General features: G+C 41.4%; 1 protein-coding gene across 2 annotated transcripts; it reads left to right on the top strand.

The window, feature by feature from the left end:
• The first annotated feature begins 2,437 nt into the window (after window positions 1-2,437).
• On the top strand, window positions 2,438-166,806 carry TCERG1L (transcription elongation regulator 1 like). 2 transcript variants are annotated; one of them, XM_081912745.1, is made up of 13 exons: window positions 2,438-3,112; window positions 5,955-6,101; window positions 12,317-12,497; window positions 33,806-33,970; window positions 109,408-109,533; window positions 124,788-124,888; window positions 128,983-129,071; window positions 139,285-139,439; window positions 149,420-149,486; window positions 153,581-153,710; window positions 155,954-156,043; window positions 162,490-162,608; window positions 165,753-166,806. In XM_081912745.1, exons 1-13 carry the CDS (start codon window positions 2,807-2,809, stop codon window positions 165,907-165,909), a joined length of 1,833 nt encoding a protein of 610 aa, XP_081768871.1. In that variant the 5' UTR covers window positions 2,438-2,806; the 3' UTR covers window positions 165,910-166,806. The 2 variants fall into 2 exon arrangements, with proteins under 2 accessions (XP_081768871.1, XP_081768870.1); XM_081912744.1 differs by having other exon boundaries at window positions 2,441-3,112; window positions 149,417-149,486.
• The last annotated feature ends 76,987 nt before the right edge of the window (window positions 166,807-243,793 follow it).

The raw sequence follows: 243,793 nt of genomic DNA, 5'->3' as shown, positions 1-243,793 counted from the left end.
CAGAATCTCCTTTCCAGTAACTTGAAGCCATTGTTTTATGTTCTAGCCTCTGGTGCAGGAGAAAATAAGCTTGCTCCCTCTTCCATGTGACGGATGTTTCCTCTGTCTTCTCTTTTCCAGGCTAAACATACCTAACTCCCTCAACCATTCCTCATAAAGCTTTTTTCCAGACCCATGATCATCTTGGTTGCCCTCCTCTGCACACGTCAACATCTTTCTTAAATTGAGGTGCCTAGAACTGGACACAGTACTGCAAGTGGCTGACTGACCGAACCCAAAGGGTCTCATCAATGGTTCCTCTTCATCCTGGAGAAGAGTGACTAGTGGGGTGCCACAGGGTTCTGTCTTGGGCCCGGTCTTATTCAACATCTTTATCAACAACTTGGATGATGGACTCAAGGGCATACTGATCAAATTTGCAGATGACACCAAACTGGGAGGGGTAGCTAACACCCCAGAGGACAGGATCACACTTCAAAACGACCTTGACAGATTAGAGAATTGGGCCAAAACAAACAAGATGAATTTTAACAGGGAGAAATGTAAAGTATTGCACTTGGGCAAAAAAAATGAGAGGCACAAATACAAGATGGGTGACACCTGGCTTGAGAGCAGTACATGTGAAAAGCATCTAGGAGTCTTGGCTGACCCCAACTTGACATGAGCCAACAGTGTGACGCGGCAGCTAAAAAAGCCAATGCAATTCTGGGCTGCATCAATAGGAGTATAGCATCTAGATCAAGGGAAGTAATAGTGCCACTGTATTCTGCTCTGGTCAGACCTCACCTGGAGTACTGTGTCCAGTTCTGGGCACCACAGTTCAAGAAGGACACTGACAAACTGGAACGTGTCCAGAGGAGGGCAACCAAAATGGTCAAAGGCCTGGAAACGATGCCTTATGAGGAACGGCTAAGAGAGCTGGGCATGTTTAGCCTGGAGAAGAGGAGGTTAAGGGGTGATATGATAGCCATGTTCAAATATATAAAAGGATGTCACATAGAGGAGGGAGAAAGGTTGTTTTCTGCTGCTCCAGAGAAGCGGACACGGAGCAATGGATCCAAACTACAAGAAAGAAGATTCCACCTAAACATTAGGAAGAACTTCCTGACAGTAAGAGCTGTTTGACAGTGGAATTGCTGCCAAGGAGTGTGGTGGAGTCTCCTTCTTTGGAGGTCTTTAAGCAGAGGCTTGACAACCATATGCCAGGAGTGCTCTGATGGTGTTTCCTTCTTGGCAGGGGGTTGGACTCGATGGCCCTTGTGGTCTCTTCCAACTCTTCTATGATTCTATTATTCTATTCTATGATTCTAAGTGTGGTCTGACCAAAGCTGCATGGGGTGCTATTTCCCATCTGATCTTTTTCATTTGGGAGAATATGCAACTGAATGCAATGTAACAGCATGTGTGATACCATATGTGAAGCACCAGTAGGGCCACAGCTCAGTGGTAGAGCACATGCTTTGCATACCAAAGGTTCAGTCCCAGGTAAGGCTAGAAAGCTCACCTATCTGCTACCCTGTAATGCCACTGTCTGTCTAGTGTAGACCAGACATGGTGAACGTGCATTCCTCTAAGTGTCGCTCCCATAATTCCTGGCCATGCTGATTGGTGATGATCAGACTTGGAGTCCAACCCCTCCTGGTGTGTACGCGCACATAGATTCTGCATTCTAGGTGCAGACAATATTGGGCTGGATGTAATTAGCACTGAAATCCAAAGTCAGTGTTGGATTTTAAGGAGCAGCAACAAAGGGTTTCATACTTCTAGGGCAACACCTGAAGAGGAATCTGTTCATTTTCAGCACAAGGAAATGTATGGCATATGCAACTACAACCTCCTCCAAACTCCACATTCCGACCCTCTCTTTTCTTCCCATTTGAACTTCCCTCCCTTTCTCACATCTCCTCCTTCTCACCCTCCACAGCTACTCTCTGCCATTCTCACCTCTCCCCCCTTCCCTTTTCATCATTCCTCCTCTCCCGCCCCTGCAAGACCCCCTTTGAAAAGCGCAACACTTCTTAAAAGCGAGAAATGCCAAAGTCTGAATCTCCTGGGAAGCCCTTCCTTAACTCCCGGAATTGTGTGAGGGCTAGAGGTAGCAGAAAGGAGAAATGCACTCTGCATGTGCTCAGAGGCCCCTCAAAATCCTGGTCAGTTCTTCCTCGAGCTCAGATCCCTTCTGGCCCTCTCTTTCTCTTACTCTCTTGGCTCTTCTTTCTCTGGCTTCATCCCTTTCTCTCTCCCGCCTCCCATTTTCGCGTTGCTTCCATCTTCCCCCGAGTCGTCCTCCATCCTTTGCTCTTGGATTCCCCCCTCCCTTCGCCGCTCCCCACCCCCGCGTCTCTTTGATCTTATCTCCCCGCGCCCATCGCACTCCTCTTTTCTCTGCGGCGCGCCCCGTCCAGTTTGCTAGAGGAGAGAAGTTGGAGGGCACCCGCGCCGTCCAGTCAATTGCAGCAAGGGCTGCGTGCGGCTCTGCCTCCTCCTCTTCCTTGTCCCGGGCTCCCTGCAACCTCAGCAGCAGCAGCAGCGAGAACAGCCGCGGGGGGCGTGGTCAGGCGGGAGGGGCTGCGAAGGGGCGGAGCTCCCGGCAGCGCCACAGAACGAAGTGGAGCCCCAACCGGCTCAGGACTGAGGCGCCGCTGCTGCGACCGCTGCCGCTGCTCTCAGCCTCCACCCAGAGCCGGGGCACTGATGGGCATCCCTCGCCCCCCTGCCCCAGGCGCCGCGGATCTGAACCCCAAGCCGGGATCCCGCTGCCGCTGCCGCTCGCCTTCGCCGGTGGAATCGTACTGTAAGATGTAGAATGCTCCCGGTGCCGAGAGCCAAGCGGCAGCAGCCTCTCCTGTGGCCCGGGAATGCGGAGCCCCCAGCGCCTCCCTGGATTTGGATGGTCCCGAGCGCGGCGGGGCTCTTTCGGGTCGGGGGCGCCGCTGGGGTGGTGCCCCCTCCTCTGCTGCTCTCTTCGCCTCCGCCGCCGCCTCCTCCTCCGCCGCCTGCGCCGCTGATCCAGGGGGTTTCGGGCTGGCAACTTCCCTGCGATCCTTTCCTGCCTTTGATGGCACCGGAGCATCATTCCGCGGTTCATCAGCTTCCCTTTCTGAACGGGCAGGTAAGGAAGGAACCTTTGCCTCTTTGCCTGTCTCCCTTCACCACCATCTGCCTCCCTCCCCCCGCCTTCTTTATTCGTGCTTCTTTTTCTGGTTGCTTTGACGGAGGGTCCTGTTGGAAGCGCACTTCGCTTTTCCTCACTCCCATCGCGCCGGTTCTTTTCCGTGGTGGGTTCAAAAGCGCCCAGGAGAATGCGAAAGGGGACATTGGGAAACTCGTTATGAGCCTTGGGAAACGCGTAAGCTGGCAGTGAAAGAGGTGGGAAGCAACTTCTGTCGCTGTCCGACGCGCTGTGGTGCTGAAGTTCGCCCGTAAATTTCCTCGCTGTTGCAGACGTGTGTCTGCGCCTTGCTGTTGAACCGCACTGTGTCTCCACCAGACTTTAAAGACAAGACGAGAGGGAAAGAGAGGGAGAGAGACCACATTAACTATTAATACGAAGCTATTGCTAATGCTGAGCTCGTTCCTTTTCACTCTCAAACCACACGGACTGCACATTTCTGAGCTTCATACGTTTATAAAAAAAAAAAAAAACACCCAAAATAGTGTGCCTTCCTTACAAGACTGCAGTCCTCTGACATTTAGGGCTCATTCTTTGCTCGTTTTTTTGTTGTTTTTTTTTGTTTGTTTTTTTTAGTAATGTCGCTCTCACAATTGCACTGGAAGGACACTGCCATAAGGTCTATGCCCTGCTACTCCCTTAATACTAATTCCTGTTGATACCCTAATAAACCCATAAATAACAGGGCTGTGTATTTTACAGCTGTCATTCAGAATGTAGAATTGTTTACCATGGAAAACTCGATAAAAAGAATGGAGTTACATGAGCCTATTGCAGATGCATCCTAGTCACAAACTGCATCCTAGTCACATCCCAGTCTTCAAACTGATTTGAAGGCTGGATTTGAGCATTTCTTTTCCATTACAAATCATCTTCCATACAGTCTGGATCATTGTATAAAGCTCATCTAAATAAAAACTACAGAAAGGTTATTCTAATATTGCAAGCAATGTTTCCTAACCATCTTAAACCAAAGTTATCACACGCTTTTAAAAATACCAGCATATTGGACCAGCTGGTGTATTCATTCAATGCACTACGCTGTTTTTACAATATTTGTGCCTGTTTCAGAAGGCTTTCGCAAGGTGTAGAACAGGACTGATTTAAGAGAGGATGTGTTGCAACCCCCCCTTGCTATGCCAAGATGCTACCACTAGAGGTATTAAATGTCTAAGAACTTGTGTTTCCCTTCATGTTTAGAAATCTGCAAAATATTTATTTTAATAAAAGAAGAAAGTGGGTGGCTGCACATGAATCTGCTCATTAGGACTAACTCTCTCACCATCACTTTGAGTTTACTGTGACAGCATCAGCTGGACATATAAAGAAAATGCTAACATAAGCAATTGCATTCGGTGTCTTCTGCTCTGATGTTCTTTGATGTTATATGGCAGGCATTAGCTGTTCTTGATCACATATTAATTCAAGCAATAAATCTCATCATCACTGCTGGTTATACACACACACACACACACACACACACACACGTGTGTGTGTGTGTGTGTGTGTGGATTGTAAGGCACATTTGAAAGTAGTGGTGGATGATCAGCTTAGAGATTAGCCTTAAGTATTTTTTAATGCATGCATTAGATTTCTTTGACTATGTTAATTATGGAATTAGTTATGTGTGGTGTTTAATGCCTCTGACATAAATTTGATGCTGTTTCACTTAGATGTTTGAACTCCAAATTCTTTGGATAAATTCCAGTTTCCTAATAAAATGTCTAAGCTAGAAATCTGTACTGGCACTTGATGGTTCTATGTAGGAACAGAGCATAGTGGTGAGTGAAAGACACACTCCAGGACCGAATGAAAATTTATGAACTTGGAGAACCATGGAATTGGATTGAAAGCAATAACATTCCTCTAATTTGGATATACCAAAGGCCCTGTAGTTGCCTTTGATTTGCTATTGCCTGTGTAAAAGCTGAATGATCACTAATTTTAGTGAGATTTTCATTTAGCATAACAGTTAAATTATGCTGTTTGTCATTCACCTGACTAAGGTTTTAAAACATTTGCTTGATGTCCAACAGTCTTGTCATATGAGCCGTTGCTTATAAAAACTGAAGTTTAGGATGTGAAACAACCACTGCTGTACCTGGGCAGGGACATGACTTGTAGCATCATTCTAGCACTGAGAACTGCCTCAAGACACCACACCAGTGCCGTGCTGTGGTTTGTCATGGCTATATTCACAACAGCCAATGCCATCAGATGTACTGCAGCATCAAGCAAAGGTGTTGTGCAGCACAGAATGGGGTGGAAATAGACTATGGAAGAGAGGTCTGCTTGAGGAGTGAATTGGGATGACTCATCTATGAGTAGGATTCCTGCTAGATTGCATCTAAAACAGAATTCAGGGTGAAATGTAGTACTCCATTGAGATAGGTTTCCTGAAATCATAAGCAGACATACTCATATCTACATAGCTTTAATCAGATTCTAGCTGGTCTCCACTAATTCTTTTCCCTTACCATATTTAATATTAGATGTGTACTAGGATCACAGTCACTCTTCACCATGGTATTGTAGTTCTGAGTTGCTGCATAAGCCCTTAGTAGTAGTAATTTATAGCTGAACTCAGTAAATTTTGAATTGTTTCCCTACCCCAGTGAATTTTTTCATGTTTTGGAAGAAGCAAAAGGATACATAAGAATCATATAATGTGTGCTCAAAAATACATATGAAATAGAAATGAAAACATGAATAATTAACAAACAAAAGCTGCATGGACTAATATGTTAGAGTGTATTCTTACCTTTAAAAAACTTTATTTTAGTGGATGTTTGGAGCCCATTCTCCAGTGATTGGATTTTCACCTTCTTCAAGTGTGGAGTTTGTCCCTCTTTTTCCTCAAGTATACACAACTGCTGCTCCACACCATTCTGGGAAAAGTTGGGTAGAAAAAAGGCTTCCAAATTGCAAGGTATGTTAAAATTTGTCTTCTTCTTCACTTAACAGGCATTGAGATTTTGGAGGTAGAATTACATTACTGTACCAATATAAGGGGTACAATTCCTTCATTTAAAATATTGATCTCAGTATTAAACTTCCAAATTGGCTTACAAATTTTGCAATTAAATATATGAATAACAGTGAATTAATAATGCTGTTTCGAACCATCCTGAATCTCAACCCAAAACTATATTTTCCTCCCTGAACCACAAACCTGACCAGAACCTGAGTCATTATTTAAAAGTTTCTGATGAACCTCAACTGGAAGACTCCTGAAATAAAATGAATTTGGCAATTGCCATTGTTGGTCATACTTAGAGATAGAGCCATTGAAAACAGTGGACAAGTAGTAAGTCTGTTGATTTCAGTTGATGTACTCTGAGTTTGACTTAGTTTGTGATGACCCAACAGAGCCAGGTTACCTGTTCATAATAAGGCCTTATGTGGAAATGGTTCAGTTTGGTTGTGTATCTTTAATGTTTCATTTATTGTTTATGGGAACTTTAGCTATGCTGTAGTTATGTATCTTTTTTCATGCTGCAAGCCACCTTGAGCACTGTTTGAACTTTGGAAAGGTGGTATACAAATAAAACGTATGCATATGTATGCATGCATGTAAATGAAGGCACTTGATGTGGTTCACTCACTGGCTCACCAGCAGCAGAATGAGCACATAAACCCTCCCTGATGTTAGTTTTATTTTATACATTTTGGAGTGCATCCTGGCTTCTGCACCCCACCCACTTCAAGAGAGCTGGGTCTAGAGACCATCAGCAGGGGTTGGACTGGAGGTATTCTTCAAGCTTCAGACAGAAACCACTGATGAAAAGCATCCTGTTGCAGGGAAAAAAAGAGGATAGGGTCCCATTGTGTTCATTGCCTCCCCCATGTTCCAGTGTTGAGCCAGGTAAAGGTAAAGGGACCCCTGACCATTAGTTTCAGTCGTGACCGACTCTGGGGTTGCGGCACTCATCTCACTTTATTGGCCAAGGGAGCCGGTGTACAGCTTCCAGGTCATGTGGCCAGCATGACTAAGCCGCTTCTGGCGAACCAGAGCAGCGCACGGAAACGCCGTTTACCTTCCCGCCGGAGCGGTACCTATTTATCTACTTGCACTTTGATGTGCTTTCGAACTGCTAGGTTGGCAGGAGCTGGGACCGAGCAACGGGAGCTCACCCGGTCGCGGGGATTCGAACCGCTGACCTTCTGATCGGAAAATCCTAGGCTCTGTAGTTTAAACCACAGTGCCACCCAGTGTTGAGCCAGACTGGGGACTAAAGATTCTAAGCTGCTGCTGATTTGATTTGAAACCTAGTCTTTCTAACCTAGATACAAAAAGAATTTATTTGCAGTGGCTGTGACTGGAGTGTCCCCGGGTGCAGAAGTCTGCTAGCCTGGTGACTTTAGAATCAGAGGGAAGTGAGCAGCTTCTTCCTGGTCCAGGAAACCTGAAGAAGCTCTCAGTCCATACATTGAGGAGCCCTTAATGCAGTAATGGGGAGCACAATGTGGGTGGGTGGAGAGGGACTCACTGGAAATGATATTCCACTCCGAGGTGTGCTTGTTTTGCAGGGGCCTAACAATATTCTGAGCATCCTTTATGCCAGGTAGTTAATCTACATAAGTCAGGATCATTACCCTATGTAGAAAAAGAAGATTTTAAGTACTGCTAGGTGAATGGGACCAAGGCCAAATGATAGCAGACTCCAAAAGATTAGAAGATGTAAGAAAGTGGACAGGCAGTGTATGTTTGATCAAAATGTTGGTAGGGGAATCCCAGCCTCATGATGTGTGCTGATGTTAGACAGACTGTGTGAGAGAGGTATTTGTGATTTTATTTTATTTATTAAATTTTATTTATTAAATTTCAAAAATACTTTGATACCTTTTATCAAAGTATTACAGGGTGGTTTACAATATTAAAACTCAAAAATATATAACAAAGCAACAAACAAAAACAATACCCCCTCCCACATACACAGTTTAGATAGTCATAGATTATTTGATTAGCCAAAGGCCTGGCAGAAGATTAATGTTTTTGCCTGGTGCCTAAAGATACATAACAAAGACGGCAGGTTAGCGTCTCTGGGGAGAGCATTCTACAAGCTGAGAACCACTACAGAAAAGGCCAGCTCTCAAGTTGCCACCCTCTGGACATCTTGTGGAGGAGGCATACAAAGAAGGGCCTCCAATGATGATTGCAGTGTCCAGGTCGGTTCATAAGAAGAAAACGTAAGGTTCAGCCTCACATTCCATTTTCATCATTGTAAGGAACAATTTATGTGCATTACCCAGATAACTAAATTATGGGGCAATTAATGAATATAATAAAAACTGCAAGGATATAAGAAGATTTTTCAAGTTTGATTCCACACACAAAAAGGTCAGTAGTAGTAGTAGTAGTAGTAATAATAATAATAATAATAATAATAATAATAATAATAATAATAATAATAATAATAATTTATTTATACCCTGCCCATCTGGCTGAGCTTCCCCAGCCACTCTGGGTGGCTTCCAACAAAATATTAAAATACAGTAATGCATCAAATATTAAAAACTTCCCTAAACAGGGCTTCCTTCAGATGTCTTCTAAAAGTCTGGTAGTTGTTCTTGTCTTTGACATCTGGTGGGAGGGCGTTCCACAGGACGGGTGCCACTACCGAGAAGGCCCTCTGCCTGGTTCCCTGTAACTTGGCTTCTTGCAGTGAGGGAACCACCAGAAGGCCTTCGGTGCTGGACCTCAGTGTCTGGGCAGAATGATGGGGGTGGAGACGCTCCTTCAGGTATACTGGACTGAGGCCGTTTAGGGCTTTAAAGGTCAGCACCAACACTTTGAATTGTGCTCAGAAACGTACTGGGAGCCAATGTAGATCTTTCAAGACCAGTGTTATGTGATCTTGGCGGCCACTCCCAGTCACCAGTCTAGCTGTTGCATTCTGAATTAGTTGTAGTTTCAGGGTCACCTTCAAAGGTAGCCCTACATAGAGTGCATTGCAGTAATCCAAGCAAGAGATAACTAAAGCATGCACCACTCTGGCGAGACAGTCTGCGGGCAGATAGGGTCTCAGCCTGCGTACCAGAAGGAGCTGGTAAACAGCTGCCCTGGACACATAATGGACCTGTGCCTCCATGGACAGCTGTGAGTCCAAAATGACTCCCAGGCTGTGCACCTGGTCTTTCAGGGACACAGTTACCCCATTCAGGACCAGGGAGTCCCCCATACCTGCCCATCTCCTGTCCCCTAAAAACAGTACTTCTGTCTTGTCAGGATTCAACCTCAATCTGTTAGCCGCCATCCATCCTCCAACTGCCTCCAGGCACTCACACAGGACCTTCACCGCCTTCACTTGTTCTGATTTGAAAGAGAGGTAGAGATGGGTATCATCTGCATATTGATGAATACCCAACCCAAACCCCCTGATGATCTCTCCCAGAGGCTGCACGTAGATGTTGAAAAGCATGGGGGAGAGGACAGAACCCTGAGGCACCCCACAAGTGTCTGAACACCCCACAGGGGTCTGAACACTCACCCCCCACCACTTTCTGAACACAGCCCAGGAGGAAGGAGCGGAACCACCTTATGACAGTGCCCCCAGCTCCCAGCCTCTCTAGAAGGATGTTATGGTCGATGGTATCAAATGCTGCTGAGAGATTCAGCAGAACTAGGAAACAGCTCTCACCTTTGTCCTTAGCCCACTGGAGATCATCGACCAGTGCGACCAAGGCAGTTTCAGTCCCATGATGAGGCCTGAATCCCGACTGGAAGGGATGCAGTATGTCAACTTGAAGGTCTCATAAAACTTCCCTGGTTACTGATACTTGGTTGCAACTGTCTTAGATTAATGGGCTTGCTCCACCTCACTGTGCAAATCGCCATTACTGTGAGCTTCATATTTGTGAACTGAACCAGTTCCTGAGCTTTTATTGGAACCTGAACTTTAACAATCTGGAACAGTGTCAGTTTCAGCAGAAATGGAATTGGAGCCAACTAACCAACCAACCAAACAAACAAACGGAATTGTTTGACATAGATTTTTTCAACAAAACCCAATAGCATTAATGGCATTTCAGATATTGATAAAAGATCCCAGTCTCGTTAAGCTGTTTGAATCAATCCATGTGTATTTGCTAAGTGGTCACACCAGATATCATGGAATGCCTCTGGGGAATTATTTTGAAAAATCCCCGTTTCAAAGCTTATGGAAAGCTCTCATTTGAGGAGAAGGCTTCTTGCCTATCAGTTTAATGATATTACCTTTCCATGGTGTAGGGATGCTTTCAAGGAAGCAATCCACTGTGTACATTCTACTCATAGCAAAGTTTTAGGAAATTAGTGCCATGAGTCTGCCTGCACACTTGGCTTAACTCTTAGGCTTACCAAGATATATTAAGAAAATTAATAATGATTTTATTTGTTGTGTGTCTGTACCAAGATTCAGATATATGCACAACCCTTCTTTTTAGGAAAGAATGTTATGGATGAAGTGATATACATGCATCATTTGATATCATATGATTTATGCATCATGGCCAGGGTCAAAAGGACTTGGGCATGCCAAGTGGGTTTGTTGTTGTTGTTTTTAAAAATGATTTTCTTTTTTGAATGACAGACTTCCATGTTATATAAGAAACACAAAGCAATTTTTTGTGTGGCCACAAATTTTAACATTTGATAAACAGAATCCCAGAGTCTCATCAAAGACATGTAATTTGGATAGTTTTTTAGGGCTCTGGCATTTATATATGAATCAATAGTCTCAAAAGTGGAAATGCATTCACAGTGGGTATAGTATTTCTCCTAATGAAATCAATAAGAAACTTCCAATTTTAATGGAGCAGGTTTGAAGTTTATGTAGCTTGAATACTATCTTGCATTAAAAAAGGTAAGTACTATGCCTGCCACAATTAATCAGCTGAATTGTTTAAAACACCATTGCTCCACTAAAAGGTATCCCTGATTAACTGGGAAGCAGATATATAGATATATAGAGATAGAGATGAGCTCATACCAATAACTAACTTAGTTGGTCTCTAAGGTGCTTCTGGTTTGTTTCGACTACGGCAGACCAACACAACTACCTACCTGTAACAAGATAGAGATAGAGATAGAGATGGTTCGAGCCAGAGGAGGTTATATATGCTTTAGCCCATTGAAACCAATGGAACTTGAGTGACAGTTGTTAAGTGGGATGGATGTGAAGTGGTGGATTATCTGCAGTTTCCAAAGTTCTACCAGCTTGCAGCAGTCAAGGTAGAAGGCAGTGGGATGGACTTACCTTATATGTGTTCATATATGTATCTTTTTTTAAAAAAATTAAAAATCCCCCTATTGGTTGCAGTAAAACAAAATTATTTACCTCGGTTCTTGAGTGCATGGGGAGCCAAATCTTGAGGCTCTCCAGAGAATGAATGGTCTTTGGGTACAGGCTTCAATCTGTCCCAGCTTCTCACTGAATTAAAAGGTTTGTTCCAAGGCCTATTGCCAACTGCCATGGATAGAAGCACCTCCAGTGGTAAATCTATGGCTATGGAGATTTTTGTGTGTGTAGCCTCCCCACCTCTCCATGAGTGGAGAGGAACCTCTGCCATATCCAGCCCTCTCTAGTCAGTGGATTGGGGCATTGGGATTGCTTTCTCTCTCTCTCTCTCTCTCTCTCTCTCTCTCTCTCTCTCTCTCTCTCTCTCTGGGCTAAATTGTGACGAAGTTATTTTGCATCAAATCCATTATTTTTTATTATAAGTACTCATAAAAGATGTAGATGAAACAGGAGTTTTCCTTTTACTTGAAGGAAGCAATGCAGTCTGATGATGTTAACTGGTTGCCTTTCATTCTCTCACTCAAGTCTTATTCATTGATCAGTGGATTTATCAGTGAATAGTGAATGGCACAACTGCACCCACTGCAAACAATATCTCAGCTTTATTTTCCATTCCTCTGCCGGTACAATTATTTTCTATTCCAAATTTTTAAGCTATATATTTGTTCTGGCAGTGCTGTTTACAAAGGTTTGACATCCGATCGCTTGGGTAGATACAGAGAATTCAAATAATTAGAAGCTTTTCAGAAAGCCAAGGTTAATCTGATAATGGAGAGTTCCAATGAATGTTAAAGGAGCCATAGCAGTCAATTGAATTATATCATGAGCAATGTTTTTCTCTTTTTCTTTCTCCTCTTCTGGGCAGATTTATTTAAACAATGCCTTTGCTTTGGATTCATCATGGATACATCCTGAGGAGCTACGAATCTACCAGGGACATGATAAACCTCTTGTTATGACAAATCAAGTAGCTGTGGCTTTATCTAGGCCAGCTACTGCCCCTAGGCCTCTTCCTGCAGTGGTGTTAACACCCCAGCCTATTCCAGGTTAGTTAAAAATAAATAACTATGTTCTTGAGCTCTATGTTTTCCTTCCTGTTGATCTGTGCAATTTGCAGCAATGTTTTACTTTGAATTCATAGCTGTTTCTTTTGAGGAGGCTGTATTCATTTTGGTTGAAGCAGGATGCAGATATATGCAGACTCACTTGAATGCCATCCTAGAGATTATTCAGCAATTGAGATAAATCAGGGAGGACATGAAGGGTGACTACATAGTGGCTATCGTGTTATGCAGTTTAGCCCAGTCATTTGCTATGCTGATAAACGCCCTGGAAACCAAACCAGAAGCTGATTTGACATCAAGTTATCTCTTTTCCAAACTCATTGAAGAGCATCATAGGAGAAATGAATGTCTTGATGGTGAATGTAGCACAGACCCTTGTCAAGGTCAATCTCTTAAGGCTACCGGAAAGCAAAAAGACCAAAGAAAATGCTTTCACTGTGGGAAAATGGGACATCTAAGGAAATACTGCCACAAGTGGAAGTTTGAGCAGCACAAGCAAGCTCAAAAGAGACTCAGTCCCTAAGCAAAGGATGCAAGTGATGCTTCTACAGAAATCTGGGACACAAGCCTCAAAGCTATCCACAACAGAATGCCTCATCACTGGTATGTTGTTTCTGGCACAAGCAGTCACATGTCAAATGCCAAGTCCTTCATTGCATCACTCAATCCAAATGACCAGATTTACTTTGCTGATGGGAACAGCATCACTGCTGAAGGGAAGGACCAAGGCTTTCTCAAGTGTGTCCAGCCAAGGGACAAGTTGAAGCTCATTCCCATACTCAACAAGTTGTATGTTCTTGTTCTCTGTGGAAGTTTCTCCATGGCCTACCTTCTTGAGAGTGAAGCAGAATTATTTGAAAAACTGAAGGATTATGTAACATTCACCAGCAAAAAAATTCCAGAGAAAAGTGCAAGTGCTTCACACGGACAAAAGTGGTGAATTTACTGGTCCTAATATCAAGCAGTTTCTCAAGGAGAATGACATACAGCATCAAACCACTGCTCTGTATATGCCCTCTCAAAATGGCATCACTGAGAGAAAGCATCACTCGCTAAATGGAAATGTCAATGAGCATGCTGATTGATGCTGCTGTCTCAAGGAAGTTCTGGGGTGAAGCCTGAATGCAGCCAACGACCTACAGAAGAGAAAGCAATAGACACTACACCCTTTAAAAAATGATATTGAAAGAAACCCTGAGTATGCTGTCTCAGAGTTTTGGGGCTGTAAGGTTTATGCCTTACTTCTGCCTGAAAAATGCACCAGACTGCAAAATGTGCCAAACTGTAGCAGGCTTGTTGATAGGTTACAGCAAATCCTGCAAAAGCTACAAAATTCTGGATCCTAGTACAAAGCTGCTGTCTTCCACACAGTGTACTTTGATGGGACACCATAACCTGATGTATTGAAAGAGCCAAGTGATTATTCCAATCTAATTCACCCAAGGCGCAAGGTCTGCTAACAGAACTTTCCCTGCACACTACCACTTTATCAGAGGTGAGGCAGCAGTGGAAGTCTCTCGTATACATAGGTTCTGGACACCTCCACACATGTTTGCCTCAGCATGCTGAGATGGGAAATGGCATCCAATAGTCTGCTCGGGGGGGGGGGGCACATGTGTTGAGTTAATCTAACCTTCATGTGGCTGTTTTACCACATGCCCAACCCAGCAAGAGCCCGTCGGAATAGCTTAGTTTGCTGTCAAACAACAAAAATTAGCTTTTTAAGAAGCTGAGCCAACTTTCTGTAGAATATTAATTTCAAATGTGTATTTTTAGCACTCAAATTATCCCATGTAGATGGTTATTAACATGGATGGTTAATTGATCCATCAGTTCATTAAAACCAACTTACATACCACAATATGCATGAAATCAATTCCATAAATTTGCATATCTCAGGTACGGTACACTGCTAAGCAAGCTGAAATTGGTTGATTTGTTTGCTGTTTTTCAGTATATGCCTAGAAAGGGCCAGAAGATATATCTTTCAAAGGATAAATCTGGACTTGTATTTTATGGATTCCCCCAAAAGCATACTAATTGGCAGCAATTCTGATTTTATTTTTTTTAAGCCTCTGAATAATGATAATTAGAGAATGCAATGCATAGCGAACCACTTGAATTTTTAAAGATTGTACTGGTCCTTCCTCCATTTGCTTAGATAAAAAAATGTATTTCAAACAATAACCAGATGGTAATTGCCCTGTCTTATTTTTACAGCTTTTCTTCTTAATGGAAAACAGTATTGCTTTAATGCAATTTTCTTCTTTCTTGTATTTTCCCAGAATAGTTCTACACAATGAGAAGAGATAATTTTCTCATATAGCACAGAGTTTCTTTGTTGGCGGAAAAATTTGATTCCTTGCCAGCTAGCAAGACTTATTTATTCCAATTAGCTTAGATTTTTATTTTGCATTGATACATGTTGGACAAGTTAGATAATTCTTGAACTTCAATGGCTTTTCAGATGTTTTACACAAAGCTGTCTTATCTTCTTGCTGCTCTTCACTATTGATCCGCTATTGTGCCTTCCACTGAAAATTATACAAAACCATAAAATACTCTGCGGCTGGACAAAATAACAGGGCTGTGTATTTATCTACATCTGGATGAGAAAGAGAGTTGTGGTCTACATCCCAGCAAGGATCCATTATTAGCAGTCATTCCAGCTAATGGCCAGATATTACAAGAACACCAGACTGAAATCTATTGTTGCATTTTGATCTTTCTGTTCATTGGAAGAATAAGAGCAATTGACTTACTGTGAGTTTTTCACATTATACTCTTTTTTAAAAGGGGGTATAATGTGGAAAACGTAGCTCCTTAGGATAGGCCATTATTTTGGTACTAGCTAGTTTGTTGGTGAACTCTATTCATGTAACTGGCAGTCCACTTATTTGGGGGCTATATTGTAACCTTTCAGAAAGATGGAAGATGCCTTGGAGGACAAGCTCCTTTTGTTGATGAAGCTGACATAAGTAGTTCACATGAACTACTGGAATACTAGTTGCTGGAAACCACAGGAGGGGAAAATGCTCATGTACTTGAATCTAGCTGGCAAGTTTCCCATAGGCATCTGGCTGGGCACAGTGAAGAACAGGATGCTGGACCAGATAGGCAGGCTCTTCTTATGTTCCCATGGAAGGCAAATGGGGAGACGGAAGGCAAGTGAAATATCTGATTGGGAGTAGAGGGTGGGGGTAGTTAAAGCAAAATTTCCAATAGGAAACTACAGTAATCCCTTCCTTCAGGATTCTGCTAACTTTTAATGCTTTGGTGCAGCAGCAGATTTCACTCTTTTCAGCTGATTTACCTTCTGTGTAGCAGCTTTAGTTCAGGGAGCTTCTGTTTCATTAAATGATCATGCTAGTATGCTATGTTGGAGTTAATTTTATTTCCAGTGGCAGCCATATTAGTTTGTTGCAGCAATAAAATAAAATATAAAGAAATGAATGTCATAATAATGGACTACAGTCCGCTTCATCTGATGCAAGTGGTTTTGAGAGACCTGTGTTAAAGCCAATTTAAAGTTTGCAGGAAAGGGTCCCAGAAGCTTTCCTGATCATGCGTTGGAGATTACACAAACTGGACACTGTGCTACTGTTGTTTTATGCTATCAAACTCCTGTTGCTCTGTTACTTTTGCAAGTCTACCAGCTAAACTTATTCCATTAAAGATCAATCCTGTGGGAAAGGTGGAGTTCTGTAAAAGACAACTGTGGGAACAGATGGGTGAGGCGTAGAGGGCCATGAAGACTGTGCTCCTATATCTCAGAGGGTATTTGTTAGTGGTCCCTTTTGGTGAATGATAACTTGATGATAGTAATGCCGTACAGAAGATTTCCACCAACCTGGTGCCCTCTAGATGTTGATGGACTACGAGTCCCATCACAACTGTGCACTGGTTCTCCTGGCTGGGCCTGATGGGAAATGTAGTCCAAAACACATGAAGCACACTAGGTTGTGGGATGTTGTTATGCAGTGACCAAAATGAGGTAGATTACTACACTCTGGTTTGCATAGCTTGCTTGGAATACCGAAGCATAAAACAATCCAGTACACAACGAACTGTTGATACTAAAATTCTTTTCAATTGTTCTTCTGTGGAAATTGTGCTGGGAAGATTGCATTGATGAGATACTTATTTGTCGAATAATGTGTGTGAAGGAATGTAATTTCTTTTAGAACAGTTTTAATGTGATTGTCATGACTGAACATATATAGGGATTTATGGTGAGAAACAGAATATTCACATAAGGAATTCCACTGTCCATAATTATTAGCATTCCCTCTCTCCCAAGTGGAGTGACAGCTGAATAAATAAAAACAGATTGCTCATTCATTATGAAATATTGAAGGCTGGCAAAGCTCAGATGTCTGATTTGGCAATTGCAAATACCTGGAAGCTGGGTTTTTTTCTGTAGGAAAGAGCAATGGGTCAATATACTATGGCAGATAAAATCAGATTTCAGAAACCTACATAATCTTTTTGTTGACCCAAAGATAGAAAAAAATGACACATTATTTTATCACCTAGGAATTATAAGTTATTTCCTTGTTCTTCCCCAAGTCTGGTCAATATTTGTTGTTTAAACAGAGGACAGACTGCAAGGCAAAAATAATTTTGTCTGCTTCAGTTTGTGAAGGGTCAAAGGACTCAAGTCATTTAATGATAAGTTAGCAATGTTCTTATTTTATCTGATGTGCCACCTAAAAAGCAGGTGTACATAATCAACCATTCATTAGATACTGCTTCATTTGTCAAGGTCAGCTTGACCTTCAGCCAAGTTACACATAGCCTTTTGATTACTGTGAAGTAGCTTTGATTTCCAAGGAAAGCTACTTCATTGAACTTAATATTTCAAGATGTGCAACATTAGTTAGCATATTTCTTTTCTTCCCTAAAAGCCATACACATTTATTATGCTTTCTGCAGTTCTCGGGAGTAAGTAGTAACATGGCAGAAAGTCAAGGGAAATTGGAAAGCTCAAGGGAAGCTGGAATAATTTTAAAGGAATGGATTGAAGTTATAGGCTTGTTCAGTAGCCTGATTGCAACCTCTGCATAGTTTCTGTGGGATTTGGGGTCCATGCACTGTATTATTATGATCTACTGACTGGTGCAGAGCCAGTGTTTTTTAATGGCCAGAGAGCAGGTGCAGCAGGTCATTCTATCAACTGTTTCCCTATTTGTGCGCTGAGAATAATGATATCTATAGCACCTATAGGTTTTTGACAGCCTGGACTCCATTGTCAGCCACAGTTTGAGCAGCTAGAAGGAGCCAGCTTCCTCCCCCATTCCCTGCAGAAGTAGCACATGTTTTGCTTGCAAAGTGTCCTAGGTTTAGTCCCTGGCTTTTCCAGTTAAGACTAGGAATGACTTATTTTTGAAACCCTGGGGAGTCATTGTAGGCAGTACTGAGCAAGATGGAGCAGTAGCCAGACTTGGTATTCAGTGGATTCTTGTGCCTGGGAGATCTTTTGATCAAAAGGCAAGGTATTCATTGAAACACAGGCATGCACACCCACATATATGACAAACATGCATATATGTGTTGGCATATATAAATGCTGCAAACAGTAAATACATATTTAAATATCGTTTGGACTGCCACAGTGTTTTCACACTTTGTAACAGCTATGGAAATCTTTGGCCTGAAGATCTAATTGAGCTTCCTATATCTCCCCATTTGGCTTGTGAAACTGTTTTGGCCCATCCACATCCACCTGCCCCACATCTTATGTTATATATGATGCCAGGTGTGGGGCAGGTAAAGATGTGACTCCCTATCAAAACAGAGAATGGTATTCAACTACGTTTTCCTCATAGCAGACCCTTTGAAATCAATGAACATGACCGAGTTAGGCCTATTAAGTCCCATATGTCTACTCTGAGCAACACTTAGCTGACTACCGCCCAACATTCTCAGGTCCTGTGCCTCTGCAGGCATTGGTGCTTGCAAAGACAACAATCAGCTGATTTTTGGCACTTCAAAAACCGTGCAGGCAAAGGTAAACTAACCACCTGATATCTTTGTGGCGTAAGATGACTGCAAGGTGGGCAGCCTCACCCACCTGTCAATATTGGCTGAAAGTGGAAGGAGATAGGAATCCAGGCCATTAGCTGGATCTAGTCCCTCAACCCTGTTGTCACATGAGCCATGGAGAATGGGGGTACAAGACTAATCTCCAAATATGTTTGGAATGGTCAAATGAAATCTGTGCCTTGCAAAGTTTGGTAGACACTATCTAGATGCTTTAGATTTTCATAGTTTATGTCATTGTGCAAAAGGAACTGAACCATAATGTTATAAGTGCCAGTAGCTTTAGTGTTTCACTGTGCACCGACAGAACTTCATGGTCTCTGTCTAGGACCATGAAACTGTGTGTTCAGGCCTCTGTCAGCTTCAGGGATATGCAACATCAGCCCATATGATTTGTAGGCTGCATGGACCACCTGCACTGGCAAGGCCTATTTGTGCAAATTTCTGCCAACCCTGTCCTTTCAGCTCCACTCCCCCCAGCTGAAGCTCTTGACCTCAGGAATGGCATCCTCTAATTAAGCATCTTGATGCAGTCATGTGTACCAGGCAGTCACAGCAACATTTGCTGTCTTGCAGTGATTTAAGCAGCTGTTGAAGGCAAGTGAGTACTCTGGTATCTGGAGTTGAGTCCAAGAACAAGCAGGAATTGGAACTGAGAAGTGGTCCAGAGGTCAAAGCCCACGGTAAAGGCAGGAATACAAACCAAAGACCAAGCCTGAAGTTGGGATTAAATATTTAGCCAAAGAACACAGAGGAATGCTCAGGGGCCAGAAAGACCCGCTGCTCAGATATTTTATAGTCCTTAAGAATGTTTTAATTCTCAGAGTGTGTGCAGACTACAGTTGCTCATTGGTGAGAGAAATAAACTCTTCATAAGCTCAGAGGCACTCACTATTGCGTGGACAGGCGGAGTCCCCAGATCCTGCGCGGTCCCCCCGTCATGTGGAATAACGACTCAAGACAACGTGCTATGGGATTAAATTGGCCACAACTTTATTAAATTTCAAATGTGGGTAGACCTTGGCTCAGGCATTGGGCGTTCTCCCTCCCCAGTCCCCAGCCAGGGACCTAGGGAGCATCAGGGTTATCCAGTGTGTGTGGGGGGGATGGGCCGGCTCTGGAGAACATATGTTCAAGCAGAGATAGCCGCCCCCGTAACGCCGCCGCCGCAGGGGAGAGCAATGACGACCTTCCGGCGTACGGTCAAAGCCTCCCTTCAGAAACTCCTTTAACGGGGAACCCTGGTATCGCCGCCGCAAAGAGGAAGATGGACAAAAGGATTCCGCCCAAGGCCTGATACCGCCAAAGTTGTGACGTTTTGCTACGGGAAAGGCAAAACCTGCCAATGCAGGGAAATTCCTTTCCGGCCCTTTAACAGCGACCTTAACGTAGCAACAGCCGCCTACCTGTGAAGAAAATTAACCTGCAAAACCTGTGAGGAAAATTAACCTGCAACATAAGTCATTGACTGAGGGTGGGTAGGGTGGGAGAAGCTCTGGAGCCGAGTGAGAATTCCCAGGTAAGATCCTCCCTCCTTTGTGTGGGTAGGTAATCCCTCCCCTACCTGGCCTGGTCTCCTTGGCAACTCTTCCCCCAGGTGGGATTGGACAACTGACTGAGGTAGGCAGAGACCTCCAGGTATCCCACCTGAGGGAAGGCAAAGCCAAGCCTATGCTGTTGGAGCCGCTCCAGGTCTAGGGGCTGCACGCGTCCACGCAAAGGGCACCCCCCGTTTTAAGCGGGGAGCGGTCATTATTACTTCATTAATATTTGTGCCTATGAATTCTGTGCCATGGATTTACTGAGCTGTTTATGAATATGAATCAGTGTATGTGATTGGTAACCCAGTACATGTGAGCACCAAGGTGTCCACACAAGATTTCCTTGGTGCCTATGGGCACCAGGTTGACAATTCTCTGTTTTTATCTTATTTCTTGATGTGGCAGATCAGTTGCTAGAGATGGAAGGCTCTGTGCCCTTGCAATCAAACTGGGTTTGAAGGATGTGGAAGGAAGGTGGGAGTACTCTCTCCCATCCTGTGTACTTGCTTGTGGCATGCTGGCAATGTGAAGTTGGCTGTGAATGCTTGCTTCACCCCATGAAATGACTGAGAGAGATGCACTTGGACAGACAGAGAGATAGAGATCTGTATATCTAGCAGGCATAGGCAAACTCAGCCCTCCAGGTGTTTTGGGAGTACAACTCCCATCATCCCTAGCTAACAGGATCAGTGGTCAGGGATGATGGGCGTTGTAGTCCCAAAAGATCTGCAGGGCCGAGTTTGCCTATGCCTGATATATAGTGTGCATGTTTGTGTGTGTGGTGTTACTTTTATCTATAGCTGACCAAATTATACAGATCTTTCTAGTTGTTGTTTTCTTAAGTTCTTTATCTGTATTATGAATATTTTACATTGTTTTATATAAGCTGCTTAGAGGGGTTTTTCTGAATAAGCAGTATATACATCTTGCTAAATAAACAAAAATCAATCAGATTGAGGTATGAATGCTGGCCAACATGAGAGAAGAAGCAAGCAGCAGGAGTTTGTGCTAGTGAGATGGGAGCAGCTGTCACTTGCTGCAATCAATGTGAGTCCCTTTGTAAAGGAGGTGACATTACTTTGAGGAGTTGGCTTATTTAAGGGACAAAAAAATAACCTGATTTATACTACATGCCACTTCTGCTGCAAGAAAACAACAGCAGCAGCAAAAGGCTATTGTTTGGTCCAGAGCAGCCCTTTTAATTCACCAGGCATATTCCAAAAGGCTCAGCAACAAAGGTTCCCAAAGCCTTGAAGCCAATGTGTGCCTGACAACTGGCCTTAACAAATTCAGAGTCAATCACAGTTATGATTAGATGGTGGACTTAGGAGGGAGCCTTGCCTAACCCACAACTGCATGCAATGTTGAAGCCTGAGTGCTCTTCATTTGAGAGTGGGGATGTGCTAGCTGTTGTTGTTTAGTCGTTAAGTCGTATCCAGCTCTTCGTGACCCCATGGACCAGAGCACGCCAGGCACTCCTGTCTTCCACTGCCTCCTGCAGTTTGGTCAGTCTCACCCCACATTTAATTACATCCCTATTGTCCCCCAAACATTAGAGGGCAAAGTATGTAGTACTCATAAAGACTCTCTGTGAGATAGAGATCACATTTAGACCATACATTGCACATGGCTCCCTGCCTCCCTGAGAATCCTGGGGATTGTAGTTTATTAAGGGTTCCTGGAATTGTAGCTACAGTTCCCAGGATTTAAAGTCACAGCACTTTGGCATGGTTGGAATACAGCGTGTGGTAAATTACTATATATCTGGTAACACTATGATTTCCAACATAATACAAACAGGTAATAAAAATCAATATGGTTAAAAACTGAAGGAATGTTTATATTTTGTGAGTCCCTTTAGTATTATAAAAGACTTTACAAGCTTGCATTTATGGATTTGTGAATTTTTAATTGATTATTACTTTGCATGTCTCGGGATTACAATATTGTGTTCAAAGTGACACACTGCTGATTGCCATTTTATAAGTTTCTAATTTAGTGCATCCTAATGTAGCTTTGCCAGGAAACAAGTGAGCAAAGATGCAAAGACCTACATCCTATTTGGGTGGTATCACTCATAAGATTATAATCGTTTGTAGCCAGAGAGAATAACCATGCTTGCTGGCTCCGAAGCCAGGGAGCAATATTGCTCTTTTTAAACACAGGTGACAAGCGAGTCACTGTTTGCAACCTTAGCATGAAGGATGCTTTTAAATTCATGGTTCTATTAATATATTTTTCTTAATGCAAAGGTCTAGCTTTCAGTAAACACCATTGTTATGTTACATTCTCATACTGAACCTTAAAATAATTAAACCATTTTATCAGAATGTGCACCTAGTACAGGCCAAGGAAATCACGTGTTTAAAATCCCCTTGACCTTTATGTACAATACTGAAAGCACAGTGAATAATCATGATCACTTCTGAATGATGTGCCTGTTCCTGTCTGCCCATTTCTAAGGCTAAGCAAACAACTTGATCTAAGCATCTTCCTCCAGATACATTTCACTTCTTTCTCTAAGTCTTTCCTATTCCCCATTGTCTGCCTGGATTTTGCATTCAATCCAAGTATCTGCTAGTAAAAGTTCAATGCTCACATTCTAAGCATGATGTATTCTAGCTTCTTATGGATTGAGAGCATAGTGACGGCTGCAAAGCACAAAACCTATCTCCCCCCCCCCCCGCCCGACACAAATATATAGGGATCCTGCGCCATTGTTGACATTGCACTTTGGTTCCTTTATTCTCTACATTAGAAACTACAAATCATTTGAACTGGCATGCTCGCTCTTAAAGCAGAACATACTGAGACCCACTGAAACAAACATGCATGCCTATTTTGCTTCATGGAAGCAACTGACATTATTGCATATTTCATTCATTCCCATTTACCTCAGTGAGACCACTCTAAACAGAGACAGCATACATACATGGAAGTAGTCCCCAATTAGGTGTTGCTTCTGAAGAAACCTTCCTGGCTGGGAATGGCCAGTACACACAAACACACATACACGTTGACAATTCTTTTCATATGTTGAAGAAGTGAGCGAGCAAGCACCTTCCGTTTCAGCTAATGAAGAGGATAGCCAGCCCAGGAAATATATGTTGGTTGACTCAAGCTGTTTGTGAAACCAGCTATGAGACTCTACTTGTCAAAACATACTCATTCTGAAGCAGCTACATGAATTAGGAATGTGCTGAATCCCCCAGAGAAATGTCACCACCAACTGTTTTTGCATCTTTTAACATCCTTGTACGTTTTGCCTGCATAAAGTAAAGGTACCCCTGCCCGTACGGGTCAGTCGTGTCCGACTCTAGGGATTTGCGCCCATCTCACTTAAGAGGCCGGGGGCCAGCGCTGTCCGGAGACACTTCCGGGTCACATGGCCAGCGTGACGAAGCTGCAGCTGGCGAGCCAGCACCAGCGCAGCACATGGAAACGCCGTTTACCTTCCCACTATAAAGCGGTACCTATTTATCTACTTGCACTTAAGGGTGCTTTTGAACTGCTAGGTGGGCAGGAGCTGGGACCGAAAGACGGGAGCTCACCCCGCCACGGGGATTCGAACAGCCAAGCATGCGATCGGCAAGTCCTAGGCACTGAGGTTTTACCCACAGTGCCACCCGCGTCCATTTTTGCCTGCATAGGACCCTCCAAATCGGCTTTTGAAATCTATGGAGGTGAATGCAAATACTTTGAGATCAGAACATGTAGCATTTATGTACTTGTGAAGAAATAAACATGCTCTTCATCACTTCTGGTATCTACAAGAAAAGGTGACATCTCTATCACTAGTATTGCACTGAAAGCATTTCCCAGCAAGCAGGACCACAGCAACGTGTGCCATTGTAAAGAAAATCTATCTGTTTTCATCAGAAAAAAGTATCTGCTCTGGAAAGATCAATGGACACTGCACATTCCTTTATAGTACTGCTAAACTAAAGGCAGGAGCAACTGTATTGTGGTAGCTCAGAAACAATCATTAGGTGACCAAAGTGTAAGTGTGTGTGTGTGTGTGTGTGTTGGTGTGTGTTCATGAAAAATATCTTAGTGCTATTTTGCTCTGCTTAAGAATTACTAAAGTTGCCAAAATGTCAGAGAGTTGGATAACAACAACTTAAATGATAGTACTTTTAAAACTTTGTAGCTTATGGTTAGCCAAGCTTCAGATGTTGTAGACTACAACCCCCCATCATCCCTGGCAAATACCCATGCTGGCTGGATCTGATGGGAGTTGTAGTCCACAACAACTAGAGAGCACCACGTTAGCAATCCCAGTGGTACTTTCTAAGCCACAGACATTCATCTTTTGGCATTTAAGACTGCAAACATTTTAAAGTTGAGAGATTTCTGAGAATTCATGAACCAGGGGTGGAGTGGTTCTCAGTATTGTCCTGCACAATCAGAATTAGGGATGAGATTTTCCTCATCTGAATTTCTCCCCAGATTTTGGTGTTCTGAATTACTGGGTATTGTTTCAGAAGTGAAACTAATGCATCAATAATTATTCTCTCTTCCAAAAACACAAACAAACAGATTATTTCTTAATTTTGTATTAATAAGGAGCATTCCACACAAACACTTTGCCACATTTTTCAGTTCAATCCACATTTTCATGTTCTCCACACCTCACATTACCTATTGAGCAGAACCTCCGTGGCTCAGACTGAGGAAATTCAGGTCTGTGGGTGGCTGCTGAGTCGTCTCAGAAATACAGGTTGGAATATCTGTCCAGGCATAAAACACTGGAATTGACTGGAAATGGCATGTTCTTGCCTCCCTGAGTGTTGCCTCCCTGCTTAGTTGGCTGTGAAAAGACAAAAACATGGGAATAGTGATGCATAATGGATAGTGACTGCAGAGGACATTATCTGTGATTGAGTGCTTGCTGAAGAGGTGATTGAGACTGGATGGCTCCAGCCTAGGATAAATGCATATCTCAAGCAAGGCTCCACACACTCTGTCATCTCTCCAGTAGTCTCCCATGTCCGAGGAGTAAGCTGTTGGGAAGAATAATGTCCTTACTCATTCATCCATTCAGGGTCAGAGTTGCATTGGAACTCTGTCTCTGGTTACAGGTTGTTCCTTCTACCACAGATCTTTAACCTGCAAGGAAGGGGGAGCTTACCATGAGTTTGGGGCCACCACTATCAGTCAAGGCAGTGGAGTGTTTAGGGCTTCACAAAGGTGAAAGTGCTCCCCATTGCTTCCCCCAATTAGTTGTGAGGAACTCATCTGGATTAGGGATTGGTGGCAAATGGTTCCTCCACAATTCAAACTGCTTCTGAAAGGCACCCCTACAATCTATTATATAAGGCATGGGCATGGGTTTTTGTTAGGTGGGCCAGGCTTTTGTGGGGGAGGGCAGAGCCTCAGATTTGAATCAATTTGTATTGATTTTGATTGAATGGAGGGGCAGCTGCCCACCCTGCTCTCCTTGGCTACACCCATGTATAAGGTTGGATTGATAACCAATTGAAGCTCTGTTCTGACATTGTACCCTTCAAGGAAGTGACCAAGTGCATTCACATGTTGAATGAGAAGGTCTGAAGAAGGCTTGTAAGCGTGTGATGTTGTTGATGATTACAACCTCACCTTTCCCCCAGAACAGGATTCAAGTATTTAATTTACAAAAATTAAAATAGCATGGACATAATAGAAAAAGCTTAAAAGAGAATAAGAATTAAACTTTCAATAGAATTAAAACTATATAAATACAAATTTATTCAAATACAGCTAATAAAAACAGCACAGTACTATTAAAGCCCTTTCCTTAAAAAACAGTCAGTTCCCAAAGGCCTTCTGCTAGCAGGACAAGAAGGTGGGAGCCAATCTTCCTTCTCTAGGAGGAGGCCCTCTCCCGTGTCCCCACCAAGCATGCCTGTGGGGTTGGCGGAACTGAAAGAAGGGCCTCCCTCGAAGGCTTCAGAGCCCAGGCAGCTTCAAATGGGAGACCAGATAGCCTGGGCCTAAGCTGTATATGGCTTTATATGTTTAGGTGACACACCTACAAATCCACCGTCAGGACCTTCCTGCTCAGAGGGGCAGGGCAAGTGTAGAGGGGTTGGGGGGTCCTACACACAACCTAGCACCCCCTCCATGGAAACAATTTAAGAATGCCTGAACAGGGCTATACAGTTTCTGCTTAATGCAGAAATGTTCAAGTGCTCTGCATGTTGCCTACCCCGAGCTCTGTTTTGTAGGTTTCCCTCAAGCAGTCTCCCAAATGCATTACAGTACCAACAAGGTTGCCCATGTGATCATTCACGACATGCATATCAGAACATATCCTTGACACAGTGGGAATTTGCCAGCGTTGCTCCAGAAAAGTACTTGGTAGAGTTCTCTCAAGGTTAATGGAAGTTCTTTTAAAAGAGAGTGCAGAGGTGGGGGTGCGTGGTTGTGGCTTCTAACGAAATCTCTCTCTCTCTCTGTTATTACTCACTGAAGTTTCTTAGGCTCTTCAGTTTCCCAAATATTTTGTTTTTCACATTTCTGAGAGCCTTCTAGCATGTTGGCAGCCAACAACTAGTTGAATTGACAGGGAAACAGCAACAGCAATCAATATCCATATGGCAGAAGCCGGCAGTAGCGGCAGCAACAATTAAGAAACATGCGGCCAGACTTGTTGTAGCAAAACAAGAAAATGTATAATCCTAACAACCATTAACTTCAGATACAGATCTAGCCAGGATTGGCAGCTCTCACTCTATTTTTGCAATCCATCAAATTTTCTGAGCAAGTGGCATGTTTTCTGAGGAATATGAGACAGAAGAACATAATCAACACATAGCCATCAGTAATCAGGGGAGCTGCCGAGTCATTTGGGGAGGAAACAGGAACAAAGGTAAAGGTAAAGGTACCCCTGCCCGTACGGGCCAGTCTTGCCAGACTCTGGGGTTGTGCGCCCATCTCACTCAAGAGGCCAGGGGCCAGCGCTGTCCGAAGACACTTCCGGGTCACGTGGCCAGCGTGACATCGCTGCTCTGGCGAGCCAGAGCTGCACACGGAAACGCCGTTTACCTTCCCGCTAGAAAGCGGTCCCTATTTATCTACTTGCACCCGAGGGTGCTTTCGAACTGCTAGGTTGGCAGGCGCTGGGACCGAGCAGCGGGAGCGCACCCCGCCACGGGGATTCGAACCGCCGACCTTTCGATCGGCAAGCCCTAGGCGCTGAGGCTTTAACCCACAGCGCCACCCGCGTCCCTAAACAGGAACAAACTCTCTGCTAAATGTCTACCTTTCTGCTTCTCTTTGGTTAGACAAGCTTCCTCCTTTCCCCCCTGAGGCCTTTGATTCACAAACTCCATTTATTCTGTCTTTGATTTCAAGTGCCGGCCATATTTCACTGAAACATAGGAAGCTGCCTTGTACTGACTCAGAACATCAGGCCACCAAGCTCAGTATTATAGCACAAAGCAGCAGCTGAGATTTTCAGACAGGAATCTTTCCAAGCCATACCTGTAGATGTCACATCAGGAATGCAATTTGGGATCTTTTGCAATTGGATCGTGCACTCTCCTGCTGAACAATGTCCTTTCTTCTATGCTATTGTAATTGTGTAGTGTGTGAGTGTATGAGTGTGCACATGCCCAAAGCAGCAACATCACTATTACAGAAACCAGGATAATCCACTGAAACTTGAGAATCTTTGGTTTTCAGGCCTGACAGGAAAGATGGAAAGGAAAACAAGAATTGGATTATGAAAATTTGGCTTGAATTGGACAATGAAGATGATGGGGAGATCTGAGGATCTATGGATTACAAATTTGACCAAGATGGAAGTTGGAGCATTTAGAACATCCAGACTTAAAAGGATTAAGAAACAAGATTTGAGTTCTACTTTTAAATATAGTGGTCTGGATGGAAGAAAATGAACATTTTTGAGACAGAACTTCTCTGAGACCTGGCGCTTGATATAAAGGACTACCAAAAAAACCGGCAAAGAGGAACTGAGAGAGAATTAAGGGCCTCGGATGTGAGGTCTCCAGGCTGACAGCAGATAGACTGATGGATACAGGGAATCGAAACCGGGAAAGGGGGGCTGGAGTTTGGGAATCCAAAGGGTGTACAATTATATTTTGAATTTTTCTTTCTTCTTTATTTTGTTTTATTATGAGTATAAAAAAGGGGGGAATTCGTGGAAGGGAACTGGGGTCGACCTTAGAAACAGATTCTAATGTTTAAAGATTGTGGACTATCAGGGGAAAGTGGCTATATAAATTGAATTAAATTGAATAATGGGCTAAATACAATAAGGTTAAAATTTGGGATAAGAACTTGTTGAAATAAACAAATGGAAATGGAATACAAGAAGGGGAGGGGTGGGGAAGTCTTGGAAAGATGTTATTGAAAGTAAGGTTTAAATGTAAATGTTTTCTTTTTTCTTTTTCTTTTGGATTTTTTGAAAATTTCAATAAATATGTTATTAAAAAAAATAAAAAAGAGAATCTTTGGTTTTCCTAATAACAGAAGAACCTAACATCTAAATTAGTTACTTAACTTTCTGTCACAAGTGCTTCTTCCTAGACCACTCCTGATAAGCTTGGTAGGGTTTTAAGACAACAGGGTTATAGCCAGAGATGGTGACTTACATGATATAGTTTTATGTCCATTGTCCAAGTTGGGAAGTTCTAAGAACAACAACTATAAAAATAATAATCTTTATTGCTGTCCAATGATCCTTAACATGGATTCAGAATAAAATACAGATTCATACAGACAGCACCCCCAGGGAAGGAAGACCAAAGCGTTATTTGTTTAATCATGGGTATGTTGATATTTGATTTGTATGACTACTGAAAGGAACTTTGCCACGGCCACTGTGATATCATTGGATTTGTTGTCCAGAAGATATTTGATATAGTAGGCTTCAGATTGACCCAGCCGATTTGCCAATAGGGGTTTAATCAATAGTTCCCTAGCTTGATCGTATTGTCCACAATGCAATAAAATATGCCTCATGCAGTTGACACACAGCACACACAGATCCCTTTTTGATAAGGGATACCTCTCAGTCTGCCGTTTAACACTTCTGATGGGGATACATTTAGTCTGGCTTTGGTGAAAAGACGCCAATATGTTGGTACAGACAAATTTCTAAAATATGCAGGTGTCTGAAACTCGAACCCATAGTGAATTCCTACTGCTAATGGGCCACAGATAAAATGAGATTGAGATTGGAGATCACTATGTGATAGTGCCTTTGCCAGAGCCTTTGCCTCAGAGATTCCAGGACGTTATCATAGCCCAGATGGTACAGGAGAGAAGGTGGCATACCAATCGAAGTGGCTTTTCTAACCATAATTTTCATCCATGAGCTGGTAAACTCTTCATTGTTTAGGTATGCAAGTAACCGCTTCCCTTGGCCAAAGACTGAGATCTTGAGCCAGTATCTCAGGGCAGCCCACCATGCTTTAGTTGATAGAGGACATTCACCTGTTTCTAAAAATAGTACAGTGGTACCTCTGGTTACATACTTAATTCATTCCAGAGGTCCGTTCTTAACCTGAAACTGTTCTTAACCTGAAGCACCACTTTAGCTAATGCTGTGCCGCCGCAACAGATAAACCTGTCAACTGTCAACAGGTTTACCATACCCATTGAGCTAATCACCCATCTCCTACTACCCTTCTGAGAAATACCCCACCCTACCCTCCCACTATATATTAGGGTCTGGTGACTTCTGTTTCAGTGTATCTGAAGATGTGTGCATGCACACAAAAGCTTGTACCCAGAACAAACTTAGTTGGTCTATAAGGTGCTACTGGACAATTTTTTATTTAATTATTATTTTTATTTCTCCAGTATGCTGTGACACACACACATGTGACACTTAGACTCATAGACTCATAGAACTGGAGAGTTGGAAGGAACCATGAGGATAACCTAGTCCAGGGGTCTGCAACCCGCGGCTCCGGAGCCACATGTGGCTCTTTTACACCTTTGCCGCGGCTCCGGGGCGGATACTAGTGAGGGGAGGAGGTGCAATGGGCGCCCCGACACTCCCCACTGTGGCGGGCGCTGTACTGGCTGTGACGTCGCATGGGGCGGTGCGTGCATTAGTCACGCACCGTCCTGATGTCACCTTTCCGCTCGCTGTCAGATCGCGGCTCTGGAGATATATTTGTTTTAAATGACTAAATGGTTTTGCGGCTCCCAGTTTTTTTTCCCTTTGGAAACGGGTCCAAGTGGCTCTTTTTGTCTTAAAGGTTGCAGACCCCTGACCTAGTCCAACCCCCTGCAATGCAGGAATTTTGCCCATTGTGGGGCTCGAGTCCACAACCCTAAGATTAAGAGTCTCACCAACTGAGCTATCCCTAAGATCAGCAAGAAATGAATAGCTTTACTGCAATTATATGAAAACAAAAAGTAAGCATGCCTCATCCTGCTTGTTACAGTGGGAAATGCTGAACTTGAAGTTGCCACCTTACACCTGGAAGGTAAACATTAAAAAATTTAGCTGACAGGATGCATGCTAAGAGTTGCTCACTTATATTAGGTTTGGGCCATTCCCGGTTGCTGCTCTGTGGAGAAACCAGCTGCCTTTGGCACAGTGCACTTCAGTGGATTTCAGATGCTGTTTGTTGTTGAATGCAGTCAAGCAGGACATCATCTCCCTCCCATCCAAAGGTGTCCCAGTTGGTTGTGGAGAACATAGCAAACAACTTGTGAACTAATTTGCTGTGGACGTAAAATCTGTCTTCCAGTGTGACACTGAACCGTTCAGCATCTATCAACAATCTGGTGGGATGTAAGCCTCTGCTAAGGGACTCTATAATGTACAGGTTACAGTGGAACCTCAGTTTTCGAGCACCTCAGAAGCCGAACAATTCAGAACCCGAACGCCAGAAACCCGGAAGTAATTGGTCTTGTTTTCGAATGTTTTTCAGAAGTTGAACAGCTTCCAAGGTGTTGTTGCTTTTTTCTCCCCTCCCCCCATTGACTTTGCAGCCAGCCCTTTGATATTTGGTTTTTGACCATTTCGGAAGCTGAACAGATTGCATTTGAAAACCGAGGTTCCACTGTATTTCCATCTCTGCAACATCTGGTATGATGACAAACACTTCTCTAGTTAAAAAACCCCAAAACCAACCAATTCTAAAATCCCAAATCTGCATCCAGCAGGGGAATCAGCCATGGTTAGCCAGGTATCCTGAGTTTGATTAAAACATTTTTATTTATAAAGTGAGATATGCAGAAAGCCAGCTGTCCACCTTAGTCCCAAGAGAAAGATGGACAAAGTTCTGAATGCTGCTTAAAACTAGATTTGAAATGCACTTGAGGAATGGTATCAAGTCAGGTGGCTGTTTTATTTCTCTTGCATCTTTTCTGGACGTATACGCTCTTTTTTCTTTCTACATTTTATTTGGGGTTCTAAAAGAAAAAGTAGATCAAATGCATCCTGTGACATCTAGGCCAGTTCATTATTAAACTTTTCACCTCCTTGAGCAGATAGACTATATATTCCCAGCAATCATGTAGGTAATGGCATCAAAAGAAAATTTGTCATATAATATATGTTGCTAGGAAATGCCTAAAGTCATGACTCAGATCAAACAGGGCTTTTTCAGAATTACTACTCGCCTTCTATTGCTGTGAGGATTTCCGCCTGAACTGAAAACATTTGCTAAATGATGTAATAAGCTAATGATTGCTTAATTTTTGAATGCAGAGCTCAGTGCAGAGAGGGTAACAGCTGTTGTTTGTCAAATTAACTTTCCTTAAGTTTTTTTACTATCCATTTTCCTGTTGATTTAGCATACTTAGCGGTGATTAAGCACCAAAGGTCTCCTCCTAAACCTGTTTTGTGGAGGTAAAAGCTATGCAGGAAAAGGTTAATTCTTCTTCATTGCCACAGTATTTCCCACTCCTTAATGGAATCAACTAGCACATCTCTTCTGCTCTTAAAAGTTAGAAACCCTCTGATAACGTATTCTTCTGCTTCATTTGAGGAGCAAATATAAGGGCCATTACACATGCTAAGGCTATGTACACACCATAAACTTAAAGCACACACCCTCTAAATCCTAGGAACTGCAGTTTGCTAAGGGTGCTGGGAATTGTAGATCTATGATGGGTGCAGTCCCCAAGATTCTTGGATGGGCGAAGTATAGTGTATTTGCAGCTACACAGAACCAGGCAGTAAAGACCAGACCATAAGGACAAGTGGGGCACTGCCTTCCTAACTGCAATCTGCCCTCAGCCAGCCTCCACCTGCCACCAGCTTCCTCCTTAGCCTTAGTTAGTACAACTCAACAAGGAAGAGGATGGGGACAAGTCTTTAATTAGCAGGTTCTGCCTGTGATTAGCTTTGGCTCTACTTACTATTACTGCCCTGCCAGTCCCAATGCACACTGGCCACTACTGGGAGTAAGCAATTGTTAGAATGTGGTCTGGGGGTCTGATCCCCATGTTTTGTGCAGCAGGCCTCATAAGGGCTGCCTCTTACCCCATTTTAAAATTGGTTCCCCCCTTTACTAATAGGGTGCCTTCATGCTAATTTCTCAGAGGCAAATATATGCATGCATTAGCATATGCATTTTTATGCAAATTTGTACCATGAGCTTGTGTCCAAGCTCTTTCAGTGCCTAGCAGCAGCTCCTGCACAGAGGCTAGCTTTGCCTTGCTACTGATCATACACTGAAGAGGATCTGCACCCCGTTATAGCTTCTTGGCAAGTGTACCACCGGAATCTAACGTGTGTTTGGAAATGCATTTTATCACTTTAAGGTAAAGGTAAAGGGACCCCTGACCATGACCAACTCTGGGGTTGCGGCGCTCATCTTGCTTTACTGGCCGAGGGACCCAGCGTACAGCTTCCGGGTCATGTGGCCAGCATGACTAAGCCGCTTCTGGCGAACCAGAGCAGCGCACAGAAATGCCGTTTCCTTCCCGCTGGAGCAGTACCTATTTATCTACTTGCACTTTGACGTGCTTTCGAACTGCTAGGTGGGCAGGAGCAGGGACCGAGCAACGGGAGCTCACCCCGTCGCGGGGATTCGAACCATCAACCTTCTGATCAGCAAGCCCTAGGCCCTGTGGTTTAACCCACAGTGCCACCCACGTCCCACCGTTTATATTTTCAGATGTACACCTAAATATGTAACATCTGAAAAAATTCACTGTTGTCAGCTGTTCAGTTGTTCTACTGGATGGTGAATTATTCTGACTTGTTTTTAGGGGTTTTTTTTGTTAATTTTAATTGTAAACTTCCTCAAAGTCTTCTGATAAGCAATATGTTAATAGATTTTTTTTAATAACAGATCATTTATTATAATAGATTTATTTATATTATGTAGAAAGCAAGGTGCAAAGATGTTGCATGCAGTTCCCACCTTTTCTTCCAAGGAGCTCAACTTGTTTCATAGATGAGCAATGATTTCAATCTGAGTCTTCTATATTCAAACCAAACTCTATATCCACTCTTCAGCATCTGGTTACTGAACCACATATCTGATACATTGTGATGAAGATGTGGAAAACATGGTATTTAGGTTGTAAAGGTGTTCCATGGACTACAAAAGAGGGAATATCTTAACCATGTCAAAGAGATGGAGAAAGGAACAGCTTTGGTAGAATCTTTCCTTTGACTCCTCTGGGACTTTTGCAGGATTAGGTTGCTGAGTGCATGATTTTATGTGAATGTCAAAAAAATTCAGTGTTCAATGAATATAATGCAAATCATACTTGGTTTTCTCATAGGTGGGTGCCTTAAACAAGCTGGCAGTAACCAGACCATTGCATTTGCAGCAGCCATGGTATCAGTAGATGCAGATGCCCCTCAGGGACCATCAACAAGTATTCAGCCATGTCGTGTGCTGACTTTGTCACCAATCAAAATACCAGTTTTGACATCACCTTTCCCAGGTATGAACCATTTCCCTTATTTATCATTGTTAAACATTTTTTAAAAAATCTGTGGTTTGCAAATTAGTAGACCAAGACATACTACTACATTGTAAAGTTCCTGGTTTAGGTTTCCAAAGTAATTGTGGTGGAAGATGGATACTGTAAAGAACATTGGAGCATTTCAACTTTGAAGTAGATCCTGACAGAATTTTTTCTTAGAAGCCAAAATTGTTAATGTGCAATGAATTAAGCTTTGACTTTCAATTTCTCCTATTCCCGATAATGGCCCCACATTTTGAACTCGCTTTGGGGGCATCCGTTTTGACATATCCATTTGTGCTCATTGGTTGCTTGAACTGTATGATCCTTCAGTGATTTCAAGAAAGTTGGTGGTGTTTTGACGACGTGTGACATAACATTGCTATTGGGGTGAGTATGGGGACAGTGCATATGAATGAGACAATGCACATGATGAGTTTAACTCAAAAGTTGTGTCTTTTGTATGGAGTGAGGGGCCAGAGCAATCTGCTCTGCATGTAGACAGTCCCAGGTTCAGCCTCTGACATCTCCAGGTAGGGGTGGGACAGAACACCTGCTTGAAACCCCAGGAGCAGCTGCCACACTGTGTTGACAATACTAGACTAGATGGATCAGGGTGTGACTTAACAAGAGGCAGCCTCTGCATGAAAGCTATAAGACATCAGCCTTGCAATCTGAATGACAGACACATTCCTTCTCTCCCTCTCCCTCTCCTGCATTTATTACTTGAAATAAGCTCTCAGAATGACTTACAACAGTCAATACAAAATATCCTTATTTGGCCTATCACCCTCATTCCATGTTAACTAGTAAACATCTTCTGAGGACTTCCCAAGGGCAAATGAGCCGTTCTTTAATCAGTACAGGAAAAACAGCAGCCTCAAATCTTATCACGATTTCTGCCTCCATCCTTTTATGCAAGAGGCTCCTTCCATATCAATGGAGAAGCATTCCAGTGAGAAGCAGTTGTCATACTGGATGCATTTTTAATGTACAGCTATTATAGCATGTACTCCATGTGAACTACCTAAGGCTTGATAGAAGATTATCACAGCAGAAGAGCTCTTCCATTTAGATAACTGGCTTAGCTTTGCAATGATAAACATGTCAGGTTTCGACAGCAGTTGTTTTCCTCGGGAAAATAAGGCAGATAGGATATCAAATGGCATGTTAGGAGTGCCTAAGCAATAAAACCATTATCAATCATGCACAAGAAATTGCATTATTCATAGATATCCTCTCCTGCAGAATGCACAATAGGACTTAAAAAAAAAATGAAAACAGATACAGCTTGGATTGTGCAAACACTTCTGACATCAAGCACCTTGTTTCTTCCTGTCTTCTGGTTCACACTGCATCATTGGTGATCTTCTGTAAGAGATGGAAAACTACAGGTGTGGGTTGAAGCCAGCTCTCTTGTCTACCTGGAGCATGGTGCCCCATTGAAAACTTACTTGAAGGCCAGATCCTGTAATACTAAGAGCTAATGGTCTAGGCCTGGGGTCCCCAAACTGTGATCTGAGCTTTGTTCAGGTGGTCTAGGATGTGTGTGTCAAAATACGATTAAAAATCACATAGCATCTAGCCTAGTGCATTAGACCTACTACAACATGCAAAATAAAATAATTAAGTAGTCTGCCAAGACTCGCATCAATTTTCACATGGTCCATGGGGAAAATAATTGGGGAACCACTATTGGAGGCCGTTGGACCCTTGGCAGGAGTTTGAAATGACTGTACATGTGGACTCTCTGCCAGTGACCAATTATTTAGTTGATAATGCTCAGTTAGGAGATCTGATCACTACAGTCCATATGGCTTTGATTAATGACCCAGATTGGCACCCTATCTTACTACGTCTCTTGGAACTGTAAAAAGTCCACAGTGCAGCCCTGAAAAGGATATACCTGTCCCCATCCCCCCCCCCCGAGTTTGCTTCCCAGCTATTTGGTGCTACAGGAAGGAACATGAATTATGGGAAGCTTCCTTGTGGGTATGCCTTCTGTTGCTAATTAGGTTACAACAGTTTCATAGAGCAGGAGGGAAATGCTAATTACTTAAGCTTGTAAATAAATCTTCCATAGCAAAGCAAACATGGGATACAACGATAGCTGTCTAATTAAACAATAAACTAAAACTCATGTTTCCAGGATGCACGATGGCAGTAAATAATTGTAAACTGAGGGTGAGTACATATGACTATTTACCAAGATATGTTACTTGGTGAGGTGGTCACCTCCGTTGTAACCGCCTTCCTGGCAGTGAAGAGAATTTCAATATTATTATTATTATTTATTAAATTTGTATACCACCCTATACCCACAAGTCTCAGGGTGGGTCACAGGATAAAATCACAATATAAAAACACAAAATGCATATGTCTCCTGTACATGATCAGAGATTGGGAGGGTGGAGGGAGCAACACCAGTGTCGGAAAGGCAACTCAACCTCACTGCATTCACATTCACATTCACCACAGCCATCTAGTCATGGACAACTTAATGGTTGTATTATTGCAATGCGTTTTTTTGTGGGGTTGCCCATGTTGATCTGGAGGCTGCAGCTGGTACAGAACATGGCAGCTAGGTTGCTTGTGGGGGCAAACTACCACCAGCATATAACACCTGCCAATTTGCTACCCGGCCCAAGTTCAAGGTGTTGGTGTTAAGATATAAGTTCCGATATTGAGGCTGTTTTATTCCTTATGTACCCATTATATTGCTATGGTCTGTGGGAGAGTCTCTTCTGTGAGTTCCAAAGATCTCAGAAGTCCATTCTGCATTAACTCAAAGCAGGGCTTTTAGTGTGACTGCCCCTGTTCTGTGGAACAGCATTGTTTTTGAAAGATGACAGGCATCTTTGAAAGATGATCTGCACTTTCTGTAAACAGCTGAAGACATATTTGTTTCAACAAACTTTCCTAAGGGGGGCAAATAGGTCTTCACTATGAGTGTCCATTTGCTAGGGTTTTAGTTTTGCTTTAAATGCTATTTGTTGTTTTTGTGTTTTTAACTGTTTTTAATTATTTTATGTGTAAATCGCCTCAAGACAGTAGTTTAGAAGGCAATGAATAAATTAATTCTAATAACACTAACAATGACAATAATAATAAATCACCAGAACCTTTGGAGTATGTGCAAATAGGTTGAAATTTGAGGGAATCCTGAGTTTAAATGGATTAAGCAAGAGCGATACCTGGTAATAATTAATATGTATGCATAATTTTGGCCCTGAAACAAATGTCTAATTGTGACTTAATGCTACTTCAGAGGAAACTCTTTTTATAGTAAAATATGTGGAGTACTCATTTTCTCCTGAAAAACACCTTAGTCATGATATTTTCCCATTGAACTGCATGGTTGACAAGATATTGAAGTTAAATTAAAGTTCCTTCCCCGAAAGGTAAAAAAAATGGTCAATTGGTCAAAAAGTAGTACTCTGCTGTCAAGAACAAAATTACATTTCTGTTTCTCTACAGAACTTAATGATTGGGAAAACATCAAGGAAGCAAATAATCTAATATAGAGCTAATCCCATGTGTAAAGTATATTTTACAGCCAGTCTGCCTTTCAGTTAAAAAGATCAGTATGTCGACATTTATAAAGCATGACTTATTGCCCTCAACTCCTACCAAAATAAATCTTTGGAAGAAGAGTGCCATCTGCGAACCCCAGAGATTATTGTATTTTCATTATCCAGTTTGCAGAATAATATGATAATGAGCTCTCTTTTCATATTTGCCATCCATAAACTTTAGAGAGGGCAATCTAATCATAATAGAAACAAACAAAATGGAATAATATAAGAACCTTTCATTTAACACTACCACAGTCCTGTCTTTGCATAGCAGGTTAGATTCTGAGGAAATAGTGTTACATGAGTATTTTAAACAGTTAGGGGTTTGCTCTCCTATAGCGCCTTGAAAGAAAACAATATTTGTTACATATATATTTGCTTGTTAGTTAATGGTACGACTCCATTGCACATCAAGGTGGTGGTGATGATGATAGCATTCCAATTGCAGTTGTTGGCAGCTAGACATGTATTAATCGTTTTTGGATGTGGATGTGAAATCTCATTTGTATCGCAAAGCATATCCAGTCAGTTTAATTGGGCTTGGGTGAGCATTGCAACATCAATGTCATGGAAACAGATGCACATCTGTGTCAACAACTGGCACCAGGGGCTTCCTGCCTGCCTCTCTCTTGCTCAGATGGAGCATGTCATAATAGTTGATAATAATGTTATGCGGAGACCTCTGGCAAAGGCTTTTGGGTCGAGGGGAGGAGGGAGTGTTACAAGGTAGTGAGTCCCCCAACCCTCTAGAGCTAACGGTGTGTGTGTGTGTGTGTGTGTGTGTGTGTGCAGGGGACACCATTCTGTTGGAAGCTGCCCAGATTGGCTGGACCAACCCAGTCAGATGGACGGGGTATAAGTAATACATTATTTGTTTGTGTTTGTTACGTTCTGCTAGTGCAAGTCTCTTGCTCTAATAGAATGGGAACATTAGATACCACTACCCCTAATAATGTTGTTAGTAACCATTTTTGATTATTACTTGATGATGATGATACACCATCTCCACCCATCAAGAGGAATGTCTGTGTTGAGGTCTTCAGGCAACCTGAAAGAGGAAGTTTGCAGTGCTGTTCAGACTGGGAGAGGGAAGAAGAGATAAAGGATGCTTTGATCTCCCTCCAGCTTTTCTCTACCATACCATATCGTGTTAGAGAAGCACCAGCCCCATATCAGAACATTTTATAGCTGTATAAGCACAGAACTCGCAGTTCTTGAGAGTGAGAAAGGTATTCTTTCCCCAAAGTTTTCCCATTGTTATTAACTTCATGGAATTCAACCCCCTCCTGGCAAATGTAAACCTCTCATCCAGCTTCATAAGCTATCAAAGGCAAGAGTTTCATCTCTTTTTCCACATCTCCATTTTCTATTGGGGGGCTTGTTTTCAGCAGACACCCTAATGTCCTGTGTCTCAGCTGCTCTCATCCATTGTCAAACATAAGGGTTTTGTGGATGGGCAGATGGTCTATTTCTGTCACTGGCTGTTAGCCATGACGACTGTATTCTACCTCCAGCTGTTGGATGTCTCTGAATCACAGGCTGGGAATCACATACAGGGAGGGTGCTGTTGCACTCAGGTCCTGCTTGCAGATTTCCTACAGGGATCTAGTTGGCTACTGTGAGAACAGAATGCTGGATTAGATGGGCCTTTGGCCTGATCCAGGAAGGTCATTAATATATCAACTCATGCAGTTGGCCTGGTTTCTTTGGGAGCTGGGCCAATACTTTTGTTCTAATTTCTTTTGGACACTGACAGAGAACGGGAAGAGCAAATGAAAAGAAATTGCTTCCCAAAATTGGGAAGGAACAGAAGAAAATGCTCAGATACACTTAAATAACAAGAGCTAGATTTTAGAAATCAGCCAAAGAAGTAAGTTTTCTCCCATAAACTCTCCCTTATAGAACCAATATAATTACTGATGTAGTATAACAGGAGAGTTTTTCACCTCCAACAAGTTTCCCTCTCGAAATACATTAAAAGTTAGTCTTCGCCTTTCATGATAGCCAAAGGTTGCTCCTCCATGGAATCACTGGGCTTACATGTGCTTAACCGGACTTATGCATGCTTAACATGGAATCACTGGGCTTAGGCATGCTTTGGATTGTGGCCAATATCAATACAAATAGTATTTGTCATAATGTAATGTGTGAATTCATTTAGGGGCAGCCCAGAATCAATCACACATGCAAAAACTTCATCCAGTATTAGCTGCTTAAGGTTTGTTCTTTCTCCTGTTCCTCCCAGTAGTGAGATGCAGAACAGGCTCCCTATGAACTATGGTTTGCAAATTAGAAGGCCAGTTTTGGGGACATACATTCCGTCCTCCGTAACATCTCAAGAGAGCAGCCTGAATTGTTTTGGAAGTGGAAAGCTACAATTAATTTGGAAGGGGAAAGAGGGAAAAGGGAAATCGGTCGAAGGGAAAGTTTGCATGCATTTCCAGGGCTTTGTGTAGTATCTGTGATTTGCAAATTGCTTTGTCCATGAAACCCTTGGGAAGAATCTGTTGATGCTCCCATGGTGATTAACGGAGATAATAAATAAAGCAAGCAGGAGGCCCGGGGTGGCGCTGCATGTGAATCGATACAGAGGCAGCTTATTGTAAGGTCTTTTTCTTTCGTTCTTTGTTTTTTGTCTAGCAAGGAAGCTTGAATTCTCCATCACTTTGACAGCAGTGTAGCTCTATAGATTTCAAATTTTAGTTAGTGCTGAACTCAAAGGAATTGATGTGTGTATGTGTATGCATTTGGTGAACATTACATAAGTGTGCTTTTATTGTTATATTTAATGAATATTTTATACCATTTTATGTAGACCTCTTAAACAAAATATAAATATAAGGCTCTCTCCCAATTCCACAATTTTTCTCGCTAAGGTATACAATTCTTGAAAATGTACAATGTCATCCAAGTATGACTGGAACCACCAAGAAGTGGTTCCACCCACACCTAACTCAGACAGCTGCTGTAGAAGGATACCATGGCTGATGGTACTGAAAGCTACTGAGAGGTCAGGGAGAATTAACATTTTCCCTGACTCTCTCCCCACATAGGTCATCATACAGGGTGACCAAAGCAGTTTCCTTGCCAAAACTGGGCCTAAACCCCAATTGAAATAGATCTAGAAATCAGGAATTTTGCACAAGAAGGGGTGAATGGCAACTGGCCAGTAATTACTTAAATTTTCTGAATCCAGGGAGGGTTTCTTGAGAAATGGTTTTAGCACGGCCTCTTTCAAGCAGCAGGGACCACCCCTTCTCACGAGGAGGAAATAATAGGGTTGCCATATCTTAAAGAGCAAAACAGAGGACAGCCCAAGTCACTGTCAGACCAAGCTAGGGAAAGAGGCATGCAGGCATGCAGGGCTGCTGCCACCTCACCTTTTTACCCAGCTCAGCTGGCAGCAGCCATGGCATGGAGAACAGCCCAAATGAGAGCCAGAGCCGGAGCCACCCGAGTCCCCCAAAACTGGACATTTCCTTTAAAATGTAAAAATCCAGCCAGATGGGCATGCTGCCCCCCCAAAAGTGGATACATTTGGGTTTTCCCAGATGCATGGCAACCCTAGGCATTAGGCCCAGCCCTAGGCATTAGGCCCAGCCAGCTGTCCCCTTCCTGCTACTTTTTATCAACCAAGAAGGCCAAGGATCCAGAGCACACATGGTTTCCCTGGTAGATCCAAAAACCTTGTTGACATCCGCAAGCCTTACTAACTGAAATTCATTCAGCATAATAGGACTAGACAGTTTTTCTGGACACCTCTTGAGTTTCATCTTCTGTAACAATGGAGTCAAGGTCCCAGCAGATGTAAATAATGTTATCCTCAAAATGCTTTGCAAACAAGTCATACTGAGCTACCGTTGGCTCTATCACCTCCAGGCTAGACTATAAATGTCCATTCCTCCTTCCTTTTTATTTTAGTTAATTATATCCGTATTTCTAGGTCACTTTTCTGCCCAAGGGCCTCTACAATGCTCTTGGAATCAAAACAAGCCACACCCAAAGAAGGATACAAAACAATACCGCATTCGTGCTGAACAGCACAAGTCTTGCAGCTTCCCTGCTCTTGCCATTATGCTGTAAGTCTGTAGTCAGGGGCTGCTCTTTTTAATAACTATATGGTGTGTAGCTCAGTGCTCTGCATGCAAAATGACCTGGGTTCAATTTATGGTGTCTCTTAAATCTTGGAAAGCTGCTGCCTGATGAAAGTATAGACCAGGGATAGTCAATGTGACTACAGCTTACCATTGGCCATTCTGGTTGGGGGCAGATGAACACTGCAATTGTCTAAGAACATCTGGAATACATCACTTTGGTTTCCCTTGGTGTAGATAATACTGAGCCAGTGTTTCAGGTACTTTATAAATAATAATTGTTATGTAGCACATATTAATATTATTAGTGTTTAATTCAACATGATAGCGGTAGGCAGCAATACCACCATAGCGAGCAGAAGTGGAACTGGGGCAGTGAGCTCAGGCTGCAGCTGATATGAGCTCCAGAGAATGCTTCAGAAACAGGTTTAGTGGTTAGATCCAAGTCTCAAAGCAGTTGGGTCTTGGCCAGTACAGATCTTTTCAAATTACTGCCTATACACCTGCGCCGTACTTTACATTTCAAATAAGAGCAAACCCATGTTATAGGTTTATGTGATGCCATGCTTTATAAAACGATTATTACCCTTATTTATCTTGCATTGTGGATTTAGCAGGTGATGATTTTGCATATCAGATGGTATTTACAATGCCATGATTGTTCCCATTTTAATTTAGAAGGATTTATGTTGCATGTCTTGTTTGTCACAATTGTCTCTGTCTCTTTTTAGCTGCTCTGGAATTTTTACTTATTCATTTGTTTACCTATTCATAAACCAGGCAAAGGAGTGAAATGTGCCATGGAAGCAGGGTTTTCTCATAGAGATCTGACTATAGAATTACTATAATAAGAAAGAGGCAACTCTTCAGTGCATCTGCCTATTATAAAATATGCTCTCTTCTAGAAAGCAAAAAAAAGAAGGGGATTTATTTGCTTATTACTGACCTACATAGAACTTTCAGAGTTTTTTAAACATAAATTTCAGCTGCATTCCTAGCCCTGCTTACCTGAGAGTAAGCCACATTAAATTCAGCACAATGTATGGTAGTTAGGATGGTGCTGTGAAACTGAGATGAGTTTAAGGGTCTAAAATACACAAGCTTTAGAATTTGATTCGCATTTTGGGAACAAAGGACACCTGGAATAGAAATCCATTGTTATACATTTTATATGTGCTTCATCAGGCTAGCCAAAGGATAACTCTACCTGTTACAAAGAAGAATTGTGGTATTTATTGTCATATACCCTCCTACAATTCACCAATTTCTGGAATGAGAAAGGTAAAATACGGCATGGTTGTTATGGACTCTTGTATTGTAAATTAGCAGCCAGTACAAATATTAAAAAGGCACCATCTGCCATATAAACCATTTGCCACCTGTTCTCTTGCTTTCAGACTTATTTAATGGTTTAAATTTTATGTCGTAGCTTGCCACCGAACAGCTGGGAAGTGACTAAGTATTTTTCCTATCAGTAACTTAACGGCCAAACAACACTACATGTTCAAAAATGCTTCTTAATGCCAGGGATGTTGCCACATGGACTTTCATGCACTTGTCAGCTTGCCTCATTAGCAAATTCTGCTGACAGCAAAACAGGATTTTAATAGCAACCATTATCCAAGTATTATCGGTGGCTGTGTTCTGGGAGAAATGTTCCTCCTCTGCAATAAACAAAGCCAAAGCCCCTTTCAAATTGGTCATAATACTTATGACCATCTCGATAAGTGACAGATACAAAATGGTGTCACTGGTTTTATTGCCAGTATATAAGGTAGCTGGAAATTCTCCTCCTTCACTTTGCTTGCGGAATGAATCTTTGTCCATGTTTAATCCACCTGTTGCTGACCACTAGGAGAACTGCTATTCAAGCATGGAGAATAGGCTAGTCATTTGAGAGCCAGCATGGTGTAATAGTTTGAGTACCAGACTTGGACCCGGGAAACCGAGGTTCAAATTCCCACTTAGCCATCCCCACCAGGGAAGATGGGGTGAGTGAAGATCTACATTGGGAACAAGGGGGGAATAATGATTTGTTTTCATTACAAGCAGGGAATCGGATGAACTTTACCCTATGGTTGAAGTGGGACTCAAAGGCCATTGTGATGGGGAATGGGGCCCACTCTGACTCACACCAGGCAGGGGCAGGGGCCCTAGAGGGCAGCGTACACCATTTTTTCCCGAGGGGTGGGAGGAGAATAGCACTGCCTCCTATTCGCTGAGAGGCTGCTGTGAATCCTGCTGCCTGAGGTGGTCTCCTCACCTTGTCTCATGGGTGGGCCGTGCTTGGCCCTTGATCTGAAAATAGATTCACCACCTTAGCCCCTGGAGTAAATTTCATTGAATTTAAGAGGACATGTTTTTGAATAGACGTGCATATGGTTCAACTCATAAGTCTTCCCCTCAAATATTTCTAATAATTCAATAATGACAAATGTTGATCATTTGTGGCTAATTTGCTAATAGATGAAGAGGAAAAATCCAGCAGTTCATTTATTCGTGGCAGGTTATTTGCCCAGCATTAGTGCAATGTAATGGAGCAAGCAAATGAATGTTTATAGTTATTGAGTGATAATTTCCGTCTCAACATAAAATTGGAATAAGTGTCTTTCAAATTAATATCTGTTATAATATGTACAATTGGCGTTCCTTTAGACTGCTTGTACACTTCTGTCACAAAACTAGCTTTTGTCTGTGAATGAAAAAGAACACATTCAAAACCTCCAGCACACAACCGGTTTAGGAATGCAGCCTTTATCCTTTTGAAGTTGAAAAGGATTTCGGCTTCAGCCTTCCCTTTGGTGAAAAGAACTGGAAGAGCTTGCTTGAAGTCTTTTTTCATCTATATTATACAAAGTGACTTCAATCCAAGTTCTTTGGCTTAACTGGACAGTGGATCAAGCTCTTTGAGGGCTTAGAACGCTGCCATACACCAAATCCAGCCAGAAGTCTAACTAGCTCATCATTGGTAGGCTAGCTTTTCATGGAAAGTTCCCTAGTAGTCCTAACAACTTTCACAAGCAGCACGGTAAGGCAACTGAGTAAAAGAATGTGACTTCCTCACTTTGACCAATGGATCCCCATCAATCATCAAGTGCTATGGCACCTCAGTGGAATAGCTCTTAGAACAGAGTGGATAGCAGAAACAGTGCTACACAGAGCAGACTTCAGGGGACCATATTTCATTGATATGACTATCCTCAAAGCAAAATACCTATATTTATTTTATGTATTTATTATAAATGTTTATAGCCCACCCTACATCATATAATCCCAGGGCAGGGTATAGAAAGAGGTAATTTGACAATTTTAAAGCATAGTCTAAAAATATCTATTAAAACTGCACTTGAAAAATCCCTTGAATTACAGCTTTAAAAAGAAGAAAAAGAAGCTGCTACAGAAGGTGGAGAGCTACTCCTTTCATATCCCCCCCCCCCCTTCTCCAAAGGTCTGAGCAACCTATAGAAGAAGGAAAACTCTGGTCCTAAACCTCCAATGCTTTTCAGAGTATCTTTGGGAGAAGGAAAAGCTAAGGAGTAAACCCCACACAAATCCAGAGTGGAGTCCCTGAGATGGTTGGGTGGCACCTAGTGTGCTGGCAACTCCTGCAGCCAAGCTGGTGCCAAACGCATTACTCTGCTTTCCTTTGGACCACATCAGTGGGGCAAAGAGGAGGGTCTTGTCATCTGGGCAGCCTAGGACCTCCATACACACTGCCCAGGCTTGCACCCAGGGAGGTCACTTTGGTGCCGCTAATGCAGCAGTTTGACTTCACCCCTAGAGGTGCACTCCATTGTCTCTCAAGACAGATGCCAACCAACCAATAAGATTTATTGAATTCAATGGAGTTTAGTTCTGAGTAGGCACAAATAGGCATGCTCCTGTTAATAATGGGCTGGGCCATTTGTCCTCCTAGCTCAGTGTTCTCCATAGTATCAGGCAAAGGTCTTTGTCAGTTCTGAAAAACTTTCATTAGAGTTGTTGGGACTGAATCTAGAACTTTATATGTACAGAGCATAAAATATACTCTATGAGATGGGCAGAGCCAGGAATGCCTACTTGGTTCCACAACTATGGGTGCCTGGGTGCCCAACCCATGGGTGCCCGACCCCTTCATGGGGAATTTTCTGTGTGCTTGGGCACCCAGGGCGTTGGCACCTATGGGCAGAGCAATCCTAAGTTGCCAGCTCCTTGTGTCAGGGCAGAACATAGGTCAGTGTTGTTGTTTTTTGAGGAACCCATATCAGGTCTCTGTCTGAAAGCAGGAGTAGCAGAGGATTCAGTGGTTTGTGGCCAATTCAACTCCATTTTGGGCAACCTCCCTCCATCAGTGATGCTTCTTTCAGCTGTCAGAGGCTGTCAGAGAAGGATGTATGCTTCACTCTAAGCCCATGCCTGCCATCATGTGGGGAGTGGAGTAGAACCACACCTTTTGTTTTACTTGTAACATGAAGTAAGGCTAAGTGGGGCTTAAGATCTCTTAAGCCTTGAGAGCCAGTGTGGTGTAGTGGTTAAGAGTAGTAGTCTCGTAATCTGGAGAACCGGGTTCACGTCTCCGCTCCTCAACATGCAGCTCCTGGGTGACCTTGGGCTAGTCACACTTCTTTGAAGTCTCTCAGCCTCATTTACCTCACAGAGTGTTTGTTGTGGGAGAGGAAGGGAAAGGAGAATGTTAGCCGCTTTGAGACTTCTTCGGGTAGTGATAAAGCGGGATATCAAATCCAAACTTCTTCTTCTTCTTCTTCTTCTTCTTCTTCTTCTTCTTCTTCTTCTTCTTCTTCTTCTTCTTCTTCATGGTAGGCCAATCTGATGGAGTTTACCTTGTGATTCAAGGACCTGCCACCCACTTGAGAATAAGACACCTGGTTAATGGGCTAAAAAAGGATAATGGGCTAAAAAAGGCCACAACTTTATTGATTACAGCATGTGAGAGGTATTGGCTTAGGCATTGGATAATGCGCTGTGGCCGCATTTGGGCGGCAAAACCCCACCCCAAGCCTCAACCTGACTGGTTGGCTGCCCAGGGGTGTGACGCAGCAGCTGGGATAGCTGGGTAGGGGGCAAAATGCCCCTGACAATGTGGGAAATGGCACCCACTCACAACCCCTCCCCTCTGTAAGGAGTAGAGGCTTTGTATCATTGAAAGGTCATTTCAGATGTTATTCTTTTCAAGAAAAAAATGGGGAGGTTGCCACACAACCGCTGTTTTATACAATCTCCAGGTACAAAGTCTGGTTGTATTTCCCCCTCTGAAAATGAGCTTCACATGTCTCAGGAGCTACAGAATGTATTGTTTATTTCCAGAGTCTTAGCATAGTTTACTCTTTGCAGATTGATGACCTTAGGCTGCGGCTATAGCAATCTTAGGAGACTGGGACATGATCAGAGATGCACTCTTTGACTCACTCCATCTCTTTCCAGTGGTGCTTATTGTTGATAAAGTGTTGGTTTCTGCACATGAAATATAATGGCCCAAAACACCCATGTCAGCAAATAGTAGATGTTAAGCCCATTTTCTACAATAAAAAAAGGAAGAAATGTTCTGTGAAATGGCTGATAGGTAATATACGGGGATGCTTTTTGTCCACAGGTCATTGAGACAGTTGAAATCACAAAGGCTAACACAAATGAAATGACAATGGGGAAAATATTTTCTGGGGAAAGATAGACAAAGAGCACAAAAATTGAAGTCTGTTCAAGGTCAAATAGTCCAGGCATCAGGTAAGGCCCTTCTGGTTGTGTGCTACAGTTAATGGAGGTTTGATTGGCAAGCCATTTATGTGGAAACACCACAACCTGCTTCTGAACTTAGGCAGACACTGACAGTATTCTGGTGATGGATTGATTGATTGTGTGCATTTAGATCTCTAAGGAGCTCAAGGTGGTATACATAGTTCTCTCCCTTCCCATTTTATCCTTACAACAACCTTGTGAGGTGGGTTAGGCTGAGAGTGTGTGACTGGCCCAAGGTCACCCAGTGAGCTTCTTGGTGAAGGAGTGGGGAAGGGGACCCTGGTCTACCTCTGTATCACACTGGCTCCCTTACTGATCAGTTCACTAAGCAGCAGTATCTAAAAGAGAAGTAACCAAGTTGGTGGTGGTGGAGAAAAGTCTGTTTTTGAAACAAAACAATTAAACCTGCACATACAGGATTTTCATTTTTCCTTTCACATAGAGTGAGAGGCGGGTTGTTTTTAGCACTTTGAGATTTTATTATATTATTCTTAAGAAATTGATTTCTGCGGGGTGGCGGATGATTAAATTCCTTGTGAAATATTCATTTTTGGATAAAAAGACATGCTGACGTTTTCATTTTTATGGGTTTTGAGTTTTTATAGGTTCTGCTTGTGAAACCTAAGCCTGTGGTGTTAAATGTGGTGTACATGTCTACTTGGAAGGAAGTCTCATTGTTTTCAGTTTAGCTTATGCCCAGGTAAATGTGTACAGGATTGTAGCCTTCATGCTTTTCAGCATAATTTAAATACCCCCATTTACTCTGTCTGTTTCCTATATTGCTTTTTGGAAGGGTTAGAGAAGCAGAAATAATATATGATTACTGAGTGTGGTCTCCACCAACATTATCACATTTGCCAGGAATTAAGAGCTCCCACTTTGAATTACTGTCTCCTGGATCTATTTCCAGGCGGCAATTTTCACAATTATTCCCCATTAATTTAGAATTACTGTGTTTTCCCCTAACAAACGCCACTGCATTTAATTATTTCAACTGCTTTTCCCTATACATTACTAATTCAATGACCCATTGCCCTCGTTGCTGAGTGAAGACAACATACAATAATTGGAATTAACTTGGACACATTTTATTAAGAATCTGCATGGGGTATTCAACTTAACTTGTTAATGCCTGAACTCCCAACACACTGCTGTAACATGAAGCTGGCCTATACTTAGTCAGACCACTGGCCTGTCTACCTCAGTACTGCCTGCACTGATCTTGCGGTAGCAGCACAGGGTTTTAGGCAAAGGACATTCCCAGACCTACCAGGTGATGCTGAGAATTGAACTTGGGACCTTCTGCATACAAATAAGATTATTGTCACTAAGCTACAGACTTGCTATGAGCTGCTGCAATAAAGGCTGCCTGTCTACAAGCACTATGACAGGGATGAGGGTGGGGCAGGATAGCAGCACGGTGGCAGTGCCTGAAGTCCCAGAGAGCCACTGTTGGTCAGTGCAGATAATACTGAGTGGGACAATTTATAGGACTGTGTGCATGTACAAGGTAACTCCCTATGTTTCTATCATGGTGGACCTCCAGACATTTTTGGTCTGAAGATCCTCATGTGTCCCATCTTTGTTCTATGGGTAACTCCACTCTGACTTGGAGCTGCATAGTGAATGTTACCTCCTAGTCACACCACTGCAGGGGGTTCTCAAGACACCCCACTTATGTGCTGAGGACACCCTGCCACCTGTGAAGAAAATATCCCAGGGTTCTTAAAGTCATCCATTTCTTCTTCCCCAGTTTGCACTGGTTTTCCCAGTGGTAACAATGATTCGTACGATAAACAAAATATACAAATGCTCTTTCTGGTGCATTGGAATATCAAAGGAGGACTTCTACTAGTTTCAAGTGTGAGTGTCCAAATCCAATCCAAACTGTGCACCTATGACCTATTTGTGGACAGACAATTGGGGAGACCCACTTCATCACATTTCTCTAGGGGGAGGAGAAATTCCCCAGTAGTTTATCAGGAGTGGAGCTCACCACTAGCAGTGACAGTAAATGCTGCATATAAAATGTTGCGTACAATGTATTAATATTAGTGGAGCTACTGGAGAAGATTGCATGATAAAAATAGATACCAGAGATGAGAACAAGATTTAAGTTCCCCTTCTTCCAGCTAACAAAAAGAATGAGCTTATGCTAGCAACTTATTGGCACTGTAGGAAAGTTAATTAACTGTTTTATATGGTAGTTACTGAATTGAAAACTATTTGAATTATCTCATTCAGGCTAAGTACCATTTACAGGCAAGGGACGCAGGTGGCGCTGTGGGTTAAACCACAGAGCCTAGGACTTGCCGATCAGAAGGTCGGCGGATTCGAATCCCTGCAACGGGGTGAGCTCCCGTTGCTCGGTCCCAGCTCCTGCCAACCTAGCAGTTCGAAAGCACATCAAAATGCAAGTAGATAAATAGGTACCGCTCCGGTGGGAAGGTAAATGGTGTTTCAATGCGCTGCTCTGGTTCACCAGAAGTGGCTTAGTCCTGCTGGCCACATGACCCGGAAGCTGTACGCCGGCTCCCTCAGCCAATAAAGTGAGATGAGCGCCGCAACCCTAGAGTCGGTCACGACTGGACCTAATGGTCAGGGGTCGCTTTACCTTTACCTTTACCATTTACATTAGAAATGTCTAGGAATCTAGAACCTGTTTGTTCTTTAGTGGACTGAGGAAAGCTACATAAGAAGCATTGCCTTACACTTTGGGTGCAACGAAAACCAGTTAGCACAAAATTGTGAAATAGAAATGGTAGTTCAGAAACAACTGTTCCTCAACAGTTCCTCAATATTAGCTTAAAACATACTACTGATAATTTGTAGAATTAGCGACACCAGGTATCTGAAGTCCAGCACATATTTGAAAAAAATATGTATGTGGACTAAAATGCTAAGGTATTTTAATCTACCCAGGCTTTCGCCTGCAAACATGTGGGCAGCCCGTGCATGGTTTTAAGTGCTACAATGATGTGCTGGAGATGGTCTGTCCCCACCGAAAGCCTCACCAAAACGTTTTGCACCAGCTGGAGCTTCTGGACAAAGTCCAAAGACAGCCCCAACTAGAATGTATTCCAAATAATCAAGTCTTGAATAAAAGTATATTGAAATACAATGGTTTCCAGATGCTATAGTTTCAGTGGTATGCAAACTACTGTTGAATATATCATGCCAAAGAATATTTATCCCCTTCAGGCATTGCACATCCATGATACTCCAGCTGCCACACACCCACACATTCCAGATTTTTTCCAGGACCTTTTTCTGATGTTCTAAAAGCTGCCATTTTCTCATGCCCCCTTCTTCCTTTGCTCTGCCTCTGGTTGGTCCCCCAGCTGAGCCTAGGGCAGCAGTTAGACTTCCTGCCCTGTCAATTCCAAGTCCAGAGAAACAAATAAGCGGAGAAGTAAAATTAAGCTCCCAGACATTATTATTTTCCCATCTCACATAATTTTTAAATTCGTGTATCCACGGTTTTGAAAGGTTGGCTGAAGCTTTTCAGATTTGTGGATTCCTATTTCGGATATAGAACAACACGTCCATCATTATATGCAAATTATATTAATGAGTTGCAAATGTGATATGCAAACCAGAGTGGATCTCCATGGCATGATGTGTGTTCCTGCTGTGTTCGTGATGTACTAAGTGAGAAATTCAAAATTCATTCTTTTTCATTAAGCACCATGCTTCCTCCTGTTATTAAATCCCCAGTGCAAAAAAGTTCAAATAGGTTAAACATTGACTTGGAAAAACAGGTGAAATGATATCTGGGTTGTTGTTTTTGTTTTCCCCCCTCATAAAAATATATGGTGTAATGTTCTTTAATGCATTAGAAGCAGCAGTGCTTAAAAGCAATTTCCATAGAGCTTTGACACTTCTTCCCTGGAAATATGTATGAATCACTGAGAGAGAAACACATCTCTCTGGCCATCGTTCTGCCTTTTTAGATCGATCAGACACAACTCATTTCCTTTTTACCGAGGGGTAAAAGATAGTAATGCCCTGATGATGCAACGCATAAAAGAGAATTAAAAGTATATCACCTGGAAAACATTATCTTCCAAGGCATTCCTTCTGGAAATATAAAAATATTCACAGCAGGCCATTCCACTTCAGCATTTGTGAAATGCAAGAAGACAGGTCAGACCAGAATATGTGTTGAATGCTTTGGTGTAGATGTGCTGTGGGGCATCTGTAGCTTGCCAGAATGTGTTTTATCAAGCCTAGGAAAAACAGGTTCATAGCACATGGTGTAGGACATGTGCATGTATCCATGGTAATTACAGACATTCAAGCATGCTTCATTTGCAGAAAGGTTCTTCACTGCATTAACAGACAATATTCAGCTTGCTTTCTACCCATAAACTTATTCCTACACTCAGATTATAATACGTCAGCACATACACCCCACACAAGTGACTATACCGAGCAGAAGGAGTTTAAAATAATAACTGCATAAGTAGGTTGCGTGTTGTTTTTCAATTGTAGGAACAAAAAGCAGGCCGGCATCTTTCTCTCTAAAATAATGCAGTATTTCTGAAAAGCTGTAAGTGCAAAGTGCATGGCACCAGATTTATATCCTTTTGCAGACTGGCAAAATAAACCAGAGTTAGTGATGTGCTGGTTAAACACACAGGTCACGAACCAGTGTTCCATGCACATAGCTTCACAGTAAGCAAGTTCAGGATTCTTAGCGTTCATCTGGATGGCTCCAGGTGAGTTTTGCTATTTATGTCTCATGTGCATAAAAGTATGCTTGGCCTTTTCTGTATCTGGAGGCTTGTTTCCTGCGTCCTGCAACAGTTTATTTGGGGGTTGTGGGAGTAATTCCAGTGCAAAATCTTCATGCACACATGAATACACATGGAGGAATACAGGATAAAATGTCACCTTGGCACAAAATGTCATTCTTTAAAAATGTGTTCAGTATTGGAGGAGGGAGCAGGAATTGGCTCATGGATTGTATTGGCGAAATCCACACTGGCATTGCATTCTGCCATAATGGTTTTGCACAGAATCTTTCACAGATTCTCTGATTCTGCTTCCTGTATCGTAAACATTGTTAACTTGAAAAATGTCCATTACTATAAGGGAAAGTAGGCATGTTTGTAGACATTGTAGACATGGCCTGTATTTTGCAGGGACTTCTGGAAGGATGGGTGACATCCAACTAAGTCATACTCAGGGTAGACCAAATAAAAACAATTTACATTGGTCCACAGATTTAAATGGATCTACTCTTATGACCAATGTTGCATATCACCCAGTGATGAATCATGTTGTTGGATCACAACTCGCATCAGCCCTGCCACTTTCAAAGGAAGGGGATAGTGCTTGGATGAACTGGAATTGATCAACTGAGGAGGTTTTGGATTAGCTTGTAATCAGAGGTGGTTCAATAAACAAGCCCAGAGGTGCTTGCAGAGACAAACACCTCTGCTTGACTTCTGTGGGCAGAATTAGGGCAGACACCATAACCTGCCTTAAGTGGGAAACCATCCCTGACTTGCTTATCTTCGAGGCCAGGATCAGGAAGCGGTTGGCTCCAGTGTGGCACTTGCATGCTTTTGCTTCCATAAGGGACCATAGAGCTGAACTTCACTGCCCACCATCTCTGGCCTGTCCATTTCCACCAGGGATGATGGAAGCTGTATGATGGCACTGGAGCAGCATCTGTTTTCAAAGAAGGATGGGGAAAGGGAAAGGTGGAATTCTGGACCCACTGCTCGAGCCCATTGCAACTGTGTCCTGGCCTCCAATTCAAGCTTCTCCTATTGAAGCGACAGATAGACTGGTGAGTGTGTGGGTAACAGGAATCAGGCACCAGTGAGCAGTCTTTGACCACTGAAATTCCCCTCCACCTTCATTTTTGAGGCAAGCAGCTTTCTGCCTGCCTATTCTTCTTGTTCAGGACTCAGGCGTCTTGAACTGGGGGACTTGGAGCTGCAACCCTCCCTCCCATTTCGAAATTCATCATTGTCGCTACTCAGAACTCTGGTAACTGGCTTTTATATCTACGGACAATTATGTGTGGTTTTTGTAAACACTGAGAGCTCATGTCAAGGAGATATGCCAGTATAGTATGGCACAGGCTCTGCAGGGCTTGTGAATATTTATTACACATACTGAGCTTGATTCAAGTGCCTTTTCATGTTGGAATGAATCTGCTCCAGTGACCTGAGGGTCTGGAAGGGCTCTGAACCCCATTCCCCAGAGTATAAGTCATCAAGTCTCTCTAACTAGAAAGATTCATTTTTGCCTTTATAAGACGACATCATATCTCAAAAGTTAAATCAGAAATGATAACTACATGCCAGCTTCTTCTGCCTGCTGAAATTCATTTTTAGCAGTGTTAAAATGTAGAGTAAAGCTAGGCACCTTTTTGGATAGTGCATTCCCTAAATTCTCCGGCTTTCTTTCGCTGGTTGCTGAAATCATTTTTATTGTGGCAGGTCTTTGTCTACTGAGTACTTGGTCGTTTATGTAAAGGTTAGGTTTTATCTGATGTTATTTATATTTTGATAAAATTTTATGCCAACTTTTAACATTTGCTTTTATTCATATGTTTTGGTGAATATTTCAGTGTTCTCTGTAAACCACTAAGTGGTTTTCTTTCCAGTAGTAAGTGGTATATACACTTTATTAAATAACATAACTCTTAAATTGTTGTAAACTGTCTTGAGTTAGCAGAGGCAGTAGAAAGGTGGGACTTAAAAACTCTGTATCATACAAATAAAGGCCTACAGTTTCAGTTCTTTGGGAAATACTTTGCCTTTTTATTTTGATGGTTGTTGGAGAATGTGTTTTATAGGTGTAACCAAACTGTTGCCCTTCAGATGTTGTTGGACTACAACTCCCATGATCCCCAGCTAGAATGGCCACTGTTTATTGGCATTCTAGGGCAGCAAGATCTGGAAGGCACCATGTTTACTAGCGTTGTGAGCTATTAATTAATACAGAATACATTTAACCTGTTTTATTAATATTAATTGACCTTTATGCAAACTGTGCCACCTTGCTACTATGTCCTGACTCTATACTGGAGATGGATGAATACGTAGGTGAAGTGCAATTATGTGCATATTTACTTGGAATGAAATGCCACTGTGCTCAATGGGGCTTGCTACCTGGAAGATGTGTATAGGATTGTGGCCTCAGTTTGAATAAAAATATTTTAAAATTCATTTTAATTCAACAGCAGCCTGATCCTGCCAGCTGCTCTGATGGAAGGTAAGGCTGCAATCATTCACAGAGTTGGCTTTCATAAATCCCACTTGAAGAAAATGGGAGTTAGGCAATCTAAGTGTGCACGATTGTAACCAATGTTTTTTCCCCCTTTTTCAGAAGTACGCACCACTAATTTCAGTGGAACCTAAAGTGGGTTTAAGATGCTAGGTTTATTTAGGGTTTGGGGTATGGAGGAGTCAGTGACTGTGTTTGTGTTGTGTTAAAATGGCCTTGGAACCTAATCTATTCCAGAAGACCGTTCTTAAACCAAAACCATTCTTAAACCGAGGCACGCTTTCCCTAATGAGGCCTCCCGCTACCAGTGCCCTTCCACCACTTGGATTCCATTCTTAGACTGAGGTAAAGTTCTCAAACCGGGACACTATTCCCAGTTTTGCATAGTTTCTTAAATTGGACTGTTCTTAAACTGAGGTACCACTGTACTGTGGATTGGGTACTGGGTCATGATGGGGATATGATGCAGTATCCAGCAAAAGGTATCTAACCACCACAGAGTTAGTTATGTCAGTGAAAATTTGAGCACTAAAGATACAGTGAAATGCATTTTCAATGAGACTGAAAGTGATGCACAACCTATTAGGATAATTTCACCCTAGCTGCAAGGTGTGATTATGCTGTCGTCATCATCATCATCATTGGATTGCATTTGGTTGGTTCCTTCTGCAAACAGAAGGAGTCTTTACACTAACAGAAGAGCTTTTTACCTAGCAGCAGCTTCCACTAATGGAAGAGGAGTGGAGGTGATTTCCCCTGGAGCCCCCAACACCAATTTCCACACTGTTCTGGAAGGTCATCCAACCCTCTGGAGCAAATTTTCATCAGATGCCAAAAGCATTCTTTTCATTTCAGTAAATGTCCATGGAACACTGTAAGGAGGTGAGAATGTTTGCCACACCAACCCCTGCCCTAGCCAATTAATGAGTGCTCTAAAAAGGGAGACGGAAGACTCACACTGTGCATCACGCTGACTTTGTTCTGTCCATGGCCTCCTTTAAGCTGGCGGATCACTTGAAAACTGTGGCTCATAAAGAACTGTATCCAACATGAGCCCTCCTCGTCTCTTGTCAATTTTCAAGTGTTTGCCAGTTTAGATAAGATACATTATGCTCCTGACTGATTAGGATCATGAGACCTGTCCAGGAAGCAGCCTAGTTCTGGTTGTTTGAGCCCTCCATGTCTGCTATCTGCAATCTCCATGCAGAGTAGATGCATGAAAAGGGCTTCTTTGTGCACGTGGCTGTATGTATGAAGGTTCTTTCACACATTCTGAAATCCTGTACATGTGTAAGGCCCCTTTCACATGTTCACTGAAGTTTGGGCTCAACAGGCATGATCTTGGTCCACCTCCACTCATTCATCATATGCATGGAGAGAAACAGGGACCCAAATTTAAGTTATCTACATTTTCCCTCAGTGACTTCATCACACTGACTATGGAGCCTCTGACTGGCTGGCATCACTCCAACAGAGAGAAGTCAGAGAGAGGAAAAGCCCCTGAAACAACAATATGTCAGCAAAACATTTCTGAACAGTGCTGAAACCAGGGATTGTCTAAGGACTATTTCTGCACCCATGAAAACAATCCTATTTGCTTTCTTAAATGTTTGCATTCAGCACAGCTCTACTGTTTTCATAATTATATCATTTTCTAATTTACATGGATATTGTACCCATGCATTGGGGCAACTTATTATCTATTTCTTCACCTTAAGTTTTAATACATAGGTGGTTTGGCTCCTCATAGAGCACAGTGAGTGACTAGATATATAAAGGGTGAGACAATATTTCAGATATCCCAGTCTCAAGCTGTATAGGGCTTTGTATACCAGTCCCAGCACCTTGACGTTATCTTGTTAGCCAGTGCAGTTCTTTCAGCAGTGGTGTAACTTGGCACCAGTGAACAGTCAGGCCTCAGGCAATACACACAGGAGGGAATACAACAGGGTCTCACATGCTTACCCTGCCACCACATGGCCCCTCTCCAATACTGTCCATGAGGAGTGGCATATTTGCATCAGGGCAGCCTTCCAAGTTTGTGCAGACTATCTCAATGAGATGGAAAGCCTGTGTGCTCAGGGTTTCAGTTAGCAAGGACTGACAGTCAGCTTTTAGAAGTCCTTTGCTCTGCAGACATGACTGTAACCTGTTGACAGGGCTGGGTCAGGATGATGGCAAAGGATGACGACAGAGGCTGGCTGAGCGAGCGCAGCCTGGCTCTCCTCTTTCACACAATTATCTTTGCTTCTTTTGGAAATGCCTGACTAGTGTTATAGTGTCCTTTCATTTATTATATTCAGCAGTTGCGCTATGTTGACAGTGTGCAAAAAGATTATTTTGCAAGAGAACTGTTGTTGATTTTTCCTCCCAGTGAATTTGCATACTGTTTGCTTTCCAGAGGATCGTATTTTCCTGCTTGCTTAGCCTGAGCAGGCGGCAATCCATTTTTTATTTTTGCAAAGGATAAAGATAACAGTCCCATTGAATTGTTCAGTAGTGAAAAGCAATAATATTGTGTGCTTTAGTTCAGTAAACATTTATTACTGCCGATTGCTCGTAGCCGGCGTATTGTGTGAATTAATTTAAATGGCCCTTATGAGCTTGCAGATGTATACAATATTTTAGCATTGGAAATGGACATAATTCCTAAAGCTCCTTAGTTAAAATGAATTGGAGACAGTGCAGCTGAAAAGACAAAAGAACCAAATCCTCATTTCTTATCATTAAAGCTAATGAACTTTCACTGATGTATCTTTGCAGAAAAATGTCTGTCGTCTCTTATATTTAAGAAAACACACACACGAGAAACATTAGTTGGATGGCTCCAATACTGCCAGAAAGCAAAGTTCCATGTTAAACTTGGACACACCACTTTCTCTGCCCCATTCATTCATAGGTAGCAAAAGCTATAACAGCCTTTGTATTGTAGTGGCTAGAGTAATGGACTAGAACCTGGCAGACCAGGGTACAAATCCCTCCTCAGACATGATGCTTGCTGGGTGACCTTTGGCCCATCACTTTCTCTTAGCCTAACTTACCTCACAAGGTTGTGGTGAGGACAGTATGGAGACTGGGAGAGCCATGTGCATGACATTCAGCTTCAGGGAAAGGTGGGGTGTGAGTGTGAGTGTGATTAAATAAAATAAAATAAATGAAGGGGCATCTTAGCTGATTTTGATGGGAAGGGAGAACTGGGGGAAGGGAGGGGGATTCATCTTCCCCCACCAGCATCCCTCTGAGGGACCCCCATCTCCTGTGGACTTTGCAGAGAAAAAATGGTGGCCAGGAACCTGCAGCTGGTGGGATAAGCTCTGGATAAGAGCAGTAATCTCCCTGAATTTCACTTTTGCACTTTGAGATTTTCTTCATGTAATTGGTCTCAAATATGCCTCACAAGTGCCGCAAAATGCACAGTTCAAAACTACCCATCTCATTACAAAATGAATTTGCCATTTTTGAATTTGAGAATGTTAGGGATGTCTGATTACAGTGGTACCTCGGGTTACATACACTTCAGGTTACGTACGCTTAAGGTTACAGACTCCGCTAACCCAGAAATAGTGCTTCAGGTTAAGAACTTTGCTTCAGGATAAGAACAGAAATCGGCCTCCGGTGGCACAGCAGCAGCAGGAGGCCCCATTAGCTAAAGTGGTGCTTCAAGTTAAGAACAGTTTCAGGTTAAGAACGGACCTCCGGAATGAATTCAGTACTTAACCTGAGGTACCACTGTATCTCAATTTAAACTTCATATACCCAAGAGTTCATACTTTTTCCAGAAGGTGTACAATTCTGACTCTTGCTGTACCAAAGCCTCACTATTTAAGCTTTAGTTCAGTGTCAACTAAATCAATTCACTGTTCTTGTATTGCCCAGCTCAGGCTTTCACTTGTCATTGAGAAGCACAGTTGAAAGATCCTGAGCAGCCGTCTTGAGCCTCCATCTTGCCCCTCACCCATGTTTTAATGGGTGCAAAAAAACAAACAAACAAAAAAACCCTGTGGGAAGGTTGACACTTCTCAAAAGTGAAAATGCATTGCTTTGCTCAGCCACTTCTAGAGCTCATTGCAAAATGCTGGAAAGCCCCGAGGAAATACTTTTGGAAGGAAGTCACATGTAACACCACTTGCCTCAATTTAAAGAGTTATGAGAAACTGGGTTAGGCCAGGGATTGTTTAGTAATCTGATGGATGGCAGCTTTCTGAAACAGGCTGAGCTCATCCCCTTTAAAAAAGGAAGCAGTTTATTAACAACTTTATATTAATTTAATGTTATTGTGTAGGCTTGTAGTGACAGAATCCCCTCAATAATATATTTTAAGATGCTTAATGTAGGCCGTTGTGAAACAGATGTATAGCAATAATGAGAGCAGGGCAGGGAACAGCTGAGGCTTCATTTTTATATACATTTAAATGCTCCATAGATTTCCAGCAAAAATAGTTGGAGTTCTCTAACAGCCGACATGACAAAAAATGTGGCAGGGGACACAGAGCAAACCTGAGACTTATCTCTCAAAGAAAGAAGAGCTAATTGTCTCCATGCCTTGTGGTGGGAAAGCAAACGAAATGCATAGCTTTGCATTTTATGCTGTAATGGGATTAATGGGATTTCTGATGTTTGCAGCAGAACAAGTGATCTGTTCTCAGAGGGAGCATCAGGCTATTCCATAAATCACAGAACCAGAAATAGAAAGATGTGATTCTCAACTTTCTTGCCCATTTACCATTCTCTAGTGCAGCCTTCCCTAAATTGGAGACCTTCAGATGTTGCTGGACTACATTTCCCATAATCCCTGGCCATTGACAATACAGCATGGTGCTTATGGGAGTTGTAGTCCAATGTACCTGAAGAACATAAGTTTGGAGGAAGTTGCTCCAGTAAAATTTAGAGCAGGGAAATATCTGCTTTAGATCCATATGTGTTAAGATTTTTTTGTTTGGTTGACTTTGGATGCTTAGTTTACAAATCATTAAGGGGTGTGTGGTTTTTCAGTACGTTGTGTTTTGTTTTTTTTTTTCCTAAAATGGATGAGCTGCAATTCAAACCGGGTTACAAATGAAATAATTACAAAATGAAACTAAACTATTTTAAAATCTAGACAAGTATTTGTGAGAAATAGACGTGTAACTCATTTCTTGTGTCAATGAAAAGTTAATGAGCAGAACTATTTGCCAAGTGCCTGCAACAGTTATCCTCTACGGATAAGCAAAAAGAGAAAATAAATAAATAGCTGTCTTCCTATGAATGCCCCATGCATCACGTTGCTTTCCCCTGTACTAATGTGCAGTCTGGCAATTAGAATAGAGCACTTAATCAAGCAATTATAGCACTTTGTATTTGAAACACGTATAATTTGGCTGATTTCTATAAAACTGTAATTTTTTTAAAAAAATTACATCATTTATGTAAGTTTCAGGAGTTGTTCTAATTTGAGTGAATCCAAAGGGCTGCACTGTGAGCTAGTCTGTACTAAAAGTCTATTCAGGGCCTCCATGAAAACAATGGCCTGTGTGGCTCTTTTTATCATGCCCCTAAAGAGTCAACGTACATCATACTACCTTGATTTAGAGTGAAAGAGATGTGCACATTGAGCACGCTATTTAAAGCACACCAATAATCACACAGACACTGGCAGCAGGTTGGGGTGGAATTGAATTTCTCAGCATCAGTTTCCAGCCAATGAGAGCTTCCTCAAAGTTGGTCACATTGGCCAAATGGACACCTCTTGTGGAGGTACCATATGGTCTGAGTTCAGTTCTGAAGATTCAGAGTTTGTACAAAGACCTGATACTTTGATACCTTTGGTTGCTTTTAGCTCATTAAAAAGTAAGGTAAAGGGACCCCTGACCATGAAGTCCAATCGTGACCGACTCTGGGGTTGTGGCGCTCATCTTGCTTTATTGGCCGAGGGTACAGCTTCCAGGTCATGTGGCCAGCATGACTAAGCCACTTCTGGCGAATCAGAGCAGCACACGGAAATGCCGTTTACCTTCCCGCTAGAGAAGGTATTTATCTACTTGTACTTTGACGTGCTTTTGAACTGCTAGGTTGGCAGGAGCAGGGACCGAGCAATGGGAGCTCACCCCATCGTGGGGATTCGAACCGCCGACCTTCTGATCGGCAAGTCCTAGGCTCTGTGGTTTATCCCACAGCGTCACCCGTGTCCCTTTTTTAGCTCATTAGTGCCATGTCAAAAAAAATTATTTTCCATTTCTTTCAACCGTACTCCAGAAAACAGAGAAGAGAAATTGTGGTTGAAAATGATCAAAGGAAAAAGACAATTTTGCTGAAATTCGAATTGGTGCAGTACTTGGGAGATGTTTCTGAGTGTCCTCTCATTCATTCAAAAGCTGGCTACACTCAACAACCCTCCCTGTTCCCCAAGCTTCAGTCAAAGACCTGGGGAAGACATTCATTTATTATTTTATTTATTTGTTGGCTTTACACCCCACATTTTTCATGGTGGCATACATGGTTCTCCCCCTCCTCATTTAATGCCCACAATAACCCCTCTGGGGTAGGCTAAGAGGCAGTGGCTGTTTTAGGTCACCTAGTGAAGTTCATAGTTAAGCAAGGATTTGAACCCTGGGCTCCAACGTCCCAGTCCAACCATTACACCACGCTGGCTCTGTGGTAACTCCACCCATGGAGCTTTTTCAGCTCAGGAAGTGCAGGCAGCTTGGGAGACACACTCAACCTCCCACCAGGGCCACCTTACAGCAATGAAGTAAGACCAAACTAACTGAAATTTGAAAGACACTATGCAACCAACTATTTAAATAACTCATTCTGTCAATGCAAGGACTTTTGGATGCACAACAGAACTTCTCCTTTCCTCTCCTTCTGAGCCCCTGCAGACCCCCTAAATCTGTTCTGGGATTTTCCCCAAACCCCCCAGAGCAGATTGGGGGAGGGTGCAGGGTGCACAAAGGGAGGTGAGGAGCTAAAGGAACAAGTGCATTGGATACTGCCCATTCTGGAGAAATTATCAAATGCAGGAGGAATGAGGCACAAATCTTTCCCCAGAGAAATAAAACTTTCAAGAAAGTGGAAGGTCTATTTCTGCACAGTACTATTCTGTAGTATGTTCGTTTCAGTGATTGATTTTCGCTTATATTTATTTAACTCTTCTCAACAACAGCTCTAACTAGCAATAAACCAAAAGAAAGGTTGAAGCTCTGTTTCTAGATCGGTAGGTAGTATTGACCCTTTCTTTATTCTGACTCCCTGTTCTTGGCACAAAATCGGCTGTTATGAACATTTGCAGGGCAACCTTATAACAAATCAGTTCCATAACTTAGCTCTGTTGCTTGAAGAACAGTGCATGGAATTAAAAGGCTAGTTTGAGTGTGTTTTTAATTCCACTCTCTGGTTCTGTTATGCTTCTCTTTCCCCCGCCTTTTAAAAACCATTGTAATTACATATAGCCTTGGAGGCTTCTGTGGGCTGAAAGGAGATTCATAAATACGTGTAATAAATGAATAAATAACCACATGCATGGTATGGTTGGCTAATAAAGGACACAGTCCATTATTAGGGGCTAGTATATTTTGAGGCTGCTCAGAGGCCTGAACATGGCACCTGAAAATGTTATCTGTCTGTGTAGGCCTCTAATAAGACTCACATCTCTGCCTTTCCCAGCCCCAGTATCATATTTCAACCAAAGATCCAAGAATCCTCAGCAGGAGCAACCAGTATGGTGGGATGATATTGTGCTCTCCTTCCAACAGTTCATTGCTTCAAGGGCAGGGAAGGATGGCGGTGAGGTTGGAACTTCATGGGGGCACCAGTAGGAGCCCAAGATTGACTCTGATAGTGTATCTGCACAACCTCTATGTCAATGCTGTCCTGACCCCACATTTTCCAAGTAAGCTTTAGCTGACTGCTCTGCCACATTGGCTGTTCTTGGTAATTGGACATTTGTTATTCAATTCATGGCCAACCTATGAAGTACCTGGTATTATTCCTTGGGGACTAATATATCCTGTGGCCTTTGTTATCTGTGTAGCTTTATGTGTTTGGGTCTGAACAATAAAGCGCAAATAACATTTCTGTAGCTCTGATGCAGGTTAGAGGCAACCTTTCTGAAATTCATACAGAGGCTATTGGACTTTAATACCCTTTGAATCAATAACATGTCAGGATTAAATTAGTCTGTGCTGCCTAAGATGGATGTGGGAACAATGTCGCATTGCTGCACATGCAATTTACTGTGGACAGGCTGCATGACTGCGTGCCTAATCTTCAAAGGTCCTCTGCTAACTTGAGCACCAGCGAAACAAATAGAGTTTGAACCAGCTGAATGCTTAAAGGATTAGAACCAAGAACCTAGTTGCAATTCATCATTAATGACCTTCTTATGGAGTCGGAATGTGTGAGACAAAAACAAGTTGAACTTCTGGGTTCTTTAATCTTTTAACAATTCACAACACATATCAGAGGTCAACACAAATCTCTGGTGCCAATCCTTTGTTTTGAAGTTCATTATTAAAACAGTTCATTTTCTATCTGGAATATTAAAAAAAAAAAAATAGCAAAGAGCCCTTGAAGTGGAAAGTTGTAACAAGAACATTGCTCAAACAAATGGAACAAAAGAGCCTATCCAACGGTGTCTTTCTCCTGGTGAAAGGCGCTTGAAGGCAGTGGAGGATTCTTCCAGCAAAATGGGGAGGGAACCAAGTTTGCCTATTTCCCATCCCTCTTGAGTCCCTCTGTGTTCCCCAAATCTACACCAGAGAGTCTGAGAAGCAATAGAATATGGTGTGTTGGCTGGAGGGGGCAGGGAGAGCATCTAAAAAAAAATTCTCACTCTCCCTGTTCTGCTGATAGAAACTTCCACTGGACCAGAATATTCTCTCTGTGAAGGAATACCGCTAGATACAATCCAAATGATAAAAGTGAGAGTTTCAACTTAAACAAACAAATAAAACTTACATTTTTAGTTTTTGGATGAGATGAAATATCCTTGAGGAGGGCACAGTTCTTTGGGAAATTGTATTGTATCATGGTTTGATAGAAATTAATTGACTAAATCAGGGTAGTGGAGTTCCCATTTGCCTTTCAGCCTCTTCAGACATCCTTTCTTATTGCACATCCATGAGTATTTGTGCCCATGATGCTACTAGAGGATTTGTGCACAATTCTACTTTCAGCATTATTTGCACCCACAAAATTTTGAGGACATTCACACTTTCATTTCCATTCAGTGCATATCCTGTTGCTTCCTGCTGAAATTTCAATACTTTGAAAAATCAATAAATCCCAAAACCTTTTATACCGCAAATGTTCTGGCTTATTTCTGTACCACTTTTCTTTTTTATAGCACTTCTGGACAGCAATAATGTGACAGCATTGGTGAAACATTGCAGAAAACATTATTATTATATTATATATTATTATATTATATCTAGAACATGTTGCGGAATACACTCACAATAGAACACCCATCTGGAAGAAATAAGAAATGAGCATTGGTGCCAGGGTCATCCCTAGCTAAGGAGTTTCTTCAGCATCCTCCCCACTTTTAGTTCTTAGGAATGACACAAGTATACTTTTCACATGATATGTATGTCTAATAAAGAACAATGCTGAGAGCTTTGGGGAAAATGTAATTTTAACATTCTGGAAGGTTCTACAAAATTCTACAAAGTTACAGGACACTCTAAATTAATGAAAACTGAATCCACATTTGGAACACTTGAAATATTACACTTAAAGCATTCTGTTTTTACCTTTATGGTAAAATAAGAGTACTAATCTCATGACTTTTAAAGTATCTCATGATGCCTGATTTTGCTTATGATATTGCAATCACTTCATTGCTTATTGTGTGTTGAATGGGTATTAGAAGTGATATGAGCTATATGTACTGCTGGTTTCAGGCATGGAAAAGATGAGCCTGTGTCAGGTGCCCCCTAGTGTGGCACATTGGACCCTAAATTTATCAGTGTTTGAAAATGGGAATTGGATATGCTCATGCCTCATCAGCCCATAGTCACTTGTTGTTGTTGTTGTTGTTGTTGTTGTTGCAAAGCTGCATTTTGCTTTGGTAAGATGGCCCTGCTAGTCATAGAATCTGAGTCATCAGGACTCAACCCCACTTTTCAAGATTGTGTTGCCTCAAGCACTTTGATTCAGGGTGGAATAAAACCTAATTGGATAAATGGTTTGCTGAGTATAGTAACAGATATTTAGGCAGAATGCCTCAGATGGAGAAGGGCAATAACTCATTGGTAGAGGATTTCCTTTGACTGTCAAAGATCCCAGGTTCAACCCCTGGCATCTCCTTGTAGGTTTGAAAGCCTCCACCAGTCAGTTTTGACAGTACTGAGCTACATGGAACAATGGCCTGACTTGGTATAAGGCAAATTCCATTGCAGGCACTGTGAATTCTGTTTGTTTGTATGTGTATTCCAGTTGCCACAAATCCATTAAAGCTTTAAGTGTTGTGTGACCTCCATACATATTGGAGGCAGTTCCCACACTACAGAGAATGGGAGGCCATAGACTCCAAAGATTGTGGCACATGATAATAAAAGGTGGAGGGGAGGAACTATTGCTATATAGGACTTCATAACAAATTGTAACCTGACACAGTTCTAATGGCTATGTTTAGTTTCAAGGATTTCATCCAAGTGAAAATTGAGCAATTGGAAGGAAAGTGGGAGAAACTCAAGCCTGACAAAACTTGCGGGAGGGATATTACTTGAAGGCAGCACCAGGCCCTTTATTACGGAACAACAATACTTCAAAAGAAAGAAAGCATAACAATCTTCTGGAAGGAAACTCTTAAAAGCATCTTTGAAATAATGTCTTTCAGCTTTACAAAATATAACATCTAAGCTGTTTTTCCAAAAGCATCGAGACTTTATAACTGTCAGCAAATATTTTTGACTGTCTTTAAAGTGGAAGCAAATCTTCAAGACACTTATTGACCAAACACTTTGCTTTGTAAATACTCTGCTATGGTTCATCCTCCCCAAAATAGACAAGAATACCAAATCAACTTATCACTTCCTGCAGTATTTAGTTAATGCCTCGGACCCAACATACTTAAGAAAATGTCTCAATCAGGCCAGACCTCCCTATCAACTATGTCAGGCAAAAAGGACATGTCAAGAGGCAATATAGTGCCTTTTGTTCCATTTTCTCCCTGGGTTGGCTTTTGGATACATTTTTTTAGGTGTTTCTGTAGAGCAGGAATAGCTAACCCATTCTGGATGGAAGGCCCCATTAGCTCATGGTCACCTCTCAGGGCACACTCAGCATGTGTGACCAAAGTGCCAGTGTCTGTGTGGCGAGAACTGCACTTCTCAAGGCTGAGTTGTAAAAGGCTTTTCCATCAGCCATCCTAGACTATTTTAAGTCATTGTTTTAAGTCACCCATTGTTCATTAAAAAAGAAAATATGGGTAAGGTCTTGGGGCCTGCAGAAAACACCTATTGGCATCACAGCGAGGGGCCTATGGAAACATTAATTTAAAACAAAATAAAAATATACAGTCAGCCCCATCCCTGGTGGGTAGAATGGGGAACTTTGAGTCTGTGGCGAAAAGCCGGCATTATTACTTTGCAGGTTGGCAGAGGAATAATGCCACCAAATCAAAACCATCCCCCAGCCCTGTGCAAAGGATTGCTCTGTAAATACTGATAAAGGGTAGCTCTCATTTACACCAGTGTCTCAGTTCCCATCGGTGACGTGCCTTTGGGCATGAATTTACTCTTCCCCTCAGCTCTTTTTCAAAGAGGGGAATTTAAGTTTTGTTTTTTTTAAAAAAAAAAAATACAAAAGATGGGGTTATCTTTTTGTGTCTGCACTAAATAATACCATCGTTTTGAAGCCATGCGCCACACCAGTTCCTTGTTCTGAACTTAATGCCCTCTCATTATTTTTTATCTGCAGTATTTAATGAGACAGGTAATAAGAGTAGTCCCTATAACATGAAAAATTCAGTGGGACAGTTAAACATTTAAAGGCTTACTATTTTATTTCAGCCTGCTTGTCCACACCTTTTCTTTTCTCCTAGAGTGTCTGCCAAAATCTGCAGCAAAGGTTTGTTAGATAATGAAGAAACACAGATAACAGGGTTTTTTATTATCCAATATGTATTCATATGCAGCTGATTAGATAGGCATTGACATTTTATTTTTAGTGTGTACATTTACAGATAATTGTTGCCAGGACAATTGTTGTTTGCTCCTTCTGTGTGTCTTCAGTGAGCAATTTTGCTGCCTTGTTTGTTTGCACCTCCACTCTAGCAGAAAAGAACATTTAAGTGAAAATTTAAAACAATGTTTCAGAAATCCAGGTTCTGCTACACATAGACGCACAGAATGAGTGTCATATTTTAGAATGAGGGGGCACCTGAAGAAAAGCCCCCATGGGATATTTAACAGCATGGATAGGTATTTAAGTAGGATCTAAGGCCTATGCATAATGATCAAGAACCAACTCTGAATGTGGATCTTCATATTAACAAAACAAGGTGAAGAAGATCTATAGGGCATGCACTGAATGCAGAAGGCCTCAGGTGCTGTCCTTGGTACCTAGCTGTGTCAAAGAGATATTTGGTGTCATGAATGGGTGAGGACTCTGCCCGAGTCCTAGACGAGACCAGAGTTGTAATTTGAAACAAACAAGACTTTACTCAATGGACCAGTACTCTCTCACTCAGATTGAGGCAGTTTCCATTGTATTTTCCTAATCATCTTTTCTGTAGAAATAAAGGACTGGCTTCTGTACAAATGAAATGGATTATATAGTTTGATTAGATTGATCCTTTCTGGGGTCAGTCTTAGCAGTGCCAGGAGTGCTTTCCCCCCTCCTAATGTTTTTGTTAAATGGCTTAACACATTGTAGCAGTGACTGTCCCCATCCAACCCCCTTCTGAGCATTCATTTTATTAGGATACTCAGGATAAACTGCTGATGGTTTGTGTCCATTGCTCACGCCAGTATAAAATAAGTGTAAATTGAATTTAAACTTGGGACATTTTTACAGCGTAATGGTAATTTTCAATCAAATTAAATGTGTGAGACTAACATTTTTCTAGTGTAAAAAGAATGGGCAGTTATCATGACATGCAGTTCATCTTAACACAAAGACATATGGTCAGAGACAGGGACAAAACAAACAAATCACAAAGCAATCTATGCAAGAATTTTATTCTAGTTGAGAACTTCGTTTCAGCAGACCCCTTGGTTTTGCCTAAAAGGATAAAGGAAAAACTTGGGATGCATAAATGAGGGTGCATTGTATTGGTGCCACAGATGCTTTTATCCCAGTCCTGCCAAGAATACTGTCATGTTCTAGCTAGCCTATCATGAATCCCACAGAGAAAGTAGCAAGGCTGGTCAAAGGTTGCCAGACCATGAATAGCTGAGTGAATAATTTACTCCAGCAAATGTTGGGAGCAGACGGAAATCTTTTAACCCTCTAGGCCTCTCCTCTTTGTTCCCTGGGACTGTTCCCAGGTGATGCCCCTTTTCCACCAGCTCCATGCACTCCTCAGGTACTTTTGCTTTCCTGGAATGTTATTTATTTTTGCATTTGTAAACTGCCTCTCATCCCATAGGGTACAATAAAATCACAGCCCAATTAATTGAAAATCACATTACATACACATAGTCAGAAGAAATGATGTAGCATCAGCATCAGAAATAATCGCCCATGCTCACTGACCTCTCCCCAATGTCTTGCATGGACAGGCATGTCTTCTGTTTTTGAACTGTGACAATGCTTCTTGCACAAAGGTAGGATTTACGCTATTGCTCCATCCACTTTTTGCCACATCCCTTGGGCTTCTGCCGCATCCCAACCCCTGCAGTATAGAGTCAAGAAGAAAGAAACAAACAATTAAAATTGCTTATTTTGTCACATATTTAAGAATGTTCCTTATTATCCTTCTTTTCCCTTACTCTTCAAAATAATTGCCATTTATTGTTGTTTTTCCAGCAATAAATTACCCAAGATCTCTAGCTTCTTCTTCTTGTTTTTAGTGAATAAGGAGCAAAGGCAGTCAGCAACACGATTAATGTATTGGTTTGAAGCCCATGCAAGCCCTACAAATGTAAAGCCTTGAGCTACACTTTTGGCATCTGACGCAATTCACTTCACACATGCTTTTAACACTGAAGTTAATTATCCAGCAATGGGAGGCAAAGCCTTTGTAATATTGGATAAAAGCTCTACTAATCTTTCAACTATTGTACTTTGCTGTAAGCTTCCATTTTTTGCATTTCATTGAAGAGTTGTTTTTTAACATATACTTTAAGATGTAAAGCAAAATCTTAATGGGGGGCTCATGCTACCATGGTGAGGCAACACACTGGTAATGACTATGTTGTCTCACATTGGCTGTGCTCTGTACTACACAAAGTTGAATAATTTAAACACACACACACACACTGCAGGCTTACCGCTTGCCAATGGTTTGAAATTGCAATTGGCTTTTGATTCAGCCTTACCTGACAATGAGATAACTGTCCACAAAGTAAAAATCAGGAACTCACTATTCTCTCTGTGTGTTTTCTATCTAGCTTCCAATTGATTCCCTTCCCTTTCTTTTTTCATGTGCTTTTTTATCGAAGTTACCAACTGTGATACAGATTAGTTTTTAAGCCAGTGTTTCTTAGGCAGCAAAGTGTGGCAGGGAAATATAAGAAAGCTCCAAGGGTTTTTTAATAAATATATCGAACGTGTATAATGGGTGTGCCAGAGTTTTCCTTTATACATTATTAGACAAAATATAGGCTTAAAATGCACGAATCATTATGCTACTCCTCTCATAATTAAAGTCCTGTCTCCTCAGATGCTGATTAGTATTAATTGGACCAGTTGCAGAATGTTTTATTACTCAGAATAATATCCAAACCACTATCCAACTTATCCATCCCATCCCATCGTTTCTAATTCAAAGTAACAGTTCATGTTTACTTTACATTCTAGGTCTTTGGGGAAAGCGAAACAACAACAACCAAAAACGAATCTACAGTACTATATATTTTGGACAGTTGTCTATCCCAGGTATCCCCAACCTTCGGCCCTCCAGGTGTTTTGGACTATAATTCCCATCATCCCTGACCACTGGTCCTGTTACCTAGGGATCATGGGAATTGTAGGCTAAAACATCTGGAGGGCTGCAGGTTGGGGATGCCTGGTCTATCCCCTATGCATTTGGACACTGAAGTTTGCAAGGTGGTTTCTTAGATCAAAGAGCAGTTTTTGTCTATGCTTGGATATGATTTGACACCACCATCAAGAATTAAGATGGTAGACCAAACCAAAATGGCACTGATTTTAACCAAATTGTGTATGTTTGGAGACAATTGGATGCAATTTTGAATCAAGATGGCACACTGGAAATTTCAAAACTGCACTAATCTAACCACTGATTTCAAAACAGAACTACTTTTTTTAAAAGAATTCCTGATTAGTGCCCTTATGAGGCTGCTAGTTTAATATACTTTAAAACATGATTTCATAACTGAAAGATCAGAGTAGCAGTCTGCAGGAAGTAGACATAGTTTCTTACCCTTAGGGCATTCAGTTGACAAATATCAGTATCTTTCAGTTAATGTTGAATACAGCAGGCATACTCTTTGGGCCTTGTGAATTAAAGTAAGAGCAAAATAAGGGCAAGTATTGTAGCTAAGAATGAACAATTTAACAGAATGTGTAGGATTTTATATGATTTTAATGTTGACGATGCTGTTGGGCATTCAACAGTTGCCAGAGAAATTCATTATATAACAGATTGATCTTGGTGATTCAGATTGGTTCTGGTGTGAGTTTGGAAGATGTATGCAATATGGTATTTAAATTTATAGATTTTAATTAATCTTAATGATAAGGAAAGTGAGAAGGAATGTTTTGCATAAAACATACTCCCAATTACAGAAGAGGTGATGCTTGCTTATTAATTTGTTTAAAATATTTGTATAAGGCCCTTCACTGAAATGCATTTACAGGATGATTTACAATGAAATATAAAAAGAGCACATAATTAAAATAATCCACAACAAAAATAGCATGTACAACAATTTTTAAAAGCAGGTAAAAGCCAAAAGAACAGCACCTAAAATGCCTCAGCGTCCAGTCCTGTGGTCTCTGGGAGGGCATTTCAGAGTCTATCAGATTTTGTGGATCTCCTATGTGGGTGGAGAAGGAGGTCCACCTCTGGAGAGGATGAGCTACCCTGAGACACCTCGCTCCAACTCCTGAGGAAATATCTGCTACTGTTGTCCCACTCCTTTTCTCTGTCATTAACTGACAGGATACCAAGGAAGGGAAATAGAACCCCAGCGAGTATCTTGGTACACATGGGGGCAAGATAAAGATGGGGAAGGGGAGGGTGGGGACTTAGGGGGTACTCAAGGGACATCAGAGGACATCGATGGTGAAGCTGTCAGTGCATGTAAGCCAGGGGAAGTGGACACCACCAGAACCAGACATGCCCCAGTCTCTGTGGCAGACTCTGAAGCATTAGGAACAACAGAAAGTGCACTTTAAGAGGGGGGTGGAATATGCTGATCCTAGGACCAATGGGAGGAATTCTTTAAAAGGAAGGTGGAAATGGCACATGCAACCCATATTGTCTCTGTTGCTGCTGTGAGCCCAGCAGGACTTTGGGTTTGCAGTACATGCCCATCACAACAACTACTTGCTCCTGTATGATTGTTCTACCTATAAATAAAGTTTATTTTGCCTGGTGCCAAAAAGATAGCAATGTGGGTGATGGATGAGATGAGTATCCTTAGGAAGGGTTATTATGTAACTGGGCCACCAAAGCTGGAACAGCTCTTTCCCTGCTTGATCTGATTCATTCCTGATGCAGGAGACGCTTCCAGAATAGAACAAGCAGGTGGAAAGGTAAGAAGGCATGTAGGTAATTAGGGTCTCAAGCCACTTAGGGTTTAGTAAATAAGAGCCAGCTCCCTTCAACAACCCAATTTTCATTTTCTAAAGAGACATTGTCGCACTGTCAAAATGATTTGTTGAGATGCTCCAAGGCACAAATAATGATCTCATGTTCAGAGATCACCTCCGCTAGGCATCTCCTTCAGAAGAGGCTGTTTGCTAAACGGCAATCAAAAGCATAGCTTCCAGAGCCAATGGCATACTAGAAAGAAAGCGCTCCTCAAGTGTTTCCAAACTTATCAGCACAAGTATCAAATTTTGACTACCCTATAAAAGAAAAAAATGAAATCAATATTGGCAGGATAGAAAATTGTTCACAAAGAAGTTTCCAGTGGCCTAGAATTATGGTTACAGTGGGATTCCTACCACTAGGCAGAGTGGGACAGTCACTTTCAGATGATGGATGCTGTTGGATGGGAAGTCAGCAGCAAGGTGTTGGGGGACACAGCTGAATGTGCCCTACAGGTTATCCTGCACCTGTAAGGTACCCTGTGGACAATGCTCTAGTAAGAGTTAACTGTCAGTCTAGTTGACTTTTGTACATGGACTGGGTGTAGGGACACTATGCTTTTGTCCAGGTTAAAAAATGTATCAGCACACTGGTTTTGCTCTGTCACAGGATAGATCTGTTCCTAGTGCACATCTCTGTAGTGTGTGTGTGATCTCTACTTCTGGCAAATTGCATTGAGGATTATAGAGGGTAGATGGATGGTTTTGTCTTTTGGGCAAGGTGTTGGAATAACAAGTATTTGGCCCCTCTAGAACCATAGCATTCTTATTGACACATAAACCCCCATTTCACCACAATGATCTCCCTGAGGACCCCTATTCAATCACCATTTGTTTGAATTTACTTCACATATTACCTGAGCCAGAGGGAGACTAGAAACTATTTTTCCTAAGGGAATCTTATTTTGAAGCATTATCAGGTCACACAGTAAAGCAAAAGCAGATGACATGCCCTTTCTGATTTTGGAAGAAAATAAAGATTTATGGATGAACTTGCTTTCAAAATAACAGCCTGCAGGAAAATGGTGTATTATTTTTTTTTAAAAAAAAAATACAGTACTGCTAGTTTATTTTTAAAATGAAATTAATATAAGGTGCCCAGTCAATTAGAATCAATGTGAGTTTTGCCCTTGACTTCAGTAGGATATGGGCTGCACCCAGATGGAATAATTTCCTATACACATAAATGGCTAATTCACCCTGAATATATTGTTCATGAATTTAAGTTCCATCGATCCCTTTTTTCCTTCCTTTGGTTGTTTGTTTAATAAGACTATGGGTCTGTGCTTCAGTCGCAGAGCAGAAAATCTGTCCCCCCCCCTCCTTGTAATACTGATCTTTATGGCTATAATTCCAATTTTTATGGTTCTGCAAGAAAGCCTGAAAAGCTTAGCTGTGCCCAGATTCACAATTGCCCTTGGAACAGAACTAACTGTCAGGCTTTGGAAGCTCCTTTGTTGTCTTTAAGGGGACAAATGCAGAAGCATTTTGTCCCACTAAGCAGAATGAGAGTCAACATGATTTGGCCTCTTTTTCTATTGCAATTAGCATTTCATAATTACATTCCCTCCCTGCATAATTTCATTGATACTGAATTAAAATGCTCATCCTACAACAATTGTATATGTGTTCTTATGCTTAAAATCAGCATGCCGACAATAAGCGACCTTCCATCTTCCCCCAAATCACAGTTTGGCATTACGCAATGCCACAGTTAAAAGATCGAGAAGGCAAAACTCTCCTGGACTAAAGAGGTAACATTACAGCTGCACACCCTGTCCCAACCCTCATACGTAGGGGCAGGCAGACATTCTGACCCAGGCATCATTTGAATTGTTCACCAGAACTTCCAGACCCATTCTGAAATCGGTGTTTGATTACAGGAGTCCTAGCCATTGGTGGCTAGTGTTCATTGGGACTCTCAGGGCAGAAGGCTAGGTGAAGCCAGAGCCAGCTAATTCTAGTTTCTTCCACATTCTTCTCCCTGCTGAGTTCTGCATGGGCAGCACTGAGACTGAGGAGGAAGCTGACAGCCAGAGACTGGTTCTAAGTATAAAGACAGGCAGGTGGGGACTAGTTGAGGGAAACCTGAGGTTGGTGGGGCAATGCCTTTGAACTGCCTGCAGTGCCTGCGAAAGACTTATAGTCACAGTAGTTATCACTGCACATTGCTCAGAGAAGCCTCCTGGTCTGCTTCTCCTGTGCAGGGAACCATAGGTTCATTGCTTAAAATTTGTATAATACACATCACATAATCTAGCAGCAACTCATCAAGCCATTATCCTTACCCCATTCCCCCCCCCTTATTTTATAATTTAGTTTTCTTTGTTCCCACCTTTCTAAACTGCTGAGGACAATTAACTGGAGATAGAGAACAGAAGAAGAAAGCAGAGCCATGGTTCTTCCTTCCCATTGTGATAACGTCACCCCCTCCTATCGGCCAGGAAGAAAGCCTTCAAAGTTCTGAATCGGCAGGCCCATACTGGTTTTCATGTAAGATTAGTGTCTGGTTTATCTCTCAGTAATAAATTCTCCCAGTAGCCTTAGGCAAGTTACTGTTTTCTCAGACTCATAGCCTCATCTCCAGTACTGGAATTTAAATGCTCACCTACCCTGGAGCGACAGAGGGTTTGTAAGGATTACTACAGGCTTCTTCACACATGCGTATACATCCCTTGTTGACGGTAGCATCAACTGATGACCTATATGTGTGATTAAGCCATCACAGATCAGTCACCACAGAGTCAGACAGAGGTTTCTTTCCATGCCAATCAAATGCATTTCTCCCCCACAGGAGCCACTTCACACATTTGGATAACTGCTGCACATTCATGTGTGAATCGGTGTGATGGGGGGATTGTTTCTCAGCCCCACATGGTGACAAGCGTGACCAATTATCAACATGCATTGGAATTCTTGTTGCCTCCCCACTTCAACCTTGGACCACTTTTTTCATCCTTCATCCTTGGATCCTTCAACATGGATGCATACCGGCCTTATCTGTAGCCACAGATTCGGCCTCCATGATACTAATAGCATCACACATACAAAAGTGTATGCAAAATGTAGGGATCCAGGTAACTTACAGGGACATGCTGAAAAGTAACATGTCTTTCTGTTTTTGTGGCATGTTACTTTTCATAAGACTATTTGAAGTATTGAGATGCATGTGTCTTGCTATGGTGCCAAAGCAGTTCACTGTGTTAAGAATCCTAATATGTTTCTAATGAATGATTAGGAGGACAATTTTAAACATATGCTTTGCATAATTTAATAATGAGCAATCTTCAGCTCATATGAACATCAGTCAGCTCTTTCACATCTGGTAGCAAGTAAATAACTATTTAGAGCTCAGCATTTATTTATTTTCTTCCCACACTGCCATTGATTTGTGACTAGTGTTTTTCAACCTTGGTTCCCCAGATCTTGTTGGACCTCGACTCCCATCATCCATAACCAACTTAACCAATGGTCAGAGATGATGAGAGTTGTAGTCCAACAATGTCAAGGGACCTGAAGTTGAAGAACACTGGTCTTGGGGGAGTAATTGGACTGCAATCCTCTATCCCAAAGGAAAGAGGGATTGGTGATGAAGGAACTCCATAATTGTAGCAGCAGATATCTAGTCAGGCCTCTTTTCTGATAGATATTGATTGCATTTCCCTCAGCTTCTTGTGAATGCAGACAGGGTAGACTCTACATGGAAATGTTTTCTTCTGCATGCTTCATCCATTGCTGGATTAGGACCATTGCATGGAAGCCACCGAGAACATGATTTGAATAAAAACTACAAGCTACAAGTGAAGCCTGAAAAATGGATTCCATCATTAAACATTCATTGCACTGGTGATTTTCCATAAACTTACATGACAAGCTGTTGTGGAATAAGCTTTACTGTGATGCAAAATGCATGGACTTCCCTGCACTGTTTGTCAGCACATCCATCGCACATATATGAGTATATAGTGCTTTATCTAATATGTCTTCTAAGATTCTGCAAGCCAGAAAATGTTCACTTTTTGAAGTAACAGAGGCTGAAGCTACAACCCTATACTTACCAGGAAATAAGCTTTATTGAACTTAATGGGGCTTGCTTCTTTATAGATATGCATATGATTGCACTGTAAATGTTACTGTTATTGACTGAATTATTTCACATGAATATATTGATTCAACTAAAAGTTCTAGTGGCAAATTTTTATTTCAAAATTGGCTAGCAAATTATCCAGATCAATCAGCTTAATTATTATTGCAACTTGTGTGTTTTTTTAATATTTTGTGCTAATCCACCCACAGAATGCTTATTGACAGGTGGCTATACAGTTCTAATAAATGGGTAAGCAAATAAGGACCAGTAAAAAAAATCATTACTGCCGACCCATTTATAAGAATGTGTAGGGAGAATCCAAAGATGTAGCTTTGATCAAAGTGGTAGCTTCTGTCTGCTACAGAATGATCAACAGAGCAATGCTACTCAGAAATCATTCTCATTCTGTTCATTGGAGCTTTCTCCCAAGTTAATGATCTTAAGACTGTGACCAAGGGCTGTTTCAGCAAGAACCTCTTAACAACCCTACCACATATTACAGATTGAGAAGAGTTCCAGTTTCCTGTTCTGGGTGGTCTCTATTTCATTTATGAATCACTTCCCAGGGTGCATCTCAAAACAACAATTCACAATATAATGGCGTATATAAAAGTTACATATATGAAGACAAATATAAAAACAATTTTAAAAGCAACAGCTATAAATATAAAGAGTTTAAAATAACATAAACTCAATTCAGATCCAGGACAGATACCAACTGGTATAAAGATGTTAGAAGGTTGGTTGAAAGAGGAGCATTAGAATTGGAGATTTGGAAAGTACCCCGAGAGTCATCTCATCCAAACTCTAGCAGTGCAGGAAGAAGAGCCTGCTGGAGTAGGCCAATGGCCCATCTAGTCCAGCACTTTGTTCTCACAGAGGTCAGCCAGATCCGTATTGGAAACCTACAAACAGGAACGAAACACTCCCCTCCTGCAGTTTTCAAGCTGTGGAGCCAACTGGTTTTCAAGCTGTGGAGCCAAAATATAGCCATCATGGCTAGACGTGTTCTATTGCCCTTTCCTGCATGAATCTGAATCATGTTTAGCAGGTGTCTAAACAATGGGACGAAGTTCCAAAGGCCCAATTCTGACAAGGAACAGATTTTATGATGCGATGGTATGCAAGATGCCCTCTCCTGCAAAAATTCAATGATTGATTGTACGGGATGGGATGATCCTTTAGGTATTCTGATCCTAAGCTGTATAGAGCTTTGTACACCAGTACCAATTAGGTGTTAGAAAATACATCTTAAAAATCGTATTTCCATGGTGGTCTTCTCCTTCATTTTATTTTATTTTATTTTATTTATACTCCACCCATCTGGCTGGGTTTCCTCAGCCACTCTGAGTGGCTCCCAACAGAATATTAAAAATGCGATAAAAACATCAAGCATTAAAACTTATAAAAGTCAGATAGTTGTCTGTTTCCTTGACATCTGATGGGAGGGTGTTCCACAGGGTGGGTGCCACTACCAAGAAGGCCCTCTGCCTGGTTGTTTTTAAATTTTATTTTATTATATTATATTCTAACCAGAAATACAACAAATAAAACAATTGTAAACTGCATCAGAAAAGCAATGTAGACCTCATATTTCAACATTAGATGAATCAGAGGTACAAAGTGAATGTACCACAAAGAAAACATGAACCATGGATTCACAGAGGTGTAAATCGGGGGAGTAAAGGAGATAAGATGCTTAAGGAGCCCTCAAAGGTGACATAGTAAATAAGTAACTAATAAATATCTCTGTATAAAATCATGTTTGGCAGGCACGAGATCCCCAAAGGTTAGATAAGTCCACCAAATAGCAGTGAAATCTTCTAAATCTGCATCTCTATGCAAAATCTTGAAATGATGAGTTAATTTCTGTAATATAGTTATATATAGCACTTTAAAAAACCATTTGTCTACATGGTAGCAGCATCTTTCTATCCCCGGGCAATTACCAAATGAGCTGCAGCTAATAAATAAATGACAAGGAGTTTCAGGGCAATATCAGCGTTATTTTCCTTGAAGAGGGGTGAGGCGCAGAGTGCTCCTATTTCTGTAAGTACCTCCATTCAAAGGGAATTAATGACTGGGCAGGACCACCCAAGACGCCAGTGTGTTCCTATTGCTCCAGAATGCCGCCAACATAGTGTATTTCCACTTTCCTTTGCTCTCCATTATCTCATGATACACCATTCTCTGTGGCTGTTCATTGAATATGGTCAGGTCAAACTATACAGTGGTACCTCAGGTTACAGACACCTCGGGTTACAGACTCCACTAACCCGGATGTAGTACCTCAGGTTAAGAACTTTACCTCAGGATTAGAACAGAAATCGTGTGCTGGTGGCGTGGCAGCAGCGGGAGGCCCCATTAGCTAAAGTGGTACCTCAGGTTAAGAATGGTTTCAGGTTAAGAATGGACCTCCAGAACGAATTAAGTTGACAACCAGAGGTACCACTGTACTTGCTTTCCTCGTGTAGCGTTGACTTCAGTCAGATGACTTGGGGCTTACACTTCTCTTCATTCACCGATAAGAAGTGTAAGTGAAAGTGCTAATTTAATGGACAAGGCTTGAGTAAATCCTGAAATTATCTTTATTGGATTAACTATTGTATAAACTATTTATGGGCAGCAACTAAAGGGTGGACTGTCCGCTGAGCCACTTGTTGCTTCCTAATGTAAGAGGTAGTTGTTCCTTCTGTACAAACACACACAAAATAATAATGATTGTAATAGTGGTGGAGGTGATGATGAGGATGTCTCACTAATAAATCTTGAGATGATTTGTCCGGAAGCCACTGGGTTGGCTTGCTTTGGCAGTCAGGCCAACAGATTAAATTTAATTAAAAGTTGTGTTGTTCTTGTTGCTTTTGCTGCTGCTGCTGTTTTTTTAAAAAAATAGACTTCAGAACTTTTGTTGGATGGAATCAGAAGCTGTTCATCCAAAATATTCAGACACACTGTTCAAACATCTGGATGAGTCATTTTAAAACTTGTTTTTGAACTCCTGGAGCTCCGAGCACAGCTTTATTCCTGCAAGGCAGAAATCTTTATGAGCTGAATTCATATTCATGGTGGAAATGTAGGATCTGAAGGGATGGTAAGGACTCCTCCCCTCTCAACATCTAGTGCATATGGTGAGCATGAAAAATATATATTTAGCTGTGGGTTTCCACATTCTTTTTTATTTAGTTTCCAGGGTATGCCCTGGAGAAACAGGCTCTGAATCTGCACACTCAATTCCTCGGAGGCTAAATGTACTATAAAGGCATTCAGTATGGCTGAGAAAAGGCAACAAGTGATTTGCAACCCACCCAGCCACAGAAAGTTGCATGGTCCTGGAGGACAAAAAATACATCTGTCACCAGATGGCATGATAGCAGGATATTTATTTCCAATGTAGCTAAAACATTCCAATTACCATTCGCATAATTAGATATGGGTATTCTGAAAGGAGAGGAAACTTCCAGATTTTCTCAGAGTTGAGCAACAGAATTTGACTAATATTTAGCCATTGATTAGTAACTTTCAAGTATGAATAAAAAGGCAGATATTTGGGCAGTAGTGGGGCATGGGGTGGAAGGGCAGGGCTCACCTGGCCAGGGGAAGGAGAGGTAGTGATAACGTCAGTGTGGGGCAGATGCACCAGGGGAATATTAATTTGACTCTACTAGTGTGTTTGCACTGTGCCAACCTTGCTGCTACCCTGTCTCTGCTCCTCTAAGCAGCAGCAACATGACTGACAGGATGTCAGGTGAGTGTCACTGCTGCGACACACTACCTGCTACTGATATTCTGGACTGAACCTGGGTCTTTCTGTGTACAAAACATATGTTCTGCTACTGAGCTATGGCCCCTTTCCAGGGTTAAGAGCATAAGAACGTAAGATCTTCCTGGATGAGGCCAGTGGCCCATCTAGTCCAGGCTTTTGTTCTCACAGTGGCCACCTGGATGCCTGGGGGAAACTCTCAAGAAGGGTCTAGTGCAAGAGCATTCTCCCCTCCTGTGGTAGCTAGTTATCAGAACCATTGCTGCCTCCAGTTGTCTATACAATGGCTGGAAGATATGGTGGTTATTTTCTGCTTGCTACTACTTTCTGCTGAGAATTTCTCAGAGGTTTGTCCCCAGAGGGCCTCGACAGAAAGCGCGAGAGAGGAGGGGAGTGGAGAGTGAAGAGGACAGTGGAGGGAAGGAGAAAAGAGACAATCTGTAAAAGAAACAAGGTGAACGAGCAAACAAACATTTGTTTGCATCTGGGTGACATCTGCTGTGTCCTCCTTACAAAGCAAAAGAAAAAAGGGGGGGAGAACCGATACAAAACTGCTGTTTTAGCTTTATATTAGAGGGGAGAAAATGATGATTTGTAGAATCCTTGTGAGATTTGTTCTCTCATTGAACTTTTGTATTTACAGTGCATAGCTGTTTGCTTTGTACTCAGCTATGGTCGATTAAAATACCTTTTGCGCGTGTGAAAGATACACACACCTACACACCAAGAGACTAGTTCTGTAGTGATTGGCAGTCAATCAAAGATGAGTCATCAAAAGTGCTAAAAATACTCAATGATCAGACTGATTCATATGCTACTATTCTTCTGAATGGTGCAGAAAAATGATTGGGGCATAAGAAGCTTCTTTCAGACTTCTTTTTTTATGTGCAGATATATTTAAATTTGCAACCTTGAATTCAGAGCAGTTCCTTCTTGGCTGTTGTTATCTACTATGGTAGTAATCATACTTGGAGGTCACCCATTGAAACCAACAGACTTAAGTTATGCAGGTTCATTGAGTTCAGTAGGTCTGCCCTGAGTATGACTAAAATTGCTGATTACATTATGTTTTGAAATTATATGTCTCCAAAGAGTGATTTGCTCACTGTGCTTTTTGGATCTCTTTTTTTTGTTTTGTTTTGCTTGCTTCTTTGTTTTGATTTTGTTCCCCACTGTTGCTAAAATGCAGCTTTCTCTGAGCTGTTAGCAGCAAAACTAATGAAAAGCACATGTAAGCCTGTGCAATCTTCTTTTAATGAATTTCCTTTACAGCAGTCTTTTGTAACCTAACTTTATGATCCTCTCGAGCGGAGACTGCTAATAATAAAAAATTGCACTAAATTGTAGTACTTTATAAGACACAAAACATATCTTCCAAGAATTGGATTGATGGATCAGATTTAATTTTTTACAAGAAAAATCTTTTTAATACGATCCAAAGCTGAAGTTGAGTTCTGATGGGGTGACAAGCAACTGCAGTTTTAAGCTTTTTGTTGCAGCTGAATGGTAAAGAATTCATTTCTTCTTGGGGAAGTGCGGGAACAGCACCCTGAAATATAATTGAAGCAATGTGAGAGGGGTTGGCTTTAGCTTTGCACATCATTCATCTAGCTCTCTCCTCCCCTAACCCACAACAGGATTTTATTAGACTGGTACTCTATATTAATTCCTAACCTTGTTGATGAAACTCATGGTGAGAAAACACCATAGCTTCATGATAGACCATCTGCTTCTCATGCCGAAGGCCCCAGATTCAACCCCCCAGTATCTACAAGGCTGGGTATGACCTCTCTCTAAAATCATGGAGAACTGCTGCTAATCAGTGTTGACCATACTAGAGGGACCAGTGGTCCGACTTGGTATAGTAAGCCAGCTTCCCAAGTTTCTATGTAAAGGATAATCTTCTAATATAAAATATCAATGTACTATTTCCCCGCAACAGTGGTCTTCAGCCAGTCCAGGTCTGTGACCCACCTTTGAGTCCCAAGCTGCAACATGGGACCCACTTTCACTTCTGATATATACTTAAAAGTGCTAATAATGCATGTTATTCATCCAAAAAAATTTGTCAGTTCACAGAACAATATGCATAGCGTTACTTCAGCATGAAAAATGAAAGCTAGTCCTGCAATGTGGCTAGAGAAAGGAATGAGCATCTAGTTGGACAGAAATATGTATTGTATTTAAAAAATGGCTTATGCCTTTTTCCTGCATTCATGGAAATTGATGAAGTGAGCATCTCAGAAGAAGTCCAAGTCCAGGTACCTTTGGTCTGGTCAGCCTAAGCTGCAATCGGACCTGTTCCTCACAACATTGCCAGGTTCTCTAGGGAATGCTTTGACCCCGAACTAGTTTAAAGCCACACACATTTCATCTGAGGCTTTCCAAAATCTGGAAATTACAATCCTGTGGAAAGACTCATTGGATGTATTATTACATAGATCGGGGGGGGGGGTGAACTGGGGGGGGCGTTCCTGAACTTATCCAACTTTTGCCTGATGCAGTGCAGCATCAGTCAAGGTTGGAGGGACAGGGAGGGGGCATGGTATGGGGGTGCACTGGCAATGGCAGGGTGTGTGTTAGGATATAGTTCCATTCCACCTTTAGAACAGGCATGTGAAGTTGTTGTATGTCACATGTCTGTTTACTTCCAGCACAGTCTATTGGGAACTTCCGTTGTATATAGTTTTTGCCTGTGCTGTTTGGTTGGACACGAAGGGAAGCAGACATGTTCTTCTTTTGTCCTGATGCTGAATAAACACTTGTAAATATGCTTACATATGCATCTGTCCTCTACTTCCATTGCAAAGAGTTCTTATCTCTGCTGGCTTGCGTGCTCAGTCTCTAAAGGTCTCTGAGGCTTGAGTCTCAGTTTTTGATGTTGTTCCGAGAACCAGAGTAAGCCCGGCTGCCGGCCGGAGGGCTGGAGCCAGCTGGGGACCTGCCAAATGCCCTCGTCTACCTGGACGCATCCCAACAGTGTGGTGGAGGCGGGGCTTGCCTCAAGTGGCAAAACATCCCAGGCCAGCCCTGATTGGTCACCCTGATTGATGACCTTGATCAGAAGAGAGACAGAGGTAACAGTCTGTCTGGTTCTCCTTGATCTGTCAGTGCCCTTTGCCATCATTGCCCGTGGTGTTCTTGAGTGGCGACTCTAGGAGCTGGAGGCACAGTGTTACAGTGATTCTACTCTTACCTTCACAGTTGTTACAGGAAAGTATTACTAGTGTTTATTGGCTTTTCAGCAGTCAAGGTACACAAGGGTCCATTCTGTCTCCTATGCTATTTAACATCTACAGTGGTACCTTGGTTCTCAAACTTAATCTGTTCCAGAAGTGTATTCCAAAACCAAGGCACACTTTCCCATAGAAAGTAATGCAAAATGGATGAATCTGTTCCAGACTTTTAAAAACAACAAAACAGCAATTTAACATGAATTTTACTATCTAATGAGACCACTGATACATAAAATGAAAGCAATAAACAATGTACTACAGTCAATCAATCAATCAATCAATCAGTAGCTGAACTGGGTTCCTCAGTCACAAAAACAAAACAAAAAAGAGCCGCAAAAACAAACACAAAATAAATAGCAAAACCAGACAGACCTCAGCGTAACACTCAAAACGGAGCATGTTTTGCTTCAGAAAAAGTTCGCAAACCGGAACACTTACTTCTGGGTTTGCAGTGTTTGGGTTCTAAGTTGTTTGAGCACCAAGGCATTTGAAAACCAAGGTACCACTGTATATGAAACTGTTGGAACATCCAGGGATTTGGAGCACCGTGACATGGCATGCTCTGGTCTATGGGGTCATGAAGAGTCGGACACAACTAAAGAACGACATCAGCATACTGGAGACATGCCTCTCTCTCTCTCTCTCTCTCTCTCTCTCTCTCTCTCTCTCTCTCTCTGTCTCTCTCTCTCTGTCTCCATTCCATCAAAATACATAGAGGCTGTGAAGGGATTGGACAGATGTCTGGAAGCAGCTGGCTGGCAGCTGTAGTCCACAGCATCTGGAGAGTGGCAGGTTGGAAAAGGCTAGTATACTCAGTAGGGTTACGAAAGTGTACTTTATTTTGATGGGTAATGAAAGGATGTTGAGAGTAACAGAGAGGGGTTTGGGAGTCTCTGCATTCATTTCAAGCTGTGCTGTGCTGCGCTGCACTGTGTTGATCAATATTGTTACCCAGGATTTTAAAGAACTCTGGAGCTTCATGTCCTCCTAATTTTCCCTGCCCATTCTGAACAAGTGGCTTTGTATAAATTTTCCCTACCATCACTGCAACTTTTTTGAAGATTTTCTATGAAAAATGAATAGGATATTAATATGTGCCAGGCCAATAAACACGGCAAAATATTGCAGAGCTACATGCCATACATCATTGTTATTTTTTATGTAATTGCTTTCATAATAGACATAAAATGTAATTAGAAAAAATAATTGCCAAGATTTAATTCAGCTTAGGAGTTGTTCGAATGAGTTGGGGTGTTTATATATATTCTTTTATTGGGTTTATAGAAATTCTATCCCACTCCCCACCCCCACCCCAAAAGGAAAAAAATAGCAAAGGAGATATCCTGATTTAACAACTAGGAAAGATTGTATAACCTACTTTTTGAAATATTTTTCATATTACTGATCTCAGATACTGCAGTAAGAAGAATGCCCCTAAAACATATTCCAGTATTAGGCTTGGCCAAAGCTTCCACATTCTAGTACATAACTGCCCTACAGAATCAGGTCAGATGCAAATTTCCAACCTATACAAATCTTATCATAAGAACATAGAGATACAAACGTAATATGAAGGTAGAATGCACTTCTAACCCCCAGAGGAACTTCACTGGAAGAAGGGACATGCCTGCTTTAGGGGGCCTATTACACCTTTGGAAAATTGCATTGGTAGATCTACCATAGGTGGTGTTTCTGCCAGTGTCAATTGGTGTTAGGATGACAAGTGTGGCATTTCAGAGTCAGGTCAAAGTAGTCTTGAACTTGTTGAATCCAAAGCTGCTTCATCTTCTTGAGGAGCACTTACCACCCTTTCCAACCTCCAGGAAAGATAGAGGTGGTTAGGGAGCTCTGTCTGCCAGGTTCTGTTTTCAAGGAGTATATCACTCCTTGGAGATTGGGGTGTATGCAAAAATGATATTACCTTAACATTTTGTCTACTTCTTTTCCAACTTCTGGACACAAATTCCTAAGGATAATACTAGTGGTGGCCTTCAATTATTTAAAATACGGACTTGGCAAGATTGTAAAGCAGGCCAATATTCTGAGATAGAAAGCCCCACCCCACTCCAATAGTTCTTCTGTAGCTCAGATTTTAAATCAAGCCAAAGAACTTTTCCCTTTTCCACCTACTCACTGTCTGTGAAACAGCAAGAATTTGGGTCTTCCTGTCTCCTCTTTCCTTCCCTCCATTGCAGATAGAGCACCGTTACATCTCCTTCGCATGTGCCAAGAATTCTGTGGGATGTCATTTTCCATGTGTACAAATAGAAATCTACATTTCCCAACATTCTTGAAGTTGCCACAACAACTTGGATACATGCAGTTGGCAATATACAGATATAGAAGTTCAATCAAAATGTAAAGGGAAAGGCAAGAATGGCATTTGCGGCACTATATGTGATCTCACACAATTCATCATTGTGGTTCCACATTCAATTCTATCAAGCAAGTAGCTCATGGGTGGCAGACAAGTGACTTGGAAGTAGTTTTATCACTTTGCTGCAATAATGACCTTGGTTAATAAACTGGAAATGAATTCTAGCCTGCCATTTAAATACTCTAATAAAATAATGTAAAGGTACTTTGGAATTTCATGCCAACACATTTCCCGTCCAATGATGGGTGAACACACTCATCCTCATTTTGATTTGGAACTGGGTTCAGCACACCAAAGAATGCCAAAATAAAATAAAAATAACTTAGGGTTCAAATTGTGCTCAGAACTGTCACATTACTAATGAAAAAATCAGGAGCACACAGATTCTGACTCCTCTCCAATTGGATTAAAAAGCCCTCTTACCTGGCTCATGTAATGGGGGCATTGATAGTGTCTGTCACATTTCTCTTTATCCTCCTTTCACCTTTTCCTTCCTATCTCACCACCTCTTCTGGTGCTTGGCATCCTACCAAGGCAGGATCCTGGGTACCTAGACCATCGGATTCTTTTCTGAAGGCATACCATTCAACAGGGATGCCAACTTGAATAAAATATTGTGGGGGCCCAGGTAAGCCCACCCTGCATAATCAATCACTATTTGTATGGGAATGGCCATCAACTTTGTGGGGGCCTGGCCCCCTAAAATATTATATTGGGGGGGCAAAGCCCCCACAGCCCCTAGGGGTTGGATCCTATGCGGTTCAATTACTAAGCGCCAGAGAGGAAGAGAGAAAACTCTGTCCTTAAATCAAGTAAGGGGAGGCAGTTCTTTTCCAGTTCAGTTAATATAATCCAAACCAAAGAAAAATTAATCTGGTACAGAATACTGACATGCTTTCTGGGCATGCCAAATTTATATTCCTATACTGACTTTTGTTGTTGCATCGGTGTCATAAATTGTGAACCAAACTTTGTATTTCTGAGAAGTTCCCTGCAGACGTAGGAGGAGTTAGTGCCTTCATTTTAACACATGCTACAGCAATGAGTAGATACCTTGTAAAAAAATGAAATGAACAATTGATTAGATTAATGCATGGACATTTTGTTGTTGTTTTTTATATATAAATTTTTATTAAGGTTTTTCAATATAGATGCATATTTAATAAAACAACATTGATTACTTAACATCTTTTCATTACTACTTTGGACTCCCTCACGTCTCCCGCTCCCACTTGCATCATTGTAAAATTATTTCCAAGCAAATTATCATTTTGTTCACAGTCTTAAATTCAATCATTAAAATACAGTCTCTTCCTTTCTCTTAAAAGAGATATATACTTTCCTTATTTCCTTTGTATTTAAACACAAATCTAGTTTAGTGGTAGACAGTTATTTCTACTCTGACATCCTTGTTAACATTCAGCCAAATTACAGTACTTTTGTAAGTAAGTCTTGAATTTCTTCCAGTCTTCTTCAACCCTCTCCTCTCCCAGGTCTCGGATTCTGCCAGTTGCATATAGTCCATCAGCTGCATCTGCCATTCTTCCAGAGTGGGTAAATCTTGAGTTTTCCAGTTCTTGGCGATCAGTATCCTTGCTGCCGTTGTTGCATACATAAAAAATGTTCTGTCCTTCTTTAACACATTCTGGCCGACAATGCCCAAGAGGAAGGCCTCTGGTTTCTTGGTAAAGGTATACTTGAACACCTTTTTCAGCTCATTGTATATCATCTCCCAGAAGGCCTTCACTCTAGGGCAAGTCCACCAGAGGTGAAAGAATGTTCCTTCATTTTCCTTACATTTCCAACATTTATTATCAGACGAATGGTATATTTTGGCCAATTTGACTGGGGTCATGTACCATCTATATATCATTTTCATTACATTTTCCTTCAGAGCATTACATGCAGTGAAGTTCAGCCCAGTGGTCCACAACCTTTCCCAGTCTTCAAACATAATATTATGCCCTATGTCCTGTGCCCACTTTATCATAGCCGATTTAACCATTTCGTCTTGTGTGTTCCATTTCAGCAGCAAATTATACATTTTTGAAAGTACTTTAGTCTTAGGTTCTAACAGTTCTGTTTCCAACTTCGATTTCTCCACCTGGAATCCTAACTTTTTATCATTCTTAAACACTTCTTTGATCTGAGCATAGTGTAATAACCAGTCTCGCACTTTATCTTTCATTTTCTCTAAACTCTGCAATTTCCAATTGTCTCCATCTCTTTCTAATATTTCCCAATACTTTGGCCAATTGGCCTCCATGTTGGGTCTTTTTCGGGCCTTGGCCTCCAAGGGTGACAGCCAACTCGGAGTTTTATTCTCCAGCAAGTCTTTGTATTTTGTCCAGACATTAAATACTGCTTTCCTGACAATATGGTTCTTAAAGGCCTTATTAATCTTAACCTTATCATACCATAGGTATGCATGCCATCCAAATGCATTGTTAAAACCTTCCAAATCCAATACATCCGTGTCTTCCAGAAGTAGCCAGTCTTTTAGCCAGCAGAAAGCTGCGGCTTCATAATACAATTTTAAGTCTGGCAGGGCAAAGCCCCCTCTTTCTTTCGCGTCCGTTAGTATCTTAAACTTAATTCTGGGCTTTTTGCCCTGCCAGACAAATTTAGAAATGTCTTTCTGCCACTTCTGGAAGCACTCCGTTTTGTCTACAATTTGTAATGTTTGAAACAGAAACAACATTTTTGGCAATACATTCATCTTAATGGCAGCTATTCGGCCTAACAATGAAAGTTTTAATTTTGACCAACTATCCAAGTCTCTCTTAATTTCCGACCAACATTTTTCATAATTATCCTTGAATAAACTCAGATTTTTTGCTGTTATGTTTACCCCTAGGTATTTCACTTTCTTCACCACAGTTAATTCTGTCTCTCTCTGAAACCGTTCCGACTCAGTATCTGTCAAGTTTTTTCCCAACACCTTAGTTTTTTGTTTATTTAATTTAAATCCCGCCACCCGACCAAAATCTTGAATCAGTTGTAATACTCTTTTCGTACTAGATTCTGGCTCCTGCAATGTCAAAACTAGGTCATCTGCAAACGCTTTAAGTTTATATTGTTTCGCTCCGACCTGGATCCCTTCCACCAGGCGGTCCCCTCTAATCATATTCAGGAGCACTTCCAGGACCGATATAAATAGCAACGGGGAAATCGGGCAGCCTTGTCGTGTTCCTTTTTCAATTTTAAATTCTTCTGTAACCACATTGTTAACTATCAGTTTAGCCTTTTGTTCTGAGTATATTGCATCAATCCCATTCTCGAACCCCCGACCCACTCCCATTTCTTTTAGATTCCCTTTCATAAACTTCCAGGATATATTGTCAAAGGCCTTCTCCGCATCTATAAAAATTAAAACTGCTTTAGTATTTATGTCTGTTTGTAAAAGTTCCAATATATCAATAATGTTCCTTGTGTTAGCAGACATATGTCTACCGGGGAGAAAGCCTGCCTGGTCTTTGTGAATTACTTCGTTTAAAACCCTCTTAAATCTACTTGCCAAAACGTCTGCAAATATTTTGTAATCCACATTTAAAAGGGAGATGGGACGGTAGTTCTTAAGTTGTGTCTTTTCAGTTTCCGATTTTGGTATCAATGTGATAAAAGCTTCCTTCCACGATTCCGGCGCCTTCTTCCCCTCCATAATTTCATTGCTGACCTCCATCAATGGTTGTATCAAATAGTCTTTCAGTGTCTTATAATACTTGGAGGTCAGCCCGTCTGGCCCTGGCGATTTGCCCTGTTTCATGTTCTGGATAGCCTGCTCAATCTCTTGTCGTGTTATTTTGCCATTCAGGATTGTTCTGTTTTCTTCTGACAGCTTTACTAGGCCATTTTTCTCCAAAAATTGTTTAATCTCAGTTTCATCTTGTGGCCCTTGAGTATATAATTTTTTGAAATATCTCTGGAAACACTTTCTAATCTCTCCGGGGTTCTGAATACTTCTTCCTTCAATCTCTAAATTTGTCACTGTATTTAATTTTTGTCTCCTCTTCAACTGCCAGGCTAGCAGTTTTCCACATTTATTAGCCGATTCAAAAGTTTTTTGTTTCATTAATTTAATCTTCCATTCTATTTCCTGGTTTATCAGTTTAGAATATTGTGCTTGATGGAGTTTAATTTCTCTCAGAATCGGCTGAGACTTTGGATTGGATCTTAGCTTCTTCTCTAACTCTTTAATTTTTTCCAGAATTTTGTCCTTCCTTTCATTTTGTTTCCTTTTCTTTACGGTATTCTGTTGTATCAAGAACCCCCTCATCACCGCCTTGCTTGCGTCCCAGATAGTTCTTTTTTCCACCGTAGTGTTCATGTTAATCTCAAAATAGTCCTTTAGAGCTTTTGGGGCCTTCTTGGCAATCTCCTGATCTCTAAACAGGCCATCGTTCATCTTCCATCTGAAGGAACCGGTTGGGGTCAATGTCATGTCCATTCTCAGTGCGTTATGGTCGGAGCATGTCTTTTAATGCATGGACATTTTGAACTGTTGGTTTCAATGGCATACTGTGCTGATCCTACATACAAAGTTCATTATTTATGACAAGTTTAGTATGCATGTATGGTGATCTCAACAAAAGTTAATTAGCCAGGAAGCACTAGAAAAATTTCAGATGACTTCTGTACTTCTTGTTTATTTAAGGCTAAACTATAAGAACATGCGCTGTGGGTTAAACCACAGAGCCTAGGGCTTGCTGATCAGAAGGTTGGCAGTTCAAATCCCTGCGATGGAGTGACCTCCAGTTCCTGCCAACCTAGCAGTTTGAAAGCACGCAGTGCAAGTAGATAAATAGGTACCGCTCCGCCAGGAAGGTAAACGGCGTTTCTGTGTGCTGCTCTGGTTCGCCAGAAGCCACATGACTGGAAGCTGTACACCGGCTCCCTCAGTCAGTAAAGCGAGATGAGCACCGCAACCCCAGAGTCGGTCACGACTGGACCTAATGGTCAGGGGTCCCTTTACCTTTTATAATAACAGTTGTAGCTGTACTGTGTGTTCAACGCCTGAATATGAGAAGCTCCAGTGGGAGTTTGTTTCCCCCCCTTGATGCATGAACACGTAGCACAGCAGATCACCACGAAGCCTGGGAAATAATGTGTGCTATCACATACTCCCACCCAGCATTCTGAAGTTAACTTTTTGACACTACATTTTCTCACAGGTCTGTTGCTGCGCTTGTCCAGAAAACTACGCTTACTTGGCAGTGGTTATTCTGGCAAAAAGTGCCAGGGAAATGCAGCCTCTGACAGCCCATACTTTACTGATGTTCTTTAAAGTCACACACCTGTTTGTAGACTTTTTACATTTCCATTCTATGCACTAGTTTCTTTTACCTATCTCAAAGATATATAAAGGCAAATCAAATCCAAGGTTGCAATCCAAAACACACAAACTGCTAGGGAATAATAAACCTTGCTGAACTCAGTGTGATTTGCTTCCAAGTAAACCTGTTTAGGCTTACACGGTTTATAATATATGGAACAAGACAGTTAAGGGCATGAATCCCAAGTCCCCTCCGCCGCCGCCAATGATGGTTTATCAGTGTTTCCCAACCTTGGGCCTCCAGATGTTTTTGGCCTACAACTCCCATCATCCCTAGCTAGCAAGACCAGTGGTCAGGGATGATGGGAATTGTAGTTCAAAAACAGCTGGAGGCACAAGGTTGGGAAACACTGGTTTAGGTGTTCAATCTATATTTGCTTTTTGTGAAGGAATAATGTCAATTCCACTGGCAATTACCTGGTATCTCTGGACAAGTCTTTTATTTTTTAAAAAAATCCTTGCTTCATTGCTTTTGGGGGGGAAGTAGTGCAAACACACACACAGAGTGGAGTTTTTCAAAGTTCAGAAACATGAGAATTCTGTAAGTCAGCTTTGGAATAAATGCATCATTAGAGTTGTGGGCATCAAGTTCTTTTTCCTCCTGCCTTGTGTACACAGAGACTTAGTTCTGCCGTAATTATGAGATTTGCTCGCTTGCTCTGTTTCAGTAGAGACAACTACAAAGAAGCCATTTATGGTTTTTCATGCAATCTAGACAGTGTGTTCCTATTAAATATGAATGAAAGTAATTTTTGAATTTGTTATGCCTTGCCATTTATTTCTTTCAAACTTAGGAACTAATTAAAATAGGCATTTTTTTAATAATAAAAGCAAACAAACTTTGTGGCCTGCTTCAACTCCATTGTAGTTGTTGTATTAGAGAACACACAGTGAAAGTAGTCCATAGATGGTACCTTCCTCCATAGCCTTTCAGCAGAAAATGATTCCGGTGTGCTGGAGAGACTGTGGAGAAACTGGGTCATATATACGTGTACTGGAGATGTAGGGCAATACAGGTGTTCTGTATTTAAAACTGTGGGAGGCAGCAAACAATAAATAGTGATCAAAAACTAGCTTTATTATCAATCTTTGAAGAACATGCTAGGGAGTCCATGATTTACACTGCAAGGTTTATATGATCACAGCGGTGAGGATAAATGTGGAAAACCCCCGAAATAGTCTGAGCAAGCAAATGATTGAGGCATGAATTGATCAAATATGGCAAATTGGTCTCATGTAAAATATTACAGCTCAACTATAAAAGCACTAAGGGGCTAAAAAAAGGATAAGTTTCATGAACAATGGTACTGTTTTCTCACTTTGCAAACAAGCGAAACTTGGTTATCTCTACCAGATACTCATGGGAGTCTATGGAGAGAATTTGAGGGACAGCACTGGGGGGAGGGGCTCAGGGATCTCACCCCTGCACTTGCCCCCATTTCTGAACTCCAGTTATTAACATATGCTGCTATTTTTCTTTCTCACCCACCTAGAAATATATTTTGCCCCCTCTGTGACCCCCCTAGATATATATATATATATATATATATATATATATATATATATATATATATATATATATATATATATATGCTTTCGTAGATTTTCACGGGTACAGGAATGCAGGTTTTGGTGTCCTCGGGTGTCTTCCCGTGTAAAAGTTGGGGTGTCTAGGCGACGTTTCGACGAGGTCTCACTCGTCATCTTCAGGCTGGTGCTTTCGGCTTCTTGTTACTGGAACAGAGCAGGATCTCAGTGTTTGAGTTCCTATAAATACTGTTGAGGGGGTGTGGTGTATAGCCTCCAATGTTCTGGGCAGAGAGGAAGTTCCCAGGCTAGTGTGCCTTTTCTTCTTTTGTTCCTTAATTACTTGAGGGATATCTTGAGTGATTTCTTGAGTGATATCCTGAGTACCACTTAGGTGGGTCATTAGGTGTGGATTAGTTGCTAAAGTCTTTGTGTCTTGACCTCTTGAACTTTGTGAAGAGTTTTTCTGAGAAGATGGCTGTACTACACTTAGTTGTGCTCTGGCTTAGCTTTGTGTATAGGGGCGAGCTGTGGTTTTGTGGCCTGTGTCAGCCAGATCTGTGTAGGGATTGCAGGGGGGTGCAGCATCCGGAGGTGCCACCATGGTTTGGCTACTGGATGGTGTCTGTAATTTATCTGTGGAGAGGGTCTGGGTTTGGGTCTGGTGTGGTTGATTGGTGATGGCGTTCTGTGTGCCTCTGGATCTGGTGTCAGTTTTTGTGGGGAGGGCTAATTTCCAGATGTCTGGCAAGCGGGATGTGTCGTCACGCTTGTTCATGTTGTGAGGGTGTTTCTCTATCTCGATGGCTTCCATGATTATTCTCTTGTGGTGATGTTCCATGTTAAAGGGGGGGGTTATATATTGGGGGGGGGTCCCGCAACTATTGTGAGATAAGGAGCTATAAGTGAAACACATGCATTTGCAGTTGTTCATGAAAAGTTGTAGTGGGACATAGGACTAATTCTTCTGTTTAACTTGGTGCATTTTTTCTTAAGCTACTGTATTGTTGAATGTGTGTATGTGTCTGTCGATATAGCCAATATTTATCTATGTATCTTATATCTTTGTATTGGTTTATCTTTCCATGTAGTGCTTTTTTCTTAAAAAATGTTTAGGGGTACTCTCATTTTGACTCAAGAAAACCACCATTTTATAGTTCAAATCAGAGGAAATAAATACAGTAAATGGACAAAAGTACAAAGATTCACAAAATGTTTAAGGGGGATGCGTCCCCCCAGAAAAAAGCACTCTTTCTACATATCTCTATCTATCCTCTGGTTGAAAACTGGATTTTGGTGCTAACCCCCTGCATCAAGGTAGGCACCAGAAGAATCAACATGGACGAGGAGTTTCACAAATTGTTGAAAGTATGTATAATGTAGCACTGTACACTTGACCTCCTGGCAGCAAGGTTGCTGCTGCTTACAGGTGGGAAGGTTGACATTGTGCAGGTGTGGTGCTGGTCTTGTTGATGCTGCGCAGGTGCACTGATGGAGCCAATCCAGGCTTCCTGCTGGTGTGCCTGCACAGCACTGACCTCCCTGACGCCTCACCACTCCCCCTCTTCCATTAGCAATAGCAATGCTGCTGCTGAGAAGCCCGGTGCATGCTGGAGAATCTTCCTGCTGTCTACTCCTGGAATAATGGATTGCTTTGCACACCACACAGGGATCCTTCAGTTTACAAAGGCAGGAAAATAAATGAGATCCCACCATGGATAAGGCCCTGTCCCTGGTAGCCACTAGACTTACCTAAAGTGAGTTTCAGAGGTGAATTGGGGGTTCCTGCTCATGAGAAATAGCTGAGGAACATTGAGAAGAAAGGCTCAATGACAGTAGGTAAGGAGACAGGTCGTACACATCCCAAATAGAAATCTGTTCACTGATGTTGACTGAAGATTTTATTTAATATTTATTTTCTGAAGGTGAGTCAGGGCTGTACTACCTGCACAGCCCCAAATTATGTTTCATATGTCTTTGTCGGATTATAGCATATATTGTGTTTGGTCAAAGACAAAGGAAACCTCTCTACTTCAGTACTGATAAATGTTGATGCATTACTAGTGAATGCAAAGTCCTTCATACCATTATTATTTTACTTTCTACTTCCCACCTTTTTCCTAAATACACTTCTTGCTTGAATGCAATTAATCCATAATGACTTTCTTGCAGCACAGCATAATTAGCTCCTGCTCTTTGATTTTTCTTCCAATTGTATATTTCACATTTAATCAACATTTATTTATGCTTAAAGGCACCTAACTAAATCTCCAGGATGCTGATGTATTTGAATTATAAATATACTTATTTGATTATTTATATTTGTTTCCGTTTTACCATGCAGCTGCTTCTGTGAGATATGTAGGTTAAGGGTAATGAATTTAGGTATGGAAGGGTATTGTATGCGCTTTTTATGCTGACTGTTGCAAACAACAAGCAAAATGACCCTCACTATTGGATTAATTGCTCTGTAATGACATTCTGTCATACTGGATATGGCAAATGGGGTCTACTGTTTTCCTTCTGCATTTACTAACCCATTCACCCTAGGAAGATATATTGTTACTTCCTTTAGTATAAGATAAGAAAGGGTCAAAGTGGCTTGGGGGAATAATCCTAGATTTGAGACAGTTTAATAATCTACTATTATGTTCTCTTGAGCCTAGGCAAGCAAAAGTTCACATTTGCTTGCTACTCGGGATTTTCTAGACAAAAGGTCTGATCTGATAAAGCGGGGGGGGGGGGTCCCCCAGTTTGGCCTATGAAGCTGTTTTCTGTTGACCCTGATGACCTGTCAATCAGATGATGCTATTAGAAGTCACATGTCAATCATTTATATCATAGAATTGTAAAATTGGAAGGGACATTAGGGTCATCTAGTCCAACCCTAGATCTTACTCCAGCTTCCCCAAGGTCCGCTAACATATTATCTTTAAGCTGCAGCTTAAACTTGCTTGCTGAGGTTTTGTTGTGTGCAGTGAAAAAGGCACTGGAAACTTTCACAGCCATCTTGATTTGAAAGCAGAATTTTACTTTGCTTTGTGTTGAGTTTCTGTTTTGGGGGAACCTTCAGAACAGCATGTGTCAGGGAAAGAACTCTGTGGATAGTTCTGAGTGGGAACACAATGCTTTTCAGGTCTAGTCGTGTGGGCTTATGCCTGCACTGTGTGGTAGAAATGCAGAAGAAACAATTCAGTGTCTCACCATGAAAAGGGACAAAACAATAGCATCTGGATGAGTGATGATCTTGAATCAAGCTTGGCTTGTTTAGCAATTTCCTCCGGACCAGAATAAAACTCAATCACTTCACAATCATGCTCCAAATCTCTTTCCATTTTAATGACTCTGGAGACCTTAAAAATGGTTTGCCAGGTTCACGGGATATAGGGCTGCCTGTAGGCATCCAAAAATCACAATTCCTGGGAGGTAGATTTCCTCAAGCATCTTCAAATTCAATGACTTCATGCTTTTCCAACATGCACATGCAGCATTTACTTCCTTTTTAAAAAATGAAGCCTTTTGCAACAGCCAAACACCTGACATTCCCCCCCCCCCGCTCCTTCCTTCCCATCTATCCATCATAACTTTGTTTTCTTTACAGAGCGGGGTGGGGTGGGGGTGGAACTGGGTTCAAACCCACAAGCGTTGTCTTGGAAGAAGTGGACACATAAGCATTGTGCCTTGCACAATGTGAAAAATCAATAGTGTTTAGGTTCCTGTTATGAAATAAATGGCACTCTCCAGAAGAGTAGCAGCAAGCTCATCAAGAGCAGAACCACTTTAAAGACAAGCACTTTTCGTGCAACCTAGACTTTTGTGGACAGCAGCCTGTTGCTATAGCTGCAAGTATATGAGTTCATCTGTCCCCCTTCCCCCAATAAAAAACATTAGGGATGTTGCTCAGGAAATATTATTTTTTTACAATAATTTTCCCTGAAATACTTCCACATGTGGCTTCTCACACAGCTCTTCCCAAATAATCTACTTATGGAGAAGGCTTTCAATTTTAGACTGCCTGCTCAAAAAGCATCAGCCTAGGAACCTTTGTGCTTGGGAAAGAATTTTGGGTCATATTTTGGTCTGTGCACTTCATGGACAAGTTCACTTCTGCCCCATGTGAACTGAAGGTACAGGTAGTATATCCAGTTTTGGGTACCACAATATAAGAAGTTTTAAAACTATTTTGAATGGGTTCAGAGAAGGGCAATAAAGAGCAATATGGAAAAGAAGCTGTTTAGACTGGAGAAGGCAGAGGTAGTGGTGTTCTTGATAATGCTCTTCAAGTACCTGATGGGCTGTCACATAGAAGAGGGAACCAATTTCTCCATTGGTGCCCCAGAAAAAAGGACTAGATTCTAGCAGACTTCAGTTACAGGAGGGATGGTTTCAGTTCAACATCAGCAGAAACTTAAAGGTTAAATCAATTGGACAGTGGAACCAATGACCTAGAGAGGTGGTAGGATCTTCCTCACTAGTGGTCTTAAAGCAAATGTTGGTCAGAAATAGATTAATTCTTGATTTTCTGCACTGAGCAGGAGGTTGGACTAGATACCTAGAACAACCCATCCAATGCTATGATTCTATGACATTCAACAATCCATTCGCTGAAAAACATTGGTTATAGTAAACTGGCTGCCATATCTCATATTCTTACTAAGTAATCCAAGGAACCTCAGGATTCCCAGAACACAGTGAGAAAACCACTTCACTGTTTTATCTTAGAGGAACGAAGGGATAACTGGCATTGGGGCAATATTATGAAAAGTAAGACAAAATACTGTACTTTATACTTGAATAGTGCTACCGAAGGAAGTAGAGTTATTCCAGTTTGAGAACTGCAGTCTCTGTACATCCTGGTTAAAAGCGGTGGGGGGGGGGGAATGGACAGAATGGGCCTTTACTACAATGGCATCAAACTCATTATACGTTTCATGTGTCATCTAAATGAGCTGTGAAAATAACTTGTGTCCTGGGTTATCAGAACCCCAAATGAGAAGCATCAGTAAGATATTAAAAGTAATGAAAGGAGACTTCCACCCGCACATTCTCCAGCAAATTTACTTCATTTAACTCAGACAGATGTAAAGATAGTAAAGAACCCACCATTACAAAGCAAAGTACTCCAAAGCAAGATGACAATGTTTTCCTTCCCCTTTTCTTTTCTTAATTAACATATTTATTGGTTTGGTGGTAGGGCTGTGCTAAAATTTGAAGTCTGCTCATTTCCCAGAAAGTTAAATGACAGTGAGCCTTAATGAGTGTTCACAAACACTACGCTTCATAAAGGCAATCAGGATGCAGAAAGACAGTTGTTCATGCTGCCACGTATAAAGAGAATTGTAGAAGACCCATACTTCATTTGGTCAGGCGGTACGTGGAATCTATAGATAAAATTTTTATAAGCTGCAACTAGTGCGTAGAACTAGCACATGCTGAGATAACAAAATTCCAGAATTTTGGAACGCTGAGGGCCATCTAGTCCAACCCCTTGCAATGCAGGAATCTCAACTAAAGCATCCATGCTATCCAACCTCTGCTTAAAAGCCTCCAAGGAAGGAGAGTCCACAACCTCCTGAGGGAGTCTGTTCCGCTGTCAAACATCTCAAACTGTCAGTAAATTCTTCTTGATGTTCAGTCAGGATCTCCTTTCTTGTCCATTGGTTTGGGTCCTACCCTCTGGAGCAGGAGAAAAAAAGCTTGCCCCATCTTCCATGTGACCACACTTTAGATGCTTGAAGATGGTTATCATCTCTTCTCAGAGAGATGAGATGATATCCAGGCCACACATGCCCAACTCCCTCAACCATTCCTCATAAGGCTTGGTTTCCAGACCCTTGATCATCTTGGTCTCTCTCCTTTGCACACAGTGTTACTGTGGGTACATACATGTGCATGTATACCTGACTGACTGGGAACTTAAACTAAGAGTCATAGTGCACCATAGGGAATTTCATTCTTACACGGGGATGGGATAGCACTAATGGGATAGCAACAAGATGGGATAGCAACAAGATGGAGCTAAAAGAATAGACAGTTTGTTCCAAAATAAAAAAAATATATAAAAACATTAATTAGATGAGCGGGGGGTGGGGGAGGCATAGGTCCTTTGTCTGCATGTTTCAGGGGTGCAAATTTGACAACTAAACTATATTTAAAAGAGTATTATTTCATTCTTGCAATGAAGAGTTGCATTCTTATAACCAAGCCTTGCTTCTCAGTTGCACTATGTACATTTTGCATTCTTGTTGCAGTCCTGGTTCACATATAACATTCAACTATGATTTAAAATCATGAGGACAAGCTGCAGTGACCTTTAGGCTTCTTCTGCTCACACAGAGAGGATATTGGGAGCATCCGCTTCTGTTTTAGATTAACCACAGTTTAGCATTAGGTCTGGACCATAAAGTGTTAGTGAAAGCAATCCAGCTTTCCTAAACTATGGTTTGAAGTTGACTTTTCACTAACCATAGTTATGACCAACGGCAGTTTTTCTCGGAATAAAGACCACAGCAAAGCTGTGGCTGCTCTAGAATAGAAACAAAAGCCTCGAAATTCTGCCTCATTGAAAGAGCAGGTGGGGTGGGCTAGTCAGGAAATCTGAGACTTGTTGCAGCTCAACCTTGCAATGCCAAACCATGGTTTACCTATACATACATATGCAGCCATAAACTTGTCTACTACTACTGGAAAACCTCAGATAAACCTTAAGAAAAGACAGAACTCAGTACAGTGGTACCTTGGGTTACAAACACTTTGGGTTACAGGCTCTCCTAAACCCAGAAGTAGTACCTCAGGTTAAGAACTTTACCTCAGGATGAGAACAGAAATCATGCGGCAGTGGGAGGCCCCATTAGCTAAAGTGGTACCTCAGGTTAAGAACGGTTTAAGGTTAAGAACGGACCTCCAAAATGAATTAAGTTTGTAACCAGAGGTACCACTGTATCTTCATACAAATTCATATACAAAGAGTATATTTGAATGTGCAAGAAATTGTATACAGATTGCTGAGCTCTAGCTTATGTTGTGTTTCTCCCTCTAACCCAAAATAATAAGTGGTTCATTTATACCCTGAAGCATAAGATCATTTCTACTAGAAGAAAAGATGAATGATAATATTCTTGAGCACAGCAAGAGGGGATTTATGCTCTTGGTTTCATTTAAAAGTGGTGGGAGTTTTGTGAATAACTCACTACATGTGTCTTGTTAAATTCTCTGTCTCATAACAGTAGAAAATCATTTTAGGTTATTAATGTGCTTGTTACAGATAAATGCAACAATCTAATAAGCACTAAGAAGGAGTTTGTCCTGTTATAATAAAGGGCAAATATGTAGACAATCAGATAAAAACGTTTTTCTGAAATTACATTTTCAGATTTGTGTGCACTGAAACAAAAATATTTCCTATCTGAGATCCACTGCTGCTATTTGAAGCCAGTATTCCTACAAAGGGTCTTTAAACCTGTATCATTTTCAGCCATCAATCTGTAGCATTTCCTCTCTAACACATTATTTTGTTTTCTTTTTTAGAAAAGATACCCCCCTCCCGACAAAAAAGAGTTCTAAGGAAGTATGCATAGTATGTGCATATTAACTAAATATAGGAAATACTAAAAAGATGATTATAAAAGTTGTGGAGAATTCAAAATTTTAGAGGCAGGGGATATTTTATTTGAACTGTTTTTAAGTGTGGCGTAGCTAGATTTGTCATACTAACTTCACTGAGTTTGCAATGAGTTACTAAAGATTGTTATACTCTAGCTTTGTTTTAAAATGGTTATTAGTCATAACTATGGTTAGTGAAAAGTCAACTTCAAAAATGGTTTAAAATGGTTACCTTAACTAATACTTTACCAAGCAATATACTCATATAAACCAAGGTACTTTTCAGAGCTGGATAATTGATAGGTACCATAGGGAGGAGATGCAGGTCCTGGGCCAGTTCTCAAATCCAAGTTCAGCCATTCATTCATTAGCTTAGCTTTGGGCAAATTACTAGTATTCTACCATTGCTGCAATGACTAGAAATGGAAGCTTCCAAACAAGGGTTCATTCCAACATGGAATTAAAGGTGCTTAAGTCTCTTGATTTCAGTAGGCTTCATTAAGCATGATCTGTGTTTATAAGCAGCCAAAATCATTATGCAGTTGATTAAAAAAAAAGGAAGACCGCAGATCACTCATGGTTTGTTCAATGCATATTTTGTGAGGCTGATATCGTGCTTTTCTGGGAAACAGGGAGATCTCTAATCTGTGGTATCTATGACTTCTTTTCAGCGTGTGGCTTCATTTAGTTTTGTGAAATGCCATTTTACTATGAGATATGAAATATCCGGGGAGTTTCAAACGTCTTCATGCATATAGGTTTCCAGTCAAAAGGAGAAAAAATGTGTCCCTTTATATTTCAACATTCCCTTGCACTGGTACTGCATTTAAGGGCCAAACTATGTTAAGCACAATAGTTAAAAATAGGAGAGGCTAACCTTTGGCCTTCTAGATGTTGCTGGACTACAAGTCCTGTCACCACAGACTATGAGCCATGTTGACTGATGGGAGCTAGAGGTCAACAATGTCGCACATACTTTTGTAAACCAAAACGGGGGGGGGGGTGGCAGACCTATCGCCCTATAGATTTTGGTTTTCCCCCCATTAAGCATATTTTTATCTAGCTTTGTGGTAGCACCATCATTCTGATGATAATGGATGCTTGTACAAGGCTGGGGTAATCCAGCGGTTCTGGCAGGTGAGTTGACAGATTGATGCTGGATTTGGAAAGGTGGGGACATAAACTTTACAAAATGAAGTGTGTAAACCAGCTGCAAGAGTGCTGAACAGGTGCTAAATAATAATGGTGAAAAATAAATAAATGTCTTAGCTTTGTATTTTACAGCGAGGAGATGGGAGTTGGAGTGTGGGGAGGGGGGATGCCTGATTCCTTTTTTTGTGCTACAAGGCAGCTGATTTTATTTAAAAAACTGTGGTGGCTAGAGCACTATCTCATTTTTATTTGCTTTTAAATTGCCTGATTTGAAAACCAATTACTCCACTTTTGACAGAATAATTGGAAATAGAGAACCCTTGACTCTTTCCTGAGGTAGGTAAACAAAGCAACAAAATATAAGCTAATTGGCTGAGAGGAAGCTCTATCTTTTATCCTCTTTTGAAACTTTGAAAGTTGCCTCTGATGTGTTTTTGAACAAGGGGCTCCTATATAAGTAGTCATCCGCCCCACCATTTTCCATTGTTTAGGCAGCACTTTAATCCTCTACCATCCCAGCTTCTAAAACCGAGCATCAATGAGACTAAAACATAAATAAAAGCACCAATTAGCCATTACTACCATAAAACACTCTCCATCTTCTTGTCACACAGTGTAAAAAGTACCTCTAATTGCAACTGAAGAATGTAGGGGGGATAGCATCTATTGTGCTCTTCAAGAAGGGGACAAATGGAGGAAGCTCCAGGTCGGTGTTTTGAGTGGTTTAGTCCTCATGATACTGCCCCAAAAGTAGTACATTAATTCTTATTTCTGTTTAAAGGGAAGTTATCTTAGGAAACTAGCCAATGTTATTGTGGGTAGTAATGATATAATTCATTACGAGGTACAGTGGTACCTCTGGTTACGTACTTAATTCATTCCAGAGGTCCGTTCTTAACCTGAAACTGTTACGTACTTAATTCATTCCAGAAGTCCATTCTTAACCTGAATTCATTCCAGAGGTCCGTTCTTAACCTGAAACCTGAAGCACCACTTTAGCTAATGAGGCCTCCCGCTGCCGCTGCACCGCCGCCACATGATTTCTGTTCTCATCCTGGGTTAGAGGAGTCTGTAACCTGAGGTACCACTGTATGCACAAAGCCACAGAGGAGTACTGCAATGAGCTGGGTCCAAGACTACACTCTGCAGGGAACATGTGGATGCTGCAATGAGCTGGGTCCAAGACTACGCTATAATCTCACTTGCCCAAATAATGCCACTGATAGCAGAACAACAAGTAGACAATTGAAGGTTCAGGGTTGAAATTCATCCCTCAAAAGCTTGCCATCTGGAACATATGAACATATAAAGCTAGTAGGGTCAGATCATTGATCTGCTGGCCTGGTGGCAGCAGCTCTCCAGAGTCACACACAGAGGACCAGACCCACATCACCTGGTTCCTTCTACCTTTTACTGGAGACACCAACTAATGGATCCAGAGAACTTCTGAATGCAGTGTGTGTGCTTCACCACTGAGCTAAATATAACTTCTAGTCCCAAAGTTCCCCATCCAATACACTAGTGCACAGCTCAAGACACTGTTCCCCCTAGCTGTGACATATAAGCGAAAGGCTCTTTAAATGCCTGAGTTGTGAATGGCAGAAACCAACACTGACAGAGCCATCCTGCGATTAAAATTAAGGGGCTTTTGAAAACACACCTGTTTGCACAGGCAGACCCCCTGATCTTTTGACCCCGGGTCTCCTGCTTCAATTGTTTTGCTTTTCTGTTTGAATGGGATTGTTTCCTTGGGTATTTTAATTATGGTTTATATTTTAATGTCTGTGTGATTTGTTTTTGTACCTGTAAACCACTGTAGAAGCCTATTTAGGCACTAAACCATAAACGCAATAATAATAAAGAATAACAGTTACTGTGCATCAGCTGTTCACTCCCACATGGAAGCCTAGAGAGATTAAATAGTGGTGAGAGAAGCTGGGGTTAGGAAAGTTATACATTGTGGAGGTAAAGCAGAAGCAGCAAATGTGATGGGCAGTGGTGCTTCTCCTGACTGATGAGTTCTGCTACTTGCCAAGAGGGTCAGGGGTGAGACAGAGGGGAGGTTGGCTCAGTGCAAATGCCCCAGTGAAGCCAATCCATTGCTCATGCTGATGCACTTGCAACCTCTCCACTGCCTCTTCCTGCCGCCGCCTCACTCAGCTGTCAGGAGCTCAAGGAAGTGACACTGCTTGCCCATGTCTTGGCTGCTGCTAGAAAGAAGCCCTGGTTAGAACCAGCATCGCCTCAGCCAGTGCTCAGTTGAAAAGGTGGTTGCTGTTATACCTTAGTTTTATAAAAGAGAACATACAATGCTGGTTACATTTTTAGCACAGACTCCAACTCATATAACAAAGCGCATATTGAAATATTGTCAAAGGAGGTGGGAGTTATTTCTTAAAAGGCTATGAGTTAGTTATCAAGCAGTCTCCTTTTACATTCAACGATACGAAATGGCAGGGAAGTAATCACAACAAGAAAATTGGCCTAAAGTTTATAATAATAAAAAAGCACCCTGATTGCTTGGTTTATAGTTAGGACTTTTATGGATTATGCTTAGATATAATTTCAGCCCTCCGGGTTATATTCACTTCATTCTGAACGCTTCTCTTACATTATGACATTAAGCCAAATCCTTAGTGCTTATTTAGCATTTGAATTCTAAAGCAATCTATTGTAGAGATTGCTTTTTTATGTTCGTGTAGCGCTAAAGTGTGCAAATATTTATTCCTGAAAGGTTATGATTGCTCTAAATCAATCAAGCATATTGGGTGAGCATAAGGTATACTTAAATCAAGCAGTTGGACTTTATCCATACATGGAAAATTTAAAAATATATACTTAAATGGGCTGTAGATGCAAACTGTAAGTTAATTTTCACACAAGCATGCACACAATGAGAACGGCAAGGCTTATGTTAATATACCCAGCTGTAAAAAAAAGAAAAGAACAGAAGGCTTTACAGAAATGAAGCAAGATGTGGCAGAGTTTGTCTGAATAAGAGAAACAGTTTGACATAACTTGAAAAGACAGTGTAACCCTTTCAGAAGCATAAAGTAGTGCTATAAAAATTCCAGTATGTTATCTGTTCCTAAGCGCAGAACAGTACGTGAGTATAATGAATAGGGAGAGCACCCTTTCAACCCATATAAACAATGAGAGGCACCGTTACCTTCCAGCCCACCCTCTCACGGAAGAACTGAAAACCACTTATTCATTTACCCATTCAGAAGCATTCCTGAAATGCTCTATAAAAACAATATCCATTAAAACAAAAACACAAGACCTATAACCGATGAAACAACAGTATAAAAACATAAAAGCAAATAAAACAGAAATTTGGATCATGTTTTATATGTGTGGCTCTCCCAATCTTATATGTGTTTATAAGGTGTCTGAAGCAACTGCTGGTTGTAGCCTTGCATTTGGCTCTTGCCTCCCTCCCCAGGAGATGGCAGTTGCGTGTTGAGGTCCCAAAGCCACCCCAATAACTCACACATCACACATAATTTTTGTTTAAGGTTTTTGGCATAATTTTGGCCACAACTTTATTTAAATACATAACTGTGAGTGGTTGCTTAGGCACTGGTTCTGACTATCTGTCCCCCTGCCCAGGGACAGAACTGACCTCCGGATTCCAGCGAAAGCCAGTCAGGGAAAACAATATTGAGGAGAAATGAAGCTGGACAGCAGACCCTCACCTCTCCCCGCATGCTCCCAGAGGTCTTGTGCGGCCCAAGCCTGATGCCAGGGACTTGGATGAAAGCATGGCAAGCCCCCGGATTCCTTTAACAGAATTCCCTTGCAGTACCAGCATTTGGCAGGGGTAGGCACTTACCCCTCCACCAACCAATTTTTTAACCAATGCCTAACCGCAAACCTTACAAGTTGTGACAATTTGCTATGCAGTAGGCAAAAACCAAATGGCTCCAGCCAATCAGCCAAATGGACAAAATTCCTACCAGGCCCCTGCTCCAAAAGCAGGCAACCCCATGACAGACATAGCAAGGGAAAGCACAAAATCCCTATTTCAGGGAGGGTGGTCGGGTGATCCAATGCACGCAGCAAAAGGGGATGCTCAAAGCTGTGTGCCCAGTATTTAAAACCTTTTAGCCCAACCCACAAATTGGCAACATCAAAATCTCCCCAGAAACACAAGCACCCAATCATAGCCTGTGGCCATCCAAACAGATCAGCCCAGCAACAGTGGAGTGGCCTGCTAGACCCCACCACAACACGTGCTCTCTATTAGTGAGAACACACTTTCTCTGAATACCAGTTGCTGGAAACCAAAGGAAGGGAGAGTAGTCTTATGTTTGGATCCTGCTTGCAGGTTTCCCACAGGCATCCAGTTGGCCACTGTGAGAACCTGATGCTGGACTAGATGGGCCATTGGCCTGATCCAGCAGGATCTTCATCTTACATGTTTCTGGGTTTGGGATGGTGCAAGCCGATTCATCCAGTGGTTTCCATTATCCTTTTGGGTTCAGTTCAAGCTGCTGGTGCTTCTCTGTAAAGCCCATCTCTGCCTTGGGTCCTACATATTGTTCCTTCATCTGTCTCCCGTGGCACCGTTGTCCTTCTCAGGCCCTGCTCTGAATTCCCGCACCACATGAAGTAAAAACTGCTGCAGAGAGAAGCAGGGTCATTATATTAATCACCCTGAGACTGTGGGATCAAGTTCCTGACATTTCCAGCCTAGGTTTCATGTTGTTTTGATGAGTGATGAATAAAGCATGAACTCTACTTGCCTCCAGTGCCCCAGTCAGTGTTACATGTGCAGCTCTGCGACTCTCCATTGCTAAGACAGCTAAGAGGCAGCCTCCTGTTTGGGGCAAATCATTTTTGCTTCCATGGATTTGTCTTCTACAACCTTTTATCCATGCCACAGGCTTATATAGCCCTGTTCCCTTTCTTTTCCATGGATTTGTCCGCTCAAAATGAGTTTTGAAAACCTTTGGCTTAGATATCGTCTACAGGCAATAATTAAAACTGTTTTGGGGAACACAAGGATATTAAGGAGTGAGCATGAAATCGTCATTTAGGCCTATCTGTAATATCATTGGTGGTGCTTATGAAACTATCTTATTAGCTTTTTTGTAGCAAGTGGAAATACACTTTGCTTGTTAACACCAAGGCTTGTAGACACGTTACCAATTTTAAATGCAACTAGGTTGTTCTTTCCTTCAATTTGAATTAAAGTTGGCTTGAGGGAAATGTACCATAAGAAATGGCAGTATAGATACAAGATAGATGAACTGTGGATAATGACATGTCTACATTGTTTCCCAAACCAACAGCGGGAGGATACTTGGTGCAGAGTAGACAGGAACATGTATACAACCTAACCATAGTTGTGACGAGTTACAGGTAGGTAGCTGTGCCGTAGTCAAAACAAAATAAAAAATTCCTTCCAGTAGCACCTTAGAGACCAACACAAAAGCTCATACATACAAACATAGTTGTGACTGAGAGCCTTAGTATTCACCTGTGCCACAATCCACTAGGGTGTGTTGCTACTTCTCATCAAATGATGCTCATGGTGTCCATAGAACAAAGGCAGATTTAGGGAGCACAGCTGGCTCGGTCACACATTACAGCCACTTAGATTAGCCTAAAGTTCTCTATCCCTTTATCTGTTATTTCTTGTTAGTCCTATGTATCTTTCTTGCATTTGTTGCATTTCTGGGCTTCACATATGTTTCCCCATTTCTATTGCTGTAAATGATGGAGTCTAAAAAAACACACACACCTAAGCAGTAGTAAAATGATTTATGATATCTTTTCCTCCCCTTTTTAAACCTGCCTTCATCTCATAAGAGGCTAGATACAGTGCTGTTTTATAGCCTGAATTCCAGGCTTGTCCTGTGAAAATGTAATTGATCCTATAAGAAACAATGCATTTAAAAGGCATGATAAAAACATACAAAAATGGGGAAAGCAGTAAATACTGGACTGTTGGTGCCAGGTATGTGTGTTTTAAAGCTGACCAGTGCTCAAATTTATGGGGTGGAGTTTGGGGAGAAGGAAGCAGATCAATTTATTTTTATTCTAAAATGCTTAGGAAGAGTTGGGAGAGAGTTTTCCCGTTCTCTCATTTCCCCTCATTCAGAACTGATTTGGATGTTGCTCACTTCCAGTGGAGGATGGGGGGAAAATGTTTCTGTGTGCCAGCTGGGATTGCTGTCTCCCTATCCCCAGTTGCTGTTCCTGACACTTCAGTAATTGAGATGAAATTCTTCCCCCTGCCCCCTGTAGCAGGATAAGCTTCACCTGTTTTATTTCTTCATGCAGATCTCCTTGAGAAATAGGAGTAACCTTCCTCTCCCCTCCATCCGTAGCAAGGCAGCAATCCTCACAGCAAACCATAATAGCTGGATTGGATTCACCATCTAAAATAGCCCAATTGCATGAAATGTTTCTACTCCAGTAGCAGCTGCCGGTATGGACACATGTTTGAAGTGAACCTTAGAAGACTGTGGTGTATTGGTGCATGTTATTAGAAACCATCAAAAGCCCCGTGAAATTCATTCCGGTCTGCACTGTTTTCTCCCCCACCCCTCCTCTCTACCCCTAAAACTGGTTTCTAGATTGGGGGGGGGGGAGGGAATCAGAAAATTATTGCTCTCATCACCACAGCACTGAAGTTGCTGACAGGAAGAGGAAGAAGACACTGCTCTCCCCCACCACCACCCTTTGTGGGATATGTTGGTGAAAAACTGGGCAATCCAATGCCAGAGAATGTGGGCAGGTTTTTAACCAATGCAGCTAGAACACTATCCTAGAGCAGCAACATGGGAGGGGTGTTTCCAGCTGCCCTACGCTTTTCTCTTGGAAGTCTGATAAAAAGTTCTTGCAGGAGATGGAATGTGAGCAACATCATGGGAGGGGAGGACTAAAGTGAAACTGTGAAGCTGCCTTGTTATTTTTGCTCCTGGATGCTGCATGCTGTTAAATGTATAGTACTGAACTGTGGTTTTTATGTTACTCAGTTTTTGTTTTGCTATGTTATTAGGAAATGGTTACTGCATTGTTGATTTGCTATGTTATTAGGAAATTGTTTTTGTAGTGTTGGTTTGAAATGCATCCCAGTTTCTTTGTTGTATGCATCTTTCGACATGATTTTTGTGTGTGGAGAAATGGCATACAAACAGAATGAATGAATGAAAGAATCCCTGCCGTCCATGGAAAGTAATGCAGCCATTCACCCATAAAAGGTTGCTGTGGTCATCTGCCACTATAATACACAGCGGTTTGCACAACTACTATTTTAATTGATTAAAAACAAGAAGTCTGCATTCAGAGCAGTTGATTTACAGAGGCCAACATACATGAAACACTCCAACGAATTTCAATAGAGAGCTAAGATTAGGGGCTATTTTATTGATTTTTGGTCCTTAATTTTGTTTTTATACATTTATCTTTGTTTTGAATTGAATTATGATGGTTCTAAGTATTTTTTTGTTTTAAGTGGAATGTGGATTTCAGCTTTGTTTTATTTTCAATTTTATTTGTACATCGGTTGAATAATTTTTATCATTCTTCAAAACGAATGAATGAATGAATGAATGAATGTTTTGTGCACCCATGGGTGTGCAAAGATAAAGAAAGAGGATGCATATACTAAATGACAACATTGGTTTGAGGGTTCAACTAGTTCCTTGCCTGTTGCTATGCTACCCACTGAATATCAAGCCTTCCCAGTCTGGATCCTGGATCTTCATTCTTTGCCACAGTGTTAGAAATGGATATATTTGCACAGATAGGATTCTATATTTTGGCGTGTGGATTATTCTGGAGGATATGGCATTTTCAATCTGCCTTGAAGCACAAAGGAAAAAAACAGCTGCTGAAGGTCTCTATAACCAAGTTGAATCATGAAATGCCTGTATTAAAAACTTGAGCAGCATTGACTATTATTGGAAATGAAGATTGGTGCTGTCCTTTGGCCCCACAGTTGGTGACTGTGATGGCGGTGGTAAGAGCAAAACTGACAAAGATGAGATGGCTGGTGCCAAACCATTATTACGGTAGCTTAATGGACTCGGCCCAGTATACCTGAAAGAGCGTCTCCACACCCATCGTTCAGCCCGGATGCTAAGGTCCAGCTCCAAGGGCCTTCTGGTGGTTCCCTCACTGCGGGAAGTGAGGTTACAGGGAACCAGGCAGAGGGCCTCCTCGGTAGTGTTGCCCGCCTTGTGGAACATCCTCCCAGCAGATGTCAAGGAAATAAACAACTATCTGGCTTTTAGAAGACATCTGAAGGCAGCCCTGTTTAGGAAAGTTTTTAATGTTTGAAGTTTTATTCTGTTTTTAATGATCTGTTGAAAGCCGCCCAGAGTGGCTGAAGAAACCCAGCCAGATGGGCGGGGTAGAAATAATAATAAATTATTGTTATTGTTACTAAGCTGAAATTCAAAGGTGGGCTAGATTTGGGAGTTCTAAACTGGAGAATGTCCTTTCTAAACCCCCTCATCTATTTCTGAAACTCTTCTGCATCCCTTCCACTGGCTCCTTTTTATGCTATTCAGTGAAGACTCCTCAGATTGGATGTATTTTTTATAGCAAGATGGGAGTAAAAATGAAGTGGGTTTATTTATTTTTCAAGAAATGTATTCATGTAAATATTATAATTGTGTTGCAAAATATTTGCCAAGAAATAGTAATTGCTAACAGCATCTGATGATGCCCAAAGTTAAAAAAAAGAAAAAGAAAAGAAGGGGGAGGAACCAGATTAGTAATGTGCTCATTATGGGTTTGCATGCAGGTGCTGCTTCTAGGATGGATACCCGAATGACTCCTCTGATGCCAACTCAAGTCACCAGGGTAGCGGCTATCTCTTCACCAGCTGTGACATTCATGGCAACCAATTTGGTGGATCAGACATTAACAGGTGTGTTTCTGTTTCGCTCTCCTGGTTATACTGCTACAGCATATGTTGCATATTTGCATATTTTTCAACCAGATACTTTCCCACAGCAATAAATGCCACAGTAATAAATTGAAAAGCCCTTTTAACAGAAATATTTGTAAATGGTACTGAATCTATCGTGGTTACACACAACAAGGGATCCAAAATATATACAAATCAGATACACTTCTACATATTCTGTTCCAGACCATTGCATCAGAGGGTGATATTGCCTTATGGAGCATGAGCATATTTTTATTTATTTATTTGGCAAGATTTATATGCCACTTCATTTTTTAAAAAAGTGGTTTTCAATGTCACCTCATGTGTGATATGTTGTTGTTTAGTCATATCCAACTCTTCATGACCCCATGGACCAAAGCATGCCAGGCACTCCTGTCTTCATGTGTGATAGAGTAACTTAATTCAATAGCCCTCTTCAGGCATCTATCTCAACCCATGGGGGTTAAATTTTGGTGCCCCTTAATTTGCTGCTGCTGCTGTTGTTGTTACCCTTCCCATTTGACTGGTTTATCCAGGGTTGATGTGACTGACTTTTGGGTTAGAATGTTTGTAGGAAGTGTCAGTGTTTGAGCTTTTATTTTTGTCTGCAGGTTAGTGGGTGGGAATATAATTTGATTTGATTAGTGTTCTGGGGCTGCCATTTTTGTTAGTATATTGTTTGAGTTCATATTGAGTTGTATTTAAGTGACTTATTGTTTCATTGCAATTCAGTGTTGTTCCTTGAGCTGGGATTGTGTGAACAATGATGAGTGGCTTACAAGTAATTTAAATGAATAAAGGCGTGGGGGGTGGAGACATGGTGGGGGTGGAAGTGGGGGTGGAAGTGGTTAGTGTAGGGTTGCCATATTTCAAAAAGTGAAAATTGGGACATAAAAGTTGTTGAGCTATTTTAGGGCCAAATGCAGGCTGTGTCTGGGAAATTCTGGACGTTTGGCAACCCTGTTTGGCTCCTCAACAGTTGTTTTTCCACTTCTACAGGTTTATTGTTGGAATTTGTTGGTATGGAATTAGCCATATTTCTTATTGCTGCAGTGTTCATTGGTGCTACAAGCATCTAGGTTTCATTATATATCAGCTGCTCATACACAGAATACAGCTGCAGCAGTATTGGCCACCCCTCCCAGTTTGGTGTCATCTACATATTGGATGAGCCCTCAATACCTTCATCCAAGCCAATTATAAACATGTTGGACAACAACAAGCCCAGGACAAAACCCAGCATCCCTTCCTCTTGTTAAAGAGAGGCAACTGTTTCAGGCATTGCATTATGACTGCAAAGGATGTCAAGAAAGGAGAAGTGTATGTGTGGACAGCTGACTGCTTACAATACTCTCCAGCTGCACCAATTTAACACATAGAGTGTCTGTCTTTTCCTTGCATATGTTTTGATGGGTATTTAGTCTTTTCCCAGTAGCTGGAGATTACCCGTCAGTTGGACTGCCACTCTGTCACAATAGTGTGTATTTCACTGGAGAAATTAATGCCACAACATCGTCAATGTGTTCTGAATTTTGAAATGCTAAAAACATTAGTCTTTTAGGAGTGGTATTATTTGCAGCAATGAAATGGAACAAATTTAAGGAACCTACATTCGAAAGGTGATTTTGAATATTTTGAAGAGATGCTTATTTTGATGGCTTCACAAAAGCGCTTCTTTTATTGGACATCCTCATGTTGCAGTGTCCCTAAACCATTGTTTGCTTTTTGTGAAAGAAATGTGCATAATTTTCTCTGCCAATGCTTGGAGGGCACGACTTTGGATTTCAGTACATTCCGCAGAGCCTGAGATGGACATCTTTAAATAATTTCCTGGATCCATGTAGAGCAAGGCATTTCTTGGCCACATATAACTTAAAATTTACATTAAATGAATGCTACCAAGAAATATATCAAGATGGATGTCATCATGCCTAGGAGACAGTATATATTATTTGAGTTTCAGGAACCAGATATCAGTTATTCAAGTCTGAAAGGTGGCATTGTTATCAGGAAGCAATTGAAACAGAGATGTAATCTGGACAGATTTCAGAGCATCTTGCTGGGAACAGACAAATGTCAGCATTTCTCCCACTCCTGTTTTTCCTTATCTGTCACTCATAGGCCATATCCTCTATTTCTTCCCACACAGACCCCACACACCCCACTCTGATGTCCTTTTCCTAACTGCCTTTAGCTATTCTTTCTTCTTTTTGCTAGGGGTGGGGGAGACCTTTGGTTCAGTTCACATTTTGTTTGAACTTTTGTAATTCACACTTCCTGAATCAACACACACATGGAAATTCAGCTCTCCTTCAAAATTTGCACTTCTCCAAATGTTGTGATTTATTTCTCCAACCAAAAAACTGGCATAAAAATATATGTGATAGGGGGAAATGTCATAAAAATGCATTTATTGCTGAAAATAAGGACTCCTTTTATTGAGGGAAATGGCAAAAAAGTATTTTAGGCAAAATTGCAAAAAAAGAAAAAAATGTTGGAGACATGTGTGCTAAAATGCTGGCAAATGTTTGTGATTTTATTTTTTTAGTTCCAGCCTATTGCAAAAACGTGAGAAACCAAAATGGATAGGATTCCTACCTTTTGTTTTCCCCTATCATGTTCAGTTTTCCATCTTAATGTCTTCTTCCATATTGGTCTTATTTTTTAAGTGCTTTATAAAGCAATATTTGTATCAAAAAAACGGGAAAGAACTCTGCAGATCCTGAATTAAGGAGCAGGAACTGCTAATGCAGCTCACCAGCCAAGTATTGCAACCTGGTTTTCTGTGTGTTTGGCCTCAAATTTCAAAAACAGGGGGTTGTCAATCACCTGGCTGATGAACTGTATCAGACTTGATGGATCTTAAGATGTACAGACTTGCTGTAAATCAAGAAAATGATTGTTTGAGCCCCACTCCTTGAAACAGCAGTTTCCCAGCACCGTAGCTGTTCAGTGTAGTAGCTATGAATCAGGGGTGAGGAACATTTTTAAGCCCAAGGCCTGCATCTTCTTTTGGGCCTACTTCTGCCAGTAGAAAAAAGTGGACACAGCAACAGATGTGGTTCTTACCTTTGTGTAGTAGGCTACATTTCAGCAACACAAAAATTAAAGTGCTCTCTCTATCTCTCTCTCTCTCTCTCTCTCTCTCTCTCTCTCTCTCTGAGACACACTCTTCTCCATATTCCATCTAGGCAAGCGAAAGGCAAGGAGACAGTTCAAGGACACATTCCAAATAGCCAAAAGCACTCAAGAAGGATGCAGAGCAGGGCTAGTAAGGTGTGTGATCTAGGAAGAGGGCATGTGGTCCAGGGAGACTCCCAAGTGCTAGCTAAGCCTGGAAAGACACTGACATTCCTGTATAAAATATAGCTGCAATAGCTAGCAATAGCTATTAATTGCTCCAGTTTCCTCTGTTGGGCTCACCACTTGGATTCCAGCTCCTCTTTCTCCCTCTTGGCTCAGAGAGCAGATAAACAAGCCTGTGGAGCCCTGTTCCTGTGCAGGGCATTCACAATTTGAATCAAGCTGAACTCCTGGCCCTACTTCTGAGATTGCATCTGTAGGCTAATCCTGCTCCTGACTTCCATGCCTTGCATACATTGCAAATGAGATCCTATGTGTGAGCCACATAGGATGACTGTGCTGAACATATGGATGTTGGAGGACAGTGTTAACCAGGGGATGTGACATCAGGGCCAGGACACTGCTCATGCTTCAAACTGTAACTCATGAACAGGTGGTTGGAGGAGGAGGATTCACCCATCACATGCAGTTATCTAACCAGCCAGCTACCAACATCTGTGAATATCCATGAGGTCTTAGGGTGGTGGGAGGTGGTTCCACTGAGGTTCAATTGACCAAGATCCTCTAAAACCAATAGGCAGCTGCATCAGTAAGACACAGCTGTTCTCCAGTAGTGGATTATTGTGATCTGGAATCTATCAACTGCATATTATGGAATGGATTGTGCTCCATTTTGTCCCAGGAGGATTATAATGGCTTGGAGAACATTATTTGAACTCAGTGGAGAATTACGATGTGTACACATTGTGACATAATGCACACATTGTGTACATATTGTGTACACTAATCCAAAGTGTGTATTTTTGGAGGAGATGTTTATGTTGTAAATGATACCTAAACAGAGCTAGCAAAGGAAATGTCTCCACTGTTTTGCCAGAATGAAGATGAACAGCGAGGACTAAAAATGTAGCGCAGTTTCAATAGCATTGTGTTGTCATGCAGAAATCCATTAATGGATATATGGGCATCCCTGGTTTCTCTGTATGTGGCATCTCTTCAAAAGTAGGCTCTTTTGATTTATTGTTTGTAATCTGTATATCATTGTCTCTTGCACACATGATTGCTCCCTGCATTCTGCCATTAATCACACTGTTTTTTAGCAGAGGCATCAACAGAAATGCTTGCAGTGATGTGCTTCACTTTTCAACAGGAAGGAAGCGTTTCAATCATTAGCTATTCATTTCTCAGACATTTGGCTATGTTTGTCACCTGAGAAGTTATGTGCTTTGGGGTCCTACAAATCTATCCTCATGAATAACTAAAATGTACATTTGTTTGTTTCCTCACTGAAAAGAGTTTCTTTTGAAAACCTTGCAAAAACATGACCATCAGCATACGAAAGCTTCATAAAGATCATTGGTGTGATAGAGTAAGCTATCAACTCTATTACTCGTTCTGTTAATTCACATTATGATGACTTTCAGTTGATGGATTACCAATATTTTATTCATCATGGCATGGAATACTTTGGCTGCATTAAGCCTTATGGTCGGAATCATTTCTTGTAAATACTGCCATGAAGTTTGATCAATAGTTCCCTTAAATCAAACCAGCAGTTTTGTAACAAGCTGTTTGGAAATCATCATTGTTCAATACAATGTATATTTGCTTGTAAGATTTTATTTAGTGCCCAACTTCCCTAATATACCTTCCTTAAGATTTATGGTTATGTCTGGTAATGACACCAAACTTGGCAAAGTCTTGGAAACTTGGAGCATAAATTGGCACATTCACAAAACTGGGCAAACTGCCATGAAGCACCTCCATGGCTGGTAGTTCATGTCTGGCTTAGATTTCAGTCTGAGCCACAGATGAAATAGCTGCTTCTGTCCAAACAAAATGCAGGGAACCAGACTGGAATGGATTCAAATAACCATCACACAGGTTAGTTTGAGAAGCCACTGTGTACCATCTACCTTCCCATCATCAAGTGATCTCTGGGCATCTCACAACAAAAAGATACAGCACTCATGAAATAAATCAAAATATTTTAAAAACAGTGTTATACAAAAACAACACTCCATTTCCCTTCTCCACTTGCTATTGACCAGTGTTTTTAGATGACTACATCCCCAAAAGCTGGTGGAAGAGGAAAGATTTCAGCTGGTGCTAAAAAGTAACAAAAGCAGGCAAGGGGAATCTCGGGCCCAGGAGCCAAATGTTGTCCTTTTGGTCTCTTTATCTGGCTCTAAGACTCTTTGCAGGCCATTGGTCTGGCCAGAATGTGTCCCTGATCTCTGATAACGCTTCTTTCCTGTCTGGATGGAAGATAGAGAGGGACCAGCTTTCACTACAAAGGAAAATTTGTACATTTGTTGCTCTGTCCACTTTTGCATTTAGCCCCTCACATCACTGGTATGTGATACCCATTCCCAGGAGATAGCCCTGAACGGAATGTGGCCCCTGAACTGAAAAAGGTTCTCCATCCCAGAGCTATAGTTTTCACTGTTGCTGAAGCATTGGTTTGGTTTGAAACTGAATGTTTTTGCTACTGTTTTAGTCATTTCTGCTTTATTTTATGCCTTTGTTCATGTGGAACCTTTACCTTCAAATGTGGCATTCAAATATTATAAAAAATAATGTTTTGTGGTTATTATCCACATCTGTCCAGCAGTTCGTATAAGCAGATAGATAATAGATTAAGAAGTGATTGCTCTTAATTACTCTCAGCTGAATTTGAGAATTTTTTCCACTGGAGAGCATTGTGTTGGAACTATTAGGAAAGTTTGGATGGAGTGTTTGATATCTGGATAGCCCTGCCAAGTGAAATAAAGCAAGGAGAGGGCCTTTTAAATGTTGGCACCTGACTATAGAATATTGTTCCCAGAGATGCTCATCTGGATCCTTTTGTAGAGCCAGGTGAAGACCTTTCTAATTCAGCCAGGATTTTAATTGCATTTTAAATCAGCCTTGGACTTGTTGCAGTTTAGTGTGGTTCTCAATGCTAATTGTTTATGCTGTCTCAGAAGAAAGGATTTATTCATTTATTTATTCATTTACCGTATCTTTTTAATACTGTTTTGTAAGCTTTACCAATGCCATATACATTGAATAACTGAACTCACAAGCCACTACTTGATGCTATAGTGATAAAAGCTCTAACAGTAGTAGCTGTTGCGCATTGAAACTGCTGGGGCGGAAGACAGGGAGCCCAACCGTAGGTGAAGGCAGGGCCAATTGATACCAGTTTTGACCCCATCTTCTTCCCTACTGAGTTCTAAAAGGGCAACACTGCCTACGATTGGCCGTGTTTTGTGGAATAAAATCCCTAAACATCACAGCACATGTTTGAAAGGCATGGGTTCTTGAAAAAGATTACATTTGTTGATCTATTCTGCTAGTAAATTGCTGCCTGTCCTTTAAAAACCCAGGTCCACCTTCACTCCAGCTGGACAGACCAGCTATGAATATAATAAGCTACAAGCCATATCTGCACAGTGGAAGCTAAAGTGGTAAATGATTGTAAAATTGTTCACCTCAGTCCATGCAAGTGTGCAAAGGTCTATGGGGAGCATTTAGCCTTTCCTACTGTACCTCTGACAGTAAACCAAACCTGCAATTCTGCCACTCATTGCTGAAGAACACGTCATTGTGTTGAAAACATGGGATGGCACCATGCTCATCATGGTGTGGAACATCTACTGCGCTAGAAACAAGTTCAAAATGGCTTGTCTGAGAACAGAGAATCTGCCAGAATCAGAGTAAATAAATTTGCCAGACAAAATGAGTGCACTTTTTTCGCAATGTTTTCTTCTTCCGGTAGGTGTAAATATTCTTCTAGGGGAAAACTTCCTTCCCTGTTGCAAGCAATGGCTTTAAAAAAACAAAACAAAAACCGCACCAACAACCTATTTTCCTGTCTAGTAGCATGGCTGCATTGTTAGATTTCAGCCTCCCTTTGTTTCTGCTACACTGTAGTTAGACGATCATTTTTCAATAAGATAACTGAATTTCTTTTCATTTTCAGCATAAGATTATGACATAATATGAAATACACCTTTTTTCAGTTTCAAAACCAGACAGTGGTTGGGAATAGCTTGATAGGTGGGAAGACATCACTGAATCCTCCACATGGCAAGAACCCAGCTAAGAGGCAGAGATTGAATACTGTTACCCAGTTAAATAGAAGTCTTTTTTAAATGTCAAAGTCTTCATATATCACAAAATAGTATGGATTTAGTTGCTTGCAGGCAGTTTCTGCTTATGTAACAGAGCTTTAGAAGTCCACTTCAAACAGAGCAACTTAGGCCATTTGGCCAGAGATGCTTGAGGAATTCAGTCTTCGTAAATTTCTGTACAAGATGACCTGATTCACACCTCTTGGATGAATGTGCAAATTGGAATGTAGCTACCCACTGGATTTCAAATTTATCCAATGTTGTGATGCAGTTCTTGGAACTTTTTAAACATTTGCTGTGCAGAGCACAGCAAACAGCCTTTCACTATGTTAGACTATTAGTCCAAATGCCTCCAGGTTTTCAGGCAGGAGTTTTTCCAAGCTCTACCTGGAGATGCCAAGCATTGAACTTCAGATTCAAACAATATGCTCTTTTTCTGAGGGGGAGAGAAAGAGAATACACATTTAAAATAAGCATTAAACAGAAGATACACATTAAAATACATTTTCAGATATATATTTTTTAAAAAGAAACCGACAGATTAATGAAATGGAACAGAATTGTAGGTTCATACTTGGCACTGACCAGACATAGACAAATTTGCCTACACATATATTTGGCAAGCTTCCCCTTTGACATCAGATGTTGACACAGTAGTAAGAAGTAGAGTTAGAAGTGAAATAATGCCCATTTACACCACAAAGACCTCATAACCCACATACTTTCAGCAGCCAAAAACATCATAACCAGACATTGGAGAGACCTGTCAGGAGTAAGCATGGACCAATGGTACCAAATAGTATGGGAAATAGCCTTACTAGAAAAATTAACCAATAAAAAGAAACTGACATGGGGACAAATAGAAGAAGACGCATTCACCCCATTCTGGCTCCCCATTCTGGCTCACATACACAGCCCAACAAGACAATGACAAAAATCCACCAACAGCATACAAATCAATATGGCTAACCTGATCCAAAACACCCACCCACCCCACTCACACATGAAAACAAAGCTCACCACAGCCAATCACAAATGAACAACCACACCCTAGGCCAACCCCAACCTCTCTCAGCCCAAAGGAACACAAGTGAATAGCAGAGAACCTGCACAAGTGACGCTGACACAAAACCCCACATATATTAAGTAAAATAGAAACATCACCCCCCCACACACCTTCCCCACCCCCCCTCTTTCCCCCTTTTCTTCCTAATGTCTCAACAAATGAAACTGATCTGTAAAAAATGTTACTTGGGGGGGGAAAGAGACATTGCACATACTTTTGTAAACAAAGAAAATCTCTAATAAAAATACATTTTAAAAAAGAAGTGACATCTGAGAGGCCCAGTGCACACATAGAAGCCATTGTACATCTCCACAAATGTCTTTGGGTTGAATCTTGTTGTTTGATCATGCAAATCAATACTTCTTCAGATAGTGTTAGGGCTTGACGCTCTGTGTTTCTCTTGCTGAGCTTGACATCACAGCACAGTTATGGTAGAGACACATATTTCTTTTGGTTTTGTTTTTTAAAAATTGATGACAGGGACTGAACTGGAAAAGTTTTTCTCTTTTTGCTGATTCTTTAGCAGCACTGCAAAAGGAGGAGAAAATGACTACCTCTTCCTTAAACTGTATACTGGTATTTGTGAACACTTTGCAAGTTTAAGGGAGGCAGTTGCAGGGCAATCCCTCCCTTTCTCTCATGTGACTAATCTTCAAATGCTTTGCTGAAGGTGGGGGGGTCATGCCACCCCTTTAAACTTACAAAAGTTTTGCAAACTGGCAATTTAAAGCAGACAATCCACAGTGCAATGGACTGCATAATCCTTTCCCCTCTCTAAGCATGATCTGCTATGTGGCTGGTCCAAGAAACACTTTTCTCACTTCATAGTTCCTTCATTTACAGTCAGTAACATCATTGCACTTCTTTGGTGGTCCAAGAAGATGATATTCTTGGAGAAGGTGATGGAGAGAGTTGTGGTGGAGTACCTGAAAGCATTCTTAGATGACACAGATTCATTTGTTGTTGTTGCTGTTGCTGCTATTATCATCATCATCTCACTCAGGTTGAGGACTCAAGTTGGTTTACACAAATTAAAGCAACATAGATAAAATACAAAAATCAAAAAATATTTAAAGGATAATCATTATAAAGCAACTAAACCCTAATAAGATTAAACCAATATAAAAACAAATTTCTTAAAATGTGACAGCTACAGCCACACCTTGGCCTGGAGAGCTTGTCCACAGTAGGTCAGGCACTGATGACTTGAAGGTTGGACTACTGTAGTGCACTTGATGTGGGGCTTCCCTTGGGTTTGATCCAGAAGCTGCAGTTAATGCAGAATGCTACGGCATGGCTGATGACAGGAGTGGGACCCTGTTGGCATATAACACCTCTGCCCAGAGTTCTCCTCTCGGCAAAGATATTGTAGAGCTGGGAAAGGTTCAGAAAAGGGGATGGAGAAACTCCCCTCTGAGGAAAGGTTTTCTAGTTTAGAGAAAGAAGCAAGTAAGATGGAACATGGTAGAGGTTTATAAAATTGTGCATGGTGTGAAGAAAAGCTTTTCTTCCTATCTCACAGTACTAGAACTTAGGGGCCTCCAATGAAGCTGAACATTGGAAGACTCATGACAGGCAAAAGGAAGTGCTCCTTCACACTGCACATGGTTAAGCAATGGAATTTGGCTGGTTTTAAGAAAAGCTTAGACAAATTCATGGAGGATACTAGTGATGATGGCTAATTCTACCTCCAGTGTTGGAGGCAATTGCTGGGGAAAGCAGGTGGGGAAAGTGCTGTTATGCTCAGGTTCTGTTTACTGGCTTCCCATGGCCATGTGGTTGGCCACTGTGAGAACAGAGTGTTGCACCAGATGGGCCTTTTGGCCTAATCCTGCAGGTTCTTCATGTATTCTTATGGGAATAAAATGGAGAGGGAGGAGAACTGTGAATGTCACTTTGAGCTCCTCAAAGTAAAGGTGGGATATAAATGTAAAAATAAATACAAAACAAAATATGTGAAAATTCTATTCTGTGTATGTTGTATTATTCCTATTCAATTAATCTGGACTTTATAAATCCTCAAGCGTTGCAATATTCTAGCCTCTTGTATTACCACAACATACAGCTTTCGAGCTGGAGATTATTTGTGGAAGAGCACAAAGCAAGAAATACTGAGACGTGTCATAGAGCTCTGCAGTTTGAGCCCTCCGAGAGCAATTGAGTAGGCTCAGCTCAGCTAGAACAGGCAAAGCACCAGAGCCAATTATGTGTGTAAAAAGCCTTGGGTATGCAGGTTTATTTGCACATCTCTGTAGCCGTTGCCGAATCAATGACTGTTAAAGGAGTGTTTCTTTCCAATGAAAGCGGCTCCAGCTTTCCTATCCTCTCGCATAGTCTCTTTCCAGCAGGCACATTAGGCACATAGTGTTCAAAATATTTTCATCAATCGCCTTGCAGTCTGTAAACAACGCGTTGATTTGTTAGCTGCTCCTGCAGTCTTAGAGAAGAAAAGGAATGGATATCAGAGGCTTTAACCAAGCTGAAAATTCATACCTTGCTATGTATAAGCAAACTAGGAACGGTTCATTTGCAGTGTGCACAACCATGGTTGTGAAGCTGACAATACCGAGTATTTGACATCATAACCTAAATCAGGGGTGAAAGGGGGGTACCTTTCTCATTCTAAGGCCAGATTACTGGCAGGGATATTCCATCAGTGAGTGGAGCCAGATCCCAAAGCCATACCAGCACAAACCCAAATACAAAGATGCACACATGCAGAGTCAAAAATATATCTCTGACCACCTCTCATCAGCTAGTACTTTGCTGTGACTATCAGAAATACTGCAAATAAAGTAGAGATGCTGCTTTGTGGCTCTCTTGACCTGATCTGTGAAAGAAATCATATAAGAAGAGCCTTTTAGATCAGGTCCATGGCCCATCTAGTCCAGCATCCTGTTCTCACAGTGGCCAACCAGATACCTATGAGAAGCCCCACAGCAGGACCTGAATGCAATACCAACTCTTTCCACTTGTGATTCCCATTCAGAGGAATACTCCCTCCATCGGTGAGAAAGGAGATAGCCACCACACCTAGTAGCCATTGATAGCTGTATCCTCCGTGAATTTGGAATCCCTTCCCTTTGAACATTAGGTAGGTGGTGCCTCTGTTAAATTTTTGGCACCTACCTTCCTCTTTCAATGTGCCTTTTTGAGCTTTCCCAGTCCGGAAGTGTTTTGGAGATGGTTTTAATGTTTGTTTTGCTGCCTTGGACTGCTTTCAGAGAAAAAGCAGGGTAGGAATTGAATTAATGATTTATAATAATAATTTTTCTAATCCTCTTTTAAAGCTATCCATGCTGGTGGCCATTATTCTGTCCCGTGGGAGTCTATTCCGTAGTTTAACAATGTGTGCAATATATCTGTATCTTGCTTTTCCAGCCAGCAGGTAGGCTAGGCTAGGTTAATATGTGTGTACATAAGCAGCCGTTCTTGTCATAAGATGCATATACAGTGAACTGAGCCCAGGAAATCCTGGGCATCCCTGGGTATATGTGCTTCTTTTCTGCTGAAGCAACAAAGGGGGCGCAGATTCAGTCCCTTGCCAGCAAATGGGCTGTCTTAGGATCCAGTGGATCCTCGGATGACTTTCCTACTTCCCCACCTGAACACCCAATTTAAACCTACTGTTGATAGCCAGCACTATTGGTGGTGGTTCAAGAACAGGCCACATCTTTTGTTGATGCTGCAGGCTTTTTGCTGTGATGGAGCTTCCCTCACCCTCTTCTGTATCCAACCCCACTCCTTAGTCAGACAGATCAGATATTAGTATTGCTCCCTAGGTGCCCCTTTCTGACTTCAGCCTCAACCTGCTATGTATCCAGGTTTGAAGTAGCAGGATTTTCTGCATATCAGTCAGTAAGAGAGGCTGTTGCTTTATAGTCTTGTGTGAAGGTTTCCCAGACATATCTGGTTAGCCACTGCTGGAAACAAGATGACAGATTATGTGGCCCCTTAGATCCACAAGACTGCTTTTATATTCTTATTACCGTGGTACCTCGGGTTACATATGCTTCAGGTTACATACGCTTCAGGTTACAGACTCTGCTAACCGAGAAATATTACCTCAGGTTAAGAACTTTGCTTCAGGATGAGAACAGAAATTGTGCTTCAGTGGCGCGGCAGCAGCAGGAGGTCCCATTAGCTAAAGTGGTGCTTCAGGTTAAGAACAGTTTCAGGTTAAGTACAGACCTCCGGAACGAATTAAGTACTTAACCTGAGGTACCACTGTATAGGAAGGTGTGGAAGAGACAAGCACTACTCTTTGTGTTCCAGAGTCAGATAAAAAAGTCAGTGCTGGTGAAAGCATGATTTCCTCATTCTCACTGCATTTACACTGTGATGAATTTTGAGTGCTGATTAGCAGCTGTCTCTTGTCAAAATATGAATGGAAATATTTGGATGACTGATTGTGTTTGCCCTCACTTGCCAGCTTTATGGGTTGTGAGATTTTTCTTCTGCTGCTCATTTGGACCATGCTCAGAGGTTTGAAATCAGAAGTAAAGACTTCACATTTCATTCACATAGGAATGTATCACTTTTTAGACGTGAACAGGGCCAGCTCACACATGAGGCAAGATGCGATGATCAACTCAGGCAGCAGGATACACAGGGGCAGTGAATCCCAATGTAGAACTTTATTCCTCCCTTGTTCCCGGTGTAGATCTTCACACACCCCTTCTTCCCTGGCAGGGAGTGAAGCACCATTTTGTGGTTCACCTCAGGTGCCCAAATGTCTCAGGCTGGCCCTGCTTCAGCCCTTCATATCCTCACAGCTCCTTAAAGTCCCACAATATCCTCACAGTTCCTTCAAGCTCCCCCCACTCCATATTACCAGATCTCCCCCATCTCCTCTGTGTCCCATCATCCCTACTTTATTCAAATCTCTGCCACTGTTTAAAACCACCATTTTAAAATATGTATACCATTATGTTTCTCCCTCCCTGCCTCCCTCTCTCCCTCCCTCCCTGACTTTATACAAATCCAGGATTCTGATGCAGTGCTGCAAATCATTGCAGTTTTATGTATATAGAAATGTATATGGTGGGATAAATGTTTAAAACTGATGATGACTCTTAATTCCCTGGCTGATTCACTTATTTTTAGAAAGTTTAGGAAGAAATGCAACTCTATTGTTTTCTACTACCAAGGGAAATGCCCTTAGCGCTGTAAAACAGTGTGCCTGCCAACATCCTGTCAGTGGTTCCGATTTGTCCCAGCACTAATCTCAATTTGCAGAGTTAAAGTAAGATTAAGTAGCCTAAGAGCCCATCTCTGGTATCTCTTTATCTTTGCACCAGAAGTTTCAAAATTGTGAATGAGATTTCTATGTTGTGTGCACAGCTGATGCACCGCACTAGCAGCAATGCCCACAGCCATTCTCTCTGTGAAAGGAGCATCTGCCAGCAGGCCACTGGTGAGGAAGAGAGATGGGATTTAATTTGCTGGCTTCTTTTGAAGCAGACCACCAAAGTCAAGTTATTTTATAGATAACTTGATAAGTCGAGTTGTCAGATATATGGTTTCAATTGGGACTCAACTCAGAGCGTAAGAGCTGTCTCTTTCATGCCTTTATTTTCTATTACTTACTTATTTACCCCCAAATTTTGTGTAATATTCCAGCCATTTCTATACAATAGATACCAATAAGGCAGGCACCTGCTACTGTTTTGTTTTCAGCATCTACTAAAGCCTTTTTGTTGTTGTTTAGGGAAGCATACCTAGACATGCAATTTTATTGTGTATATTCGTCTTAGAACTGCTGGTTTTTATCCAAATTTTGACCATGTTTATGCCTGTCTGTCTTTTATTGGTATTTTATTTTGAATATTTTTATATTGTACTATGTAGCCTGCTTAATTAATTGGTACATAATATTGTTAAATAAATAAAAATAAAGCAAATAATAAATAACTATATTTTATTCTGTAAGCATGAAACCTGTAGTACACACACATGCACTCGTTCCATTGAAATCAACAGGGCAAATTGGTTATGGTTTCAACTTAATGTGTATGAAAACCATTATATGCTACAGCAGAGGAGCAAAGCTCAAATCATGCACCTTCTCACTGTGCTTGCAGAAAGAAAATTCTATGGTTAGAAAATAAAAAAATTGGGTATCATTTATGCAGTATCTGAATAAGCGAGCCTGCTTAATATTGACAACTCTACATGCAATATGGTGCATGAGCCTAAGGTCTGCTCTTACACCTCACCACGACTGTATCATACATGAAGTTTAGGTAGGACACACGAGCCACAGATTTCCTTCTTTGTCCTGGAATATGTAACACCTGTTGACCTAAGGACCATGCTAGACATCTCTGGATTAGCTCTACAGAGACACGTTATTCAAGGGCTATGTGAATGTTATGAGGTTCCAATCCATTGCCAGAAGTAACTAGTGAAAAAAGTTTTCTTGATCGTATAGTTCTACTTCAGCAATTTCAAGAAGCAATGGCTAATGTTCTCTGGCACATTTTATTATGACTGGTTTTGTACCTCCATGAGGAAAACCATATTTTGACAACAAAGTGTTGGGTATTGCAGAGATGCACATTTTCTAAGTGCAACATAATTTACTCATGGGTGGGTTGGTGGGTGGGGGACAACTTTTTTGTATGTCTGCCTAACAAGCTTTTTCAGTTAAACTGTAAAAACCCCAAATAATGGGGAAAATATAAGTCGTTGACAGCTCAGTGGGATATAGTCACTTATTGGATCCAATTACTTTTGTGTTTCAGTTTCGGATAAAGGCAAAGAATCAAACAGGACCTCCTGCCCGCCAACCCTGATTCTACATACTGAAATGAAAAATAAGCCAACAGAGAGTGAAGATGAGAAGGTTTGTTTCTCATTATATTATTCATATTGGGGGTAGATATTTATCTGCCGAAATCAAACAGATAGCAAGGGTTTGTTCCATAGATTTTGCTTTTCAATGTACCAAATTCCTTTGTGTAAGTTTCAAGAATGCATTGTACCATTTTTCTATTTCAGAAGCCCTGGTCATAAAGTGAGGGGGGAAGTATTTGATTCCCTGCTAAATTTGCCCGTTTGCCCTCTGATGAAGAAATTACCAGTCCATGATTTTAATGGTTGGTTTATTGGAGCTGTGAGAGACAGAATAACAACAGGAAAACCCCCAGAAACCCAGAAGACAAAAGTCAGAGATTGTTGTGCATTATAATGAGTGAAATAAGTATTTGATCTCTTTGCAAAAGATAACTTAGTACTTGGTGGCAAAACCCTTGTTGGCAATTACAGAGGTCAGACATTTCTTGTAGGTGGCCACCAGGTTTGCACACATCTCAGGAGGTATTTTGCCCCACTCCTCTTTGCAGATCCTCTCCAAGTCAGTAAGATTTCGAGGCTGATGTGTAGCTACTCGAACCTTCAGCTCCCTCCACAGATGTTTGATGGGATTAAAGTCTGGCTAGGCCACTCCAGGACCTTAATGTGCTTCTTCTTGAGCCACTCCTTTGTTGCCTTGACTGTGTGTTTTGGGTCATTGTCATGCTGGAATACCCACCCTCAACCCATTTTCAATGCCCTGGCTGAGGGAAGGAGGTGCTCACCCAAGATTTGACGATACATGGTCCCGTCCATTGACCCTTCGATGCGGTGAAGGTGTCCTGTCCCCTTAGCAGAAAAACACCCCCAAAGCATAGTATGTCCCCCTCCATGTTTGACAGTGGGGATGGTGTTCTTGGGGTCGTAGGCAGCATTCCTCCTCCTCCAAACACGGTGAGTTGAGTTGATGCCAAAGAGCTCAATGTTTGTTTCATCTGACCACAACACTTTCACCCAGTTCTCCTCTTAGTCATTCAGATGTGATTTGGCAAGCTGCAGATGGGTCTGTCTTGAGCAAGGGGATCAAATACTTTCCCCCCTCACTGCACATGGGAACCAGGGAAAAGATTCAGATAGATCACATGCTTCAAAATTCATGAGATTATACCATTTAAAACTGCACATTAGTGACTGAATATTTACTGAAGCCAAAACTGTTCTGCTCATGAATAGCTACCAGACACACGCGCGCACACACACACAATTTAATTATTTATTTGTAGTTTATAAATTAAATCTCAAAACAATTAATATGAACAAAACAGCCAGCAGGTAAGAACACAATTAAAGGTTAGAGAGTTTTCAGTACTTCAGGTCTAATAATTCAAATATTTTAAATGCTTGGGTGACTTTAAAAAATAGTCTCTAAAAGATAGCAAAGTTGGTTTCAGGCATACCTCCTTGAGGAGGGCAATTGATAGATGGAGCTTAAAAGCCCTCTTATTGTAACAAACCTCACTCCTGATCCAGTTGGTATTTGGAGAAAGTCATTGCCAGTGTGGTGTAGTGGTTAAGAGCGGTAGTCTGGTAATCTGGGGAACCGGGTTCTCGTCTCCGCTCCTCCACATGCAGCTGCTGGGTGACCTTGGGCTAGTCATACTTCTCTGAAGTCTCTCAGCCCCACTCACCTCACAGAGTGTTTGTTGTGGGGGAGGAAGGGAAAGGAGAATGTTAGCCGCTTTGAGACTCCTTAAAGGGAGTGAAAGGCGGGATATCAAATCCAAACTACTACTACTACTACTCTTCTTCTTCTTCTTCTTCTTCTTCTTCTTCTTCTTCTTCTTCTTCTTCTTACTGTGTGGTCAGGTTGATATGGGAGGAAGGGCTTAGATCCCTCAAAAAACTGAGGGGTTTAAGGTGCTGGCACCTTAAATTCAGCTTGAACATGAATAGTTAGCCAACTGAGTTCTTTTAAGACTGGGCATTATATGACCTGGGCAAGTAATCTCAGTCAGAACTCCAGATACTGCATTCTGCACCATATGACACTTTTGAATGGATTTCAGGGGCAGTCTTTCCCCTCAAAAATTACATTTCTAACTGTATTTTTCTCACAAAATGCAGTCCTGAATATGCACACAAGGTCTGTCATCAGAATCTGCTACGCTTCCATAAGTCAGTAAACCTGCATTTGTTGCCCGAAACTTCCTCTTGTTTCCAGGGGAAAGATACTGGCTCTGCCATTTTCTCAAACTAAGGAGGATCCCTGCTGGAATTTCCTCAGCCTCTCCACATATTTCAGCCTTCACTGTTTTTGTTTTAACAGAAGGTTGAACAGAGGTACTTGATCAATACATTTCCCCTCATTTTCTAGGTTTTGCCTCTCCATAGGCCTTGCAGAGTCCTTGTGGATTTATGGAAGTACATGTTTCACATCAACATTGCTCTGTGTCTTCATCTCTCCACTGGCCTGCAGAGGCACTCTTAAATGCTACAAGAATCCATGAAGTAATTTTGAAGAGCACTCTCTAAGTGTCCTACAGTGCTTTAAAAAAAAAAGCACTGTCAAGCTGTAGCCCTTTATGGACCTGCCTTCTCCTCCTATTCACTCACTCATTCTTTAAGCCACTAGCATAAATGAACAGGCTATGACCTTCATAAAAGTTGTGACAGTGGAACTGGATAGATAAATGCTGTCGTACATTTTGTACAACTGTGTGAGGTGCTTAGCATGTGAAAAAGTCAAATCCTATGAAAGGTTAAGGGGGGCACTCAGATGTCCTTTTTATTGGGCATTAATGATGATTTGTGCTCATATTGGGGCAGTTATATATGATTCCACTTTCAGTACTGTTTATGCCTGCTAACATTTCAGGGTGGTCGTACTGCTTCATTTCCAAAATGTTCTGCTGAAACCCTGTAATTTTTTATACCATGTACATTCCAGTTTATTTATTGTATTATGTTGCACAGGATTGCCCCTTAGGAAAGTAATAATATGGTGAGATTGAAGAAGCATCTCAGAGCAATTTATAAATTAATGTGTGACGCAGTGAATAAGGTTTCTGGAATTCGATGGACCTAGGTTCAAATCCTTTTTCTCACCTAAAACCTAGCATAATGTGATTGGATTTATTATTTTTCTATGCCGCTTTTAATTCAAATGACTCCCAAAGTGGCTTATAAACAATAAATAACAATAACACCCCACCCCCACCCCACCTGAAATGGAAATGGAACTACCGGTAGTTGTGATGGTTGCAAATAAATAAATGGTAAAATAATAATTTAATTGAAAGGCACAATAGGATTGAGTCATAACATCTGATGTAGAGTGGTTCTTTTCTGTAACAATCCCGACAATCGTTTTATCTATACACACTTTTTTTTGTATTTTGTACATAAGTATGTTATTATCAAGATTAAGTACGGGACTACAATTACCTTTCTATTCATCTCTTTCTAGTTCTTTTATATTGTTTATTGCTCCCTGCTAAGTTCCTTATAGGTTGATGTATTGTTTGTATGAGTGCAAAATAGCATATGCTTAATTTCAATAGTGACTGCAAGTTGAAGTGAAGCACGTAGTATAATGATTATTGCAGATATTAATATTGTGAAGCATGAAGTGAGTGGATGCATAATAAATGACTCTTTTTGGAAATAAACATTGTCAAGACCCATAAAAATATTATTCAAAGTTTTACTTGAAGAACTCTTCAAAACAGAACAAAATAATCAAAGACATATGCTTGACCAAGCGTAATCAGTTCAGCATCTTACAAAATATGAAAAAATCCAAACAGACCTATAAGCAAAGCGCTCTCTCTCTGTATTTCACCTGGAGCTGTTTTCATCGAGAGCTTCATTTACATCTTCATTCCACAGTGTTTTGAGACAAAAGACTAAAGGCAACACCATCCAAATTGGCTATTTGCAACTCAGTACAGTACCTTTGTCAACTGAACTAAGGTTACAACACTCAAACATTTGCTAGCAGAAAACAACAATTTGTTAATTATCAACTCTAAAGATTGAATGTTAAACCTTCATTAATGCAGAGGCATTTTCCATTTCTGTGTCAATTAAACCAATTATACTTAACAAACATGCCTTTTGTTGATCTCTCTATTTTTCCATGTGAAGAATCACCCTTTAAAACTGCTCCCAGACGATGACAATTCTTCAAATGGCAACAAGCCTGTGGCATCCACTCCTGTGCCAGGATCTCCATGGTAAGCATATCTACTCCAGATAGTTTCACTCATCCTATCAGCACTATTGCCACCCAAATGGAGGGTCTGTTTTGCCATGGCCAATGAAACAGAGGAGAAATAAATATCTTGGACATAATGGCATGTTTCACAATTTTCCTTCGAAAACTATCACTGTGACATTTTGCTGCTGGTCTCATAACTGTACAAAAAAATGAAATCAATATTTTTTGTATTTAAACCTGCTCTATTCCTAAAATTCAGAATGGATGCCTAGTTAAAAGTCCACACTAAGTACTGGAAAAAATAAGATTTAATATATATACCAAAATCTCAAAATTATGGTACATGTACCTAGAAGTATGTCTCCTTGAACTCGGTGACACTTACTTCCAGGAAAACATGGACAGGATTGTGCTGTCAGTTACACAGCAGCCCAGATAAAAAGTCTAGGGACACCTGGGATCTGTTTTGTTTCTTGAGAAATGATATTTCTGGGTTGTACAGTATCTAATACTGCAACAGAACTTCCCCTTCCTCTTTCATTCATTGTATCAGGTGCTGAGGGTGCTTGGGAGCTTCAGGGGAGTAGGCAAAGTTCCATTGTACAAGAGGAAGTTTGTTGCATGAGCAGAATGGCAGGATACAACCCTATCTTGGTGTTAAGACAAAAACACTTCCATTTGTGCATCATGCTAATTCCCATTTTTAGCTGTTGTTATCATGACAACTTCCATGCTTCCATAAAGTTACATGCCACTCCAATCTCCAAGCGGTATGAAATTCCAGGGGTAACAGGCATGCTAACCAGAGTCTGTGTTCCCTTTTGGACAGTTAGGCACAGCAGAGTCTGTGGTGCCTTTATGATATATGGTTTATTTGCACATATATACTACCTGAATCCAGTGGAGGGATCTCCAGCATTACATTCCAAGAGATTCTGACCTCTCCCACAGCCACAACATTGGATTCAAAACAGGCACCAGCATCCTGCTTTTTTGACTCTCCAGCCCACTGCTTAGTAACTGTTTCTTAACTCCTCCCTGTCACTCTAAGCTCTCAACTTTTATCCCCTAAAGAAGCGAAGAAGCCTATTCAATTTGTGCTTTCCACACTTAGCCCCTTGGATGCTCTGAAGTTCCCAATTGTTTATCCCATGCTCCCTACCAGGCTATCATCTTAAGGAAGCTTGCCTCACTCAATTAGTGCCTGACTCATGTTAATTTCCTAGGATTAAGGAGGGGTCATGTTTTAAGATGTATGCCTGATTTAATTAGCTTTCACATATGCTAATAACAGAAGCTTATCTGTGGGTCCACCACAACTCTTACTACACACTTGTTTCCCCTCTTAATCACACATTAGTCCGAAAATTTCCTGGTTCTAACATTCCAACCTTAATTCAGAACTCTGATTCATAACAATACTGTAAAAAACACACCATAATATCACAAAGGAATAACATTAATCATGGCAGAATACCCAATAGAACCATAGAGACTCAATCTGATGATGATGATAATAATAATAATAATAATAATAATAATAATAACAACAACAACAACAACAACAATAATAATCTGACACTCAACATCAAGCTGATTCCACCTGATAATCTATCACAGAATCACACTGAAACATGGAGCAATCCTTTAAGGAGCATCTTATTAATCCATACCTATTTAGATAGAAAATCAAAATGTCTATGAAATATTACTACACCCAGTAAAAACCTGGAATTGATTCCCAACCCTCTCCACTCGTAGGTTGGCTCCATGCTTCTGTGGTTGGTGTGACATTACCAGGCATAGGCTGGGATGTCATTTGGAAACAAGAGCAGGAATTCTGAGAGGGACTCCAGGTTGTATAGCTTAAAGCAGATTAAAAGGTGAGTTTCTGATTGCTTCTGTGAAGCCTGCCCCACCCATATTTGCTCCCCTTAGCAGTGCAGCTAGCACAGTTGCAAAGCTAAGCAGGGTCCGGTTTGGTTCCAAATTGGATGGGGAACCATGTTTTGAGATTTCTGCATTTCAGGGGATTGGACTAGATGATACTTAGGGTCACTTCCATTTCTACAATTCTATGATTTATGGCATACTGCAAGGCCATGGAATAGTCATAGCAACTAATGCATCATATTCACAATTCACATACAGGCAAAATACCTAAAGGAAAATGATGTTTGTTTTCTCCTAGGTACATTAAAAGAACATAAATAGGTCATTTGCTTAGAGGAATGTGTGTGCCATTATAAAGATATTTATACTGGATGTGTGAATTAGTTTAATAAGCAACATATTTCCTTTTTCCTTGTTCTCAATGGTTCAAAATCTGGATCTCTGCATCCTACATGGTAATTTTAAATCTCATAATACACCTCAGTTCCTTTTTATTAATCCATAGTGTATTAAAATCCTGTTTAATAGAGTCAAACTGTTCATAGCTTGATGTCACATTTCCTATATACCAGATTTTTTTGTCCTCTCAGGAATGCCTGGAGGGCTAAAAGTTTGTCACACTTGCTCTATAGCCTTGTGAGGTGCATATGGGTATATGGGTATGAATGGATGGGCAGGCAGATGGGGGACACACACAAACACATACCCGTATTTTTCGCTCTATAAGACGCACCAGACCATAAGACGCACCTAGTTTTTGGAGGAGGAAAACAAGAAAAAAAAAATCTGAATCTCAGAAGCCAGAACAGCAAGAGGGACCGCTGCACAGCGATCCCTCTTGCTGTTCTGGCTTCTGGGATAGCTGCACAGCCTGCATTCGCTCCATTAGACGCACACATATTTCCCCTTACTTTTTAGGAGGAAAAAAGTGGGTCTTATAGAGCAAAAAATACGGTATATAGAGGGAGGAAATGTAAATAGCAGAGCTAAAATACTGTGAAATGCAAAGGTACAGTCTGTAACAGTCCTTTACATCTATCTATCTATCATCTATCTATCTATCTATCATCTATCTATCTATCTATCTATCTATCTATCTATCTATCTATCTTAATTGCTATATCTATGTATATCTCTCAAATGAGACTCATGCTTCTTGCATTTGATGAAGTGGACTCTAGTCCACAAAATTTAATACCACAGTAAAGGTGTTACAGCTTTTCCCTATACACATTTAAGTGGAAGTCCCGCAGCAGTTAATGGGATCTAATCCTAAGTAAGTTCTAATAAGATCACAACCTTGGTTCTTAAAATGCCACTAGGGTCTTCTTTGTGTTTACAGTGAATTGGTTGGCTAATGGTTATGTACGTTGCTCCTGAAATAGATGGCCTTGGAAGGAAGTAGCCTTCCCTGTGTAAGGGATTTTTAATTAGAGGCTGGATGGCCACCTTTCAGGAGTTCCTGCATCAGCAGGGGGTTGTACTAGACAAGAACAGAATAAGAGCCCTACTGGATCAAAGATCAATCCAGTTTTTGCAGTGGCCAACCAGATGCTTATGGGACGCCTGCAAGCAGGATATTGGTACAATCACACTGCTTGTGTTCCCCAGACACCAAGCGCCACAGTACTCTCACCCGCTGTGATTCACAGCAACTGCAATATCATTCCAAGTGTGACTGCTCTATAAATTTGTTGTGTTAGGCATTATAACAGTGACAATTTTATTTTTAAATGCTTAAAATTCTAACATGGAATTTGCCTTTCTTCTTCTCCCTCTCCTCCTCCTCCTCCTCCTCCTCTGTAACACATTAGCTCAAATTTTTATCAAGCCTATCTATCATGATCCCAATATTTCTTTCCTGATCAGTCACTACAACTTCTGTATATGTGGCTGGGATATTTTTTACCCCCTTCTACACCACTTTATAATTGCCTACATTGAACCTCATTTGTCATTTTAATTCTGTTTTATCCCATTTGGAGATATTCTTTTGGAGCTCCTTGCAATTTTTTTTAGACCCTGAATAATGGTGTCATCAGGAAACTTGACCTCTTACTGCTCACCCCAAACTTCATACCATTCATAAACCTGTTTAAGGATGCAAGTTCCAAAACAGACCCTTGGGTGACCCCCCTCCACTTAGATCATTTCAAATGAGAGGCTATTGTTTTGGTTCTTTCCAACTCTATGGTTCAATTATTGCTGATATTTCTTGTTCCCTCCAGACAATACTTATTTTCCTCAGCATTGATGCTGTTTAACTAGCATTTGATTCAGTTACAAGCACTACCATGTGATCCAGGTGTTCCTTCTTTCCTAGGCTTGCCATATTTCAAAATGTTTGGAAAAAACACAATTTTTCAATTGACTTCCCTAAGATCCAGGACAAAGTGCTGCCTTTCAGAAATTCCCCCCAGATGCCAATTCCGCCTTTGAGAGTTTGGGAAAATCTGAACATATGGCAGCTCTATACTTTCCAGAGACAATCCCTGGAGTTTTTGTTTGTGCTCCCTGAAAACCACAGTCCTTTTTGGGGGGGAGGGGGAAGGCTTGTTGGAATGCCTTATTTAAAAGAGAGCTTTATATTATTATTTAGGGTTCAGCTGCTGCTCCAGGGTCTCTATAGTTAAAGCTGCAACCCTACATTGGTTAGGGAGTAAGCCCCACTGAACACAGTGGAACTTCTAACTACACATGCGTAGAATAATCAGCACAGTGTTAATCACTGAGGAGACAATAGATGTTCATCTCTAGCAGATATGAACTTTTAAGTGTTGATAACATTGCAGATTAAAACAAAACAAAAAAATCAGACATAGGTTTACCTCAAAGACCACTTGCTCTCTTGGCTTTTAAATCAGTGGAGAGGACATTTTGCTGTTGCAAAATGAATGAAAACTGTGTGATACAGAAGGTGATAATCCAAGTTAAACTCAAGCTATAAACCAGGAGTTTTGTTTTTAAAAAGCTAATCTTAACTATCGAGGAAAGAGCCTTGTGGCATCTTGAAGACTATTAACTGTGGTGTCCATTTTTGTGGACTAAACCCCACTTTCTCAAATGAAGATGATTAAAAAAACAGAAGTTTGTCACATCAAATAATTAGTGCTTTTAGAACTATTTTTTGAAGTTTATACCTTTGCAGTGTGATCCTAAACATGTCAGTCCTACACCCACTGAACACAATGGTATTTAAATCTGATTGAGTGTGCTTAGTATTGTAGCCTTAGTTTTCAGAGGATTTTATATATAAATTTCTTCTATCGCCACCTTTTTTAATTAGTGTCCTGTGAGTGAAACAAATTACCATACTTTTGCATTTGGATAATTGAAACCTTTATTATGCCAAATAGGGACAAGCAGTGTGCGATTCTGGGAGATGAGACCGATAATGGTTAAATTAAATGTCAAATTGGGTTAGAAGTGAGAAAGTGAAGGCATTTCTAGAGGGAGCTGCCATTTGGATCCATTTCTAAGCACCTCTCCAGAGGGGCTTGCTGGGTTTTTCAGTTAGATGTGGAAAAGGACCGTTTCAATTTTAGCTATACCTTGCTTTTATTAAATAAATACCTTGACTTCAGCCAGCCCAGTGGTAACGGTCCACACAATGCGTTTTTGGTGGTAATCAATTCTCTTATCATCCATGGCACTGAAAACGCAGACCAGAGAAATGGAATTTAGAAACAGAGGAGAGAATGAATTGTGGAATGATCAAAATTTCCAGGACAGGGAAATGATCAAGAATTTTATTGGCAAAAAGGCTTCAGAAGATTTTACTCCTGTGCATCTCTTAACATCCCACTACATAAAAGACTGAGGGTTTCCCTCTTTAGTTTAGAATTAGCTCTCAGAACTCAATGTGTTGGCTCCAAGGCAAACATTGTATATGTATATTACAATGTATATTACATTGAGCTCACTGACAGTGAATAGATAAATGCCTGCTGTCTTCTACTTTCATGTGTATTCCTCCATTGCAAAAGCAAAAGAGTAAAGTAGAATGTGCAAAATGGTCACCCTTGAAGATGGCTAAGTTTGCTATCATGCTTGAGATGAGATACTGCTGCTCTCCCTTCCCAAACAATTAGCTCACCGGCTTCCTATTCAAGTAGCTTGCAAAAGTTTTATTTCTTCTTTCCCATACTGCGCATGTGATGTCACATCATCAGGAGTAAGCCGGGTGCAGAGCCAAGTGCTACATGGCTTCAATGGCCAGTGGCCTTCCTCTCTTGTGCTTGGCCTCCTTCCATGGCAGGAGGAGGAGGAACCAGCCATTGAAACTGTGCTGTGCTCAGCTCTGTGCTTGGCTTCCTTTGCCCCCTCAACATCGGGGAGGGGAGCGCCCCTTCCCAAAAGATATGGGGGGCAAAGCAGTTTGGGCCCCATGAGTTGGCACCTCTAGCACAGCGTTGCCCCGGGGCAGGCGAAAAGAAATGGCCATGAGATCAATCAATCAACTGATCTCACAAAGTCAATATAGATAGAAATACAAGAATAATTGTAAATACCACAGTACAAACCCAATAATAAATCTTAAAACAAAGCTAGGAAGTCATGCACGGGTGGAGGGAAGTCTTTGAGTCACAAGGGGGGAAAGCATGGAATAATTAAGTAAAAACTAAATGTGGATTTACAATGTAATAGAAAATGTGAATGTATGAATATGAGAAATACGAAATTCTATGTCAATATTATGTACATGCATTGAAACATCAATAAATGGATCAAGAAAAGAAAGAAAAGAAAAGAAATGGCCATGATGAAAATGGGAAGTGGGACATGATGGCAGGGAGGGTAGGCAGGTAGTGGCACATTCTCATTGTGCCTCAGGTGGCAAAACAGGATGGGCCACCCCTCCTAAGAATCTTCTTGCCTCACCATTCTGCAGGAGTTGGGGGGTCCTCTTCCCACTTTCTGTTTTAATGGATGAAGATCAGGGATAAAATTTGGCTTGGCTTGGAAATGAATTAGACCGTTTCCTGATTGTTTGGAACATTGCTCAGCTTATTTCCAATGCCATCCACAGGGGGCTCGCCCACCCTTATCTCTGACTGCTTGGAAATTGTATCTTATTTGGGACACTTATCTACAGCTCTGAATATTTATTAGCTTTTATTTTATGTATTTAGTTCATATCCTTATATTCCTTCTAAGGGGCTGCTAGGGTAGTTCACCGTAAAATACAATGAACAATACAAGCCAAGCAATAAAATCAGCATAATAAGTACAGTTGCAAGCCTTCCCACCCCCGCCGCAAAATAGAAAGCCCAGCTATTTCTTGTATTCATAGATCTGTTAGGCTGTGCCACTTCATAGTTCTAGGGATAGGTGAATCAATCTATTTCAAGCACTTTTGCCCCAGTTCACCCATAAGTTCATTAATACCCCCATTTCTGCACTAATCTGTGCATTTAGAAAAGAATACAGTAATCTGACCAAAAAAACCCCATATTTATTTAAGTCCTACTTTAAAATGCCTACTTTTTCCTGCAAAATATGCATTTCTAAATATATTTTCCTTTTTAAAGCTGCATTTTTACATGTATCTTGATTTAGTCCCTGTGGAACACCCTCCCATCAGATGTCAAAGAAATAAACAACTACCTGACTTTTAGAAGACATCTAAAGGCAGCCCTGTTTAGGGAAGTTTTTAATATTTGATAATATTAATAATTATTGTAGTTTAGTATTTTACTGAAGGCCACCCAGAGTGGCTGGGGAAACCCAGCCAGATGGGCGGGGTATAAATAATAAATTTTATTTATTTATTTTTGCACCTGAACATTCTGGAAGTGCAAAAGCCAGCGGATGTGCACATTAATTCATTTGGGAGGTGTAGATCAGCTCAGTTCTTGCTGAAATTTGCCAATATTTAGTTCCTCAAGCATTCTTTTGAGTTTCTCCAGTCTTAGCCCTTTGCTTTGAGCTGAACGAAGTGTTTATCTTGAGATGATTTGGAAGACCAGTGATCAGGATCCCCTACGGTTATTTGTTAATTCAAAGCAGTTTGTGAGGCCTGCTCATTTGTCTGAGGCTGCCATTTTCCTTTGTCCAAAACTGTCCCATTGGTGGTGAAGAGACAGGCAGGATGCTGTTCCAGCCCCACTCAAGGTTAATAGCAGCTCTATGGTTTCGATTAGCTATAGGGCATGGGAGGAAAGGATTACAAATTCTTAACTGGTATATGAGAACATCCATAGAAAGCCATATGCAGAGGTCTCTGCCCCTGATTGTTACTGACACTAATAATATGAGTGTTTATGCATTCATTGGTGGCACTCGATATTATTCTTCATATAATCCAGATATTTATTTTACTGAGACAGTACGTTTAGTCTTATGTTAAATCAATTAAGTACTGATTTATCCTCCTGTTCTCACATCACATGCTGGCTCCTTAATGTGCATGCTTCCATGGCCATGATATTTATAGTATTTTAGCTTTCTGCTTCTTAAGCTTTCTATCAACTTCAGTGTGATCTACTGTGAGCTAAAAACCTGGTCAATGATATGCTTACAGTTTCCGAGCTGATTAACAGGGTTGGTAGTGGAATTAAGAACCATGCTTCCGAAACATGCACAAAAACAATCATAAAATTTCCCTTGAACATTATTACAAAAATCACAGGAAAAAATGTTTATCCAATTCATAGTTCAACAAGAACAATAATTTTAAACTAAGTATTTTCTTCTTTAATCCGGAGATGAAAAAATCCTTTATCAGAGATAACATGTTTGAAAATTGCCCAGTAGATATCTTTCCAAAGCCATTAGGTATTGCCAATAATTTTAGTAACATTTTGCTTTAATTTAATTACTCCTAATTTATTATGTGAAAACTAATTCCATCTTCCTACTGCTTAATCTTTATTAATCTTTCATTTATATGCAAGCTTTCATTCTGAAATCTAGCTTCCTTCCTCCATCTGACACCTACCATACAGATAAGAGCTTAAGGGTTTTTTGGTGCCCCTGTGGAGTATTTATGATTGGTAATAAAATAACATTTAGTGAAAGTTTAATATATATTTTTCCAATGACACTTATATTCATACTCTGAAGTTCAAATTTTAGAAATCTGCTTTAATCCCAAAATTAACTTTGTTATCTAAATTCTGCTGGTTCTCTATTAGATTCATTTCAGTTGTTAGTAAAATGAATCTAGTGATGCCTACCCTTATAATCCCTTATAAATGTCTGTACAATGTATATTTGGTTATTGTTCGTTCCACCCCCATCCACCCCTGGCATGGATTGATAAATATAGCTGGTAGATTAATTATATATGGCATACATCATGCAAAACAGCTGGAGACTCCTTTGTCCCACCAGCCTGCATCAATTTAGAAATGAACCATGCCTTAAAAAAAGAGTATTTCTTTCTTTACCATATTGTGTTGCAGTAGTAACCTATTATTATGGCAATTACAATTACTAGTTGTGAAAATGTGCTGATAATTGTGAGTGATGATTTCTTGACATATACCAGGGTCATGAAACAATGAAATTTATTCCAACAGCTCTGCTGGGGAGCCAGCTTTTGCAAAGTTTACATCCTATTACAGCATGACATGCTTGTATAAAAATACATTATTGGGTATATGGATTTTTTTAAAGGGCCAAACTATACATGACAGATCTTCTAAAATGTAGTCATGGTGGGCAGATTGCCTATTAGTTCAACGGTGGTGGCAGCAGTGTTCAGCTTTTGCCACCGTGTACCATTACCATGACCAAATTTGTCCTCCCCAAGATGCTTCCTTTCCCCTGCAGGAGGAAATTGCATTTATCATTCTTGGGATAGCAGCAACTCTGGGGAGGTGACATTTATTTGGGAAATGGCCAAGGTGTAAGGGTTAAATAGCCTTCACCATGGCACTGATGTGAACAAGTTAGCAGCCTCCAACAGCTTCACATGAATGTAGAACTATGGATGGAATATGCATTCACTTATGGGAAATACCAAAGTCCTATTCTGTTCAGCACCTTGCTGGCCTCAACTGTACATACTGGCCCAACCCTTCCTTTGTGTCCATATTGCCCAACTGTGCTCCCCTCCACACATTGGAGGGAGAAGGTCTGAAGTGGGGAGGTATTTTTTACACATGAAAGCTCTGTGTGCAATCATTGTTCCAAATTGCAAGGAGAATCTACACAGCCGGGCCAGATAATGGGAATGCAATGCAGCAGGTGGGGTCACCATGCATAGGCCTACTTTCTTGAGAACCATGGCTGGGAACGCCAGCATAAGACTAGAATTAGCACTGCAAGAAATATCTTTCTTCCCACACTGTATTTGAGATTCTCTAAGCCTAGTTTGTTGATTGAAATAGGTGTATAGTCTGGACTGGAGATGACCGAGTCTTCTTCTTCAACCCTACAATGCAGTTGTCAGTATGGGAGAAGCCTGTGGATCTAAAGAATCGTGGTGATATTAACAGAATCATTGAAGACCCACCTCATAAACGCAAACTGGAAACTTCAGCAAGTAACTAATGCTGTGATTATTTTCATCTATTTAAATTTAAAAGATGTCTATTTAGATCTGAGATGATGGCCTTGAAATATGCAAAGTTGAATGTCAAATGATCGTAACTTGAATGTTGATCTTGTGTTAGTTCAGCATCTGATCTTTGAATGGTCTCTTCATCAGTTCTGATTTACACTAAAAGGTCTAATATTTAAATTGCTGGTTATTACTGGAGTACCCCAAATGGCTTGGGACCAGGTTAAATGAAGAATTGCCTCCTCCTACGTGGACCTTCTTATCAGTTATGATAATCTATGGAGACCTTACTACTACCAAGAGAAGGGTGGTTGAAGGAAACTTGAGATAGAGCCTCGTTGGTGGCAGTGCCCCACTTGTGAAACTTTGTGTCAAGAGAGGTTAGAATGGCATTCATGATTTCTAGCTAGGTAGTTAAAACAGTTTTATTCCTCTAAGCTTTTAATGTATTTTCATTGTACCAGATGTCACTCCTCTATATTATTTATAATTCTGGATTTTAAAAATCAAAGTTTATTTTATTAAAATATATATTTATGTAAGCTTCTTTGTGGACCAAAAGGCAACATAGAAATGTTTCAAAAGATAAATTATGTTAAGATGGGCACCCACCTGTTGTGATCAGGGAGCCAAGAATTCTTTATGTCGACCTATTTTTAAAACCTGACCCTAAACATGTTTAAATGGAAGCAGGCCTGGCGGGTTTCACTTCTGCCAAAATGCAATTAGACTTGGGATGTTAGCTCAAATCTGCCTTCTTTTGTCTTCCATGCAGTTATATTTCATTTGTTCTTATCAGAAATGCCCCAGCGTAGCTTGTTTTATCCAAATGTTTTATTGACTATGCTGCCCAGGGGAGCTGTCCTGTAATAAATGATTATTTAACCCAGCTGTAGGAAACAAATCTCAAAGATCCATCTCGCTGGAATGATGGAAGATTTGGCAGAAATGTAGGTACTTCCGTCCAAAACATGGTATTGTTAGTCAATCTTCAGACACCGGAGACTTCTTAAAGACATCCTTGGCACTAAGAAAGAATTATTGCTGCTGAGCTCAGATATATTTTAAATTGTATGTGTTCTATATATGTATGTGTCTGTGTGTGTATTGATGCAATATTTTTAAAGTCTAGTACTGGTGGGCAAATCAGCAGTGCTCGCTCATCTTTTGCTAGGAAGGAAACACCTTCGAGCATACATATTTTCCTTGTTGCGCTTATGCAACCAAGATGCAACTTTCATTTAGAGCTTATTCCAGGATGACCAAGCAGCCTGCACAACTTGTCAGTCACCAAGTCAAACATAGCTCGTGTGTGAGCTGCAAGCCCCAGGCAGGCAGAAAATCCTATGGATGCATAGGAAGTTTCCTCATAGTGATCCATCTGAACTGACTGGTAGCAGCACTTTGGGGTTTCAGACAGGGATATTGCCCAAGTTCCCCTGGGGATCTTCTGGCTGCAAGGCATGTACTCTGCTATACTACCATGCTGGCTTAAGTGAGGTATACCCACAGTGACATTAGAACAATATATTTCAATCCCCATTTGAACATTAATTGAAATCATGAAAATATGTCCTTTCTGAAGGGTATTTGAAACAGCAATAACTGGGATTGATACTGTTTCTAATATTAATATTTTATCAAAGTCAAGGTATGAAATAACCATAAGTAACCTTATTGTAGATATATAGAATATTTAATGTATTTAATGTAACAGCAATGCTCGTGCAAAATCTCTGATCATTTATGTTTCAACAGTTGTTTCAAGAACAAAGTTCTTAATTTGTTTTGTCTGATGAACTCAAATTGTTGCATATTACTAGCTATGCTCATAAAGAAATTTGATATAGTAGCAGAGTTACTATACATGGACTTCCCCATTTTCTTCAACATCATCATAAAAAATATCCCCACTGCACCACCCTCAGAGAATGCAAACTCCCCCCCCCAAAAAAAACCACCCCACACACATTCAAGATAACCTTTATGGAGCTGTTTGTTTGCACTGTAGCTAGGCTTACCATGTCAGAAAACCAAACATTCTGGCAACAGGTTGGGTGCAAAGCATGTTATACATAAAGCCTTGGCATGGAATTGCCAAGGGGACCACATTCTAGCAGGGAGGACACTGACAAGAGCCCAGGACCTGCTCCAGTGAGAGCTGACAATAGGGCTTGGAGTTAAGATCTTGGGGCTTGGTGCTGGTCGTGGATGGAAGCAAGAGATGAAGATCAACTGGGAATTGATGGTTCAGAGCAGAACCAAGTGGGTCCAGAACTGAAGGTATATGTATAGCAATATATAAATAAATAAGCATAGTTGGTGGGGGAAAGAAATGGCTCTGTCCTATGTTTTTCTTGAAATAAAGGGGGGGGGAATATAACCAGGCCATTTTCCCATGCCAACTGCAGCTAGAGTTCTTATTAGTATATTTCATAACAAAGATAAGGCCAGAAAAATGGTCAGTGCACAAGATAAACAGCCCAAATAAACTACATTTTAAGTGTCCCATTGAACTGAATTGTGGTGTTATTACAACTTTAATTAGACTGCCGCGGTGGACAAAAGTGAGACTAACCATAGTTATCAGAACATTATAGGTTAATAGCATCTCTTCCTGCATGAAATCAAATGTGCTTGAAATGAATGCATGAATGAAAATAATTAAAAAGATTGCACATTTGTGCAACAAATTTATGCTCACTGATATTCATGAAGGTGTCATAAGCTCATTTCATGGGTGTGCATTATGCTTTTGAATGCAATGCACCTCGCATTCTGTTCCTTATAAAAAGAAGGGTTAAGGATCAGAAATGAAATACAAGACCTCTGCCTGAGATCCTGAAGAACTGCTGCCAGTCAAAACAGACAATAGTGGGGAAGGTAGGGGGAAAGTCCACTTTAGACTTGTCTTCCTGCTTGCTTATGTGCTACTCATTCATAGTATTGTAGTGTTGGATGGGGCCATGTAAGCCATCTAGCTCAACCCTCTGATTCAGGAGATTCAGAGCTAGAGATCCCTAGGCCCTGCTAGATCCTCTAATTTCTCTCAAGAATTCCCTAATTCCCAATAATCCAATCCAATCCAAATAACTTTATTGTACTAACCATTGGCCATGACAAATCTGAATCAACAATAAATACAAGCAAAAGGGGTGTCACACCACAAATAATGGTCTTACAGTTTATTGCTATATTGTCCAGGGTCTTCTTTCTGATCTTTTTGGCCACCAAAACAAAGAAGTCGACTTTTCTGAGTCTTAATTCCTGATAATAAGAATACTCTTAAGTGGCATCCAGTGGAAACACTCAACTTCCTGGTCTACCTGATGGTTCACCTTCATTGGCTAAGGAGTGGTGACCTCATACTAGCATAACCTTCTATAATTGACTTTTCAAAGTCTTGCCTTTGCTGGTCCATCTCAGATTTTGCTTGGTTCATGTCTCTAGGGTTAGATGGACACCCTTTCCCAATCAGGATTTTGATTGTCCCTCCCCTGCTACAGCCCTTTAAGAGGCAGGCCTAGGAGGTGCCTTTAATACTTTTTACCTATTGGTTAAATAGGGACAATAGGAGTGGTTTCTCCAGAACTGGGAAGCCTACTGACCATGCAGCCACAGCCATGGGCTGTGAAATTTGAAATGGGCTTGAACAAAAGCTCTTTTGAATTCTGTGTAATTTTTGCACTAGATGTTTTCCAAACTGGACATGGTCTGAAAGCATATGAGGCTACCACTTTGCTTATGTTAAGCAGAACATGTGCATGTTCTGTGAATTCCATGATGGGGGGAAAAGATGTAAGTGTAAGAAAGTAAGTTATCTGGCTAAGCAATCTTGTCTTTTGTTGCAGGGTTTTCCTTGTAAATTGTTGACTCTGTCTCCATAATAAGAAGCCACCTTTTTAAAGAAATGCTGTGTCTAATCAGGCATCAGTATTTCACCCACGTTTTAGGAAAGAGGCTTCTTGAGATTGCTTGCTTACATGCTTTTCTGAAAAGGCTCCACTTTTTTTGGAACTCTCTGTCCAAGGCTGCCTATATATCCCTGACAGAATTAAAGATAGACAGGTGGCAGCTGTTGAGAAAGAGCCTTTGCTAACAGATTAAAAAGCTGATTGGGCTTGGGCTGAGTGATTTGTTCCTGGGAATTTAACAGCAGAAACAAGTAGAAATGGTATAATAATGCCATTGATAGAATACGGGGTAGGGAGGAATCAGTGTGCTGAGGCAATTATCCTCATGGTCAAATTGACCTTTTACCTTAACACCATATCTGAAGCATTTTTACTTCGATGTTGAAGTGCAATTGATTCCAAATGTGCTGAACACTTGACCCCATCTGCACTATACAGTGGTACCTCGGGTTAAGTACTTAATTCATTCTGGAGGTCCGTTCTTAACCTGAAACTGTTCTTAACTTGAAGCACCACTTTAGCTAATGGGGCCTCCCACTGCTGCCGCGCCGCCAGAGCATGATTTCTGTTCTCATCCTGAAGCAAAGTTCTTAACCTGAAGCTCTATTTCTGGGTTAGCAGAGTCTGTAACCTAAAGCGTATGTAACCCGAGGTACCACTGTACATTGAAAGCGCTATGATACTACTGTAATAGCCATAGTCACCATCAAAGTGTATGTGCCAGTTCCTAGGGTCTGACACAGTTTCTGTTATTCTAAAGCAGCAATGCTGCAGCAAGCAAAAGCTCTAGCAGCTCAGACTGCTGCTTGTGGCTGGAAAGCCAAACAGGAAGTGTGTGACTGTTGCCATGGACACAAAGGGGCAGTCCATTCTGTACTGAGCACCGGATGTTAGCTCAGTGTGTGTCATATGACCTGTACAGAATGTACATGGGTGGAGTTATGGGTTTCTCTCTGTTTGTTGAAGAGAGCAGACATCTTTTACTGTATGACTGCTAAAGACAGGAATAAAAGCATGTAGTTACATTTCTGTCTGTGTCTGATTCCCCTCCCTGGGGATATGAAGGGAGCAGGGAGGAGGAGAAGCAGTTGGTGTGTTTTTCTCACCGCCTGAGGAAAATCGCCGGAACGGACCTCGTGTGTTTTTCCTGCCGGGAGTCGCCGGAGGGAGGTCAAAGGAATTCAGCCAGTGCCTGGACAGATAGGCACATACCTCTGACTGAGCCTGAATTCTAACAGTTTCACCCCCATATTGTTTTTGAGGAGACCTGGCTCCCTCAATGTTCAGAGGGTGTTCAGCAACACCCCCTGGCTCCTCAAGATGATGCAAACATGACATCAGGATGGTGCATTGGGCCCCCTCAATCAACTGGAGAAAATGGCACCTCTCCCTCTAAGCATCCTGGGAACTATAGCTTGTTAAGGGTGCCAAGAGTTGTTAGCACTATTCCATTCACAGAGCTACAATTTCCAGAATTCCCTGGGAAGAAGGCTTGGTTGTTCAATCATTCATGTAATTGTAGCTCTATGCAAGGAACAGGAGTCTCCTAACATCTCTCAGCAGCCTTAGCAAATGATAGGTGCCAAGTTTCTTTGTGGGAAGCCATGACTGTTTACAGTTGTAGAATACTGGTTTAAACGTAAATTTCAGATGGAGCTCCCATTCACTCATTGGGGCTCACACAGGAGAACTCCCCAGTGGATTGTGCTCTGGAGAGAGCTAGAAACTTAGGAATTAATGAAATGGTTTTCCTCTTGTACAAATTCTCATTCAGCGTCCCTAGAACTCAATTGTTAAAACAGGATCTGGGGTTAAAGTGGACTTGTGTCCTAACCTAAAGTTTCAGATGCTTTTTATTTCCCTTTGTCATTCTTCTTTATCAGCTTCACTTTTATGTGAACTCGGTAGAATCTAATAGCTTGATCTGGCACTAAGTCAGCTTCAGCATTAATAAACACATTTATGGCCAATTTATTTAACAATACAGTCTTGCCCTATCCTTTTCGGGAATAGATCTTGTGTTTGGTTTTGAATAAAGTATAGAGCTGACCCTTGTGTATATTTCTTGTACTGTATTGCTGTTAGTCATTGTGTTTCCCAGCTCTGTTTACTTCCAGAAAGTGGATGGTTTTGGTGCCTTTTTTGAAACTGCTTGCTTTCCATACGTTCTTTATCCAAGCTATCTATTCTCACACAGAGACAAATAACTTTAAAGTCTATCCCTGCGTCGATTTTTCTAGTCAGCTCAGAGAGGCCTATGGGGTGATAAAAGGTTTTAGAGATGTTCCATCTCAGATGCCTGCTAACTTGTGACAGCTTAACTCAGATACGTCTTCCTAACAGGTTCTTCTACGGCTTAAAATCACTTAAAGAACTTGTGTCTTCTTTAAGAGAAAGATAATACTTTGTTTGCACTACTGATTCCTAATAATTACATATGTGTGTGTGTGTGTGTGTGTGTGTACGTACATACACACACACACACACACACACACACTCTTTTGATAAGCATCAAGTATGGTATTACATATTTTATTATAGGTTAGGTCTATTTTTGTTTCAAGAAGGTTGAAAGTCCATCAGCAGAATGCTTAGACAAATTTGTAGAAGATAAGGCTATCAATGATTACTTGTTATGATGGCTGCTCATAACCTCAAGTATCAGATGCTCTAAGCCTCTCAATGCCAGTTGCTAAGGATTGCAAGTGGGAGAAGGCTATTGCGCTCATGCCTTGCATATGGGCTTCCCATAGACACCTGGCTAGCCACTGTGAGAACAGAATGCTGGCTTTTTGGTCATGCATTCAACCAGACTACTTATACAGTATGGGACATGCTGGGTGGCTGTGGGAAGGGTATGCAGCTGCTCCCTTAAACATGCTGGCCCAGATTAGAGAGGGAGAGGAGTTTCATCAGAGCTAGAACAATCTTTGTTAGAAGGCTGCAGGGATTAATTTTACCTACTGTAGTTTTTCAGCTACTGGGAAATTGCTGCTAAAATAATCCCAGGCAGAATGTCTGCAGATAACTTCAGTGAAGTGTGCATTCTTAAGGAGTGTCCATGGTTCCACACCTGGGCCACATTCAGTCTCTTGCATGCAAGGACCTCCCTCAACAGAACAGGTTGCATGGTATCTTATCATTGGTATTGGGAGCACCAGCCAGTGAAGCTGTGCAGGTGGGGACCCTGTTGTTCTCCTGGCTTCACAATATTGTGGGTGGTTGGCAGTTGCTTAGAGGGACAGGTAGGAGGAAAGTCACAGGGTGCTCAGAGGTGTGGTGTGTCACAGCAGGAGCATCAGATTGATGCTGCCTTTCACAGTGCCAAGTTGCCCACACTTCCCCCCTCCAAGTGACCCACCCATATGCTGTCTCACCAGTCCCTACTGGGTACTAATAGTACCCAGCTTTACTGTGCATTTATGTGTGCCTTGTTATACAGCATTCGTATCTGATTCCTCACAAATTACTATGTTGTCAAGCAGAGTGGATATAACTGCAGCCAGCCCAACCTCCCCTCCCCTGTTCAGGTTGCTCCCAGGTGGGTATTTATGGTGGAGTCGGTGCTACTCATGCATGTCAGATTTTTGCCACACCCACATGAAAATGCCAACCTGTATTTCTTTTCTCATTCAATCAGGTTTTCCCCTTTCCATAAACAAAACTCTCCCCCCAAAAATCATTTTGCCAGTGTCCTGTTTGCAATACCCGAATGACCCATTTGTGATGTTACAGTTCCATCTGGAAGCACCCTTGGTCTTCAGCCATTGCAGTATTATAGCAAATTGTCCTGGGGTTGTAAGAAATGTAATTTTGTTCAGTTTGGTTTTATGTGGGCATGTGTGTTCCTTGATTCATTTCTTTAGCAGCCTACTTCAAAAAATTGATATACGATGTGACCAAGACTCTGAACTAAAATAGAACAATTCACTTCCTATTTTCTGACAGAACAGGTTGAACCTGTAAGAGTGAGTTTAGCATAGTACAGAATACAGCATTAAGGACAAAATGACTGAAATAAAGTGTGAGCATAGACCTTAAAGTCACATTTCCTGACTCTGATTTAATAGATCACATGTGTAGCAGCTGGGGCTGAGGGTAAAAAACAAACAAACTTGGAGTCCTGCCAGTCAGCTGAATATTCCACCCAAACAGCTGATTGCCAGTATTTCAATGTTTAAAGGAGGCTTGTGCATATGTGTGGACTTGACTGCTAGATCAGGTCAGGGAATTATTGCAGTCTAAGCAGGAATAGTCATATGGAAGACTGTTTTCTTGCCTATAAAAGATTACTAAGAGGTGATATGATAGCAATCTTCAAATACTTTAATGGCTGCCATGTAGATGATGGTGCAAATTCATCATTTATTTAAAAGCATTTCTGAAATATTTTGTATTTAAAAATCTCTAAGCAGTGTATAGAAATGCAACATGAAAAGAGGGAAGCACTACCATAAAGACAGAGATGCAACCTAAAAACTATTATCATAAAACCAGGTAAAAATGGGAATTCAGTAAAAACAGGGTCCAATATTATAGCTCAGGAAAACCTTAGGCAAAAAGATGACTCATCAAGTTGAGAGAAGTAACTGTTAGCTGATACTTCATGTTTGACAGGGGGAAGGGCCTTCTATAATGCAGGGGCAATGTTGGAAAATACCCATTTTTGAGTCACCGCCCTGTGGTATTGTATAGGGTGTGGTGCCACGGATAAAAATTCACCATAAGTGTTCTAAACTCTATTCAAGGACAGACAGTTTTTCAGCTAACCTGGTCCCAAGTTGTTCCAGGCTTTAGAGTAACAAGACCTTGAACATGGCCTGATAGCTGCATTGGAATATGGGATGCCTGGGTGTTTCACTCAACAACCTGACCGACAACCTTTTCTGCTGCTCCAGAGAGTTGGAAACATTTGGGTTCAGAGTTGCAAGAAATTGGACTTTATGTTGAAACAATGAAGAAGAACTTCCTGGTGGTACTATCTGTTGGATGGTAGAACTGTCTGCCTCTAAAGATGGTAGGCTATTATTTGTTAGAGGTTTTTAAAAAGCAGCTGGAGTGTCCACCTTTTAGGGACAGCATCACAATGTATTCCATGTGTCCACAAAGAGTAGATGACCTTTGAAGGCCCTTGCGCCTATAGATACAGTCCCTAGTTGGATTGGGGAGAACACTTTTAAAGTTCTCTTACACACTTAATTGTAATAATTCCATGACTCCCTCTCTCATCATAGATCAACCTCATATTTAAATATTCAAAATGGAGGGCATATAGGAGTATTTCACCCTTCCCCTCAATAAAAGTGTTGTGCTGCTTATCAGAAATCATGTTGACTTTAGAAGACACACTAGAAATTGCAAGCCACACTGAACTGAGCTGGAGTTTGTCTCCAGTTCATTTTTATTCAGAGTGTGGTGCTTTATATGCAGAAAAGATAAAGTGCTTCAGAATTGCAGAAATAGATAATGGGACCATAAACATCACACTTCTTCTGAAAAACAGCCACATCCCACTGTAATTTGTTAGACAATATCTATGCCAAAACAGGAATCAATCATTTCTTTGGGCTATCCTCTAAATTTGAGAGACAGTAATGTCTGCATGTTTTTGATTGCAATACAGTGTGTCAAGTTTAATGACAGAGAAGCTTTATAGTCCCCCTACATTTGAGTAAGAATACCACCGATACTTCTGGCAGAAAGGAGCTTCTATCAAATTTTTCAACTTGTCAGCAATAAAATGAACATATTTTTCTTTTTATTTATTATCCAAATGTGAAATGACAACCTTTCATTTTAAAAAAGTAGTATTAAATAAAATGTGTGAAGATCAAAACAAGAAATTGCCGTATGTTGTTGTTCTAAAATCATTCTAAATCTATCAGGAACTCTAGTGTTCTAAGGTAACTCCAAACTACCAGATAAATGGACACATCTTTAGAAACTGAATAGACTTTAGGAAAAGCTAAAGCTAAACAATTATTAGCTGGTTAGTCTAATGTAAAGTTTGTAATTTGTCTAACTACTTTTTTTTTTTACTTTTAGCAGATAAAAGTGATGGCTCTTATGCAGAAGATTTAAATGATGATCACAGTACTAAAACAAAGAGAAATAAGTAAGTAATATTTTTTCTATCATGAGATCCATGAAGTAACCTTTGCTGAAGATGCCAAAATGGACTTTGACTATATGAAGAATTTCAAGTCCTTATTTTAAATTTAAATTATTTTAATTAAAATTAAACCCAACCATAGCAGAGGTGTTTATCTGCATGGATTAAGGGAGGAATTCAACAAAGTTTTACTCAGAGTAGAGCTGTTGAAATTATTAGAGCTAACTTAGTCATGTTCATTAATTTCAGTGGGCTTAGCCTGCAAAGAACTTAATTGAAAGCCATCCTAAACTTTCCTCTGCAGCTTAGTTTGTAAACTGTGCCCACAGAATATCTGACTAGTAAAATTTTTAATGGGCTTTTGTATTTTATTTGTTTGCTTATTAATTTTTTTATGCCACCCTTCATCCAAGGCAGTTTACAATATAAAAGCAATTTATTGAAACAGTATCCTGGCCAAATCAGGAATAGAACTTGTTCTTTGGGGGGGGGGTAATGCATTTTTGAGAAAAATAATAGCTGTATGAATCATACTACATTTTGATATACAGTGGTACCTTGGGTTACATACACTTCAGGTTACAGACTCCGCTAACCCAGAAATAGTAATATTTATTTGTATCCCGCCCTCCCCGGCCAAAGCCAGGCTCAGAGCGGCTAACATCATATAAATAAGACGATATGCATAATACAAGCAATCAATGAATTAAGATACATCCCACAATTAATTCAACCAATTAAAATTAAAACTGGACAAGTGGCAATTCACGTTAAAACTGGAAGCGGTTAATACTCTCCAAGACCAACTGTTTCCACTGATATTATAAGGACCTATGAGCAGGCTGGGAACCTCTTTCGTGCTTGTTCTTATACGAAGAGAAATGAGTCAGGCTCAACCCTGACCAAAGGTCTGGTGAAACAGCTCTGTCTTGCAGGCCCTGCGGAAAGATGTCAAATCTCACAGGGCCCTAGTCTCTTAGTAATAAACCTTTATTTGTATCCCGTCCTCCCCAACCAAAACTGGGCTCAGGGCGGCTAACATCAAATCTATAACATTGGTATAAAATCAAACAATAATTAAATTACCTCCTAAAAACAAGCCAGGATCAAATTAAAGTATAATTCGATGGTTTTCCACAGGATTAGGGTTGGGAACAGTAATGCTCATCATTACTTGCGTCATTTTTAATTAACTGTACTAAAAAAGAGGCAGCCAGAGAGCATCTTCGTTAATGAAATAGCTTTCTGGGCTTCCACCCATTTCTCTGGAAATAAAAAATATTTTTGGTTACCAGAAATTGGACTGGAAGCTTTATAGATCATATTACAGAATAGGATAATTTCGGGAGAATGAGAATGGCTAATATAATATCGAAGTCACTATTATATGAAGAGTGACAATTTGATGCCTTTGGAGCTACTAACATCATGCAATACCCATTTTAGTATAATTTAAGAGTGAATTTGTATAATGCAATTATTGATGGCAAGGAAAATAATGTTAGGACTCATATTGCTTTACTGGGTAATGGAATTTATTAGCTGAAAGATTTTAACATTTCCCATTTCAGCTGAACCATTTAGAACCTTTCGAGAATAAAATCATGCTTATGTCCAATGGCTAAAAGTTTCTAATCAGGTGCAAATGTAGTTAGTTGACTTCAGCTTGGTTTTGTCAGAGAGAATAATCTCTTTTCTGAAAGTTTCTACAACAGATATTACTGGAACTACAATATATTTAAACCACTGATTGTGTAGCAAGAATGCCAGAATAATGTTAACCTATGTCCCTTATAGTTTTGTTCCCCATGCAAGACACTAAGATGCAGAATAGGTAAAGGTAAGGTAAAGGACCCCTGGACAGTTAAGTCCAGTCGAATTCGACTATGAGGTGCAGCGCTCATTTCCACTTTTAGGGTGAGGGAGCCGGCATTTGTCCACAGACAGGTTTTCCAGGTCATGTGGCCGGCATGACTAAACTGCTTCTGGCACACAGAACACTGTGATGGAAACCAGAGCACATGGAATCACGGTTTACCTTCCTGCCACAGCGGTACCTATTTATCTACTTGCACTGCCATGCTTTCAAACTGCTAGGTTGGCAGGAGCTGGGACAAAGCAACGGGAGCTCACCCCATTGTGCGGATTTGAACTGCTGACCTTATGATTGGCAAGCCCAAGAGGCTCAGTGGTTTAGACCACAGCGCCCCCCCCCCGCATCAGGTGAATAATGTATCTCTTGAGCATGTGAGCATCTCCATTTATTTCACTGGAGGAACTTCTGTAGGGGTTTCTTCAGTGCTGAGATGGCAGAGTTCCAATCTGCCCAAGGAACTAGCCCTTATAATTTACATAGCACACATATAATAAAACTAGCAACCATTTTAGTCACCCTGCAAACAAATCTTGCACATTGTAGATGACATGAAATACAATGGGTTGCCAGTTGTCTCTGGTTAACACTGAAGAAGCCAGGTCCTGTTAGCCCTTTTATTAATCTACTGCTGTGTAGAAAGTGACAGATAGAAAGTATTTTAGAAGGGAAAGTTAGAGGTTCTTGCTTCTAATGGCTTGGTGGGAATACATAGGCAAGCAATTAACAAGTGTTAAAACACTGTTTCCTGTTTCCTTTCCTGACTAAGCTTATAATAAGCACAGTGGGTAATAGAGGAAGCTGTTTGTAAAAAGAGATAACAAATATTTATCACTTCTCTGACTTTAAAGCCCTATCACATCTAAGTAGGAAATGTATAAATGTAAATATCTTGAGAAGATGCATCATTCAAAAGGCACTCAGAATAAGACATCTTTGAGTGGCGAGTTCTCGCCCCCCCCCCCGTGGAAATAATGACACATGACACAATTATTAAGGTTAATGGGATAAATAAGGCCACAAATTTATTGGTTACTGGTGATGAGCGGTATTGGCTAAGGCATTGGTCCTAACCAACTATATCCGACTTCAGCCCGTACGCTTGAAGTCCGGGAAGGGTTAACCACCAGTAGGGGGAGTCCTGCTGATGCACATCAACTAGGAACTCCCTCGGGTGACCGCTAGGGGGCATGCCTTAGGCCCTCACCTCCCCAGGCTTCGGACAGGGCCACGCCCCCCAGAATCCTTTATCGGACTACTCTTCAATATGTGGGACAGGTGATGGCGCTACCGCCCCTCTTCCATCGACAGAACAAAACCATTGCCTAACTGCCAATACCAAGAAAGTTGTGATGATTTGCTACGAGGTAGGTGAAAACCAAGTGGCTGGTGCCAATTTTCCAAGTGGAAAAATTCCTACCAGGCCCCTCAATGGCGACCAACCAAGGTCCATAGCAAGCTCAAGGAACAAAAACCTTATAGGGCAGTAGGGTGCGGAAAGTAGGAACAGCTGACTGGTGGCAAAGAGGGAGATCCCCGGCCTCGTCCTGCCTTAAATAGGGCAGGCCATGCCCCCTGAGCCAGCCGATTGACTGACCAGGGGATGACATGGCCAGGAATCCCCCCAATTACACAGGTGCTGGGCTCCAGCCACCGCGCCTGTGTTGGGGCCGTGAAGCCTCCTCCGTGGGGCGGAAGTGGCTTTCCCACAAATCAAAATCTGGTGCCACATCACTTCAGAGCTTTCCCCCAATCTAGAAGTTGAGAACACACTCTATCCTAAATGGAGCAAGGTAGGAGTTTTTCTCCAGATAAAGCTGAACATCCAAGTAAGGACTATCCCCCAGTAAAACAGTCCTGACAGTATGCCATCTGAACTCTCAGCTCCAATAAAGGCATCCTTTATGGAGCCTGCCTCAGCCTTGTGCCCTCAAGATGTTTTGAACTATAACTTCACTCAGCCCCTTCCAGCATGGTTGATGAGAACCGTAACTCAAAATGTTTGGAGGGCACCAGGTTGGGAAAGTCTGTTTTTAATGCCTCTAAAGAATGAGGTGAAGAACACGCTAGCTGCATATCTTTAAACTTAGGCAAAAATAAGTTAATACAAGAACACTCTGTGCAACAAGTTACTGCTTTTATTTTTCTAGTTCCTGCTGAGTTTTTAAAGATAATTGAGCGTTAAAAATTTATTCCATCCTGCATATTACTTGCATTATTTAAGACTGGAAGATCCTGAGAACGCTGGGCTAGACAAGGTCGAAGAGAAAAATGTGAAAGCCTCTGAAGATCAGATTATACTTCCATTGGAAGAACGTATTACCCATTTCAGAGATATGCTTCTGGAAAGAGGGGTAAGAAATAAGGTTGGACTGGCTTGATTCCAGCAGATTATGAGAACACGCTATAAACTCAAGATTTGTAACAGTATGTTGCAACCATCTCATGATTCCTACAGCTTCTATAAATGCTTTTTAATATTGCTTTCCTATCAACATTTATCACTGCTGAATGATGTTACGTTGCTTCCATTTGTTGTACAAAAGGCTAGGTGATGTAAAGGACACGATATAAATGTAATCTGTGCCCAGAGAGTTTATAATCTTTCTTATTGCCTGATTTTACGCATGTTCTCTGTCTTTGAATAACAGTTCAGGTACCCAGTGGAAACATGTTTAATTACATTCCATTACACACAAAACCGTCTCTGACTTAGACTTGATCTAACTAATTCCACATCCCATGGTTGACATGTTTCTAATGATATGATTCTAAGATTCAGGTAGGTAGCCGTGTTGGTCTGACGCAGTCGAAATAAATAAATAAAAAGATAAAAAATTCTCCACTAGCACCTTAGAGACCAACTAAGTAGGATTAATTACAGTCGTCAACAGGTTTTCCATACCCACTGAGTCAGGGTGATCTCCTACTACCCTCCTGAGAAAAACCCCACCCTCCCACTATATATAAGGGTCTGGTGACTTCTGTTTCAGTGTATCTGAAGAAGTGTGCATGCACACAAAAGCTTATACCCAGAACTTAGTTGGTCTCTAAGGTGATACTGGACAATTTTTTAATGATTCTAAGAGTATGTTCTATTCATTATGAAGAAGCGCATTGAATAGGACAGGTTAGAACAGAATCATCCAAACCATTACGGGGCATAAATATCTGGAAATTGTTCTTATTTCTACCAACTTTTATATTTTAGTGGAAAAGTTTTGTTAGGTTTAATATTTTGGGTGTTAAATCATGGTGTCTTGCCTATGCAACAGACCTATGCTTATCTAAACAACATTCCCTTTCTCTACAGGGCTGGGGAACCCCTGGAGAGAAATTGGGGACACAAGGGGAGGGGAGGGAGTATTGTTGTATTTGCTGGCACAATCATGGATCTTGCCCTTTGAGTAAATTTTTCACACAAGCCTTCAGCCTAAAGAGCAATGATCTCCTATAGGAGATTCCCAACATGTTTGACCTAAGTTTCCCCCCTGATGAGAAGGCTAATTAGAGCAAGATTCAATATCAACATAGTCTATTTGGCTTCCCTAAGACTGCCCCAGTACCTGTTGTGTGTTGTACTGGCTCGCATTGTATTCGGATGTTGGCAGATAGGTACAGATATGGAGACAGACAAAAGGGGACCATTATTACAGAGACCAAAAGGACCCAGCCATGAAAGAGCTACATGTGTCTCAGAACTATGCAAGCAAGATCCAGTGAAGCATCTAGCCCAATGAAAAGTTCTGGAGACCTCTAAAGCTTAATCACTGTTTTATGACACTTTGGTTTCATTAAGGTTTTGCCCTACTGTAGATTTAGTTTGTGTTTTGTTTTTATGGACCCCGACTGCTAAAGAATAAGCAAAGCAGGATGGATTACATGCATGAATTACCTAATGAGGAACAATTACTTTCTATAGTTATTTTATACAGGTTTATGTGAACCAATAAGTTTTGGATGATTAATCAGTATATAAATCCCGTTAAATAAAAATAGTGAGCTAGCCCATCCCAGTTTCTACTCAGCCTAAGCCTGATCTGAAAGCTGATTCAAATGGATCTATTAGTATTATTATTATCATAATTTGCATCTGCTTTTATTAGTCACTTCTGGAAAACTGACCCAAAGCAACTTACAAAACCTATCGGTAACAAGTATTTAGAGGACCATTACAAAAAGAAGAAAACTTGAAAGCTGAATGAAATGAATTTGAGGAATAAGATAATTTCTGAATTAAAATTCCTGGTTAAAAGAGTGGGAGAGGGACACCATGAAACAGTTCTAGTTGTGTCATATTGATTTCTGATCTGTTTCCTATGGTATTGATCATTCCTTCAAACATGTTGTTGGTTTTTTTGCTGTTCTTCATTCCTGCATCATACATTTTCCATTCTGTTCTCACAGTTCTCCTCTTAATCCCAGTTCCCTTGATTAAGATTTATTCTGTTTCTTGAATAAGTTAGGTCATGGCAAACGCTGTAGCTTGTGGCATTCTTGCAGTGTTCTGTTTTCTCAGAAATTGAATTTACAGCCAAGTTAGTTCCAAAACCTTCAGAAAATTGTTTATATATCTTCCATTCATATCTTCCTTCAGGTCTCTGCATTTTCCACATGGGAAAAAGAGTTACACAAAATAGTATTTGATCCACGTTATCTCCTACTCAACTCAGAAGAACGTAAACAGGTGAGTTTAAAGTTTTATAACAATGCATGCCTCCCCCGACAGTTCAGAGTGCTTGAGCCAATTCACGTTACTTTTTTAAAGTACATGACATACCTGAAATAACTATGGTATAAAAATGGGCATCAGAAAACAAATGGGTCCTTGCTTCCATGCTGTAAACATAAACTGAGGGAAATGGGCGATGAATATCTTTCAGAAAGAGGCAAACTGAAAATATAAGCAGATATGCAAAGGAAAGTTGAAACAGGGAAGTCCATCAATTTCTGTGGAATTCATGGTGGACAAAAGATAAACAGCTGGCTAGTTTCAATCTTTGATCTACTGAATCAGTGCATCATTCCTCATACTTTACCCGCCATGGACATCCTACATATCCTTCAACTGTCCCAGGAAAACTGGGATATCCCCTTTTTTATGTGACAGCATGGCAGCCATTTTGGGTCCTGCAATCTTGCACTGCAAAAACACTTTGGGGGGGGGCACGATCTTGCATGGGTCACATGACTCATGCGAGAATGTGGTGCTGGAAGGCAGTCTCCTGGTTGTTCAACTTAGGTATGCATTCTAGTCTTTTCTACTAAATAAATTCTGATTCACGCTAGCTTCTATAAGTCCAAGCCTGTATAGGCCTTATTGTGAGCCAACAAGAAAAATAATGAGGGCATCATACTATTTCCTTATGATTCAAAGGACTATTGCAATGTTTAAGGTTAGCAAAGCAGCCACATTTTGTACTTTAGGTCACTATTATAGCCGAAACAAATAGATAAGCAGTCCTTTAAATTATATCACTTCCTGGTGATCAGAATCTCCAGTTTACAAATGATGTGAACTGCCCTGAGATTTGTGGATGAAGGGCGATACCATTTGGTGCTGCCTCAATAGAGCTGTGCACTTCTGTTGCTGGGCTCCATTGAAAATGGCTGCTCCATGAGAACCAGGAAGTGACCTTTCCAGGCAACAGAACGACTATTCTTATCTGTGCGGCTGCGATCTCCTGGGTGATGCAGACACCATTAGGCAGTTGAATGTGCATGCGTACTCCATCCATTTCCTTCCCACGCAGCCCCGGATGCTGGTAACCCATGCAATGCCACTGAGTGGAGACCCCCGTCTACCTTTGAAGCTCCCAGTGTAATTAAAAATTGATGGTGCAGAAGCTCAAAATCCTAAAAGGAACCACCATGAATTTAGGAGGCTTCCTGCTTCAGACCTTTGCCCTCAAACTCATGAGGAGACTAAGCACCTTGCATAGGGGTGAACCATATCTAAAATGTGTTTGCTTTTAGCAAAGAATGGCTACCATTTTTTAGGGTAAAATTATAATTGGGAATTTGAAACTGTAACCTAACAATGCACATAGAAGACGGTTTTGTACGGCAAGGGGAACACTGTATTCTATTTCAGTGATTTAAGCAAGGGCACAGTCTAGACCGTGCCTAGTCAATCAAGCTTTATTGCGCCTTTCATTTATCAAGCATGTACATGATATAGTAAAATTGCTTAATGAACAGTCGATAAAGCTTATACTATAGATATTAGCTTTGAAACATTGGTGACATGGGTCTCATTTGTGGAATATATTACGTACTCAAGGAAAATGACTACGAAAAGCAATTTTCAGTTCTTCTTTATATAGAAGATTAAAATTGTGTTCCTACTAGTAAAAGAGGGTAATCAAATTGCAGAGAAGGAAATTTTATGAAGTGTTAAAAATGTCCTCCTTTTGGTCAACTGGAAAGATTAACATTTATTGCAGGATTGATCATCTCACCTTTAGCAACTCTTCGTACAAATAAGCACTACACAAGTTAAAATTAGAGACAGGAGAAAGCTAGAACACTAGATTTTGTAGCTAAACCTTCATGCCTGAATTAGGATGCAAAATAGTTGTGGGTTGTTCAGAGCCATAGTTGTGTTCCATTAGAATGTGGGTGAGAGGTGGCCTCCTAAGTCAATTGGCACATTATGCAGAATTATGCATAATGCACATTATGCATTAGAATTCTGACATTCTAATTGATGCTCTGGATTGCAGGTAGAAGAGAGTCTTTTTGAAACGTATCTTGAGCTACAAGGGAACACAGAGCTGCAGTTATTTTTGCTTAGCCCACTACCTTTGATGTTCTGGTGATTCTCTGGGTCCCTTATCTGATGAAGGTGAATCTCTGCAGTGCGATCCTTTTGTATCAGGGCTCCAAATCATGCAAGGAGTCTCCACAGATACAACAGACTCCCTGTTGATGTAGTTCACTATCTTACAACATGGGAGGGTCCTAGAGAATCTGTGCAACTTCAGCATGGGGCTAAATAATCTTAAAGGTAAAGGTAAAGGTACCCCTGCCCGTACAGGCCAGTCGTGTCCAACTCTAGGGTTGCGCGCTCATCTCGCTCAAGAGGCCGGGAGCCGGTGCCGTCCGAAGACACTTCTGGATCACGTGGCCAGCGTGACGAAGCTGCAGCTGGCGAGCCAGCACCAGCGCCGCACACGGAAACGCCATTTACCTTCCCGCTATAAAGCGGTACCTATTTATCTACTTGCACTTAGGGGTGCTTTCGAACTGCTAGGTGGGCAGGAACTGGGACCGAACGACGGGAGCTCACCCCGCCGCAGGGATTCGAACCACTGACCTTACGATCGGCAAGTCCCTTGGGGACAGACTAAACCCTGCTACATCCAGGCTCCAACTTACTTCAATAATACTTGATTAAACCGATTATATTTAAAAATGAAAGACTATTTGGCAAATTATGTGTTGTATTATTGATGTGGCCTCTTCCCCTAAGCAGATAAGGGCTTTGAAAAGGGCAGATTTATCACTTCGTCTATTGGAAGGGCCTGTCGAGGAACAGAGAAAGGTCTGTTCTCATATTATCTTTCCGTTGTATGAAAGGCCAGCGAGTCAGATGTTGAACTTTCACAAGAATTTGTTTGCTAACGGAGCAAATAACTAGGCGCAGTTCCCTTGAGACTATCTGAGGAATGGGCCTCTTTTGATTAAATTCAAATCCCCATGCTGCATTGCTGTTTCACAATTATTTATTGATCGTTATGTCCCAACAGATGGCTTTCCTCTCTGCCCACAATGAAGCTACATTCCCGACAGCAAAATATTCAACAAATGAGTGGATTTGGGGTCTAGAAATAGCATTGCATTTAGGGGCTCGGGTGCTGGGATAATGAGCCACTTATCAATTTTAACATAATGTGGTCATCTATTTTTGACCTCATGGAAAGCTCTTTCCTGTAACTATTAAAGTGGGCCCCTTATCATATTATTCTTTGGCAGTCTCAAGAACAGTCAAAAGGAAAGTACATTGATGTGGTGTTTTTTAAAAAAGAACCTGAGATGGGTTCAGTAAAAATAATTAAAAGACATCCTTGCTCTACCAACAGAAAATAGTTCGTTTATTGCTGTTCTCAGAAGAGAATGGCTATGATCCAGCTGTGCATGCATGGCCCTGGCGAAGAAGCATAGATATGGCAATAAGGCAGTTTGCAGGGAGAGCTGACTGGGGAAAATCCAAACTTTACTACCACCCTATTCCTAAAGTGTTAATCAGTACAGGTGCAATTTATTTGCAAGGCTAAATGTGCATCATAGCTGCTGGATTGGGAAATCACATACGTGTTTCCATGTGCAGATAGGGATACTTGGACGGAAGCCTGCTTCCATGTGCCCATTGCCCCTAGTTGGATGGGGGGGGGAGGACCTCATTTGTTGGTATGGAATATAAAAACAGGCTATTCTAAATCAGTTGAGCTGAGCTACATTTCTGTGATTCCCATTCAGCACATGCTCTTTTCTCCCTAAAATATGCATCATATGATGAGCACATGTGCCTGCTTTATACCAAGTCAGATCATTGGTCCATTCAGCTTAGCATTGTCTACAGTGGCTGGCAGCAGGTTTCCAACTTTTCAGGCAGAAACCTTTCTCAGACTTACCTGGATGCCGGGGACTGAACCTGGGACCTTCTGCATGGGAAATATGAGCTCTGCTGCTCATCTGTGGTAGCTCCCAGTCAAGTTAGAATCTAAGTGCCAGCCCTCAGATTACCCCACTTGCAAATGTGCTCACTTGAGTCACTTCAATGAATCTTGCAATGAGCCTTCTAGACCAATGGTTTTTTCAATTTGTTATGCCAGTGCATGAATCAAGCAAGTCATGAATCATGGTGCTGCAATTAACCAGAAAACTGCTTCGTTAGCCTTCGGCCCGTGGTTCAGACCCAACAGTCTACTGTTATTTAACATCTAATTAGCTACAACATTCAGCTACATGCCATACCATACATAGATGGTGACTCCAGTCCTGCCCAAAGAGCCTCGGGTTTACATTTGTTAGAACAACCATCAAGCTACTTCCTCTCCAATCTTTCTGCAGAAAGCCAGTTACCCTGGAACTAAGTGGATCAGAATTGGATTGTGGATTGAACTTTCTCTTGTTTTATTGGTATTTCATCTCATCTCACAGATCAATTACTGTGAAAAGGTCACAGCAGATTAACAATGATTACTCTACAGATGTAAAAGAAATGATATCGTGAGCCTTGGGGAACATACACTAGGAGTACTAAGGCGCACAGAAGTAAAATTGTCTTTGTGAAGCAATTTCCCTTTGCAGGCAGATATTACCTGTCAAATCAATTACTATTAGGTGCCATCAAAAAGTATAGCATTGCTTCATTTACATGCCTACCAGCAATTTGCCAAAGTCCCTTTATGAACTTATGAAACAGAGCCAAACATTAGTTCATTGAGCCCGGTGCTGTATGATCCAACCAGCAACAGTTATTTAAGGCCTCCTGCAGAGTTTCCCCCTGAAGTCTGGCACCTAGGTCCTCTTGATTAGAACTGCTGGGAATTGAACTGGGGGGGGGGGGGGATGTCAGCAACAGTTGCTCTATTCATTTTCATGATTGAAAACTTCCTTCCTTTTGCTTTCTCATAGTTTTGGTTCTTTTTTTGCCATTCCAATTTCTGCTGATTCCCATTGATTCCAATGAGAGAACCAAATTCTCTTCCACTGTCAATAACTTCCATATTTTATATTATTATTTTGCCCCAAAACACAGGCTAAGAAAATAACATCAGATTATCAGAGTGTAATGAGCATGTCGTTGCATTCAGCCCTGCTTCTGGGCTTCCCATAGGCAACTAATTAGGCATGATGGGAACAGGATGCCAGGCTAGATGAGCCACTGACCTGATCCAGCAAAATCTTCATATGTTCAAGCGTTCTTATGATGGCTGCAGAATAAGTCAGTTTGCCACCCCCTGCTTTCCCCTAGCATCCCATCCATTGAAACAAGAAGAAAATAGCAAAGACGAGACCAAATTGCACCAAATCCATAGCTTCACATTTTGAGTTGCTTGCACATTTGGGTTCAGCTTGTAAAAAATGGACTAAAAAGATCTCATTCATCCCATTTAAAAAACAAACAAACAAACAAATGTTTTTCCAAATGCACAGCCTAAACTGAACTCAGGACCTTGTGCAACCGAAATTCAACTGCTGAACCACAAGCTTTGTCTTGAAACCTTCCCCGATTAAACTCCCAGAAGCTGTTGTGAAATCCCTGGAGTTAGAACAAACAATTTCAAGAGTTGATTCAGATGTTCCTGATCAGTGGTGTAGTGGAGGGTGAATGTAAATGTGTGCAGCTCTGGGACATTTTCCAGAGGAAAAGGAAAGTTAACATCTGGGGTTCCTAAATCACACCAACAGCAAGTGCCTTGCAAGATTGTTTGCATTTCTAATAAAAAGTTAAAGGTTGTGTTTCAGGCAACTAGATCAGGTACCCCCAACCTGCAGCCCTCCAGATGTTTTGGCCTACAACTCCCATGATCCCTAGCTAACAGGACCAGTGGTCAGGAATGATGGGAATTGTGGGAACATCTGGAGGGCCAAAGGTTGGGGTGCCTGAACTAGATGAAGATGTTTTGTTAGAGCTCAATGCGAGTTACAGATTGAGCTAATGAAGTCAAAAGTAAGCTGCACTGAGGCCAGCTCACTCCCAGGACACTGCATAGGACTGTAGTCATGCTATTAACAATACATTGGTTATTATACTATATACTGCTGCTTTTTGGTGTGGGTGTATGGGTAGGTGTAGATTAAAACAACTCTCCATAGACAAAATTGAATGAGGTTCTCATGCAATGGTTTCTCTTTGAAACACTTTCATGTTAGTCCCCATTCTCCAATGATTGAAAGGAGATGTGCTTCAGAATCATGCTTTGTTTGTAGAACAGTGATGGTTAAGCTATGCACTCTGACCTCTGTCAGGGTAGTGGTCAGCAACTGACAGGAGTTGTCCTGCAACATCTGAAGGACCACAAGTTCACCACCCTTGTTCTAGAAGCCAATAGGAACGTCACCAACCAATTTAGCAAATTTAATAAAGTGTGACTTTTTTCTTCTTCTTCTTCTCCATCTAAGATATTTGAACAGTTTGTCAAGACCAGAATAAGAGAAGAATACAAGGAAAAGAAAAATAAGTTATTGCTAGCCAAAGAAGAGTTTAAGAAGCTTCTGGAGGAATCTAAATTATCACCACGGTATGGAACTATTTTCCGGCATTGATCTTATTTAAGAATGTTAGACACTGACTAGAATTGGGTTATGCTTGTTTGGCCTAGAAATCTATGCAGTGCTGAATGTGAATATTGTTGTTTCAAATTTGAAGCACTAGATACAATGCAGCAAGCCCTGTAACTCCAGGCAGATCTGAGGAAGCCCCATTATAGTTTAAAGCTTTTGCACAGTAGCTGTGCTTAGTGCACCTTGAACTAGAAGCTAAGGTGTGGTTAAGGATGAGGAGAAATTTGATTCAATTCACATTTATAGGCAAACTTCAAAACTTTTATGGCGAACTGCATATGAAACCTCAAAATCCTGTTATATGGTGCCCACTATAGCCCCTCTGGACTAGGTCACATGTCCTGAGTCATTTCATAAGGAAGGGCCATAGTTCAGTGGTAGAGCATCTGTCTTGCATGCGGAATGTCCCAAGTTCAATCCCAACATCTCCAGGTAGGAGTGGGGAGACCTGTTTGAGACCCTGGAGAGCTACTTCCAGACAGTGAAAACAAACTGAATGGACCAATGAGCCTGACTCAGTCTCAGACAGCTTCCTATGTTCCTTCACACAACTTCATTCATAGGCCATTAAATTCTGTTGGTGGGTGCCATTTTGTGGTAGCCATCCTCCCCCACCAGAATACCTCTCAGATGTTCACCCGCCAACTGGAACTGTGTGGGTGTTCCAGTAAGGTGTACCTCTTCCCCAATTAAGGCTGAACATTTGACAATCTTGAAATGTCAGTTCAGTGCTAGTCTTCACCAACTCTCCTTTCCTTCAGTTCTCAACTCAACCATGCAGGAAGATCTAAACTTTATAGCCAGTAGCATCTCTATAGATTATGTACATAAGGTGTATATTTTATATTAGATGTAGTGTTTGATGTCCATAGTCACAAATTGTTCATATATTGGTGCACTAAGTATCAGAGCCAATGTGCTGATTGAGATCTTCATAGTCATATGTTAAATTTGAGGATTTGATCCGTAGCTTTTCTCATATCATACTAAACAACTTGTTAAAAATCCATTGCAGTAGTTCATTATGCTTTTGACTAAGGAACCCAATTGCAGATGTGATTAGTGCTTGCAGTGTGTATAAGTACAAGAGTGTGTTTATAATGCAAAATCAGTAAAGCGTTTCCTTTGCCGGCCTTTTGAGAAAGCCCAAATTATTTCCACATAAGAATTTATCGTCAGTACTGTACAATAAATGTAAGATTTTGAATGGTTGCTTACTTGCTTCTCCTAAGCTGTTTTCCATAAAAGCTGTTGAGAATCCCTTCGTGAAAAAAAGTGATTCTCTTAACGGAATTTGCAAATCATCAAGATAGATTCTTTATGATAATGAAGCTTCATATTACAAATATAAAGAATAAAACATGAAGGTTGTCTCTTAACTAGCATTTTAAAGAATTGTGCATGCCGTCGGATACCGATATAAACAATATAGTTGCAGCTTCTGTTGATAGTATGAGTAAAAGTATTCCTTTGGCAATCTAACAGAAAACATTCCAGAATAATGTGATAGCTAGACAAGAATGGCAGGAGCAGATTTGTGTTCATTTTATAAGAACAAAACTCTCTGGGAGCTGCTGCAGTATTTATGGTCACTGCACCTACCCCAGGATTAAAGTGATAAGAGTTAACTAGGGGCTCAACTTCATGAAAAGCAACATAGGGGTTCTGCACAAACACAATCACCTCTGTAGGTTCTGTCTCTGTGTGCCCTGAACCCATTCTGCCCTGAGCCTGAAGCAATTAGCTTTAGTCCTATAAGGCACAGGTTTTGCAGCCCTAGGCACAGTGAAGCCACGAGCAGGTGGAGGCTGAACATAACAGCAATGGCAGTAAAACAGGACAGCAGTATTGGGGTGTAAACAGGCCAGAGTTTTATTGATTACAGATGTGAATAGGTTTTGGTGTAGGCGTTGGGTATGTATCCTGAAATCAACCAGTCCGACTGCTGGTTGATGGTTGACCAAGGTTAAGGGCTGTCCCACATGCATCAAACCAGCGCAACCTCCCACGGTCACTGTTTGGGGTACTACGGCCCATCAGCCCCCAACAAGGACAAGGAGCCCCTCCCCCAGGATCTCACTAAGGGGATACTCTGATAGTGTGGAGCAGGGTAGGGCCACTCCCTGTCCAGTGAGCCAACCCAGTGCCTTATCCACCAGTAAGTTGTGACAATTGCTATGAAGGAGGCAAAGGCTTCAGACAGACCCAATTAATCTGCTGGCAAATTCCTCCCTGGCTCCAAATATGGCAGCCAAAGAACTTCCATAGCAAGGTCTCCCATAAAGGTCTGCCCGCTTACACTCCCTCAGGCAACACACAGACACATAAAATAAAGGAGGGTGGGGAATCCAAAGAGAACTGAGACTGAAGCTCAGGCGTGGCTATCTTTCATAGACAGGGAACAGACTACAGGAAAGACATTAATACAAAATTAAACCTTTTGGAACACAAATATAAGCGAATATTTCAGTTTCCATATGTTAAAATCACACCACTGTATATTTAATCGAGCAAATTCCCCGTTCATCTATAATAGATTTATGCCTCTGATTTGTTCCTTCTAAGGGTCCATGGCAATAAAATAAAATAAATAAATCCAATCCCCATTTCTCAGTTTTGAGTCAAAAGGCATTTCATTAAATGGAGTCTGACAAAAGTCTTCGCCTTGTAAATTTTTATAGTGTTGTTAACTCCAGCTAAAATTATGTGGGTCACATCCTTTCGATTGGCAGGCTGAAGCTAAAGAAGAATTTACATTCTTAATTTTTGAGAATCCTATCCAATTACTGTGGATGGTCCACAGTGAACTAATTATTAATTAAGCTTCCTGCAATCGATAAGTATGTCTACATTCTGCAGAATGAAAATAATGGCTTGGGATGAGAAGTTGGGTAGATCAATGAGACTTCAACATTTTGGCTTTAGCATTTCTACTTCCAACATTACTGACAATGACAAGACACATTAAGAAGAAGTTCAATGCAGAAAGGTGAACATATAATGAAGGGCCAAAGAATTAGAATATATATATATTGACAAACAAAGAGCTTTGTGAAAATGTAGCTTATGTTGGTTTCCCCCCACCCCCGCCTGCTCTCCAGGACAACATTTAAGGAATTTGCAGAGAAATATGGCACAGATCAGCGGTTTCGGCTTGTTCAGAAGAAGAAAGACCAAGAGCATTTTTTCAACCAATTCATACTTATCCTTAAAAAGAGAGACAAAGAGAACAGGATACGGCTACGGAAAATGAGATAAAAAGGAGACACGCAGAAAAGAACGCAAGTCAAATACCGTGGCATCTACAGCGGAAGAAATGAATGGCATGCATTTTGTGTCACCGTTTTGAGTTTTGGATCCCAGCAATTTAGAGGAAAGCCAGACAACCCAAATTGCCATCTGTGCACAGAGGAAGGTTCGGTGCAAGTATGTCCAAGACTGTTGTGCAGGAATCTGTAGGATACTTCATTCTCAGAGACTTAATGTTTCATATTGAAGCTCTCTTTTGTACAACATTCAAGTTTGATGCATTTCTAATTACCATGATATGTCAGTCCCTTAATTGTTTTAATTATGCAAATTACTTGTAATATACACAAATTCTAAATCCGATGTGATTTGTAATTAAGCAGAAGCAGATGCCATCCATAATGATCTCAATACTTTTTTTTCTTTAACCGTTTAAGAAAAAATATCTACGGCTGTACTCCTATGCATCCTTACTTGGAAGTATGGAACCCTTGAGCTCCCTGGACCTTACTTCCTAGTAAAGGCTCTTAGGATTCTGCTGCACAGCAATGTTTGGGCAGCTTTGTACATTAAACATCAATGGTCCCAAGGTTCAGTGGTACTGAGGATATCATTACTCAATGTTCATAGGTCTAAGTCTAGTTTTATGGGTAGTAGTAGTAATAAGGTATTAATTGTTAACCATAGTGAAGAGTGTGAAAATCTTGGCACCTTTCCCCATAGAACAATGTATAAATCTTTTTTAAAAAAAAAAAGAAAAGAAATGGCTTTGTAAGTAAATTATTCTGGATGGTGCTCCAAGCACACTGAACAGCGCAGCACTTCTCTATTAAAAAGCTACGATAAAGAAGTTATTTTGTAAATCCATCCTACTAATATTTGAGTTATTTTTACTGTATGCGAAGAGTTTGCATGAGATTAGTCTCATCTTTGTATAAACAAATATTTTAACTTTTTTTTAATTAATAAATATTTTAAGACTACCGGGTGACTTTGTTTTATCTACGTACCACAGTCACAAGTTTGCAGTGCAAATGAATTGCAAACAAGATGGAGCCTTTTCAAGTTTCACTGCTGTAAACATTCCCAAATAGGAAGGAGAAGGATAGCTTGTAAGTATTGTGAGTAAATAATATACTAATGAGCTCCACAGCATATTGTGAAGAAAGCAATCTTTTCCCTGTGAACTGAAGCATCATTCTGTAACCATGTGCTTAGATCTCGTTTCACCAGCTAAAGCAAAACAGCTTCTGTAGTTGTTTCTTCCTCTTTCTTTGAAGAAATAAGCTTTTCTCTGTCACAAAAGGACGGAGCTGTTTTCTCTGCTCAAAACAAGCACCACATGAGGAGAGAGAATATACTTAGCTTTAAAGAGCATTAGCAGAAAAGGAGGTTGTACAACCAAGGAAGATCCGACTGTAAAGACTGGCGTTTCAGGTGGTGTTTTGTTTTTATCAAAATTTTCCATAAACTGTTCCTTTCCTCCCCAAAGAAGGGGGTATTGATTTAATAATGGTGGGTGAACATTATAAAGCCGCTGGAGGCTGAACATCAAAATCTGTGTAGCTCTTGTGCATGTTTATGTTGCTGTGGAAAGGCTGTGTGTGTGTGTTTTTCTGAGCTAAAGAACTCTTTCCTCCAAAAAAGAAAATCCTAGGCATGTTCCTGTCAGTCCTCAATTGTACTTGAAATATAGATTTTACTAGCTATGGTAATTGCTGGCAGGCACACATTCTTATAGAAGCTTTATCTTTTTGGTAGCACTGTTGCAGCATGACTGTGAGGAAGTGCTGATCTCATTAATAAAAGAGAAAGGAAAATCCATTTTTTCCATAGATGAAATTGGCTGATTAAAGAAAAATATTAGGAGGAAAAATGCCAGAGGGGCAGGTCCCTCATCTGCATTTATAACACAACGCCATCTGTCTTTACCTAGAAGTAAGTCCAATTGTGTTCAATAAATATTACTCCCAAGCTTCGTGACCACTATTGTTCCTTCAAGACTTTGTTTTTTAATCAGGGTGGCTCAAGGTTGAATCCCTCATTCAAACCTCAGCTATCTCCTGAACCTCAGACCTGCACATGCCATATAAAAATAACAACACTGATAACAATTAGTATTAATTACATTGTGCATGTGCAAAAGCTCTGGGAACATTAGTATTCTTGTTTTGAATTCATCCACCATCTTTGGTAGATTATTCACCCTATCAGTCTGCTGTTATTTCATTTCTAATGGCTGCTGATTTCTTCCTTCACACTGAAATGCAAATCTTTTTGAGTAGGTGGACATTTTCTATTAGGTGTATGGGTGCAATGCAAAGCCCATCGAGATTGCTTCCATAAGTGGTTCAATATCTGAAGGCGCTTGTTGCTCTGAGTAAAATTATTAGGAATGAGAACTGAAACCACTTTCCGGCACGATCCTTTTATGTACTTACATTGGGCCACAGATGCTGTATTTTTATTTTTATTTTAGTACTTGCATCCTGTTGATGTGTTTAGCTGAGTTATGATAGCGATGGAAAATTTTCACTGTTAAATATGTGTACTGAAAAGTCAGACAGATACGTAAGAGTCACAAGATGTCTTTGAATGTGTGGCTATCTGGGCCATCAGGCAAAACCCCAACCATCCTTCATGGATGTGTTTCATTTATATCCCTCTTTCCCCACCAGTATGGAACTGGAGGCTGCATACACAGCATGATTGGGTAATCTTCCATCCAGGCACTGAACAATCCTATCAAGGTTTTGCGTCAACATGTGCCATCACAACGAGCTTTGATGATATAGTAGTGCATATATGAAAATCACGCTTTTGCATCAAAATTTTAGAGAGAGAAGAGTTGCTCCTGCTCGAAGTCCTTCATTGTGCTAACATTTCCAAACGAGAATCATTTATGAGGGGGACTTAACAGCCTTGTTAAAATACCTTCAAGGGTATTCAGTATAAAATATGTAGGAGCTCTAGCCCTGTACTGAATTTGTTCGATGACATTTTTAATATTAAAAAACCTATTGAAATCTGGATATATTAGCCCAGTTCACCTAGCATGTGGTGTGCCTTATCTGCATTGAGCTACTCTCATTGACTGTGCTGAATGTTATAATTTTAGGATTGATCCCTTATTCTCTTAAGTAAGATTTTGATTAATTTCTTAACTGTGGTTTAAATTGCTTAACTGTTTCCAATGCATTCACACAACAATCATGATGACCTTCACACCTGCTTTTTTGTTATTTTATCTTCAGTTCCACCTTCCATTGCATGACCAGAGGATCCATCAATTAGAGGACTCCTCAGAATTAGGGACATCCATGACAAAGGCTTTTTGCATATGAACACAGCTTAACACTCTTGCTCTAGGCTTTATTTCAGAAGAACCATGTTCATTTGCACTGGCAGCACCCACTATTCTTTCATCAGGGTAACGTTTGACGGTTCCCAACTTCAAATCAAGAAGATTATTATTATAAATTGAGAATATTATTTCATATTATTTCATAAACCAGCTCAAGACTGGTAGAGGGGAAGTTTTTCAATTCTGGTATGTTCACTTTAACTTTAAGATATACCCATTCATTTTTGGGCAGTTGTTTCAAGCAAACAAATTATGTCAAAGCAGACAACCATTTCCTTATTATTTCATAATTAAAGGCTTTAACTTCAGGATAAACCTTAAGGAAATGTTATCAGGAACTATGAATGTGGTGTTAGCAGAACCAATTCAGGTTGCAAAGAAATAATTCCTTGTTAAAGAGTAAGAGGGCTCTGGAAGTAGTTTTGTGTTGTTTCAATTCTCAATTATCTGCTCTCCCCTTGCTCCTACCTATTAGCCACTCTCGAAGGCTGTTCTCTTTCCAGTACATTGCTTTTCCAATGCAGTTCTACCAAAAAAGGAAACCCTTTATTTTTCTGCTTACAAACACGCATTGCAAGAACTGCCCGCATTGCTTCCAGGGGTCATTTTTATTAGCAGTATCTGCTCAGAGATCAAGAGGGGGCATCATCTATTGGCTTCCATGACTCCGAATCAGTTTCTGATTGTCTGCTAGCTTGTAGCCAATGTAATGACCTGCTTGTCACTAAAGACCTAAGCAAGCTGCTGGGCAGAGGTGGTTGGGGGCAGGAAAGAAAGAGAAATGGGGGATGTGAAGGAAGGAAGCAATCCTCACAAGGCTACAAGAATGGATGTTTAGGGAAGCAATTCTTCCAAAACCAAGGAAGCTGTTTTGATAGGTTCTGGATCAACGCTGAGATATTAGCAATGACGAAGATACTAGCAATTACAAAGACTAGGAACTTTGAATGGACCTCCCTCCTTCCCTTTCTCTGTGCTGAGAGTGAGGATACATGCAAAACTGTCTCAAACGTTTGCAAAAGCTGAGGCTGGCTTATTTTATTTATTTATTTATTTATTTATTTATTTATTTAGGTTGCAAGGTTGAGGAGCATGAAGGCGAATCAAGCCTCTCCACTCTCATTGCTCAACTTGCATAGAATTTATTGAACCATGAAAGGCAGGGAATTACCTCAGGCTGAGAGGCCAAGGAAAGGTGGGGGAAAATAAGTAAGTTCTCAAGGCATGAAAAAATGGACTACCACTCTTTCATCTTATTCGTACATCCAGATACCCAAAATTAGGATTAAACAAGGTAGTCATTAAATGTGCAGACTTTTTTATTTTTTTATTTTTTTAAACCAGCGACAATATTTGCATGGAGTTAACTGTTTCTCTTGCACTTCATGTCCCAGTGAAAAACTCCTTCATCCTTAACTTCTATTTGCCCTGGGATAAGTAGCTTAAGGCATGAAAAGCAGAATTCTACCCTGGAATGCAAGCTGTTATAGGCAGAGAGAACAAAAATCCTTTCCTTGGACAAAAGAGGATATTTTGAGGAGGGTGGTTTTCATTGGGAAAATTGTGCAGAGTGAAAGGATTAGACCGCCCATCCTAATACATCCTAATGCCAAGCCATTTTCCATAATATAATGATTTATTTATTTTTGTATGTGGTTTTCATTAATATATGCATTTTTACACATGTGCCTCTGCTGGAGAACTGTATTGAAAAATTCAAAGACAGACAAATTTCAGAAAGCGTGAATTTGGTAAATTTCCCTTTAAATGCAAACCGAATCAAAGTTATCCCCCATCACTACACAGGAGGGCCAGTAAAGTAGTACAGATCATATGTTTTTCTTGCATCAAAACTCAGTTTCAATCTTAAATGTCTGAAGTTAAAAAGTCCCAGCATCAAGAACAAACTCCATGGAATCAAGCTGTCAGGCACAATAGATATTACTTGGTCAGGTGGCTCAATGTAGCAATTCCAAAACAATGCACATTTGTAAATCTGGTATTTCATTGCCACCACACTTACGGCAGCTTCAATTGCCCTCGTGCCAATGCTGGCACAGTAGAAGCCTTGAATCCACAAGACTCAGTGTTGCATAGGGATACTATTCAGAACTGCTGTATCAAAAGAGTGAAAAGAATGGTCCAAAAGGCAAAGGGATCAAAGGGAAAGTGCCACATGCCTGTATAGTAAGCTTCCCCCCCCTAGCAAATGGACTTTCTTTTTGGGGAGGGTCACAGACTGCCCTTGTTGACAAACAATCCATTCAATTTGCCATAAGTTGATGTGTCATTGATGTTCATGGCTGTGTTTCTGCTGTAGAAGGCTTATACTCCACATAAGAGTCAATAAGAGTGTGATCATATGCATGTTTTTATCTGTACTGTCAACAGTACCATGTGCAGGATTACTGTCCAAGAGATATAGGATTGCAGCCTATATGTGTTTACTTTAGTAACAACCTCTTTGCATATAAGGTTCTCTCCTTCCATAAAAATTAAGATCTCGGATTCTGGTTGTCACTTGAAAACACTTTGTTTGAATTAGATTCTCCTACAACCTTTCAAATCTGGTGTTCCCTGCCAATCGGAATAAACCTGAGTAAATGTTAACATCTGATAACATCAGAATATACGTATTTAACTGGTCTTGTACATCTGTTAAGTGCCAAATATGTGAGACAATGAAGTGGCTGCAATCTAACATGTGCTTACTGCCAATTAATATTGCCGCTGAATTACGATAATGATAAGCACCGGTTTCTTTCCATCCTAAACTGCAATATAATTCACAGTAGCTATTTTTGTCCCACTCGCTTTGGTGAGGATATATTGTGCATTGGCTTGAGTATTCCTCCTTTTCTTAATTAATTAAACTACAATGGAGAGGTAAAATGAGAGGATAATAGCCACAACACAGCAAATAGTAAGGTCTGATTAAGCCCATTGATTTTAGTGAACTGAGTGCACCTAATTCTGTGTTAAATTGTGACCTATGTATTTCTGGGCACATGGTGGATATGTTACACGTAATCAACTAGGCTCTCTCAGCTAAATGAGCTGAAATGATTTGCAGCTCAAAATATGTTGTTTCTTCTTCTAAAAGAGTACAAAACTCTCAAATGCCAAATAAACTTGCAAATGACTATTTGTTTTGCTCTTCAGGTAGCAGCAGCTAGATTACATCCTACTTATGAAATTCAAGTGTCTTGTAAGGACTGCAGCTGTTGAAGAGACAGGTATGCCTTTTGAGAGGCTACATCCACCTGTATCCAATTAAGATGCTACAAACCCACCCAGAAAGGTGAAATCTATAGTCAGATTCAGCATCATTAATCAGCAACTTAGATGTTGGGCAAAACTACCATGGGAAAACAAATATTCCCAAATATCAGTGATTCTGTATTCCAGAAGGGTGGATTAAAATCTTCCAGTCACAGCAGAGATATATGCACAGTGGTAAGCTGATCTCAAATCCTATCGCATCATGGGCTACATTTGCAATATGTTAGAATTCACATTTGTCTAAATTAAAAATGAAAATGAGCACTGATAAACTGGAGATAATCTGGTTTTATCTAGAGGAGGTAGAAAATTACATTGCATTTCTCCAAGAAAATTATTCTAAATTGGGCAATAAATTATAACTACACTAGCACAGCATATGTTAAAAAGAAAATGCATGTTGTTCTGCTTATTTTATAATATATATACACACAGAGAGAGAGAGAGAAGCCAAACTTTGCATTTTTCTGACCATCTTTGGAAATTACCTCATTCTTCAGGATAATAAACCAAACAGAATTCCAAAGTATGCTTCTACAATTTACTTAGTGCTAGAGGAAAGATCTGGAGTGGGAGGATATAGGCATTTGTCTGCACCAAGCCAAGGAGCTTAAAACAGATTCTATGGCATCAGCTAGGAGGTAGGACAAAGGAGCAAGCTAGATATCAGGACCAAAGAGCAAATTAGGATCCAAGGAAAAACAAGAGGCAGAGCCAATGAACAAGTTAGGACCAAATAATAAACAACAGAAGATGATGCTCAAGAAGACCACATTCACCATCCTTGGATTAACTAGTCAACTATTATGAACTTGAGTAGGATTTGCTGGGGATGGATCCTGCAATAAGTTGCATAAAACCTCTTTTGTTATTATTACTTGGTCCATAATATCTAGCTAAAGAGAGTGATTCTGAATTAGCTGCCTAGCTGTCGTTTATGAACTGGTACCAACCGGCAGGTTGTGTGGTCATGTAAATAGCACTGGCAATACAACAGTGTTCAGATACAATACTGCAGCACAGTTGCTGGTGGGAGTGAGACCCTGTCAGCATTTAACCCCCCTTCTCAGAGATCTGTACTGGTTGACGAAGTTCAAGGTGATACTATTAGTATCTAATTCCATTAACAGCTTGGAACGAGTCTATTGCAGGATCATGTTACCCCATATATGCCCACTTGACAGCTTTGATCCATAGACCTGACACTGTTAGAGGTGCCACATAATACTTGCTCCACAGCAAAGAAAGAAATTGATTTTATTTTTTTAGTATGGCAGCACCTACGTTTTGGAATGCCCTGCTTATGGAATTCAGGCAATCGCCTTTGCTGTACTCTTCAGAACATTTTGACATGTTTTCATTTAGGCAAGCTTATCCAGACATGTAGAAGATAGAGATGTTTTATTTCTTTTTAGCACCACAATTCAAGAAGGATATTGACAGGCTGGAACGTGAGCAGAGAAGAGTGACCAAGATGATCAAGGGTCTAGAAACCAAATAACAGTTGAAGGAGTTGGGTATGTTTAGCCTGGATAAGAGGACACTGATAGGAGCTATGGTAGCCATCTTCAAAGATCTAAATGGAAGATGGAGCAATGGCTTCAAGATACAAGAGATCAGGAGGAACTTTCTGATAGTAAGAGCTGTTAGATAGTGGAACAGACTTCCTTGTAAGGCGGTGGACTCTCCTTCATTGGAGGTTTTAAAGCAGAGGTTGGGTGGCCACCTATTGCAGTTGCTTTATTTAAGATTCCTGCATTGCAGGAGAATGGACAAGATGACCCTCACTTTTCTTTCCAACTCTAAATCTATGATGCTATAAAACAAGGTTTAATTGCCCGTAACATCCCCCTCCCTCCTCAAAGAGCTCTTTTGCCATTTTTAAAAGGAATTGTCCCTGAAAAAATTGGAATCTACAACTCCCTCCAGTCATCAGAGAAGTAATTGCTATCAACTGGCAATCTCCTCAACATTTATATTTAAAAGGCAATAAGAGAAGGTTTGAGAGACAGCTCGAATGACTAAATTTATTTATTTAAAAAGAGAAAGGTGGTGCCCTTAATAAATTCATCTAAAAATAGTATTTATAAATCACTGGAATTCAAAATAATGTACAGCATTGTCAGATGTTTTATTCCTAGTTATTCTTGATAGATATCTTGGTAGATATTCTTGATATCTAGAGGACATTTCATTCCCCCTCTTTTCTCCTTTTTCATTTCTTCCTTTCTTATTCCGCCCCCTTCTCTGTTTCCCTATACGGTTTGTTTAGATTTTGAGTCTTACAGATACTTGCTGATTCTGCAACTAAAAGGAGAAGCAGCAAATCCCAAGCCCTTCTTCCTCTCCTCTAGAGGCTATACAAATACAATTCGCTAATACTAATCCATAAAATGGGGTAGCAGATAGCATCCCTGTGGTTTTAAGAAGAGCAAAACAGAAAGCCTTCAGGAGGACAGACAGCAGTTGATCCCCCAAAGTCCAGCTCTCCCCATTACCTTTTCTCAGATAAACTATGTGTGGAATCCCCCAAAGTGACAACTAAGGTTGACTTAAACAAACTTGATAATAAGCTTGAGTGAATCTGTCAGTTTTGCAGTTTTGGTTTATCTCCATTTCTCCAGTCTTAAATACAGTTCTGCACATCAGTTTCCTTTTTTAAAAGTCCTCGTGGAAACCCATCAGCATTTCAACAACTTTCTTCGACCCAATTTTGTAGGCAATTTTGCCGAATACACACATTTTTGCTAGGCAATTTTCTATAATATAAAGCCTTTTTCCACGTTGTTTTCACTAACGTATGCATGTTGATGAAACTTTGCATTTGCATTTTTGCATTACTTGGCTGGAGAACTGCATCGACTGTGTTTTAAGTTTGTGTTTAAGAAAGCGTGGACTAGGTCGGATTCGCCTTCAAATACAAAATGAATCCAATTTCTCCCCCATCCATACCTCGCAGTGTTAATACAAGAACAGACCTGGCTAAGGAACTTTGTCCTGACTCCCTCTTCACCCCAATGGGATGCAAGGACTGAAGGGGACTGGAGCGTATGCAAGGGAGAACAGGTAGGTGGGTAGGATACTTCACTCCTCCCATAAACTCTGATTCTCCTCCCACAAATGCTTCTCAATGTTTTTGTTTGTTATAGCTGGGGTTTGGAGGCTATCTGAGGAAATAAATTCATAAAATTGCCTAGAGCGCACTTGCTGGGGAAAAGGAGTGGTTTGCGAAAGGGTTAAGCACTCCCTCCCACCTGCCATTTTTCCTCTGCATGTTCTTCCCATCCCTGCATTGGTTGGGCATCCCCCTATCTTGAATCATAACAATATGACTGTGGTTTCTCCTAGCTTGCAGTTCCACCTTCAGTCTCTTTAGCTGAAAGAAGGATGGATTGTTTCCCTCTGCTGGTATGGCAAATTTATTACCCTGTAATAAAATAAAATAAATAAATAAATAAATAATTTGTAATAAAGCCTAGCCTTTCAGCCCCACTATACGGAGAAAGAAAAGTGACACAAATGCTTTCAGAGATTACATTTTGATGCATTTGTCCACTAATTTGAATAGCAAAGAAGCAAAAGAAAAGTAGCTGTGGGTACTCAGCAAACCAAACAGCCCTGGTGCATAAAAAAAGTGTTTCCGAAACAAAACTCCTTGTAGCACAGAATGTTTCAAAAGATCACACACTCAGTGGGTAGAAACATGTGGCGAAATGCGTAGAAAGATGTCATAACCCTGATCCTGGTACGTTTTAGCACAGCAGATGGCTGCACACCTTCTGCCGTAGTCAGATCTGCACAGTACAATATCCCCCACTGTACTCTACAATTAGTGCTCTTGCTGTCTGCTGTGACAGTGTGAGTCACTGTTGCAGGGGGATGGAGCTTAAGCATAGGCCAAAGGTCCCGTCCCTGAAATGATCAGCACTGTCAGAGCCTGACAGCACTAATCATCTGCTTGGCAATTTGCCTTGCAGTTAGCAGGAGCACTGTGTGCAGATACTGGAGTCGCCTTTTGTACACCCAGCAGCAGAGGGCTCAAGAGCAGAAACCTGCTTCTGGGTTTCCCTGAATGGATTCAGAAGGCTGCCACAAATGCTAAGTGCCTCTGCCTCTCAGAAGTGGGTTTGGAAGTGGCCACTGAAAGGGCCTGTTCTGTGGTGGCACCCCAACACTTGAAAGCTGCTCTCTTAGTGGCTGGTGTGACAAACTTAAGGCTGAAATTTAATACACTGGAGGGAGGGAAACCTTTTTCAGCCTGAGACAATGTGAGTGGGGCCAGAGGCAAACAGTGGGTGGGACAGTAGATGTGACTTACTTTCCATAGTAGGCAATACTCAGTCTACAAATTAAAATTAAAAACAAGAGATTTCTACAAACCTTTCCATCCTCCTGCCTCGTACAAGAAGGACACATCATCACAGTTAATGGACGTATTCAGCCAGGAGAAATAACTTGGAGGAGAATGTCCAGCAAGCCAGTGGGAGATGTGGTCTGGAGAGAGCCCCAAAGACCATTCAGACCCTGGGCTGTGATTTGCCATCAGAAGCAGCTTAGTGACTGGAGTTGGACCAGTATGCTAGCTTCCCAGCAGGTGGGTTGCTGTTGCTAATTGGGAGTGAGAGCAAGAGGCATTCTGGAGGCTAGTGCATGTCCTGATCCCCTGACCTACTTGGCAGACAGACAGTGGGCCAATACAAAGTTCCACGTCCAGAGATCAATCCACACAAGCAAAGTCAAAATATCAGGAAACACAGTTTGGGGTCTGTCCAAGTAAGCCAAGACAGAAGTTAAGCAGTTAGGATACAGTCCAGAGTCAACCCCAAAGTAGAAACCCTTGATGGTCCAAGGAGAATCCAAAGCAAGGTCCCTCAGCGTGGGTAGTTGAGCAGACACAGCACCTCAGCTCTGTTGCCTTCTTCTACTGTGTCTGCTGATTGCAGCATCTGGGCTTGATGAGGCATGTAACCCTCACCTGCCCTCAATTTGCCTCAGCTGAGGAATCACATGCCTCCTTCCCCACCTGGGCAGCTAGTGAATTAGGCTGCAGGCCCTGGCCTAGCTCTGCTCCCTGGAATGACAAGCCTGCTGTTCCCTACGTCTCAGGACCTGCTTCCTGTGCACTGTCCCTTGTCCGCTCCTCGTCCTTTGTCACCCCATGCGTACTACCTACACTAACCTCTCCTTCCCCATCCCTAGCTAGCTCCTGTGTGACTCACTCCAAGCTGTACCCCTCACTGGGATGCTCTTCCTCATTTTCCTCCTCCCTGAAGTCCTGCCAATTCATGACAGTACAGTGCAAACAAAGCCACGGAGCCAATCTGGTTCTTCTGATAGTGCATTTTCACTGTGCCAGCCTCCTTGCCCTTCCACCTCTCCTTCATGGTAAGCAATAGTGACCAACCAACTGGGCAGCAAACATCATGGCTCCACCCTACTTGGTAAGTCGTTTCTGCCTGCTTAATCTGGGTGTAAGCTCCATTGAACTCTGTGGGGCTTGCTTCTGAGTAAATTATGTATGGGATCGAACTGTTAGGTACCAGGGCTTTTGTTGTTGTTACTTTCCCAGGCTTTTGGGAATAACCTTTTTATATGATATCGTTGATATTTGTGCCCAAGATCCAAGTTATACCCCAAAAAAACTTACCATAGCAAGTTGAGGAATGGCATCTTGATAAGAGGTTTTTATTTATTTATTTAAAAAGGCCTTGCTTAAAAAGCGTGAGCTCCTCAAAGGAAGAGCTACAGTTCAAAACACATTGGAGATTAATAAAATCATAAGAAGTAGTCAGTTTGGATCTTTGCATTTACACCATATTGCTGTGTTGTTTTAATGGGATTGTTTTATTGTGCATTTTAATTATAGATGTTTATATTTTAATGGCCATGTAACAGGTTTTTATACTCAATAAACTGCTTAGAAGCCTACTTTGACATTAAGCAGTACATAAATTAACCACAGGATCAAGATATTCTAATTCTGAACTGTTGCAAGTTCTGAGCTGTGCACCAGAAGGATAAGATGAATCCATATAAGTTATGACAGTGGGTGAGAACATGTTTCACTCCAAGGGCCACATTCCCTACTGGGTAACCTTTTGGTGGCCACATGCCAGTATTGACTGGAGCCAAAAGCAAAAGTGAGTGGAAGCATGCATGCAAAAACTTACCTTTGTATGGTAGCCTAGTTTCTACACGTGCATATACATACCTCTATCCTACATCCAGGGAAACAAGAGATATCAAAATTCAGTGGTGCATTCTAGCCAAGCAAAAACACGCAGGTAGGGTGCTCTGACAGGAGGAGCGCCCCTGAGCACAGATGGAAAAGTATTTCCCAGCTTGGCAACCTCAGCCACTGTAAGTGGCAATGGGGTACATGGGGTAAGGTCTGGATGAAGCAACATACCTGCAGTGAGTCTGAGCCTCAAAGTAATTTAAAAGTTGAAAAAGCAAAAATACAACCAATAACTGAACAAAGTCTCCTGGCTTTCAGTTGCTCCAGCCTATTAATCCTTTTCTGCATACCTAGGGACATTTCCATTTGCAAAACAGCTGGTCTTGTCAGGATGCCACTGCAAAGGAAAAATCATGTACTCCAGGTATTATGTACCAAAACCCATACAATATCAAATGGTGTGCAGGTAACAAAGCAGTATCAGTTGCACATGCAGACACTTATACAGTACAATGGTGGTAGGAATAACGAGCTGTCTTTCTGGATTTTGCACCTGCATTGTAAAGCTATTCTGCATCAGAATACTCCACATGGCGTTTATCTTGACTAGCACCCATTTTCAGATACGTCTGGATTGAGTCCTCCCACTCGCTGGATCATTACCGTGTTGTGGTGAGTGGGCTTGCATGTTCCTATGACCCTTGTGAGTGAAGCCATCGGGAATGTCATACTCCCAGCAGGGTCACTCAAGGCGGAAAGGTCAAAGGGAAGGAGCTAGACAAAAAATGATCCAAGAAGTCCTCAACGGCAGAACAGGGGGATGATAACAAGCGGTATGTTACAACGGCTGTGAAGGCAGATGAAGGCTGCAGCAGATAGGAATCTGCCAGTTTATTGTGACTACTTCATGCTATCGGAACAGAGCCCTACTGTGAAGACTGTGTGTTGGTCAGTGTGCACTGATCTACACACGTAAAACAAATTCACAAACAGGCATCTTCCAAAAATCCAACCCAAACGCCAAAAGTCTGGAAGCCCCTAGTCATGAACCAGCACATGGGAGATGGATACAGATTCAGTCGTTCTGACTCAAGGAATGAGGCAATTGAGCAGCTCGGCAGCTGTATCAATGACTGACCAGCCCTTTTTAGGATCCACTCTGCTCACCCCGAAAAGGGGAAGGGGCTAGAAAAGGTGCTCTAAACATAGTCTGCCTCCGTTTTTCCCTGACTGGATTACCGTGCCCAGTGGGGTCACCACCTAGCGGTCGTAGAAGACAATTGAACTTTGGAACATGGGATATATGGACTTTGTCAGATAACAGGCAGTGAGCGTCCTGAACGCGAACTGCCATCATTGCAAGAAAGCTGCGACATTTTAACATTGATATTGCAGTGCTTCAAGAGACTTGAAGAGCAGGCGAGGGATAACTGAAGGAAGAAAAAGGAGGCTACTATTATAAGCGCCTATGCACCAACACTGGATGCCAATGAAGACATTAAAGAAAAAAATTACTCTCAGCTGGATACCGTCCTATCAGAGACGCCTAAGGAAGATAAAAATATCCTTCTGGGTGATTTTAATGCAAGAATTGGGTGAGATTTCAATCTGTGGCCTGGGACTATTGGGAAAGAAGGAATTGGCAACAGCAACCAGAATAGAATCTTACTTTTGACAATATGTGCAGTGCACAACCTTGTTATTACCAACACACACTTTTGACAGAAAAATAAATTTAAAACTTCATGGAGGCATTCTCAGTCAAACCACTGGCACCTCTTAGACTATGTCCGTGCTCCTTGATGTGCTCCTTGCCAGAGCTATGACGAGCATTGATGACTGCTGGACAGATCACCAACTAATAAGCTCCACAATGGCTATCAAGATTATACCTCAACACAGGCTTCAAGGAAGGAAACCAAGGCGCAAAATGAACACTCAAGCCCTTCAAGATCCCATTAAGCGGGATTGCTTCCAAATGACTCTTAAGGACCATCTGCTTTCAGAATTCCCTGATAACATTGAGGAACGCTGGACCAAGGTAAAAACATCCATTATTGCAGCCTGTGAACAAACTATTGGATACCAAACCAAGAAACACCAGGACTGGTTTGATGAGATTGACAGTGAGATTGAAAGCATGATTGACAAAAAAGGGAAGGCCTTTCAGATCTGGCAAAGAGATACAAACTGTGCCACTAAGAAAAAAAACCTATGCCAATGCTAAGGCTGAGGTTCAAAGGTTCAAAGAAGAACCAGAGAACTAAAAAAAATCTGGTGGATAAAAAAAGGTCAAGAGATCCGACACATAGCTGACACTCATGATGCACAGTTTCTTTAAAGCCACAGTGAGCATCTATGGGCCAATAAATCATGATGTATGCCCCCTACGCTCAACAGATGGTACCACACTTCTAAAAGATAAAGAAACTATTGCACTGAGCTGAAAAGGACATTGTGTTATTGCCCCAACTCTATTCATTATTTTCATTGCCATGATCCTACACTTTGTCGAAGGGAAATCATATATCGAACAGATGGAAAGCTCTTCAATCTGATGACAACATAGTGCACGCATGCTCAGAGGATGACCTCCAAACCATCCTAAATATCTTTGCAGAAGCTTATGAAAACTTGGCCTATCACTCAACATCCAAAAAGACCAAAGTGCTGCACCAACAAGTACAAAATAACGCCTCTGCAGTGCCACAAATCCAACTCAATGATGTAACATTGGAAAATGTTGATCACTTCTCCTACCTAGGCAGTTATCTTTCCACAAGGGCCAACACTGATCCAGTCGAAATCCAGCATCGCCTGAGCTCTGCGAGTGCAACTGTCTCCTGATTGAAGTGCAGAGTGTTTGAGGACCAGAACATTTGCAGGGAAACCAAATGCTTGTTTACAAAGCTATTGTACTACCAACATCACTATATGCTTATGAAATGCCATCTCCAGCTCCTCAAAAGACTCCCATCAACGGTGTCTCCGAAAATTTTTACACATCACTTGGGAAGACAGGCGAACTAATATCAGTGTACTGGAAGAAGCAAAGATCACCAGTGTTGAAGCAATGGTTCTTCTCTCTCTCTCTCTCTCTCTCTCTCTCTCTCTCTCTCTCTCTCTCTCACACACACACACACACACACACACTTTCGTATTGGCTACAATCATGTCCCCCTTTATATATTTCCCAAAACATTTTTTTAATGTACTTGCCCTGTGTCCAGAAAATTTATGGGCAGGAAATGCCAGAGCTCAGAAACTGAATTCTGAAACCAAGTGCATAAGACAAATACCATTTTTGACATTTTATGAAACACCTCAAAGCAAGAAAAAGAAAATAAGCTAATACTGAACTGTTTGATGTTGGTGAAATGAGATATTTACTAAGATGGCAATGCTTTTTTTATGGTCTAATTAAATGAGCACAGTTTTTGTGAAGGAAGTTATTTTCTGGCAATTTACGGTAGAGTAGACAAATTAATCAAGCTGAAATTAAAAGTCTTGTCTGGGGGGCAATTTCAATCTAACATATTCCTCCATGGGAATAATTTGGGATGGATTCCCATGAAGAATAACCTTATATTAGATAGTAAAATCCTTATGTATTCATTTTTTCTTTTCTTTTTTTACTGGAAGGGGTGGAGAGAAAAGAATATGATACTAAATTCTTGTAAGTTTCTTTTCTTTTCTTTTCTTTTTTGCAGACTCTTCAAAGATTTTCAGTTATGGTACAACTTTCCCCCTTCTTGTACCTCTACAAAAGGGATCCCCACTCTCTCTTTGTCACACGCGCACGCGCACGCACACACACACACACACACACACCAGATTGGAATTGGCTGTAAGTCAAAGAACAAGCTGCCCCAGAGAATATATTACTGCTAGAGTCTTGCTATTGATCCACAGGTAACACTAGCAAAATGAACAGCTGCCAGAAAAAGCCAGAATTATAACTACTCTCTTAAGAATAGTTCCCAAAACTTGGCAGTAGATTATTTGACTAGCTACAATGAGTTCAGCAACAATGATAGCTCAAATAAGGAAAGAGGGGACACCAAAACATAAAATGAATTGAATTTAGGCCATTTATTCCAGCACCACCCCTGCTCAGAAGAAAATCCAGTCAAGGAGAGTCTATCAATCCTCTGGGTTCCTGGGCTCAGTTCAAAGTGCTGGTTTTGGTGGATAAAACTTTATAGGGCTGGGGTCTTTGCCTTTCCCCATGTCTGAACCCTACAATAGTTATTGGAGGTCCTTATCCATGTGCCTCCTATGAGGCAAGCTTGAAGGATGGCAACACGAGAACTGGACTTTTCAATGGTTGTACCCCCTCACCTTATATATGAACATTTCTCCCCAGATTGGTTGACCATCAGCCTGCTCCAACATTGTCAGCTTTTAGACTTCTGGTGAGGACGTTCTTAATTCTCCCAGATATATTGGGCCTCAATATGATATGATTTGATTTTTTGCACTTTGTCCTTGTCATTCTTTTGGTTGTGAGGAGAAGGGTATTTCCCTTGTTAGCCGATCACTGCAGATAAACACTTTTGGCATTAATTGTGGTTTTATTGGTTTTAGCAACTCCCAGAATTGTGTTCTTCTTTGACAGTGTAGCTGTTAGGGTGTTGGTCTAGGACTGTGAGACCAAGGTTCAACTGGCCATTTAAGTGTGTGACACTTGAATTGGGCCAGGTAAAATTGCTCAGTCTAACCTGCTTCACAGGGTTAGTGTGAAAATGAAACGCAGAGGGAAGAGTACCATGTACTCTGGCTTGAGCTCCCTGGTGGAAAGGTGAGTTAGAAATCAAATAAAACAAGCAAGCAAGGGAGCATAGGTCATGCTGTGTGCTCTTTCCATGCAAACTGTGTTTATAAAGAATTTTAGGTGTCAAAAGGATTTTCTGAAACAAATTTCCTTTCAATTCTCCACCCCCCACCCCCCACCCCCCATGGAAAGAAAGAAAATCCATTCAAAGAATGAACGAATGAAAGAAATTCCATTCAAAGAAAGAAAATCAAGTGCAAAAACTGTAGTGAGAAAAAAGCTTGTATAGAAACTAAAATATAAATATATTTTGCCATCATCATTACATTAACAGCGTTGAACTGTGGCCATGAACATGGCCTTGGATTGCAGTCTACGATGAAGGCTTATGAAATTAACTTCAATGTGAAAAGCAAGCAAGAAGCTGTTTATAATCTCTTGTTCAAAGCTATACGTTGTTGTTTTAAAAACTGCTTATATTACATGGTTATTGTAACCTTTCTCCTTATTCAGTTATGCTAGAAATAGGACATAATTTACGAAACACAAAATAATCATTTTTCAGCCTAGGATACAATTATTTACAGCACAATTCCATACAGGTTTACTGAAAAGTAATGGAGGCTGCTCTGTTGGGGCAGATGGGTCACTGCTGCATCAGCCTCAGCCTGCCTTCATCCAGGTCCCACCTGGATGAAGTGCACCCCAATAAGTTCAATGGTTGTCATTTGATTGAAGCCCTACTTTCTTGATATATACTGTTTTTCTCCCCAGCTGATTTTTGTGTGCTTCTTTTTCCCCCTGTATATGCATGCATGGATACTTGTGTGCATGTGTACAGACATGCTCCAGTCTATATCTGTGTGGTTTGAAAAGTCACAGAATCATAGCACTGTAGAGTTGGAAGGGACCCTGAGGATCATCTAGTCCAACCCCCTGCAATGCAGGAATATGCAGCTGGTCCATACAGGGATTGAACCTGCAACCTTGAGTGTTATCAGCACCATGGTCTAACCAACTGAGCTATCCAAAAGGTCTGTAACATTATGATGCAGCTGTTGTCTTTGCCAAAATAGACAAGCTGAGTTCAAGCAGTGTCTAGACAGGCCCGGGAACTCCATGTTTACTACTTTGAGCTCTGTTATGGAAAAAAGGAAGCATTTGAATTCGGTAAATAATAAAATGACTATAAAATAATGTCCATGGGACATTTATCCTTTCTATGTGATACTTTTGGTTGTATGACTTTTACCTTCAAAACCTTATCTGATTACCAAATCACATTGGTGAGAATGAATGATTTATTGTACATTACTTTGTTTTCGCCCTTTCATCGCATGACAGGTCACAATGCAAACTGATTGAAATTCTTTTGTTCTAGTAAGCAGTATATAAACGAAATAAAATAAAAACTGGCCCTAAATAGACTAGGATTGAATGTTGCATCACTTTACTTTGATATGCTGAAAATGTTCAGAACCCAAATTTAACTGTATCAGTGCTTGAATAAAAGGGGGGGAAACACATAAACTGCCTCAACACCTGTAAAATGAACTATTATTCCTTTAAATAAAGAATTAAGTAAACAATGTCAATAAGAAATGCAACCGGATTCCACAATGGCAGATGGGGAAATGTACTCCCAGGACTGACACATACTCTGCAGCCTTTTTCAGAATTCCTGATCAATCTGGTCTAATATCCCCTTTTATTGACATCATGCCACTGAGTAACTAAATCATTTCATTAATGGCTATATGTCTCTAGTCAAATGTTCTTTTCTCCGATTCAGCCTACTCTCCGGAGCCTTTTATTTTGGAATTAATTTTGCCAAATGGATGCTTATCTCCCTTAGCCGTGCTTTTAAAAGTGTGTATTAATGAACTTGCTGTTTGCCCTGCTTATATGGCTACCCAGCTACAGTCTCTCAAGCAATTTGTGCAAAAACTAGATACTCTTCATAATGTGTGTTTAATTTACCTTGACAATGTGTATGTTCTCGGAGAGAAACATAGAGTAGAGCTATGAAAATGTGGCAGTTCGCCATCTATAGAGCTTTTGAAAATACTCATCCCTTAGCTTCTGAAAACACTCATCTCTTAGCTTCTGTCTGTGTGCAAGGTTATAAGAAGAGACAGAAAGGGGAAAGCACACTTTTACCAATTACTCTATTAATCCAACCATCCACCCATTTTTCATGTGCCACAAACATGTAGATAGGCAGATGAGGGGCACACAACCCTACAGGGCTCTAGCTAGGCCATACCTTCTTTTGGCTCATCTGTTCTACTTTGCACTCTGTTAAAATGATTTTGCTGACTGGAATAGGTTCTTGATCTATGATAATGCCTGTTGCTTGCCTAGATAGAAAATTACTTGGGTAAGGGGTTGTCAGAGAATTCAATTAGAAAGAGGAATGAGAGTGGCAGAAAGGAGAGTGGAAACTCCTGCAATTTGCATGTTTGTCAGAGGTCAGGAATGGAAATTACACAAGCAAATATAAGCAGCATTCGCAGTCCTTCTGGCATCCTTCTGCTCCTCCCCAAGATCCTACAACTCTTGCCTCATCACCCCAAAATGCTCCCCCCCCCATGGGCGATACCATCTGAATCTTATTAGGAGGGGAGTGGGGTGTGGCAAATTCACCCCCACACTGAAACAGCATTGTTTTTCAAAATCCAAAAATTCCTTTTTATTTTTTCAAACCCAGGCTCCAGCTTCAGCAAAATCAGCTCTAATCCACCTTTTCTATGTCAATTGTTAGTTTATATTAAATACAAATACAAGTTGTAATTACTGGTATCTCTTTACTTCAACTAAGGATGAATATTTATTCTTACCACAGTATGCCCAAACAAATCATTTAGTAGAATAACAGTGTTACAAATTACCTTAATTTCATGGATAGAATTGTGACATATATTAGCATCTTTAACTTTAAAGCCATTATTCTATCAGTAATAAACCTTCTATTACTATTATTAAACCTCCATGAGGTAAATCAGAGGGGTCTCTCACACTAGGAACAAGCCCTGAGAATTCTAACCACATAGTCTTGGTTTTTATCTATCTGATGGTTTGCATAAATATTGCAATCCTGTCAAGACAAATCCAGAATATAAGAATAAATTACATTTCAAAGTAGATAGTTCCAACTTGTTTGGCAGACTTCATGCTGCTTTTTATTGTGAATGATGTGAAAACATTCACTAGATTGACTTCATTCAGTATGGATATTCCAAATAAACAATACTCGGATCCCGAAAGAAGGAACTGCATATGTGAAGATGCAGCCCAGGCTGGGAGAATAATAATAATAATTTATTATTTATACCCCAACCATCTGGCTGGGCCTCCTCAGCCACTCGGCAGCTCCCAACCAAATATTAAAACACAAGGGCCATTTGCCTGTCCTGGATGAGGTAACTTTTTCTCTGAAAGAAGAAATACAAAGGTTTGGGGTGCTCCCGGATCCATCTTTGTCACCTGAGGTACAGGTTCATACATAATTGTATTTGTATGCCACCTTTCCACAGTTCAAACCATGCTCAAGGTGGATTGCAACTTGAAAGGGGGAAAAACATAGTTACAACATGACAAAAGTAATCATACATAATACATTTAAAAATACACAACCCAACTGAAAAACATCCACATAATTCACAACAAAATCTATAATAAAGATACAAAAAAACCAACAGCAACAGCAAAGGCCAAATAACACCCCACCCAAGAGTCTGTTTGGCAGCCTCAGCTTGTGTAGCTGGAGTCAGTCAGGGCCTCACTCTCCCAGGCCAGGTGGAAAAAGGCCTGCAAGGCAGGGAACAGGTTGCCTTCCAAGTGTCTAACATGCACTTGGCCTTTTCAAATAAGTGCTTTTGTTCATTGGGATCATTTGGCAGTTGGGTGGGGGAGGGGAGATTTTATCGGGATTCTCGTTTTTCACTAAAAGCTTTCTTGTCACCAGAAGGTGAAATTCAGCACTCATTAGAGCAACTGATTCAGATAAGTTGATTAATATGTGGTTTCTATTGTACAAGGCAGTTAATGAAGTGGAAGAGATTCCTGTTTGGGGGAAAAAGGCTTGATGATTATGTTCCTATGTAAAGATTTTCTGAATTATCTTAGGAGAAAGTATTGACCAAGTTAAGCGCACCGTATTGTTTAAGAACTGCAACCTGGAAAGGGAGTGGGACCCACTATGCCAATTATATAGTGAGGTCATTCTTTAATTCAAATGACATGCTATTTCAGTGTATCTTTGAGCTGCATAATTGGAATTTCCTGCATCTATTATTATTTTTATTATTAGCATTATTAGCATTATTAGTATTGTGATTGGGGACAGGGGTTAGGCTGTATGCCTGAGACCCTTCTAATTCCTAGATCTGGAAAGGGTTAAAATCCAGTGGAGGATTCTATTGCTGGAATAGCCATGTCAGCTTCTTGATAATGGTCTCAGCTTGTGAGTCCTTAGGGAAGAAAGGACATGACCCTGCACCAGAGGGCAAATGGGTGGGGCCCCCGCTCCCTCAATGGGCTGTAAAGACCCCAGCCCAAGCTAAGGTATGTGAGAGATAGAAGCTAGAAGAAGACAGCATGATGAAGTGTGTGAGGCAGAGTCCTGCAAGACCTCCTTGGGATGTGAGAGCCCTTCCACCACAGGCTCAGCTTGTATATTTGTGTAAACAAACCTTATATCCTAAAGACTCCACAGTTTCCTCTTTCCCTCATTCGAAAACTTGGATGCCTGGAAACCCTGGAACCTCACACCACTCAAAGATTGTAGTAATGTAGAATGACACCCAGCTAGATGGGCAGGATATAAATAAATAAATTATTATTATTATTATTATTATTATTATTATTATTATTATTATTATTATTATTAAACTATATATATAAAATTGTCCAGTAGCACCTTAGAGACCAACCAAGTTTGTTCTTGGCATAAGTTTTCATGTGCATGCACACTTCTTCAGATACGACACTTCTTCAGATATTATTATTATTATTATTATTGGTTTATTTATCCCTGAAATTGCTAATAGCAGAAATTATTAGCAGCTTCATAGAGAAATTGCTGATAAACACTTGCTGATAAACACTGCGGCAATTTTAAATTTTGGACTTCATAGTCTTTTCCCCTCCATGGTTGGTATATGTAGCAATTTTACAAGGGCCCAATCTTTTTATGGCAATGCAGGCTGCTTCTGACTTCAAATGGCCTTATGAGAGTCCTCTCTTTAAATGGTATTTCACTTACTTGAAAACATGATATAGTCCAGGCCTGCTGTGTTACAGGATTTCAGGAGGAAGTTATTGGCACATACACTGACCGTATGTATGAATTAGTATATCCACCCCCAAAACTTTTGCAGGCATAAACAGTACTGAAAGTGAGATCACATATATTCACCCCATGACTACACAATAGAAATGATGTCTAGACAGGTCCTATGTTCTAATTAAATTGATCCAAATGACCAAATGCATTTGTGAAAATCATATATCAGTGACTTCTTATGAATGTATGGATAGCTTGACTGTTAGTGAAATATTCCGGTGATGAAGTGAAATCGGTCCACAATTCCTATATTTACCTGGCACACTAAGTAGAACATATTTTGGAACAATTTGGGGGAGAATTTAGGATGATGTTGTTATTGTTTGTCAGAGCCACCCGTCTGGTCCCAGCTCACAAGAGACCCAACTCCAATCCGGTTTATTTACAGAAAGTCTTTATTGAAGATCATGGTTGCGTTTGCATTCCATCTTTGTGACTCTACGTCTGTAACGTTAGACCGCTGAAGTACCCTCTGAATCTGTACCGCCTCGGCACCAATTTAAGAGGCTTGTGCTGGACCACCTCTTCCTCTCCTTCCTTTTCCGCAGGGTCTTTCTGCCCCCCTGGGTTCCCCCTCGCCGGGACTCGCCCGAGGCTGAATCCTCTGATGCCTCTGCCCCCCTCCTTCTCGCTTTGGGGCCGGGCTCCTCCCCAGGGCTCTCCTCACTTCCGCGCGCCTCTACATTTGAACTTGGCGCGCGTACGTTGCTTCTGACCTTTCTCTCGACCGCTACACTGCTCCCGGTGCTACTCTCCACCCCCTCCGGCTGAGCGTCCTGCTCCGATTTCCTCCCCCTGTCTCCTTCTCGCTCTGCTCCCTCTGACACACTGGTAACTCCACCCCCTTCACTCCGTTCCGGCTGAGAAGCCGGCTCCTGTGTCCAACTCCTACTGGGGCTTCTCCCTTCGCTCCCCTGCTCCTCACTGCTTCCCCCTTGGCCTCCCTTTGGTCTGATCAGGGGGGCTCCCTTCTGGGAGTCCTCTGACTCACTGGACAGACTCATGGACGACCTTTGGTCATCGTCATCCTCCTCCTCATCTCTCTGGGATTCTTCCCCCTCGCTCTCTGTCTCCTCCCCCATCTGCTCTTCTCTCCCTGAAACCCTGACATTGTTGTTAAGCTGTTTTTTCTTTCAACAATAAAGGGACACCAAACATTTTAGAGCTGTAACCTACTTTCTGAAGCTCAGCATCATAGTGGAGAGAACAGATGAGTCCTTGCGTTATAAATATTGTCCCCATTTCCTGTTATTTTCAAAATGACAAACCAATAATCAAGGCTATTTTATGGAGCATAGCAAGGACTGGGTGGACCAATCAATCAAGGATAATGGAGTGTTAAGCAACACTCACCTCTCCTCACAGCAGATCTTGCCTCCCTGCTTTTGTAATGCAGACATTATTCTTCAGCCTATGCAACTTTTGTGGCAGTCACATTTTTACAGCTCTGCTTGGATCTGAAATCAAAACCAGCCAGTGACCATTTGAATACTAAATAAAAACTGGGCGTGCATGGAGGTTGCTGAGCTTTTGAGAGATAATTTATTTTAATGTTGATTTCTTTGTTACATTATATATACACACCCTCCCCATACTGCCAAAATGCACAATTTGGCTTAATCCACATGAAATATAATCTGTATCAAAATAAAACTTTATGAAAATCAGTTTTAAAAATTTGACAGCTACCTAAATACATGAGATTTTGCAGGAGGAGGATATATAGCAAGGATGGAACCTTGTGTGTCTCTAGCTGTCATTGCACTCCAACTCCCATCAGCCCTCGCCAGCAGTCATGGATGATGGAAGTTGTAGTCTGCCAGCATTAGTTCATTACGCTGTGGTCGTGAGACACAAGGAGGACTGCATAGTCATGCAATCAGAAGATGTTAATATCAGTCTTATCCCTCTTTCAATGAATAATTTAGTATTGCTGAAGGTTCTTGTTATTCTTGAGGTGAGACAGAGATGCATAGCTGTCAAGTGTCCCCTATTTGAAGGGACAGTCCCTTATTCCAGGGCCATGTCCCGCTGCTGTCCCTTATTGATGGATGTCCCTTAAATGTCCCTTAAATTTCAAAGGAAGCAGCTCCTCTCCCTCCCTTCCTGCCGGCCAGGGAGGAGGGAGGCTCCAACTGTGTGGCTTGGCTGTGTTGATCACCCAATAAGAAGTCTAAGAATGATTGGGGCGTGGAACTTGCATGCCTTGTGTGTGGTTAGTTAATGCAAGCTGAGGGGGGGTTTGAATGCTGGACGGCATTTTGTTGCACGTGCTGCTGCAAACTTTGCAGTGCAAAGCCAGGCCAGGGAGCCATCTTAAGTTGAGGCTGCATAGGCCTTGTGGTGCATGTGATTCAGATTCTATTCAGTTGAACCTCTGGTTACAAAGTTGGTTGGACAGTGTTCTCGAAGCTACCAGCATGTGTTTGACCAGACTGCAGGAGGACAGGAAGACTGGAGTCCCTGGAACAGGTGAGGCTGCAGGTCCCTTATTTTGGTGGCTGGTCCCTTATTTTCAAGGCTGCTGGTCCCTTATCTTCTGGAGAGTCAGAGCAAAGGCACAGATTCTGCCTGGAGCTTTTCGAGGATATTGTTCACCAGCTTTTTAACAAGAAATAGTGAGGAACTGAGGACTTAACATTTCGGGAACATAATCATAGGTCAGTACAGAGGATACCATCATTAGGACAGGGTTGTCCATTAAATGAAGTTAGCAATAAATTTGATTTCATTTATTTATTTCATAAACTTCATAAGCTGCTTGATGGAGAAAAAACCCTCCGAAGTGGTTTGCAAAAGCTAAAACAAGAAAATAAAGAGAAAAAATCCCACTACCATACTTCAAAAATTACCCATTGAATCGCTTTTGGCCCTTTCTCCTAGTAATACATCCTCAGACAGAGCAAAGTTGTTGACTGGTAAGTGAGTGAGACTTGGGGTCAAGTCCCATATATTTAGCTGTGTTGCAAATCATATGGCTCATTAAGAGGATAGCATGATTTAGCTGCTTAAATAATTATTGGATTTTATAGTATAATTACTGTGTTTTGTGTCTCCATTTACACCTTGCGACCAGAGACCAAGTTTATATATATATATATATTTCTAATAAAAATGATGGCAAGGAATAGATAAGGATTCTGAGCACAGAAGGGGTTGCGTTGAAATTCAGCACAGGAATGATTTATTCACATGACTAATTTTCTTCGTATCATAGAATTTGGGAATTCTGAGAAGTGGGTTTTGACATCAAGACGTGCTATTTACTTTAATTTTCTCTGGTAGCTAACCTACAGAAAGAAACCAAGTCAAAGAAAATTGGATTTTGCTATCTTATATATATATATATTATTTTCCCTCTCACAATGAACTATCCTCATAAATTTCTTCTTAACAGCAAAGAAAAATGCTTTTCCGACTAGCCTGTCTGACGAGGCTAAATTCCAGACAGAGTAACAGATTATGCTTGATGTAAGTAATTTTCTTAATCTTATGAGGCCGCTTGTGGGCTTAAATATTTGTCATGAGGATCAGGGAGCAAGTTTGTGTTACCTACATCGGCTGTTGCTGATCTGGTTAGGCTATAGCCACCTTAACACAAATCCTGAAATCAAAGAGACTGAGCGGACTTGTTGACCAGATTGCTCTTATTTTGAACAGTTCACCTTTAAAGAAGGAACATAGATCTTTTCCCTCTTGAATTATCAAACCTTAATACAGCATATTTAGAACTAATTGAATCAACTCATTACTTGTAGATGTGCATAATATCCTCAGAAGCAGCTTCAAAACAAGAGCATAAGATGTTATAAACCTATGAGAACCAATCTTTATTTAGGATGCCCAGCTACACAGACTGAGCCTACATGTGCAGAGTTTGTCTGGTGTAGACTCTTTCCCAAATATTGCCCCCAAACAGGGGCCAGTATGTGCTAGAATGTGCATTCACATTCCTTTGTGCATTGGCATGAGTGCAATCCTTTGATGTTGCAACCATTCCATATGTCTCTGAGGAAAGGACAACCAAAAGAAAAGTAGTACAGCCTTCAAATGGTGGTATTCATGTATGGGGAAAACCATCACTGCAAACAGAAATTCCATCTTCCCACACCACCTCAGTCCTTACAAAGCAAATCCACACATTCAGATGAGAGCTATTGGGTGTTTAGCAAGATGATGATAAGAGCTGATCCTGTTTTATGTGTTTGTGAATCCGCTGAACCTGCTTTTTATTTGCTTTTATGCTGCCGTTTTATTGGTTTTCAACCCCACTTGAAGCACAACCTTTCAGGAACTTTATTGCACAAGCCTTAACAAGAAGTGTACACAGGCGCTGTTATGCTCTCGCACAACTCCTGTTCAGAGGCAAATGCAGGTAAATCTTTTGGTGGATGATGCCATGTTGGCATGAAAACTTATTACACAAAGAACTTTACAGAGCCACAGCCTTAACTCTTTGCTGACTCCTTTGCAGCTCATATCTTTAGCTTCTCAGTTCTTTTTGGATAAGAAAAATCTGACAACTTTTTAAAAAAGGTGTACCTGAGAACTAAAAACTAGAGAAGTTGAGCAAAGATCACTTGGGTCAGAACGGGTCGGTGACCTTTTGCCGGTTAATCTTCTCTTGCTAAGAGCTGTATTGTGTGCTAAGGAATTCCTAAAGGATCTTCATCTTTGATTGCTTTGCTACCGGACCTTATTTGTCTGTACACGAAAGCGCTCAGAAAGTTATTTTCCAACTTTCTCATTCTGTTTGAAGAGGTCTGCAAAATTCTGGGTTGCTCTAATGCCCTCACCAAGAAAAATTGGTCTGACATGGGAATTTCATTACCTGTTTTCTGCCATTGAACAACTCTATCCCACAGCATTTGTGCAACAGTTTGTACAGTCTGATATGCTAAGCTGCTTTTGTTTCTGCTCAGTGAGTAGCTACGTGAATAATATACAGAGATTTCAATTCCTCTTGGGAAAGAGACCAGTGCGCCAGGAACCCCCAGAAACAAAAGGCAAAGAGGGAGGTAATTTCACAGTAGGTGGAGAAAAAAGAGCTTCTACCCAGGCTCAAAGCCAGGATCTCTCCCTAGTGGCTTGTTTGATTTAAAAATGCAGAAAATATAGCAATAAAAAGAAAATCCCCACAAATTGCAGGAAAAGAATGGTGCAGAGCATATGTGATTTTAAACAGAAATATAAACACCAAACTATTTGGAATGATGAGCTTGATTTATATATATAAAGTGGCTTTGTGGTACAGGCCTTTTATTCAGATAAAATAAAAGTGTCTAAAGCTAGTACTTGAAGTGTATCTAAATGTCAAGGATCTTGCCATGCTCTGTGTAATCGCAGTGGTAACACAAGAAGAGACAACATCATGTCCTAAAGATCCCTTGTGAAGGATGTTGCATTCTTTAGTGATACTTTACATGTCATAGAGGAAATATTAAGGTTACTGAAAGGCCTTCAAAATGAACCCCTACATCAAAGGAGGTGAATCTTTCTGAGCCTGAGGGCCACACTCCCTAGTTGGCAACCTTCCAGGGGTCATATCCCAGTAGTGAGCGAAACCAGATGCAGAAGCAGGCACAGCAATGAATGTGTTTCTCACTTTTGTATGGGAGGTTACGTTTCAGCATCACAAAAGTCTGAGGATCACACACACCATGCATCTCTCCATTTTCCATTCAGGCAGGCAAGGAGTATTATCACAGTTCCATAACCATGAACAGCCCCGAGGGAAAATGGGACAACCTGTTTTTTTCTTGCGAGAAGACAGCGGCCCAAGTGGTCGCCACAATGTCACATGATTTCGGGCTGCACTTTTTTCTGGCATGGGGCCCAGAAACACACATTTTGGGGCACCACGGCAGATTGCTGCTGCCCCCAAAAAGGGCTCCCCCACTCATACTCTACACTATCAATGGGATGAGATGTCTACATTGGTGAATGCTATACTCATGGACCACAGAGCTGGTGACAGTGGCATATAAAAACATAAGAACTGTCCTGCTACATCATGCCACAGCCCAAGCACCCTGTTCTCAAAGCATACCCTCCAAACATTTCAGGAGGGCAAAGCATTACACTCCATATCCTGCCCACCCAATCTCTGCGCTTCTTCTCCCACCCACCTGCCCGATCCCTGCACTCTTTCTCCTACCCGTCTGCCTGATCTCCTCATTCTTTTGCCTGTGTGCCAGCTTGATCTCCACTCTTTCACTCATGCACTACGTGAAACCACGGCCGAGGCCTGGGTGCCTTCAAAGAAAGCTGGGCTGTCCTGCTTAAAACGGGACAATTGGCCAGTATGCTCAAAGTGGTCAACTAGTTGCCTATGGGAAGCCCACAAGCAGAACTTGAGCACGAACACACGCTTCCCATTTGAGATTTCCAACAAGTGGTATTCTAAAGCATCCTGCAGCAGCCTGGCTCTGACTGTTATTCTTATGGTTTCCTCAGTAAGAACCAGCACAATCTGGAGGTAGGTGTGCCATTATAAAAAAAGTAAGAAGAGTCCTGCTGAACCAGACCAAGAGCCCCTATTTTTCCAGCATTCTTTTTCCCACAATGACTGAGCAAAGTGGGTAATAAGGCTCTCCCACTGCTGTTTCTCAGCTACTGGAAAACAGCATCCTTGTATTGATTTGATTTGAAGGCTTTCTACCCCGCTCTGCAGCTGAAAAGTTTCCCTGATCAGCTTACAGGTTAATAAAGCACAAGGAAGCATCAGTCCTCAGGCCTACCATCTAAAAGACACAGCACAAAGGGGATGGGGGGAGAGGAGGGAAGCAAGCAAGCTAGTTTATAAAGCTACATAATGACCACTTGTGGGGGAAACAGTTCAGGGAGAGAAAGAGCCAAAAGGAGCTTGTTTCCCAGCAGACTTCCTTCTCATCTCTCCTCTGCTGCAGCTTGATGGACTATCTGCTGCGAGTAGAGAGAGAGAGCCAAAGGCAGTCGGTCTCTCAGCAGAGCTGATGGAGTAGCCCTGCTGCCCTCTGCTGCAGTCTGATGGGCTGTGACAACTGAATAAGAGGAAGAGCCAAGGACAGCTGGTCAGTTATGGAACGGCCTTGTTTTCCTATTTAGAGGAATGTCGTGTCTTATCCTGGAGGTAGTATATTGACCTTATGACTGATAGCCATTGATAGCTTTATCAAGACGTGCTTCTCAGTACCATTTGCTGGAAGGTCCTGCTTTCAGGTTTCCCACATACATTTGGCATAGATTGTGAGAACAGGATGTTGGACTAGATGGGCCATTGGCCTGATGCAGCAGGCTTTTCTTTTTTACTTTAATCCCCTTTTAAAGCCATCTGAGTTGGTAGCCACGGCCGCATTTCGTGCTGGCACATTCCATAGCTTAACTAGACAGCGTGCGAACAAGTGTTTCTTTTTGTCCCACCTGCATCTCCCAGCATTCAGCTGCATTTTATTCCAGATTCTAGCATTATGAAGAGAGAAGCATCTTTCTAGCCACAACATGTGCAATTCAGTGGATCTGCATAATGTCCTTTACTCTCTCTTTTTTTAAAAAAAAACACAAAACACTAAATAATGTAACCTTTCCACATGGTTGCCTCTTTAAAAATAGTTGTATATGAATCAGTGTGTGTGAATCAGCTACTGGCTTGCACCAGACTTCAGTGACTTAAAATTTAAAAGGGGATATAGGTCAGTTGTGCTCCCTTGGAATGGTGGGTTTTATGTGGGGAGTAGGCAAAAAGTAGCGATTAAAGCGAAGATTTGGACAATTTCAGACTCAATGAAAATGGAATGGTTTGACAAGTTTATACCTACACTAAGTGCCCTTAGGATTGAGGACAGTATACAAAGAAGAAGAAGAAGAAGAAGAAGAAGAAGAAGAAGAAGAAGAAGAAGAAGAAGAAGAAGAAGAAGAAGAAGAAGGAGGAGGAGGAGGAGGAGGAGGAGGAGGAGGAGGAGGAGGAGGAGGACGACAACTATGTGATATGGAAGAACAGTATTCCAAATGCCAGGAACTAAGCATGAGACTTTCTGCATGCAAAGAAGGTACGGTAATAAATTCTAACATTTGCAAATGTTTCATGGGCCCATGAGCCGAAGTCAAAAACTCAGGTTTAGCCAGGATCTCTATCCCTGCATGATGTCATTAGGTGCAAAATGGTGTCAGGTATCCATGCTCATTTTCTCTGCAGAGAGTGAAGTCAAGGTTTGTCTCCTAATGTTACCACCACTGTCAATAATCAGTGAAGAGGCTGTTCTCATTCTTTCGCCCTTTAGAAAGATGCAAGTGGCTTGTGTTGATCTCATGTTCTGCAAGAAACAATTCTCCCATGATGAAAGTAAATATGTACTATCTGTGGTTTGTTTTATAGCTGTGCTTCTGTTGTAATTTGAGAATATAATATATCAGAACAACAGAAACCAGGAACACTGTCTTGTAAGTGCGTGCACCTTGCTTTTATGCATAGGTTTCTCACATTTCATTGGAAAATAATCTTATATCTTGGCTGCAGGAGAGGGTGAGCACATTTTGGTGGACTGCAGCAAGCATATACTTGCTGGAAAGGCAACCCTTAGAAAGCTTATGTTCCACAGTAAAATAATCTCATGGACATCTGTGACCCTTTCTCTCCAAAATATGTCTCATGAAATCACCCCACACCGGGTTGTTAATTATCCTATAAAGACAACATAATTGCACTTTTAATTTTTAATTGTAAAATGCATCCCAGTCTGTCACAATCTCAGCCTTGAAAGCCTAAGGTCCAAGCTGTGCAAAACCAGGGTCAGCAACAATTATTTCAGGAATATATTCTCTTTTTGCGCGTGTCAGAACACTGCATCTTCTGCAGTGAAATGGAATGTCGCACTTAGGATTGAGGCCTCTGAAGGAGTTCTCTGGGGCAGATTTGCCGTGATATAGCTCTTCTCTAGAAGGAACTATGGTGCTGGTATAGATTTTCAATCCTGCTCTGCAGCCTGAGGGAAAGAATTCCATCAGCATCGATATGTTACAAAAAATCCCTGTGTACAGCCCATTTATTCTGACTGTGTGCAGAGACTCGGATTTGGACCAGAAGTAATAACGTATGACAAGATGCTCATTCATCAAGAATACAGGGTGTGCTATATTTTATCAGATCTCAGCTGCCTGCTTTTTGCAAAATAGTGTATTATAATGGTATTCTCTCCTGAAAAATGTGGAAATCTCAGACAGCAATTTTTTTCTGGCCCAATGTCTTTCACAAGTGATGGCACTTAGGCTGTTCATACAAAACTTTGTTTATCTCAATAGGACTCCTTAGAATGCAATGTGCTTTGCTAAGCTGTCATATCACTGAAGCCTTTGGTGACATTATGTCACTGGGTGAACAACTAAGGCCGCAATCTTATGCATACTCACTATGGCCTCAGGATGTAACCTTGCAACTCATTGGAGAGTACATTTGAATAAATACACTTATGCTCATGCTGTACCTGTTTTCACAAAATGTAACATGACAAAGTTTATATTCTTTTATATTGTTTATTTCATTAAATGTATACACCACTTTGTTGTTAAAAGCCTCAACACTGTTTACAGAAAATGATGAAACAATGAAATTATCACTGAGATTAACAACAATAATTTAAAACATCCAAAAGTTAAAATAACAATAGACTAAAAACAGAAATCACGACAATTGATGCTGTGTTGGCACAAATAAAGCATGCATATATACTATATCCAGAACCTGTACTTCAAGGTAGAAACTGGTAGAAACTAACAATGCATCTTAGAGTGCTCAGGAAACAAAGAGTACATGTGATTTTGAAACATGTTTATTCAGTACACTGGAAAGCTGAATTGTCCCCTCACCATGACTCACTCTGGGATAATCTCCTAAGACGGAGAGTACAAAACACCTAAATGATGCAATCAGTTCTAAACTATTTACTAGCTTACTGAATATTCGATTGCATTATTTACATTGTATATGAATGGAATGTTTCTTGTGGGGTGGGGAGCATTTGCTATATGTATTTTTGGAAACTGAAAAATAAAGAAGGGGGGAGTTACAAACCAGTAACATTTGGATGAAATAACAAATTGGACCTACTGAATTGCCCTCACTCCTCTTCCATTTGTGTAGGTGTCTGTAGATCAAAAGCCCTTCTGCCAGTGCACTAATTGGATCCCACCCACTGATTTCACTAAACTGAAATGTGCATAATTACTGTATGGCTTTGAACCAACACATGTGTCTTGTATCTATTCAGAGAAATCCAGAATTGGAATCTGAGTCCTGCAAATTCTCTCCCAATCTCTAACCAAGCCCTTTTGCCATGGTCTCTCTGGATGAGCACCAGCCATCATCTACAGCTTTCTTTTTGTTCAGAGGCAGCAATTGGCACAGTGGGGTAGTTGCTGAGGACCCACTGCCACCTTCTTAATGCTGCCCTTCCTTCCTCCTCAGCCATGATGTGACTTTTGCTTTCTTCCTACCCACTGCTGACAGGGTCATCCTATCATCCTGTCTCCCCCTGCTGTGCATTTGATATCATTCAAAAAGCCTTGTGAATCTTCTATAATAGCAAGAAATAAATGTGGCAGGTGGTACCTTGAGACTAACTTTTTAGAACCCCTTTTTTACATTAAAATGGCATAAGCTACTGTAGGTGATGGTGTACTTCATCAGTAAGTTGTCACCAATGAACAGCTTATGCCATTTTTATATTAAACTGCACCTAAAAAGTTAGTCTCAAGGTACCGTCAGACACATTCCTTTTCCCACCATTTGTGCTGATAGCGGACTTTACAGAATGGAGGACAAAGAGAGGCGCTTCTTTGCTCATCGTCTGTTGCAAAAGCAAAGTTCACCATCTCTCAAGGCAGTCTGCTCCACCTTGTACCATTTAAACATCCTCCGCCCTAATGGTTAGCCACAATCTGCTTCTCTGCAATTTCCATGCACTGGTTCTAATTCTTCCCTCCGGAGCAACAAAGTACAATCTTCTACTCCGCATGACAGCCCTTCAGATCCTTGAAGACAGCTATCTCGTATCCCCTTAATCTTCTCTTCTGCAAGCTAATAATGCATAAACCAATTTCCCGTGCATTGAGAAATGCTTTTGGAATGGCAAGGTAAAATGCTGGTAGAAATTACAGCTGCAATCCTATGCAGAGCTGGAATGGTGCTGGTCCAAAGTCCCATTACTATTTCTGCAGCGGGGTCCCAATTATCAGGGTCCTAAGAGCAACCCAACTGGCATGAAAAGGGAGGTTGTTAGTAGCTGTGAAGTCTTCTCACCCTGTCTGCTGATTGGAGCCAGTCAGAGGGAAGGAAGGTGAGTCAGCCACTAAGGACAGGCTCCTAAGGTTCCTCTGGAGAAGGTGCATGGGAAGAACACCAAGACATTGTTGTTTATGCTCCAAAGTTAAGCATTTAGGAACACTAGAAAAACGAGGTGCTTCTGCGATGTGGGGGTGTGGTTGTGACTATCATGAAGGGACTTATGAATTTGCCACTACACTACTGCCCACATATCTGGAGCAAATTACACGGGCCTCAATGTACATCTTCCTAGTGGATGTGCACAGTGCTGTGTTGTAAATATTTGTGGTGATGAACAAAGCTGATCAGTTGAAGCCAATTCAGATCTGCAGAAGAAAGCCATAATCCAGCACACTGAAGTCAATTGGACTGTGTTGAGTGTTGTGGCAGGAGTGATACCAATTTATAGCCCAGTATACCTGAAAGAGCGTCTCCACCCCCATTGTTCAGCCTGGACACTGAGGTCCTCCTCCGAGGGCCTTCTGGCGGTTCCCTCACTGCGAGAAGTGAAGCTACAGGAAACCAGGCAGAGGGCCTTCTTGGTATGCCCTCCCATCAGATATAAAGGAAATAAGCAACTATCTGACTTTTAGAAGCCATCTGAAGGCAGCCCTGTTTAGGGAAGTTTTTAATGTTTGATATTTTATCACTTTTTTATTCTGTTGGGAGTCTCCCAGAGTGGCCGGGGAAACCCAGCCACATGGGTGGGGTATAAATAGAGTTATTATTAGTAGTAGTATTAGTATTTACCTTTCCCCTAGCTCTACGTGTCTAAGTCTCCTAGCTTTCCGTACCCCCCCCCCCCCATTTTATACAGATTACAGCAGTTTCTATCTCAGTCACCATTTTAGTTGTTGAAGTCAGATCCTCCTGATGAGCCTACTTTTGTTCTTCCACTTTAGGAGATGAATATTCATGTGGTTCCTTTCTCCCCCCGCAAGTACCTCTCTTTGGCTAGGAATGTTTAATTTGTGCTTCTCAGGTAATTATGGCTCTGGCATGCTTTCCGTGGCATCAGGTGGCTATTTTGTGCTCAGCCCGCTGAATGACATCTCGCAAATGCCTGGCAGCCTTTTTGATCAGCTCCGACTAGCTGCATCTCCTGCAGTAAAGGGCCCCTAATCCTGAAGGAAGTTGGCTTTGCTTCCTTTTTGCTGGAGTCTGTTCTTTATAGGATGTAGGGAATAGACTGAGAAGTCTGTGTTCAAGCCAAGGAAAGAAATATGCTGCTGATACAGTTGCAAAGGGAACATTTAGGATATGCTGTGGATGTAGAACACAAAGTACCGTAGTTTTTCAGTAATTAAACCAGGATAAACATAGCACCTTCAACCATCTCCCACTTCCTGAAAGCCCAGTTGATTATCTGGCTGCTGGCTGCAAATACAAAATCCTGGTGGAGCATCTTTTCCCAGTGAGGATGTGACTGGGGCCTTTAGTTCCAGAATCCCTACCTGTGTGTGCTATTTCTTATGAGCCCAGAAAGGGTCACCAGGGGAAAGGAAACCTGCTACCTCCTCCTCATTCTATCCATGGCTCACCTGTGAGTCTTGGAGAAAGAGAAGGCAGTGGTCATGGAACTAACAGGATGAAGATGAGCATGGGCCATGTGGACACTCCTTGGAGGTTGTAGGCAGGGTCTTGCTTACCTCCAGATGCATGCAGCATCCCTATCTGGACTCAGATGTTGTTCAGTTTCCTCAGTTCTCCATGTATAGCTATTGCTGATAATGGCTAGACATGAGCACCTATTGGCCCACCACAAAATCCACACACACAACTTATACAGATAATATTTTTTTTAAAGAAAAAACAACAATGGGCACCTGAAATTGAACCACATTACGGTGGGGATAGCAAATGAACTTTTAAATTTCCTTAAATGGAAGGACATTTTGTGAAATCCAGCATTACTTATTGTGTGGTCATGGTGCTCAGTTATAAAGCTGAACAAGAGTTCTTTTTGTTGCTAGGATTTAATTAAAATGGAATTGTTCTCCCCCCCCCCCCAATTCTCCAGTTCTGGTTGGAGGCCTGCAGTGCCTCTTTTTTCTCTCCAAATTTCATTTAGTCTGTTATTGCCTCCTTGCATTGTTTTAAAAGTGAATGGCCTCTCCTAGGAGGGTGCAAGCACTCCACATAATTGATTCCTAAAGCTCAAAGTATCAGCAAGTGTGAATCAACTTGGCCTTTTATTAGCAAACTATGTTTCACCTGTGATCAAGGGCTTGCTCCCGAAATGCCCTTGCAGCCTTTGCTCTTCTTTCACAGCAATCTTTCCCCTGTAAAACGGGTAATCACAAACGACAACGCAAAACAGATGTATATAATTAATAATGGCAGAGGCAGCAACTGTGCCGATTACCGTACAGACTGTATCACGGCCAAGAGCTATAGCTTATCTACAGTGGCAGTCTGCAGAAATTAACTCATCTATCCCTGGAGCAGTAATAGATTTTTAAAAGCAATGCTAGAAGTAAAATAAGCCCTGCTACATTGTTCGAGGATGTTTAGCTTTTAAACACACAAGATAATGATTCTTTTTAATAGCTTAATGCTTTATCTGGTCCTGTTCCAGGTCTTCCAATATGCTATGCATTATGTACATTAGAGACAATGAATTTGAGATGAATTGATAGGCCAAAACCCCTGAGAGGACAGCATATGAACTTTTTTTTTTGGACTGGTGCAGCAATTGCATATCCCTGTTCCAGTAAACTACGGCATGCACACTTGTTAAATCTTCAAACTCCCAAATAAATGGGAATGGTTATGGCTTCTGCACATTATGACTGATTTGGATCTCCTTTTAAAAATATCCTTTCTCCCCGCCCCCTCCAGGATTTAGGAGTGGGCAGTAGCAGGAATTCTGGTGTAGTCTCTGCCCCACCAAAAGCACCAGTACTGGAATATAGACATTGAAATTAGTCTATGTGCACTTGTTACTGGTTTAGCCTATACTGTAATCAGCACTTCAAAAATGACTTTTACATCTTTAGTTTATATGCCATTCTTCCTTTTGCTGATTTTTAAAAAAGGAACCCTCATGGTCTTTTCCCCTTCAGCCACTACCCATAAGTCACAAATTAACTCTTATGTATTTATGCTACTTATGCCCCATGCTATCATTTGGTCTCTTAGTTTAAACTGCATGATTTGAAAGTATTGTGTGATGTGCTTGGGATGACCACTGGTCAGTCGCGTCAGTGCTGCTTACCAAGGACTAGAGGGGGAGGAGTAAGACAAAGCAAGGTCAGTGCAGTGCAGATGCATCAGTGGAACCAACTGGGTGATCCCGCTAGAGCATTTGCACCATGCTGACCTTACCCATGCCTCATTTTTCTGTTGAGGTTTGTGAGAAACTGCAACTTTGAAGTGGACAATTAGTGAGTTGGCAAGAAGCCAAGTGTAGAAAGAGTACATGAGAAAGTCTGCTTGGAGATAGGGAAGCCTAGCAACAGGTGGTGATTGGCTAAAAGTTTTCCCTTATATGCAGCATGACACAGTAGTTTGGTGTTGGAGTTCAGAGATTGGTGTGTAGAGTAAGAATCGAGTCTGTGTATATAGTAACTTATACAAAGCTGTGCTATACTCTGTATATAATAAAAGCAAATACAAATCAAGTTGTTGTTGTTTAGTCGTTTAGTCGTGTCCGACTCTTCGTGACCCCATGGACCAGAGAACGCCAGGCACCTCTGTCCTCCACTGCCTCCCGCAGTTTGGTCAAACTCATGCTGGTAACCTCGAAAACACTATCCAACCATCTCGTCCTCTGCCGTCCCCTTCTCCTTGTGCCCTCCATCTTTCCCAACATCAGGGTCTTCTCCAGGGAGTCTTCTCTTCTCATGAGGTGGCCAAAGTACTGGAGCCTCAGCTTCACAATCTGTCCTTCCAGTGAGCACTCAGGGTTGATTTCCTTCAGTATGGAGAGGTTTGATCTTCTTGCAGTCCATGGGACTCTCAAGAGTCTCCTCCAGCACCACAATTCAAAAGCATCAATTCTTCGGCGATCAGCCTTCTTTATGGTCCAGCTCTCACTTCCATACATCACTACTGGGAAAACCATAGCTTTAACTATACGAACCTTTGTTGGCAAGGTGATGTCTCTACTTCTCAAGATGCTGTCTAGGCCTGTCATTGCCCTTCTTCCAAGAAGCAGGCGTCTTTTAATTTCGTGGCTGCTGTCACCATCTGCAGTGATCATTGAGCCCAAGAAAGTAAAATCTCTCACTACCTCCATTTCTTCCCCTTCTATTTGCCAGGAGGTGATGGGACCAGTGGCCATGATCTTCGTTTTTTTGATGTTGAGCTTCAGACCATATTTTGCGCTCTCCTCTTTCACCCTCATTAAAAGGTTCTTTAATTCCTCCTCACTTTCTGCCATCAAGGTTGTGTCATCTGCATATCTGAGGTTGTTGATATTTCTTCCGGCAATCTTAATTCCGGCTAGGGATTCATCCAGCCCAGCCTTTCGCATGATGAATTCTGCATATAAGTTAAATAAGCAGGGAGACAAAATACAGCCTTGTCGTACTCCTTTCCCAATTTTGAACCAATCAGTTGTTCCATATCCAGTTCTAACTGTAGCTTCTTGACCCACATAGAGATTTCTCAGGAGACAGATGAGGTGATCTGGCACTCCCATTTCTTTAAGAACTTGCCATAGTTTGCCGTGGTCGACACAGTCAAAGGCTTTTGCATAGTCAATGAAGCAGAAGTAGATGTCTTTCTGGAACTCTCTAGCTTTCTCCATAATCCAGCGCATGTTTGCAATTTGGTCTCTGGTTCCTCTGCCTCTTCTAAATCCAGCTTGCACTTCTGGGAGTTCTCGGTCCACATACTGCTTGAGCCTTCCTTGTAGAATTTTAAGCATAACCTTGCTAGCGTGTGAAATGAGTGCAATTGTGCGGTAGTTGGAGCATTCTTTGGCACTGCCCTTCTTTGGGATTGGGATGTAGACTGATCTTCTCCAATCTTCTGGCCACTGCTGAGTTTTCCAAACTTGCTGGCATATTGAGTGTAGCGCCTTAACAGCATCATCTTTTAAAATTTTAAATAGTTCAGCTGGAATACCGTCACTTCCACTGGCCTTGTTATTTGCAGTGCTTTCTAAGGCCCATTTGACTTCACTTTCCAAGATGTCTGGCTCAAGGTCAGCAACCACACTACCTGTGGTATACGAGGCATCCATTTCTTTCTGGTATAATTCCTCTGTGTATTCTTGCCACCTCTTCTTGATGTCTTCTGCTTCTGTTAGGTCCTTTCCACTTTTGTCCTTTATTATGGAAATCTTTGTACGAAATGTTCCTTTCATATCTCCAATTTTCTTGAACAGATCTCTGGTTCTTCCCATTCTATTGCTTTCCTCTATTTCTTTGCATTGCTTGTTTAAGAAGGTCTTCTTGTCTCTCCTTGCTATTCTTTGGAAATCTGCATTCAATTTCCTGTATCTTTCACCATCTCCCTCGCATTTTGCTTGCCTTCTCTCCCCCGCTATTTGTAAGGCCTCATTGGACACCCACTTTGCTTTCTTGCATTTCCTTTTCATTGGGATGGTTTTCGTTGCTGCCTCCTGTATAATGTTACGAGCCTCCATCCATAGTTCTTCAGGCATTCTGTCCACCAAATCTAAATCCTTAAACCTGTTCCTCACTTCCACTGTGTATTCATAAGGGATTTGACTTAGATTGTATCTTACCGGCCCAGTGGTTTTTCCTACTTTCTTCAGTTTAAGCTTGAATTTTGCTATAAGAAGCTGATGATCTGAGCCACAGTCAGCTCCAGGTCTTGTTTTTGCTGACTGTATAGAGCTTCTCCATCTTTGGCTGCAGAGAATATAATCAATCTGATTTCGATGCTGTCCATCTGGTGATGTCCATGTGTAGAGTCGTCTCTTGTGTTGTTGGAAAAGCGTGTTTGTGATGACCAGCTTGTTCTCTTGACAGAACTCTATTAGCCTTTGCCCTGCTTCGTTTTGATCTCCAAGGCCAAACTTGCCAGTTGTTCCTTTTATCTCTTGACTCCCTACTTTAGCATTCCAATCCCCTATCATGAGAAGAACATCCTTCTTTGGTGTCACTTCTATAAGGTGTTGTAAGTCTTCATAGAATTGGTCAATTTCAGTTTCTTCAGCACAAGTAGTTGGTGCATAAACTTGGATTACTGTGATGTTAAAAGGTCTGCCTTGGATTCGTATCGAGATCATTCTATCATTTTTGAGATTGCATCCCAGTACAGCTTTCGCCACTCTTTTGTTGACTATGAGGGCCACTCCATTTCTTTTACGGGTTTCTTGCCCACAGTAGTAGATATGATGGTCATCCGAACTGAATTCACCCATTCCCGTCCATTTTAGTTCACTGATGCCCAGGATGTCAATATTTATTCTTGCCATCTCATTTTTGACCACCTCCAACTTACCCAGGTTCATGGTTCTTACATTCCAGGTTCCTATGCAATATTTTTCTTTACAGCATTGGACTTTCCTTTCGCTTCCAGGCATATCCGCAACTGAGTGTCCTTTCGGCTTTGGCCCAGCCGCTTCATCAGCTCTGGATCTACTTGTACTTGCCCCCCGCTCTTCCCCAGTAGCATGTTGGACGCCTTCCGACCTGAGGGGCTCATCTTCCAGCGTCACATCTTTTATATGCCTGTTGTCTTTGTCCATGGAGTTTTCTTGGCAGGGATACTGGAGTGGCTTGCCGGTTCCTCCTCCAGGTGGATCACGTTTGGTCAAAACTCTCCACTATGACCTGTTCATCTTGGATGCCCTGCTCAGCATAGTTCATAGCTTCTCTGAGTTCTTCGAGCCCCTTCGCCACGGCAAGGCAGTGATCCATGAAGGGGACAAATCAAGTTACTGTTTGGCAAGTTATGTTCCTGTGTAGTCATCCTGGACTACATGGACTAAGCAGCAGGTAGCAGAAAGATTTGGCTGAGATCCATCAACACTTGCCCCCTCAACTTCCCAAAAAGCAGCAGTGATGTGGCTGACCAGAGGTCAAGTGAGCATGGTTTGGCAAAAGACAGAGAGCCATCTTTGTGGTCATACCCAGATTTTGCAGTGCTGGAAGTATAAGGGATATTCAATCTGCAGCTTAAGTGTTAAATCAGTTAGTGTTAAAGTGAACTAGCCAAGATGTGAAATGGATAGAGGTGTTGTTTTGCAACCAAGCAGACTGGCATGGTCTTCAGTGAGGTAGCACACACTCTGAATTACTGTAGTTCTGAGGGAGTTTTCCTCTGCATCTTTCATTGAATATATGCCTTCCGTGTACAAGGCCTGATTTAAGAAAGACAGCACCTGTCAGTTCCTTTCTCCTCAAATTGTTGACTGTTTTTATTCAATCTTGCCCTATGATATTTGTTTGGCTCTCTCCATTACTGTTTTTCTCTTCTTCTTTTCTTTTTCTTTTGCCAAACGGTTAAAACATTTCCATTCTGGCAACCATTTATATTTCTGGCCAGAAGATTTACTTTACTTTATTTTTTAATGTGGTAGACCCTCCTTTTAGAATGTTCTTGTCTGCTTAGCCTTTTGCTGCCTTTAGCATGCCCCTTGGTGGGATTGTTTTGTTCTCAATTGTTTTAAGCCACCCTGATTGATGCAAATACATGGAATATACATATTCTAAATGAAGAAATAAACAAAGCAGTCTGCTTCAGGAAGCACCAAGAAGTGAGGATGGGGGAGAGAAATGGAGTGTCTCCATTGAGTGCACTGAAGCATGTGGGCATTTGGGCTACGTTTCAGACAGCAACATTTGTTGAGCTGGCACTGGGTTTTAATCCCCATGCCAAACAGGGAACATCAATAACAGGTAATGCACTAACCATTTCTATTCAGGAAGGATAGTCCTGTATCTATTTAGTGCCAGTCTGTGTTTCTATTTTGTCCCACCCCCCGATTTGTTTTATTTCATTTCCTGCTTAGTCTTTGCATATCAAGCTCCAATGTTCAGGTTCCAAATGTTTAACCCAGTTGGAAACACTGCTCACCAATCCCAGGGAGAGCTGAGGCAGTGAGGGAGCTTGCTTGACCTCTCCTAAGAATTGGCATAGGCAAGTGGTGTTTGTGCAGATCATTCCATCCAATTTCCTTTCTTCCGTGATGGGAAATTGAATTGCCACCGTGCTGCTAAATGAGCTTCCTGTGCTCTGTGCCTCTGAAGCTCTGTATCACCTGTCCAGGTTTTTAACTTGACTATCCTATTCTGGCTTCAGAGGTCTCCATAATAATAAGGCAAGTTGTGTGCATTTAGATGCAGTTTCTTTTCCAAATTTGAGTCAGAGTGCACATTTTAAGTTGACCAGGGAGTGACTTTCCTGGCCATTTCTTTTCGTACAGACGAAGAAAAGAAACACTGCACTGAAACCTTAGAATGGAGAGGTGCCACATTTAACTTCAAGCATGTTGTCCTAACAAAGCTGTCTGTCTGAATTACATTTCATCTCCTGTATAACAAGCCCCTTTAGTCTTTCCTTTGCTGAAATTATGGGGAAGGGCTGGGGACCTGATCAGGCTGAAGAAGTGCCCTACCACCACCTCACACATTCTACTGTGCATCCAAGTGGTGTGTAAAATTTTTCAGAGACACCATTGATAGAATCTTTCGAGGGGGAAAAGATTACATATTACTTGGGAACTACAGGTGAACTAATACTGGAAGAAGCAAAGATCCCAGTGTTGAAGCAATGATTCTTTAACATCAACTTCATTGGACTGGTCATGTTGTGTGGATGCCTGATGATCGTCTTCCAATGCAACTACTCTCTTCTGAACTTAAAAATGGAAAGTGTAATGCTGGTGGTCAACAAAAGACTGTCTCAAGGCAAATCTTTAAAAATATAGCATAAAAAGTGACAACTGGGAAACACTGGCCTGTGAGCGCTCCATTTGGAGAACAGCCTTTACTAAAGGTGTCATGGGCTTTGAAGACACTCGAACCCAGGACGCAAGGGAGAAATGTGCTAAGAGGAAGGCACGTTGGGCAAATCCACACCATGATCAACTCCCGCCCAGAAACCAGTGTCCCCACTGTGGAAGGACATGTGGATCCAGAATTGGCCTCCACAGTCACTTATGGACTCATTGTTAAAACCGTGTTTATGGAAGACAATCTTACTCGGCTACAAGTGATCGCTAAAGAAGAAGAAGAAGAAGAAGACTGTGCATCCACCGAGCTCTGCAGAAGTAGGCTTCCATACATATTTCAAATGAAGAGACATCATTTTCTGTGTATCGGGATGTCTCTTCATTTGAAATATGTGTGGAAGCCTGCTTCTGCAGAGCTCTGTGGATGCACATAGCACATGGGCTTCTTCTTACAAGCCAACAAGAAAGTATATACAGACATAGTCCTTGGGTCCACAGTAAACTTTTATCTATGAAATCTAAACACATGGATATAGAGATGAGCCTCACATCCAGAATAATAATGTGGCGTAGGCCTTTGGGAGTTCCAATTCCAATACAACAGTGAAGCATGGTTATCAATAAGTATGTCCAAACAAAGGTCCCAACCTTCGTACCCACCTTTTTTCAGTTGGGGGTTCCTTTTGATTCCTTTTTGGGGGACACGGGTGGTGCTTTGGTGTAAACCACTGAGCCTTGGGCTTTCCGAGAAAGGTCGGCGGTTCAAATCCCCGCGGCAGGGTGAGTTCCCACTGCTTGGTCCCTGCTCCTGCCAACCTAGCAGTTCGAAAGTATGTCGCAAGTGCAAGTAGATAAATAGGTACCACTCTGGCGGGAAGGTAAACGGCGTTTCCGTGTACTGCTCTGGTTTCGCCAGAAGCAGCTTAGTCATGCTGGCCACATGACCCAGAAAAACTGTCTGTGGACAAACGTCGGCTCCCTCAGCCTATAAAGTGAGATGAGTGCCGCAACCCCAGAGTCGTTCGCGACTGGACTTCACTGTCAGGGGTCCTTTACCTTTGATTCCTTTCACTACTGGATATCCATGTGAATTCCTTCCCCAGGCTCTCTTTTGCTACTGAGCCAGTGTGGCATAGTGGTTAGAGTGTCAGGCTAGGCCCTGGGAGACAAGGGTTCAAATCCCCACTCACCCGTGAAGCACCCTAGATAACCTTGAATCAGTCACTGCCTCTCAACCTAACCTACCTCACAGGGTGGTTGTTGGGATCAAATGAGGAGAGGAGAGCCACACATGCCACATTGAGCTCCTTGGAGAAAAAGGTAGAATGTGAAGACAATGAGTAAATAAGTTTTAAGAATGTGATTCCAATGGGAAGGGAGAGATCTTTCTAAGTATTCCAAAGCTGCGGTATACTGAATTAACTACTGATCCATCTAGTTTAGAACTTGTACTGGCTCTGCAAGGTCTCAGGCTGAGCTCATTCCCACCACCCCTTTTTACAACTGGAGATACCGTGGACGGAATCTCAAATCATCTGCTTGGCAGGCATGCCTACCCTTGATCTATCACACTCCAATTTTGCTTTGCAGTAGTAGTCATGCCCTACTCAAAGTATCTTCCTAGGCAAGGTAGCCTTGTGATTGAGCTAAAGACAAACTGTCCTGTGAAATAGATCCATAACGCCTGCCATACTTTCTAATGAACTTGCAGACTCTAAGCCTCATTAGAATGGAGCAGATAGCAGTCGATTTGCTGTCGATATACGTAACAGCTGCTACAGAATCTTTAATCATTGTCTATTAGATTCTGTTCTGAACATCAGACTCAAAGTCCTACCTTGATTTTTTTTCATTGTAGATTCACAAAGAATGAAAAGACAGTTTTCCACATGTATTGAAATTGAAATTAGGGAAAATCCTAGTAGATTTGTGCGAATGATGAAAGACAAAATTGTGAAGCGTTTCATAAGGTCCCAGTATGTATGCTCCAGAGTTAGACAGATACTGACAAAAAAAAAAATTAGACACATGATCCCCCCTCCCTTTAAAGGAATTTCCTTTTAGCAATCTTCACAAGCGGATGCCTTATGATGAACAGCATTTCAAAAAATTGAGTTGTTCTACCCATTTTTCAGGATTGAAGAAAACCTCAGACTGGCCAGATCTTCTTTGAGATATTATGGTATATCAGTGGAACATCAAAGGATCTGCATCATTGCCTGTTTTAGCACTTAGGACCTATTTCTTCTTCTCTATGGTCTTTTTGTATCTGTGAGGAAAGATGCAGCATTGTCCTCTGCCTCAGCTCTTTGTCTTTTAACCAGCATGTTAATATTTATTTAAGTATTTTTACGCCCATCATAATCAATAAAAAAAGCTCCCAGAGTGGCTTATAGCATAGTAACAACAACAACAACCCTTGACTTCAAGAGTTACCATCTAACAGACATGACACAAAAGGGAAAAATGGATAGGGGAGGGAAGAATCAGAATCAAGATCCATCAAGTTGTTGTGGAATCTTTTTAATTGCGATGAAATGTGCACTACCTAGCACACTTTGAACATTAATGTTAGTCAAATGAAGTGAGGCTTTTGGTTTAAATTATCAGTGTCCCTGTCTCCCATGGATGTGGATTGCTATTGGCACAACATCTCATATACATTTTCAGGATACAATTCTAAATTTCAGGTTTGTACACCAGCACAATGACTTCTCCAGTTTTCATAGAGAGCAGGGGGAAAGTAAGACAAAATAGCTATTTGGAGCTGAGGAATCTTGAGAAAACTGGGCTACACATGATCCTAGGTCTAGATGTAGCCCCAAGGTTATTTCTCCCCAGCCCCACCTGAAGATCAAAGCCAAGATCTTTGGCATCCAAAGCATGTTTTCTACCACTGAGCAACAACCCTTCAACTGAAGGATGATTCATTAACAGCTGAGACACTTACCTAATAATTGATCTGCTTGTAATGAGCTGGAAGGAAATTCCGGGCAATTGAAAGCATTGAATAAGTACTGTGGTGCAGATCTAGTGCTGATATTCATTCAATCAATTTACAGATTACTAATTATACTAATATTCCAAAATACAGCAAATATTTTAAATACAGAAACATCCATTCAACAGTTACAATTTAAACAATATGGGGTATCCAATTTTTGCAGAAGAAATAACTGCAAAAAAATCCAGCTGCAGCATAATCCTAATATGGTATTAATTCATCACACCTCTTTCAAAGACCTTTGGGAAGAGATGCATCTTCAGCTTACATCTAAACATCATCAGTAAGAGAGACAGTTAAATCTCCCCACGTAAGGAGCTTTATGAATGAGAAGCCACCATCAAAAAGGCTCTGTTCTCTACCCCCACATACATCTTATATTGGGCTCTGAAGGCAGCCAGTGCAGTTTGTGTAGGGTTGGTGATATGTAGCCTTTTTTTGCCAGACTGCTCCCAACACATGCTGCCACATTCCGTGCCACTATATGTCTGGAGTGCCACACATCCCACTATGATAAGCAGGTTTCATGAATTGGTCCTTGAACTCTTGGAGTTTGAGGATGATCACGTCAAAGTGTGGTTAAAGTAGGATTGGAGATTTTAATGTTATTGTAGTGAATTCTTCATCAGTCACTTAACGAGTCAGCTTTGATTTTTTACGTTTTGGAACTGTACGTTGATCTTTCTTCGAAAGCCCACAATTAGGAATTTCCACTTGTTACACTCAGTTAGATCAGTGGTACATAGAGCTGCAGAATCCCCATCTCTGATCTCTGGTGTTGAATATGATAAATTCAGTCCTTTGAACCACTTTCTTCCTCCATTTTGTTGTTTAGTCGTTTAGTCTTGTCCGACTCTTCGTGACCCCATGGACCAGAGCACGCCAGGCACTCCTGTCTTCCACTGCATCCCGCAGTTTAATCAAACTCATGCTGGTAGCTTCGAGAACACTATCCAACCATCTCATCCTCTGTCGTCCCCTTCTCCTTATGCCCTCCATCTTTCCCAACATCAGGGTCTTTTCCAGGGAGTCTTCTCATGAGGTGGCCAAAGTATTGGAGTCTCAGCTTCAGGATCTGTCCTTCCAGTGAGCACTCAGGGCTGATTTCCTTAAGAATGGATAGGTTTGATCTTCTTGCAGTCCATGGGACTCTCATAGGTTAATGTTATTAATTGTGGGTGTGAAGGTTAAGAAGATAATGAAATCAGCACAGTGAGTAGAAGCGTACAATCTCGTAAACAAATATTCATAAAATACACAATGGGAATATCTGATATCATGATCAGTTTATGATTCTGTTGATTCACCCAAAGTGGCTGGGGCAACCCAGTCAGATGGGCAGCTTACAAATAATAAAATTGTTGTTGTTGTTTGAATCAATCCCTTGACTGTTATTGTGAAGTCGGCAAAGGTCATCTCTGGGATCCAAAACTAAGTTCACAGCCTTTACTATCATGGAATAAAGACATTGAAATATCAAAGGTTATTGTTCTCTTACTGTCATAGTTTTTGAGATTTCATTGTAATTCTCTTCAGACTTAAAGGCAAGATAGATAGTGCTAATTAATTAAGTTCCAAGTGGATTACAATAGCATCCACATAAAGCCTCCAAATCCATCAAACTGAATGTAGAATCAAATTAATATTTGAGCCAATTATATACAACTGTAGGGTGTTATAAATGCATAAATAAATGAAATTATAGCATTTTTTAACTATTTGTCAGAGCAAGCTTGAGATGAATGTCACCTGACAGTCAATTTTTGAGAAAGGGTAGAACTAGTGATATCTACCCATTTCATCCCACAATTTGGGTGGAGTTTGAACTGGCTTTCTTCCATCAATAACTAAGAAAAAAAATTAAGAAAGGTCCATCTTATGTGTGCAAAGCCTGGGGCATTTAGGACCTCAGTCACTACTGAACATACTGTATCTCTCCTAAAAATATGTGTGAATTTTGCAGCAAGAATGGCTTTTTGAAATGAAGATGGACTCCTTTAAACAAATATGGATGAAGTTATAGCTGAGATTTTAAATTTTCTAGCCTTAACGATAATCCCTGTTGGGAAATACCAACATTCCTCTTTCTTAGAGGAATTCAAGAAAAACATTGATAGAACAAGGAGATTAACCTTGTAAAGTTTCCTTGTTCTCAGTTCTCCGCCTGTGGGACACTCTTTCTTGCCTTCCATCCATTGCCATTAAAACCCAGAGTAACAAAGAATAAATCATAAAGCAATGCAATGTCTTATATGAAGATTTATATTCTTCTTTTCAAAAAGAGGACCGTGGCCTTGTGCAGCAGAACAGCCATGAATCATATTGTTGTCACTGCTGGGACATTGACATTATTTTTTTAAAAAAAGAAATACTCTTAAAACTTTCTTTACGTGTTCTTTCACAGATAATCCCATGCTACATATCCTTCTCACTGTACAGATTTATTGAAAGTAACCCTTGGTATTAGGGATGTGCGTTGGTTTGCACCATAATTTGGTGCTTTGGGAAAGAGCATGATTCAGGATGAAGTGTTTACAAGACTCTCCAGTTTGCTTTGGGGTTTGAATCCAAATCCTGATTTGAAAATGTTTGACATCCCCCATTCACTATTGTGGGAAAATTTAAAAAATCCCCCCTTTTTGCCAGAACTGGATATTGAAATCAGGTGAGTACCTTCACCATCCATTTTTCGGCACATGTAGAAGTTACATGCATTTTATTTCTTGTTAGGTACAAAAGATTTTAATGATCTTTTGAATACTTTTAAATATCTGTTTTTAATCGTTTTTTATTAATAATGTTTATGATGGATTTTATATATTTGGTTTTCTGTTGTTGTTTTACAATCAAGTTGTATATAAATTTTGTTAGATAAAATAAAATCAAGTATTTTCAGGCCCCTCCTGAGTGGTTAACATCAGCCAAATTGTAGAGAAATAAGTGTATGGGCTTTTGAAGTGGGTACATTTTTAAAATGTATTTACCATATTAAATTTGTCAGTCGCTTTATCTTGCCCAAAGCAATCCAAAGCGACTCACAACCAAGTTACCGGTACAGTATATGCGACTCACGCTGAGGTGGACCGTGTTTCCATCTAGCTCAATATTCTCAACATCGACTGTCATCATTTCTTCAGGGCTTCAGAAAGGGGCCTTTTCCTACCTGGAGATGCCTGGAATAGAACCTATGACGTTATACATGCAAAGCGGATGCTTTACCACTAAGCTACAGCCTGATTGACAGAAATGGATGAAATTTACAGACATAGTCATCCTTTCTGATGTAAGGAATCCTTACACATTTATGAAGGATTTACCTACATGGGTAGCCTTTACCATTTTGGTATGATTAAGGTCTTTTCCATTGTTTTATGGGGAATTTGTGTACAAACAATACACAATATTCCCAGCGGGGTGAATAGGTCTCTGGTATTGTTTTTCAATTTATTTGTAGTTATTTTCTGCGTTGTTTTTAACACTTTTATTATGTTGTGTATGTTGCCTTAAGACATATATGTGGAAGGCAATTAACAAATAATAATAATAAACAATGACACAGAGGTATGAAACCTGTCAAATTACAGAAGGAGAGGTGCAGAGAATATTCTGGTAGTGACCTTTAAAGTTGATTTGGGGAGAAGTAAAAAAGATCTGCTTCCTCCTCTCTAGTTTTATGGGCAAGGGTTTTATTATGGAAATTGCATGCATAATAGAAGTGCCCCTAGGAAAGCAATCTGAATAATCTCAGAAATATGGATATAGGGGCTTGGACTTTAGATGGATGGATGAATAAACAGGTTCAGGGTTCTGTTTTTCTCAACTGGCACCAGAAATGACAAGAACTCTGTGCAAAACTGATTGAACAGGAGTAGATGCATGGCTATGTGGTCACCAGGTTTCACCCAGGTATAATACAAAATGTGGATGGTTTAAAACTTTAGATCTGTTTCAGATCTGAGGTGAGTCTCTGAAATACCACATTCTTCCACATCAGCTTGAACCAATCTGCAACAGATGACCTCCTCTAGGGGCCTTTCCCTTCAAAGGTAACTGAAGTGATGGTGTTCCCTCACATGTGTGAGGCAAGTGTTCCATATTTGAGACATCATCACTTCTGTTACCTTTGTGACTGTAGGGAGGCACCAGCTAAAAACTGCCCTCTTTTAGTCTCTGAGGGGCTGAATTATTATTTGCCGTGGCTGTTAGATTTAGGTCTTGCTCAACTTTTTTTTGGTGTGGGCCACTTAGCAGACAGTGAAATGAAGTAGCAGCATGCAAATATCCAAATAAATGTATAAATAAATAAAGCGTCTAAGCAGACTCATCTTCCAGTAAACTCTGGTGAGAGAACATGATTTGTGAGAGAACAGAACCAGACTAGGACTGAGAACCTGTGCACATTTACTTGGTGCAGAGTAAGTTTCCTGAATTCAGTTAGCTTTTCTTCTAGGGATGCATTCATTGGATAAAGCTGCAAGGGACAGTACCCTAATCAAATTTCTCTACAGAGAACTCCCACTCCCATCATCCCCAGCCAGCAGGGCCAATGGGATCCTGGACGCTTCGACTGCAATATGCCTGGGTTGCCTCGAGTTGCCATGCACCTGGAATTTCCTGGACATATCCGGAATACTGTCATTGGTAGCAATGTCTGGGAGGAATTTGGTAAAAAAATCTCCGGAAAAATCTGGATGTATGATAACCCATATTGGCAGTGTCGTTTTCACCACTTTTTCATTAAAATAGCTCAAAAAAGTCATTTTTAATGCGATTTTGCAATGCAAAGCTCAACAACTTTGGACAAAACTAAAAACAAGCTCAATAACTGTTTCAAAGATGGCAGTCCTAGTCTATACACTGCCTGACTCCCATACAGAGGTTGGGTGTTTCCCACCCCAGAGCATAGATGCCATTCCAACAGCAAGGGCTGCTGGAATAGAAATTGATCCTTACCCTACTGCCATGCCATCCTCGCTTACCAACTGTTCATCGATGAAGTTGTAGCCTGAGTTTATCCAACACCTGTATTATTTCTACTGCACCCATGAGCAGCAAACTGCAGCTGTCTGTGCAAGGGCCCACCACAAACAATGGTTGTTGCTGCCGGCCCCAATGAGTAGTAGCACCACTATAGCCAGGAGGAGGATGCAGCAGTTTTGCCCAAACTTATACACCATCACTGGAACCCTGTGTAGAAGGGGATGAACCTACCAACAGAACATCCATTTTGCTGGGATTAAGGTTCCATTTCTTGATCCTCATCCAGTCCGCTACTGACTCCAGGCGCGAGTTATGTAAATTTAGGCAAAAAGTGTGCCTCGCATGCTTCACACTGATCCATTTTCCCTTTGATACCTCAGCACATACAGCGGCTTTTAAATGAACACAATGATATCAAGTGACACTTAAGATATCTTCGCAGTGCAATTTTTTACAGGCTCGAAGTTTTTCAGTTTAGCAACTTAACAATGTCCAGGGCATTATTTTATTATCTTGATATAATGGAAGCCCATTAACTTCTCCAGTGATCAAATTTCTAGACCAACTGTTGTTATTACTATTTTTATTATTGTGATCCATGTTAGAATAACTGTTTTGTCTTCCAGAGTCATAGGTGACACCATAAGTGGCGTTGATGCTTCAAGTATTCATCTGTATCCAGATGACAGAGATTGTTATGCCTTCCGGTAAACCTTTAATAGAGATTCATCTACTTTTGAAAAGGAAAACACATTTTTATTCATTTTTATCTCTGGCAAACTAGAGACGAGACAATAAGCCATGGATACTCCTGAGGGAAAGGGATGCAGGTGGTGCTGTGAGAGCCTAGGGCTTGCTGATCAGAAGGTCGGTGGTTCGAATCCCCGCAACGGGGTGAGCTCCCATTACTTGGTCCCATCTCCTGCCCACCTAGCAGTCCGAAAGGATGTCAAAGTAGATAAATAAGAAGCACTCCAGCAGGAAGGTAAATGGCGTTTCTGTGCACTGCTCTGGTTCGCCAGAAGTGGCTTAGTCATGCTGGCCACATGACCCGGAAGCTGTACGCTGGCTCCCTCGGCCTGTAAAGCCAGATGAGTGCCGCAACCCCAGAGTCTTCGACTGGACCTAACGGTCAGGTGTCACTTTACCTTTACCTTTACTCCTGAGTGATGTATGAATCTGTGCACTCCAGTCCCCCCCATCTTAAATTCAGTTCTCCCCAGCAATTTGTGGTCCCCCCCATAAAAATTCATCAGCAAAAACACATTTCAAACAAGATAAACACATTTTTGTATGTAATTGTGATTAATGCACACATTTCTGTGAGCAATTTCCCCTAATGGATGCAATTTTCACAACTTTATACACACTTCTCCCCACTTTTTAAAACACCTTATATGGTTGGAGAAATGCACTGCAATAGCTGTGTTTCTGTTTCCATACTGGGTTCAGGAAGCATGTATTAGGTAGTTTCTCATTAAAATGCAAACAAAACACATGCTAGAGTTTTTTGTTCTACTTCCTGTCAATCAGCTCCTGTGCAAAACCCCAAGATTAAATGGCCCAAGATTGAAAGGCAGTCAGCTGCTGAGAAACAACTTCAGCACACGCATCCTTTCATTTCTGCAAAGTTGGGAGCTGAGGTGTTTGCAAGCTAGAAGCTAGAAGCAGGCAAGGCTGCAGGCTGGGCAGCTGGGAGACAGAACCATGCCTGATTTCTGTTGGAATCCAAGGCTACAACTGTGGGTGAAGCAAAACGTCTTGGAGTGATAATGCTGTGAACCCCCCCATTGTAGGCTCAGGTTGTATATGTGCAAATAAGCCACATATCATAAAAACACCACAGTCTCTGCTGTACCTCATTCCAAAAGAAGCACGAACCCTGGGCAAACACTTGGGATCCCTGGAATCTCACATCGCTCAGAGAGGGATGACGTGCAACAGTGTGTTAAGTGCTATCCTCTTCAAACACTTTCTTTGCATTAGAGTCGCTGATTCTGTGAGCACTCCAGAGCAAGTGGGTACAACTACAGCCTATCTCAATGTGTTCGGGCACCGAGCAGCAAAGGTTCACTCGCTGCCACCCCAGTTGGCTGCAGTTAGGAAGCTGCAGCCATTGCTTAGCTCCGGCTGTATTGCCTGAACAGCTGGTCTCTGGATAAAGTTGGAAAAGATGTATAATGAGCTGGCCTACTCTGGTGCTTTGGAGGAAGAGAGAGATGTATTTCTGTCCTTTTTATATATCAATAGAAATGGCACAAATCTGTCACCAGAAAACAGGTTGTTGGCTGATATTTACATTTTCGATGTGTCCAGAATAAATTGGCTTCAATATATGCTGGCACGCTGAGGCCTTGTTGGATGTTGTAAAAGTCAGGAGAATTCAGGCTAACTTGTTTCCATCTTCTTTCGCATTCATTGATAATGCATCAGGTGTTCTTCAGAGCTGCTCTGAAGCTTACAAAAAGGGATGAAACATGAACTCCAAGTAAGACATAAAGTTTATGGGAAAACTTGGCAAGGCTGTCCCTGCATTCCAGGGCACAAAAGAGTGACTGCCTTACCCTTCGCACATTACAATAGATATCTAATCGCAGAGGCGGATTTGAGGGAACCAGTTTGCCTGCATTGAGTGTCAAGATGAGAGGGTGCTGCAACAGCGACAAATAACAGAAGGCAGGAGTAGGGGGTGCCAAATTTTGGCATTGCAGGGGATATTTTAAAGCCCAAAGTCTGCCACTGCTAACTGTAGATCAGATTGGGTAGATTTTCAAATCCACATTCCACCATGAATCTAATAAGGTTCAGTTGCTAGTTCGCAGGCTAACTTATCTGAAAAGTTGATGTAGGCATGAAATGGAATAAGCCCATATATGCTGAATTAGGGTGAGATATGGGCTCCATCTACATTATATATCTAAAATATTATCATATCACTTTCAGCAGTCATGTTTTCTCCCAAAGATTCCTAGGGAGCGTAGTCTGTTCAGGGTGCTGAGTTTTGTTAGGAGACTTGTATTCCCCTCACAGAGCTACAACTCATTGGGAAGAGGAACTGATATTTAAACCACTCTGGAAATTGTAGCTCTGTGAGGGGGATACAAGTCTCCTAACAACACCCAGCACCTTTAACAAACAAAACTTCCTAGGATTCTTTGGGGAAGACGTGACTGTTTAAAGTGGTATGGTAGTGCCATAAATATATAGTGCCAATGGGGCCCTCACAACAACAAACAAATGAATTCTGTTGGAAGGCTGCTGTTGGAAGGCTGGCTCCCTCCCATCTCAGTGGCTCCCTGGTCTGGTTTACTTGGTGGTGGCAACATCAGCACTCCAAAGAAGCAACCATTTAAATTTTGCACAATGCTGATATATGAGGGTTTTTCTTTTTCTTTTTTAAAAAAGGGAAAACTGAGCTGAAAATGCAGAGAATTGAAATGAAGATTAGAAAAATAAGAAACAAAGAGAAACCGAAACTGCAAGATTTGCTTGTCCATAGCAGTAAGTTCCTCTTCATGGCTGCAAGGAGAAATGCAGAAACTTGGCACATAATGGCTCCAACTCATATAGTAGTTCAACTAAATGAGATAGGAAATGTTTTACAAAGATACTGATCCCCCAAAGTAAACACAGTCTCTAGCCCAGCTGTATCCTGACTGGTAAAAATCAAAAGATAAAGTTGCTTGTTTTTGAAGAAAACAGCATCCGCTCCCTACATCTTCATAATCTTTCCTGACAACTATCAGTGTGTTTACAAACATTTTAATTAAGAAAGCTTAGAAAAATGTGCCACATTAGTGAGTTCTCCATATTAGCGACCATGACAAGAATTATAAGGGTACTGGAACTAATGTAAAATGCCTAATCGCATGATTAGCTCTAGGTTCACAGACACATTATGAGGAGCCGTTATTGAACAAAAGCAAGTGCAGATCTATAAATATTGGCAGTGTTTTAAGTTTTTCATTCTTAACAGCACGATGCCAGGGAAGAAGGTTTGGGGCAGGAGGAGACACAAGTTTAAAAGGGATTGTGCTGCAAAGTACACACCTTTCATGAATTAACCACAGATGCTCTGGTTGTCATGCAGCACCTGTGATCAAAATAGAGCATTTGGTTGGTCAAGAACTTCGTGTGTCCGTTCTTTGTGTGGGCAGGCGGAGTCCCCCCAACCCCAGGTGACCTCCAAGCAGAATAATGACTCAAGACAATGTGCTATGGGATTAAAATTGGCCACAACTTTATTAAATTTCAGGTGTAGGGAAACCTTAGCTCAGTCATTGGGCGTTTATCCTTCCCAGTCCCAGATCTGGGAGACATCAGAGTTATCCAGAATGTGTGGGAATTGGGCTGGTTCTGGAGAACATATGTTCAAGCAGAGAGCCCACCCCCTGTTTTGCCACCGTCGCAGGGGAGAGCAATGACAACCTCTTGGCGTATGGCCAATGCCTCCCCTCAGGACCCCTTTAACGGGAAACCCTGGGATCACTGCTGCAAGGGGGGCATGGGTCACTGCTTCACACACACCCCATTTAGGAAAATAGACTAAAGGATTCTGCCCAAGGCCTGAAACTGCCAAAGTTGTGACGTTTTACTACGGGAAAGTCAAAACCTGCCAATGCAGGAAAATTCCTTTCTGGCCCTTCAACAGCGACCATGATGTGGCAGCGCCTGCGTACCTGTGGAGAAGAGGTTAACCTGCAAAAGAAGGCTTAAATGAGGGAGGGCTGGGTGGGAGAAGCTCTGGAGCCAACAGACACTTTTCAGGTAAGATTCACCTTCTGTTGTGTGGGCAGGGCGGTCCCTCCCCCTACCTGGCCGTTCCCCTATCAATGCCTCCCCAGGTGGGATTGGGCGATTGGCTGAGTTAGGCGGAGACCTCCAGCCTGGGGAGGGCGAAGCCAGCCCGTACTACCTGGAGCCGCACTGGGATCCGGGGGGCTGTGTGCATCCACACAAAAGGCCCCCCATTTGATGTGGGGAGCAGTCATTGTAGATGCATTGTTTAGATACAGGTCCTTTTGGTGGGGCAGGGATTGGGAAGCCCTAGCCCCGAGGCTCCATACCACCCTTCACACCTCTCTAGTTGGCCTTCTGAATTCTCCCAGAGCACACACACCAGCCACACTCCTTCATCTACAGCTGAAAATATTCTTCAGGATCTCTGGTCAAACATCAGCAAGTCATACCTCACCGGTATGGATGGCTGTTAGTGTGACTTGGCTTCTAGTATTCTTCCTGGTTTACACCAGTCCTTTTCCAGTCAGAGACAGTAATGGTTCTGAATACCCTTGTGCTCGGGGCCTCCTTGAGGGTTTCCCTCGGGTATCTGGCTGGCCACTGTGAGAACAGGATGCTTGATTAGATGGGCCATCTGCTTGATCCAGGAAGCTCTTATCTTCTTAGAGTTACCTGATACTCCACCAATACTTAAGTTAGCAGTTACTTTGCTAAAACAGAGCATTGTTCCTTTACATTATCTTCATTTATGGGCTCTAATGACTTAATTCCATCTTCTGATGTATGCTAACAACTATTGCTGCCTTCACAGCAGTCCATCGAGTCTATATGAAAGCAGAGTTTTGCTCTAATTAGGGAGAATGGCCTTGGATAATGGAATTTCATTTGTCAGAGAAAAGTTTCCCATTGATTTTAATTGGCTTTGAATAAAAGAGAAGGGGGAATGTGCCACAACGGCTGGAATTATTTTCTCTGGATGGAGTAGTCTAGCTATAATAATCCAGCATATTGTTGCAAGTTAGTTTATTAGTCTGAAGAGACTGCAGTGGCTTGGATCTACAATTACTTTTCTGCTAGCACAGGGGCTGCCAACCCTAAGCTCATGGGCACATTGCAGTTTTTGAGGTAGTGCTGTGTGCACCACCCTCACTGGTCACTTCTCACCCCACCCCAAATCAGCCCCTCTTCCCTAAGAGACAGAAAGATAGAGCATGTGGGTGCACGCACACTTCACTTTTCCAAGGGATTTGGGTAAACTTGAAGGACCTCATAACCCCATATATCCCTGCCCAGTCTACCTGTTGATAGGAAGGCCTATCCACTTCCGGGTGGGCTGGTGTTGTGAGCAGGCCGTGTAGCCTCCGCACCCTGTGGGGGCTGGGCTAAGCCCCCTCCTTGTCAGGGAGTCCCCGAGGTTTGACTGTATTTGAAGATGGCTATTGTATCCCCTCTCAGTCTTCTCTTCTCCAAGCTAAACATATCTAACTCCCTCAACCATCCCTGTTTTTGTTTTGGTTTTTACAAGTGTACATGTTGAACAGAAGGGAAACTATCAAGCATGCAACGTGCTGATTTTTAAAATAGCATCAACTCACGCAAGCACCCTGTATTATATTTTGCCAGTCAGATACACAAAGCTACAATTTTGCTCTTCACCAGTTGAATACAAATTCTCTTCTTCCAACCTCATTTTTCTTTTCCTGGTCCATTCCTTCCCAGCTCACACATTGGTTTCAGGCCCCCACCCTGGCATGTAGGTGAAAACTGCCTTTCTAGATGACTTTGATTATCCTTCCATCACCATTCATTGTTGACGGCTGAGCCACTAAAGCAGAACAGTCTGGCTCATAACAATATCTACATATGGCCAATAAAAACTTTAAATTCTACCAAGTAGCTCCTCTGTGTCCTATATGTTGCCTGCCTTTTTCTTTCTGAGTTGTGATTGCAGCAGTGCATTCAATTTGCCGCCATTCCTTATAATGAGGGTTTAATTGCAGTAAGAGACTTTGTTTAGAAAGGCAAAATGAATCATTGATTCGATCAGTGCTTTCCACTACATGAATCCCAGCAATTTGCATGTGACACCCCATGTCTAAATATCAAACATGTAACATTTGAAATATTTGGGAGTCATTGGATGATTCCTTTTTGAATCATCTTCATAAGTCCCAGTAAAATTTGGAAAATTACCCCCCGTTCTATAGACAGGGTGTGAATACACGCTAAGAAATTTCTGACACAACTTGCTTGTGAAAATAAAAACAACAAATGAATTCTCACATTTGAAAGTTTAGTTCAGGCTTTGACCAAACCGAGGCAAGTTCTATTGTTCTAAATTGTCAATTGGCATAATGGAACACAGAAGATTGATTCTTTCCTAATTTAGAGCACGGTATAAATTCACAGCATCTCTGCTAAAGGCATTTGCTGTGATCGAATGGCCTTACTGAAAAATCTTGGGGGCTTTCATATTAAACTTGAGCATTTGCTACAAACCAGTAGCACACAGGCTCCAGTACACATGCCAGCTACTTTCATTTTGAAGGTTTATCATGCCTTGGGCTGTGATCCAAAACACTCTGACTTGGACATATTTCCCACTGAAATCAATGGGTTTCATTCCAAAGAAATGTGTTTTAAGGTTTGCCACAAGGGACATGCAGAACCCTCCTGAGAAACTTCATTTGTCATATATTGAAACTCTTTTGTCTGCTTTGGAAATTCCAACTTTCTCCTAAGGAGGAATCCTCAGTGTTACTTCAAATTACACTTTAGGCAAAGTTGCTCTCTGACATCAACATCTGCTTAATGTCAAGGATTTAAGAGATGCAGAGACCATTTTGCGGAGCCATGTGCAGTGGGGCAGAGGCCACCGAGGAGAAGGGAGTTGGAACTATAAAAGCAGTAAAGAAAGACAAGACACTGGCTTGGGATTGAAATGGCCACAACTTTATTGATTATAAATGTAATTTGGCTTTGGCTTAGGCATTGGGTATGTTTCCTGAATCAGCTAACATGACTGTTGGCTGACAACTGCATCAGGGTTGATCCTGGGGTTAATGATCCCTCCATGAAGCAAATCAAATTGGGAGATCCCACCAGGTCCATCAACCCCCCATCTCGGCTTTCAGACAGAACCCTACCTTTGGACCCCTATACCAGATACCCTGAATTTTGGTTCTGGATCTGGAAGTGGGACACCAACCCCATCTCGCTTTTGACTAAGGATCCAACCCAATGCCTTCCTCCCCCCCCCCCAAAAAAAAATTGTGACAGGTACTATGAGGAAGGAAAATCCCTCAAACTGGCCCAATTCATTTGCAGGCAAATTCCTCTCCTCCCTGACCTGGAATACGGTGACCGAGTAATTCCACAGCAAGGCCAGACACATGTTCTGCCTGTTTACCAACGGACAGAGCCACACATGCAGGGGGTGGGTGGGATGACTGATTCTAACTGTGCTGCCCCATTCACAGCACAGCAGACTTTTATGCCGCACAGCAGACCGAACAGGAGACTGGGACCATCAGATCTGCCACTGGGGCACTGCCTCCCCACCTCCACTCTAGGGTTTGATTAGCCCTTAAATGTTATGATAAATTAAATGATCCAGTCTTGTACCTGCAGCTCAGGATAAAACTTCATGCACCTGATGAAATGGACTGTAGTCCACAAAGGCTTATGTCAAAATAAATTTGTTTGTCTGTTAGACTGTTGCTTGGGCTGCAAGTGACTAGCAGGGCTACCCCCCAGGACAATGGAAGATAGCTTATGATGTTGCTCTGATACTGTCACAACTAGAAGGTACAAAAGCTCACAGTCGATGCTCAGGCTTAGTGTATTATCAAATGAGACCTCAGAGGGGGCGTTGTTGTTGTTGTTGTTGTTTTAAAAAATTGAACTATTTTACTGCCTCTAAACAAAAACCCAGATAAATAAATGAAACGTATTGGCTCGCTGTCTGCAAACGAAAGGCGTGAGGGATGCTGAAATATGCTGATGGTGCAAAATGATTTGGGTTAGTCAAGACTATTCTTATCTATTATTTATACAACGCACTGTGTGTGCAGATCCCTCTTCTGCTTAACAGAGTAAAAAAAAATAAGGATGTAAGTTGCAACTTACTGTATACAGACAATAATGGCAGGGTAGAGACATTCTACTCAGAACTCCCGCTGTGTTGACTTGCAGCTACCAGGGGACCAGGGAGGGGGGATACTTGACATAAATGAGGAGCCAGAATCCACAATAATGCCAGTCACTTGACCCTCTCTGAATATCAGAGGTCAGATATTTCGTGTATTTTATTTATAGACCTTCCTGCTGTGTTGCTCTCACTCCAATACTGTAGTGACCCACACATGCTAATACACCAACTGTTTAAGGCTTGAACATCTTGAGAAGCAGGTGGGGACTTAGGCAAGGCATTAGCAAGACACTACCTGGGCAATAAAAGTGCTGGTACTCTGGGATAAGGATGGGGGCGGGGGGGGATTCACACTTTCCAAAACAACACATGAACCTAAACACAGTCATCCGAAAGTCTCGCTTCTTCGGATTTGGCAGTGCAGCTCTTCAGTCTGATAATGTGTACCAAAAATGCCTATATAATTGGGGAAAGTGTGCAGAAGGGTGCCTACACCATTGAAAATAACATACAAAAATTATATTAGGTGCCTTTGCTTTGCCAGGATGAATATCTTAGGAGAAATTCGCACTGAAATGCTGATGAATTTTCACAATGACAAATCTCAAATGGATGTGGATCTATAGGGAATGAAACTTCAGACTGGGAAAATTAGAAAGCGAGAGAAACTAACATTGACAAATTCACCCCCATCGTTATAGTCACTGAGAACAAATGGAAACAATCAGGTACGTGTTTAGCCTCACGCAGGGGCACTGTGTCCGACTGACAAGTAGCTCCTAGTATAGACACAGGCTGGTGACAACAGTGGCCCTTTCTGGGTTGATTGTGCAGGGTCAGGTATCCCCTTGTTTCCACCTGGTTGGCAGTATGCCTCTGAATACCAGTTGGTGGGGAACAACAGTTGGGTGATGGCTATTGCTTGTGGGCTTCCCATAGGCCTCTGGTTGGCCACCATGAGAGCAGCATGCTGGATTAGATAGCCTCTTAGCTTTATCCAGCAGGGCTGTTATGTTGTCCATTGCTGCCTTCTGATACTCACCAGTAAAGGCACTGGAGAGCCTTATTCATCAGTCCTAGCTCAGCAGCCGCAACCTTCATCTCCACTTCAATGACTGGTTGCTGTGGGGTGTCCCTCTGCATGGTTGCTGCTCCACATGTCGATAATGCCAAACAAGCAGAGAGGGCTTATGCTTTCGGTCTGCTTTCACGACTCCTAAAAAGGATGCTTATTCTCACTTCTCGTAACAACACAGATGGGCAATCACTTTTCCATTTGGGTAGCAGCTTTATTTATTTATTTATTTATTTATATTTATTATTATTATTTTGTTAGCCTGAAATTGGCTCTCCAGCTTAGGAAGCCATTTACAAATTAAACAAAGTGGTTGTTTGTCCAGCTGATTTTCTGGGAGGTGGGGAAATGGTATAGCAAACACAGTTCAGCTGCACTCTGTTGACCCACAAGAGAACAAATTCACTTTTTATGGCATCAGGAATTATAGTGTGAGGATCAGTGTGATGCTTCAGGGCCCTGTCAAGAATCAATCTGACGATCAGCAATCATATCATGTAGTGAGAGCTTTTTGCCCCCTAATCTGTGGAAAATACGTTTGCAGTCATGCGGAGCAAAAGATTTTAAACCTTGAGACTGAACATTGGACAGTGTATTTGATATATATTCTTGACTGAACAGTGTGTTTGATAGATATTTCTAGCTATTATATTGTTATATGTTTTTCAGATGAACTACCACGATAAATAAGTAAGCACATGTTCTCACACTCTTTCTCTCTTATATTATGATATTTGATGCTAAAAACAAAAAACAAATATTAAAATCTTATGATTAAATGTCTTGGGGTTTGTGGTGGCTTGTGCTATGGAAATTGTAAATGGCACAGTCCAGTTTTCCAGGAGGAATCTTGCATTCATTTCTCTCCTCCCTAGGATAATTATATCCAGCTGTATGGCTATTACTCATATATGAACAGCCAAGGATAGTACCAGGGTGAGCTGAATCCATAAGGTGTGATGCCCAGGGAAAATATCAAGGATTGGAAGTAGAAGAGAGAAACTGGAAATGGTTTTAGATGCAGAGTTACCCACAAGAGTTATTCTGTGTATGGTGTCGGGATCTTAAGAAATCCGAGTGTTTGGTTGGGAATTGATAGATCAACCTTTCTCAAGTTGGTGCCCGCAAGATATAGTTGGAGTGATCATTTTGTGATATTATGGCAGTGGACAAAGCTGTATTGTAACTTTTGAATAAACATTTGAATAAAGAAGAAGAAAAAGATATGGTTGGACCCCAGTTCCCATCAGTCCCAACTATCATGGCCAATGATCAAGGGTGATGGAAATTGCAATCCAGCAACATCAGAGGGCACTGGGTTGGGAGAAACTGTTATAAATGATCTTTTAGTTTCAGTAAAATCTTCGTGTCTTTAGGCATTTCCCCATCTTATCTTTTTTCTTCCAGAAAGGTTGCCCCTGCAACCATGTAATCAAGCCAAAGTTCAGTGTGATTTCAGGGGTGTTGAAATGTAATGATACCTCTCCTAAATAAATACATGAAATGATAAGAGAGTGATAGGTTCTTAGGTCACAAAACAGGGAACTTGGACATATTGTCTTTTTCCAGAGCATCTGAAATTAATATCAGCACTTCCCATATTGAAATGTACTGCAAAGACAGAAAGACAGCAAGGAAGCTTGAATTGTATAGATTTTCTCTCCCCCCATTAAAATAGGTTAAAAGGCCTAATTGCTTTCCTTTGAAGAGAAATGAGTTCCTGTGGGTTACTTAGCAACTAGTGACAATTTGCCGTTCTGTTTTAGCAGAAGAGAATACAATGCAAATTTTACTAGAATGCTTTTCACTTAATATTTATGCTTTTCATAAAGCAAACTCCACAGCATGATATTGTTAGCTTTATAACGAAAACGTGTGCAACTTTGCTAAGAGGACTGCTAATAACTAGCTACACTGCAGGTTTATTTAAACATGATGGTACACACAGAATTGTGGGAACAGAAAAATAAAATGAAATGAAACTTCATTGTCGCTTGTTCTTTTTTACTAACAGAGGAAATGGCAGGGCTGGGCTGGAATTAGAAAGGCACCTAGTTTGACTCAATATATTTCCAGACACTGAATATTTCAGAGTTTTCAGTTCTGCTATTATGCTGTGGAAGTGGATCATAAAAAACTTCACCTGCTGATAGCATAGCTAACCCATCTAACAATTCTCATTCTGCCCTGTGGAAGCATCACTGATATCATCCCCTACAGTCTGCATGAAGTCTAGCTGAGGTTTAGAGTTCCTCATACTTTATGACCCCTTGAAACCTGGAAGCATTTTACAGCATCTTAATTTCTGATCTGAGTATGTTCTTCTTTGTGTGGTTGAAGTACAGCTGTCAAGGAAAGCAATAAAAAGATAGATGAGATCCATCCAAAGGAAGTCTGCAAGAACCAGACCACGTGGCCCAATTTTCTTCATTGAGGACCACGGGGATATCATCTCACTGGATTTGCTCTTGAACTAATTGAGTTAAACATTTTGACTTGACGTGGGAGAGATTAAACCTGGGATGTCTGTATTATCATCTTTTTGAGCACCTATATAGCATGTTATACTTTGCTGCCCTTGAACCATAAAAATCTTATGCCATCTCTCTCCTGATGGGTTCAGCTTTTTTTGTATCTGAAATAATGAGATATTGACTTTAACGTATTGGCATGGAGTGCAAGAGTAGTAGCTTATTTATCAATCTGCAGGGCACAGTCATTTCTGCTTCAGAGGGTGAATTCAGATGAGGATTTGTAGCTCCAGCTGCTGTGTTAATAGGAGGGCATCTGTGTGAACATAAATATTGAATTCCATGCCTTAAATTACGTAAGTTTACCCATGATATATGAAGGTGTTTGACAAAGTAAGGACAATCTCTAACATGCAAGTTGGGAAGCCATTTTGCTGTTAAATTTCTTAAACATCCTTATACATTGGTTAAAAAAAATTCTTTTTAGGCTGCATGTATTGGTATTATTTATACTACTAAACTGTTTCTCTCTCTCTCTCTCTCTCTCTCTCTCTGTGTGTGTGTGTGTGTGTGTGTGTGTACGTATGTGTGTGTGTGTGTACTTGCATAGTTCCAAAAGTTTATGTGAATTACATCCTGATCTTCAGGATAATATAAATCCAACACATTTCTATTTTCTTTCTTTATATCTCAGATGTGTTTTGGACTTTTCTTCAGAATTCAGATATGAGAAGTAACCCCTTTCCCACAACCACCATTTAGGAGCCGTTGGACAATGAATATAAAGTATCTATATGAGAGGCTTTCATCATTCATATCTGTAGTGCACTGAATTTGGTTGAGGCCCAAGATGAGTCAGACATATTCAATGGGCCTTGGATGAGTCAGATACAGATAGACATGGATAGCTGTGAGCCGAGTTAGAGTGGTCCTGTGGCTGTCAGGATGCAGGGCATGTCAAGAAGGAAGGAGAGGCAGGCAGGTCAGTGAAAAAGTCTGAGTCAGAGATCAACCTGGGAGAACTGCTGTGGCTTTACTTCCTGCCTGTTTAGTGGAGGTATGGAGCCTGTGGGGTGTGGATGCTCCTTTGCAAGCTTACAAAGCAGCACTGCGCCAGAGTGAATTCTCCTACTTAGCTGTTAAGTGGAAGGATCAAATCCTTCATGGTGCTTCCATGTGAAGGAACAGCAGATTTGATCCTGCACAGTGCCATTCATCCCTTGGCCTTTTAAAAGGGGGTTTTAAGGATTTAAAAACTCTTTTAAAAGCCCTTAGCTATGCCCTCTAAATTGTTTTGGGAACAGATCCACAGAGGAGTGGGTGGCCCCTTGGTTGGCACAGGGCAGATTGCCCTGTTGTCAGGGCCACAGGTTGTGACCACAAGCACTGGTGGACTTCAGGCTCTCATATTTCAGCAGCATCCTGTGCAGTGCTAAAATTCAGCATGCACACACACACACTCCGCCTCTCATGCTCCGTTCTACAGCACAGTTTTGGCACTCCCTGCAGCATGGCACCAGTTGTGCCACCCTAAAACCACCTCTGTACATGTCAAATCAGGGAGTCCCTGCACACCCCAAGGCTTTTCTCCATTTACCTTTTCAGTGGAACATATGCTCAAATGTGCACAACTATAAAACTATATAAATATAATCACCTTGCCACTGAAAGCACACATACCAGTTCTCCCACGTCCATCTCTGTGGGACCCCTCTGTCCTAATTTAAATTAGGAGTGAAATGTGTGACTCAGTTCTGATTATTTTCTTGTTTTCCTATGGTTTATAGCTAAACAAATCAAATTATTATGTACCTAAATAATATTCCAACAGTTTTAAGAAAGGTGGACTTAGCAGATAGTTGGCAAGGTCTACCCAAATAAGGACAGATAACAAAAATGAACATAATTTAAGAAGAGCCTTACTAGATCAGATGAAAAGCCCATCTAATCCAGTGTTATGTTCTCACAGGGACCAAGCCAAGCAGGGCATGTGCACAATAGCATTCCTCCCAATACCATTAGAACAAATAAAAACACAAAGTAAGTGTAGCTTTCCAGAGAAATCTTCGCTGCCTTACTCTTCCCAAGATGCTTTGCGGTAAACCATGGGTTGGCTTAGCCTGTCATCCAAATCTAGGTCTGTGGTTAGTCTCATTCCAAACAATAATGAGCTGTAAATCAAGAACAAATCTTTGTTACAGCTCATGGAACAAGACAAACCACAAGTCTGGGTTTGGATGACATACTAAGTCAAAGCTTTGCTTAGCAGTGTAGCAACAGCAGCAGAAGGACCATAGGAAAAGCAATAGGAGCTGGTGTAGGTGTTGGAGCAATGCAGTGGTACCTCGGGTTACGAACTTAATTTGTTCCAGAGGTCCGTTCTTAACCCAAAACTGTTCTTAACCTGAGGTACCACTTTAGCTAATGGGGCCTCCTGCTGCCGCCGTGCCACCACTGCACAATTTCTGTTCTCATCCTGGAGCAAAGTTCTTAACCTGAGGTACTACTTCCAGGTTAGCAGAGTTTGTAACCCGAAGTGTTTGTAACCCGAGGTGTTTGTAACCTGAGGTATCACTGTATGGGAGTTTTGAGAGTGGTGAGTGAGCCGTAGGGTTTACAAAGTATTTTAAGAATGCTGTTAGCCATTGACCTATCTACCCGTGTTCACAGAACATTAGGCTAAATCCAATGTGAACCTATCATCTACCTGTTCCACTCGACTCTAGGTTGCTGATGGATTCTGATTTGCTGACATTTTCTGGGTTGAGTTCAATAGGAGGTTTTGATCCAGATCAAATAGCAGGCATTGGGGGTGGGGACATGATCTGGATTGGGACCTCAATGGGAGCATGAACTGCTAATTGTGTGAATGTCATTTTGTCTGGTTTGGTCTTCACTCAGACACATCTGTGGAATTTCTGACGCAATGGCAAAATGGTGTCACCTCATGAAACTTGATGGTCAGGCAGTTCCAGATTTCTTAATTTTTAAATGGTTCCCTTCCCCCAAATTTCTATCCCTGTTGAAAACGGAAACCAGGCCAGCTATAATCTGCTAGGCAGTCATGATGTTTGAGCCCGGCAGTTCCCGCTTCTCTTTTATTAAAATGCATTTGCATAAAGATAGAAAAAGTGAAGGTACTGTCTACTAAGATAACAATAAAAGGCAAATATAACTCAACTTGTTTATTTGATATAAAAGATAGCATCTGAAAATGGCTTGCATCTTGGATGAAACACTCACCGCATGGCAATCTGGAAATTAAATGTTAATGAACTGATTTCTTTTTCTTTCTTTTTTTTCTTTTCGGTAGATTTCTTTTGACTTGATGATTTTGTTCCGACTTAGCTGTGTTCTTTTACATCTTAGCTGCGGCTCCCTAGGTTTCTTTTTGATGTGAATCTTGGGAAGCCTAGTGTAGATGTCAGAGTCTTGAAAGAGCAAGAAATTGCTTTCTGAAATGCATGCAATGCATGCTATGTTTGTAAAAGACACCAAAGTACTGAGGAGTCAGGCAAATGCTTCAAGATCAATGCCGACTTTTTCTTCTTCGTCAAAATACCATCTAATTACATGGACTTCCCAACTTGTTTAGTTGATCTCCCCAGATATGTGCATTTATTATGCTGAAATCAAGTTCCAAACCCTCCATGACAATTTGAGGAGAGCAGTGGACCTGCTCTATGTTTCTGTTAGGCTGATGAAGGAATTGCAAGCACGCAGTAATATATTGGGAAAAGGGAAAAACACTGCTGGGAAAATTGAAGGAGATTAGTGGCTCTGTAGTGACATCAAGGCCATTAATATGCTTTTAGACATTTCAATATTATAAATAAAGGAACCGAGAGCCCTGGTGGGAAATGCATTTGTTGCAGCCAGAAATCTGTTGGCAAAATATTGTAAAAGCAATTCATTGCCCACAATTATTTAGGTGCTTATGGGACAAGACATCACATTCTGGAGAATAATTGCTAGAATACTGACTTCTTTTTATTTATTTTCTTTTGGGAAGTTACACAATCAATGTTAGAGAAAGGTTAGAGAGTGTTGTCAGCGGCTGAAGTTTTTGTAATAGAATGAATGATTTTATGTGTAAAGCAAACACATAAAAGCACCCCATAAACTAAACACTCTCTGAAAGTGGAGAACTACAGTAAGTATGTAGCCTAGACTTCACTATGATAAGTTAGCTCTCTGCCTGCAAGGAGGTTCTTGTGTTTTGGTGGGATGGTCAAGCAAGCTAGGCTTCCTAGGGACTAGAAGCCAAACTGAGGAAACTGAATACAGAAGATAATACAGAAACATTGAATGTTTAAGAAATCGAAGTGATGTACCTTTCTGCATTGGAAGGTGGGTGTAAAGTGTATTGGGGGGAAATACACCCTCATCATAATGATGGAGCAACAGTATTGTAATTACTGTGCCTGATAATTGTAGAGCATGACCTGGTCTTATTCCTCCTGCTCCCTCCTTCTCCTCCTCCTCCATCTTCCCTCTCTTTCCTTTCCCTTTTCATCTTTCTCTCCTTTAATCTCTCCACTCCTTCAAATGTAAGCTATGCTTGTGTAATATGTGGGTGAGAGGGAATTTGGAGATAATGCTGCTCGGATTCGCTTGATATTCGTATTGGGTTGAGGTGCTTTATTTGAATTTGTCTTGAACAAGATGGCATACTGTGATTTAACTGTGCTGCTGTAATTTCCTACAACTTATATAACCAGGGCCCCAGGGGAGGGGTTAAAAGAAACAATGGATTTTGTGTATCAGCCCTGATTTCAAACTACGCATGCAGTTCTGGCATGAGGAGTGGGGGGAAAGCAATTTATGCCTTCCCTTTGCTAAAATGTTGTCGATTAAGTGAACTGTGTGATAAAACAGAAGAGAGAGAAATTTATCTGACATCGTCAAAGTAGCAGGCTTCACTCTGAAGACAAAAAAAAAGCTATGGGGAGTCAGAAACACTTGCTCAAAATGAAAACATCTAAATTAATGGATAAGTGCATGAAACATTGATAAAAATGATGATTCCCGAGAGCATTTGTATTTAATAGAATGGTGCTTGATGAGAGGGTCCCTATTCAACATGAAAAGTATCTGCCTATTCAGCAGCCGAGAACCATAAATCATTTCAATCATATCTCTAAATTGAGAGCTTGTGCTCCAAGACATACGACTGAATATTGTGAAACCCAGTGAATAATTTAATCCTTCTTCATCAAGTCTGGAGGATGAATCAATGGCAGAAATCAGGCCTGCATTTTACACACTGAGAACCTGGGGGGGGGGGGACTTGGTGGAGAAGGGAATCAGATTGGATTAGTTAAGGGGAGATATTTCCCAATATATTTGGGGGGTGGGGGAAGTAGCTCTGTTTATTGTGACCAATCCAATTTAAGCTTATGCCCTGCAATGTGATTTTTTTCAGGGTTCTCGACCCCCCACCCAGCCTAAACAGATGGCAGAATTCAACTTTTTAGTCTAATTTAAAGTATTACACAAGCAAGTGGAAATCTGCAAGGGCGATGCTTCTTTGAAAGCAGCCCTTAAACCAAACTCTCTCTGAAAATGGAGAACTAGGTATGTAACCTAGACTTCACTATGCTAAGTTAGCTCTCTGCCTGCAAGTAGGTTCTGAAATGTGGGCGCTGTGAAACAGGCAACCCCAGATTCTAAAGAAGAAATTGCTGGTGAAGAGATTGCACCACGGTCATCTCTCTGAATTCTGCTGCATTTGATGACTGCTCTCATAGCCTACTAGAGCAGTTTTAACAGTTCCCAGAATATGCACCTGCACTGTCTCTGTGATGTATATCTCTGCAAATTGAACTCAGATAGTTCTAGCTAAGAGTGAGCATATATCTTCCAGTTCAGGGCTGTCTAATGACCGCCAAAGGATTATCAGTTTAATTTGATAATAATAACCCATAGCTGGCTTAAACACTTTAAGCTCCCCATCTACAGTCCTTTCCATTCCATATATCATTTTGGCTGCCTTTATGAAACGGCACATGAATGGCTTGCCAGAGCAGTCCCACTTAGATATTAAATTGCAAGGGTGGGTCCATAATCAGATATTGTAAATGTGTAGCACACATCCTCTGGATAAGTAAAACATACAGCTGCTGGCATAGAAACGGGAATCCATTTTTAAAACCTGCTGAATATTGGCCTGAAAATTAAAATATTTCCTAGCATAATGGAACCCTTCTCACTTTCACGCACACACAGAAACTATAATTTACTCTATGTTAAGGGGAGTGTGCCTGAAGAAGACTGTGTTCAAAGGTGACATCAAAGGTAAAATGTTATTCTTTGTTTTTAACCACATTGCATTCTAAATAAAATGAAATTACAAAGTTCGCACAATTTGTCCTAAGGGAAGAATCATAATCTCCATCCCCCAATCCTTCAGTCAGAACAAGGATGGGAGAACTAGTTGCTGAGGGACTGCAACTTCCATGATCCTGGATCATTGGCTATGCTGGTTGGTACTTATGGGAGTTGGTTGTCCAACAACAAATTGGCGGTCTGCGGAGTCGCAGGCTCCCCATCGCACAGCTAGAAGGCAAATCATCTGTTGTGGAAAAGACTCACTGCTGACTTGTTTTTATATCGAATCCATGAAGCTTCCTTATATGGAGCACTGGTCCATCAAATCTAGTGTTACCTACTTTGATTGGCAGCAGCTCTTTGAGACTTTGGGTATGTGTCCTACTACCTGGAATGGATCCTGCTGCCTTGGAGACTGGCAGCAGCTCTCCATGGCCCCAGTCCTCCCCTCTGGCATCCTTTCCATTCAATATTGCTGTTAGATAATTTTAGGTCCTGCACTTATGATCTTCCTGGGTGGGTGGGTGGTAGGGGAGAGAGCTCTTGACATGGCACTGTCTATTTCTTCACTTACTTCAACATGCAGTAAGCCAGCCCTGGTTCAGTTAGAAGCCTTCCTGCTTATTTTGCTGAGTGGTGCCCCAAATACCTACCCAGATGTCACCACCATTTTAACTACGGATTGAGCCTTGGGTTTTCTGCTTGGGAAAGATGTGCTGCAGCTCCACCAAGCATTAAAGTAATGGCATTCTCTACTGCTCCCTCTAACCTGCTGTACTCCATCAGCAGAGTCATTGTTAACCAAATTATCAACAATTGTTGTTTAAAGCAATGACTCCATATACTTGGGACAACTGATGAGGATATCTTGCTAATATATAATTAAGTTGCCACCATGCACACTTGCTTGCAGATGGAACGCGGTAAAGAAAAGCAGTCAGCGAGTGAGAGAACAAGGAAGAGAAACAGCCAGGAGCAAGTGCCTTGTTCTTTTCTGCCAGGAAAAGTGAAGCATTGACAGATGGTGAAGAGACAAGTGCTGTGGGTCTCTCCTTGCCTGGGGCACGGGGCAAGTAGAAAGCTGAAGGAGAACTCTCCAGCCAGGGGTTTCTGTAGTAGCTGTTAGTACTATTAGCTGCTACAGGCACTCAGAGACTTATATATATTGGAAGATGGTTGGGAACCCCATCAGTGTCCAGCATTTCAGTAATTTAGAACTAGACACTATATTAAATAGTTCACCTCTTTTATATGTTCCTTTTTTCTGGTCAGCCTGAGCAGTTATTTTTTGTCCTGCAGTTTTCCGCCTTTATATTTTTAGTTCAAATAAGAAACTTATGCCAGGTCTCTCCTTTTAGTGTTAGGAAACTGTGCAAGATACAGGGCTTTAGAGCACAAAGATATCTTTCACACAGCACAATCTAGATGCATTGAGATGCATTGCTATGGGGTTGTTTAGCATTGGATCAGAGAATGCTAATGATGCCTTGATATTTTATTTTATTCCTATATTTTATTTGCTTCCTATTATTTTCACATGGAACGGATTGGATGCTGGCCTAAGTAAAAGTTCTAATAGGAAGGGAGATCTATAGTAAAGTAAAGGTATATTGCTTGCTTGCCTCTAAGAATGAAATACCACTCAAAACATGGAGATTAAAAAGTAGCCAAAAGAAAGCTCTCATCAACCAAGGGGCGGGGGGATAATATAAGGCACCAATCCAAATGAGCTGTTAAAATGTCAGGACACCTGTCAGTTCCAGGATGTTATCTAACAAATCACCTTCCCTGCTGTATACCTGTACAACTAATGAGCTCATCAGAGGAGACTGACTATGCCACAATCCGAAGACTGCAATCTAGTGAAACCAATATCCATGGTGGGGTTTTCTCTGAAATGGTCTCACCACCCTTGCTCATCAGTAACATGTTTCAGATGTCCACTGAAAATGCTACTTATTGTTTTTATAATTTTATAGTCTCAGTATTTGATTTGGTGCTTCAAGATATTTGCTAGTGGTCTTAAAGGGTGATTGGCTGACACTTCTGCAATAAAGCAAGAAAAAATAGAGCTTCTTTGTAATGTTGACCTAGTTTGTACCTGACCTTTTTATGTTGTTAACTGCCCTATCATCTTCAGATGAAGGGTGGTATACAAATTTTAATAATAATAATGGCACCTAGATTATATCTCACCATTTTCACCATGTAATCATCACCACCATCGTCATCTGGGTGGCTTACAGTACATATAAAAACATAGTAAAACATCAAACATTTAAAAATTTCCCAGTACAGGGCTGCCTTCAGATGCCTTCTAAAAGTTGTGTAGTTCTTTATCTCCCTGACATCTGATGGGAGGGTGTTCCACAGGGACCACTGCCAAGAAGGCCCTCTGCCTGGTTTCCTGTAACCTCACTTATCCCAGTGAGGGAACCATCAGAAGGCCCTCGGAGCTGGACCTCAGTGTCTGGGCTGAGCGATGGGGGTGGAGACGCTCCTTCAGGTATACTGGGCCAGCACCATATAGGGCTTTAAAGGTCAGCACCAGCACTTTGAATTGTGCTCAGAAACGTACTGGGAGCCAGTGAAGATGCTTTAAGACAGGTATTATATGGTCCCAGTGGCTGCCCCCAGTCACCAGTCTAGCTGCCACATTCTGTATTAGTTGTAGTTTCCAAGTCACCTTTAAAAGTACCTCTACATAAAGTGCATTACAATAGTCCAAGCGGGAGATAACCAGAGCATGCATATTAGATGGAGCTGGTAACTGCCCTGGATACAGAATTGACCTGTTCTTCCGTGAACAGCTGTAAGTCCAAAATGACTCCCAGGCTGCTATAGCATTCACTTCTTTACTTATAGGAATGTGTACCTCTTTCCTTTGGAGGGCAGATCCCAGCCCCCATTACTTGTTTCAGGCACTCAGAGGTCCACTATCTAGCACAGCTCAGAGATGATATTGTGCTATCTAATCCTGCCCGCTTTAAAAATCCATTAGGAGACTTACCATATCACAATTACCATAGTAAGTCTTATTGCCATTGTCGAGGCACATTGTCTGCAGATGGACACCATTTATAGCCTCTTCTCATAGCTTTTATTATTATTTTGGAATGAGTTGCATAATCTTCTGCTTGATACCATGAACCAAACCTACCACTGCAGAGTATGGATGGGAAATAGCATTGCAGTCAATTTCATTAACGTAGGAACATAAGAAGAGCCAGCTGGATCAGGCCAATGGCCACCTAGTCCAGCATCCTGTCCTCATAATGGCCAACCACATGCCTGTTGGGAAGCCCATAAGCAGGATTCAAGCACAAGAGCCCTCTCCCCTCTTATGTTTTCCAGCAACTGGTATTCAGAAGCCTTCCTGCCTCTGCACATGGAGTCAAAGCATTGTAGCCATGATCTGAATTATAATCAATGGCTGGTACATTTAACATTTTTCTTTCGTATATGGGCTTAATACTTATCTGTTTGAATAACATCCCAGAAACATTTGATAATTGGCAACTTAAAAAACAAACCACAACCCAAAAGATAAAGTGCCCAAAGTGAAGTTCTAATTTCTGCTGACTAACGACCCAGCACATGCACGGCACTCTTTGTAGTGTGATCATGCTCTCATCTAATTAACACTTTGCTATCTGTCATCTAACATCCTTCTTTTGCCTGTGTCTTTGAATTAAGTAGGTCACTGGCCACACAGGCTGTGCAAAGACAGTATCAAATGTTGAGTCTGGTAGCACAGAGCCTCAACCTCTTTCCTATTTCATTGACAATTTAAATCACATAGAGTTTTAAAAAATCCCTAATTTGGGTATCAAGCCTAATGCATTTCCGAGGCGTAAGCTTTCATCTGTCCAATGTCAGGGCAATTCTGTTGTTATGGCCAATTGCCCAGTTCCATAGCACACAAAACACCAGGCTGCACTGACTCATAGAAAATACAGAAGGGCATAGTAAGTGACTATATCCTACACCTGTCCTTGGCTGCTCTTATTTTACAGTTCATCAAGTACTCATTTATTTTATGGGGTTTTTCCTCCATTATTTACGCCTTCTCCTATGCACAATCCGAGCACCTGTATTCTCTGTTATCCTGTCTGGAAGTTGAAGATGGATGGATAAATATCAGTCCCCTTTGCAGCATAAAATAATGTGACTGATGAAGTGACCTGTTAATGAGTTTGAACTTCTAATATTTCATAAGGCTGTCAGCAAACTCAGACAAAATATGCATGATGAAAGTATGTCTTTATAAAGGTTGACACGCTATTCTATTTCATGGAGAAAGAAAATGACTGTTGCCTTTTAACACATAATAACCATCACTGCAATCTGCATATAGATTGTATGAGACACCTCTGTGTTTGAAACATACACAAGCTATAATCATTGTTATTCATTTCAAAAATCCAAGGCGGCTTTAAGATGGAACAGATTCACAAATGCATTAATCTGTATGAATGCACCACTAAGTGACCCAAATCCAGCTCTAGATGCAGGCAGCTAGTTGTATGTAGGACCACTAGTAGCCCAGGATGGGAATAAATCACACGAGTTGCATCAAAAGCCACATCCATCCAACTCAGTGGGACTCGGATCAGTGTCATAATGCAGTTGGACACGTTAGCCGCACATGCAAAAGACTGTTTCCATGCACATATCTCCCTTGCAGGAGCCGATTAACAAATGATTAACAAATGAATGATTAACAAATGAGCACCTGAACTGCTTCCATCAGCACATATCAGGTGATATCCAGTTAAGTCATAGGCTGTGTACGCATCATAAATTTACAGCACACTTAAACCATATATACCCAAAGAATCCTGGAAACTGTAGTTTGCACCTCCTTGGCATCCCTTTGTCTCAAGAAACATTGGAGTGCACCTCTAGGGTCAAACAGCTGCATTAGAAGCACCATAATGACCTTCCCAGGATGTAAGCCTGGGCAGTACGTGTGGAGGTCCTGGGCTGCCCAGGTGACAAGACCCGCTTTGAAACCACTCTTTGAAACTCTGGGTATCGCATGATTTATAGGGATTCCTAAACGAAGATAAGAAAAGTTTGTCAGGATGGTGAATGGACTTTTAAAGACTTTTAGTATCCAAGACAGATGTTGTATGGAGATTTTTCTTTTTAATGATTCCAGAACATACCTGAGTGTGCCTCTTTACTAAAAGTTTTATTGAAATGTACCATGCATGCTAGTAAAATGTCAAGGTTAACCTCACCTTTAAATTATGCAATAGTTAGTACAAAAATTGCTATTTATAATGTTCTCATTAATCTTAATTGTGCAACCTGCTATGATATGAGACACCTCCACCCTTTGCAAACTAGCACTCTGAGTCAGTGTCAGTACAGTGAGGATTTTTTAGAAGAAGAAGATCCTTCTGAAATTCTCCTAAGCCATGGTAACAATTTGTATTTAGCCTACATAATGCAAAAGTGGAGCATGATAGAACATTAGCAAAGGTTGCTTCCAACAGCCTGCTCTTCCATAATTTTAGGGTGTGCAACTGCCAGGTAGGGGAGATGGCAGACCAAGTCACTGACTGATGATGACAAAAGATGAGTAAGGCTTGATCAGTTACCAAAAGCTACATAATGAATGAGAAACTAGGTAGGTTGGTCTGCAGTGTCTGCTGCAACTAGGACCACCTCATTATGCCAGTGTAGCTGGGCTGGTTGCTGGGACCCTGCATGATAGGTTACTCAGACCCATCTATGTACCCACTGTGAGTGTTCAGAACTTAACTGGTTAAGTTGTTCTGAGTGTGCGTCACATTCCGACGTCAGACGTAAGCCGGGAGGAGACAGAAGCTTTTAGAAGCTAAGGAGGAGGGACTTTTTCCCTGTACTTTCACTTCTTCTCTCTGTGTATCTGTGAGAGAGAAAGACGTGCCTTTGGATATGGCTGAAAGAAGCCCCGGTTTTTGTAGCTAAAATGTTTTAATAAAGAGCTGTAAATAGACGGAGCTGTCTGTGTGTGCTTGCCAGAAGAAGGAAGAAAGTCTGCTTTACACCGCTGTGTGTTCTACTCTGCTAAGCCGTGACCTGAAGGGAGCAACAGTGGCGCAGCTTTGAAGAAGTGTGCCGGACCCGTTATAAACTGCTGATTGACGATCGTAAAGTAATCAGGTGTCACGGCAGATCGATTTCCAAGCAGATCGATGTCCAAGAGGTTATGGAGGTCAGCCAACGCTCGTAAAGCAGACGCTGTGAGCCTCAGGAATGCTTTGAAGTTAGCGTTCTGAGGCTGAGGGGCCGTCGGAGGCCAACGGGAGCTGACTGGATGCCAGAGAGCAAGAATGATTAATTGCCTGCTTCTAAGAGGCAATGAGAGCTGCTGATACAGAGAGCTGGCTGGAAGCTGAGAAGCAGCTGGAGCTAAAAGCAGCTGGAATCGTTACTCCAAGCAAGGGAGAGCCGCGGGAGCTGGTACTGAGCACTGAGTACGGAGTAAGTACAGCTTGGGGCACCTTGGGAGAACGGGAGAAGATGGCCAAAAGCCAGAATATACCTCTGGAAAAGCTCACTCTAAAGAGTTGGGCAATATGGAGCAGAGGAATAAGGGGATGGTTCCTAGTCGAGGGGCTTTGGGAAGCAAACCAGTGGGAGCCAAAATCACCCCTTAGCTGGCCAGCAGCTGGAACAGGCGTTGCAAGCTGTGGGGCTGCGTGGGCTGAAGATAGCCAGCAGAGAATGCAACTTGAGCTGGATATGCTCAGAGCATGCGTTGATGAATCGCTGAAGCCTCATCTGGAGGGCGTTGAATCGGCCCATGCCGCCTGGCAGGCGCTGAGGAGTGTGTGTGAAAGCTCAGCGGGAGTCAGGCCAGAGGGGGCTGGAAGAAGCCCGGGGGGGCTGAAGGATGCCCAGAAAGCCCAATGGGGGCTGGGACAGTGTTGGGGAGCTGTTGTAATGCTTCTACACGTCTGTGTGATGGACTGGGTCCTGGAGAGGCTGGACTAGCAGGCCCTGTTCCCGATGTCTTGGCCTCTAGGAGTGCTAGTGAGCAGATCGGGGGGGCGAAGAGTTCCAAAGGCAAGTTTAAAAGACTTTTCACTTGTGCTGAAGCGAAGAGCAGCTTCAGGGGGGGCCAGGCTGGTGGGAGGCGCCGTTCCAGAAGGAGGAAGGCCAAGCCAGCTGGCAGGAGCCCCGGGCAGTGTTTTTCCACTGGAGTTCAACGTCTGCGTGGCAGTAGCCCCCACCAGAGCAGAGAGCCGAGGCAGGATGTTGTCAAGGACACTTCTCATGGGAACCAAGCGGGTTTCCATGGCAACCAGCCTGGCAAGACGTGCAGGCGTGGGACTGAGTCCAGTGGTCAGGGGAAACAACAGGAAGAGTCTTATCAAGTTTCTGCAAGCATGGCATTGTTCGAAGACGGCCGAGTGGAAAATTTCGAGCTCAGCCTTGTTATTGACTCTGCAGCTAACCGCAACATGGTTCCAGAGACCCCTGCAGTCGAGATGTGGAATTGCACGGCAGTTTCAAAGGGACAGACTGTAAAGTTCGCAAATTGACAGAGATCGAAAATCAATAAGCGTACTAATGTATATCTTTCTGTTTTGCAGGAGGCGGTGGATTTTTGTATTGTTCCAGGGGTTCATCACTGTTTGTTATCTGTGCCTTATTTGTTAAAAAAGGGTTTTCAGGTTTGTTTCCAGGGGGATTCCTGCACAATCTCCAGAGAAGGAAGACGACTTGTTGAAGTGAAATGGGGACAGAATGATCTTTTCGTTCTTAAAACGTCTCTTGGGGGTGAGGGGAAGGTTGAGAAAGCACAAGCGTCGCGTGCTACAGTTCCCAACCAGCGTACTACAGTTCCCGCTCATGATGCCTCATGTGCATGCGTATGGCATCAGAGAACAATTCATGGGTCGGTAGAGGACTTGCAGACTCTGCCCGAGGTTGCCAAGGGGTGTAGGATTCAAAATTGTGGAAGTGCCATAAATTGTGACACTTGCAAGCAGGCAAAGGTGAGAGGGTGCAGTTACCCAAAGGTGGAA

Source organism: Podarcis melisellensis (genome assembly GCF_964234715.1).
Source record: "Podarcis melisellensis genome assembly, chromosome: 5".
Classification (NCBI taxonomy): domain Eukaryota; kingdom Metazoa; phylum Chordata; class Lepidosauria; order Squamata; family Lacertidae; genus Podarcis; species Podarcis melisellensis.
The sequence above is the reverse complement of the archived record's forward strand: the minus strand, read 5'-3'. Positions and strand labels throughout refer to the sequence as shown.

Excerpts from the sequence above, each read along its gene's own strand:
- TCERG1L (XM_081912744.1), top strand. The coding sequence starts at position 2,807 with ATGCTCCCGGTGCCGAGAGCCAAGCGGCAGCAGCCTCTCCTGTGGCCC. Across the intron at positions 33,971-109,407 it reads TTTGACATCACCTTTCCCAG|GTGCTGCTTCTAGGATGGAT; the intron begins GTATGAACCATT and ends GTTTGCATGCAG. Across the intron at positions 129,072-139,284 it reads CCTGTGCCAGGATCTCCATG|GTGTATAGTCTGGACTGGAG; the intron begins GTAAGCATATCT and ends TGATTGAAATAG.